At 44.7% G+C, this 288358-nt stretch overlaps 2 protein-coding genes across 6 annotated transcripts; one reads left to right on the top strand and one right to left on the bottom strand.

The window, feature by feature from the left end:
• Positions 1-24391: 24391 nt before the first annotated feature.
• On the bottom strand, positions 24392-229139 carry alpk1 (alpha-kinase 1). Of its 2 annotated transcripts, XM_068039800.1 has the most exons (14): positions 228913-229139; positions 156305-156467; positions 146757-146911; positions 101645-101843; positions 79560-79619; positions 62360-62446; positions 60926-61002; positions 53538-53633; positions 51250-51354; positions 35488-37693; positions 31574-31727; positions 30711-30873; positions 28239-28425; positions 24392-26846 (listed from the first exon to the last, which is right to left on the bottom strand). In XM_068039800.1, exons 2-14 carry the CDS (start codon positions 156411-156413, stop codon positions 26644-26646), a joined length of 3801 nt encoding a protein of 1266 aa, XP_067895901.1. In that variant the 5' UTR covers positions 156414-156467; positions 228913-229139; the 3' UTR covers positions 24392-26643. The 2 variants fall into 2 exon arrangements, with proteins under 2 accessions (XP_067895901.1, XP_067895910.1); XM_068039809.1 differs by lacking the exons at positions 101645-101843; positions 156305-156467; positions 228913-229139 and having other exon boundaries at positions 146757-146903.
• Positions 229140-229578: 439 nt separating this feature from the next.
• On the top strand, positions 229579-239566 carry LOC137352605 (TRAF-interacting protein with FHA domain-containing protein A-like). 4 transcript variants are annotated; one of them, XR_010969772.1, is made up of 3 exons: positions 229615-229757; positions 234117-234239; positions 239242-239566. XR_010969772.1 is itself a non-coding variant. In XM_068018406.1 (2 exons), exon 2 carries the CDS (start codon positions 233280-233282, stop codon positions 233844-233846), a length of 567 nt encoding a protein of 188 aa, XP_067874507.1. In that variant the 5' UTR covers positions 229579-229757; positions 233260-233279; the 3' UTR covers positions 233847-234097. The 4 variants fall into 4 exon arrangements, 2 of the variants coding, with proteins under 2 accessions (XP_067874507.1, XP_067874454.1); XR_010969770.1 differs by lacking the exon at positions 229615-229757 and adding an exon at positions 229767-229887; XM_068018406.1 differs by lacking the exons at positions 234117-234239; positions 239242-239566 and adding an exon at positions 233260-234097 and having other exon boundaries at positions 229579-229757.
• The last annotated feature ends 48792 nt before the right edge of the window (positions 239567-288358 follow it).

Consider the following 288358-nt stretch of genomic DNA (forward strand, 5'->3'; position numbering starts at 1 on the left):
GATTTGCAAAAGGCAGATCATGCTTTTTAAAAATTCTTTCACGGGATATGGGCATCGCTGGTAAGGCCAGCATTTGTTGCCCATCCTTAATTACCCTTGACAACTGAGTGGCTTGCTAGGCCTTTTCAAAGGGCAGTTAAGAGCCACATTGCTGTGGGTCCGGAGTCACATGTAGGCCAGATCAGGTAGCGACAGCAGACTTCCTTCCCTAAAGGACATTAGCGAACCAGACGGGATTTTACAACAATTGATGAAAGTTTCATGCCACCATTACTGAGACTATTCCAGATTTTTTTCTTAATTAATTGAATTTAAATTCCACCAGCTGCCATGGTATATGAACCTGTGTCCCCAGAGCATTAGGCTGGGCCTCTGGATTACTAGTTCAGGACATTACTACGACACCACTTCCCCGCTTGACTAATCTAATTGAATTTTTGATGAAGAAACAGAGAGGGTTGATGAAGGGAATGTGGTGGATGTTGCTTTTATAGATTTTAAGAAAGTGTTTAATAAGGTACCATATAAAAGGCTAGTTAACAAACTTCAGGCTCATACAACTGGATAAAAAATTTGCTGAAGGACATAATATAGTGAGTCGTAATAAATAAAATCAAGAAATGCTGGAAATACTCAGCAGGTCTGACAGCATCTGTGGAGAGAGAATCAGAGTTAATGTTTCAGGTCAGTGAGCTTCATCAGAACAGACAAATATTAGAAATGTAAAAGGTTTTAAGCAAGTAAAGTGGGGGTGGGGCATGAGATAACAAAAGATAAGGTGTTGATAGGACAAGGTCACAGAGAATAACTGACCAGAAGGTCATGGAACAAAGGCAAACAGTATGTTAATGGTGTGCTGAAAGACAAAGCGTTAGTGCAGAGAGGGTGTCAATTGACTGTAAAATAAACTGCTCTGGCTCCAAGCACAAACATTAAAAAAAAACAGTAGGTAGGCACAATAGAGACAAACTAAACAAACTAAAATAAAATAAACAAATAAAAAGGAAAAATAAAAAATAACCAAAAATAAAATGGGGTGCCTGTCATGCTCTGAAATTACTGAACTCAATGTTCAGTCTGGCAGGCTGTAGTGTGCCTAATCGATAAATGAGATGCTGTTCCTCGAGCTTGCGCTGATGTTCACTGGAACACTGCAGCAATCCCAGGACAGAGATGTGAGCATGAGAGGAAGGGGGGGGGGGAGGGGTGGGGGGGGTGTGGGTGGGGGTTGTTGAAATGGCCAGCAACCGGAAGCTCAGGGTCATGCTTACGGACTGAGCGGAGGTATTCCGCAAAGCAGTCACCCAATCTGCGTTTGATCTCCCCAGTGTGGAGGAGACCACATTGTGAACAGCGAATACAGTATACTAAATTGAAAAAAGTACAAGTAAATTGCTGCTTCACCTGAAAGGAGAGTTTGGGGCCTTGGACAGTGAGGAGAGAGGAGGTAAATGGGCAGGTATTACACCTCCTGTGATTGCAGGGGAAGGTGCCGTGGGAAGGGGACGAGGTGATGGGGGTAATGGAGGAGTGGACGAAGGTGTTGCGGAGGGAACGATCCCTTCGGAATGCTGACAGGGGAAGGGAGGGGAAGATGCGTTTGGTAGTGGCATCACGCTGGAGGTGGCGGAAATGGCGGAGCATGATGTGGAGGCTGGTGGGGTGGAAAGAGAGGACTAGGGGAACCCTGTCATGGTTCTGGGAGGGAGGGGAAGGGGTGAGAGTAGAGGTGCGAGAAATGGGCTGGACATGGTTGAGGGCCCTGTCAACCACAGTGGGGGGGAATCTTCGGTTGAGGAAAAAGGAAGACATATCAAAAGCGCTGTCATGGAAGGTAGCATCATCAGAACAGATGCATTGGAGATGGAGAAACTGGGAGAATGGAATGGAGTCCTTACAGGGGGCAGTGTGTGAAGAAATGTAGTCGGGTTAGCTGTGGGAGTCGGTGGGCTTATAATGAATATTAGTAGGCAGCCAATCCCCAGTGAAATCGAGGAAGGGAAGTGTCAGAGATGGACCACGTGAAGGTGAGAGAAGGGTGGAAATTAGAAGCAAAATTGATAAAGTTTTCTAGCTCTGGATAGGAGCAGGAAATGGCACTGACACAGTCATCAATGTACCGGAAAAAGAGTTGGGGGAGGGGGCCTGAGTAGGACTGGAACAAGGAATGTTCGACATATCACACAGAAAGACAGGCATACTAGGACCCATGTGGGTACCCATAGCAACACCTTTTACTTGAAGGGTGAGTGGAGTTGAAGGAGATGTTGTTTAATATGAGAACAAGTTCAGCCAGGCGGAGGAGGGTAGTGGTGGATGGGGGCTGGTTGGACCTCTGTTCAAGGAAGAAGCGGAGAGCCCTCAAACTGTCCTGGTGGGGGATGGAGGTGTGGAGAGATTGGACATCCATAGTGAAGAGGAGGCGGTTAGGGCCAGGAAACTGGAAATTGTTAAAATGATGTAGGGTGTCAGAAGAGCCACGTATGTAGGTGGGAAGAGACTGGACCAGTGGAGAAAAGATAGAGTCAAGATAGGAATAAATAAGTTCAGTGGGGCAGGAGTTGTAGTAAATGCTTGGATTTCAGACTGAAGGATGGTAGACAGTGATGTTCCCCAAGAGTCAGTGCAGGGACCACTGCTTTTTTTGCTATTGTAAATGACTTGGGTCTTGGAATACAGAGAAGATCCTCAACATTCGCTGATGACACCAAACTTAGAGGTATGGCAAACAATGAGGATGATATGAATTGCCTGCAACAGGACATAGATAGGCTAGCAGAATGGGCAGAGAGGTGGCGGATGGAATTTAATATTGACAAGTGTGAGGTGATGCATTTTGGCAGAAGGGATAGGGAGAGGCAATATATACTTTATGGCATAGTTCTAAAGAGTGTGAAGGAACAGAGGGACCTGTGAGGATGCATGTGCATCGATCTTTGAAGGTGACCAGACATGTCAAGAGAGTGTTTAGTAAAGCATATGGGATCTTGGGCTTCATAAACAAAGGTATTGAGTACAAAAGCAGGGAAGTTATGCTGAACCATTATAAAGCTCTGGTTAGGCCCCAACTGAAGTATTGCATCCAGTTCTGGTAACCACACTTGAGGAACGATGTGAGGGTCCTTGAGAGGGTGCAGAGGAGATTTACCAGAATGGTTCCAGGGATGGTAGATTTTAGTTACAAGGTTTGTTGGAAAAACTGCAGTTGTTCTCCTTAGAACTAGGGTGTCAACTGGAGATTGAGGGGAGATTTAATGGAAATGTACAATATTATGACAGGCTTAGTTAGATAAGTTAGACAAGAAAAATCTGTTCCAATTAACTGATGGTACAAGGACTAGGGGACACAGATTGAAGATTTTAGGCAAGTGATGCAGGGGGAATATGAGGAAGAACATTTTTTTATGCAGCGGGTGGAACTTGCTGCCCACAAGGGTGGTGGAAGCGGAGACAATCAATGAGTTCAAAAGGAAATTGGATGCCCATTTGAAACAAATAGACTTGCGGGGCTACGGCTATCGAGTGGGGGGAGTAGGACTGACTAAATAGCTCAGTGGAGAGCCAGCATGGACACGATGGGCTGGATGGCCTCCTTCTGTACCATGTTTGACCCTATGACTCTATTGATTTTTGCATTTTAAAATATGAAGAAGAAGCCTGACCCTAGAAATATGTGTTGGCATCAATAGTGGCTGAATATATTGTTATGACCAGGTGAGAAAGGGGTCTAGCGTTCCCTCTCAGCCTTCACCTGGTCTTACTGTAACAGGGTTTAATTTTAAGTACACTGTTTTTTCAGCTTCCCCATAGTGAATCCTTGTTCACTAACTTCCTATTATAAGGCAAAGAAACTAGCCAAACAGGTTTTCTTAGGTTTAAAGAAAAAAGGTCGAACTTTATTAAGCATAAACCCTAATTCAGTTGACGCCTACGGATACGTGAAATGCCCACACTAGCATGCATATGCAATACACACATGCAGATGGAGACAGAAAAGAGCAGAAGAAATAAAGTGGAAAAGTTTGAGGCAATACCTGAAGACGGTTTTGGTTACTGTTCTTCAAACTCACTATGAAGTCCTTGATTGCAGATAGGTCTTGCTTTTTGTTGGGGCTCAGTATTCTTCTTAAACCTTGTTCAATATAGGAGACTTTTCTCTCTTGAAGTTGATGTGGCCTCAGTGGGTCCAGAGGCTTGTGAGAGAGAGATGGGAGCAGACAGGAGAGGTCTTCTCACTCCGGGAGCAAAAAAGTCTTTTCCAGTTCAAACTCTTTGTACAATTCAGAAAACCCCAGGTTGCCAAGCAGGTTAGTCTTGTGACTAGCAGGTCTGACCACATCTATTTGTGGATTCTCTTGCCTTAGCCGACCCTGGAGTGTCTCTTCTTACACACTGTACCTGGTGCTCAAAGTCCATTGTGGGTTAAATTGGAACAGGGAATAGCCCCTTTGTCCCTCCAAGCACTGCTTGTTAGTATGAAAATGTTTCTTTTCCAGCCCCGGCTGATCTGTTTAACAAGTCATGTTCTCGCTCCAGCAACAGTTTAAAATCAATGTTCATATGACAAAATCAATATGCTTCATTCTTGGCAGGTCTGCATGACAATATGATATTTCTCTATGTGATATTTTAATGTACTACTACTGAAATAACAGGCAGAGAATGTCATTTGACCATAAGTGGTCAATATAATCTGCAATCAGCAGCAACAATAGTTTTTAGACGATGTTTGCAATAATCAAATGATGCAACTTTATGAACAAAAATACAACACACAAAAGAATTTATAAATTATATGTCATTTAAACTTACTAATTTTCTATTGGAACTGAGGAGTCCATGAAGTTGAATTGAATCCATCTTGACCAGCAGCTTACTCCTGGACATGATCCCCCTAAGGATGACCTCTTCAAAAGACTATTGAAGATTTTATTTAATCTTATGAAATCTAGATGTTAATTAGTTGGGCATCTGGACTCGGAGCTGAAGCACAATCAATAGAGACTGGATTTCAAGCAACTGATCCTTCTTTGGTAAAAATGAATATATAACATTAAGTGTGCTGCCTTTTTAGACCGTGACTACCTAACTCAATCTGGATTGGACCTCAGTTGTGTATCTGTGTGCCATGAACTAGAGGGCGTCTAAGAGCCTCCAATGTTATCCATGAGCCCAACAAAGGATGTGCAGTTCCACTAGAAGGCAGACATTGTTTTGATTGAGTGATAAATTCTTTCCATGTGATTATTTTCAGGCCAAAATTAACACTCATTTGGATAAGTGTGGATTAATTAAGGAAATCTAGCATGGAATTGTTAAAGGCATGTCATGTTTAACTAACTTGATTTGAGTTTTTTGATGAGGTGACAGAAATGATTGATAAGGGTAATGCGGTTGATTTGGTGTATATGGACTTTGAAAAGGCCTTTGATAAAGTGCCACATAATAGGCTTGTCAGCAAAGTTGAGGCCCTTGGAATAAAAGGAACAGTTGCAGCATGGATACGAAGTTGACTGAGTAACAGGAAATAGAGTAGAGGCGAACAGTTATTTTTTGGAGTGGACAAAGGTATACAGTAGTGTTTCCCAGGGGTCAATACTAGGACTTGATGCATATTAATGACTTGGACTTGTGTGTATTGGGAACAATTTCAAAATTTGCAGATAACACAACTTAGAAGTACTGTGAATGGTGAGGAGGATAATGATAGACTTCAAGACTGCACATGTCCCTTCTAAGCCACACAACATCCTGACTTGGAAATATATCGCCGTTCCTTCACTGTGGCTAGATCAAAATATTGGAACTCCCTCCCTAACAGCACTGTAGGTGTACCTGCACCAGATGGACTGCAGTGGTTCAAGAAGGCAGCTCATCACCACCTTCTCAAGGGCAATTAGGGATGGGCAACAAATGCTGGCCTTGCAGGGACGTCCACATCTCATGAAATGAATTTTAAAAATAGGCTGGTGGAATGGGTGGACATGTAGCAGATGAAATTTAATGTAGTGAAATGTGAAGTGATACATTTTGGTAGGAAGAACAAGGAGAGGCTATATATACTAAAGGGTACAATTCTAAAAAGGATGCAGGGACAGAAACACCTGGAGGTATATGTGCACAATTTGTTTAAAGTGGCAGGGCAGATTGAGAAAGTGGTTAAAAAGGCATACGGACCGCAGGCTTTATAAATCGAAGCACAGAGTGCAAAAGCAAGGAAGTTATAATGAACATGTATAAAAGACAGGTTCAACCTCAACTGGAGTATTGTGTCCAATTCTGATCACCACACTTTAGGAAGGATGTGAAAGTGTTAGAGAGGGTGCAGAAAATATTTACAAGAATGGCTCCTGAGATGATTCTTTTTTGTATTCTTTCACGGGATGTGGGCATCACTGGCAAGCATTTGTTGCCCATCCCTAATTGCCCTTGAAAATCGAATGGCTTGCTAGGCATTTCAGAGGGCAGTCAAGAGCCAACCACATCGCTGTGGGTCTGGAGTCACTTGTAGTCCAGACCAGGTAAGGATGGCAGATTTCCTTCCCTAAAGGACATGGTGAACCAGATGGGTTTTTAACAACAACTGATTATAGTTTTATGGCATCATTACTGAGACTATCTTTCAATTCCACATTTTTTATGAATCAAATTTATTAATTAATTGAATGTAAATTCCACCAGTTACCATGGTGGGATTTGAGCCCATGTCCCCAGGACATTAACCTGAGCCTCTGGATTACTAGCTCACTATAAAAACCCATCTGGTGCACTAATGGCCTTTAGGGACAGAAATCTGCCATCCTTAGCTGGTTTGGCCTACATGTTACACCAGACCCACAGCAATGTGGTTAACTCTGAAAATGCCCTCTGAACTATGAAATGGCCTAGCAAGCCACACAGTTCAAGGGCAATTAGGGATGGGCAATAAATGCTGACCTAGCTAGCGATGCCCACATCCCACAAACAAATTTTTAAAATTACCACTCTATCACCATCTCCCCTATGAGGGACTTCAGTTACGAGAGATTGGAGAAGTTGGGTTGTTCTGCTTGGAGAAGGGAAGGTTGAGAGGAGATTTGATAGAGGTATTCAAAATCATAAGGGAGGTAGAATAGATAGAGAGAAACTGTACCCTTTGGCAGAGGGGTTGAGAACCAGAGGACACTGATTTAAGGTAATTGGCAAAAGAACCAAACGAGACATAAGAAAACATGAGAGTCAGGGTGGACTCAAAGGGCCAAATTACCTCCTTGTTTGCTGTAACCATTCTATGATTCTATGAGTCAGTGTTTTGTTTAGTCAATTGGGTATCTGTATGTGAATCATTGAATTATCTTGGCCAGTCACAAAGTTAGTTGACAAATGTTTAGGTTAATTACTTGTTAACCTTTCTCGCTCTCATTCTCTCTTGTTCTCACTTTTGTTGTCTTTCTCTCTCTTTTCCCCTCCCTGTTTGACTGTTAGTCTCAAACTTGCTATCATTTTGACAGTCAATCTTTCTTTCTCTTATCAGTCTGCCCCTCTCTCATTCTGTCCCAAACCATCTTTCTCAATATCAGTCTGTTGGTGAGTTAATCTTTCTTAGGCAACCTGCAATTTTTGGCCAATTAAACCCATGAGAATGGCATGTAAATCATTACAAATAAAAGAGAAAAATTAATACTGACAACCGATCTGTGTGTAGAGGAAGATATAATGGGCTGATTTCATTTTGGGTGGAGATTGGGTGGGTGGTGCAATTACACCAGTCGCAGAGAGGCCAGCAGAAGGTGGGAAGATTTTCGTGGGGAGAAGAGATATATTCATGGCCCCACAAAAATCAGTACCACAGGATTTGTATTGCGTTTTCTGAGCTTCCTGCAGTGGTCTTTTTAAAGACAGCTGGTTAATTGTACCATGCCTAGTACCAATAAGTGGAGCGTCCAGATCAAATGCTACATCCTTTGATACCTGAAAAGTTACTTGCGGTCCTACAAATGGCATAAGGCTCTGCTTTGTAGATTACAAGTAGGTTCCCTTCTGAAAGAGTTGGGCACTCTGGCTACAGAGGTTATGAAAATCGGTCACAATAACTTGTTTGCCTTGTTTTGGCCTCAGTCTCCTCTGCCAAAGCTAACAACTCCACCAAAATCATCCTGGACAACTGATGGGTTCTTTTCTGTCTCTTTAAACCCATTACTTCCAACAGTAAGTGTGAGGAGCTCCTGGATTATTTTTGTCACCAAGATTGAGACCATCAGTTCAACCAGCTCTGCGCTCTTCCCTCTTCTAATTTCCAAAGTCAAGCCTCCCTCACAGTCCTCTCTGCATTAGCTTGAACCCATGGCTTTCTCTTGCTTCTCTTCGATCTTCCTTCATGCTATTTTCAGATTCATGAGACCCACCCCCTATTCCCTTGACTCCACACCCACTAAACTGCGAACCACCCTACTTCGCTTCTTGACTCAGCTGCTAGCTGACACTGAAAATGATTTCCTTTCCTTAGGTATTGTGCCACTCCCTTTCAAAGCAACAGTCTTTAGGTCACTCCTCTGGCTTTGCAAATTACCACCCATCTGCAACCACTCTTCTTCTCCAAGGCCCTTGAATGTGTTAGAAAAACAGAGAGTGCTGGAAATACTCAGCAGGTCTGGCAGCATCTGTGGAGACAGAGAAAGGTTTAACATTTCAGGTCTGTGACCTTTCATCAGAACTGGCAAAGGTTAGAAATGTAATGGGTTTTGAGCAAGTGAAATGAGGAGGGGAGGGAAGAAGAACAAAAGGGATGGTCTGGAGGGTTTAAATGACAAGGGTGTCATTGGAACAAAAGGCAATGGGAGTGGTAATAGGTGTAGTAAAAGACAAAGTGTTGTCCAGAGAGAGTGTTAATGGCAGAATAATGAGCAGTTCTGTCCGAAAGCAAAACCATGAAAAATGTTTAAGACTGGAATGTGGTTTAAAAAAAATCAAAATGATGGTCATGGTCTGAAATTATTTAACTCAATGTTGAGTCCAGAAAGCTGTAAGGTGCTGAATCGGATAATGGGGTGCTTTCCTTAAGCTTGCGTTGAGCTTCACTGGAACACTGCAGCAGGCTGAGGACAGAAATGTGGGTGTGAGAGCATGGTGGTGAATTAAAATGGCAAGCAACTGGAAGCTTGGAGTCATGCTTGTGGACTAAGCAGAGGTGTTCTGCAAAGCGGTCACCCAATCTGGCCATTTGGTCTCGCCAGTGTAGAGGAGACCACATTGTGAGCAGTGAATACAGTATACTAAATTGAAAGAAGTACAAGTAAATCTCTGCTTCACCTGGAAGGAGTGTTTGGGAGCTTGGATGGTGAGGAGAGAGGAGGTAAAAGGGTAGGTGTTACACCTCCTGCGATTGCAAGGGAAGGTGCCGTGGGAATGAGATGAGGTGTCGGGGGTGATGGAGGAGTGGACCAGGGTGTCATGGAGGGAATGGTCCTTTCGGAATGCTGACACAGGAGGGGAAGGAAAGATGTGTTTGGTGATGACATCATGCTGGAGGTGGTGGAAATGATGGAGGATGATCCTTTGGATGAGGAGGCTGGTGGGGTGGAAAGTGAGGACAAGGGGAACCCTGTCGCGGTTCTGGGAGGGAGGGGAAGGGGTGAGGGCAGAAGTGCAGGAAATGGGTTGGACACGGTCGAGGGCTCTGTCAACCACAGTGGGGGGAATCCTTGGTTGAGGAAAAAGTAAGACTTATCAGAAGCGTTGTTGTGGAAGGTAGCATCATCGGAACAGATGTGACAGCGATGGAGAAACTTGGAGAAAGTGAACGTATTGTTGCCTCCCAAATCTGGCCATATCTTTTCTAGAGTTCCATGTTTGAATCTCTCCAATCAGGTTTCTGTCCCTGCCACAGCACATAAAAAGGCACTAACTCAAGTCACAAATGGCATCCTCTGTGACTATGGTACAATATCCCACCTTGTGCTCCTTTACTTCTCTGCAGCTTTTAAAACAGTCAAGCTCACTAACCTCCTCAACACCTCTGTTCCTGCCAAAGGTCATCTGCCACCAAAATCCTCATTCAAGACTTTTTCATCTTTAGACTTGACTATTCCAAGGCTGAGCTGGCAGGCCTCCTATGCTTCATGCTCTGTAAACACCGTTCATCCAACTTTCAGCTGTCCTCCACCAGGATCTATCATAGTATCCTCATTGACTCTTGGTACACCAACATCTTCAATTTAAAATCCAGCTCTACAATACCTCCCCCATACCCCCAAACTCTCTTTTACTCTGACTCTGGCCTTTTGTGCATTCCACCCTCCCTTTGTCCAATCGTTGGCGGCAAGCTTTCAGCTGCTTATGCCCAACACTCTGGAATTCCACCCCTAAGCCCTTCTGCCTCTCCACCTCTGTCTCCTCCTTTAAGACCCTCCTTAAACCCCACCTCCTTGACCCAGCTTTTAGTCACCACTTCTAACATTTCCTTCTTTGGCTCTGCATTTGCCTGTGTGAAGTGTCCTTGGGATTTCTTTTTATGTTAAAGGTGCTATATAAATGCAAGTTGTTGCTGTTGTCTTTCTCTCCATTCCTTTATATGTCATCAATCAGCATCTCATTCTTACTCTCTCTGCCATTTCGTTAGCTTCTCTCTCAGTCCATCAAACACTTCACAATAACAGGCACAGAACTTTATCTCTTAGTCAGAGATTGTTCCTTTACTCTTGGATTGGATACAAGAGGTCAGTTCTAGTTGATGGTAGCGGTCAGTGCACTTACACTGACCTCCTCAACCATGAAACAGGCATTCACAAGCTACTTATGCATTTAACAAAACCCCCTTAAAGTGAATATTACCTTCATCACTACCATTCTAAATTTGGGTTTAGTCCCCTGCGGGTTCTGAAACCTCCAGCCTTTCAACCAAAGTATTTATGACGCTCCAATAAATTTAGGAGAACCAGCAAGATCTTTGATAGTCTGAAAAAACAAGTGCATGGAAAAAAAGAATTATTGTCCACTTCTATGCAGCTCTGATGATTAGCTTTAATCAGGTAGGCTACTTCTATGGATGGAGGACTTAAAGCTCATAATGAAATTAAAGGCTTAGGTTATGGGGTTAATGATGGGGAAATAAATACAAATGCTTCAGGTTAAAACTCTCTTTGCATTGTGGCCTAGTTAGTCATTAACAATGAGAGAAAAAGGCTGTGTTTTAGCAGAGGATTGCCATTATTCTGTTATGAAGTCAAATCGAAATGAGATGTTACTGAAATGCACATGGCACTTCATTGCAGAAAGTAATCAGTTTTGATTACTGTATGCATCAAGCACATTTACTTACTATGTATCTTTTAAAATGTATATGAAGCTCCAATATGTCATTTTCAATGTAATAAGTTGTAATTCCATGACTTATGTCATGCAGATAACATGGCAATAAGACCTGGAAGTGCTGTTGGACTACTGCCACCAATATTCCCAATTAGAATTTGCAACATTAAAAATACTGGAACTAAAGAGAAGAGGCAGATAAAATACTGCCACAATAAACCAAAGGACTCCAGAACCTGAGAACTTTTTTTCTTTCCCTTACTCTAACTCTGTAATTTTATGAGCCTATCATTGTTTAGACTTTCAATTTCCATTTATGTTATTGTGACTAGAGAATCAGTAAAGAAGATTTGTTGGGTGTCACATAAAAATCCAGGGCTTGTTCTGAAGACTCTTCTTCATTATTCTATACTCTCAGATCAGTCATAGATGCTCATAGGTTCATAGCTTTGAGGGAGGTGCTGAGTTTGATTACCAGATTCCACCAACTTTCTGCAAAATGCTCAGTAACTTACAAATTAGAGCAGGTAGGAGGTAATTAAAAAGTGCATGTATTCGAAAGTAGCAAGTCTGTGCATATACTACCAATAGGAGCACTGGCATGAAAGGCCCTGAGAACAAACATATGGCTCCTCAAATTAACATTAATACAAACATTATTGCTATCATGCACCATACTTTCTGTGTCCCAGCCTTTTCTGCTTTGCTCAATATTTTCAGCTTTGTAATTCAGAACAAATAAGTAGCTTCAACAGTATTTTCTCTTTAACAAAAGAAAGAGCTTGCGTCTTTCACAATCTCAGGCTGTCCCAAAGTGCTTTACTGTCAATAAAGTCCTTTGAAGTGTAGTCACTGTTTTACAAGGAAGCTTTGCGTGTTAAAAGGGTCCTGTTGAATGGAACAGGCAGGCGCTCCAGGCACCCAACAGTAGACCCTCTCAAAATGTTGCTGGCATCTTTGCTGATGTTAACAGGGCAGTTAGACTGCCATCCCCATTTTGTGGCTGTTACTGCCCTGCTAGCAGCCAGGCGCTGCTTCACAAACCACTGACCACCTCCAGGCGCGTATCCATTGTCTCTCGAGATAAGGAGGCCCAAAAGAAAGAAAGAACTGCCCTGCTAACACCAGGTAATACAAGTGAAAATTGGCCCCATCATGTGAAATGTTCAAGTAAAAGCGGTAGATATTTGTAAGTTATCACAGAGGTAGTATGTCACAGTCAAAAGTTTGGAGACACTGAAAGATGGGGTTGAAAATGGACTATAACACCATAATCAGATTCCCTGGCCCATGCCCCTTTGACTGTGACTTTGACCAGGGTGGTAGAAGGTGAACTAGATGGACCTTTGTCTTTTTTGGTCAGTAATTTCTATGGTTTTTTTGCACCAGTTATACCCATTTTGGATTTAGTCATCATGGGGGATATTAATCTTCATATAGTCTGTGCCGATCATCAACCACCCATTTATACTAATCCTGCACTAATTCCATATTCCTACCACACCTGTCCCTATATTTCCCTACCACCTACCTATACTAGGGGCAATTTATAATGGCCAATTAACCTATCAACCTGCAAGTCTTTGGCATGTGGGAGGAAACCGGAGCACCCGGAGGAAACCCACGCAGACACAGGGAGAACTTGCAAACTCCACACAGGCAGGACCCAGAATTGAACCCGGGTCGCTGGAGCTGTAAGGCTGCAGTGCTAACCACTGTGCCACTGTGCCGCCCTAAAGGACTATCCGTAGTAAAGGACTATCTAGGGAAGAGTGACCAGAATATGATAGAATTTTATACTGAGTTTGAAACTGACTGAGATAAGTCTGAAATGAGGGCCTTAAATTTAAACAAAGCAAAATAAGCAGGTTTTGGGGACGAGTTGGCTGAGGAAGATTGGGAAACTGCATTAAAAGATATGATGATACATAAGCAATGGCTAGCATTTACAGGGTTAGCACATAATTTGCAACAAAGATAGATTCCTTTAAAGCACAAAGATTCCACAGAAAGTGTGGTCTAATGGTGGCTAACAAGAAGTGTTAAATATAGTATTAGATCAAAGGAGGAAGCTTAGAATATTGCCAAAAAGAGTAGTAAAGAGAATGAGGATGGGGAGGGTTTTGGAATTCAGCAATGGAGGACCAAGAAACTGACAAGGAAAAAAAAAGAGAATATGAGAGTAGACTAGCAAGAGACATAAAAACAGATTTTAAATGTTTCTAGAGGTATATATAAGAGTTAGTGAAAATAAACTTGGGCCCATTAGAGGCAGAGACAGGTGAAATTATAATGGGGAATAAAGAAATGGCAGAGGCATTAAACAACTAATTTGTACCTATCCTCACAGTACAGCACACAAAAAAGGTTCTGGAAATAATGGGCTACCAAGGGTCTAGCGAGAATGAGGAATTTGAAGAAATCAATACAAGTAAAGAAATAGCATTGCAGAAATTAATGGGACTAAGTGGAGACAAATCTGATGGAACTGATTACCTGCATCCTACAGTTTTAAAAGAGGTTTGTATCTGCAGAGATAGTGGATACATTGCTTTTGATCTTCCAAAATTCCTTAGATTCTAGAACAGTTCCCAAGGATTGGAAGGTAGCAAACATAGCCTCACTATTTAAGAAACGAAGAAGAAAGAAAACAGGCAACTATAGGCCAGTTAGCCTAACATCAATCGGAGGCAAAATGCTAGAATCTATTAACAGGGACGTGGTAATACGGCACTTAGAAAATATGATTAAACAGAATCAGCATGGATTTATGAAAGGGAAATCATGTTTGGCAAATCTGTTAAGAGTTTTTTGAGGCTATAACTAGCAGCATGGAGAAGGGGGAACCAGTGGTTGGAGTGTATTTGGACTTTCAAAAAGCATTCGATAAGGTACCAGACAAGAGGTTATTACACAAAATCAGGATTCATGAGATTGGCAGTAATATATTGGCATGGATTGAGGATTGACTAATGGACAGAAAACAGACAGTAGGAATAAATGGGACATTTTTAGGTTGGCAGGGTACGCTAAGGATCAGTTCTTGGGCTGCAGATATTTACAATCTATATTAATGAATTAGTTGAGGGCACAGAGTGTAATGTTTCCAAATTTTCTGATGATACAGAGTTATGTGGGAAAGTAAGTGATGAGGAAAGAGGCTGCAGAGGGATATCATCAGGTTGGATGAGTGGGCAAGAAGATGGCAGATGGAATACCATGTTGTGAAGAGTGAAATTATCCACTTTGGTAGGAAAAATAAAAAAAGCAGAATATTTTTTGAATGGTGAGAGCCTGGGAAATGTTTGCATTCAGAGGGACCTGGGTGTCCTTGTACATGAATCACAGAGGTTTACCATTGCAGGTGCAGCAAGTGATTAGGAAGGCAACTCATATGTGAGCTTTTGCTACAATGGGATTAGATTATAGAGTTAGGGAGTCTTATTATAATTATATGGGGCATTAGTGAGGCCACATCTGGAGTACTGTATGCAGTTTTGGTTTCCTTACCTAAGAAGGACACATTTCCCCGATAGGAAGTGCAATGAAGATTCACTACACTGGTTCTTGGAATGAGGGGACTGCCCTATGAGGAGAGATTGAGCAGACTAGGCCTATATTCCCTGGAGTTTTAGAAGAATGAGAGGTGATCTAATTGAAAAATAACATTCTTAAGGGGCTTGACAGGTAGCTGCTGAGGAAATGTTTCCCCTGGCTGGGGAATCTAGAAGACAGGTCACAATTTCAGAATAAGGAGTCAGCCATTTAGGACTGAGATAACGGGAAATTTCTTCACTCAAAGGGTTGTGAATCTTTGAAATTCTCTTCCCAAGAGAGTTGAGGATGCTCAGTCATTGAGTATATTCAAGACAGAGTCCAATAAATTTTTGGGTACTAAGGGAATTCAGGGTTACGGGGATAATGTGGGAAAGTGAAGTTGAGGTAGAAGATCAACCATAATCTTGTTGCATAGCGTAACAAGCTGGAAGTGCCAAATGGCCTACTCCTGCTCACCTTTCGCATGAGCTGGAGTTTGGGGTTATCGGTAAAGCAAGGGCATCACTGCTGACCATGAAGTAAATCTTGCTGAGCAATCCAGTGAACTCTGGTGAGAACTTCACCTCTATTGCTGTCAGGGGTACTGCAACTGATTGCAACATTCTTTACTGGGCATTCACAGCATGGAGCTAGAGTGATGTGAACCCCAAGTGCAGCTAGGTGCTCCTCTTAAATCTCTTATGCATGCTCCTACATGGTGCTCCCCCTGTGCTTGTAGCTGAGGTGGAGGCAGGCTGCTGACCTTGCTGCCCCGTGTCCTGGGAGAACCTTGACCATCATCCTCTGGCTGCCTGAGGCCTGGCATGCTGAGGGGCTTCTGCGCAGGTGAGGAACCTCCTCTGTCATCTTGGCTACTGGAGGCACTGGTGTCACTGGCAGAGGGGCTGGTGAGCCACTGTCCACAGCAGGATTGCCCTGAGAGGAGCCCCGAGATGTAGAGGTCAGTCACTCTTCCTCCCTTGTAAGGCACACTTGTACCGTCCTGCTGACCTGAGAAGTACAAGGGCCTGGTGAAGATTCCAGGCACCTTGTCCCCTTCTCACCTTGCCACGGCTACATTGGGCTCATGGACAAGGCAATGGCATGCAAGTCTGCGCGCATTTCCGGCATTCACTGAGTGCTATGCGGGATCATGCTCTTCGTGAGGGTTGCCAGTCTCTCCATGGAGGAGGCCATGCACAAACATGCTAGAGACATGGCAGCACTCATGGCCTGGATGAACTCCTCCATCATCCGCACATGGGTATACATAGCCTCTGGAAACTCTGCCAGATGTTCCCTGTCTTTGACTTGTCCCCTTTTTTAAAAATAGGAACGACATGAGCTAGCTTCTAGTTTAAGTCAGTCCCTGATTCTATTGAACTATTGGAGATATAGACAAGGTACCCATCCCATCTCTTAGATGGATGTTATCCAGATGTGGATATATTTATAAGCTTTTAAAAGGCCCCTATGCTGAAAAAGAAGGGTAATTTTAAAAGCCATCTCAAAGGTCTGCAAACAAGCTTTATCAGTGAAAACTGGCTATGCTGATTAATTCAATCTGGGGCATGGTCAATTATGTGGGTGGGGCCAACTTCCAGCACAATGTTTTTAAAACTAGTGCAAAAGATCTTGGCAACTCCATTTGCACTGGACGTAACTTGTGTTTGAAATGCTCAATTTGTTTTGCTGGATTGGTTGATCGTGGGCGAATTGCACTGGAAAACCTATCACAACCTGACGGAAACTCTGCCCCCTCCCCCTTGTATTTATATTTATATTTATATTTGTTTGATTGATGTCATCCATTAAAATAATTTCACTGTTCAGGTAACACCTGTTTTTAAAATCAGAACTGGACATTAACAACAAACTGATGTAACTGAATATAATTGGCTCTAGGAAGAGGGCAGTAAAATCTAGAAATGGATGTAGAACTGGGTAATAATTACCAGAACTAGTTACTAGTGATTAGAATATCCAGAACTGGACATGGAGTATTAATAACCGGCAGCGAGGCCTGGACAATGTATGTCAGCCAAGAGCGACGTCTCAATTCATTCCATCTTCGCTGCCTCTGGAGAATCCTTGGCATCAGGTGGCAGGACCATATCTCCAACACAGAAGTCCTCGAGGCGTCCAATACCCCCAGCATCTACACCCTACTGAGCAGCGGCGCTTGAGATGGCTTGGCCATGTGAGCCGCATGGAAGATGGCAGGATCACCAAGGACACATTGTACAGCGAGCTCGTCACTGGTATCAGACCCACCGGCCGTCCATGTCTCCGCTTTAAAGACGTCTGCAAATGCGACATGATGTCCTGTGACATTGATCACAAGTTGTGGGAGTCAGTTGCCAGTGATCGCCAAAGGCGGGGCTAAAGTGTGGCGAGTTGAAGAGACTTAGCAGTTGGCAGGAAAAAAGACAGAAGTGCAAGGGGAGAGCCAACTGTGTAACAGCCCCGACAAACAATCTTATCTGTAGCAACTGTGGAAGAGACTGTCACTCTCGAATTGGCCTTTATAGCCACTCCAGGTGCTGCTTCACAAACCACTGATCACATCCAGGCGCTTACCCATTGTCTCCCGAGACAAGGAGGCCAAAGAAGATGGCCAGATACAGTTCTGGACATTGCTAACTAGAGCATTAGGTTTGAAATTTCTGCAGCTTGCTTCAATTTTCATAACAGAATTCAGATTGAGTTTGTTCATTAAAAAGCATCGAACATGCACAAAAGGAAAATGGGCTTCCGGGGCTGACAGGAGTAACCAATATGCTAACAGCAGAAATAAAGGCCCAGAATTTGCTGTCAGTGGCAAAGCGAGAGTGCTCACCACTGATCTTGAAGAAAGTTGCCCATAAAGATCTAGCGATCTCTGTGTCTTTGTGTTCCTCTCTCCCGATGGCAGTTTAAATCTGATACCAAGGCTGGAATTTTACGGTCTGCCCCAATGTGGGCTAGTGGCGGGGGGTGGGGGGGGGAGCAAAACATTGAGTGGGAGACGGGGGGGGATGCCGTTCCCGACGCCTTCCTGCCTCCACTGCAATTTTATGTGGGGCAGTGCTGCCGAGAAACGGCCCACCTGCTCCAGGCCAATTAAGCGCCTTAAGTGGCCAATTGAATGCCATGTAAGGGCCTCCCCCCACCATTGCTGGTATTTTACCTGAGGCGGGTGGGCGGCGAAGGTCCCAACAACACCGCCAGGTAAAACCTGGCGGCCATTTTGCAAGCTGGGGCGGGTGGTGAGGCCCTCCTGATCGGGCACCCTGTGGCCCACGGAAGGCCGGTCCCGAAGCCCCAACCGTCCCCAACGCACAACACTCCCCTCCCCTAACCGATCCCCCTTGCCTTGCTGGGGCCCAGCCAACAGTCCCCAGTGAGGCCCCAAAAACTTACCATCTTTTGCCATCCTTTCTCATCTTGCTGAAACTGGGTGTAGTCCCAGTAGTGGTCACTGATCCGGGTGGCGCTGCTGGGACTAAGAGCTGCCTGCCCCCTGATTGGACAGCAGCTCCATTAGGGGGGACTTCCTGACTCAAGGAGGTGGAAGTCCCACCCAAGGCCAATTAAGGGCCTGGGGAGTGAAAAATCCCATTGCGGCTCTCGGGGCTTGGTGGAGGCGGGCTCGCCCCTGGCTTTTCGGCTGGTGGATGGGACCAAGTCAAGAGGATCTTCAGGCACGCAGCAGCAGTGATATTTGCAAGTAGATAAGGAGTTGATCACATTGAAGTATTCATACACATTAAAAGCACTGATTATCCTTCACTTTAATTTAAATTTCATATGGTGAAATAAATAACTATAACTGGATTAAGATAGAAAAAATTATGTCGATTTTTTATTATGGAGAAATTTGGCAATCCACAAATATAAAATTAGCTTCCTATGCCAGTAAGGGTGTTTATCAATAATTCTGAAGTTAGTACCTTGTTAAAAACCCAGTTACACCCCTTTCGACAAGGTAGAATTTTTTCAAGGGTTTTACATTGAGACTAATAGCATAGAAGTGAAAGTTCTGGTCAATTCATGATTGCAATGGAGATGCCAGTCAGTGGGAACCTTGCCAGCGCTGCCTATGGAGCAGCTTGAACTCATTGACAGTAGCACTTGGACATCCGCCTTATTTTGTGCTTTTGTGGCCTCCAGAAGTTACTACCAATTTTAGCAGAGAAATGACGGCGAACGTTGACAGTTTCCAGGCTAATGAACTGAAGAATAACACGGTAAAGCAAAATAAGATCAGTGAGAAAAGATAGAAATTGGGTTGAAGTGAGAAGCGTGGGACCGAGGTCACTCCCTTCCCTTTGGTGTCTGTCGAGCCCGGCTTAATGCTCTTTCCTAAGACAGCGAAACATATTTTAAAGTTTTATCGCTCCTTTCCTTCGAAAATGGCACAACCTCCTCTCGGAGACACCAGATGACACATGAGCTGCGCCTAAAGTTGTCTGATTTTATTTCTGCATCGTGTTCAGATAATAAAAGGGGCCAATGGAGCTAAAGAACCGCTCCTGCATCCTTCTTATACACGCGTGGGATCATCCTTGTTGTCAGCGTGGGTGGAAATTGTGTAAAATCGGTCACTTTGAAATATCCTTGGTGACATTTAATAATCAATGCCCACTAGGACCAGCACCATCCCAACAGTGAAAGTTAACACAGCTGCTAGCTTCAGTTGGAACTCCACTAGACGGAGAAAATACCTAAACTTAACTATGAATATGTATTCAAATAAAACCAATTTGTAGAGGAAGCGTTAATGTGGGTGGAAGTTGTCTGAGGCGGAGATCTGCCCAGACTACTCTGTGACTGTCTACAAGCGGGAGGAGTGGGCTGCACAGAATCTCCATTATAGTCTGCACTTGGCCGCTGGCTTTGCTTGTCGCATCCATTCATGTGTGTGCCGTATGTTATCCGATGAATTACACTTTTTGTTCTTTTCTTTTAAGCCTTTATTAATGTCTGTGCGCGTGACAGGTATTATTTCATGCGGATAAAGCGGCGGCAGTGTAGCAGGGTTTCAATTAACCTCAACAACCGTTAAAAAGACAAATGGAAATCTCATTATACACCCAGCTCCTTGATGGAACCATTAATGTCATCTATTTTCCTAACACTGTGTTAGCTATAAATGGGGCCTCTTCATGTTTTCGAGGCCCAGGGGTTGTTTTATTACTTAAATTCCTGATTTAAAAAGCATTTCTACAAACTTTAAATAAGTCAAGCACTTCCACTGTCCAGCATGGTTTGACAATAAAGCAGGAAATACAATTTTAACAGTGTCTGGGGAAGAAGACGCATGATCCTTTCGTTCAGTAGCAGGTGAAATGGCTTTTCCTTTCACAATGGTCAGTATGCCAAATGACTTTGGCTGATGGACAGGGTGTGCAATGAGATTGAGAGTGTAATCTGAGCCTGTTTCCAGCTCACCTGGCAGAGCCTGTGTCGTCAAGAAGCTGCCGGCAATCTCTGAAAAGGAGGATTACTCCCTTTGGTAATCCTGCTCCACTGAACCAGCATTTTCTCATTATACAGCTGTGTGCCACCTCCATATTGCACTGTTGAAAATCCATTAAGGATTGATATAGTTTTGTAGGGTGTGTCCTACAATAACCTGGAATTTGGTATGGTGATCACATATGCCTCATTAATGTTATACACACAGTAGTTTCCAGTATACTGATTAGGTCTGCCAATTTTTCCAGTAATCCAAAGCTATATGATGCAATTGCTGGTTCAATAAGAGAGAAGGGGGTTCATGCGACTGACAATTATTCAACGATACACATAGACAGATCTACCACAAATTGACTAAGGCCAAAACGCAGTAGGTTTGATTCTGAAAGGTTAGTATTTTGGGTTGGCAGCTGCTCGTGGCCTGCACTTTCCCAGTGACCACAGGACATGTGAATAATTTTGGCTGTTATGGTCTGATTTCAAAAAGGACATAGCCTTGTATATTGTGGGTTGATGATAACTCCCAGGCCTCATTTAAACTGTGGCAGCCAACTTCCCACCTGGAAAATCATATGGCTCAGATTACTTCTGGTGACCTAAGGTAGACAGAGGGATTGGCTTCCAGAGCCATCTTGCAAGAGTCTAACATTCAGGATGGGGTAGGGGTGGAGTCTGTGAAAGAGGAAATGTAAGCTTTCTTATTTCCACCTCCATAACAATACCCACCTGACTCCACCAATGCCTCAACTGATCTGTTGCTGAAACCCTCATTCATGCTTTTGATACCTCTAGACTTGACTATTCCAATGCATTTTTGGCCGGTCTCCCACGTTCTGCCCTCCATAAACTCGAGGTCATCCAAAACTCTGCTTCCCATATCCTAACTCGTACCAAGTCCTATTCACCCAACATCCCTGTACTTGCAGATTGGCTCCTGGTCAAGCAACGCCTCAATTTTAAAATTCTTATCTTGTTTTCAAATCCCTCCATGGCCTCACCCTTCTCTTTCTCTCCAATCTCCTCTAGCCCTACAAACCTCTGGCATATCTGCACTTCTCCAATTCTGGCCTTCTGAGCATCCCTGATTTTAATTGCTCCACCATTGGTGGCCATGCCTTCAACTGCTAAGGCCCTAAGCTCTGGAGTAACATGCACTGTGGATAAAGGGGAGCCCATTGACTTACTGTACTTGGATTTCCAGAAGGCATTTGACAAGGTGCCACATAAAGGGTTATTGCTCATGGTGTAGGGGTAACATATTTGCATGGATAGAAGATCGGCTGGCTGGCAGAAAACAGAAAGTATGCATAAATGGGTCCTTTTCTGTTTGCCAGGATGTGATGAGTGGAGTCCCGCAGGGGTCTGTGCTGGGGCCTCAACTTTTTACAATTTATGTCAATTACTTAGATGAGGGGAATGATGGCATGGTAGCTAAATTTGCAGATGACACAAAGATAGGTAGGAAAGTATGTTGTGAAGAGGACATAAGGAGGTTGCAGACTGATGTAGATAGGTTGAGTGAATGGGCAAAGAATCTGGCAGATGGAGTATAATGTGGGAAAATGTGAAGTTGTTCACTTTGGCAGTAAGAATAAAAAAGCAGAGTATTACTTAAACGGAGAATGACTGCAAAATTCTGAGGTGCAGAGGGATTTAGGTGTTCTAGTGCATGAGTTACAAAAATTTAGTATGCAGGCACAGCAAGTAATAAAGAAGGCAAATGGAATGCTATCCTTTATTACGAGAGGAATTGAAAATAAAAGTAAGAATGTTATGCTTCAGTTATACAGGGCATTGCTGAGACCACATCTCAAATACTGTGTACAGTTTTGGTCTGCTTATTTAAGGAAGGATGTAAATGTGTTGGAGGCGGTTCAGAGGACATTTACTAGATTGATACCTGGAATGAGCGGGTTGTTTTCTGAGGAAAGGTTGGACAGACTGGGCTTGTTTTCACTGGAGTTTAGAAGATTGAGGGGAGACTTGATTGAAGTTTATGAGATCCTGAATGGTCTTGACAAGGTGGATGTGGAAAGGATGTTTCTTGTTGTGGGTGAGTCCAGAACTAGGGGGCTCTGTTTTAAATTTAGGGGTTGCCCTTTTAGGACAGAGATGAGGAAATTTTTTTTCTCTCAGAGGGTTGTGTGGCTTTGGAACTCTCTGCTTCAGAAGGTGGTAGAGGTGGGGTCATTGAATATTTTTAAGGTGGAGATAGATAGATTCTTGTTAGGCAGTGGAATCAAAGATTATCGGGGATAGATGGGAGTTTGGAATTCGAGTCAGAAACTGATCAGCCATGATCTTATTGAATGCTGGAGCAGGCTTGAGGAGCCAAATGGCCTACTTCTGCTCTTAATTTGTGTGGAATTCCCTCCCTACACTTCTTTGCCGCTCTTTCTCTCTTGCCTTCTTTAAAATTCTCCTTAAAACCTACTTCTTTGACTAAGCTTTTGGTCATCTCCCCTGATATCTCATTATATCACTAGCTGTCAAATTTTGTTTCATATTACTCCTGTGAAGTCTCTTGGAATGTTTTACTCTGTTAAAGGCACTATATAAATACAAAGTTGTTTTTGTTGTTGAGCGTTGGAGGAGCATTCCTGTTTCTTCTGATGCCAAAAGACAAACAAAAAAAACTTATCTTCTGGCCTTGACTTCTCTTCCTGCTGTCTTCATCTGGCAGGCTTCCTCACTGAGGCCACCAGTTAAAATTGCAATCTGGTCCCAATGACGTCATGCCGCCTGCTCAGCGGAGCAGGTTAAAATAGAGAAGAGTGCGTTCCTTGTGGTTTTCTGGCAGGTAGTAACCTGGGTGTTTTCCGTGGGCAGGTAGAGTTAAAATCCCCCCATTATTCTCACAGCAGAATAACAAATGATCTTATTGCTTTTATACGCCATTCCCTAGTTCTGGATTCCTATATGCTTTTTTACATCTTTATGAACTTGTTCTCACACTTTGAAAGCTTTGTGCTTGTAACTCTAATTTTCTTTGTTTTTTTACTCCTTTATAAAGTTTTAACAACTCTCTTTAATTTATAATGGTTATTATAGATGTGTAAAGGGATTATAAATCTTTCAAAGCTGTGTTTATATAGTTTCCATGGTATATCCATGGGTGTGGCATACTTCAAAGTCATTCAGGTTATAAAATGTCAGTTTTGATTTTCTTGGGTTCTAAGTTGGCTGATCTCAGCCAAGACAGTGTTGGGTGTGATACAACTGGCCTCCTTACCCCTGAGGTAAGTAAGAAGGGGAAGCAGCAATCAAGGTTCCCATTCCTCATTTCTATATTTACCCCTGCTGGAAAGTGATTCTGTCCCCATAATTTGGAATAGATCTGTTTTGGGATGCAAAGTTGGATGGGAGTCCTGCTCTGCTGCTCTTCCAGTAGTGGAGTGGGATTCCTGGAATTTTGGATGCTATCTCTTTGACTTTGCTTTGGTCTCACATCCACTGACCCCCCCCCCCCCCCAACCAACTTTATGTCTTGCTCTCCATCCAATATTCCCCTTTGTAAAGTGTTCTGAGATGTTCTTGTATATGGCAGTGCAGAGTAAACATAAGTTGTGCCTGTTAGTCTGTGTTAATTAGCTCAGCAGTGGTGTTGAACTTAACAAATATGCCATCGAGAGGGGGAGTTCTCTGTTGTTAACACTTGACTAAAATCCAACCATAGCCACTAATCTAAAGCACTGAAATAAATGTAGTGTCACTAGTCAAGATAAACTAAAATCTTTCTCTGATAGAACCTGCCACCTCTGCAAACCCAACCACTGAGAAGAACAAGAGCAGCAGTGTCATGGGAACACCATCACCTCCAAGTCAGACACCATCCTGACTTGGATAAGTGTTGTTGTTCCTTGAACGTCTCTCATCAAAATCCTGGAATTGTCTGCCTAACACCATTGTGGAAGCAGTATCAGCATAAGAATGACAGCAGCTCAAGCGGAAGGCTCGCCGCCAGCACCCCTTCAAGTAGGGATAGGCAATAAATGCCAAGAAAAATCAGAAACCCATGGTAAATATTCCCCACAATAATGCAGAAAAACTTTAAAACAAGACAAACTGATAAGGTAAGTGAGGCAGTTTTACAAAGCAAATTTGTTCCATTTTATTTATCAGTTCTGCAACTCATAAGTCTGTCAATAAGACAAATATTAACATGAAAAAGGTTTTACCCAAAGAACTGGATTAAATATAAAATATTGTACATCACAACACTCTCGGTTGGCATCCTTCCATCTACGAAAGATGATGGACAGGCAGCAAACAATCCATTTAAATAGGGCGTCTTCCCTTGGTGCATCTTTATTGATGGCTGTGAAGGCCAATCCTTGACAGGCAGGCTCTGCCACAAGTGCAGCATGTGAAGCTGCCAAGTGACACTGTGAGTTGCTTTTGACGTTGGCACCCGTCGCCAAGCTACTGTAGTAACTGGTCATTGTGGTAGTGCACACCAGTTCGCAGGATGTGTCGCCATTTCCCACTTTCACCAGCTAGTGACTCCCAAGTGCGACATAGTCGACATTTAGGGCCTTCATGTCACACTTGCAAGCATCCTTGAAACGGAGCTTTGGTGCCCCACTGTCAACTGGCCCTGGCTACCTCAACATACAGAAGGTCCTTGGTTATGCGACCATCTTCCATCCTGCAGATGTGTCTGATCCACTGAAGCTGCCTCTGTTTGATTTGTGCCAATACACTTGGGAGCTCTGCCTTTGAGAGGAATGCCACACTTGTGATTTTGTCCTGCCAGGATATACCCATAATGCGCTGCAGACAGCGAAGATGGGAATCCCAACACAACACAGCAACATGCAAATAGGTAATAATACACATTAGTAGGTGTGAACATTGGGGTTTGAACAAGACCATTAAATGTTCTGGAATGTACAATCATTTCAGTTCATTCTTGTCATTACATCCTATACTATGTAACATTCATGCCACACAAGTGCCAGGCAATGACCATCTCCAACAAGAGAGAGTAGTAAATTAATTGTTGAAGAGGGTAGGGTGCATTATTTTTGGAAGTACCAAGATTCTAAATGGCATGCCCATCATTAGCAATGAATAATTCTACAACTTGATCACCGGTACACTGAAAATACCAGGGCCGAAAATCCTTGGCCCTTCTGGCACACTCTCATTATCACTCCAACAGGACTGCGGCAGAGGTGCCAGAAAATAGGACAGCACCTGGATATGCCAGGTCCTGGTTTGTATTAGGAGTTTCCACAGGGCTCTCTAAGGGCTGGAGCCTCTGCCTGCTCTTTATAAGGTCAATGATGTGGAGGGGACAGGAACTCCCAATGTTGGGAGTCCCTATGACCTTGGCCACTCACTATCAGAACCAAGAAGGTGTGCCCAGTAAGAAGAGACATACCGATTTCTACTTTGATGGAATTGAGGCCCACCAAAGACAGCTAACTCTATTTTCCTTTCTCATTTGAACTTAATGGCCCGAGACAAAAGGAGCTGTGGGGCTAATGGTATCTTTTCTCCAGGGAGTGGAACTGACTCCCTCTACTCTTCCCCCTTGGAAGGAAGCAGCCACGGGATATTCCAGCCTGTGGAGCTAGGTGGCATCCAAAAAGGATATAAAGGCACTGGAGAAGGTACAAAAAAGATTTACAAGAATGATACTAGACTAAACGGTTATAACTATCATCAGGAAAAACTAAACTGGATAAGGCTCTAGAGAAGAGAAGGTTGAGGGGACCTAATAGAGGTCTCTAAAATTAGGAAGGGTTTGATAGGGTAGACAGAGAAAATGTTTCTGCTTTGGGGAATCTAAAACTAGAGGCCATAAATACGATGTCATAAAGAAATCCAACTGGGATTCAGGAGAAACCTCTTTACCAAGACAGTGGTTAGAATGTGGAGCTTGCTACCACAGGGAAGTGAAGATCATAGATGCATTTAAGGGGAAACTAGATCAGTACATGAGGGAGAAAGGAATATGCTTATAGGGGTAGATGAAGTAGGGTGGGAGGTGTAATGAGAAGCTGGCAATCACACAACAGGAGGAGTCGTGTGTGGAGCTTAAACACCAGCACAGACCAGGTGGAACAATGGCCTGTTTCTATGCTGTAAAATTGATGTAATTCTATATAATGTGGCCTTTGTCACGAGGGCATTTTTGTGGACACTCAAGTTAGATGACTTCCCAATGACCCTGCATACTCTGGTGGTCAGCACTAGAGGCTACCAACCTGTGTAATCCTGATGTAATTACTGGGATCACAACCTGTGGATTTTCAGGATCAAAGCTTTTCTGCACCAAAACGAAAAATGCAGAAAGATCCTGCCACAGTTGAATAGACTTTTCAAAATCAATTTTTTTTTACAAAACTCTGCTTAAAGCATATCTTCTAAGCCCTCCCTCACAGGAATTTTCAAAGTAAGGATGCGACAGATCTCATTGCATTCCTTGTGCTGGCAGTTGAGGAAGTATCTGATGCCTTTGTCTGCAAAGTTTGATCCCCCTCGTTGTTTTTTCACTGAATGAATCTGAGGATCCGTTAGGTAAATAAGACCTTTTCCATCTCCAGTGATCCAGCCTGTGGAGGAATATAGTGAATAAAGTTAGAGGGGAATTTTTTTTGAAACAGGACATAGGACAGAAATTGGTAATTTCACCTTCTGTCTGGATCTAATACATTCAGAAAAAGAATCAAATTGTGCTTTTCCTGTAGGTACCTAGGAATACCACTCCTAGTATTTTAATTCATCAACAATATCGTGAACTGCATTGATCTGAGCAGGTTATCTTAACATTGTGGCTACACCAGACAATGGTGTAGTGGTCAAACTTTATTTTCAGCTGGTAACTTATCCAGATTTTCGAATGTGTCTTTGGGTTTCTATTTCCGTAGGCTTTATGTATGCGTGTGCCCCATATATGCATGTGTTTTTCTATGTTTTACATGTTCTTGGCCCCATATCCTAAACAGATGGACAGTAGTTAACAGCTGCTCCCCATGTTGTATGCAGAGGTTGACCTATTTATGTAGCTGGGATAAGTAAAGGAAACTAATTTTTATTTGCCTTCAGTGGGTAAGAAAAACAAAATGATAAAAAGAAATCACTTAGTTCACTGAGGGAAATTCTTACAAACTGCTTTCAAAATCCTTTTGTTCAGGCTGTGCATCCATCCTCTATTTCATATCCCTGCATCTCTCCTCTCCTCCCCATCGGCATAGTAGTGTAACCTCTGATTTGATGTGAGGAATGACAGGAAGATCTGTTAGTGTCTTTTAAAAATATATTTGTGGAAGATCTGAATTCCCATCTCTTCCTTCTTCATTTCACCCGCCTCAAACAATACCATTGATTCAAAGCAGGGTGGTGAGTGTGGGGAGGCGGGGGTGAGAGGGTGTGAGGATAGGGCATGGGGGAGTTGAGGGTGGGGTGGGGTGAGGGTGGAGAGCTGGGGATGAGAGTGCGGAGTGAGGTTTGAGGGTGGGGAGTGCGAATCCCAAACCTGGGAATGCACACCCTTCCAACCTCTGAGGCTCATCAGATCCATGGCAGTGAAAGTAGGTGTACCAGCCACATTAGTGGCACAGATGGAGACCACTTGGGGGTTCTGGCTTGGATCATGGCCTGAAGAAAAATAAAAACAATATGTTTTTCTAATGTGGTCCCTTACAAAGGAAGCCAAAGGGGAAACTCTGTATTTCTTTCTGGGAAGATCTGGCATCACCGCCTTTTCTCCAAAAACAGCAGCAAAGGGCTGATTTTCCCAGTGTCTTCGCCATGGTAGTTGCACCTTGTGGTGGGTGTATCCGCTATTGCCATGCAAATGAAGAGGCCTCTCTTTGACCCTGTGAACTTTGGTATGGTCGTGGCGAGCGTCTCCAGTGGGTGTAATCTGGTATAATTGTCAGAATCATTGGCTTGTACATTTTGAGGACTGTAGTTATCCAATGGAAAACACTGAAATTGTTTACCTTGTAAATCAACTACTATTTCTTCTTGGTTAGAAAACTCATAGGTAAAATGTCCAAATGCAAGTCCATACATAGTTGCTTCATAGTCTTTACGAACAGTTTTGGTGTTGTTTGTTAATTTTATAAACTCCCCAAGCATGTATGGCTCCACGCTTACACAGCCCACAATCTGCTCGTCTTCTAAAAGCTGAGGAAACAGAAGTTGTATATCAAATCTTGCAGTGAATTTTAGGTTTTATTGATGTGAACTCATCATCAGAGGCACTTTATCACATCAACTTGACAAGCTTCTTAAAAGAAAACAAAATTTGAACATAAATCCAACTTATCTTCATTTTGCTTCCCCATTATTACTCCATTAAATTTCCAGCACAAGTAAGGCAGCACTGATTTATTCATACATGTTCTTACAATGATACTAGCCCTTTCTTAAAAAACATGATTGTAGTAAACTTGAAAAAGAAGTAAATTCACCTTTGTACGTATTGTAGCAATTTTTCCATATTTCAATCCCATTGTGTCTCTTTCCAATCTCTGTCTCTTTCCATTTTTCAATCCAAGTTTCCAGGACTGATGCATCCACTCCCATCTTTGATTCCTTCCCTATCAAGCCTTTGACCATTCTACTGTTCCACCTTGTACCTATAATCCCCACCCCTCCCCCCACCCTCCCGTAGCACATACTTAAAAAATCAACCTTGTAACCAATGAGATCTCCCCACTTCATGCCTGAAAGATACTTCCTCTGTGTCTTCGATATCTCTATTGGACTATTTATTGGTCTTGGAGGGAGTGCAGCATAGATTTACCAGAATGATACCTGGACTCCAAGGGTGAAATTATGAGGAGAGGTTACACAAACTAGGGTTATATTTCCTGGAATTTAGAAGGTTAATGGTGATTTGATCACAGTTTTCAAGATATTAAGGAGAACAGATCATATAGATAGAGAGAAACTATTTCCGCTGGTTGAGGAGTCCAGGACTAAGCTGGCATAGCCTAAGCATTAGAGACAGACCTTTCAGAAGTGAAATTAGGAAACACTTCTACATGCAAAGGGTAGTAGAAGTTTGGAACTCTCTTCCACAAATGGCAATTGATGCTAGATCAATTGTAAATTTTAAATCTGAGACTGACAGATTTTTGTTATCCAAAGATATTAAGGGATATGGGACAAAGATGGTTATATGGATCAGTCATGATCTCATTGAATGGCAGACAGGTGTGAGGGACTAAATGACCCGCTCTTGTTCTGATGTTCCTACTACCCTCAACACATTCCAAATGTGTTCCACTGCTTCTATTTGCTTCCTATCTATGATTCATTTTTATGAAATCCCCTTCCATTTCTCCAATTACCTACAATGCCCAGTTTGACAAAGCCTTGATTTTAAAATTCTCATCCTTGTTTTAAAATCCTTCCATGGTCTCACCCCTCGCTACCTCTGTAACCTCCTCCAGCCCTACAACCCTCAGAGAACTCTGCACTCCTCTAATTCTGGTCTCTTCTGCATCCTGATTTTAATTGTTCCATTATTGGTGGCTATGCCTTCAGATCCCTAAACCCTAAGTTTTAAGCTGCTCCTTAAAACCTACCTCTTTGACCAAGTCATCTGTCCTAACATCTCCTTATGTGTCTTTGTGTAAAAATTTGTTTGATAAGGCTCCTGTGAAGTGTGTTGTAATGTTTTACTGCATTTAACATGCCATATAAATGCAAGCTGTTTAATGTCTTTACAATGCCAATCTCCTGCATATTTCCTCCTGTAACCAATGTCTAAGATTACTCACCGCCGTCCAACATGTTCAGAGCTTCAAGATAGCCCCATCATTTCATCTTGCCAAAATCTTTTTGTTTATATGAGTGAATTTCCATGGTGGTTCACCCATTTGCTCGCTGTAACTTTGATGAAGAGATGTGGAATCCCTGGAAAATGCCACTTCTGCTGATTTTTCTGTGCTCTCTGCAGCTTCTCCGCCATAGTTACAGCACATGAGCAAGAGAATCCCACGAAAATTCACCCCCTCTATCTCCAATTTTCTCCCTCTCAGCTTTACCATCCTCTGCCTGCCTCACAAATTTGTTTCTCGCTTATTGCCTACCTGCCTATTTAATAGACACTGCCCCTGCCATAGCAAACCAGTCAGGAAAACCTTATGGAATGGGGATCACCAGGCTCATTAGCTTGAGTGATTATACACATGCTAAGGAGACTGAGATGTGGTTATCCTTTATACTTTTACCTAATTGTCTCTCCGTGAGACAGAGGTGCAGACGGGATGCAATGGTTCAGATATGAACACAGGTGGGAACAAACCAATTAATTCCTTGATTCATGGGAGTTGCGTTGGAAGAATGTGAAAAACGAACAGCTAAGCTTACAACTTTTCACACCTATTGTAAGTAAAACATTATCCTTGAAAAAGGAAGATGTTGTGACAAATATAACTGGACATATATTCTGGACTTACCAGAAGAACTGAGGCTGGGATATAATATATCTGTGTAGGAACTTGCTGCTCATACAGTCTTTTGTTGAATTCTGTCACATAGTATTGCGCAGTCATCTGGCGTTCGACATCACTGAAGTGATAGACGAGCTCTTTTGTTCTTTTGTATTGCTTTCCAACATACCTGAGTTAGCAAGGGAGAAACTGGTGAAGGCACCAAATTACACTCTTCATTGGTAAAAGGAACACTTTATAAGTCTCACAGGGAGTGAATCTTTCCTCCCTCCTTTCATGAAGGCACGAAAACAAACAATTAATGTTTCAGGGCAATTTACCACACGGACATCACAAGGGAGCCTTCTGTCCTAACCTGACATCCACTCGTTCCAACAGCTACAACCAGAGAGTGATCCATTGTCCCTGTTGGTCCACTTGCTGATCTTAGCTAACTAAATGGAGATTATCATCAAACCCATGTCTACTGGTATGGAAGTCTCAGCAATTGAGCCATCAAGGGAACTGCAATTATTGAAACAATTACTAAATGAAAACGGAGATAATGGCTTATAATTTATGCATGGATAGGGCCTCATTACACAGTATAATTACACGGCAGTAGATTTCTAATCACCATTGCTTCATTGTCAAAACCCTGGAACTCCCTACCTGACAGAATTCTGAGAATTTTCACTTCTGGACTGCAGCACTTCAAAAAGCAGGCTTACTGCCATCTTCTCAAGGACAACTAGGAATGTGCAATAAATGCCAGCCTTATCAGTGACACCCATAACCCAAGAAGGAATAATGAAAAAAAAACTCCATGCAGCTAGAGGAGACAGTGGGATGACAAGTCGACTATGAGAGGAGATAGGAAACTCAAGTACCTGCCCAGTATTTCTTCTTGGTGTAAAAAACGTATCTCCAAAGCAGTCCTCTGGGCGCCTACTTTATCCACAAGTAAAGGCTTTCCAATATAAACTAGAGTCTCTTGGGCTGTCCAAGTGTTGGTTTTCTTGCTGTATTTAAATAGCAGAGCACCTGCAAGAATACATTGAAACTACATGTATCATTCCCAAAGAATGGACAGCTGCAGAAAAATACTATGGGCAAGAGAACCAGTCATCCCAGTCTGCCGCTGTAACAATTGCATAGTTGGACTTGGAAAGCAGCACCCAGGACTAAAGTTCCATGTGAATGGTACCTTTTCCAGAGTCAGGCAATTTGCATAATATGGGTGGGTGTCTATGCCAGTATTGATGTCGATTGGTTGCTCACTATTCAGCATTTGCTGTTAGGTGGCGGAGCCTGCAGGTTAGGCTGAAAATTTACATAAGCTGGAAAAATCAGCTCCTCACTACCATGTGCCTACACCTCCTTGGTTGGACTGCAAATGATTAAAAATTAAGAGAACTAAAGACAAAAATACTTGCGTGTTAAAACTTGGAAACTGCATAAACAAGTCTTTGAGAATATTTTGAGGTAATTTTCTGTTTACTTATCAAAATATACTTTTATTGAATATGTTACAGTGCATTAAGCATTTTGAAAAGCAAGCAGCGTTGGATTTCTTGGACAGTTTTTAAGCCAGGAGCAGTCCTGTGAAGTACTGTACACTTCTTACAAGTGTACACTCTGCTGGGGACGCCATAGATGGACTATTAGGAATTTTGGTGGGATCACCCTGCCAGTCCTGCCTCACATTTCCGTCATTAACAACTATCTGTCTCAACCTCCACAGGAAACCCCTGATCAAAATCCAACTGGGATGGAGTCCTGGCCTAACTGGTTCCTGCTCCAATTTCTGCCACCACAAGTTTCCAATATGCCCCAGATCTGTCAAAGATTTTCTGAATTTTCATGGGGTTACATTTTTAATGCAAAATTTGCATGGACTCAATTTGGTGCTTGCCTTTCTTTGACCTTTGCTATTGGGTTATGAAAAACATTAACAATGTTTTAGTTTTGGTGACAACAGGGCACATGTGGAAATAAGATACATGGAAATTTCAAATTTGCTTTGTAGAGAAGAGAATTCCAAAAGTTATGATACCAAAATCTAGATTCACTCAAACCATTGTGAAATAATCAATGTGTATAAAAGAAGTGCCTATAACCTGCAGTGTGGCATGGTGAATGAGCCATTTTGAATGATGATGCTCTAATATTTCAGTAAGCTCGATCTTTCAATGTGGTTTCAAAGGGTTCATTTTCAAAATAAGTTTTAATTTTCTTGTTTAACAGCTACCGATTGCATGATTGAGACCTGAGCAATAATAACTGAACCCCTTTTGCTAGCATATATATGTAGAAATATGTATGTACATTTGCCCTACATCAGCTGTCTGCAGTTAGGTCTTTATCACTCCATTTGTTTTTTTAAATACTTTTAATTCTACGCAACAAATGGTAGGATATGGAGAAGTGTACAGTAACAGAGGAACTTTGGGATGCATGTCCACAGATCCTTGAAGGTAGCAGGACAGGTAGATAATGTGTTAAGAAGGCATATCGGATAATTTCCTTTATTAGCCGAGGCGTAGAATATAAGAGCAGGGAGGTTATACTAGAACTGTACAAAACACTTGCGTACTACAAAAAAAGCTGGAGTACTACATATAGTTCTGATTACAACATTACAGGAAGGATGTGATCACACTAGAGAGGGTACAGAGGAAATTTATCAGGATGTTGACAGAAATGGAGAATTTTAGCTACGAGGAAAGATTTGTTACATTGATGTTGTTTTCAATGGAACAGAGCAGGCCGAGGGGAGATTTAAATGAGGTGAAAAAAATTTTGAGGGGTCAAGATAGAGTGGATAGGAAGGACCTATTTGCTTTAGCAGACAGGTCAATAACCAAGGGGCATAGATTTAAAGTAATTGGTAAAATGATTGGAGAGGAGTTGAGGAGAAATGTTTTCACCCAGAGGGTGGTAGGGATCTGGAATTCACTGCTTGAAAGGGTGACAGAGACATAAACCCTTATCGCATTTAAAAAATACTTAGATGTGCATTTGAAGTGCTGTAACCTACAGGGGTATGGACCAAGAGCTGAAAAATGGGATTAGGCTGAGTAGATTTTTTTTGGCTGGCACAGAGATGATGGGCTGAATGGCTTCCTTCTGTAGTGTAAATTCCCAGAGTGAATAAAGGGTTACCCTTTTTACAGTCCACCATTATCCACTTGGCGTCATTGCAGATACTCTGGGCATAATGTTAACTTAACATGCCCAGCAGGAGACTGATGGCTGGGATCAGCTGCCTGTTTTACACCTAGCCTGATTTTACTTTCCTTGAAGCCATTGGAAATTAAAATTGGGCAAAGCTGTAAAACAGTTTGCTGATCCACTCCCATTAGGTTTCCTCAACAGGTCAGGCAGCATTTGTGGAGAGAGAAACAGAGTTAACGTTTCAGATCATTGAACTTTCATCAGTTCTGATGAAAGGCTATTGACCTAAAACATTAACTCTGTTTCTCCCTCCACAGATGCTGCCTGACTGCTGAGTATTTCCAGCATTTTCTGTCTTTATTTCAGATTTCCAGCATCCGCATTATTTTGCTCTTCCATGAGGTTTCCCGCTGAGCAGGTTAGTTTGAAATGGCCCCTCCATTTGTAATGTTTGTAGACAATTTATAAACTATTACTGACTATTTTCTCTTCCAGTCCAGAGCAAAAAGAAGTGGCACAGGAGAATTGGGCTGCATAGAAAGCAAGGAGGAACAAAGAGACTGGCTAGGAACACAGAAACTCAAATAACTGGACATCAGTAAAAGGCAGATAATGGGGTGTGGGCAGGGGAGGCATGGTTATTGTGCAGTAAAACTCTTGTTGTGGTGCAGTGGGGTGGGTGGGGTGGGGGAGAGAACTTTCCACTGGTTGGAGTCATAGCTAGCATAAACGAAGATGTTTGTGGTTTTTGGAGGCCAATTATCTCAGCCCTGAGACGTTGTGGCAGGAATACTTCAGGGCCCTGTCCTAGGCCCAACCATATCTCATATGAGATATGAATTATGTAAGTTAAATATTATCTATGTTCCTTTTACTCTTATGATCATCAAAGTAAGGAATCTCTCTGATGTCCTGGCCAATATTTATCAACCAACATCATTAAAATTATTATTTGGTCATTATCTCATTGCTGTTTGTGGGAGCTTGCTGTGTGTAAATTAGCTGCCATATTTCCTACATTACAATTTTTCAGGGCGGCACAATGGTTAGCACCACAGCCTCACAGCTCCAGCAACCTGGGTTCGGTTCTGGGTACTGCCTGTGCGGAGTTTGCAAGTTCTCCTGTGACCGCGTGGGTTTTCTCCAGGTGCTCTGGTTTCCTCCCACAGCCAAAGACTTGTGGGTTGATAGGGAAATTGGCCATTATAAAAAAATTGTCCCTAGAGTAGGTAGGTGGTAGGAGAATTGAGGGAAGGTGGGGATGTGAGAGGGAAAATGGGATTAATGTAGGATTAGTATAAATGGGTGGTTGATGGTCAGCGCAGACTCGATGGACTGCAGGGCCTGTTTCGGTGCTGTATCTCTCTATGAAAATAGTGACTACACTTCAAAAAGTACTTGATTAGCTGTAAAGCACTTTGGGAGAATCTGAAGTCATGAAAGGCACTATATAAATGTAAGATTTTCTTTCTTAGAGGAAACTTGGATATGAAACATTTTCTGAAATAATACATGATGCTGAGATTTGAAAAAAGATTAATAAACTGGAGAGATAATTAAATAGAAATTGCTCTAATTTGTCTAATAACACCATTAACACATCTCTAATATGAAAAAAAAAACTTACTACAAGTGTCTTTTAGTTTCTGAGGGTAAAATATTCCAGTGCCCATAATTCTGTCTATAAGCCACCCGTGGGTTACACCTGCAAACAGCATTTTATAATCTTCATCAGTTATAACACGCCTCTCAAATGTCTGGTTCTTTCTTGAAAGAAAGACAAAGGAACTGCTGCTTGAACTCACTGATGGACTCATATAGTGAAGGTCTGAGCCACTGCTTGAAAAAAAAGGTGACTTGTACCACGACTGAAAAGAGGTGCTGGAGTTGTGGCTGCTGTTCAGAAACTGGTTACTCAGTCTGTCACCTTCGGTTGGTGACACTATGTTGCACCCTTTGTCAGATTCCTTGTTGGGTAGTGAACATTGAGCAGAGCTATTCTTCCTTTGGATTGCATCATGATCTTGTGTCTCTTTTTTCTTGTTTTCATCCAGATGTTTATGTACAATCTCAGAGGCTCCTTCGGTATTTGGAAGATTATTGGTTTCTTCTGTACTATCAACAGTCTCTGCTGTAGGGTCAACTTCTATCATTTCAAATGACCCATTTTCATCTGATAAAGACAGGCTTTTCGTTGTAAAACTCACAGAATTATTACTGCCAATTGAAGTAGGCTTCGCGGCATTTGAATCTAGCTGAAAACAATCGGATTTCACGTAGTCATATTCATTTGTGGCTGGAAGCATTTTTTTCATATCATCTTGCACATCATCAGCAGTCTCTGCATCAGAATCAACCATCTCAAATGAGCCACTCTCTCCTGAAGATGAGTAAATAATTTTCCTAATGTTTTCTGAATCTGAATGAGTTCTTGAAGTTTGATATCTGGTTCTACAAGTTGGATCTGAGGGAGAGTAAGGACTTTGATCAAGTCTGCTAGTCTTAATATAACTGTCTGTCTTGTTATCCTCTTCATTGTCATCAGCAGTCTCTTCGTCAGGGTCAACCAGTTCGCAGGATGAAGGTGAAGTATTTTTCTTCCTCATATTGTCTGGAGTACAATTAGTGTTTGAAGTTGTTGAAAAATCTTGAACTTGTGTACACTGTAGAGACAACTGGTGCACTGGTGAAATGATGCACTGTAAAGCACTATTATTTAAATCACAATCTTCGCTATCCATATCGTGACCACTCTGCTGATGCTCTATGACTTCATCCGTTAAGATTGTTGAGCACTCTGTGTCCACAGTGAACAAATATGGCTTCCTTCTAACCCTGGGTAGCCCATTGCCTTTGCCGCTGATCACTTCCTCCCAGCTGCCAGAAGATCCTGACTCAGATGCTTTGAACCAGGATTTCATGGAGGAGCTGGAGCCTTGGCTGTCATTCAATAATTCTGTGCATCCTTTATTGGTATTGTGCTTGCCCTCTGATGTTACATCATCCAATTCTGTTTCAGCATCTGTTGCGATATGTGTTGGGTCATTTCTTAAGCAGCCATAAGGAACTCTACTGTCTTTTAGAGAGGCTGCGTTTTGTTTCTCAGATTTGCTTGCACTTGATAATTCATTGGTTCTGCTCTGTAACTCTTTATTATTTTTCCTTGCTGTTATCCCTTTTGGTAGAGGGTGTGGAAGAAGATCATGGCTATCAGGGCGGGGTGTGCTTGCTTTGGCATCAGCAGTATCAAATTCTTTTGTTTCTGTCTTGAAAGCAGTTATACAGCTATATGCTGAGGTCTCTTTGCTATTTTGTTGTCTTCTGCAAGTACTTTCAAACACTGTGCATATTGTTGTGTGATACTGTGTGTGTCTTTCAAGGATGCTATCAAAGGTCATCCTTCCTTTCACTATTGGCTTATCCCAGTAATGTTTATAATGGTCAGGAACATAAGACTTAACGTCAGAATTGGAGATATCTTTTATTTGCAAGTGAACTTTGACTTGGCTGATCAGTCCCATGATTTCCTGTGCCAAGGTTTCCTGGGTTTGAGTGCTGTAGAGGTACAATTTTTTCATTGCTTCTTTACATATTCGTCTTGTCTCTGCGAGATTCTCACTCTTATCTGTGAGCCACTTGTGCACCGTTGTAAGAGAGAAAGCTGCTTTAACAAACCCATGCAGTTCTTGCTTACTTGTTATCACTTCACCATCTCTCTTGGTAAGGAGACCTATTTCAAAGGCTTCCTTTGCTTGTGAAAGGTAGAACTGTCTTTCTTCCTCTGACTGTTCCTTTTTAAAACTGTATGAAAGGAGACATGTCCCATAAATGTTCTGAGGAGAGGGGAAAAAAGTTACAGTTAAAGCTCTCTATCTATTTTGGTAATAGTTAAGGATACTTATTCCAAATTAACACAATATCAGTGGCTTAAATATGGTGCATGATGGCATTGGAAGCACTCACATTAGTAGCTTGGTTAAAGGCCAAATCCACCAAACGAATTATTATTTACAGACATTGCAGAGATTTTAATACACTTTTAAAGTTGCTACTGTTTGGACAAAAACTAAACAAAGCAAAGGAAATTTGGGCCTAGAATTTCCTCAAAATAATTTGCACCACTCTTACCCCTTAAAAAATTCTGCCTACTGGTGGCCTTTAGAGGGAGTTTCATATGAGTTTCCTTGTTATTCCCATTGGTGCAAGCATTGGTGTAAAATGGATCTAAGTAGCTAACTTACATGGAAACTTCTGTGCAGCCTTTAACAAGGCAATCCAGCCTTTACTCTCCATCAGTGCACTGGCGTCAAACAGCTAAGAAACAGCACTTAGTCCTTTAACTTCATTCTCTAACAACTTCACTGCATGTCTCAGCTATACTTTTATATGCTTGTACAAAGGTATTACTACTCAAGCAGTATCTGTACCCAGGGAAGAACACAAAACTTCACTCATTCAGACCTCTGAACCCTCCTGGGGGTCACTGAAGGCAGGATGAACAGATGGCTTTGTGTGGCTGCTGTCAATTCCATACCCAGAATTATCACTGTGCCACCTGGAAGGAGGTGACATGGGGACTGAGGGTAAATATCCCGAAGACTGCTGTGAAAAGGTCCCTCTCCTCAGCAAACCAGGCAAGAATACCATACTGCACATCTCAGTCTTTTCTTCCTTGCCCACCTTGAGCATCAGCACACTCTTCACCCACTTAAAGCAACACTTGCTTAACTGACCCTCACAGTTTCTCTGGTTCTTGGACTACAGCAATTAGTTATATGCACAACCTTAAAACCACTTCCTCCACTTTAACAGCCTCATACACCCACATGTCTTACTTCACCCATTCCATGCCACCTGATCGATTTTGCACACCACCTGGCTCTTCATTCCCATGGAAATACCTTCAGCAGTGTGTTTTCTGATACTCTACCCTTCAAATAGTTTCTGGCTGACTCACCCGCCACACCTGCCTTCAAACCTGGACACCAGTTCATTGATGTGCCAACCTGACTCCACCCTACCTATGCCAACTTTATCCCATCACTGGACCTCTGACTTGAACTCTGAAATCCCTCCTATTGTCTCCTGTCTATTCACCATTTCATCACCCTCTATAAGAACAAGGGTGACTGCGGTGATTGCAACAACTACCGTGGAATCTCCCTGCTCAGCATAGCGGGGAAAGTCTTCGCTCAAGTCGTTTTAAACGGACTCCAGAAGCTGGCTGTGCATGTCTACCCTGAGGCACAGTGTGGCTTTCGAGCAGAGAGATCCACCATTGACATGCTGTTCTTCCTTCGCCAGCTATAGGAGAAATGCCGTGAACAACAGATACCTCTCTACGTTGCTCTCATAGATCTCACCAAAGCCTTTGACTTCGTCAGCAGATGTGGTCTCTTCAGACTACTAGCAAAAATCGGATGTCCATCAAAACTACTAAGTATCGTCACCTCATTCCATGACAATATGAAAGGCACAATTCAGCATAGCGGTGCCTCATCAGACCCCTTTCCCATCCTGAGTGGCGTGAAACAGGGCTGTGTTCTCGCACCTACACTGTTTGGGATCTTCTTCTCCCTGCTGCTCTCACATGCGTTCAAGTCTTCAGAAGAAGGAATTTTCCTCCACACAAGATCAGATGGCAGGTTGTTCAACCTTGCCCGTCTTGGAGCAAAGGCCAAAGTACGGAAGGTCCTCATCAGGGAACTCCTCTTTGCTGACGATGCTGCATTAACATCCTACACAGAAGAGTGTCTGCAGAGACTCATCGACAGGATCGCGGCTGCCTGCAACGAATTTGGCCTAACTATCAGCCTCAAGAAAGTGAATATCATAGGACAGGACGTCAGAAATGCTCCATCCATCAATATTGGCGACCATGCTCTGGAAGTGGTTCAAGAGTGCACCTACTTCGGCTCAACTATCACCAGTAACCTGTCTCTTGATGCAGAAATCAACAAGTGCATGGGAAAGGCGTCCGCTGCTATGTCCAGACTGGCCAAGAGAGTGTGGGAAAATGGCGCACTGATACGGAACACAAAAGTCTGAGTGTATCAAGCCTGTGTCTTCAGTACCTTGCTCTATGGCAGCGAGGCCTGGACAACGTATGTCAGCCAAGATCAACGTCTCAATTCATTCCATCTTTGCTGCCTCCGGAGAATACTTGGCATCAGGTGGCAGGACCGTATCTCCAACGCAGAAGTCCTCGAGGTGGCCAACATCCCCAGCATATACACCCTACTGAGCCAGCGGCGCTTGAGATGGCTTGGCCATGTGAGCCGCATGGAAGATGGCAGGATCCCCAAGGACCCATTGTACAGTGAGCTTGTCACTGGTGTCAGACCCACCGGCCGCCCATGTCTTCGCTTTAAAGATGTTTGCAAATGCGACATGAAGTCCTGAGACATTGTCCACAAGTCGTGGGAGTCAGTTGCCAGTGATCGCCAGAGCTGGTGGACAGCCATAAAGGCATGGCTAAAGAGTGGCGAGTCGAAGAGACTTAGCTGTTGGCAGGAAAAAAAACAGAAGCGCAAGGAGAGAGCCAACTGTGTAACAGCCCCGACAACCAATTTTACAACAGTCTGTCAATCTAGAATTGGCCTTTATAGCCACTCCAGGCGCTGCATCACAAACCACTGACCACCTCTAGGTGCTTACCCATTGTCTCTCGAGACAAGGAGGCCAAAGAAGAAGAAGATGCTCTCTCTCTCCTCTGAGTTCACTTCCCTCCTATCCTGCCTCAATCATTCCATCCATATAAACATCTGTACCCATATTCACAGCCATGCCTTTGATTTACTCCTATTGTGTCAAGCACAGTAAGGCCATGCCTTATCACTTCCTTGTATCACACTCCACCCACATCCCGCTTACCCCTCCCAAACTACTGCCTTCTTTGTCTGCCCCTAGAAAAAAACTCCCAACTGGACTTTCAAAATCTGAACTGTCTAGCCTTTGGCCCTCCATCACCACAACATTTCTGCTCAACCACATCCTCACCTCCAGATGCCCTAGTCCCCATTCTAACTCTTACTCTCTCTTACCCAGGTCATTTTCCCGGTATGGCCTTCATCTCCACTCCCTTAAGTCCAAGGAATGCAGGCTTGAAAGGATACGGTGAATAATTTGGTTTAACCATTCACTGCCAGATCTGGCTGGACCAAATAAGGCAAATAAGGGTTCTGCTCTTTTCTGCCAAAAATCCCAGTTTTTTTTCTCTACTACAAACTATCTTATTAAACCCCTCTCCCTGTCTCCTCCACCCTCACTTCTAGCAACAAGTCCAAGAAGCTCATGGATTTCTTTGTCACTAAGATTGACTAAGATCTGATCAGCTGCCTCTGCCATGTCCCTCTCCTCCACTAGCCCACTGGGCCAAACGTCCTCTAAAGCTAGCTCTAGCTATGAACTTGTATCTTTCTCTAATTTCTCTCATATCTCCCCTCTTACCCTCTTGGAGCTCATGTTATCTATGAGGCCCACCTCCTGTTCTCTCAACCATATTCCCACTAAATTGCTGACCACCCAACTTCCCCTTCTGGCCTCCATGTTAGTTGATATTGTTAACGATTCTCTCTCCTCAGGTACTGTTCCCTCCCCTTCTAATCTGCTGTCATCACCCCACTCCTCAGAAAACTAACCCTTGACCCCCCTTTCCTTGCAAATTACTATCTCATCTCCAACCTCCCTTTTCTCTCCAAAGTTCTCGAATGTACTGTCGCCTCATAAATCCATGCCTATCTTTCTCAGAACACCATGTCTGAACACCACACCTATCAGCTTCCTGCCCCTGCCACAGTACTGAAATGGTTCTTGTCAAAGTCACAAATATGAATATGACTATGGTATACTATTCCTCCTCTTTCATCTCAACCTGCCTGCACCTCTTAATATAATTGACCACATCAGCCTCCTCCAATGTCTCTCTTTCGTCACCCATCTGGATGGGACTGCAGTTACCTGGTTCCATCCTTAATGATCTACCTGCAATGGCTTCTCTTCCCACTTCCAAACCGTTATCTCTGGAGCTCCCCCAAGGATCTACCCTTGGTCCCCGCTCTTATTGACATTCTGGCCCTCAGTGACATCATCCGAAAATAGAACATCAGTTTCCCTATATACACTGATAACACCCAATTCTACCTCACCATTCCCTCTCTCGACCCCTCCACTGCCTCTAAGTTGTTACAGCGCTTGTCCCAGATCCAGTACTAGTTGAGCAGGAATTTCCTCCAACTAAATATCGGCCCACTACAAACTCCGTTCCCTAGTCACTGACTCCATCCCTCTCCCTGGGCAACTATCTGCAGCTGAACCAGACTGTTTGCAACCTTGGTGTCATATTTGACTCTTAGGTGAGCTTCCAACCACATAGCTACACCATCACAAAGACCACCTATTTCCACTTCTCTAACCTCACCCAACTCTCCACCTGCCTCAGCTCATCTGCTGCTAAAACCCTCATCCATGCCTTTGTTACCTCTAGACTTGACTATTCCAATGCACTCCTGGCTGACCCTCCATAAACTTGAGATCACCCAAAACTCTGCTGCGTCATACCAAGTCTCTTCACCTCTCACCCTTGTGCTCGCTTACCTACATTGTCTCCTGGTCCAGCAAAGCCTTGATTTTAAGATTCTCATCCTTGTTTACAAATCCCTCCACGGCCTCACTCCTCTCTATCTCTGTAACATCCTCCAGCCCTACAACCCTCTGAGATATCTGCACTCCTCCAATTATGACGTCTTTGTGCATCCCTGATTTTAATCGCTCCATCATTGGTGGCTGTGCCTTCATCTGCCAAGACCCTAAGCTCTGGAATTCATTCCCGAAATCTCTATGCCTCTCTACCTCTCTTTCCTCCTTTCAGACACTCCTTAAAACCAACCTTTTTGACCAAGCTTTTTCTCATCTGCTCTAATATCTCCTTGTGTGGCTCAGTGTCAAATTTTATTTGCTGATATTCCTGTGCAGAGCCTTGGGATGTTTCACTAATACAGTAAGGGGCTATATAAATGCAAGTTGTTATTGTTTTAATTGTTGCTGTTGGCACACATTCTTCAACTGCTAGCGTTCCTCTCATTCAAACTCTTTCACTGTGGGGAAAATTGGCACACTGCCCACCAACGGTAGGGGACTTGGAGGAGGGTAGGAGTCCCTAACTATAAGTTCTCAGCCCTTTCAAAGTGAAGGTCATGCAGCTTGTGAGAGGGCACACAGTTCTTGCTGTGGGTTATGGCATGGTTGACGACACCTCGCTGTCATCAGATAACTGCGCACCTACACTAATGTAGCACATAGCTGCAATCTTCCACCCATTCTTGGGGCAGAACTTTAACTGCCAATGGGAGGCGGGTTTGGGTGCGGGCGGGAAAGTGGGGGTTAAAGCTCTGAAAAGTGTCACTGAGTCGGGAACCCGACATGATCACGCATACTTCTGGGTTTAACCTGGGTGGGTTTTCAGGACAGAGGGAATGCCCGTGGAGCTGCGAGGTAAGTAATATAAAATATGGAAAGAGGCAATTAACGGTAAATTTAAACAAGCATTCGGGCTTTACCAGCCAGTGCACAGGTTTCCCAAGCTGTGTGAAAATCCACAGTTTCAACAAGGCAAGAACACAACAGGGACTGATTGAAAGGCTTGTGCTTGCAGGATTTGTTCCGAGAGCCTGAATTCAACATCTTGAGGGTCACTTCAAACTTTTTGGAAGTACTTTTCACGATCTTGGAGTTTACTCATCTTGATCTTCAACTTTCCTACTGTCAGCCTTCACTGCAGCATAGAGCAACCTATGCAGCAGTAGCTTGTACCTCTCATGAGCAGCAACAGGAGCAGCACCAGGAGCCACACCAACAGCTGCAGCACCAACAGCACCAGGAGCAGCAACACCTGCAAGAGCACCAGCAGCACTAGGAGCAGCAAAAACACCAACAGCAGCTGCCTTCTCCGCAGCCACAAGCATCTCCATGTGGCAGGGGGATGGACACAGAGCTCCAGCTCGAAAGAGGCAATACCCCCAGCACAGAGTATACAGGCAGAGGGTGAGTTTCCTTAACATGATAGAGCAACAGTGCCTCAGGAGGCTCGGTTTTCACAGTAGGTCATTGCTGACACCTGCACTTTCCTGGAAGAAGACCTCCTTCCACGAGGGCTAAATGGGCATGCATTTCAGTGGCTGCCAGGGTCACCACAGCCCTGAATCTCTTCGCCAGCGGCTCTTTTAGAAATCTACAGGTGACACCTCCTGAATCTGCTGCTCTTAAGTGCATTTCCCAGGTCACCGATACCTTGTTCTCCAAGGTCACCATTTATGTGCACATTGTCACCGATGAGGTCAGTTAGACACAGAGGGCGGTTGCTTCTAGTTTGTGACCACTGGAAAGTGATCATGCATGTCTGTGCTAGGTATCTAGTGAGCTGCCATGATTCATTCATTCTGCAGTAGTCACATCTCCCCCAGGTTTTCACTCCTCCACACACAGTGGCTGGCTCCTCGGAGACAAGGGCTACCCTCTGAAGTCGTGGCTGATGTCTCCTGTAAGGAACCCTACCAGTAAACCAGAAGAGAGATACAATTGGAGCCACATGGCCACAAAGGTGATAATAGAACAAGATGCGCTTCAGATGCCTCAACAGATCTGGAGGTGCCCTTCAATATGCCCCATCAAGAGTCTCCAGAATGGTTGTGGTCTGCTGTGCCTTTCACAACATTGCACTGCAGATAGGAGTGGAACTGCAGAATGATCTGCATCAACGGAGGTGGCAGAGGAGGGGGGGTGGAGGTGCCAGAGATGGCGCTGGCACTTGCAACCGCTCACCTGGCTGTCAAAGAAGCCCGTGATAACAGGGCATGCTTTACCTAATCTGAGTACATGAGGACCTCTGACAGCACCATCAGAAACTCTGTGCCCTCCCCTCTCCAACACAATTCATTCAACAGTTAATCTAACTACAACATTCATACCCTTTCCTCTTCATGAAGGCCAATCATACCATTCACCTGAAGGCTGCTGCTCAGGGTGAGTGGGGGAATATTATAGAGACCAGGAGAATGAGGAGTTCCAATAAATTATTTCATTCATTGAAATAAACATTAACATAGCACCATAAACATTATTATAAACACCCAAGTTAATCCCCTTGTGCAACTAATTAGTCTTTTTCATCTGACTCCTGTGACTCCTATGTGCTCTAACCACTGTGGCATCAGCTAAGCTGGAGGCAGGCTGCTTGATCTCCTGCTCTGACGGCTGAGATGCCTGTGGTGGACGTCATCTGGGTTTTAAGGCCTGTGAAGATCCTGCCAATGACGCTTCACCTGCACCTGTGTAGGGGCAGACTCGGTCATAGGGGCAGGAGACAGCATGTGTGGCTCTGTCTGAGGAAGGGGGGGAAGGGGCAAGGGATGAGAAGTGGGAGAGTCTTAAGAAGAGTCCCCACTGTCATGTGCTCTTTCTCCATCTTCCTTCTCATGGCCCACATGGATAGCTGGAGAGCACTTGGCTGCATGTTAGTGAGGTGTTCAGCCACCAAGGCGAGGCTTTCCACTATCCTGCATAAAGTGGGAGACAGAGTGTACAGGTCATTGATCAGAGCAAGCATGCACTCAGTGGCCTTCCACAGTCTGATTCTCCATGCAGGTGGCCACTCTTTCTATGGAGGTGGACATCAGCACAAATGCCCGAAACATAATGGCACTCATACTAGTGATGGACTTCTCCAATCTCTATCCAAAAGTATGCACAACCTCTGGAAATGCTGGAAGAAACACACACATTTCCCATTGCTGCTCCACAAGTTTACTCTTCATGGGTGACCTCCGAGCCTCAGCATCTATGTCTAGCTCAGCAGAGTTTCGAGTGACCTTCTGAAGAAGGGTCACTGACCTGAAACGTTAATTCTGCATCTCTCTCCACAGATGCTGCCAGACCTGCTGAGTATTTCCAGCATTTCTTGTTTTTATTTCAGATTTCCAGCATCCGCAGTATTTTGCTTTTATTTCCGAATGACCTGTGTCCTCTGGCAGGGTTGCTTGACTGCTGTCTCTGTCTCCAGCACCGGCTCCTGCTCATACATGATGTGCTCCTCACCATGAGACAACCCAGATATCTAAATTGCAGTACCCACCGAGATGTGTGCATATACACTGGTGGAGGGTGCGCATCAGTCATGTGATGATGCACCTTTAGAGTGCTCATCCTCCTTTGAGGATTCCTTGGCCTGCTCCCTCATCATCTCCATCATCACCCTTGGAGGATTTGTGGGAGATCAAAGACAAGTTAGTGCTGACATGGGGAAAAGGTACAAACTCAGCATAGTGCATGTCTTGACACTTCAGTTTGTGGTGACTTCAATTTAATGATTGACTGTTACGTGCCAGGTGGCAGTGTGATATGTAATGTAACCAGGGCCCAAATTTACAATACAGGGTTGCCCAGAATATTTCCTTTGAAAAGGCAAGTGGCAGCCATGACAGGGCCTGCTGTTCACTGAGGTGATGGCACAGGAGAGTTCACAGAGGGCCAGCATTGGCACGGCAGGTGTCCATGAGCAGCCCCAAGGTTCTTAGATGCCTCTCTTGAGGTGCTAACCGAGGCACTTGCTGAGAGGTGAGAGATATTGCTCCGTGTGTCTGGCAGAAGAAATCCGCCCAGAGACACCAAAAGGGCCTGGATGGAGGTGGCGACAGAGGTCAGCAGCAGAGGAGTGACCAGAAGGGCATGGGTCCAGTGCTGGAAAAGATTCAATGACCTGATAACATCTGGCAAGGTGAGGGGCAAGCGACACCCAGTGGCAGGTCTTCAACTCTATATATCCGAGCAAGCAAACAAGCTGAGCAAACTGAGTGCCCATAGTTCTCCCTAACATTGTCAGATCCAGTGGCACGTTGCATCACTGAGAATTGAGCAACCTCACATATGCGGTACAATCGGTAAGTGGACATCACTGAAGAGTACAACAGCTCTTGTCAGTGTCATGCTGTAATAGGAGAGGGAGCCCAGGCCACTCAAACATCATTGTCTCCTCATCCTGCAGGAAAAGAGAGCCCACAACAGTCGCCAAGTGGTGTGGTGGACCTGCACAATCTGACAGCGATGTAGGAGGTTGAGGTGCACATTACATGCACCATACATACAGGGTCGCATCACATGGGCAATGGCGAGACGGGAAGTCGTGAAGAACAGGGTCATTTAATAGCTCTATATTCAGGTGAAGGGCGTGCAGAAAACTCCTGTCCAATGCGCGCTGTGGCTATACAACCGCTGTTATCAATGGGGTTGGCTGTGCTGAGGTACCTGCTGAGTTGCCTGAATTCTCATCACCACCTTCTTGCGTTTCCCACAGGGCCAGTAGCACAGCGGCAGCAGAGTGTCCCAGCCCAGCTGTCGCAACCTCCTCGGCGGGGGGAGACACTCCAGAGCCTGCACCGCCACATTGCTCCTCCAAACCATCCATCAGTGCGGACACACTCAACTCGGTTGGGCCTCAATCAAGATTGGAACGAAGAGCACTGGGTGAGCAGCACATTACAATTGAGCAGCAGGAGGAGAGTGAGGCAGTCAGGTGTGGGTAGTCCCCCTTGGAGGATGGAGGACAGACACAGCCATGCTCCTCTGGGTGAAGATGTTGGGCCTCGGGTGTCACAAAGGAGGGTTTTGCTGGAGCATCAGAGGCAGATGAGTTCCCAAATGTCTGAGATTCCTGAAGCATTGCAGAGCCATGGCATGACAATGGAGGAGTTCATATAGCACATGTGCTCCGTTAATACTCAGGACTTTGACCATATGAGCTCCTCCGTTGAGAGAGTGGCTAACATCTTGGGCAGCCATATGCGGCACCACTCTGAGTGAGTGCAGGAGCAGTGCATTGACATGCACAGAAAGAGTGAGATTCTCTGTAGTATAGACCACTCCATTTCGCTGATGGCGCAGAGATGCTCGGAGTGGATGCCAGCTGTGTCCCAGCCGGTGGCCTCATCCAGTGTGCAGGAGCGCCATGAAAGGGCTGAAGAAGTCAAAGAGGCTGTGAGGGGGTCACACCTCAGGGGCACCAACATCATCCCTCGCCTTCATGGCCCCTCATCCCTGTGACAGAGGCTGCCCCTGCAATAACGCAGGCACAGCTGCCTGTGGAGAAGCACCCACGGTCACCTCCACGATGAGGATGGAAGCCACGGGCATCTCAGCCGGCTGCAGATACACTGCAGCAGGCTGCCTCCACCACATCCTCAGCCACAGGGGGAGCACTCCACAGGAGTGGGTGTGAACCCAAGGTGCCATGTCGTTAGTTGCTCTTTTTGAGTAACCTGGGTGAAGTTCTCTGAATTTGTTTGGTCATTTATTTCTCCTTTAATAATAACTGCCTATGATCTCAAACAGACTTGTGCCTTAGTCATGGAAGGTGAGTTGCAGAACCATCTGTCATAAGGGGTGAGAGGCGCTCAAGTGAAACGTTGCTGAATTAGCGTGGCCCTTAAGGCCAAGTCAGCCTACCGATCGTTGTGAGGCTTGGGACAGTAGTCATCCTTCAATGCCTGGGTACTGGGCTCCTCTGCAGCGCCACTGTCATCCTCCTCTTCCCCTTCCTCCTCCCCGTCCTCCTCCGAGGAACAGTGGTGTTCCAGGTCTTCCTCTTCATCCAGCTCCAGGCCTCTTTGCATAGACATGTTGTGCGGCGCACAGCAAGTGATTACAATGAGACACTCTGGCTGGCTCATACTGGAGGGCAACACCCGAGCGGTCAACGCAACGGAAGCACATCTTCAAGATGCCAATGGTCTGTTCAATGCAGTTTCATTTTAGTAGGTGGATTTGGTTGTTGTGCCTCTCTCCATCCGTGTTTGGGTGCCGGACAGGTGTCAGGAACCACCTCTTCAGGGAATAACCCTTATTCCCCAGCAGCCACCCATGGAGTCGGGATGTTGGCCTGAAGAATTGTGGCACCTGGGAAACTTGCAGGATGAAGACATCGTGACAGCTGCCCAGGAGCCAAGCGCAGACCTGAAAGATTTGCTTCCTGTGGTCATAGACCAGCTGGACATTCAATGAATGGAGGCCTTTTCTGTGCAGGAATCTGACTGGCTGGTCTGTCGATGCCTTGATGGCAACGTGGGTGCAATCGATGACCCCTGGACTTGAGGGAATCCATCAATGGCAGCAAGGCGCAAAGCCCTCTGTGCTTGCAATGGCCCATCTGTATCAAAATGGTCGCAGTCCCCCACCCTCTGGAAGAGGGCATCCATGACCTGCCTGATTAGCTGCTGACTGTGAGATGCCACTCAGGTCCGCAGCTGATCCTTGGAATGACTTGGAAACATAAAAATTCAGGTCAACGGTGACCTTGACGGCTGTAGGGAGGGTACTGCAATGGTATCTGCAAGACCTCAGGTCATTGTGCACCAAAATGCAAATGTCCAAGAACTGTCTGGATGGGCGCAGCCTTTTATGGCACTGGCAGTCTGTCATTTGCAGGTAGCTGACCCTTGGGCAGTAAACCTGATATCTTGGGTAGCGCCTTCTTCCCCTTGCCGCTCCGCGCTGTGGTCCTGTGGCCTCCTCCTGACCAGGAGGATGCATCTACTGCAGCTCCTCCTCGCTGCTCTGTCCGATGTCAGAGTAGCCTGTTCCCATCTCAACTCCCTCAGCTGCTGCTTGTTTGTTCACCAGCGAATCCTCTGCCCACCTCTGATGCCCAAGTGATAGCAGTAGCTTCACGTCCCTCTCAGGATAACTACCACTCATTGCTCGAAAATACAAGGCACCAACGATAGCAATTCTGTGCTACTGTTTGAGCAGCTGAGCGCTTCTTAAGTATGTTGACTTGTGCATCCATTATTCCTCATGGCTCCCTGCTGTGTTCACGACAGCTACACCCTGACGTGTCCCAGACACTCCAGGCCTGATTTTCAAATTGTGGTTGGGAACTCGAAGGCTAGATGAATTCCGGGTTCTGACCCTCCACCTCTGCTGCCTCACTCTCGCGATGCAATTTTTAAATGTAAATGCCCTAGTTGGACAGAATGCGACTTCAGGATCCAATTAGTGGCACCAAGTCTCTCAAGGAGGCAGGAGCTGCCTGCCTAGCACCAGTGGCAAAGGCTGACAGCAGCCATGTTGGGGGCTGCTGCTGCCTTGCTGAAGAGAGCAGGCAGCTCCTTAAAGGGCCAGCAGCGTCAATGAGGATGAAAGGATCATGCAGGAAAAATGAAAGTCCAGCACTAGCACCGGCACAAGAAGGTCCATTAAAAAACAGCCTTGAGACAAAGGTAAATAAACTTTATTTGACCTATGGTGACCTCGAAGGTTGTGCACTAACATACACTGGACTGTTTGGGTTCACAGAAGTAAAGTTTAAAGATTTCATGATGCACCAGACAGGCCCCTTAATAGCTCTTCAAGGAGCTTAAGGTGCCATTATTTGGCAGCGAGTGGGTTTCCCATTCCCTCCCCAATGCTGACCATTTGAAAAGTCAAAACTGTCCTGGAAGTGTCAGGATCCCAAGATGACCTCCGGGATCACAACTTTGAAATTGTGCCTGCACTGCGTCCCTTTGAGAATCCAGCCCTGTGTCTTCCCCATGCCTCCTGGTTCAAAATTTGAAACTGCTTCTCTAAGGCTTCTTAATGAGCACCCCGCACCCTCCCCTCCCCTCTCCCCCTGCCCTCGACAGCTCAATACACACATAGGGAAAGCAGCTACCACCTTTGGCCAACTCGCGAAACGCACATGAGATAACACTAAGCTGACCCTTAGGACCAAGCTGATGGTTTATAAGGCCTGTGATCTAAGCATCTTGCTGTATGGCTACCAGGAAAAGAAACCCAACAATTTCCATCTTCGCTGTCTGCAGCACATTATGGGTATATCCTGGCAGGACAATATCACAATGCAGCAGTCCTCTCAATGGCAGAACTCTCAAGTGTTTTGGCAATTGACCAAGTTAAGTTCGACTATGACAAATAGTATTTATTGTGAACAAAAACTAATCTAGTTGCATGAAAAATTTGTTCCATTTTATAAAACCACATGGCTGAATATATTGGTTAAGCAAAGTCAAACAACTGAATTCCTAATACCATCATTAAACTATATCAGATTTCCAGAGGCAATAGCACATAAAACGATTCTGATTAATAAAAGCTTTTGTAATTATTAACACATTTAAATAATCCTGCAACAGTTTTCAAGCATTAAAGCACATTGAATATTGAATAACTCTTCAACTAGAACTTGACCTGTATTTTCTTTCTAGGGTTCATTTCCGCTGGTTGAAGTTCACAATTTTGTCACGTGAAAGCAATTTAGGTGGATTTAAAAATAAAGGGCTGCCCTCTATTTGGCAAGTAATTTAAAATGTATCTCCAGTCCTGCTACAGGCACCAGACTCACCAAGTTTGTTAGCACAAAGAGTGGGGTGTACTGACTGAGCACAGCAGCCAGTTTGCCTGCTTCAGCAGCTGACAGGAGTCGGTCAGTGTAATCATCAACCAGAATCTGAGAAACAAATAGAAAGTCAGGTTGCATTGGTTCAATCATTAAATACACTATGAAATGATTTTTTTTGCATTTTGTATTACTTATTAAACATAAAATAATGGGCAACTCATTGGACTATCAGCAAGGTTACTGGTTGCACTGCTGTTGCTATTCAGACCCTCTGGGTACCATGCTGTACCCTATATAAACCGAAAGAATTTCAATCTCTCATCTTCCAGCCAATACACGGCAAAGTACAGAACCCAGCAGCGGAATTCCTGGGCAGGATTTTCCGAGCGAGCTTCAGGACCCCGACATCAGAGTCAAATGGGAGTCAGAAACCCGCGCCTGTGGGAAACTGTCACCCAGCTGTGATATACCCTGAATTAGACAACTAGTGGCCAGAGGGTGGGCTCGCCACCCAATTAAGGATGGTGAGCGGGCTCTCGAAGCTGAAGGGGCAATAAGAGGCCCTCAAGCGCTGAAGTAGCAGCCTTTTCAGGTAAGGAAGAGAGAGGGCGCCACCATTTTGAGGTGCCCCACCCCCTCAATATTTTTTTTATCCAAGTGTTAAATAAAAAATAGAATCATCAGTCAGGCCACCATTGCGGAGGGGGATCCCTCCACAGGACAGACTGCGGCTGCAGCTGAAGCCAGGCAGGCAAGGAGGGTCTCAAAGCCTGCCTGGAGTGCTACCTATCCGGTCTGCCGTCGGGATGCTGCCTCCTGGCGGCTACACTGTTCCAGTTGACCTCAGACAATAGACCTTAACTGGCCTTTAAACAAGCTTAATTGGCTATCCGCTGCTTGGTACAGTCACTGGGATGGAGGGGAAACCCCTCCACCAGACTATTTACAAACAGGACTGTAGCTTTTCATTACCTGTCATTGGCGCATGGAGCCTCCAGTTCTGTTAGCCCCCTGGATGCTGACTTAATTGAGCTGGTGGATTCTGCACATGGTGGGGGGGGGGGCGGTGATGAAGGGGTGCGGTTGGCCTGCTCTGAAGTCAGTATAATTTCTGGCACAAAATGGCTCCCAAGTGGGGCTTTAATTGGACTAATTGGCTGCCATTCCGGTTCCCAGTCCATCCATGGGAAGGTCCCCCAGAGGCGGCAATGTATTGGGGAGCTGTCCCGACGTGAACCCCTCTATTTTCCCAGACCCTGCCTCCAACCCTGGCTACACAGGGTCAGGACAATCCAGCCCATAAAATTTACAGCACAGAAACAGGTTATTCAGCACAACTGGTCTACTCTCTACACAAGCCTCCTCCCACCCCTCTTTATCCAACCCTATCAGCATACCCCTCCATTCCTTTCCCCCTCATGTGCTGATCTAGCTTGCCCTTAAATGCTTCTATGTTATTCACCTCAACTACTCCTTGTGGTATGGAATTCCACATTCTTACCACTCTTTGGGTAAAAAATTTTCTTCTGAATTCCCTATTGGATTAATTGTGGTTCTCTTATATTTTTGGTTTCCCCACAGTGAGAATAGCTTCTCTATGGTTACCCTAGCAAATCCTATTATAATTTTAAAGACTTCTATTCGGTCACTCTCCAGCCTTCCCTTTTCTAGAGATAGCCCCGGCTTGTAACCTATCTATTCCCGATAAGTATATCCATTCAGTTCTGGGATCATCTTTGTGAATCTCGATGGCCCCTATATCCCTTTTATAATATGGAGACCAGAACAATACACAATAAGTGTGGTCTAATCATTGTTCTATATAAGTTTAATGTATCTTCTTTTCAATTCTATCCTTCTAGAAATAAACCCCAATACTTTGTATGCTTTTTTAATGGCCTTATTAACCTGCATCACTCTTTTCGTGATTTGTATAACTGTACCCCTAGATTCCTTTGCTCCTCTATCCCATTCAGACTCTTATTTTCCAAGTATGTGGCCTGCATACTCTTCCTACCAAAATGAAGCACCTCACACTTGTCTATATTGAAGTTCATTTGCCAGTTAAATGCTCATTCTGCAAGTTTATTAATGTCTTTTGTTGCAGTCTTTCTCTATACTCCCTAATTTGGTATCATCGCAGATTTTGCAAGTGTACTTCTGATTCCTGAGTCCAAAATCATATGTGCAAATTGTGAACAATGGTGGTCTGAGCAACTAATATTAACCATTAGGCCTGGATTTTCCTGGCCTTGCAGAAGGTTGCACCTGAGGGCACAATGATACTTTACCAGATCCATCTGAGGGTCATTCTTAAATCGGTTGTAATCCTCATCACTCATTGAAACCAGTACGTCAGCCAAAATGCCCAGTGAAGTGGAAATTCCCTATAATTACAAACAATTTAACACATATTTTTAGCTCTAATTAATAGTACAAATGTCATCATTGTTCATTTACTTTTTATGTGCATCCATATCCTCTACCATTTTGTGCTCACACCAATAACTATATCTGCTTCAGCACAACTACAATTTGCATGGGATCCTGGTAACATATTGGCTGTTTTAATTAAAGGTGGAGATATGGAGTATGGATTTCACACACCAAACAGTGCAGGACAACCTGCTTTTTGTTCACCCATGACCTCCTTTTTTTTTTCCTTTTTGGGCCTCCTTATCTCGAGAGACAATGGATACGCGCCTGGAGGTGGTCAGTGGTTTGTGAAGCAGCGCCTGGAGTGGCTATAAAGGCCAATTCTGGAGTGACAGGCTCTTCCACAGGTGCTGCAGAGAAATTTGTTTGTTGGGGCTGTTGCACAGTAGGCTCTCCCCTTGCGCCTCTGTCTTTTTTCCTGCCAACTACTAAGTCTCTTCGACTCGCCACAATTTAGCCCTGTCTTTATGGCTGCCCGCCAGCTCTGGCGAATGCTGGCAACTGACTCCCACGACTTGTGATCAATGTCACACGATTTCATGTCGCGTTTGCAGACGTCTTTATAACGGAGACATGGACGGCCGGTGGGTCTGATACCAGTGGCGAGCTCGCTGTACAATGTGTCTTTGGGGATCCTGCCATCTTCCATGCGGCTCACATGGCCAAGCCATCTCAAGCGCCGCTGACTCAGTAGTGTGTATAAGCTGGGGGTGTTGGCCGCTTCAAGGACTTCTGTGTTGGAGATATAGTCCTGCCACCTGATGCCAAGTATTCTCCGAAGGCAGCGAAGATGGAATGAATTGAGACGTCGCTCTTGGCTGGCATACGTTGTCCAGGCCTCGCTGCCGTAGAGCAAGGTACTGAGGACACAGGCCTGATACACTCGGACTTTTGTGTTCCGTGTCAGTGCGCCATTTTCCCACACTCTCTTGGCCAGTCTGGACATAGCAGTGGAAGCCTTACCCATGCGCTTGTTGATTTCTGCATCTAGAGACAGGTTACTGGTGATAGTTGAGCCTAGGTAGGTGAACTCTTGAACCACTTCCAGAGCGTGGTCGCCAATATTGATGGATGGAGCATTTCTGACATCCTGCCCCATGATGTTCGTTTTCTTGAGGCTGATGGTTAGGCCAAATTCATTGCAGGCAGACGCAAACCTGTCGATGAGACTCTGCAGGCATTCTTCAGTGTGAGATGTTAAAGCAGCATCGTCAGCAAAGAGGAGTTCTCTGATGAGGACTTTCCGTACTTTGGACTTCGCTCTTAGACGGGCAAGGTTGAACAACCTGCCCCCTGATCTTGTGTGGAGGAAAATTCCTTCTTCAGAGGATTTGAACGCATGTGAAAGCAGCAGGGAGAAGAAAATCCCAAAAAGTGTGGGTGCGAGAACACAGCCCTGTTTCACACCACTCAGGATAGGAAAGGGCTCTGATGAGGAGCCACCATGTTGAATTGTGCCTTTCATATTGTCATGGAATGAGGTGATGATACTTAGTAGCTTTGGTGGACATCCGATCTTTTCTAGTAGTCTGAAGAGACCACGTCTGCTGACGAGGTCAAAGGCTTTGGTGAGATCAATGAAAGCAATGTAGAGGGGCATCTGTTGTTCACGGCATTTCTCCTGTATCTGACGAAGGGAGAACAGCATGTCAATAGTCGATCTCTCTGCACGAAAGCCACACTGTGCCTCAGGGTAGACGCGCTCAGCCAGCTTCTGGAGCCTGTTCAGAGCGACTCGAGCAAAGACTTTCCCCACTATGCTGAGCAGGGAGATTCCACGGTAGTTGTTGCAGTCACCGCGGTCACCTTTGTTTTTATAGAGGGTGATGATGTTGGCATCGCGCATGTCCTGGGGTACTGCTCCCTCGTCCCAGCACAGGCATAGCAGTTCATGTAGTGCTGAGAGTATAGCAGGCTTGGCACTCTTGATTATTTCAGGGGTAATGCTGTCCTTCCCAGGGGCTTTTCCGCTGGCTAGGGAATCAATGGCATCACTGAGTTCCGATTTGGTTGGCTGTATGTCCAGCTCATCCATGACTGGTAGAGGCTGGGCTGCATTGAGGGCAGTCTCAGTGACAGCATTCTCCCTGGAGTACAGTTCTAGGTAGTGCTCAACCCAGCGGTCCATCTGTTTGCGTTGGTCAGTGATTATGTCCCCCGATTTAGATTTGAGGGGGGTGATCTTCTTGATGGTTGGCCCAAGAGCTCTCTTCATGCCATCATACATTCCTCTGATGTTTCCGGTGTCTGAGGCCAGCTGAATATGACTGCATAGGTGTTGCCAGTAGTTGTTTGCACAACGCCTAGCCGTTCTTTGTGCAGTACTTCTGGCTGCTTTAAGTGCTGCGGATGTTAAATCGCTGGGGGCTTTCTTGTAGTTCAAAAGTGCAATGCGCTTAGCGGCTATGACAGGTTCCAGCTCTTCATTATGAGATTGAAACCAGTCTGCATTTCTCTTCGCACTTTTGCCGTAGGTGGTCAAAGCTGACTCATAGATGGCGTCTCTGATGTGGGCCCACTTGGTCTCAGCATCCCCTGTGGGAGTGTTTTGAAGGGCTGTTACAAGTGAATTTAGAAATTTTTGTAACAGCTGTGGGTGAGAAATTCTGCTCGTGTTGATGCGCGGGTGGCCCTTCTGCTTGGAATGATGCAACTTCTTTGGTCTGAGTCTAACCTTGCTGCACACCAGGGAGTGGTCGGTGTCGCAGTCCGCACTGTGGAAGCTGCGTGTGATATGAACACTGTTTAAGGCGGCTCGCCTTGTGACAATGAGGTCTAGCTGGTGCCAACGACGTGATCTTGGGTGCCTCCATGAAACCTGGTGACAGGGTTTAGTGTGAAAGAACGAGTTGGTGATGCAGAGGTTATGATAGGTACACAACTCAAGCAGTCTCTGTCCGTTCTCATTCATCCTTCCAACGCCATAGCGCCCAAGGCAGGAGGGCCATGAGTCATGGTCGGCCCCAACCCTGGCATTAAAGTCCCCCAGCAGGAATAGGTGTTCGGTGTTGGGGATGCTGCTAATGATGTTATGGAGTTGTTCATAGAACTGGTCTTTAGCTTCAGGTGCGGAACAGAGTGTTGGAGCATAGATGCTGAGTAGGTGTACTGGACCAGAGGTGGTGAGCAGTCGGATGGACAGTATGCGTTCCGAGCCATTTGAGGGAGGCTCTATCATGCTGAGCAAGGAGTTTCTGATGGCGAAGCCCACTCCATGCTGTCTTGGTTCTTCAGGATCCCTGCCCTGCCAGAAGAAGGTGTAGTCTTGCTCTGCTAGAGAGCCACTCGCGGGGAGGCGAGTCTCCTGAAGTGCTGCAATGTCCACATTGAGTCTACTGAGCTCGTTGTTAATGATGGCGGTCTTCCGAGAATCGTTGATTTGTGTAAGGTCTTCCGACAGGCCAGGACACATAGTTCTGACGTTCCAGCTTGCAAAGCGAAGGGCTGGTACCTTCTTTCCTTTTTTCATGTTGTTTGGTGCGGTGTATCAGTCCACCTTTCGGGCAATGACCCTGAGCTCCAAGCACCCATTGAAGCAGGCAGACTGTGGCGGGACAGAACCTTATTGACCGGGGGCTGCCCGGTTTGAGGCGGGCGGTAGCTGTCCAGTGAGGTGCAATGACCTCTCCCACCGACAAAGGCAACCCGTGGCGCCCAGTTTCTACGCCAATTTATCTGGACTTATAACCCGTAACTGCTGCCTTCCGTGTTGTTTCAGTCGCTGTGAGGCAACTATGGAGTGACCTCTCCATGGCGCATGCCTGGGCAAATTTATGGAGGTTGAGAGTTGCCCAGTCGTCAAAACCCCCCTCTCGGCCTTTCTGGTGGGGTCCAAAGGAGTGCAGGACACGACGTTTGGCACCAGTATGGCTGCAGGAACTGCCGGAAACATGCCAAAGGTGACACATGACCGCCTACGGGGTTCCGCTCCGGATTTTCTGTTAGGGTTTACTCCCTTAGCCTTGGTCTCTCCCGAGACGCCCACAAGGCAGTGGGGTTACCCATGACCTACAACCTTTAATACTACAGGATCCACATTCATATAGATTTGTCAGGAATAATAAATTAGATCATTGTATTTCACTTAAAATATATTCTCTATCATTTCTATTCACAATAAAGATGATCAAACTAATCAACAGTTTTCCTGTTGTAACTATTATTCAGCAAATTTGAGCATCATGATGATAAATTGCTATGAAATAATTATAGTCAAGGAATGGCTCCTTAACTCAGTTGGGAACGTCTTGAGGGAGACACCAGGCAGAATTTTCGATTGCCATTAGATGTGGGACTGGAGGCAGGATGATCAGAAAATTGTCATTGGAGAGCAGCGTGTCAGGTTGCTGGCATGTTCCCGCCTCCGGGCCATTTTCATTCTGGGAGGAGCTGGGGAGGGCAGTGGGGTGGAGTTGGTGACAGCTACCCACCTGCAAGCAGTGGGTAGCATATTAAGCCAAGTAAATTACTTATTAAGGCCACTCAGCAGAAGCTGATTGGAATTTTCCAGTTAACTTGGGGGCCCCCCACTGAGGCTGAGACACGGCTAGGGGATGAAGATAGCTTGCCAGTGGCAGACCGAAGTGGGAGGAAGAGGAGTAAGCACTCCATCCTGCTAGGAAATCCCTCCCCCACTCGCCATGGCTGCCAGGCCACAGCTGTGGCTGCTGGCCATCCAGTTGGTGGTGGGTTGGGGGGGGGGGGGGATGGCTTCACGATGATGACAGCCCAGCAGCTGTGGCCTTTTTAAATTGAAAATCTTTTACATTTTCTTACATGCATTGGCAGGTCCCATTTCGGATGATGGGACTGCTGCTGTGTCATTGCTGTAGAGCCTCCCATTGGCCCCCCAGCCTCGGGAGCCCCACCCCCCCCCCATCTCCCCCGCCCCGCTGTCTTTAATTGGATGCGAGCACACTCTCTGACCATCCCTGCAGAAATTGCATTGTGCGTCTGATGCCGAGATGACACGGGATTGGAACCTGGAACATCACCTGGTGTCGGGGACTCGACCCCAAAACAAAAATCCAGCTGGGGAAACTCTTCTAATACGCAAATTGGGGTCCTATGACATACATAGGACCTGACTGCCATTTTGAGAGACATTGCTTATGGCACAAGCTCCGTCTAGTTTTACCTGGCGATACAGCTGAATGGGACCAAAAGCGATAAATTTAGAATTATTTTTGTTGGGCCAGAAGGGTAGGAGTGCTTCTCTAGGCTCCACTTGATTAGTATAGGGCACAGGCTACTTTCTCCCTGGTCTGCCCACAGAGCAATCACCAACCTCCCACTGGTCTACATTGCCACTGACCACAATGGGCTCCAGCCCTTTTGCTATTGTGGCATCCTGGAGCAGGTGAGTTGCAGGCAGGCAACCATTTGACACACACAGTTCACAGTAACATGGACCGGGCCTCTCACTGGCAGTAATGGGCTGCAGGCTGGCACCTGACATGCTCCATCAGTTGGGCACCCAATAATTAAATTCCACCGCATCTTAATATATGATAGGACTTCAATACAAAAAAACTGGCATGAGGTGAAGTCCTTTGTTAGGTAATACGGAAGGTAGAACAGGATATTGGGAAATCTACTATCACTGGTATGCAAATTATTTGTTTTTAAAGGTATGAATACCTTTGTTTCTGCTCCGTTTTTTTTGTTTTCCAGGGCCACAGTCAGACCTGCTCCCTGAATCAGAAATGCATGGGACCACTCTTTGTCTAATTCTCTCAAGGCTCTAAAGCAAGATGGCTGGAACTGTGCATTAGGGCTGAAATCAGGTTGGGACCTACATCAATCCACTCCTGGCAATGCTTATTCATTGGTGCTGTACCATACCACTCAAAAATATAATATTCTCAAATATGTAATTCTCAAAAATACTGATTAAAGAAATAAGTAAATAGAAGAATGCTTGTGTTACACCATCATTCGACATATTGTCTGGAACAGCAAACTATGGTTGTATAATCCTTTCCACCTGCAGTCTGACCTCGTTTCTTGTGTTTTCAGTGACAGGCATAATGAGATAGTTTCACAGAATACCTCTGAAGTCAAATTATATGATTAAACTATATTGATTGTAATTTCACCACAGCATTTTATCAAAACAGAGAAAAGCACAGTTCCAATTTTTAACAAGAGTAATTAAAAAAACACATCAGATCCTCTGAAAGAATAAGTAATGTTCTTTGCTAACATATTTTATTTTACACGCAACTCTAGAGCTTGAGCACTGAATTTCTGCAGCAGTTTTCCTGATCTGCTGTTGAAAACAGTCATTTATCACCATTTCTCCAGGTGTACCACTAGAGTTATGGCTGGAGATTGGTCTAACCCCCGCAGAAATTCAGGGCGAGAATATTCACTGCAAACATACAGGGGAAGACATTTGTTTGTGTTGCATCGCTTCTAAAGGTGCAACACAGACCTCCCTGCATGGCTTCCTTCAATGATGTCAATGGAGAATACCATGCGGGCCGCATAGGTAACAGCCTGTGGCACTGCATTCCCCCAGGGAATTAACGTAGTCTGTGTTGGAACAAATTTCTCCCCCACTATTTCTAATGGTGTGTTGCAGCACTGAAACATGCTCGAAGTTCTGATAAAGGGTCAATGACCTGAAACGTTAACTCTGCTTCTGTCTCCACAGATGCTGCCAGACCTGCTGAGTATTTCCAGCATTTCTTGTTTTTATTTCAGATTTCCAGCATCTGCAGTATTTTGCTTTCATTCTCTGAGTATATCTAGCTTAGGGAGAAGGAACAAAATGGAACTGTAGATCTCTCCTACTAGACAAGAATACAATGGATCTTGGCTGTTTTGCGCTTTTTGATACTGTTATCCAATGATTGTTGCTGAACATTGTGCATGTGTGGATGTTGCATACAGACAGGATTAGGTTCAGCAGCTATGATGCTTTTAATGGTTGAATAGCCCCCAGAGAATTGCACTGTCTAGACTGATGAATTAAAAAATTACCACTTGTTTGATCCATGGAGCCAAATGAGAGCTGGAGTCAACTCCTTCTGGGTTGGAAAGCAAAAAGTTTGAAAAGAACGATGTTAATACTGGGTTTCCAGTCCCACAGGTGAAGAACAGCCAATATAGCTGAGGGGGCTAGTGGTGCCTGTGAAAACATACTGCAGTCCAGGTCACTGCTTTCAGAGGAGAGGAGGGTAAAGGCGAGAAAATCTTAAGGGAAAATTAGAAGAAGGAAAAAGAAATTAAAACAAACCTTTTTATCTGGGTGAGGAAGCTCATAAAATCCCACAATGGAAGCCCAGATCAGCTCTGCAGCTTCATACCATAGTCCTAAAATTCATCAGAAAATAAAACAGCAACATTAAAAGGTCTCCAAACCCTTTCTCTGAATATAGAATTCTATTTGCAGCTCAGCAGCTTGTTGGACATATTGCATGGATCACAAGCCTCAAAGTCGCACATTTTGGCCACAAATGATCATATTCGGGTATGTTTTCCGTTTCTGGTTCTAGGAATGTTAATAATGTTTTAGGTTTGCTGATGTGATCACTCTTCCATGTGAAATTCCACATGCTTTCTGTTGGGACCAATCTTTAGCCACCTTGCTGTTAATACTACCAATATAGGTTTTTGACTGTTGTCGGGACCACTATTTGTTTGTTTGTGGTTTAAATGTCCTGTTGGCTCTATGGTATGATGTAAATATGGCTTGACATTTGAAATAGTACAGACCTTCACACATGCAGCACACTTGGCAATTAATGTAAATGCATATTTGTAAGGAAAGCACCACCACATCCAACCAAGAATGGTGGTCACCTTCTCGACAATTAACAGGAGAAGGACGTTCCATCAACATTTCCTGCTTCAATTAAAGCAGAGCCAGCATGAGTGCAAGAGACAAGATTGAAGTCTTTTCAAATGTCTTCAGCCAGAAGTGCAAAATGGATGATCCAGGACCTCACCATGATAAATGCCAGTATTAAGCCAATCTAGGTCACTCCAAGTGATACTAAAAAGCAACCAAGTGCACTAGACACTGGCTCTGACTTTATCCCAGCTGTAATGTTGAAGACCTGTGCATCAGAACTAGCCATCCCTCTAGTCACACTGTTCCAGTGTAGCTATGAAATTGTTACTGACTGACAATGTGAAAGGTTATCCAAAAATGGTGGATCTAATATTGTCCGTTACTGCCCTTGAAGCGTCCTTTCAACCATCAGCAAAGGGACTATGAACAGTGCCCTTAAGTGACGCCTACTCACCAATATTCTGCTCCCCGATGCTCAGTTTCGGTTCCACCAAAACCACTTGGCTCCCAGTATCTTCACAGCCTTGAACCAGACATTGACAGAAGACCTGAGTGCCAGAGGAGAGGTGGGAATAGCTGCTTGCAACATCAATGCAGCTTTTAATTGAGTATGGCCCTAAAGAGCCCTGGCAAGACTGATGTCAACAGGGGTCAAAGTGAAAACCCTCCAGTGGCTGGAGCAATACCTCATACCAAGAAGATGGACAGAGTTGGTGCACAGACATCACAGCTCCATGACATCTGTCATAAGTTACAGAATGAAGTAAGTAGGACACTTAACGACTGGAAATGAAAAGCTCCAAATAAAAACAACTGAATAGATCACAATATTATTCAACATGGTGCCAACGGCCTTAAATCCATCTTCGATCTTACCGAGTTTTTGTAGTATCTGTCCCCTTATCTGAATACTGACAGCCTGTACCAGTGTTTGGTCACTCTTTTTCTCATAGACCCAAGTGCCTGCATGTCACAAGAAGTAATGAAAAAAAATCAGCAGAAAAAGTAAAATGCATGTGTCAATCCTGTCATGTAGTCAGCTTACTCTGCACTAGCAGCTCTGCACTTTCCAAACCAACTATTGCACATTTAAGAAAGAGGTTAAATATAGGATTGATTTTCCTAGGTGGATGCTTTTCAGGGGGAGAAGGGTAGGGGTCACACAATGAGTGCACCAAACCCCAGAAAGCACTGGAGCGCATGGATTTTAATATATTCGTAAACTTGAGTTCATCCAAAGCTCTGCTGCCTGTGTCTAAACTCACACCAAGTCCCATTCACCTAGCACTCTTCTGCTCAGTGACTTAGATTGGCTACCAGTTAAACACTCTATTTTAAAATTTTCATCCTTGTTTTCAAATTCCTTCATGGCCTTGTCCCTTCATATCTTGGTAATGATGAAAAAAGGCACTCTTGTCTTTGAGTCAAAAGATTATGGATACACGTCCCTCTCCAAGACTTGAGCACAAAAATCAAGGCTAACACAATAGTGCAGTACTGAGGGAGTGCTGCACTGTTGGAGGTGCCATCATTCAGATGAGATGCTAAACCGAGGCCCCATCTGGACTCTCGTGTGGACGTAAAAGAACTCATGCATTATTTTGAAGAAGAGCCGGGGAGTTATCCCTGGTGTCCTGGCCAATATTTGTCCCTCAGTCAACAGCACAAAAAAAATTATCTGGTTATTATCACATTGCTGTTTGTGGGAGCTTGCTGTGTACAATTGGCTGTCACATTTCCTACTTTACAACTGTGACTACACTTCAAAAATACTTCATTGGCTGTAAAATGCTGTGGGATGTCCGGTGGTCATGAAAGGTGCTATATAAAGTCATTTTTAAAAATCTCTTCCAGCCCTACAACTCTCCAAGATATCTGCATTCTTCTGGCCTCCTGAGCAACCCTGATTTTGATTGCTCCATCATTGGTGGTTGTGCCAAGGCCTTAAGCTCTGGAATTCTCTCCCTAAACCTCTCTGCCTTGCTATCTCTTTGACAAAGCTTTTGATCATCTGCCTTAATATCTCTTTATGTAGTTTGATGTTAAATTTTGTTTAATAATGTTCCTGTGAAGCGCCTTGGGACATTTTATTCTGTTAAAGGCACTATATAAATGCAAGTTGTTGTTGTTGAAGTCTGCGCTGGAATGTATGACCCCGCTTTTGATTAGGCTGGGTTGCATGGGAGGGAGGGCGGAATTTCAGATGGGAGTCCAGGTTTCCACGCATGGTGGAGTTAAAACTCCACAGCATGTGACTTTTCTCCCTGACAGGATCCCAGCCCAGGAGTCTGTTTGATTGACAGGCTTGGCTTCCAGTTGGGTGGCGAGGACTCTGCAGCAGGTCTCTGGAGTGGGATGGAAGGTCTGTTCCCGGGGATCTTTGTCTGGGGTGGTGGGATGGGAGACGGTTTGATGGGGAGAAAAGCAGATTAAGTCAGAGGTTGCCAAGCCATCTCCTGGGAGGTGGTTGGTGTTGTGATATCACTTTGACAGTGTATCTACTCCACACAGCACCACAGGAAGTGATGTCATCCAACATGTGATCAATTAGTAGGAGTTGTGTAACACATGGAGTCAGATGAGTATGATCGAGCTCTCTTGTAGGTGTGTTACTCTGCAGTAAAGAACCCACAGTTTTATATCCACTCAACTTAAAATTGTTTGGTATCTTTTTGCTACATAGAAGCAATAACGCAATATAGCAACAGCGTATGGTTTCAGAAGATTTTCTGACTTTCAAGCGCGCCATCCTCGACATAGTAGCAGCGTTTGGTCTCTGAAGAATCACATCCTCAATGACATCGCGGTAGCATGTGGTCTCTGAAGCAGCACACCATTCGTAATGTGGTGAAAACGATGTGCAGGGAAGATCACAGCTACGAGTTAACACGACTGCAGAGAGGCTCAGGAATGGTACTCATAGGCACCAGCAATTGTGGGCAAGACACTGAAACCAATGATCTCTCCCGTCATTGTTCAACATGCTCAGGGCAGCGCACCTCATCGTCGGGGATGGCGGTGGGCGATTCGGCACAGGCAGGTTTGATGACCTTCCATAAAGCTGGTGCTCAAGCCACAGTGAGTACACAAAATGGGGGTTCAGATCAAGGATGGCAAGCAGGAAACAGCAGAAATCAGGCAGAATTATGCTCTGAAACAGCGAGCAGGGTCAGTACTCGTTGAAGCTGCGGATCGGCACTGCCATTACCTGTCCCACCGTTAGTGCTTCGTGGGCAGAGCCTCCCTGATCGCAGGCTGAAAGCCTGAAAGCAGGCACCGGTTCTGGGTGTGGCCAAAACTCGACGCTGTAGACACACTAAACCTTCAAGTTTTTTTTCCCTCCAGGGAAAAGACCAGAGAAAAAGAGAGGCTGAAATTTACAAGGGAAAGCTCCAGCTGCATTTTTGACAGTGGGAATTTGGCACCATGTCCACTAAATATCCTTCCATAAATAGGGAAGCCCAAGACCTTCCCCATGAGTTTTAACTCTTTAAACAATGGATGGAGTTGTGCTTCTTGCATTTGGCAGTCATGGAGCTAGAAAAGCAAGTGGTCAAGATAAAAATAGCAATCGGTAATGATGGGCTACATCGGATTAACACCTTGGAACAGAAGGACCCAGTAAAACCATGGTCTCAGTTACAGCAGCAGCTCAAGGTCAGGATTAATTTTAGAATTCACTGCCTAGAGCTGATGACTTACAGGCAGCAATCAAGAGAGTCCATTGACCAATTCGTGAGCAGCTGCCCTGAGAAAGGTCAAACTCTGTGATTTCTCAGAGGTGGAGTTGTCAGAGCGGATTATGGAGTTACTGATTGCGTCTACCCCAATATAAGTTTTTCAGAAATTTACTAGACAAGGAAAATGGCTATGATGTTGAAAGTCTCCTAACAGAAGGCAGGAAATTTGAGGCCATTACTGGAAGCAGGCAGTGCATTTGAGTGCTTGGTACTACAACTATAGGCGAGGTAACCAGGACACCTCAGCCAGGCAAGATATGTGGGAAGTGAGGCCTGATGCATCAGCCGAGGAACTGTCCCATCTACATGGACAACTGCAAGATGTGTGGCAAGAAAGGGCACTGGGCAAGGCTGTGCAAGAGCTCTAATAATGGAAGACTGACCAGGAGTCATAGCAGACCGCGACCTGATGAGAGGCAGACACCACCTTGTGGAAGAAACAGGGATACAATTGCCAAAAGCCAAACCAAGCACAGAATTGTCCACAAGATTGACAGTGATGTGAACACCATACAGGGCACTGAAGGTGAGCAAGCCTTCCACACAGTAACCCTCACACACCAAATAGTTGTAGTTACACAGACGGAAGCATTCACAACCATTGATATAGAGTGCTCAGAGAAAAGTGGTCAATAAATGTTGCAGCTCAAAGTCACTACAGGGGCAAGTGCAAACATTTTGCTGTTGCGAAGAGTGAAGAACATGTACCTGGCGAGATGGAAAGCCATCATACAATCAACAAAGACAAGACTCACTGCGTACAATGGTACACCGATCAACTGTATAGGTACACTAGGGTTGAACTGCAAGTATGGAACCTGTGTTTGGTCACAACAGGCTTTCTACATCATCAACACAGATGGTCCAGCAATTGCAGGCCTGCCGGCATGTGGCAAGCTTCAAATCATAGCGATCCATGGGATCAACAGTGTGCCAAAGACACATAACCAGAACAGGTTTGAGCCTATCGGGTCCATCCAAGATTTACAAAGAATACACCCAGAATGTTTCGACAGAGTGGGGAGTTTCAAAGGAGATGCTGTCCTACATGTGAAGGACGATGTAGTTCCTTCTATAGATCCGCCAAGGAAATGCAGTATCCATGTCACAGACAAACTGAAAACAGAGCTGGATACTACAGAGAGGCAAGGAATCATCAGGCATGTTCAACACACAGATTAATGTAGCTCGATAACAGCTGTAGTCAAAAAAGAATGCACCATTCAGGTGTGTTTGGACCTCAGAAAGTTAAACAAGGCTTTGAAGCGCTGTCCTCACAAAATCCTCACAATAGAAGAGATTCCGAAATTTGCAAAGGCCAAGTTCTTTTTGAAGTTAGATGCAAAACATAGTTACTGGTTGGCCCATCTCTCTGAAATTTCGCAAGAGTTGACAATTTTCAGGACTCTGTTTGGGCGATATTGCTTCTTGCGCCTACCGTTTGGCTTATCAGTAAGCCAGGATGTATTTCAGCAATGCATGGATCACATTAGAGAATGTACCAGGGTGTGTCTGTATCGCTGATGATGTCACAGTTGTGGGCACCACAAAAGAAGAACATGACCGGAATTTACATATCCCGACAAAAAGAGCCAGGAAAGAGGGCCTTATATTTAACAGTAAGAAATATGCCATAAACACGAGACACATCAACTTCTTTGGCTCCATTTATTCAGACACAGGCATAAGACCAGATCCAAGCAAAATAGAGGATATTCAGTCCATGCTAAGCCCTCAAGGCAAAGAAGACTTGCAAAGATGTCTTGGTCTCTCAATTTCTTAGCTGCTTACATTTCAAATTCTCAGAAACAAAACACCATTTCTGTGGCATGAGGACCACCAGCATGCACTCGACCTGCTGAAGCAGTCATTATCAACAGATGCATGTTTGCAATACTATGATCCGAGTAATGATACCACACTTGAAGTAGATGCTTTGAAAAAAGGCCTTGGAGCATGCTTGTTGCAGGATGGACATCCAATAAGTTTTGATTTGAAAAGTTCATTCCCTACACAGGCCAACCACTCCAGCAGAGAAAGGGAAACACTAGCACTGATGTTCGGAATCACAAGATTTCACACATCTCTTGGGAAACACTTTGTAGTTGAAACAGATCATAAACCCATTAGCGATGATCTGGCAGAAGCCACTGGCTAGTGCACCTCCACAGCTACAACAGCTGTTGATAAAAGTGCAAGGTTATGACTCCAAGGTCAGATATAATCCAGGGAATCTCAAGGTGACCTCTAATTCATTACGCAGATTACCTAATCCCAGGAAGTGTGAAGATATTCCAACAAGGTTGACATTGAGCTAGAGGATGTATACCAGATCGATTTGATGCATTTCGGGCAGAAGAAGCATGAAAAATTACTGGAAGAAACCTCAAAAGACCCAGTCTTGAAAATGCTATGGTAACTTATTAATAAAGGATGGCCTGACAGCATACAAGAGATTCCTGTGGAGCTCAGAACCTTTTGACAATACCGAGATGAGTTGGGAATTTCTAGTGGTGTTATCTTCAAAGGCAGGCAGGTAATAATTTGCCCTGACATCCTTTCACAATTACAAATCGGCCATATGGGTGTTGAGAAGTCTGGAAGACTTGCACGCAGGACCATCTACTGACCTGGTATGAACAGTGACATTGAGCGAGTGGTATGGTCATGTGATGCATCCCAGCAGCACCAACCATGCCAACATAAAGAGCCTCTTCTTCCTCATGCCATCCCATCCCATTCCGGTCAAGGATAGAAACTGATCTTTTCACAAAGGTGTCGATTATCGTTGATCACTGATTACTACTGTAAATTTCCAGTAATATGTCACTTAAGGGACACTTCAAGCGCATCAGTTGCCAATACCATTAGTGCAATTTTCAGTTTGTTTGTTCCCCCAGAGGAGATAGTACTGGACAACGGTCCGCAATACTTTCAGTGCTGTATCTCTAAACTAAACTAAATACGTTGCTAAGCCATTTCAAGACATGTGTAGAAAATGGGGCATAAACCATGTCACTTCTTCACCGCATTACCCTAGGTCAAATAGCCTAGCAGACAGAATGGTATGTACAGTCAAATCACTGATTGTAAAATGTTGAAAAACAAAGCAGGATCTTCATATCGCCATGTTACACCTGAGGGCGAAACCAATTGACACAGGGCTACCATCCCACTTCTAAGTCACCATCTTATGAAGTCCTCTTCAATACAAGATAGGCTCCTAGCAAAACAAGAAAAGAAGAAAGCGATGCACAATAAGCATGCGGATGTGGAGCTACCAGTGTTACAGATAGGGCAGAAAGTCAAGGTAATTCATCCACAAGAAAAAGTGACGTTCCCTGCAGAAGTCCAGAATCTGCAACGAATCAAGATCTTATGAAGTAACCACCCCCAATGGAGCAGTGCTAAGAAGAAACAGAACTCAGCTAAAAGAACTAGCGAACAACACTGTGCCTGACAACCCTTTGCATTGAGGACACAGTCACACTCAGATCTGCAAGAGAAAATGACCAGTGTAACGATCGAGCACAGGATGACTGTCAGATTACACACAAAAGTCAAGGAGAGAAAGCTAATAAGCCTAGCTCTCCATCAAGCTGCACTGTGACAAAATCAGGATGAGTCAGTGGACTACCTGACTAAAGGACATTAGTGTCAATGCATGTGTAAATATTTTTCAAATTGTTTCATTCCATTATGTACAATTCATGTTTGGTGTATTTCCATGATGTTGTGATATCACTTTAACAGTGTATGTACTCCACACAGCATCACAGGATGTGATGTCATCCAACATGTGATCAGTTAGTTGGAGTTGGTTAAGACACCAAGTCAGATGTGTATGATAGAGCTCTCTTGTAAATGTGTTACCTACAATAAAGAACCCAAAGTTTTATAACCACTCAACTTAAGATTGTTTGTTACCTTATTACTACATAAAAGCAATAATGGAACAGTTGCCTGTTCACCCCATGTCCACCTCCATTAAACCTGAAAGTGGACAGGTTGGAGGCAGTTTGGGGTCGGCTTTGAGATTTTTGAAATTTTAACTTATGTCCCAACCCCAAGTCAAACGCGGTTACAACGTTTCCCATGTTTTACAAGTTGAATTTCTTGATCATTTGTTTCTTCTAATGATCCAATGGCAGAAGTAGGACAAGGAAGTTAAGTGTCGCCACACTTTAATGAAGTGAGCACGCAAAAGGCTGCTGCAAGCTGTGGTGAGGCAGTGGGAGGTACTGCATTGTGCAAAACAGCGTGAAAACAACTGGCTACAATATGTGGCAGCAAGAAGCAGAGGAAAATTTTGAGTTATATTATCCAAAACACATGGATACAGTATTGGAAGGAGTTCACTGATCTCATTAGAAGGGGCAATATGGAATTTGCTGGTTATGCCCTGCATCAAGGAATTGGTGATTTCTTATTTGTATCTCAGGACATTCTGTCCCTTTTGTTTTGCATGGGTCCCAAAAGCCTCCCATCTGCACCCTTCTAAATTTTCTTACACGATCACTCATTCATCACAAGCCTGTCTACCATTACCAAGATTAAATGCCTCCTCTTCTGCATGAAACAGCTCTCTCTTATCAGCTCTGCTTCTGACATGAGCTTCTTAAAGAACATGAGAAATAGGAGCAGGAGTAGACCAATTGGCCTCTTGAGCCTGCTCTGCCATTCAATAAAATCGCGGCTGATCTGATCGTGGCCTTAACTCTACTTTCCCGCCTGCCCACCATAACCCTTTACTCCCTTGTAGATCAAAAATCTAACTCAGCCTTGAATATATTCAATGACCCAGCCACCACTGCTCTCTGGGGCAGAGAATTCCAAAGATTAATGACCCTCTGAGAGAAGAAATTCCTCCTCATTCCGTTTTCCTTCCTAGTTATTTGCTGTACCTGCATGCTAACTTTATGTGATTCATATACGAGGACACCCAGATACCTCTGTACCACAACATTCTGTAGTCTCTCTCTATTTAACTAATAATTTGCTTTTTTATTCTTCAGACCAAAGTGGATAACCTCACATTTTCCCACATTATCTGCCAAATTTTTGCCCACTCACTTAATTTATCTATACTTTGCAGACTCTCTGTGTCCTCCTCACAACTTGCTTACCCACCTATCTGTGTATCGTCAGTAAATTTGGCTACAGTCGGTCTCTTTATCCAAGTCATGACTATAGATTGTAAATAGCTGAGGCCCCAGCACTGATGCCTGTGGTACCCCACTAGTTACAGTTTGCCAACTTGAAAATGACCCATTTATCCTGACTCTCTGTTTCCCATTAGTTAGCCAACCCTCTATCCATACTACTATATTACCCCTAACACTATGAGGTCTTATCTCGTACAGTAACTTTTTATGTGGCATCTTATCAAATGCCTTTTGTAAATCCGCTTTTCAGTATGTTTTAACCCTCATCCCCGTTTTGTTTCTTAGAGGAAAGCGAACAACAATCGAAGCCTGCAATTTGCAACAGAAGGAACAGAAGTTTCAAAAGACACCTTGACTCTTCAAGGCATAGGCCATCTGCACAAAAGGGGGGGAATTTTATGGAGGCGACAGAGGTCTCGGCCGCTGGCTAGATAGCCAGTGAGAGACCCCATTTCTCCTTTGGGGAAGGCCGTTGAATTACGAGCCAATCAGGCAATTAACAGTCCGCTGGCAGGTATTCCATGGGATCAGGACCCTGGGGGTGGGAAGTCCCACCTGCTGAGAGCTGCTGGCCAATCAGAGACTGGCAATTCTTTTGCTCAGCAGTGTCACTGGGGAGGCGATGGCTGCTACTGGAATGACACCCACCGGAGGCCCAGGATTGCGGAGCAACCCAGGCCAGAGGTAAATGATGACGGGAGGGGTTTTGTGGGGTTGGGATCGTGGGGGAGGCGGATGTAGGGAGGGTCAGCAGCAAGGGCAGGGGGTGGCTCTCAGCAGGCCCTTCCTTCCCAATGCCGGTTCCTTCAATCAGGTACTGAATACCTTTGAATGAGGGACCCTTTCCTGGAAGACCACAAGAAACCTGCACAGGTTTGCAAGTCATGCTCCCCGCGTGGTGACAGGCCTGCCCACTGCTGGGTTAATAACAGTGGCAGCAGGAAGAGACCCTTAATTGGGCATTAATTGCCCCTCAAGGGCCTCATTTAGCAGTGGGGTGGGATGCTGTTCATGGGCCTTCCCGCCATGGACGTAATTGTGGTGGAATCGTCCCAATTTAAATGCCCTCCCTGCCACCAAACTCGGGCACAGGGAGAGCATAAGATCAAGGAAATCAAATCACAACTGTGGCACATGGAGAGGGGAGGAGGGTAATTCCAAATAAGAGGATTCCATCCCAAAGCCTCCTTCCAGAACACTGCATTATAACATGTTATCAGAACTCTCAAATAAATCCTACCAGCAACAGGGGCACCATGTGACATGCTTCCCAAGCCACATTAGTATGACAATTCTAAATTCCTTTTTGTCACTTCTTGTATCTTTGCAGGGCTTTCTCAAGCTTTCACAGCCAGCCCCTGCTGGTACTCATATGACAATGGTTCCAAGATAAGTAGCAGCATACCTAGGACTCTGTCACTACACTTACCCTACCCACTCACCAGTTCAGACAGACAGCACAAAGTCAGAACGACTGCTCAGTGACACAGTATGGGTGGAGTGGGTAGACCTTCTCATTAGAACATGAAGTTACCTCTCTCTCCAGCTGGTGAGGACAGGAATCCAGGTCTCCAGGGCCCAGCTTTTGAGAAGTTGTTGGGGTTGTTGGTGGATTGGCTGAGTTGTGTTTAATAAATGGTGGGTAGTATGGAGGAGTCCAGCAGTTGCGCGAGTGGATGTGAAGGATTGGAATGAAGGCTGAAGACACCTTTGGATAGAATGGTAATTCTAGAGCCATCTACAGTGCAGTCACCCAGCAGAGAAGCCAAAACAATGGACCAGAGTCTGCCATCCAGGTTTTGGATTGCATATTGCATCACTGGGCATGATTACTGATGAGCTTACCCAAATGAGACATGGAATGGAGGTGGCTGTACATTTACTGATAGAGGACAGTTACATGGAGACCCCAAATAGGGTTGAGATGGATGTGGCCATGGAAGCTGAGTTTCCCTCTGAGGATAGCAGCACTTCCACACTAGTCCTCTGCCCACCTGTCATGACGTCCAAGAGCCAGAAAGCAGGCTAGGCTAATCTGTCCTTGCAGGAGTGGAGAGTTCACAGCCTGTAAAGGGACCATGTTCGAAGAGGTCAAGAGCCACCTGGTTTCCAGTGCCATGTACCAGTTAAACAGTTTAGCCTCTTCCAGCTGCTAGTCAGTAGAATTTTATTTAGGAGGAGCACTAGAATATGCATCTGTGCACCCTGACCATCTCCATGGAAAAAGGCAGCAAAAGGGAAGCTCATAATGATTAAGTGGAAGTCAATGTAAAAGAAAATTGAGCAGGGTGTTAAATGGGATGCTGATTCACAAACACCCATTTTATACTATGCTGAAGTTGCATTTTACACCAATGAAGTTAGTACTGCTTTATTTGTGCTATTTTACTGTAGATGAACTAGGTAAACAGTTCTGGGTATGCACTCTGATGTTTGGAAATAGGAGCAGACTGCAGTTGTGACAGAGGGATTTTTAGTTTCGACTGCAGAATGGAATTATGGTATGGGAAGATGAAAGAAAGATTCCTGCCCTTTGACAGTTGTTGGTGGCTCTGGAGAGAGTCAGACAAATATTTCAGAAGCTGTCAAGGCAGCTTGTGGTTGTTGCTCTTCTTCTGCCCTTAAATATGGCGTCTCATAAAGGATGTGGGGGTTTTTGGGGAGGGGACCACTGTACCAACATGGTGTCCATCGGTGGGTGAAAAAGAGGTATATCATTCCATGACAACTTCAGAAAAATGAAAGCTCATTTTTCATTCAAGATGCCAAAAATAAAGACCTATCTTGACAAGAGTGACCTGTCCCTTTAAGACAGGTAGTACAGCAACAGCAGCTCTGGAAGCTATAGTGTAAGATAAATTTGGGAGCAGTTTTCCCTTTGAACTGTGGGTCCCGGCGGCAGAACCGCAAGCAGGTGCTGTCGCCACCTGTGACATGCCGGTCGGCCAAGCGTGATCACGCGGCAGGCAGTCACGTACCATGATGGAGGCGCAGGGCCCATCGAATTATGCGACGGGGCGGGCTTGGAGGCGGTGATTGCGGCGTCAGATGACTTTAATGCAGGTGCTGGTGCCAACTTTAAAGCACTTTCAGCCCTGTTTGTATTGCTGCCTTTCAGTGAGGCAGTGAAGTTGGAGTGCTTATTGACCTGGCTGAAGAGGTGTTGGAACTCCTGGACCACCCACTCCCCGTACAAGGAAGTATGACCGTTGGGATGGAGTGGGAGTGACCTGGCACCAAGTCCCTCAGTTTAGCGATGCCTCGCAGGAGATTCTCCTCCCAGCTACAAGGGAAAGGCGGGAGGTCCTCTTTCCAAGGGTTGGCAAAGAAGAAATTTAGTTTAGATTTAGTTTAGAGATACAGCACTGAAACAGGCCCTTCGGCCCACCGAGTCTGTGCCGACCATCAACCACCCATTTATACTAATCCTACACTAATTCCATATTCCTACCACATCCCCACCTGTCCCTATATTTCCCTACCACCTACCTATACTAGGGGCAATTTATAATGGCCAATTAACCTATCAACCTGCAAGTCTTTGGCATGTGGGAGGAAACCGGAGCACCCGGAGAAAACCCACGCAGACACAGGGAGAACTTGCAAACTCCACACAGGCAGTACCCAGAATTGAACCCGGGTCGCTGGAGCTGTGAGGCTGCGGTGCTAACCACTGCGCCACTGTGCCGTCCTCCTGCTTGACCAAGCAAGCCTGAATGGAGATCACAGAGGAGGTCAGCTGCCGTCGGTTCACCCCACATAACTGGTCCAGTGTCAAAAGAGAGTCAATTACCTTCTTTGTTCTGCCAAGGTGAGTCCTCCGTAACTCTCTCCTCTTTGGGGCTCGCATGTGGCTACACAGGAGGGAGCACGACATGGGGAGGGAGTGGCCACAAAGGCAGTGGCATGGGGGTGAGGCATCACCACATCCTGGCAGATGCATGGCTGCTTCTCGCCGACAGGCCCCCTTCTTTAACAGCTCAGCTCCTTTACATCCCCTGAGAGGGGGCATGGGGAGGAGCCACGTAGGAAACTCCATCAGGGGACGAGGGGCTACCACTTGCAGAACTGTTCTGTTCCACTTCCTGCAAAGTCTTACACTGTCCCTCTTTCCACTTGCAGGACAAACAGGCCCATAACACCAGAAAGACCTCAAGGGAAGGCGGAGGCATCCCAGATCTACTGAGGAGGCTTTGGAGCTAGCGGTCCCCAGGGTGGCCTTTCAATCGCAGATGGTGAGACAGGGGTTTCTGCACAAGAGAGTGAGGATTGTGTACATGTGTCCTCCACCATACTTCTGAAAATCCACATCATGCATGTTTGGCATGAGAGAGATCTGCACAACCTAACTCACAAATGCTTGTGTTTTCTCATGCAAGTCGTCCACAGGAGGCTTGCGCTGACACTGCGACAGGTGGACAGTGTCGACCTCTGAGGAGGAGGAGCAGCAGTCAGAGGATGCACCGTCACATCATTCTCCGGCACCTTCCACCAGCAGAGATACTTTCACCTTGGTGAGTATACGTTCAGGCTTAGATTCAGGGTGATAAGCTAGAGAGAGCCCCCGAGCAGCTGACAGAGGCCATGACAGACGAGGCTACTGACAGTCGGAGGACTGAGGGTGGGCCAGGCCCCTGCTGAGCTCCGGGCTGAGGATGAGCCTCTACTGTAGACAATAGAGTTGCTGGAGTTGCACAGAGAGGTAAGGCAACGTATGACGGAGGTGCCAGAGGCCATCCATGCCATGAGTGCTGCCATGTCTCAGGTGTATGAGCACATGGCTTCCTCCATCGAGAGGTGGGCGACCTTCGTGGAGAGCCAGATCCCACAGATGCGTGCAGACCTGCACACCATTGCCTTGGCCATGAGCTCGACACAGCAGTGGCAAGGCGAGAGAAGGATAAGACCTCCATTTCCCCCTCTTCCGCTATGCACTGCTTCCCATGGCTGCCTTTCCACTGCATCACTGAGGTTTCGCCTTGGTGCTGCCATCTTTCAATGACCAGAGATCAGAAGGCATGTGATCATTGCCTGTTGTTGACTAAATTCCAACTTCCCCCCCTCCCCCCCACCCCCCCACCCCCATTGAATTGCAATCACTTCTATGCAAAAGTATTACAACAAGCTGTTAGCAATTTAAATGGCAGTTCTGCTGTGTAGGGATGGCGACGCCGCCTCCGAGCTTTTACCACCACTGACAAAATCTGGAACCGATGTCACGACGTCCAATTTCCAGGTCAGTGAGTCCGTCCTTATTCCTCGGCCCCCACACCTCCATTCCCACTCCTGCTGGCCTCACAAAATTCTGCCCGGTGTTAGCACGAGCACACAGGTCTCTGGTATTTGTCTGCAATCAATTAATATTAGTGCACTCACATCAGGTGTACTATAGGCCACCAAATAGTGAGAAGGAGATAGAGGAGCAAATTTACAGACAAATTATAGGAAGATGCAAGAACTACAGAGTAGTGATAATAGGGACATCAATTATCCTAATATTGAGTGGGATAGTGACAAACATATGGACAAAATTGGGATGGAATTCCTGAAATGTGTACAAGAATGTTTTCTTGATGAGTATGTTTCTTGTCCAACGAAAAAGGAATTGCTGGATCTTGTTCTGGCAAATGAAGTGGGGCAAAAGGGGCATGTTTCAATGGTGATCATAATATCATCAGGTTTAGAATAGTTAAGGAAAAGGACAAGGTACAATCAAACGTAAAAATATTTAACTGGAGAAGGACCAACATCAGTGAGTTGAAAATGGATCTGGCCCAGGCAGATTGGAATCAAAAATTGGTAGGCAAAACAGTAATTAAATAATGGAGCGTCTTCAAAGAAAAGATGGATCATGTACGAAGTAAACCCATTCCTCTCAAGGGGAAAGGAAGGGCATCCAATGCTTGATGTCCCTGGGTGACTTAAGATATAGAGGTTAAAAAATGAAACAGTAAAAGAAGGCTTAGGATAATTACAAGGTTCATAATAAAGTAGAGAACCAATTTGAAGACAGAAAATACTGAGGAGATTTTAAAAAGAGAATAAGAGGTGCAAAACGAGAGCATGAGAACAGATTAGCAGCTAACATGAGAAGGAACCAAAAAGTCTTTTATAAACCTATAAATTATAAAATGGTAGTCGAAACATGTGTGGGAATGATTAGGAACTAAAAAGGAGATCTCTTTGTGGAGGCAGAGGGCATGGCTGGGGTAGTAAGCGAATACTTTGCATATGCCTTCACTAAAGAAGAGGATGCTGCTAATGTAGCAGTAAAGAAGGTAGTAGTGATATTGTATAGGATGAAAATAGATAAAGAGGTGGTACATAAAAGGTTGGCAGTCCTCAAAGTTGAAAAGTCAACCATTTCGGATGAGATGCATCCTACATTTCAAAGTGAAGGGTGGATTTGCAGAGGGTCTGGCAACAATCTTCCAATGTTGCCTGGATATGGGGGTGGTGCCAGAGAACTGGAAGATTGCAAATATTACACCTCTGTTCAAAAAAAAGGGGAGGGATAAACCTGACAACCACAGGCCCGTCAGCTAGCGTCGGTGGTGGGGAAACTTTTAGAGATAATAATCAGGGACAAAGTTAATTGGCATTTGGCATTGACTAATAAATGAAAGGCAGCATGGATTGGTTAAAGGCAAATCATGTTTGACTAACTTAATTGATGAAGTAATGGAGAAGGTTGATGGAGGTATAGAATCATAGAAAGTTTAAGGCACAGAAAGACTTGGCCTATCGTGTTTGTGTCGGCCGAAATACGATCCACCCATTCTAATCCCACCTTCCAGCATTTGGTCTGTAGCCCTGAAGGTTAAGGCACTAGAGGTGCATATATAGACTCCTTTTGAATGAGTTGAGGGTTTCTGCCTCAACTACCTTTTCAAGCAGTGAGTTCCAGACCTCCACCACCCTCTGGGTGAAAAAATGTTTCCTCAACTCCCCTCTAATTTTTCTCCCAATCACTTTAAATCTATGCCCCCTAGTCACTGATCTCTCTGCTAAGGTAAATATGCCCTTCACCTCCACTCTATCCAGGCCTGTCAAAATGTTGTACATTTCGATCAGATCTCTCCTCAGTCTTCTCTGTTCCAAGGAGAACAACCCCAACCTATCCAATCTTTCCTCATAGCTGCATTTTTCCAGTCCTGGCAACATCCACATAAATCTCCTCTGTACCCTCTCTAGTGCAATTACATCCTTTCTGTAATGCTGTTGATATTGTGTATATGGGCTTTCAAAAGGTGTCCAACAAAGTATCAGAGAGTAGACTTGTTAGCGAAATTAAAGACCATGGGATTAAAGGGGCAGTAGCGGCATCAATACAATATTGGTTAAGGAACAGAAAGCAAATAGTCGTAGTGAACCGTTGTTTTTCAGGCTGGAGGCAAGTATACAGTGGTGTTCCCCAGGGCTTGGTATTATGACCACTGCTTTTTTAAAGATATATATTAATGACCTTGACTTGTGTATACAGTGCATAATTTCAAAGTGTGCAGACGATATGAAACTTGGAAATATAGTAGACAATGAGGAGGATAGCAACAGACTTCAGGAGGATTTAGACAGACTGATGAAGTGGGCAGACAAATGGCAGTCAGTATTTAATGCAGCGAAGTGTGAAGTGTTACATTTTGGTAGGAAGAATGAGAGGAGGCAATATGAATTGAATGGTACAATTTTAAAGGAGGTTCAGGAACAGAGAGACCTGGGGTTGCATGTACAAAAATCTTTGAAGGTGGCAGGACAATTTAAGAAGGCTATTAAAAAAGCATATGAGTTCCTTGGCTTTATTAATAGAGAATAGAGTATAAAAGCAAGGAGGTTATGCTAACCTTTTACAAAACACCAGGCCTCAGCTGGAGCATTGTTTTCAATTCTGGGCATTATACTTTAGAATGGATGTCAAGGCCTTGGAAAGGGTGCAGAAGAGATTTATTTGTATGGGAGCAGGAATGCGGGACTTGAGTTATGTGGAGAGACTGGAGAAGCTGAGTTGTTCTCCTTAGAGCAGAGAAGGTTAAATGGGGATTTGACAGAGATGTTCAAAATCATGATTGGTTTTGATAGAATAATAAGGAGAAACTGTTTCCAGTGGCAGGAAGGCCAATAACCAGAGGACACAGATTTAAGGTTATTGGCAAAAGAACCAGAGATGACATGAGGAAACTTTTCTGTTACAAAGTGGGTTGTTGTGATCAGGAATGCACTGCCCAAAAGGGTGATAGAAACATTCAAAAGAGAATTAGATAAATATTTGAGGGGAAAATAATTGTAGGGCTATGGGAAAAGTGCAAGGGAGTGGGTTTAACTGAACAACTCTACCAAAGAGCTAGCACATGCACAATGGGTTGAATGGCCTTCTGCTATGCTGTACCATTGTATCATTCTATGATTCTAGGTGTGGTCAGATATAGCCACCTGAAAAGTCATACGGGAAAATTTAACTGCAGTGTTTTCCAGCCACACAATGGAAGTTGGGAGGGAGGGGTGGTGAGGGCAGGGAATTAGCAGCTATTTTTCAGGTGCTATTTGGATGCTAAACCCAAGAAAAGCACCTCTGTATATAAATCATAGCCATTATATATCACAAGCATCAAAATAAAAAATAAACTATCAGTAGGACCATAAATAATGAAAGAAGCTTACAGATAAATAAACACACACACACGAGGGAACATTTTCACCTGGAGCTAAGCTACCTCTTAAGGTTGGCTCACCAATGTAGGAAATCAAGCAGGGTTAAGAGCATAGACATGGGGCAGTTGGAAGAACCATCCATGGAAAGTGTGCCGCCCTAGTGACTGAAATGCTAATCTTGCTGTCCTATATATATACTGTCAATGTTTTTTCTATTTTACTACAGTTATGTCTCTCATAATAATTATCTTAACCTCATTATGTTGTGATCGCTATTGCTTAGATGCTCCCTTATGCTTACTTCTCTGATCTCCTCTGGTTCACTTCCCATTACTAGGTCCAGCAGATATCTTCAGATAAACCCAGTAGAAAACTGATAGGCTCATTGAAGTAGCAAGTCAAAATTACCTTGAAGGATTACTAAATACTCCCAAAGACAAAAATAAAATGGAAACACAATTTTTCATGTATATCTATATAAAACATACATATAAAAAAGTAATTTTTACTGAAGTAATCACTAACCTGTTGCCCCACTGTTATTGATGAGGCTACTCAGGATGTATTCAGCTTTCAGAAGTTTGCCTGTGAACATTAAAATAGGAATGAAACTTAATTTAAGAAGAATTAACAAAGAAATATTATGGCACAATTATCCTTTTAGATGACAGTATTTCAGTGATCGTGGTGAGGAAAGGGACATAATGACTTTGTACAGGTTTGTATAAGGTGTGCTGGCTTCCCTGTGTTGAAAAGTTACTAATGAGGACTCTATGGGCTAGAAATTTGTTTTGGGCGGTAATGCAAAATGGGTGACATCGATTCAGCCACCTGTTATATGCAGCAACTGATAGTTAATTCCATTGACTGCAATGGAACTGAATGTCAAGTATTGCGTATAAGGGGCAGCTAATACAATACTGCCCATTTTACACCATCACCTGAGATGAATTTCTATCCCTATCTTTTGAATCTTCAGAATAACATTTTTTCTGTTTCCTGGCTACATCAAAAATGACAAAATAATGTTGGTTTTTCAGACATTTCACCTCAACCACATTGAAAACCTGCAATCTGACCATCATGGAAATATCTTTTAAATGGTGTTTAGGTTTTTGCCTCCATTTTGCTACTTGGAAGTTATTTTATCTGTTGACTGACTTTTGCACAGAGTGCTGAATTTAGTGAGCTAGGTCTAGCAGCGGGCCCAGAAATGGGTGCTGTTCCCGTTTGTCATGTGGACAGCTGTACCATTGCAATCACATGGCAGACAGCCATTTTGCACAGTGGAGTTGCAGGGCCCCCCCAATAACATGGCGGGGCGGGAGGCGAGATGTCAACTATGACATCAGATGACTCTGGAGCAGGTGCTGGTGCCATATTTAAGCCCTGCCATTCCTGCTTTCATTGCTGCCTTAGAATCAATTGCTGTTTCCTGTTCCCTGCCAAAACCGGTAGAAGTGACTCCTAGACCCCCAACCACCTGAGGTGGATCCCAGAGGCTGGCTGAGCCATGACATAGTGTAACCCATGGTTTAGTGACACTCCCTCCAGATTGTCCTCCAGGCTGCAAAGGAAAGGCTGGAGGTTCTCTTCCCCATTGACAGCAAGAGATCCACCCGCCTGACCAAGCAAGCCTGGGTGGAGACAGCTGAGGAGGTCAGCAGCCGTGGGGTCACCCTCCAAACATGGGTAGAGTGCCGCAAGAGGCTCAAGGTGAGTACTCAATAACCCTCTCTTCATTACTGATTGTAAGTTGCTACGCCGGAGGAAATGGGACATGGGGAGGGTGGGACTACCAGGGCAATAGTGCGGGGTGGGGAGGGTGAGTAAGGCATCACCTCAACCTGACAGATGCAGGGCTGCATCCTGGCCACGGGCCGCCTTTTGTCACAGTTCACCCCACTTAACTCCCCTGAGAGTGGACGGCAGCATGAGCTATATGCGATACCCCAGTAGGGGACGAGGGGCTGATAGCAGCAGAACTGTCATGGAAATTACTCTGCGAAGTTTGACTATCTCCATCTTTCCTCTTGCAAGACAAAAGAAGGCCACCATGATACATGAGACCCTCGCTGGGGCATATTGCAGGGATCCGCTGGATCGATCAAGGCAGCAGAATCTCATCTTCAGCAGCCCAATGGTGAAGCCGTGGCAGTTGCTGCACCTCTCCTCCACTGCATTGTGAGGATTCCTCACAGGTGTAAGATGCCAAGTCTCCAATGGGTAGCCCTTTTCCCCAAGAATCCACCCCTGAAGGCAAGCGGGGGGGCCATAAGAACTGTGGCACATGGGAAGTTGTGGCTGCTTCCCGGGAAGTGGGCACACACCTGCAGGAAATGCTTTCAGTGGTTGTTGACCAGTTGAACGTTGATTGAATGGAAGCCCTTCCTGTTGATGAAGGCGGCTGGCTGGTCCGATGGAGCCTTGATGGCCACAGGCAAGCAATCTATCACACCTTTCACCCGGCGAAATCCAGCAATGGCCCTGAATCCGATGACCATCTCTGCCTGACTGTCAGGGGCGGTCTGGTAGCACACATAGTCACTGGCCCGCTTGAACAGGGCATTCGTCACCTCCTTGATGCAGCGGTGGGATGCTGCTGGGAAACTCCACACATATCCCCGGTGGTTCCCTGGAATGATCCAGACACATATAATGTTGAGTGCCACTGTGATCATCAGGGCCGCGGCACAGGGTGACCCCCAAATCCCATTGGTCGCAACTCATCCTGCAGCAAGGTGCATAAGTTGCAGACATCCTCCCTGGAGAGGTGTAGTCTTTACTGACAATGCCGCTCGGACATTTGGACATTTGATTCGAGTCCGGTACACTCTCTGGCGCCGGTGGACCCTTCTTGGCATGGCTGTCCATTGCTGCTCTCCTTGTGGAGCTTCATGGACAGGTGCTGCTGCCTCTTAGCCCTTGGGCAACCATATATCTCACCCAACAGATCGCTCAGCAGATAGAACCACCCAAACCCAAGACCCCCCCACCCCTTGCAGAGCCCCCGAGAACTGGGCACCCCCCTTACAGAACCCCCCCAAGACCCCGATCCCCCCTTGCAGATTCCCCATGACCCCGATCCCCATTGCAGGGCCCCCGAGAATCTAATCCCAATTGCAGAGCCCCCCAACCACAGAAATCCTCCCCCCCCCACCCGTGTGCCGCTGGACAACCACCATCATATATCTTGTCCCCATTGGAAGATCAACAACATTTATCTTTGTGTCTGCAGGAGAAGATAACACACAATCGCAGAGAGCGGGACAAGACCAGCAGTGGACTGCCAAATCTCCATGTGCTGAGCCTGATGGTGGACACAGCATGAATGTGCTCGAGCAGCTGATGGAGGCTGTGACAGCCCAGGCCTCAGACAGTTGGAGGACCCTGGGAGGCCAAGCCCACGCTGAGCCCTAGGCTGATGATATGCTTCTGGTGCCGCCAGCATCATGGGAAATGCTGCAGCTGCAGCGCGAGGTCAGGCAACATCTGGTAGAGATGCCAGAGGCTATGTGTGTTCAAGCACGGATGATGGAGGAGTCTATCCAGACCTTGAGTGCTGCACGGTCTCTGACTGGTGCACGAGTGGTGTCTTTCATTGAGAGATTGGTGGCTCTGATGGAGAGCCATATCCAGAAGCGCACTCAGTGTCTGCATACACTCATCTTGACCATGAGCTTACGGAAGCAGTGGCAAGGGGAGAGGGAGACGAAGCACCTGGAGTCACCACCAGGTTCTCTACCCTCTCCAGTCATCAGGGAGGTACAAGTTAGCCTTGCAAGGGAGGAGGAGCGGCTGCCCCCCGCAGCTGGGGGCTTCTCTCAGGGTGCTCCTGGTGTAGGCAGCAGTTCCTCGGCTCCTCTGACAGTAACACCAGATCTTCCTTCATCCTTGATGATGGACAGTGTTACTGCTTTTGTGCAGGAGGTATTACAGTCAAGTGAGGAGGGGTCGAAGGGCTTCCCTCTTTTTCCTCTCCTTGTTTGATCACAACAGGAAAAAAAAACAGGTTTAATTCTTTCTTAAAGTGGATGTACTGGCCAATTCAGTAGGTGTTTGATTACTTACTTGCTATGATCATAACAAGAACCAATCGAACAGGTTTTCTTGAGTTAACAAAGAAAGAGGTTAACTTTATTGTACCTAATCCAAACTAATAAAAAAAAAACAATGTGTCAACTGTCACTCACATATACAAACACAAATAGCTTACAGAGTGCAGAAAGGTAGATTGGTTGAGTCAGAGTCCATAGGGCCATGGGGAGGGGGGGGGGGGAACCCTCCGTCAGGCACAGGGTGCCCAATCGGGAGGGGCCCCCCCGCAGCCCGCAAAGAGGTTGCCAGGTTTTACTGGGTGGCCTTCTAAGCTACTGAAGCGCTCGCCCGCCGCTGGTAATATACCAACAGTGGTGGTGGGAGGAGGCCCTTAAGTGGCAATTAATTGGCCACTTAAGGGCCTTAGTTGGCCAGGGGTGGGAACAGTACCACCTGCCTCCAGCCCGCTACTGCAGGGGGGCGTAAAATTCCAACCAAGGTCTCTTTAAACTACTATATTATCTCGTTCACCACCATTCAGGGCGTTACCATATCATGACAGATTGCGCGTTGGCAACAGAGCTTGCCTGATTTTCTGATTTTAAATTAATGGATAAAAGCCGCTCTCCTACAGGTGTATGATCCTTTCTGTCGATTTTGCCTCTTTATGCCTCTAATTATAATTTCCCCTTTATGTTTTTCGCCTTTCTAATTGGTTATTTTCTATTCTGGTTGTACAACAATTATCGTATTACAAAAAACATTCTCTCCATCACATCCACCAAAAATAATCTAAGCATTCATTTTACAGCTGAACAAAATTCTGACCAACCAAATTTCAGTAAAATAAGTTCTTCAAAATGCAGCCACTGTGACAGCGTTTCACAAACCCCACTATACTAACTTAGGACAAACACATTAAAAATTCACAGAAAATGCAAACTGGCTCCAACAATTTTCTCATTTGTCTACAGACAGCAGAGCCCACTGCTTGGCCTGTGCACATCCTGTAATCTTGACACATCTTCTCACCTAATACTGCACGATTTCTTCCTATCCAGTTAACTACTCCCTGATGTCCAAAATAAATTAGCAAAATGCACAGGATTCAATTCCTTGGTGTAAAAGTGTAAGCTGAAAGAGGGGGAAAGGAGCATAGAAACAGAGCGAAGAGGAAGAAAGCAGGGGAGAGAGAATATAAGTAGGAGCAGGAGTAGACCATAAGGCCCCTCGAGCCTGCTGCACCATTCAAGATGATCATAGCAGATCTTCTGTCTTAACTCCACTTTCCTGCCCGCTCTCCATATCCTGTGAATCCCTGTGTCAAGACAACATTCTATGCCAAATGAAGAATTTTAATTCATCAGTTGGAAACCTACATTAAACGTCAAAAAAAGGGAAACTGGAATATTACGGACAACTTTGACAGAGACTTTGCCACAGCTAAAAATGGCCGCCACCATTTACATTTGAAACCTTGCACATTCCAAGGCATCAAAAGTGGAGACACATGTCTGATTAGGCTGTACCCAAACAATGGTTTGTCCTATTGATTGAACTATCTGAGATTGCTTTCATTAACAAGAAATCCTGGGACATTAACATTGAAAGGGTAAACCCCTCCAGGGAAAACATTGGCACCATGAGGCTTAAGAGATAGAAATTCCTAAACTTGAATCACTTGGGAAGGTACCAGAGAATATACTGTGACAGTCATGTGACCATCTGTCCATCTCTGTGAAAGCAGGGAGTTTCCCTTGGACAAGCAGACAAGCCAGAAACTCAATCTGTGCAGAAGCCAGAAGGTCTCTCTCTCTCTCTCTCCAGAAAACCTGGTGAGGCGTGCGAAGCCTCGCTGCCGGCTGCTAGATACAAGACAAAGACACCGAGAAGGAAGCCCTCTGCTCAACTGTCTCCGAAAACAACCATCAATGCAAAACTTCAGGACCATGAATTCAACAGGAAGACAACTAAAGCTACCAGACCATAGACTGTGTATTATTTTTATTTGTTCTGGACTCTAATCCAACACAAATCTATTCCTCATTGCTCTCTGTAATCTATTTGTGTGCGTGTGATTCTCGTGTATTTGTGTGTGTGCGCGCACGTGAAAGTGTAGTGTAGTTTTATTATTTTGTTTAGATCAGGTTTAGATTTTTAAGTATAATAAACTCACCTCTTGTTTAAAGTCAAGAAAGCTATCCGATTGGTTCTTTTAAGATCCCAACAAAGGGTAAAAGATAAAACACTCACTGAAGTGGTAAGCACATCTACTGTTTGAAAAGGAATAAATCCTCTTGCGGTCAAATAAGAGGAAGGACAAGAGGGGAGCCTTGTGACTCCTCCTCACCTGGCCGTAACACCCTGAGAGATCAAAAATCTATTGTGCCCCAGCCTTGAATATACTTAATGATGGAGCATCCACAACCCTCTGGGGTAGAGAATTCCAAAAATTCTCGACACTCTGAGTGAAGAAATTTCTCCTCATTTCAGTACTGAATAATCAACCTCTTATTCTGAGGCTGTGCCCCATGTTTTAGATGCCCCAGCCAGGGGAAACAACCTGTCAGTGTCTACTCCATCAAGCCCCTTCAGAATCTTGTATGTTTCAAAGAGATCACCTCTCATTCTTCTAAACTCCAGAGAGTATCAGCTCAATTTACTCAGCCTCTCATCATAGGACAACCCTCTATACCAGAAACTAATCTAGTGAACCTTCGCTGTACCACCTCCAAGGCAAGTATATCCTTCCTTAAATATGGGTACCAAAACTGCACACTGTAATCCGGGTGTGGTCTCACCAATGCTCTTGTTCTTATACTCCAGTCCCCTTGCAATAAAGGCCAACATGCCTTTTGCCTTCCTAATTGCTTGCCGTACCTACCTGCAAGTAACTTTCTGTATTCCTTCTACAATGACACCCAAGTCTCTCTGAACATTATCATTTAAAAGTTTCACACTTTAAAAAAAATTATGCTTTTCTATTCTTATTATCAAAGTGAATAGCCTGACACTTCTCTACATTATACTCCATATATCACTTTGTTGCCCACTCTGTTTATATCTCTTTGCAGCCTCTTTGTGTCCTCCTCACAGTTTACATTCCCAACTAGCTCTGTACAGTCAACAAATATGGCCATATTGCTCTCGGTGTCTTTGTCTAAAGAAAAGAAAGACTTACATTTATTCACAACCACCGGATATCTCAAAGTACTTTACAGTCAATGAAGTACTTTTGAAGTGTAGTCACTATTATAATGTAGGAAACGCAGCAGCCAATTTGCACACAACAAACACCCACAAATAGCAATGTGATAATGATCAGTTAATCTGTTTTTGTAATGTTGATTGAGGGATAAATATTGACCAGGACACTACAAATAACTCCTCTGCTCTTCTTCGAAATTGTGCCAGGGGATCTTTTACATCCACCTGAGAAGGCAGACGGTGCCTCGGTTTAACGTCTCATCTGAAACACAGCACCTCTGACTGTGCAGCAACCCCTCAGTACTGCACTGGGGTGTCAGCCTTGATTTTTGTGATCAAGCCCTGGAGTGGAACTTGAACCTGGAACCATGTGATTCAGAGATATAGATTATAAATAACTGAGGCCCCAGCGCTGATCCTTGCGGCACTCCACTAGTTACAGCCTGACAACCTGAAATTGACCTGTTTATTCCTATTCTCTGCTTCCTGTCCATTAACCAATCCTCCATCCATGCTAATATATTACCCCCAACTCCATGAGCCCTTTATCCAATGACTTTTGGAAGTCCGAATATATTACATCTACCAGCTCCACTTTATCTACCCTACTAGTTACATGCTCAAAGAGCTCTAATAAATTTGTCAAACAAAATTTCCTTTCTGTAAAACCATGTTGACTCTGTCTGATCATACTATGGTTTTCTAAGTGCATTGTTAAGACCTCCTTAATAATAGATTCCAGCATTTTCCCAACAATTGATGTCAGGCTGACTGGCCTGTAGTTCCATGTTTTCTCTTTCCCTTGTTTCTTGCTTAGCTGTGTTACATTTGCTAACTTCCTATCTGCTGGGACCATTTCAGAATCTAGGGAATTTTGGAAAATCACAACAGTGCATCTACTATCTCTGCAGCTACCTCTTTGTGCCCTATGATGTAGGCCAGCAGGTACTGAGGGTTTGTTGGCTTATAGTCCCTTAATTTTCTCTAACAATTTTTCTCTGCTGACATTAATTACTTTAAATTCCTCACTGTTATTAGCCCCTTGGTATGTAATTTGTGTCTTCTATCATGAAGATAGAGATAAAATATTTGTTCAACCACTCTGCCCTTTTGTCATTTCCCATAATAGTTTCTCCTGTCGCTCCCTCTAAGGGACCAATGTTTAGTTTAGCTACTCTCCTCCATTTTATATACTTCTAAAAGCTCTTACAATCCACTTTTATAATTCCTGGCTAGTTTTTTTCTTATTCTTTCATGGGATCTGAGCATTGCTGGTAAGGCCAGCATTTGTTGCCCATCCTGCTTTGCCCTGGAGAAGGTGGGGGTGAGCCACCTTCTTGAACTGTTGCAGTCCATGTCGTGTAGGTATACCCACAGTGCTGTTAGGAAGGGAGTTCCAGATTTTTGACCCAGCAATAGTGAAGGAACAGCGATATCGTTCCATGTCAGCATGATGTGTGGCTTGGAGGGAAACTTGCAGGTGATAGTGTTTCTATACATCTGCTGCCCTTATCCTTCTAGGTGGTAGTGGTCGCGGGTTTGGAAGATGCTGTCAAAGGAGGCTTGGTGACTTAGTTTAGTTTAGAGATACAGCACTGAAACAGGCCCTTTGGCCCACCAAGTCTGTGCTGACCATCAACCACCCATTTATACTAATCCCATATTCCTACCACATCCCCACCTGTCCCTATGTTTCCCTACCACCTACCTATACTAGGGGCAATTTATAATGGCCAATTAACCTATCAACCTGCAAGTCTTTGGCATGTGGGAGGAAACCGGAGCACCCGGAGGAAACCCACGCAGACACAGGGAGAACTTGCAAACTCCACACCGGCAGTACCCAGAATTGAACCCGGGTCGCTGGAGCTGTGAGGCTGTGGTGCTAACCACTGTGCCACCACTTGCTGCAGTGCATCTTGTTAATGGCACACAATACCACCGCTGTGCCATTGGTGGAGGGAGTGAATGTTTAAGGTGGTGGATGGGGTGCCGATCAAGTGGGCTGCTTTGTCCTGGATGGTGTTGAGCTTCCTCAGTGTTGTTGGAGCTGCACCCATCCAGGCAAGTGGAGAGTATTCCATCACACTGCTCATTTGTGCCTTATAGATGGTGGACAGGCTTTTGGGGAGTCAGGAGGTGAGTTACTTGCTGCAGAATTCCCAAGCTCTGACCTGCTCTTTAGCCACAGGTATTTATACGGCTGGTTCAGTTAGGTTTCTGGTCAATGTCACCCACAGGATGTTGATGGTGGGGGATTTAACAATGATGGTGCTGTTGAATGTTAAGGAGAGATGGTTAGATTCTGTCTTGTTGGAGATGGCCATTGCTTGGCACTTGTTTGGCGTGAATGTTATTTGCCAGTTATCAGCCTAAGCCTGAACGTTATCCAGGTGTTGCTGCATGCGGGGCATGGATTGCTTCAGTATCTGAGGAGTCTTGAATGGTATTGAATGCAGTGAACATTGCCACATGCGATCTTATGATGGAGGGAAGGTCATTGATGAAGGAGCTGAAGATGGTTGGGCCTAGGATACAACCCTCACAATGTCCTGTAGCAATTTTCTGAGGCTGAAATGATTGGCCTCCAAGAACCACAACTATCTTCCTTTGTGCTAGGTATGCAGCCAATAGACAGATTTCCCCCCCGATTCCGATTGACTTCCATTTTGGTGGGGCTCCTTGATGCCACACTTGGTCAAATGCCGCCTTTATGTCAAGGGCAGTCACTCTCACCTCACCTCTGGAATTTAGCTCTTTTGTCTATGTTTGGACCAAGGTTTAATGTCTGAAGTCAAGTGGCCCCTGGCAGAACCCAAACTGAGCAGGTTATTCCCAAGTAAGTGCCGCTTGATAATACTGTTAATAATATCTTCCATCACTTTGCTGATGATTGAGAGTGGACTGATGGGGCGGTAATTGGCTGGATTGGATTTGTCCTGCTTCTTGTGGACAGGACATACCTAGGAAATTTTCCACATTGTTGGGTAGATGTCAGTGTTGTAGCTGTACTTGCTTCAATTGTATAGAACCTTGGTTAGACCGCACTTGGAGTACTTTGTGCAGTTTTGGTCCTCTTACCTTAGGATGGATATTATTGCCATAGAGGGAGTACAATGAAGGTTCACCAGACTTGTTCCCGGGATGGCGGCACTGTCCTATGAAGAGAGATTGGGGAAACTGGGCCTGTATTCTCTAGAGTTTTGAAGAATGAAAGGTGATCTCATTGAAACTACAAAATACTTAAAGGGATAGACAGGGTAGATGCAGTTAAGATGTTTCCCCTGGTTGGGGAGTCTAGAACCAGGGGACACAACTTCAAAATAAGGGGGAAACCATTTAGGACAGAGATGAGGAGAGATTTCTTTACCCAGAGGGTTGTGAATCTTTGGAATTCTCTACCCCAGAGGGCTGTGGAAGCTCAATCATTGAGTATGTTTAAAGTAGAGATTGACAGATTTCTAAATACAAATGACATAAAGGGATATGGGGATAGTGTGGGAAAAAGACATTGAAGTGGATGGGCTCCTCCATCATTGAAGTTTGTGGAGCCTCCGCCTCTTCTGGTTCACTGTTTAATTGTCCACCACCATTCACAACTGGATATGGCAGGATTACAGAGCTTTGATCTGATCCATTGGTTGTGGGATCACTTAAGTATTTGCTCAACGTATTCTTTTTTGCCTTTTTTTTGTAACAGAGCTCTAAAGAAAAATCTCTATTTTTCGGTTAACCAGTGTATATGTATGTGTGCGTGAGGGGCTAAAGTAAAAAGGGAACTTTTATATTTCAATCTATGTGTTAATGCTTTGCTTTGGTACTGGTTAAGTCTTGTTTTAGAATAAACTGTTAATTTTGTTGTTTATTAAAGAAACCTGGTTGGTGTAGTTTATTCTGGGATAAAGAGTAGAGTCTATGATTGACCATATCGGTAACTGGGTAAATATTTAAATATATGTTGTGACCTGTGGAAAAGTGGAACTAGAAAAGACAGTGCACTTCTCCCACCTAGGTCATAACACCTTTGAGGTTCTGCTTTTTAATTTAGTGCCTAGCTCCTAATACTCCATTTGCAGAACCGCTTTCCTAGTCTTATCTATGTCGTTGGTATCTACATGGACCACGGCCACTGGATCGTCTGCCTCCCACTGCAAGTTCCTCGTCAGCCCTGACCAGATGTCCCGAGCCAGAGTTGGTCCCCCAGCTTGATAGTAATGGTAGAGTAAGGGATATGCTGGGCCATGAGGTTACAGATTATGGTTGAATATAATTCTGCTGCTGCTGATGGCCCATAGTGCCTCATGGATATCCACTTTTGAGCTGCTAGACCTGTTCTGAATCTATACCATTTAGCATGGTAGGAATGCCACACAACAAATGGATGGTATCCTCAATGTGAAGATGGGCCTTCGCTTCCACTAAGATTGTGTGGTAGTCACTCCTACCAATAATGCCATAGACAAATGCATCTGTGACAGGTAGATTGGTGAAGGCGAGGTCAAGTTTGCTTTCCCTCTTGTTGGCGCTTTCACCACCTGCCACGGGCCCAGTCCGGCAGATATGTCCTCCAGGACTTGGCTAGCTTGGTCAGTAGTGGTGCTTCCAAGCCACTTTTGGTGATGAACATTGATCCCACAACCAGAGTACAGTTGTTGCCCTTGCTACCCTCTGTGCTTCTTCCAAGTGGTTCTCAAATGGAGGAGCATTGATTCATTAGCTGAAGGAGGGCAGTTGGTGATAATCAGCAGAAAGTTTCCTTGCCTATGCTTGACCTGATGGAATGAGACTCCATAGGGTCCAGAGTCAATGTTGAGGACTCTCAGGGCCACTCCCTCCCAACTATGTACCACTGTGCTGCCACCTCTGGTGGGTCTGTCCTGCTGGTGGGACAGGACATATCCAGGGATGGTGATGGAGGAGTCTGGGACACTGGCTGTAAGGTATGGTTCACTGAGTATGACTATGTCAAGCTGTTGCTTAACTAGTCTGTGGGATAGCTTGTCCAATTTTGGCACAAGTACCCAGATATTAGCGAGGAGGAGTTGCAGGCTCGACTCGGCTGGGTATGCCTTTGTTGCTTCCAGTGCCTAGGTTGATGGCGTGTGGTCTATCTGGTTTTATTCATTTTTGACATTTCTGTAGTGGTTTGATACAACTGAGTAGCTTGCTAAGCCATTTCAGAGGGTCGGTAAGAGTCAACCACAATTCTGTGGGTCTGGAGTCATATGTAGGCCAAACCAGGTAAGAATGGCAGATTTCCACCCTAGAAGGACATTAGTGAACCAGATGGGTTTTTATGACAATCTGGTAGTTTCACGATCACTATTACTGAGACCAGCTTTACCCCTTCAGATTTGATAAATTAATTGAATTTAAATTCCACCAGCTGCTCTGGTGGGATTTGAACTTATGTCTCTGGAGCATTAGTCTGGGCCTCTTGATTACTAGTCCAGTAACATTACCAATATGCTACCATAGCATAGCATAAATTACTCTCATTTAATTTTTTCCCCCTTTTTTGGTCGCCATTTGCTGGTTTCTAAACCTCTCCCTCTCCTCAGCCTTCACAACATTATAAGCCTCTTCTTTTAAACTAATACTGTCCTTAAACCTTCCTAGTAAGCCATGGATGGATCTTTCTCATTGAGTTTTTGGAGTCGAGTATGTTGCTCTGAAACTTAATATGGAATTCAATTGTATTGTGATCACTTTTTCACAGATGAGATTACTAATTTACCCTGCCTCATTACACAATACTAGATATAAAATATCTTTGTCCCTAATTTGTTCCACAACATATTGTTTCAGGAAGCTGAAACATGAAAGCATTCTATAAACTCATTTTGTAGACAACCAATGCGAATTTGATTTGTCCAGGTAATATGAAGATTAAAGTCCCCTATGATTATTACATTGCCTTTGTTACAAGCTCCAATTATTTCTTGCTTAATGCTCTTTCCAATGGTATATTTACATAAGGGGGCCTATGAACTATCCCCACCAACATTTGCACTTCAGAAAGTACTCCACTGGCTGTAAATCAGTTTGAGACATCTGGTCATGAAAGGCGCTAAATAAATGCAAGTCTTTCTTTTTTTCTTGATATCCCACCCATACTGATTCTACTCCCTGATCTTTTGAGCCAAGATTCTTTCTCACAACTGTCCTTCTGCCATCTTTTATCATCAGGGCTACTCCTCCTCCTTTTCCGTTCTGCATGTCTTTTCAAAATGTTGTGTACCCAGGAATATTTATTTCCCAACCTTGGTCACCTTTGCAACCATGTCTCCGTAATGGCAATGATATCAAATGCATTTATCTCTATTTGTGCCGCTAGTTCATCTATCTTGTTATGAATGTTTCATGCAAGCAGATAAAGAGCCTATATTTTTCCTTCACCGCTATTCTTTGTATAGACCTGATGCACTATTACCGTTAATCTCTCTGTCCATTCCTGTCCCACTCTACTTGTCTTTACCCAAACTGTTTCACTGCTCTAATGCCTCAACTTTTCCCTTTCTAAATCTCCCTTCACTTGACCCCTCTCCCAACCTCCCCACCCCCTTTTTTAGTTTAAAGCCCTAGTGATATGATTCACGAGGACACTGGTGATGAGAGATATTTAAAAAAACGATGAAAGGAGAGGCTAAAAGGAGAAAGAAGAAAGTAAAGGAGAAGATAGAGGGAAAAAACACACAAAGTGGAAGGCAGGTAGAGAGAGAAACAAAATTGAAAGATAGGTGTGGGACAGTGTCGGAAACATAATTAATGGATCAGAAAGGTGTGAGAGTGAAACAAATGAAGGAAGGGCAGGAGAGCATTAGAAACAGAAATGAAGGAAGAGAAATAATCAGAGGTGAAGAAAAAGTTAGACACATGATTTTGCAGACTTACTAGCATTTTTAGTTAACAGAAGTTGAAAGCCTATGAGAATTTATGGTGAAACCTGGAATTAAAAGAAAATTGAAAAGGTGAAAATTTTGACAAACATTAGTATAACTAATGATGGCCCTGACATACATATATGCAGGAGCTCACGTTCAATAAATGACTTTATTTATCTATTTCAGATGTAAACTGGGAAGATGCTAAAAGATGACAATGATTGCTTGAAAGTACATGCATATAGCTGAGAGAAAAAAGTGACAAATGGGCCGTAGATATGCCATGAGATATTCTTTTTTTTTCAGTTGAATTGCAATTGAACAGGAGGGTCAGTGGGCAAGGGCCTGAGAGGGAGGAAGGGCAGCAGACTGTCAGAGACAGGCAACAGCTTAATGATAAGGTGAGACAGGACTGAAGACAGAGAAAGACATTAATTAAACAGAGCAAAGAACGAGGAGGAGGACAGCGAAAGTATGGCAGAGACTGCAAGAAAGATAGAAACAGGTGCCTATTTCCAGTTGATTTTTCCTTCTCCCCAACACAGAGATATTGAGACTGACTACAGAACCCTGGCATTGGCCCTTCTTCACTCAGTTAACTCAGCACAAGTCAGGGATTAAACATGGAGCATTTTTGCTTATTTTAATGAATTATGAAATGCATTACATGGTGTAGATTGTTCAGTAATTTCTTTTTGCCATGAAAATTTTTTTCTTTCAATGCTTTTTTCATTTATCATAATAAATGGCATCAGACATGGCTCAGTGATAGTACTCTTGACTCCGAGACAGAAATGTGGGTTCAAGTCCCACTCCTAAAACCTGAACACATAACTTAGGCTGACACTTCAGTGCAGTACTGAAAGAATACTGCATTGTCAGAGGTGCTGTCTTTTGAATGAGATGTTAAACAGAGGCTTTGTCTGCCCTCTCAGCAGGACACAAAAGATCCCACAGTATTATATTGAAGAAGAGTAGGAATGTTCTCCCCGGTGTCCTGGCCAATATTTATCCCTCACCCTACATTAGATCAGATCAAAAACAGATTATCTGGTCATTTAGCTTTTGCTGTTTGTGGAAACTTGCTTTGCACAAATTGGGCGGAATTTAGAGAGGCTGTTTGGAGCGGGAATGGAGGGCTGGAGAATTGTGATGGACGAACCCGCTTGGAAATCCGACGTCATGACGGTCATTCTGGGTTTAGTCAGTGGCAAGAGAGCTCTAAGATGTCATCACTGCCCTGATGTGACAGTACTGCCATATGAATAGTTGACCAGGTTGTTGTAATACATTAGGATGCAATTGATCACGATTCAAAGGGCGGGGGCTTGGAATTAAGTGAACAGCGGGTGGGCGTCACATGCCTTCGGATCCCCGGCCGTGCAAAGGTGGTGGCACCAGGCAAGGCCTCAGTGCCATAACAGGAAGGCAGCCAGGATGAGCATGATATGGGAAGGTGGGGAGTGAAGGCCATTTTTGGCTGTGAACTCTGCATGGGTGGCAGTATTGGGTGGGACTGGTCTCGGATAAGAGGACCAGGTGGCCATACTACCGGGTGAGAGGGTGGGATGGCCATACTACTGGGTGCAGGGCTGGCTCTCAGCAAAGGTGGACACTGAGAGCCATTAGCACGTTAAATCGCGGGGAATAGCAAAGGCAAAGATGCCAAGACAAGGTCGTTTCTGCAAGAACAGCGCTCTGGAGTCCTACTGATCAGCTGGCATGGGTCTCTTACACCCTGTCTTTGCGGACCCCTATGGCATGATGCAGTGCCTCCGACAGAGGGAGGGAAAGCTCCAAGATGAGAGCAGCAGCAGCCAGCCATGCCAAAAAGGGCCCACCTGTGCTGGACTCAACTCAGCTACCTCCAAATGTCCGAGCGGCAGTGTCAATGAAGACTGTGGCTCTCCAGGGAGTTATGCGTCAAGCTGCAGGATGAGTTGCGACCTATGGGATTCAGTGGTCACCCTATGCCAGTAGCCCTGAAGATCAGTGGCATTTAACCTTCACGTATCTGGCTCTTTCCAAGGGTCAACTGGGGACACGTGTGGGGTCTCCCAGGCAGCTGCCCACTGCCGCATCAAGGAGGTGACCAATGCCTTGTTCAAGAGGGCAGGCGACTATGTGCGGTACTGGACTGACCCTGACAGTCAGAGAGGGCCAGTGGATTTGGGACCATCGCTGGATTCCCCAGGGTGCAAGGTGTGATAGATTGCACGCACATGGCCATCCAGGCTCCAACAGACTTGTCGGCCGCCTTCATCAAAAGGAAGGGCATCCATTCCATCAATGTTCAACTGGTCTGCGACCACCAAAAGTGTTTCCTGCAGGTGTATGCCCGCTTTCCGGTAAGCAGCCAGAATGCCGACATACTTTGACAATCCCAGGTGTCATAGCTGTCCAGGGCCCCCGCTTGCCTTCAGGGATGGATTCTGGGGGACAAGGTCTACCCATTGAAGACCTAGATACTCACAGCTGTGAGGAACCCTTGCATTGCAGCAGATACAACACTTACCACAGCTCTATCCAAGCAACCATCGAGCAGGCCATTGGGCGGCTGAAGATGAGATTTTGCTGCTTCGATTGATCTGGTGGAGCCCTGATGTACGTCCCAGTGAGGGTCTCGTGTATTGTGGTGGTCTTCTGTGCTCTGAACAATCTAGCACTGCAGAGAGGGAAGCCTTACATGAAGAGGACATGATTGATAGCCAGTTCTCAACCGACAAGGAGGACGTGGAGAAGGATGATGAGCAGCCAGCACAGGATGTTGAACCCCTTGCACTGGAGGTCAGGCACACTGAGCAACAGGCCAGGGAGACAAGAGACAATCTCATATTTACCCGCTTCCAGCCAGCAGGATGGCCTCTCAAAGTGAACTCAATAAAGACTCACCTCAATGGATTCAGTCTGTCGCCTCCTTTCTATCTGGATTCTGTGCCTAGCGCCCAGTTTAACCATGTGCTCTGGCACATCTGTGACGCTTATCAGAGGGCTGTGCCTACACTATCAGCGCAATGAGGGAGCAAGCCTTACAATTACGGCATGAAGGGATAAACATTTTTCAACAATTGTGAACGGTATTAACAATAGAACTTAATGACACAATACAAATGGCAAATGTCAAACCCCGTTAAACCTCAAGTGTGTCTAGTTGCTTCTCTTAATATGTTTACGAGTGCATCAATGTGGTGTGACACCTGTGATAGCACCTGGGCTGGAGGCAGGCTGCTGATCAGGCTGTTCCTTGGCCTGTGATGACTTTGGCAGCCGTCCTCTGGCTGCCTGAGGCCTGGAGGACCCTGGTTGCCTATGGGTTTTCTGTACAGGTACAGGACTCTCCTCAGGGGTCGTGGCAACTGGAGCTGGGCTCACTGGGGGAGGGGCTGAGGAGCAGGCATCCACATTTTGAGTGCCCTGAGGAGAATCCTCAGCTGTGGAGGTCAGCCTCTGCTCCACGCTTTCAAGGCTCGCTTGAACTTCCCTGCTGACCAGCGAAGGACGAGGAGCTGGAGAAGACTCCAGGCATCTCATTCTTCTCTCGCCTTGCCACTGCTGCATGAGCTCATTGTCAAGGTGGTGGTGTGCAGGTCTGCACGCATTCGTGGGTTCTGAATCTCCACGAGGGTCGCCAACCTCTTGACGTAGGAAGCCATGCGCTCACATGTCTGAGACATGGTACCATCTCCGCCAGATGTTGCCTTACCTCTCTCTGCAACTCCAGCATGTCCTGTACTGTCAACACCAGAGGCTCGTCATCACCCTGGGGCTCAGCATGGATCTGACCACTCACAGTCCTTCGACTGTCAGAGGCCTCGGCTGTCTCAGCCTTAGCCAGCTGCTCGGGCACTTGTGCGGTGCTCTGACCAACTTGTGACTCGAATTCTACAGCCGAGCGCAAGCCCACCGAGGTGAAAGTATTTGCGCTGGTGGAAGGTGCAGGAGAGTCATGTGATGGAGAATCCTCTGACTGCTGACCCTCCTCACAGTTTGACAACTGCCCCCCTTCAGCTGTAATCTACTGCGGACACGGACCTGCATGACAGAACACAAACATGTGTGGGTTAGGCTGTGCAGATCTGGTCATGCAAACCATGCATGATGTGTAGATCCAGAAGTGTGGTGAGTGTTGAATTAAGACAATCCTCACTCTCTTGTGCGGAGACACTCGTCTCACCATCCATGATTGAGCAGCCGCCCTGGGTCCTCACTAGCTCCAGTGCCTCCTCCTCAGCCATGGAAGTGGCCAGATATCAGCTATTCCTCTGCCAGTCTGTGAGGTCTCCCTGGCTTTATGGACGTGTTTCTCCTGCAAGTGGAAATATGGACATAGTAAAATTTGCAGGAAGAGCAAGAGAACAGTTCTGCTGGTGGCAGCCTCTCGTCCCCTGATGGGGTTTCCTACATGGCTCCTCCCCATGTCTGCTCTCAAAGACACTGTGAAAGAAGGTGGTCTGTCCCTGAGATGCATCCATACATCTGCCAGGATGTGGTGATGCCTACCCTCCTTGCCAAGGCCTTTATGGTGACTTCCTCCTCATGTCGTGCTGCCTCCTGTGTAGTCAGACGAAAGCCCCAAATAGGAGAGAGGTATGGAGCATTCACTTTTGCAGAACAAAGTAGGTCATTGACTCTCTTCCTGCACTGGACCCAGTTGCGTTTGGTGACCCCAAGGCTGCTGACCTCCTCTGTGATCTCCATTCAGGCTTGCTTGGTCAGGTGGGAGGATCTCTTCTTGCCATCACTTGGAAAGAGGACTTCCGTCTTTCCCTTGCATCCTGGAGGAGTATCTCCAGAGAGGCATCACTGAACTGTGGGGCCACCTGGTGTTGTGTGCCTGACCTCCGGAGAGCACCTGGCCTTTGAAGGGCTTTGTCAACAGCACAGCAGTACAGCAGCAGAGGGACTCCAGGCGAGGGTGGGGGTCAGCATCACAGCAGCAGAGGGACTCCAGGCGAGGGTGGGGGTCAGCATCACAGCAGCAGAGGGACTCCAGGCGAGGGCATCACAGCAGCAGAGGGACTCGGAGAGGGGCCATGGGGGAGGGGTGGAGGTCAGCATCAAAGCAGCAGAGGGACTCGGAGAGGGGGCGCGGAGGGAGGGGTGGAGGTCAGCAGCACAGCAGCAGAGGGACTCCAGGCGAGGGCATCACAGCAGCAGAGCGGCTCGGGGTGGGGGGGGGGGGGGCGCGGGGGAGGGGTGGAGGTCAGTAGCACAGCAACAGAGGGACTCCAGGCAGGGGCAGGTCAGCAGTACAGCATCAGCAAAGGCAAAGTAGCAGCAAAGTCAGTCAGTGAAGCAGGAGTTTAAGCAGGAGTTTAAGCAGGGCTGGCAGCGCTTTAACTATGGCGCCAGGACCTGCTTTCGTCTCCACTGATGACGCCATCAGCGTATCGCTGCCCGCTCCTGCCTTCCAATGGGTTGGGCCCCATGCCTCCTGCATTCAAATGGGCTGGCCGCAACATCATCATGGCACACGCAACAAGTGGCGACCACTTCCGGGTCCGCCGCCGGGACCTGCAACTGGCTTACTAAATTCAGCCCACTGGCTGCCGTGTTTCGTACATTGCAACAAAATCTACACTTCAAAAAGTACTTCATCGGCTGGAAAGCATCTTGAAATGTCCTGAAGTCATGTAAGGTGCTGTACAAATGCAAGTAATTTTTTCTTTAATAATAGTATCTTGATATATTGAAACATCCCAAAGCACTGAAGTGAAATGACTGTTGATATTTATTTTATTTAGAGATACAGCACTGAAACAGGCCCTTCGGCCCACCAAGTCTGTGCCGACCATTAACCACCCATTTATACTAATCCTACACTGATCCCATATTCCTACCACATCCTCACCTGTCCCTATATTCCCCTACCACCTACCTATACTAGGGGCAATTTATAATGGCCAATTCACCTATCAACCTGCAAGTCTTTTGGCTGTGGGAGGAAACCGGAGCACCCGGAGGAAACCCACGCAGACACAGGGAGAACTTGCAAACTCCACACAGGCAGTACCCAGAATTGAACCCGGGTTGCTGGAGCTGTGAGGCTGCGGTGCTAACCACTGCGCCCCTGTGCAGTTTCTTTGGTCTTGCCATGTACCATTCGCTGGCTGAGAGAATGGACCTAAAAACTGTACCCAAGCCTTTTATGAGCATTGCTCTGTACCAAGCTACTAGAAGGTCCCTGTGACTTCCTATTTCTACAGTGTTGCAGCTCTCAAATGGTTAAGCCATAAAAAGTTTTTAAAAAGCTGGTGTCAGTTGTGGTTCACTGGTAGCAAACCCACTTCAGAGACTTGAGCACAAAATCTAGACTGACATTTTGGGCTGAATCTTGACGCGGGTGGGCAGTGAAGGCGGCGGGGCGGATGTTCCGGTTTCCCCGCATGCTGTGGAGTTTTGTTTTGATTAGTTCCCCGCCCAGAGGTCCGCCTGATTTACAGGATAGTGAGAAATATTCCTCTTAAAATTTAGTTGTTATGCACAGCCAGTTTTTTCAGTGCACAGTCCCTTTAAATTTTTTTGCGTGCCTCACACAAACAGTATTTATCAGAGAACAAGGCTTTCACAGTACCTTCCAGGCTGCTGCGTGCCTGTGCAACTGCACAGCTTAACAGGAACATTGATGGGATACACTTTAGAGGAGTCTGTCGCTGCCGATGAATCACCTGCTGCTGCTAGTGGGAGTGTTGGAGGGTCCAATCCCTGACCCCAATGGAGGTGTGGGGGAGTTCGTTCCCAGGGGATGTTCAATTCCCCACCCCAGGGGAGGTTTGATCCCTGACTCCAGGAGTTGGGGGTCCAATTCCCAACCCAGGTGAAGGGTTCTGATGGAGAGGGGAGCTTGGGGGGTCAGGAGGGGAAGAACTTACCTTCTCCCCGAAGTTGTCCTCATCTTCATTCGACTGCTGGATTTCTAGAGGCCTGGGAAACCCAGCCGTCCACAGTTAAACCGGCAAAGCATGTTAGAGGCTTCCAGCCTCATTAAAATATTTAGTGGGAGCGGGTTGGCTGCTTGCCCCCTATCCCACCTCCATTAAATCTGCAAGTGGGCGTGTTCGAGGTGGGTTGGGGTCAGGTTTGAAATTTTTTAAGTTTCAACATCTCACCCAACTCCAATCAACCATTTTGGGTGTTAAGATTCTACCATCTAGAACTGATGGGAATGCTGCACTGTCCATTGTGCAGTCTTTCGGATGAGACGTTAAATCAAGGCTCCGTCGAATTCTCAGGTGGATGTAAAAGATCCCATGGCTCTATTTTGAAGAAGAGCATGGCTCTTCCCAGTGTCCTAAACAATATTTATCCCTCAACCAACACATTAACACATGGTTGTTTGTGGGACTTTGCTGTGCGCTAATTGGTTGCTGCATTTCCTGCATTAGAAAAGTATTTTATAATACTTCAAAAGTATTTTGACTGTAAAGCATTTTAGAATGTCTTCTGGTCATGAAAGATGCTATATAAATGCAAGTCTTTCTTATATTCTCCCCAAGTCACAAGCAAAGGTGCAGATTTTTGAACAAAAAAAATGAATGAATACCTGTGTTAAAATAGCGGAAAAAGAAACTAGATTATCAGTACATTCAAATACTAACATCACACAACAGGACTTCACTCTAGTAATAGGACTGAACAAATGTGACAAAACTCCAAAACTTACTGCTTTGAAAAATGAGAACAACATGGTTTTGAATGATTCATTGTGCATTCCATTTGTTATTATCCATTTTTGTTTCAATTTCTTCTGCAGTACTTTGATGATCTTTACTCCCTTTATTTCCTATGCTTTTTTCCCCCCAGTAAATATAATACAAATTGAACGGATCCTCAGCGACCACCTTTCATTGTGGCATTTAAGTAGCCGTTTACCTGGCTTTAGTTCTAACAAAGGGAATCTAAAAATCAGAAGAATCGTATTCAGTAATGATACCGTACACTTTGCAATTTAGTAGTGCATAGAGACAACAAAGCAGCAGGCATTTTCTGCAATTCAGGTAACTATGGAGTGTGATAAAACGTACTGGGTTACTTCAATCAGCCAGCAGCTGTATTGTTTGTATCGTCAAATGGCCTTGCTGAAAAAAGTAAATTTGATGAAAGAGATAGGGAAAAACTGACAGAATACTAATCTGTTTTATTAAACTCTTGATCAGAAGTATAGCAATTCAGACATCTCTCGTTTGAAATCGCCAGGGTACATTTATGAGGGAACAAAGCCACCAATTAGTATTTTCCACACCCATTCACAATCACTCTACCCTTTTGGCTCGAAATCTCTTTCTTTCACGGCCTTTGTGTCTGTTCAAAGGGTCAGCAGTGGGTTTGAAAAGATAGCGCTATACTCAGTGGAATGACATTCTCTCCCCCGCTCTTCCCTCCCCATCTCAAATAGAACAAAACGTTCTCTTGATTAGTCAAGTACTTGTTAATTGGAGTTTTGCCACGGAAACAGAGAAAGATCAACAGGAGTTACGTCACCTGAATTTACAGAGACTCGGGCCTGGCGAACAACCACCTGTGGCGCGATTGGTATTTCAAGGCGACGCTTGTGCAGGCACTTGGCAACCTGCAGAAGTTTGCTGGATGCATCGACCCAGTATAGAAACCTGTCAATCAAAAAGACTGTGGCAGCTGCAGAAGCATAGTCACCAACCAAGACGGAGGCTTTCAGAAAGACCTGTTGAGAGAAAATTTGCTTTAAATAAAAAATATCTACAGTGCAGATAAGTAGAAAATAAAAAATTAAGAAGTCCAATCACCTTCACCGCTGCATTTGTGATGAATTACAGATTTATCTGAATAGTGGGATGACTTATCTTGATTAGTAACAAACAGCTATTGAGAAAAAGCTTTTAAGGCACAAGAGTTCCTGTCACAACATTAAAAAAAAGATTAACAATACAACACATGTATTATACGGAAAACAATATGTAAGATGCTTAGTGGAATGCCATCCACCCCCCTCCCCTCCCCACTCCATCCCCAACAGATCAAAATGAATTCTCGATAATTGAAATTTAGCTGTCACAAGAGAAAGAACAATAAATACATTCGTGATAATTTTGACTCTAGGCGATTGTGTAACCCTAGCGATATTGGACAAGTCGCCCCACATACATCTCTCCTGATTTTCATTTCCATTGAAAGATGTATAGTGGACAGCTGATCTGATCTAGTCCATGGGACCTTTCATCAGACCTGAAACGTTAACTCTGCTTCACTCTCCAAGATGCTGCCTGACCTGCTGAGCATTTCCTGCACTTACTGTTTTTATTTCAGATTTCCAGCAACTGCAGTCTTTTGCTTTGAAGGAAGGAGTCATTTCTGGATCTGGTTCTGATGAATGAGGTGGGTCAAGTGGATCAATTAGGGAACCGTGATCATGTTATCATAAAGTTTAGATTAGCTATGGAAAGGACAAGGAGTGATCTAAGGTAAAAATACTTAATTGGAGGAGGGACAGTTTCAGTGGATTGAGAACAGATCTGTCCCAGGTAAACTGGAATCAAAGACTGGCAGGCAAAACTGTAGTGGAACAATGGGCTGCCTTTAAAAATGTGGTTCAGTTACAGTCGAGGTATATTCCCACCAAAGGGAAAGGTTGGGCGACCAAAGTCAGAGCTTCCTAGATGACCAAAGAGATAGAGGGTAAGATGAAGAAAAAGACTGATATGACAGATGTCAGGGTTGATAATACAAATGAGAACCAGGCTGAATATAGAAAGTTCAGAGGGGATATGAAAAAGGAAATAAGAGAGATAAAAAGAAAATATAAGAAGAGGCTGGTAGCTAAAATGAAAGGGAATCTAAAAGTATTCTATCGGTATATAAATAGTAACGGGTAGGAAGAAGGGTGGGGCTGATTAGAGACCAAAAAAGGGATCTACACTTGGAGGTAGAAGGCATGGCTGGGGTACTGAACAAGTACTTTGCACCTCTTTTTACTAAGGAAAAATATGCCGCCAAAGTTATTTTGAAAGAGGAGATAGCTGATAAACTGGATGGGCTAAAAATTGATAAAGAGGAGGTATTAATAAGGTTGTCTGTACTTAAACGTTGATAATATCGAGGCTTTCAAAAGGGAATTGAATAGGCACCTGAAGGGACAAAAATTGCAGGGCTATGGGGAGAGGGCAGGGGAGTGGGACAAGCTAAATTGCTCTTGCAGAGAGCCGGCCTGGACTCAATGGGCCAAATGGCCTCCTTCTGTGCTGCAACCATTCTATGATCTAGATTATTTCCTCATGCAGATGTTTGTTCATATAAAGTGAATATGTAATAGTTTATGAGCTCCAGAATAGCAGGAAAGTTTGTGTCAGTAGTGTAGGGGAGACTGGCATAGGGAACGATGGGATATTTGCCATAACTTAGATCCCTGTAACTTGAGAAAGCTTGCCTGTTAGACACACAAATTATATGAATACCTAATCAGAAGGTAATGAGGTCAGCAGGGAGACACCCGAATCCTATGAATAGCCTAAGAATCCAAGAATAGGGTAATCAAGAGGTTGAGGAGGTGAATAATATAACCAAGGCAGGATGAGATCAGGGAAGGAAATAGATGGGAGATGATGTAATTAAGAATTAGTTTACCAAGTAAACCTCCTGTAAAACTGTATAAAAATGACTACTGGAACAATGTACCGGCAGAACCCCTAAATCATTCATGAAAGTAGGACTTCTCCTTGTAAATAAAGATCGCTCGTTTGTACAAAACCTCCAACTCTCAAGGTGTTTTTGGGTACTGGGGCAAGCCCTCACCCTTACATTTGGCGTAGTCAGTAGGATACACATCTCACACTGAAGAATGCCTGCAGAGTCTCATCGACAGGTTTGCGTCTGCCTGCAATGAATTTGGCCTAACCATCAGCCTCAAGAAAACGAACATCATGGGGCAGGATGTCAGAAATGCTCCATCCATCAATATTGGCGACCACGCTCTGGAAGTGGTTCAAGAGTTCACCTACCTAGGCTCAACTATCACCAGTAACCTGTCTCCAGATGCAGAAATCAACAAGCGCATGGGTAAGGCTTCCACTGCTATGTCCAGACTGGCCAAGAGAGTGTGGGAAAATGGCGCACTGACACGGAACACAAAAGTCCGAGTGTATCAGGCCTGTGTCCTCAGTACCTTGCTCTACGGCAGCGAGGCCTGGACAACGTATGCCAGCCAAGAGCGACGTCTCAATTCATTCCATCTTCGCTGCCTTCGGAGAATACTTGGCATCAGGTGGCAGGACTATATCTCCAACACAGAAGTCCTTGAAGCGGCCAACACCCCCAGCTTATACACACTACTGAGTCAGCGGCGCTTGAGATGGCTTGGCCATGTGAGCCGCATGGAAGATGGCAGGATCCCCAAAGACACATTGTACAGCGAGCTCGCCACTGGTATCAGACCCACCGGCCGTCCATGTCTCCGTTATAAAGACGTCTGCAAACGCGACATGAAATCGTGTGACATTGATCACAAGTCGTGGGAGTCAGTTGCCAGCATTCGCCAGAGCTGGCGGGCAGCCATAAAGACAGGGCTAAATTGTGGCGAGTCGAAGAGACTTAGTAGTTGGCAGGAAAAAAGACAGAGGTGCAAGGGGAGAGCCAACTGTGCAACAGCCCCAACAAACAAATTTCTCTGCAGCACCTGTGGAAGAGCCTGTCACTCCAGAATTGGCCTTTATAGCCACTCCAGGCGCTGCTTCACAAACCACTGACCACCTCCAGGCGCGTATCCATTGTCTCTCGAGATAAGGAGGCCCAAAAGAAAGAAAAAAGAAAGTAGGATACACCATACTGGGACCGCGATCGTAAGGAGACCAATCAAGGTGTGAGTACCTTTTATTTTACGACCTATAGTTAGGAAAGGTCTACCTCACAGTCATGGGACTAGTACTTTAAGTGGGTATCAAAGAACCAACACCTGGAGACGCGAGTGCCGAGTGATCAAAGCGCGCCAGGGCAGGGTAGCAGGTCATGAGTTGGGAGAACCGGGCAGAAAGCCACTCTGAGAAAGCCGCCAAGCAGAGTATGTGAAGCCGTGCAGGGGATTTAGACGTATCCCTAAGGCCGTTACCACGCAAGACCGCACTGAGAGAGACCACAAAGCAGACCTTCAAAAGAAGTCGAGCTGCGCAGGGGATTTAAAGGGTATCTATTAGGTCCATATACCACGTAGGGGATTTAAAGGGTATTCTGCAGGTCAATACCGCCCAGGGGATTTAAACAGTATCTCGCAGGTCAATACCACTCCCGCAGACCACACCCTGACAGAATGACCAATAGAGCAGAAGGTCTAGATTGGGGACCGGAGAAGTCCCTTACCAGGTTTATAGCAGATGAGAACTTGACCAGTAAAATGAAAAAAAGGATGGGTGGAAATTTAATAACCCCCCAGAAGTACAAAGAGTATAGTGGAAGGGCCAAAAGAAAGATCTGAAGGATAAGGCAATTAGGATCAGAATCAATTCTTATATGGGACTCTTCCGGCAAGTCCACAAACATTCCCAAAAGCAGAAACAAATGATCAGCCAGCCCAGAAACAAGTCCAGAGATAGAAACAAGTTTCAGGAAATGATTGATAGAAATTACATTGGAGGTACGAAAAAAAAAAGGAGGTGTTGGGTGTCTTGCAAAGCATTAAGGTAGATAAGTCCCCAGGGCCTGATGGGATCTACCCTAGAATACTGAGGGAGGCAAGGGAAGAAATTGCTGGGGCCTTGACAGAAATCTTTGCATCCACATTGGCTATAGGTGAGGTCCCAGAGGACTGGAGAATAGCCAATGTTATTCCTTTGTTTAAGAAGGGTGGCAAGGATAATCCAGGAAATTATAGGCCGGTGAGCCTTACGTCAGTGGTAGGGAAACTATTAGAGAGGATTATTCGGGACAGGATTTACTCCCATTTGGAAACAAACAAACTTATTAGCGAGAGGCAGCATGGTTTTGTGAAGGGGAGGTCGTGTCTTACTAATTTGATTGAGTTTTCTGAGGAAGTGACGAAGATGATTGATGAAGGAAGGGCGGTGGATGTTATGTATATGGACTTTAGTAAAGCCTTTGACAAGGTCCCGCATGGCAGACTGGTACAAAAGGTGAAGTCACACGGGATCAGAGGTGAGCTGGCAAGATGGATACAGAACTGGCTCAGTCATAGAAGACAGAGGGCATCAGTGGATGGGTGTTTTTCTGAATGGAGGGATGTGACTAGTGGTGTTCCGCAGGGATCAGTGCTGGGACCTTTGCTGTTGGTAGTATATATAAATGATTTGGAGGAAAATGTAGCTGGTCTGATTAGTAAGTTTACGGACGACACAAAGGTTGGTGGAGTTGCGGATAATGATGAGGATTGTCAGAGGATACAGCAGGATATAGATCGGTTGGAGACTTGGGCGGAGAAATGGCAGATGGAGTTTAATCTGGACAAATGTGAGGTAATGCATTTTGGAAGGTCTAATGCAGGTGGGAGGTATACAGTAAATGGCAGAACCCTTAGGAGTATTGATAGGCAGAGAGATCTGGGCGTACAGGTCCACAGGTCACTGAAAGTGGCAACGCAGGTGGATAAGGTAATCAAGAAGGCATACGGCATGCTTTCCTTCATCGGTCGGGGCATAGAGTATAAAAATTGGCAAGTCATGTTGCAGCTGTACAGAACCTTAGTTAGGCCACACTTAGAATATTGCGTGCAATTCTGGTCGCCACACTACCAGAAGGGCGTGAAGGCTTTGGAGAGGGTACGGAAGAGGTTTCCCAGGATGTTGCCTGGTCTGGAGGGCATTAGCTATGAGGAGAGGTTGGAAAAACTCGGATTGTTTTCACTGGAACGACGGAGGTGGAGGTCGACATGATAGAGGTTTACAAAGTTATGAGCGGCATGGACAGAGTGGATAGTCAGAAGCTTTTTCCCAGGGTGGAAGAGTCAGTTACTAGGGAACATAGGTTTAAGGTGTGAGGGGCAAAGTTTAGAGGGGATGTGCGAGGCAAGTTTTTTACACAGAGGGTGGTGAGTGCCTGGAACTTGCTGCCAGGGGAGGTGGTGGAAGCAGATACGATAGCGACGTTTAAGAGACATCTTGACAAATACATGAATAGGAAGGGAATAGAGGGATACAGTCCCCGGAAGTGCAGAAGGTGTTAGTTTAGGCAGGCATCAAGATTGGCGCAGGCTTGGAGGGCCGAGTGGCCTGTTCCTGTGCTGTACTGTTCTTTGTTCTTTGTACCACAGTAGTCTAAAATGCTGTTGAAAGGACAAAAGAAGAAAAACTTGTGTGTAAGTGTCAGTCTATGTTGGTGTTTGGTCTCTGTGTGTTCAGAAATTGTTGAATGGTAAATGTGAATGTGTGTGAAGGGTCTGAGTGAAGTTGTATTAAATTGGTGTAAGTTAAAAGAAGAAGCTACGATAAAGAGGAGTGTTTAAGTTATTGGAAAGCATTGCTTTCTTACTTGCTTTGTTTGGTAGTGAAATTTATAGGGTGGGTCTGGGTTGTATAGATTTCAAATGACCCTGTCAGTGAGGCAAACAGTAGATGCAGGGGTGCACATGTAAAGAGAGATAAATGAAAACAGTCTAGCTGGTGTATCAGGTTAAGTGTAAGCAGCAGGAGGAAAAGCGTAGACAGTCGGAGTTAAAATTGAGCAAATTAACGAAAGAGAAGGAAGATAGGTGTGCCGTAGTTGACAGGACAAAGAGTCAATTACAGAAAGAAAGGGACAAACGAGAGGAGGAACGACCCAGACATATAGAAGAGACAACTCGGTGGGCCGGGAAAGTGGAGTTCCTGAAGGCATATTGTGCAGATATATCAAGGGAAAAGAGGGAGGCAGACGAAAGACTGTTGAAGCAGAGGTGTAGTGAAGCTGAGCAGGATCGAGATTTACTCAGCCCTCGAGAGGAAGGGAGAATGGCTCGAGGCACCTGGGACAAAATGAAGACTTGGGTAGCTAGGGCTATGGGCCTCAGAAAAGGGGACGCATATCAGCTAGTTCAGAATAACCATCAAAGAATGACTGTGAAAGGTTGCTGCATAACCTCTTGGAGTTTGTCTGCTTGTGAAAGTTTATCTTTTTCCTTTAGTTTCTAATTATAGTTATTGCAAGATATTTGAAGAAGGGAGAATTGGGATCATTGACATAATTGATTTATTTCTGCTTCCCTTCCTTTAAATGCATGTGCTACTCTTTTCTGTCTGTGGGTGTGTGTGGATTTATTTATTTTATTTGGACGCATGATGTTTGTGTGCTTGAATTTGTGATTTTCAGTGCGATTTTAAAACTAAGACATACTGGCACAAAGTACTGGGGATGAAGCTCCAGTTTGTTTTCCAAATATAAAGATAAGTCCAGAGCCTTGTCAAAGTCTGGCAGAAACTCAGTTTTAGCCTTTCAAACTTTTGCAGCAAGTTAAAGAAATAGCAATTCAAATGTGGTTAAGTCGGGAACATCAGAACTTGGAAGTTATTCTAAAGGACAGGAAAAAGTTGCCAGGAGCAGGGGATCAAGCGATTATTAGAGTCCTACTTGCAAAACCAGGCTTAGCACCTTGCTGGCAAGGACCTTATATGGTCCGGATGACCAGCAACACTTGTACGTGTGGCTGTAGAAGGGAAACACTGGACACAGATCAAGGAGTATGGAAACGCAAAGAATAATAAGGACTAACTGGTGATGACTGGCGTCTGCTATGTTCTCTCTTTACAGGACCATGCAAACTGCAGTACTGCTAATATGTCTGGCAACCACGAGCGTGGAAGGAACCAAGTCGATTGACTGGGGGACCCAACAAGACCTGTTCTATAAGAACGTGAGTGATGCCAATTGCGATCGGGCATGTGGAACATTAAACGTCACAGTTAACAAACTAGTATGCCTAAGGAGTAGCTCAGGGCAGTTGGGAATAGGGAACAGCAGTGCTTGAAGTTGCAAAGCATGGCAATAAAGGTTCCCTTTATACTTAAAGCAGTCATGCATAAATCTAGCGTCAGTATCACCCACTGTAGTTCTAGCTTTATAACCCTTATTCTATCTGTATGCAGTTACTTGTTGGATTAAGTTCTATTCAAGTTATTTATTATTAAATTGTCTGACCAATGTGAATGTTGACTGCAGGGTCCCATTTTGGGTAATCTGTTCATTATTTGTATCCTGAACGAGAGAGGTTTTTAGACTCCATTAAGTGTACATGAGCACATTGGCTAGCTTTGTGGCTGAACTACATAGCCAGATTCACTGATTCAATTATAACTCTTAATTTAAAAAAATTGAATTGCTAGAATAATTGTGTAGAGCCAGTCAGTATTTATTAATGAATTACAGCTGTTCACTGTATTGAGCTCACTGACTTCTAAATCATATTGAGCAAAACAATGTTTAAATGGAATTTTAAGTTAGATTTGAATTTAATCAACATGCTAGCAAAACACTAAAGAACCAGGGGCATACAAACCCTTCTAGGGGCAGAGAATACAGGGGTCATGGGAGATAGCAATTGGCCAAAGTACTACCTCGTACCCAAATATGCGACCCAGAGAGATTCCCTCCTTACAGGATCTCGCTGACTGGGTGTAGAGAATAATGTTGTCTGTCCACATCCCATAGGCATAGGGACGAGAGCTGCGCATGGTTTTAATGCCACCCTAAACTGTACCCTTGAAATTTCCAGTGCCTGCCATGAACCAACACAGGTGGTACATCATGGAGAAGGGAAATACTGTGTGACCACTAGTGAACCTTAATACCAGTACAGTAACATCCACTGTCCAGTGATCAACTCAAGTTTCTGCTTCACCTCTGGGCCCCAACGACAATCGGACGTTCGGTGATAACTCACATCCAGCCTCCTCGTAGGGAGGGGATGAGCATAACCAATGATCTAATGGAGGACTTATTGAGATACCTGCTTCCCGAGGGGAAGTGAATCCCTAAACTGCTGGAACATCTACTGAAGGTGAGGGAAGTGGCCCGGACAGCAATGAAGCAGTATCACCAAATCCAACAGGAGGTCAAGCAACTGGGAGAGGATGTGATAGCCAAACAGGAGGACATATCATGGTGGGAGACGGTTTGGGACTGGGGTATTAGGGTGGACGTTCATCCCGAATTAGAATTGATTCCCATGTACTGATAGCAGTGCAGTTGCTAATTGCTATCAGACTTATAGTTGAATCTTGTACCCTGGCACCTAAATTGAGATGTTAGACATAATTTAGAAAATGTAACCATGCAAATCTAACCACCAGTCTGGCCAACAGTGATGGAGCAAGGAGCACTTAGCGTTAGTTGGCCATTTTGCTCATAGCCTAGGGCCAAAAGGGGGGACTGAAGTGGCGTACCCTGGGAGTACTGCAGGCTTGACTAAAATTGCTGTAAATTATGTAGAATAATGCAAAGTATCAATCCCAGACTAAGCCTGGTCACTCAGACACAGGTGAGGTCATAAGAGGATGCTAAGGAAGGATACGAAGCTCATCGAAACCGGTAGGATCCCTGAATTATTTGACGGGCAGAGGATCTCAGGGTAATCGCTACCTTGGGCCAGGTGCCAGCCAAGGGCCAAAAGGGGGGTCTGTAGGGGAGACTGGCATAGGGAACCATGGGATACTTGGCGTAACTTAGATCCCTGTAACTTGAGAAAACTTACCTGTTAGACACACAAATTATATGAGTACCTAATCAGAAGGTAATGAGCTCAAGAGGGAGACACCCGAATCCTATGAATAGCCTAAGAATCCTATGAATAGGGTAATCAAGAGGTTGACGAGGTGAATAATATAACCAAGGCAGGATGAGATCAGGGAAGGAAATAGATGGGAGATGATGTAATTAAGAAACAGTTTACCAAGTAAACCTCCTGCAAAACTGGATAAAATGACTACTGGAACAATATACCAGCAGAACCCCTACAATCATTCATGAAAGTAGGACTTCTCCTTGCATGCTCGTAAATAACGATCGCTCGTTTGTACAAGACATCTGACTCTCGAGGCGTTTTTGGGTACCGGGGCAAGCCCTCACCCTTACAGTAGTTTAATTATTATATTTTACTTCAAGCTGAAACTCTGGATTGACTTTGCACCACTCAATTATAATGTTGTGTTATAAGATCAGTTGTAAGAAGGCAACCTGGATGCACAAAATGTATTAATTTAATACCTTCATTTATTGCTATCAGACAATGAACAGGCAATCTGTTACTTGCTTCAGCCAGTCAATAAAAGGATACACAAAGGAAGTGTGGACTGACTCACCCTTCTACTTTGCTTCCTGCTCTATAAGGTTTAAAAATACCATGTGGAAAATTGTCTTAACCTAACACAAGGATATTCACTATCGTTTATTCAGGACGACAATCCTCATCAATGCTTTGCTCAAGTGTCACACTCAGACACATCGGCCAGGATTTTATTCTGGTGGTGGGGGATCTCGACGTCCAGAAAAAGTGACGCCAAGATCCCTGCGTCGCCTCTTCTCCGGAAGGCTGGCTGAATCTAGTGCCAATCAGGCACTTAGGTGGACAGTGGCAGGCCTTCCACAGGGTCTCAGACCTCATCGCTGGAGGTCCCGCCCCTGGAGATATGTCAGCCAATCACAGGCTGGCAGCTGCAACACCACCACAGAGGTGGTGGCTGCTGCTGAAGGAGCATCTACCAGAGGCCGAGGAATGTTGCTGGGCCCAGGCCACAGATAGGTCAGGGTGAGAGGGTTCTCGCGGGTGGGGGGGGGGGGGGACGGGGGACGCAGGGAAACGGGGAATGGGCAGTCGGCAGCAAGGGGAGGGGGTTGGCCTTCACCAGAACCCCTTCCCCGATGCCAGGTACCTCATTCATGGAATAAATGCCTTTTTACGAGGGATCCCACCCTCCCCACCTCCAGAGCCAGGAAGCAGCCAGCAGGTCTTTCATGCCATGCTTCCTGCGCAGCGACAGGGCCACCTGCCGCACGGTTAATTGCGGCTGCGGCTGGCAGAGGCCCTTATTTGGGGGTTAATTGCCTAGTTAAGGGCCTCAATTGACAGCGGGGCTGGAAGGTCTTCCAACCCGGACTAAATTTTGGTGTCGGGATGATGGCGGGAATCTCCCAATCACCATCCCACCTACTGTTATGCGCTCGCTGCCTCCAAACCCGCCATGGGGGGAAGGGCATAAAATTTCCCCATCATAAAGAACCTGCAGACACTTTAAATGTTTACATTTTTCTTTTGTTTTAATCACTTGAAGGGACCAAAGGTACGGTTGCTAAATTTACTGCTGTAACAAAGATAGGTAGGATAGTAAGTTGTGAAGAGGACATAAGGAGGCTACAAAGGGATATAGATAGGTTAAGTGTGTGGACAAAGATCTGGCAAATGGAGCATAACGTGGGAAAATGTGAAATTGTCTATTTTGGCAGGAAGAATAAAAAAGAAGCATATTATTTAAATGGTGAGAGATTGTAGAGCTCTGAGATGCAGAGGGATCTGGGTGTCCTAGTGCATGAATTGCAAAAGGTTAGTATGCAGGTACAGCACGTAATTAGGAAAGCCAATAGAATGTTATTGTTTATCGTGAGGAGAATTCAATACAAAAGTAGGGAGGTTATGCTTCAGCTATACAGGGCATTGGTGAGACCACATCTGGAGTACTGTGTACAGTATTGGTCTCCTTATTTAAGAAAGGACGTAAATGCGTTGAAAGCAGTTCAGAGAAGGTTTACTCGACTCATACCTGGAATGGGCGGTTGTCTCGTGAGGAAAGACGGGACAGGCTAAGCTTGTATCCGCTGGAATTTAGAAGAGTAAGAGGAGACTTGATTGAAACATATAAGATTCTGAGGGATGTGGAAAGGATGTTTCCTCTTGTCTGAGAATCTAGAACTAGGAGTCACTGTTTAAAAATAAGGGGTCGCCCATTTAAGACAAAGGTAAGGGAATTTTTATCTCTGAGGGTCGTGAGTCTTTGGAACTCTCTTCCTCAAAAGGCAGTGGAAGCAGAGTCATTGAATATTTTTAAGGCAAAGGTAGATAGATTCTTGATAAGCAAGGGAGTGAAAGGTTATTGGGGGTAAGCGGGAATGTGAATTTGAGGTTACAATCAGATCACCCATGATCTTACTGAATGGCGAGCAGGCTCGAGGGGCCGAGTGACCAACTCCTGCTCCTAATTCCTATGTTCATACTTTCACAGCTGGCTGTTTCTGAACAAAGATTCAAAGAAGCACTGAGTTCATAAGATCTGCTAAGCGTTATGGGTTAAGGAAAGGTTGGGTACAACTTCACCAGGTGGATAGTAATCTGGCAGGGCTGATTGCTTGTCCGTTGTAGAACCCACCCAATTTCATTCCATTGAAATCAGCAGCTTATCCCAGAACAAGCAGGATTCTGCTCTTGGAAACTCCTGAACAAGCCAAATACTTAATCTAGTCAACATATCGAAGATGGATTTAGACAAGGCTAATAACTAGAATTGTCTGCGTTGTGCTGTCAACTGCCTATGAAGCTGTTGATGACCGCATACTTGTGCAGAAGGTTTTTAGTATGATGGGGGATGCTCATCTCGGAGAGTTTATCTGAACTTTATTAGTGAATCACCTTTTTTGTGAAATCATGTGGTAAAGAAAAGTCATTGGCATTATCAATGGAGCGGATACCCACAAGGTAGTGAGCTAGCACCAATGTGTTCAGTATATGCTGGCATTAGACCTTTCCTATATGCAGATGATCTTTGTGTTGAATTGAAATAACTCTGAACAACACCATAGCTGGCCTGACACAATACCCAAGAACAAATCCAGATAAGAGACAGTTCTGTGCGTTCCACCTCAAGAGTCGAGAAGTTCAACAGGCATTACATATTGTGTGGTACTTGATCATCATTTCAACCCTGTCTACCTGGTGTGTCACTGATCGCACTTAGAGTTGCAAGGAATACAGCATCAAGACCAAAGCTAAAATTGGATCAAAGCTAAAGGATTAATGTCCTGTGAAATCTGGTTAACACTGACTCAAACAGCTCTAGCACTCTGCTAACTGTGCTCCACCCATGTAAATTTTAAATTAAATTTTAGCACTTGAAACGCCATAGCAAACAAGGCTATGGGCCAAGTGCTGGAAAAAGGGATTAAAATAGTTAGGTGCTTGATGGCCGGCACAGACATGGTGTGCAGAAGGGCCTATTTCTGTGCTGTCTTACTCTATGACCTTATGACCAGTTCTTAATGCCTGCTGCCATTGCATTAATGGCTGTCTTAAACTTACTGAGGTAGATGGCCTTTACCTACATTTCTGTATTACACCTGCAGAGATATAGCCAGAGCCAAAACAAACAGTCAATCTAACAATCCTAGCCATCTATTGTCCTCACACCTTTCTGTCCAGAGTATTGTGAAGTTGAGACAGTTTCCTGCACTCTGTCAATCCTCTCAACTCAAGTGTGAAACAATGGGAAATCACTTTCCAGAGAACACATCTACAGAATAAGGCACATCGTCTAGATATCAAACCTAATGAGCATCTCCCATCAGGAGCCTCTGAACAGTAGCCAATCTGGCAAAGCCTCAACCACTTACACATTAGTGTTAGTCAATCAAAAGTCATGATCCGGGAAAGAAGTTCCAATGACGGTAACTCAATGATGCACAAACAATGGTGATAAGAGGCAAAGGATGGATCATCTGCTCTGCTGCCAATGTTTCTCCGACTCCTGTAATGTTACCAACCTTTCCAAATACTATGATAATGCCAAGATATGTGTAGCCTTGTGGCAGAGAAGAATGAGAAGATACAATACAATGAATGGAATGGAAGTCGGACAGGTTCTATAAAGGGCATGAAATCTGCCCACCAGATTACTGCCTAGACCCAATGAGTACTCCTGATTCAGCATTTTATACGATAACGTTTCTCTAAATTGACCGCTACATTTTACAAGGAGCCAAATTAGCAAATTTTCAGAATTTTTATGTGGTTAATGTTTTGTAACAAACTGGGTTATTATTGAGCGGGAGGGATGATGACAGTAGATATTGTCATGTGGAGAATGCTGCTTTGGGGTTATATTTAGGTTACAGGGACATCAGCATTACCCTTTACATGGTAATTGATGCCATGAAACTGAAATTCTATACAGAAGTGATTTGTTAGAAAGCTATTGTCCAGCTCTGTTTAACAGTGTATAATGTTTTCCACTTGTTACCTCTCTCCCTTTTTCACACTCGCAATCAAAATGTTTAACAGCCCAATCAAAGAAATAAAGTCAAAGGCAATTTTAACGATACACAGGTTAAGAGTTGAAGCAGCCACTAAGAAGAATAATGTATAATTAGGTGTGAAATTGGCAGTGAAAGATTAACATCCTTATTTGATCTAGGTTTGGAATATACATGCTTTTCTAAATTACTTAAAAAGCAGGCCAAACAATACAAGACATAAATAATAATATAAATAGCCCTCCAAATTCAGCTGCCTGTGACAAAATTAAACTCCACACAGTAAATACGATAATTACTTTATATCTGCATTGAATCATTTGGAAATGCGTTGTTCCTACTTTGTTCACTGCGCCCCATGCCTATCTCTTTTAAGCTATTGTGTCAGTGGCAACTCATTCCTCCTTCTTTTGGTCCATGTGAATAACCCCCCTCTTCAAGTTTCATTCCACCACTGGTCCCCACCGGCAGATACCATTTAGCTCAATTACTAATTTTAGCCGAGAATTCACAACTGCTGCAAACATTTTAGCATGAATTTCACTTTATGCCTTGCCTCACACAAGCATTTTATTTATCACCTAAGTATTGATTGAAGAATTTCTATAACTGTAAACTTAAAATAATGAAATGTAAACTGGTGCATATTATTCTCCAAAAACAATAAAATTATTGGTATGGTTTAAAGAAATGTTGCCAGATAACATTTGGCTTTATTCATTATTAAAAAAAACATGATTGGTTCCCCTCTATACTGGTGCCGTTGCTATGTTTATCAATAAATTGTTCAGGTCTGCATCGAGAATGTTTTATAATTGCTAAAAGGTTGTTCTCAGTTACAACAGTTTTATTTTTTTCATTGATACTCTTGAATCTCAAAACAATTTCCATATTGAATGTAAATAATGTTTCATACAATCTGCTTTACAAGAAATGTTTCTTTCCTACCTGGGAGCCAGTAACAACCCTTAGACTGGCAGATATACTGGAATTCCTGATTCCCTGGTACAAGCAGGTTTGTTTCCTATTGGCTCACATACTGCCAATAAAATAAAAGCAACAAAAATCTACAAGAATGAAACTCATCAAAACCCCAGAATGTTTCAACACTTTGTTAACCCTAAACTACAAAAATAAAGATTTTAAAACATATTATAACTAAAAATAAAAATTGTAAACACTTCAGGCTGGATTTTAAGGCCCCGGGGTGGGGGGAGGGGGTGGTGGTGGTGGGTGCGGGTGGTAGTGGGCCTGGAGGGGTGCCAGTTGGCGACTCCATCCCGCCCCGGGGTGATTTTCCTGGAGGCGGGATGGGGTGCTGGCAGGGCTACCTGCCTGCAAGCAGTGTGCAGCCTATTAAGCTAATTAAAGGCCCCTTGAGGCCTATTGTTGAAGATAGATTGGGATTTTCCTGTCGGACTCCAAGTCCCCACTGGTGGGGTGGGGGGTGGGGGGGCGGACCAGTTTAGCTGCCTGGTGGCAGCTTCCCGGTGGCAGATCCATGGGAAGGGGGAGGTTAGATTAGATTAGAGATACAGCACTGAAACAGGCCCTTCGGCCCACCGAGTCTGTGCCGAACATCAACCACCCATTTATACTAATCCTACACTAATCCCATATTCCTACCAAACCCTATCCTACCTGTCCCTATATTTCCCTACCACCTACCTATACTAGTGACAATTTATAATGGCCAATTTACCTATCAACCTGCAAGTCTTTTGGCTTGTGGGAGGAAACCGGAGCACCCGGAGAAAACCCACGCAGACACAGGGATAACTTGCAAACTCCACACAGGCAGTAACCGGAATCGAACCTGGGTCCCTGGAGCTGTGAGGCTGCGGTGCTAACCACTGCGCCACTGTGCCGCAGGTTGTGGGTGGGTGTTGGGGGGCAGTGCTCCAGGCAGGCTTAGAGGCCCTCCTGTATGCCTGGGTTCAGCGGCAGCCACAGACTGCCCAGTGGAGGTGTTCCCCATGCTCCCCGCAACAGTGGTGGCCTGGCTGCATAGACCATTTTTTTAGTTTAAATTTGGGGCACGTCTTCCTCAATTACCTGCCATGGCATCCTACTGCTGCTTTTAAGCTGGAGGGCCTCCTATTGGTCATCCAGCTTCAAGAGCCCACCATCTGGACATTAATTGACCAATGTGGGCAAAATCACAGCTGTGTGACTGTTCCCCACACAGGGCTGGATTTTAAGAGCCCGCCCTTGCTCCCGGTGGTGAGCTCAAAAAATGGGCCGCACGCCAAAGAGCTGCCACGATCTCCCACGCAGCGGCTCATTTCAATAGTGGGGATGGCCCTCCCCCACCCCCCCAATCATGTGGAGGGGCAGGTTGTCTGTGCCAGCAATGGTGTCAGCAGCCTGTGCACTGGTGCTGCCACCATTTTTAAATGGCTGCCAGTCCTGCCTGCTTATTTAAATGTTTAAAGATACACCCTCCAAAATTCATCAAATAAAATTCTAATGCCCCTTTCCCACCCCCAATAACAATTATATTAATTATTTGCCCTTCCCTCCTACTCTAAAACACTTACCTTTTAAATTTGACCTACCTCCCACAGACTATACAAAGTTTAAAGGTCACCCCTTCCCACCATCCCCTACGCTCATTACGTTTATTTGACCCCAACACACACTGGAAATCTTAACTCCTCCCCCCTCCCCACCAGTGTCACCAGAACTTTCAAACAAGCATCAAGATGTAGCTTGGCTGGTGGTGAGAAGAGCCCTCCCCGTCAGATCCTTCCTGCACGTCCGAAGTCTTGCCCCCTCCGCACAATGCCCCCGCGGTGGCTGTGGTGGGGAAGAGATGGTTGCCCACCTCCTCCTGGAATGTGTCTTCACAAAGTAGGTGTGGAAAGAGATGCAGTGGTTTTTGTCGAGGTTCATCCCAAGCAACTCTGTAACACAGGAGTCTGTGCTCTACGGGCTGTTCCCAGGGACGCACACCGAGACAAACATCAACTGCTGCTGGAGGACTATCAATTCGGTGAAAGACGCCCTTTGGTCTGCCGGAAACTTGCTGGTCTTCCAGCGCAAAGAGTTGTCCACGACCGAATGTTGCAGACTGGCACATTCCAAGGTCCAGGACTACGTGCTGAGGGACGCACTAAAGCTTGGGGCAGCCGCAGCAAAGGCTCAATGGGGAAAGACCACTGTGTAAGGTCCCGCCACCAAGCTAAACCGAGGGGCTGGATCCATGGGAAACCCCTCGAACTGTATCGGGAAAATTTTCATTTGCTGTAAAATGTAAAAATGTAATTGGCATGACAAATGTGAAATGGAAGGGTTGTGAGGCAACTCATGATTGTATTGAAGCAAATGGACCTCCTCTGCACTGCTTCTATTTTTTGACTTGGTGCTGTTTGAAACTGGTAATGTAATTTTTACAGATTTATATGAATAAAGTATATTTTGGGAAAAAAAAACCAGTGTCACGCTGGCTTTCCCCAGACGGGGAATTGAAGGTGCGAGAGTACTGGCTGCTGCACTGCAGATTGTGGCGGGCCCAGAAGATTGTGGGTAAGTTCTTTAAATTTATTTATTTCAATGATTTAAATATGTAGATACAGGTCCTGTTGCCCAGCGGCGGGGGCTGCCATGGAGACTTGCCGCTGCTGGGAGGATTAGGCCGGGACCTCCTGGTGTTGAGCTTCATGGCAGGCCTCTGCTGCAACCAGCGTCCGGTCCCCCCGCCATAGAGCCCGGCATTGTGGGCTTGGTATAACCCAGCCCACAGTGCAGACTTCTGATTCCCATTTGAGCCTGAGGGCGGGGTTCAGAAGCTAACAGGAAAATCCTGCCCTTCAATTCTGCTTGCCTTGTTGTCCCTATTTATTTCCATTCTCTTTTTTTCCATTTGTACTTGATTGTGTTTTTATAACTTAAATTTTAAATTTGTTAACCGGATTGAATTAATAATACTTTCCTTCAAAAAATCTAAGCTTTGAACCTTCAACTTACTTGTTTGTTTCTTTTTCATGACTAATTATTTTCATTAAAAAGTCACATTGGCTGAAAGTTGTCTTTAAAGACTTATTTTCAAGCCAATTGAAAGCCGAGAATGTAATCAATGTTCTGGTTGCATCAGAGATGCATTTTTATAAGTCGAGGTTTGGAAGAATTCTTCCTCCAAAACCCACCATGACCAAAACACGTCAACCCATCCACACCACTGAATGCGGTAATAATCTTCATCTGTTTGAATTCTTTGTGGGTCCCTGGAAATACCCATTTCAGGCAACCACTATTGAGCAGATGCACTGGAATGATGCCCGATGGAGGATGCCCTTCAGCACACCTGCTTCCTGGTCTTCTGAAGCATATTGTCTGAGATTTTCTTTACTTCCCTATGTGGTAAGAATTCCAGTACACCACTCCTAGTGCATGCTAGAAATGCACAACGCTCTGTGACGAAAGCACAAATTTCAAATATTTACCCTATTAAAGTTATACGAATGTAGGCTTGCCTTTCCTTGAATATAGAAGATTGAGGGGTGATCTAATTGAGATGTTTAAGATAATTAAAGGATTTGATAGGGTATATAGAAACTATTTCATCTGATGGGAGAGTCCAGGATAAGGGGCATAACTTTAAAATTACAGCTGGATGAGTGATGTCAAGGAGCACTTCTTCACACAAAGGGCAGTGGAAATCTGGAACTCTCTCCCCCAAAATGCTGTCAAGGCTAGTTCAATTGAAAATTTCAAATCTGAGACTGATAGATTTTTGTTATGCAAGGGTATTAAGGGTTACGGAACTAAGATGGAAAAATGGAGTTAAGATACCGTTCAGCCATTATCTTAATGAATGGCGGAAAAGGCTCGATGGGCTGAATGGCCTACTCCTGTTCCTTTGTTCCTAAAATCTCAGTGCTGGGAGTGGTCAATTTTTCAATACATGATCCTGGAGTGCCAAGAAAAAGCACGTTGGAACTATTATTCCCGTGTTATTAATTTGTAAGACCAGAAAAGTTCTGTGTAATGGACTTACTGAAGGAGACTCTCTTCACTGTTGTTACTTCACTGTGCTTTCCAGAGCAGCTGTCAAGGAGTTAGATGTTACAATTTAGCACTCCTGCTGCACGGCATCAAGTAATGGGATCACATACAGACATACAGATAAGGGTCTGCAGGTGCCGACCTCTGTGGAAAAATTCCCAATATGAGCTCTTATTGCCTGATGCTCTGTGGAGAAAGCACAATGGTAAAAATAATCTACGCCTGGAGATGCCACACGCAGGAGTCTTATTACTGCAGATTATTATCTGTCTCCTGTAATACATTGTGGTCCTGTACATGAGCTTGTGACTAATTGAGTCTTGTTACAGACTGGTGAGAGATGATAACTGAATTTTACAAACACCCCGACGTTGGGGTGCGTGGCAGGGGGTAGTGGGAAAATGCCTCCGGGAGCGGGCTGCCACACACTGGGAGGGTCCGGCCCGATATTGCCGGCGGCGGCGAGGCCTTGTGGCGGCCCCCCCTGCTGCTCACCAATGGGACCGCCATTAACATATTTACATGAATTTAAATTACGAATTAAGTACATTTACATTTCCGCTGTCTATCCCAGTGCGATCTTCGTGCCACTAGCCGGCACTCCCGCGCCTTCGGATCCTGGTCCGGGGAACCGAGGTGGAACACTGGTGGAGAGAGGGGAGCAGGTAGGTTTCTCAGTGCAGCGGGTGGGAGAAGCCGGGTCAAAGGCATATTATTGGTGTAGGGGATGGTGGGAAGGGTTATGGTGTAAAGTTTATGTATTTTGTGGGGGGAAAGGGCAGGTGGACAAGGTAAGTGTATTTTTGGTGGGGGGGGGGGAGAGGGCAAGCAATTAATTTTATGGCTAATTGGGGGCGGGGGTGGGAGAAGGGCAAGATAAATTTTTTTTTTTGTATCAATGTATCTTTAAATCTCCAAATTTGCAGATGACACAAAACTGGGTGGGAGGATGAGTTGTGAGGAGGATGCAGAGAGGCTTCAGGGTGATTTGGACAAGTTGAGTGAGTGGGCTAATGCACGGCAGATGCAGTATAATGTGGATAAATGTGAGGTTATCCACTTTGGTAGCAAAAACAGGAAGGCAGATTATTATCTGAACGGCTATAAACTGAGAGAGGGGAATATGCAGCAAGACCTGGGTGTTCTCGTACACCAGTTGCTGAAGGTAAGCATGCAGGTGCAACAGGCGGTAAAAAAGGCAAATGGTATGTTGTCCTTCATAGTGAGAGGATTCGAGTACAGGAGCAGGGATGTCTTGCTGCAATTATACAGGGCCATAGTGAGGCCACACCTGGAATATTGTGTGCAGTTTTGGTCTCCTTATCTGAGGAAGGATGTTCTTGCTATAGAGGGAGTGCAGCAAAGGTTTACCAGACTGATCCCTGGGATGGTGGGAATGACGTATGAGGAGAGATTGAGTCAGTTAGGATTATATTCACTGGAGTTCAGAAGAGTGAGGAGGGATCTCATAGAAACCTATAAAATTCTAACAGGACTTGACAGGGTAGATGCAGGAAGGATGCTCCCGATGGTGGGGGAGTCCAGAACCAGAGGTCGTAGTCTAAGGGTACAGAGTAAACCTTTCAGGACTGAGATAAGGAGAAATTTCTTCACCCAGAGAGTGGTGAGCCTGTGGAATTCACTACCACAGAAAGCAGTTGAGGCCAAAACATTGTATGTTTTCAAGGAGTTAGAAAAAGCTCTTGGGTCGAAAGGGATCAAAGGGTATGGGACGAAAACGGGAACAGGCTACTGAGTTTGATGATCAGCCACGATCATAATGAATGGCGGAGCAGGCTCGAAGGGCCAAATGGCCTACTCCTGCTCCTATTTTCTATGTTTCTATGTAATTATTTAAATTGAACGGCAGGGCTTGAAGCCCTTTAAAAATGGCGTCCGTGCCTGCACACAGGCAGCTGACACCATTGCCGGGGACAGACAGCCCACCCCTTCCATGTCATCGGGTGGGGGGAGGGGGGGTGGGGGGCAGTCTGCCCTGGCTATTTAAATGAGCCGCTGTGGTCCGCAACGTGTGGCCCGCGCAAGTGGGCCTCCATTATTTTCACCCGCCGCCGATTTCGGCAGTGGGAGTATAAATTTCAATCCAGTGTTTTTTTTTTAAAGTGTTTTTAACCCGAGTGCTTTAATTGTCAAGGGCAGACAAATGACAGGTTTTCTCATAAGTTTAAAAGAAAGATAAATATTTATTATACGACACCTGAAATATACACAACATCCACTCTCACACTCATACAGATACACACACATTCAAGAAAAGATAGAGATTATAAAGATAACATGCATTAGGTCTAATGATTTGTAAAGAGTTCCCTGTTAAACCTGCTTTTCCCCAGGGTGAAGACTTGAAATGGTGCAGGCCTGTAATCTTTTCCCTTGTTCACTGAAGAAAGACATGGGAGGTTCAGGAAGATGGATGCAATGTTGCAGACGCCTCTTGTTATATTCCAGCCAAAGGTCGATGGCGAAGTCCGGTTCAATTTCTCAGGTAGGAAGTTCAAGGCCAACTCCAGTCACTGCCTACATGTAGTTCAAAGCTGGTAATCTTAGGCAGGGTCCTTTCTCTTCGATGGCATACATAGATTTCCTTTGTGTGCCCAGAATATACCTTTATTAAAGTTCCTTATCAGAAACCTACGTTCTGTCATGTGACCATAGTTTCTCTTTCCATGGCCCTCATAAATGGTTTCTGCTGATTAGGCCATTGTTGGACAATGGAGTCCCGGTGTCATTCATCCTTATATCATCTTGATAAAGTAGAAATTTTCACACCCATTCTTTGGAATTTGAATTTGGAGTCAAAAAGTCTGCAACATCATTATTAACCCAATCAGTTGAAGAAAAATAGCCATTATCACAGAAAAGGTAATTTGCATTTTGACAATTTCTCAGGAATGCGTCCAGAAAGGTCATTTGTATTTTAATAACTTCACCAAGACTTGTCCAGATATGAAAATTAGCTCAGGGTTCTTGTAGTTCTATGTGTATTGGCAGGAAAGGAAAGGTCACCTGACCTCTTACTCCATTTTGTTTTACAAGAAAAGTGTCAGTTTCAGGTTTATTTCATAAGTTCATTTTATATTTCATAAGTTCTGATTGCATGGGCATGACGCTCTGCTTGAAATTCTAGTCAGTCTGCCAGAATACCCCTTATATTTCAGAACAAGTAAGGGACTTGTTTATGTGATCTCACCAAATAAAATGGAGGCATTACAATAGTGGCAGAGCAGGAATTATTCTGGTTCCCCTGATTCCACCTTTAATCTTTTTCCCAGGTAAGAAGTCACTAATTATACACAGTAAACTCCCACCAAGATTCCTGTTGACAAGAGGGAGCTCTCCAGTGCCTGACTGCAAAATTCCAGTGGTGACACATCACTCCCCAGCACCACAAAATGCAGTCGGGTACTTAAAGGGACAGAACAGCCACGGAGATTAATGCAGTCGCAGTCTAGTAGGCTTCAACAGAGACTGGTAAGTGTATGGGGGCCTATATGAAGGGAAGCAAGGATGCTATTAGGCCCTCTCCCTCCATTTCCTGACTTTGGGACCACTACCACTTCTAGCCTGGCAACTGCCACCTTCCATATGGAGGTCACAGCAAGTGCTGATAACTGGGATAAACGGAGGGAAATCAGCCTGGTACACAAACCACGCCAGTATTTGCACATAGTGGGTGAGGTAAAGGTGGTCAACAACAGTCTTAATAGAAGCGCAGGGAGGAAATACCTGGTCAGGGCAGTGGGGCTGGTAGACCTCACCACTAGATTTTGCTTTATTCTCCGCTGCTATCCTGCTACATTATAGGCACCATCACAGAGGAGAATGCAGCTTCACCAGTCTACATTCCCAGATCACCTGGATATGTGCTAGAAACTGCAGAACCAAATGGATATTGTTACGACCAGGTGAGAAGGGGTCTAGGGGTTCCCTCTCAGCCTTTGCCTGGTTTAACCGTAACAGGGTTTAATTTTAAAACACCGTGTTTTTAGCTCCCCCTTAGTGAATCCTTGTTCACTGCTCCAATTTTAAGGCAAAGAAATCAAACAGGTTTCCTTAGATTTAAACAAGAAAGGTAGAAGTTTATTAGTCTTAAACTCTAATCTGGTTAATGACTACGAATAACTGACGCGACCACGCTTACATGCATATGTGATAAACACACATGCAGATAAAGACAGAAAAAGTAGAAAGAATAAAGGGGAAAAGTTTGAGGCAATATCTGGTTGTTACAATCCTTTTAAGTTAAATGTGGTGTCTTTGGTTGCCAGTAAATCTTGCAATTCGTTGGGGCCCAGTTCTCGCTTCAACTTATTCTGATGTAGGAGTCTTTTCTCTCTTGAGGTTTATGTGTCTTCTGTGGGTCCGGTGGCTTGGGAGAAAACGAGAGACAGAGAGAGAGAGAGAGAGGCTTCCTTGTTCCAACTTCAGTTGCGACCTGCCTTCTGTTCCTTTCTGTGGCACAATTCAAAAAACCCCAGGTTGCCCAGCAGGTTAGTCATGTGACTAGCTCCTTATTTGGTACAGTCTCTCCTGCAAGGTTTGTGGATTGTATCACCTTAGCAGTCTCTGGAATGCGCTTCCTTACATCTTCAATGTCTGGTGATCAAATTCCATTTGGGTTAATTGGAGCAGGGAATAGTCCTTTGTCTCCACAAGCAGCGTCTCTTAGTATGCAAGTGTCCTTCCAGCCCAGTGTCTGGTGATCTACAAACAAGTAATTTCTTCACTCCAGCAACAGTTTAAATCAATGTTCATGTGACAAAATTAATATGCCTCATTCATGGCAGGTCGGGGTCTGCATGACAGTATGAATTCTGGACTTCACCTTCAGCCCTTTAAGACAGAATGCTTAGCCAATACAGGAACCATAATCAGACTCACTACCTATCCCCTTGGTCCCACTATGGGTGTGCTTAACCTACTTCCTGGCAGGTGAGGGTCATTACAGCATGCAGGTTTTCACAGCTATCGCTGCTAGTATCGTGAAGACATATACTCAGCAGCGGCACAGCCAACCATTCCACCGTTTCACCAATTCCAAACCAGCAAATTCCTCAGGAATTATCCAACTCCACAGCCAGCTCTCATGTCTTAAACACTCAACTCTCCTCTTTGTGTTTAGTAAATTACTAATCCAATTGCTATCTACCAGAAAATCAATACCTAGTCCAGTCCTTGTGTAACTGTCTAGATACATCTCTGTATATGTCTATGAATTCTCAAGAGCTACATATACCATATCTCATTCTGGTCTGTCTATGTGTTAATGTTAAAATTTAAAAAATAGCAAATTTAGCTTTGAGTTTGAAAGTGGTTTGTAAAATAATTAAAATTGTGTGATTGCACCCATCACCAGATGGTTTGGTAAATGCACATACCAGTACAGTACTGGGTTATACAGCCCAGGCAGGTACCAGATTCAATCCTTGGTCTGTCCCAAGTTAGCTGCTATGATTGGCTTCAGTTCGTCTGAGTTAATGAGGGAATAACCAGCCACCCTAAGGGTCCTTGTTCCTGGTTACCATCCAGTGACTCATGCTGGAGCAAGCACTTGTGTGAATGTTGAGGATTAATTTGGCTCTAGTGCCCCACCCCCACATCCACCACCACAGTTGAATATCCAGCCAACACTAAGGCCTGGATTTTCCGAGGTGTCACTAACTGATTTCAGGCATCGCTTGCCAGTGGGAAGTTGGCTGGGGAGCCATTACACCGACTCCTTGCTGGGTGCCGCCAGTGCCGTGACATTGGCTGCCAAATAAGCCCACCCTAGTTATCAGCAGGTGTATCATAATGAGATGGTAATGACAGAACAAGGTCATTTGTTATGTTTTCCGCCATTACTGCCATAGCAACACTGGACGCTGGTATTCAGTATTGTTACTATGTGTAGTTTAATGGTCCTTTAAATTTTCAGTCTCCAATTGATGCACTTTGCAGCCTATGAAAGTTGAAATTATTCCAATGTGATTGCCTTCATGGTGCAGCACAGGAGGTTAAAAATTGCAAATTAGGGTCAGTGCTGGTTAGATAGACAAATGCCACACTGCCAGTGGCAATGAGTGATTGTGTTACTGATAATGAATTGCAGAGAGATATTTATATATTTGCATTATTGAATAAAATGTTAGTAACAAAAATAAAAACAGGTGATGTGTGGTTTTCTTCCTTTTGTATTCCTAATTCATATGTTCGTATGTCTAGTGCCACCTCAGCACAGTTTCTGAGTCAGAAGGATGTGATTTGAAGATGATCTTCTAAAGTTAAGCTTCAATGTCAGCCTGAGCTTAGTTTGTAAAACTCATGCTTGTGGGTCAGAAAATCATGGGTTCAATCTTCAATTCAGGATTTGAGTACATAATCTAGGCTGCTACTTTAGTGCAGTACTGAGAGAGTGCTGCATTGCTGGAGGGCCTGCCTTTTGGACAAGAGGTTAAACTGAAGCCATATCTGCCTACTCATATTTTCTGTACTATGGGTGAGTTTTGGGTCCAAAATGGCATCCAGGTTGTGTGCATGCCATTTAAGGTAGGTCATTAGCATGGCCGGTGGGACCGTGCATTGGAAGTACACTGAGCAGGCAGATCAAGACGCCAGTCAGCGTGTAACGCTGATTTGATGCCAGTAATGCCATTTACAACCTCAACGCTCCAGCTAATATCGTCTCTTACCCTCGCGTAACAGTACATGTGGTCAGCAGCAGGAAATCCTCTCCACCATAGAAAAAATAGGAGCAGGTGTCGGCCATTTGGCCCTTCGGGCCTACTCCGCCATTCAAAAAAGATCATGGCTGATCATCTAATTCATTACCCTGCTCCCGCTTTCTCCCCATATCCCTTGATCCCTTTGGCATTAAGAAATATATCTATCTTCCTCTTGAATATATTTAATGATTTGGCCTCCACTGCTTTCTGTGGTAGAGAATTCTACAGGTTCACCACCCTCTGCGTGAAAAAATGTCTCCTCACCTTGGTTCAAAATGGCATACCCTGTATCCTGAGACTGTGACCCCTGGTTCTGGACTCCCCAGCCATCGGGAGCATCCTCCCTGCATCTAGCCTGTCTAGTCCTGTTAGAATTTTATAGGTTTCTATGAGATCCCCTCTCATTCTTCTAAACTCTAGTGAATATAGGCCTAGTCGACCCAATCTCTTCTCATACGTCAATCCTGCCATCCCAGGAATCAGCCTAGCAAATCTTCTTTGCACTCCCTCCATGGCAAGAACATCCTTCCTCAGATAAGGAGACCAAAACTGCACACAATACTCCAGATGTGGTCTCACCAAGGCCTTGTATAATTGCAGTAAGAACTGCACCACTGCTATTTAAAGGGATCATCAACTACTTTCAGGTTAGTTGCTGATTGATTTTTACTGGCTGCTACTGTGTTAGTAGAAGTGCTTGGAGGTTTGTACTGCTATTTAAATTTAGTGAAGTGTACAGGGAGTGGTGTGGCATTTGGTGAAGGCCTTGGTTCTCTTCCTTCAAGGACTCTGCTCACACCACTTGATCCCATTTGGGGTGCTGTGGTTTCTATCCCCCTTGGCCTGTTGCACAACAGGAAGATTGAACACAGGCAACACAGAAAAGGACAAGCTGCTTGACAAGGGAGGAGGAGGAGGGGGAGAACGGGGTCTCAGTAGGAGCCCATATCCACCCAGGATCTTCAGGGAACAATGCTTCTATGATAACTTCAGCAAGGAACAGTATGGGTGATGTCTCCATTTTATGAAGGAGGTGCTCACTTTAATCAGCCAACCAGGCCTGCAGTGTCAGAGCAAGGCAAGGGCATCATTGCTAGTAGCTGTAAAGGTTACTGTAACCATTAACTTCTTCACATCAGGCTCTTTTCAGGCCGGAGCAGGTGACATCTCCAACATCTCACAGTTTGTCATCCACTGATGCTCTATATGCAAAGAGAGGGGAATACCAGAGAGAAGCAGGAAGAGCGAGCATGCGCCTTCGCCAGGATAGTAGGCTTTCCAATGGTACAGGCTGCCGCATGTACGTTCAGAGATGTACGGCAACTTCCTCAATGTCAGCTGGCATGTGCCATGCTCAGTGCATCATGCAGATCAATACCTGGTATCATGGCAGCAGTCATGATTCCTTTATTCTGCGCCAGTGCGCTGTACCATCAGCATTTGAGCCACCACAAGAAGACAGAGGGTAGCTATTAGGTGATAAAGACTATCTGCTTGACCACCTGGCTCATGTGGGCAACATGCATATAATAGGAACATTTGTTTGCCTGTCCTAGTGCTCCTATGCAGTGCTACACCTGTGGCTGCAGTGTGGCTGGTGGAAGACTGTTGACTTTCAGTGGGAGACTGCAGATGGCCTTGCAGGACAACCTCAAGCAGCGCTGGCCCTAGAAAATCCAACTTTGGACTGCACTGTCTCAGCATGGGTGACTGACTGACAGGCAACAGCAAGGGCACTGGCAGAATGGCAGTGGTGGGAGAATGAATGCTGTCATCCTGAGAGAGGAGAGCAAGTTTGTGCACTATAGAGCCACTGCCACTTGACAGGGGCAGTGTCCGAGCAATCCTAGAAATGTGTTAGAAGACAGATCGCTGGACTGCTGTGAGACCCTGCAAGCCCCTCCGCAGCCATGATGGCAGCAAGCTCCACCACCAACGCACAGTGGCAGCAGTGTGGACCATCTACAAGATACACCGAGACTCCTTCGACAGCACCTTCCAAACTTCGAACCCCTACCATCGAGAAGGACAAGGGCTGCAGATGCATGGGAACACCACCACCTGCAGGTTCCCCTCCAAGTCACACACCATCCTGACTTGAAACTTTATCACTGTTCCTTCACTGTCACTGGGCCAAAATCCTGGAACTCCCTTCCTCGCAGCACTGTGGGTGTACCTACCCCACATGGACTACAGCGGTTCAACAAGGTGGATCACCACCACCTTCTCAAGGGCAATTAGGGATGGGCAATAAATGCTGGCCTAGCCAGCGATGCCCACATCCCATGAATGAATAAAAAAAAGCTGCACTTGGATGTCTTCAGTCTGAACTTCCACTGCAGCACTCAGACATTGGGTGGCTTCTGCTTGTGCTGCAATGGAAGCTGAGACATCGGCCATCAGATGCTACATCATGGTTCGGTTCACAAGTATGGTAATGGAGTTGGCCACCATGTTCACGGTGGAAAGAATGGGCTCCAAACTCTGCACAAAGTCATGTGCAAGTTTGGTACTGGACTGTTCCATGATCCTTGGCAGTGACTGCAGGCTTTCTGACAGGCCTGCCAATGCATCAAGCATTTCTATGTGTCATTTTCGTGTCAGCCATAGCTCATTTGGTAACACTCTTGCCTCTGAATCAGAAGGTTATGTGTTCTCAGTGTTACGACCAGATGAGCAATGTGTCTAAGGATCGTTTGCTATTGTAACAGGGTTTAATTTTAAACACACTGTGTTTTGAGTTCTCCCTTTGTGAATCTTTGTTCACAACTTTCCAATTATAAGGCAAAGAAATGAGCAGAAACAGACTTTCTTTGGTTTAAAGAAGATGAAATTTATTAAACCTTAAACTTAAAATTTAATACGGTTCATGCCTACAGATATATGATACGCCCACGCCCACGTGATATAAACATGCAGATAGGGACAGAAAAGAGCAGGAGAAAAGATAAGTAGAACAGTTTGAGGCAATATCTTGTTACTGTTTCTTGAGCTCACTGTAGTCCTTGATTGAAGATATGGCCTTGTGTTTTGTTGGGGCGCAGTAGTCTCATAGAAAACCTTTCTCTCTTTGAGTTTCACATGTTTTCACAAGATTCAGTTCCGTGGGAAAAGATGAAGGCAGGCAGACAGAAGAGGAGATGTTCTCAGTCCATGAGCACATGGCGTTCTCTGTTCAAATCCCTCTCTTGGGAGTTCAAATTCAAATAAAAAAGCTCCCAGGTTGCCCAGCAGGCTAGTCATATGACTAGCTCCTTATTTGGAACAGTTTCTTCAAAATGCTTTGTTGGAAGTTCAAATTCTCTGCAACAGCCATAGTCATGTGACTAAAACTGGTCTGACCACTTCTGTATACTGGAGAAGCAACTGAAGGGTCCCCATTGTTTCAACATTGTCTGGTACTATGCAAATGTCCTTCCAGTCAGGGCTTACAATTTTAAGTTTTTGTTCACATGGCAAAATAATGTGTGCCTCAGTCTTGGCAGGTGGGGTGTTTGCCTGGCCTCAGTTTGCTGAGGATACAAAGATAAATGGAAAGGTAAGCTGTGGGGAGGACACAGAGAGGCTGCAAAGAGATATAGACAGGTTAAGTGAGTGGGGGAAAAGATGGCAGATGGAGTATAATGTCGGAAAGCGTGAAGCACTTTGGTAAGAATGGAAAAGCGAATATTTTTTCAAATGTGTGAAACTTTTAAGTTTCGAAGTTCAAAGAGAACTGGGCGTGCTTGTACAAGGAACACAGAAAGTTAACCTGCAGAACATGCAGGTACAGCAAGCAATTAGGAAGGCATTTTTGCAAGGGGATTGGAGTACAGGAATAAGGAAGTATTGGGTTTTGATGAGACCACATCTGGAGTACTGTGTGCAGTTTTGGTCTCCACATTTAAGAGAGGATATACTTGCATTGGAGGCTGCACAGCGAAGGTTCACTAGATTGGTCCCTGGAACGAGAGGGCTGTGCTATGATGAGAGGCTGAGTAAATTGGGCCGATATTCTTTGGAGTTTAGAAGAATGAGAGGTGATCGCATTTAAACATATAACATTCTAAAGGGACTGGATAGGATAGATGCTGAGAGATTATTTCTGCTGGTCGGGGAATCTAAAACACGGGGACACAGTCTCAGGATAACGGGCCGATCATTTAGGGCTGAGATGAGGACAAATTACTTCACTCAAAGGGTTGTGAATGTTTGGAATTCTCTACCCCAGAGGGTTGTGGATGCTCCATCACTGAATATATTTAAGGCTGGGATAGACAGATTCTTGGTTTCTCAGGGAATCAAGGGATATGGTGAGTGGGCAGGAAAGTGGAATTGAATCCTAAGATCAGCCATGATCGTTTTGAATGGTGGAGTAGGCTCGATGGGCCATATGGTCTACTCCTGCTCCTATTTCTTGTGTTCAAGTTCCACTCCAGAGACTTGAGCACAAACATCTAGGCTGACTCTCCAGTGTAGTATTGAGGAAGTGCTGCACTGTTGGAGAGACTGTCTTTTGCATGAGATATAAGAACAAAGGTTCCATCTTCCCTCTCAGGTGGGTGTAAAAAATCCCATGGCAGTATTTTGAAAAAGAGCAGGGAGTTCTCCCCAGTGTCCTGGCCAATTTTTATCCCTCAATCAACATCACTAAAACAGATTATCTGGATATTATTCCATTGCTATTCGTGGGAGATTGCTGTGTGCAAATTTGCTGCCATGTTTTAAACATTACAGCAGTGACTACACTTCAAAAGTATTTCATTGGCTGTAAAGCACTTTGGGATGTCCTGAGGTTGTGAAAAGCACTATATTAATCCAAGTCTTTATTTTACATGCACCAACTTTTCTCTAGACAGCGCCCATCGAAGTGCTCATGAGTTCTCTATAGCAGAACTCGTGTGCGACCTTGCCCTCTAGTGAGTGGGTACCTGCGTTACTCACTCTGCCTGCCCTGGCTGCAGGCCACTTGTGCCTGGTGTCTAACTACGTGCACAACCCGCCTCTAAACTACCTAAGCTATTCTCTAACGTACGCACATTGTCAGTATCTGAGCTGGTAGTTGCAAGTTTGAGAGCAACTAACCGATTTTTTTCATCATCAGGCACTTCTTGCTCCTGCACCAATGCTTGGCCAGATGGCAGTTCTTGGGTATCTGAAACGAGAAAGGTGCAAGGGGAGGGTTGTTGTGACGGGTGCAGAGGGAGAAAGGGAGAGATGCATGCTTATACTGTGTGCAGCTTGTAACTCAAAAGAGAGTGTGGGATTAAAGAGACATGTGATGTGAGAAGGTGGATATGCTATGAACATATCTTTGATCCTTTCAGCCCCATCACTGGCCGTGGCCTCAGTTGTGGCCGCTCTAATGATAGCGATCACTGTCTCCTCTATCGGGGTAAGGCCATGCAGCTGTGCTTGTCCCCCACTGGTTGGCTCCTCCTGCCTTCTGCCTGTGTCACCATGTTCTGCAGGAGAGAGGGAAGTGTGTCAGTGAGTGTGGTGCAATGTTGGGCGATGTAGCTGTCACAGTTGAATAGCTGGTAGTGTGTACGAGCTGTAAAGTGTGTTGAGAGATTAGCAGCAGTGCTAATTGTGAGTTGGGGGTGTTGAAGCTTTTTTCCCCTATTCATTCATGGGATGTGGGCGTCGCTGGCTAGGCCAGCATTTATTACCCATCCCTAATTGCCCGAGAGAAGATGGTGGTGAGCTGCCTTCTTGAACCGCTGCAGTCCATGTGGGGTAAGTACACCCATATTGCTGTTAGAAAGGGAGTTCCAGGATTTTGACCCAGCGACAGTGAAGGAACAGTGATATAATTCCAAGTCAGGATGGTGTGTGACTTGGAGGGGAACTTGCAGGTGGTGGTGTTCCCATGCATTTGCAACCCTTGTCCTTCTAGTTGGTAGAGGTCGCGGCTTTGGAAGGTGCTGTCTAAGGAGCCTTGGTGCGTTGCTGCAGTGCATCTTGTAGATGGTACACACTGCTGCCACTGTGCGTCGGTGGTGGAGGGAGTGAATGTTTGTAGATGGGGGTGCCAATCAAGCGGGCTGCTTTGTCCTGGATGGTGTCGAGCTTCTTGAGTGTTGTTGAAGCTGCACCCATCCAGGCAAGTGAATAGTATTCCATCGCACTCCTGACTTGTGCCTTGTCGATGGCGGACAGGCTTTGGGGAGTCAGGAGATGAGTTACTCGCCGCAGGATTCCTAGCCTCTGACCTGCTCTTGTAGCCACGGTTTTTATATGGTGATCCCAGTTCAGTTTCTGGTCAATGGTAGCCTCTAGGATGTTGATAGTGGGGGATTCAGCGATCGTAATGCCATTGAATGTCAAGGGGAGATGGTTAGCCTCTCTCTTGCTGGAGATGCTCATTGCCTGGCATTGTGTGGCGCAAATGTTACTTGCCACTTATCAGTCCAAGCCTGGATATTGTCCATGTCTTGCTGCATTTCTACACGGAGTGCTTCAGCATCTGAGGAGTCGCGAATGGTGCTGATCATTGTCATAGAGTTATTCGGCACGGAACCATTGCATTGTGCAATCATCAGCGAACATCCCCACTTCTGACCTTATGATTGAAGGAAGGTCATTGACGAAGCAGCCGAAGATGGTTGGGCCTTGGACACTACCCTGAGGAACTCCTGAAGTAATGTCCTGGAACTCAGATGATTGACCTCCAACAATCCAACCATCTTCCTTTGCGCTAGGTATGACTCCAACCAGTGGAGTGTTTTCCCCCCTGATTCCCATTGACTTCAGTTTTGCGAGGACTCCTTGATGCCATACTCGGTCAAATGCTGCCTTGATGAGAAGGGCAGTCACTCTCACCTCATCTCTTGAGTCCAGCTCTTTTGTCCATGTCTGAACCAAGGCTGTAATGAGGTCAGGAAACAGGTGACCCTGGCGGAACCCAAACTGAGCATCACTGATCAGGTTATCGCTAAGCAAGTGCCGCTTGATAGCACTGTTGATGACACCTTCCATCACTTTACTGATGATTGAGAGTAAACTGATGGGGCGGTAATTGGCTGGGTTGGACTTGTCCTGCTTTTTGTGTACTGGACATACCTGGGCAATTTTCCACGTTGCCGGGTAGATGCCTGTGCTGAAGCTGTACTGGAACAGCTTGGCTAGGGGCGTGGCAAGTTCTGCAGCACAGGTCTTCAGTACTATTGCTGGAATATTGTCAGGGCCCAGAACCTTTGCAGTATCCAGTGCCTTCCATCATTTCTTGATATCACATGGAGTGAATCGAATTGGCTGAAGTCTGGCATCTGTGATGCTGGGGACTTCAGGAAGAGGCCGAGATGGATGATCAACTCGGCACTTCTGGCTGAAGGTTGTTGCAAATGCTTCAGCCTTATCTTTCGCACTGATGTGCTGGGCTCCCCCATTATTAAGGATGGGGATATTTGTGGAGCTACCTCCTCCAGTTAGTTGTTTAATTGTCCATCACCATTCATGGCTGGATGTGGCAGGACTGCAGAGCTTTGATCTGATCCGTTGGTTATGGAATCGCTTAGCTGTATCACATGCTGCTTATGCAGTTTGGCACGCAAGTAGTCCTGCGTTGTAGCTTCACCAGGTTGACACCTCATTTTGAGGTATGCCTGGTGCTGCTCCTGGCATGCCCTCCTGCACTCTTCATTGAACCAGGGTTGGTCTCCTGGCTTGATGGTAATGGTAGAGTGGGGGATACGCTGGGCCATGAGGTTACAGATTGTGGTTGAGCACAATTCTGCTGCTGCTGATGGCCCACAGCGCCTCATGGATACCCAGTTTTGCATTGCCAGATCTGTTCGAAATCTATCCCATTTAGCACGGTGGTAGTGCCACACAACACCATGGAGGGTATCCTCAATCTGAAGGCGGGACTTCATCTCCACAAGGACTGTGCGATGGTCACTCCTACCAATACTGTCATGGTCAGATCTGCGGCAGGCAGATTGGTGAGAACGAGTCAAGTATGTTTTTTCCTCTTGTTGGTTCCCTCACCACCTTCTGCAGATCCAGTCTAGCAGCTATGTCCTTTAGGACTCGGCCAGCTCGGTCAGTAGTGGTGCTACTGAGCCACTTTTGGTGATGGACATTGAAGTTCCCCATCCAGAGTACATTCTCCATCCTTGCCACCCTCAGTGCTTCCTCCAAGTGCTGTTCAACATGGAAGAGTACTGAGTCATCAGCTGAGGGAGGGCAGTAGGTAGTAATCAGTAGGAGGTTTCCTTGCCCATGTTTAACCTGATGCCATGAGACTTCATGGGGTCCGGAGCCAATGTTGAGGACTCCCAGGGCAACTCCCTCCCGACTGTATACCACTGTGCTGCCACCTCTGCTGGGTCTGTCCTGCTGGTGGGAGAAGACATACTTGGAGATAGTAATGGCAGTGTCTGGGACATTGTCTGTCAGGTATGATTCCGTGAGTATGACTATGTCAGGCTATTGCTTGACTAGTCTGTGGGACAGCTCTCCCAACTTTGGCACAAGCCCCCAGATGTTAGTAAGGAGGACTTTGCAGGGTCGATAGGGCTGGGTTTGCCTTTGTCGTTTCCGGTGACTAGATTGATGCCGGGTGGTCCGTCCGGTTTCATTCTATTTTATTGACTGCATAGCGGTTAGATACAACTGAGTGCATTTAAGAATCAACCACATTGCTGTGGGTCTGGCATCATGTGTAGGCCAGACCAGGTAAGGATAGCAGATTTCCTTCCCTAAAGGACATTAGTGAACCAGATCGGTTTTTACAACAATCGATAATGGTTTCCTGACCATCGTGAGACTAGCTTTTTAATTCCAGATTTATTGATTGAATTCAAATTCCACCTTCTGCTGCAGTGGGATTTGAACCCATAATGTAAGGTATAATGTAAGGTATGAGTTGTGGTTAATCGAGCTTTTTGGTAAGTGAGTGAAAGGGGGAGGTGTGGTGAATCGAACAGTGGCTGAGACTAGTGGTTTTTTTGTAAGGAGATGGCGCTTAAAGATGCGTTCACTGACCTTGACCACTTGTATAAGGTCATTGAACTACTTGCAGCACTGCATCCAGGTTCACTGGGCTACAATGCCGGCATTGACAGTGATGACTATTTGCTCCCACTGCCTTCAGGGCCTCCCTTAGGGACTTCCTGGTTCCCTGCGGATAGAGGATCTCTCACCTCCTGTTCACATCCTGTACCAATGCCTCCAGTGCTACATCGGAGAGTCTTGGAGCATACTTTTTATGCTGTTGTGCCATTTTTCAGTATTCTTCCTGCTCAGACACTCTTCCCAGCCACTTCCAGCACCTGCTGCAGCCACAATGTACCTCCCCTTTAAGAGGCACAGGCTGGCTTTTAAGTACTACAGTCTAACCTCTCACAATTTTGTGCCTGCCCCCTGCTCAGGCATGCAATCACACAGCAGCATGCTTAGCACTGGCGAGCCACTACAATCATGAGGAGGCAGTGCAAAGATTTAATGCTGTGTGCATGGGAAGCAACAAGCTCAGGTTAGTCACAGATCATGAACCCATTTTGGGCCTTATCGAAATTCGCAGGCAACGTGTCCCATGAGATTATTTGCAGAATAGCAGAGGCGTTCTCCTAGTGTCCTGGCCAATAGCTGTCCCTCAAGCAACACCACCAGAAGCAGACTATCTGGTCATTTATCTCATTCCTGTGTGTGGGATCTTGATGTGTGAAAATTGGTTGTCACATTGCCTACAAACATCGACTACACTTCAAAAGTACTTAATTGGCTATAAATGTCCTGAGGATGTGAAAGGCACAATGCAAATACTCTTTTTTTTTATTCGTTCAGGGGATGTGGGCATCGCTGGCCAGGCCAGCATTTATTGCCCATCCCTAATTACCCCCAAGAGGGTGGTGGTGAGCTGCCTTCTTGAACTGCTGCAGTCCTTGGGGTATAGGTACAGCAACAGTGCTGTTAGGAAGGGAGTTCCAGGATTTTGACCCAGTGACAGTGAAGGAACGGTGATATAGTTCTAAGTCAGGATGGTGAGTGGCTTGGAGGGGAACCTGCAGGTGGTGGTGTTCCAATGCTTCTGCTGCCCTTGTCCTTCTAGGTGGTAGAGGTTGCAGGTTTGGAAGGTACTGTTGAAGGAGCCTTGGTGAGTTGCTGCAGTGCATCTTGTATATGGTACACACTGCTGCCACTGTGTGTCAGTGGTGGAGGAAGTGAATGTTGAAGGTGATGGATGGGGTGCCAGTCAAGCGGGGCTGCTTTGTCCTGGATGGTGTTGAGCTTCTTGAGTGTTGTTGGAGCTGCACCCATCCAGGCAAGTGGAGAGTATTCCATCAAACTCTTGACGTGTGCCTTGTAGATGATGGACAGGCTTTGGGGAGTCAGGAGGTGGGTTACTCGCCGCAGAATTCCCAGTCTCTGACCTGTTGTTGTAGCCAGAGTTTATGTGACTGGTCCAGTTCAGTTTCTGGTGTCTTAATTTAAGCACTAAGGGAGTGTTGTATCATTGAAAGTTCCTTTTTTCAAATAAAGCAGTAAAGCAGGCAGATCTGCCTGTTGAGATCCTTTAGCACTATTCAGAATTGGAAAATTACTGGCTGAGAGACAACAATTTTGCGTGCACTCGTAGCAGCACAGTGGTGTTTTTACCACCCTCCCCCCGCACCCACCCACCCACACCGTCCGTATCTGTGAAGTGCTTTGGTATGTTTCCGAGAATATTGAATAAGGCATCATGGAAATGCAAGTCTTTTTTATTTAGTTTAAAAATTACTGAAACTTAATTTGGCAATTTAAAATGAAGGATAATTTAAACTGCCACCTTACTAAAAGAATTTATAAACTGCTTAAACACCAGTTCAAGGTTTCCAATACAATCACTTACTTTGAGTTGCAGTGTCTTATTGTTATGCAGACAAATGCGGCAACTATTTTATGCACAGCAAGATACCAAAAAGCTGCTAAGATTTGCAGTTCATCAAACTTATCTATAATCTTCAGCCAATTGACAAAAAAACTGTATTTTTCAAACATGAAGTATCCATTCTGAAAGGCCTGTGCAAGCTCTTTATTTCACACAGTCATCAGAGATGGTTCCATTTGTGGTTTGACAGGGACAGTCCATAGGAAACATTGCTGAATATCAAGGAACTTGTAAAGCCATAGCCTCAAATGCAAGTGCGTTTTATCCACTCTCTCAGCCTTCTTCCATTTATTATCACTCCCCGAACAAAAGATTGAATGCAAGTGACTCCACCAACAAAAGGGCTTTGAATCTAGAGGAAAAGTAGCCCCCAAAGAGGGTGAAAAATCCAAGTGGTTCTATTATTTGCACTTACACTAATTAGACATTTTTCCCGTCAACTATTCATTGCTACTGCGAAGACAAACTTACTGAATTACTTTCCAAAGTGTTCGCAAAAGTTTACATCTGTTTGTGTCTCTGTGGAGTAAAATAAGCACTTCAACAGCATTGTGAAAAACTAGAGTAAGTTGGTACTGTTTGTACTATTGTGGAATCATGAAGACAGGCATAAATTAATGAAACCCTTCTCAAGAAGCATTACCATTTCAAACACAGCGTCTCTCCAAATTATGAAAGAGAAATGAGCCCTTAACTTTAAGGAAATCTTTAAAATAGCAAAACCCCGATTAGTTACTAAAAGGGGCAGAAGCCAGGAACAAGAGGAATGCTAGTGAGGAGACTTGCTGCAGAAGGATTAGTAAACCAGTATCATTTAGTCTGTTGTACTAATGTCTTGAATTCTAGAAGGGGAATGTTTTCCTTTGCTTTCTACTCCCTTCCAAATTTCACTTCCTACATTTCAGCACTCATTTCTCATGGACCAGTCTGTGGATTCAGGCGTGCATAACATCGTCCATTTCTGTACTCCTGCCCACTTTCTCCTGAATTACTTCACTGCAATTTAGTTGAGGATTTTATATTTAAGGGGGCATTACTCGCTTGGGACAAGGGCATAGTGAGGCTAGAAAGCAGCATAAATCTAAATTTGTGAAGTCCTATGTATTTATTTCTGGGATCTTAGGGCTGAGTTTTCAGGTCTTTATTCCCAGGGAACACTGATCAGGTCTCTACTCCTTTAACATAGCACAGCAGTTCTTGCATTGTCCTAGAAGATGGAGAGGAGAGAACTTGGCCTGCCAGATGTAAGTATTGGGGGATGGTGGGAGTGGGGGAGGGTAATCCTCGCTTCCTGCCTCATTTTCCTGAACAAATGTTGCCTGGGCACCTCAGGATGGTGGGGTGCCCAAAGGATATGACAGTGTGTCCTGCAACTGAACCTCATGGATGGGAGGGTCCACGGGGGTTCTGTGGTAAGTCAAAGATTGCATGCTAGGACCAGGTTAAATAGTTTAAGCCTGTCCAAGTCCTTCTGTGGAATTGGAACCTTCTAACTGCCATCAATAGGCACAAAGTTCCAATCATGGGGAGTGGGGGGTGGGGGGTGCAGGGGAGAGGTGGGTGGTGGGGGGATGCACAGACCATAGCTGCAGGCCTGAGATGATTGCAGATGCCCCTGACTTTCCTATCTCTTGTGCTGGCACGAGGACCTGCCACGAGGTGGGTCAGTGCTGGGGCTATCCTTGGACATTTAAATGGCCTGGGACAGGAAATCCCAGCATCCAGAGGCAGAACAGTAGCAGTGCATTTCAGGTCTGTTGCTCCTGTCTAACACTGGGTAAAAGAGAGACAGGAAAATCTGCCCAATTATGATTATGAATCAATCCAGACTAGCCTGAGCCATGCATCTTAAAATAGTTTATCCACATGCTCAGCTATTATAACAATAATTGCACTGTCACCCTCTCCCACAATTATTTAAATCAGATTTGGCATAAATTAAGACTCAATTTAAGATTGGATTCACACTGTTCCTTACTTGGATATTGGATAATTCACTTAACAGCAAACCTGAAGGGTTGTTGCTCCCCCATTTGACCCACAGCACCTGCACCTGATGTGATAGGTCAATGCTGTCCAACTGCACTTAGCACTTGTCCTTGTTTTAACATACAGATTTTTAACAAAAATCAAATGTGATGTGCTATAGACTTTAAACAGTATAGTTCACTAATCCATACATGCACTTGAAGCATTCAGCCCTATTACTGTTCTGGCTCAGTATGGCAATAAACTATTACTTTTTAAATGATCCACAGAGAGCTAAAAATATTTCTACATTTAAGTGTTCTGATAAAAAGTCTGGACAAAAATCCATTGAGATGTCGAAATTTCAACACTGAATGCTTCATAGAGGTCACATCATATTCTTGTTATTCAAATTAGTTTGTCTTCAAAAATTCACTTTTACACCTTAAGATAATTTATCAGCTCAGTTCCAAAATGCAAAAGTAAAATACCATTTAAAGAATTCATGCTTTCTCTTTACTAATTTCTAATTATCTCCCACCTTGAATACAGTGGGAGACAATATCCATCCGCCTCTTACACAATAAATGATGGGCTGAGGGCAGATTCAGAAGCAGGGTCTCCCTAAGTTGGGACATTCCATTCAAGGCCCTGGTTGGGGACCTGATGTATCCAGCTATTGAGTGAGATGAAGCCTACAGGCTTCACCAAGGGCATATATGGCCCCATAGGTTCAGACCTCCCAGTCAAGTTGATTTTAAAATATTACTTCTGATTCTTCTCTTTCACTCAGAGGGAGCCACCTCTGGCTATGGCAGTGACTGCTCTAATTTTCTAGTCCTTGGAGCAAGGTGGGTGCCAAAGTAACACCCTAAGTGGCCCCTTTGCCTACCAGCCTCATGGGAAAGAGGTGCTCTCCAGCTAATTCCCCCCAAACTCCAGTAGGGGTCAGTGTTCCAGGGAACCTGTGGCATGATCCCGATACCACCACGAGGAACGTCAGAGTTTCAGGGCCAATGTTTCTTATGAGGGGATTTCCATGGGTGCCAGTTGCCCACTGATGTATCAAGTTACCATTTTTCATGTCAGAGCCTGGCCTGAGTGTGTTGGAGAGCTATTTAACTATAGGAGACATCAAAGATAAATTTGATCTCATCATTCTATCAGGCAAACATAGAGACACTGAATGATTTTATTTCTCTCTAGCCCAGATTTAGCTGAGATCAATCATAGTTCAGGGATTAAACTTGGAACCTTTCAGGTGTGTGTGGCTCAATGCCACAACATGTGGTACATTCACCCACGTAGTCATCGGGAAGACACTTATATTTTCAAGAAATTCCCCCCAAAAAACAAGTGGCTTTTTTCATCATTCAAGTTCTCAATATTAAATTGTATCTCATAAGTATTTCCTCCATAATGTATCCTTCATTTTAACACTTGTATGGAGATATATCAGCAGAGTTGAAAAATAATTACCCATGCATGGACTATATAAAATAAAACTATGAAGTACAAATTATAATTATTATGCTCATTTGAAAACATTACCAGGCTATTAATTGCAGTATTTCATGTCTAGAATTGAATTTTGATAATTTATTTCCACTTACGACCTTGACGATATCGAACAAGCAATGATTGTGTGCAGAGATTTATTGTATTCACAGACAGTGGTGATAACTTTCTGTTTCTTTGTGATTGTGACCCTAGTGCATGATCTATCCTCATTCTCCTTCCAGTTCTCAGCATAATAATAACAAATAATAGCAAAATACTGCAGATGCTGAAAATCTGAAACAAAAACAAAAGGCTGCGTTTGCTGACAACGCTACCACTAGGTGGCACTGCAGTGACACATGTGCAAATGCAGCATGTGCCACTAAAACGTCACAGTCTGCGACTTCAGGCAGCTGCCGGGACTAAAGATGGCGCTGCTCAAATAATCACACGAAGGCAACCTGACCTAAACACATGGCAGCACACAATGGCGAGAGGGAGAAAGCGAGTGAGTGAGTGAGCGAGCGGGCAAGCAAGCGGGCCGGGGCCGGGGGAGCGGAGCAGAGCCGGTAGGGGGTGGCAGGGGACGGAGTGGTGGGGGGGGGAGCGGGGCGGTGAAAGGGGGAGGAAGCGGAGCGGGCCGGGGAGGGGGCAAGCGAGCGGGCCGGGGAGTGGAAGAGTAGAGCAGCGAGGGGGGGGAGCGGAGCGGCCGGAAGGAGCAGCAAGGGGGGTGCGGGAGCGGAGCGGCCAAATGAGCGGAGCGGCCAGAGGGAGTGGAGCGGCCGGAGAGAGTGGAGCGGCCGGAGAAAGCAGCGAAGGGGGGGAGGGAGTGGAGCGGCCGAAGAGCGGAGCAGCGAGGTGGGGAGCAGAGCGGCCGGAGTGAGCAGCGAGGGGCGGGGGAGCAGAGCAGCCGGAGACAGAAGCGCGGGGGGTGGGGGGAGCGGAGCAGCCGGACAGAGCTGAGCGGCCGGAGAGAGCAGCGAGAAGGGGGAGCGGCCCGAGAGAGCAGCAAGAAGCGGGAGCGGAGCAGAGCGGCCCGAGACAGCAACGAGGGGGGAATGGAGCGGAGCGGCCCGAGAGAGCAACAAGGGGGGAGCGGAGCTTGACGCATGGGTGAATACGTTAGTGTTGCATTGCTGTACACGTAAAGCGCATGCAGAGGCTGACAAGGCGCGTTCCCCGAAGAGGCACACGTCACGCGATGACATCATCGGCGCATGCGCTAACCAGTCCTGGCAAGTCGGAACACAGCGCACGCGCAGAGAGCAGGAGCAAGTCTGCGCAAGGGCACACCTTGGCGCAGCCTGATGACGTCGGTGGCCGGCTGCGTTGTCAGGAATCACTTTGAAAACAAAAAGTGCTGGAAATACTCAGCAGGTCTGGAAGCATTTGTGGAGAGAGAAGCAAAGTTAACGTTTCAGGTCAGTGACCAGTTCTGATGCTGCCAGACCTGCTGAGTATTTCCAGCACATTTTGTTTTTGTTGTTGATGGGATGGCACTTGTTTGGTTCCACTCTTTCCTACCTGATCATAGTCTTGACATCTCTAGCTACAGATTCTCTTCACACACCTGTATTACCACCTCCAGAGTTGCCCAAGTATCCATCCTTGGTTCCCTTCTCCTCTTCATCTACATGCTGCCGTTGGTGAGAACATATCGACATATTTATGGGACCGATTTTAACTCTGTTTAAGTTAATGAGTTTTGAGTGAGTTAAAATCTCGCCCACAGGGTCGGCTTCTATATGTAGGCTGATGACACACAGTTTTAACTCTGCACCACCCCTCTTAACCCATCCACTGCCTCTTTGTTATCAGATTCCTTGTTCAATGTACATTTGAATGAGTTGTAACCTTCTCTAACTCGACACTGGACAGACCAAAGTCATTGAGTATGATTCTAACCTAACCAGCCTAATGGAAAACTGATGGGATTGGGACAGCCACCCATTTTACAAAGCCCCACCTCCAAATTTTACTCTTCATTAAAGCCATGTGTGTGAGGTTAAAATTACCCCATTTTCTTTGACCCATGCCATTAACTCCATACCCACGCCACCAATTCCACTCCATCCTGGCCACAGTCTCAGGTTGAACCAGATTGTTTTTATCCTCAGTATTCAATATTTGACCCCAAGTTGAGTTTCCAAATGCATATTCTCTCCATAACAAACATCACCTACTTTCACCTCTGTCAAACAGGACACTGGTCCACCAACAGTCTGGTTCAACCCAAGACTCAGCATAACCTGCATGTACTGCAAAATCAAATGAGCTGCACTGACCTCCAAGCTTTCATTCCCAAAGTAGGCCCTCATCATAGAAAGCTCTGAGGGAGAAGCACTCATTTATAAAATCTAACGCTAAATCTATTGTGAAGCACTTCAGATTCTTGCAAGTGAGTTTGTGTTCATTTGGTGGTGGGCATGCACGCTGCAGAATGGAACACTTTCCCAATTTTGTCACTAGCTGTCTGTTTGGTAAACCCCGAGATTAAAGGGAAAAGGAAAAGCAATGCAAATGCTGAAAATCTGAAATAAAACCAGTTTTGCAGAAGGCTCTACACCCAAAGCATCAACCCATCTTTTTGTTTTTGGGTGCCAACAGGTCTGCACATTTCCAGAATTTTTGTGTTTATTTTAGGAAAGTCACAGGCCAGGTATGCTATAATGTTCCTTTTATTCTTTATTTTTAAAATTAATTTTCAAGATGTGGGTGTCACTGGCAAGACCAGCATTTATTGCCCATCCCTAGTTGCCCTTGAAAAGGTGGTGGTGAGCCACCCTCTTGAACCACTGCTCGTGAAAGTGTCCCCACAATGCTGTTAGGTAGGAGGTTCCAGAATTTGACCCAGTGACAATGAGGAACAGCAATACATTTCCAAGTTAAGATGGTGTGTACCTTGGAGGGGAACTTGGAGGTGACAGTGTTCTCATGCACCTGCTACCTTTGTACTTCTAGCTGGTGGAGGTCACAGGGTTGGGAGGCACTGCTGACGTCTTCTGTCCAAAATTGTACCTAACTCCCAATCTAAGAAGAACACCTTCTTACGGCACTAATGTTACACCAATCATTCTTACGATCTCTATGAGTGAGATTGCCAACTTAGGGTGCGGGGGTGGGGTGGAATTTCCATGGAAATTCTCCCGATTACCTGCTGTAACTTTGGTGAAGGAGCAGTGGAAATCCTGGAAAAGCAGCAATTTTCCCAGGGTTTCCATAGTCCTCCTGCGACAGTTATAGCGGAAGAACAGAACCGCTGCAGAAATTCAACCCATAGTGTCAAAAATGTGGGCAACTGGATTGCGGTTGCCCCAAGTCATTTCATGCATGACCCTAATAGATCATCAAGAGGACACTTTCAAAACTATCACTTTGAATTCGCTCTTATACTATGCAAGACTGTGCTGGTACTGACCATTAGGAAAGATCCAGTTAAAAAAAGGCAGGTCTTTTCAGCAACCAGCAGAAGTGAATCTCTAAGGTTTACCTTGGAGTTGCCTGACAATTGCATGTTCGGAAGTATCTTCATAAAACAATTGATTGATTAATAAAGTTAACATTTTTACTGCATTCTATATAAAGGCAGTTCTTGAATACTGATCACTTTCAGAGACTGTTATGGCTCCTTCACTGTTGTTGTTAGGAATCATTGCATGAATTACTAAAGTGATATTGGAGGGTTTTTAAAACAGTCTTACATTTGTCGAAGAATTTGAAGTCACAAGATAGTGGCAATGTGGCTAGCAAAAGTTATTTTTATGGCTATCGCAAAAAGTAAAATCACAAGAGTTTTAAAGGATCCCGAGCAGGACAGGGTTAAAATATTAAAGGAATCAATGTGAATTTTGAAAATTGCACTATTCTGCATTCATGAAAAATTTACACACGTTTGAGAAAAAAGGGATAATCAAAAGAGGAAGCATTTTTGTCAGAAATAATTGTTCAAACTCTGATATATTTTCTAACTCTATGTTCATGCTTCCTCCTCCAAATGAGGGCCACAAAATGCTGACACAACGTATGCTATGCTCAGTGCTTTCTTAACAAAACTATTGATATTCCTAAATCTAAATAATATCACAGGTCAAAGAGCCATTCTTTCTGCTGCTGTTTGCAGTTTGGAAATTCTTTTTTCTACCTCTTTCTCTTTCAGAAGTACACAATGGCACTGGAATATAAATTACCAGCAGTGATTAAATAATAGTTCAAAGCCGATCGCAAGGGCTATGGTGTTTACAAAGTATTTTTTAAGCAGCATGATGAAACATTTCAAGAAGAGACATTAACCTATGGGCTCAAGTATCAGTGAATGGTTCAAACTGGCATGAGGTTGGATTTTGGGCCTGAATAGTGTGTGACCCCATGATTTGCTTTGTTTAGCTGTGGCAGCTGCAGTTATCAACAGATGTTTCGGCAATAAATAATTGGTATCATCTCAGAAAAGAGCCGTCTACCTGGGGAGAAGGCATAATACAAAAAACACGGGGTCGCTATTACTTCTGCATTAATCTCTCATATACACAGATTTCTTGGGGAGTTTACTGCAGGTGTTTCTTCTGTGAGAAAGCCTTCTGATGCAGGCAAACTCTCTAAAGTTATAAAGCTTTTGTGTGGGATAACGAAGGTCAGGCAGAGCTATAAATTCCTGTCTTGGAGGAACAAAAACAGCTTTACTACTTTTATAGACAACCACCTTCCCCCCCCCCACACCCCCCCCCCCCCTCCCCCAAAGAACATGCACAAAATATGCAACAAAACACACTTTAAAACGGTTTCACCAAACTGTTCATTAGCAAATTGTTTGTGGACTTAAAGTGTGAAAATAAAAGGAAAATATTTATCTATGGCTTTGTGATGGAGAAATAAAATGACTGTAGAACCATTTTGGGGGGGGGGAGGGGGGAAGGGTATTTTAATTTAAAGATTCTGAGAACATGTTCAGTCATCGTTTGTGGAACTAACATATGAAAACTTTGAATTGAATTCCTGAGACAGAATGGGTTGTTTTGGTTTTGTTTGTTTAAAAAATGGGGGAGGGAAGAGACGCTCCCTCTTTTATAATGATCCCCACATCTGTGGCTTTCAAAATGTTTGGAATATTGGCTCATCTCCGTTCATGTGAGAGAGGTCAGTTTTACTCATTAGCTTTGGCTAACTGTGTGTTTGGTTTCATTAAGTGTAATGAGAAAGCATGAAAATAATTTTACAAAACTAGAAAGATACCCCCTTATATAAGCTCTTGAAAGTAAAGATGTATTATGATGGTATGTGGATTAAATGAGAAAATATTTTGTTTTCACATATGAAATTTTTTTAAGGAAATGTTTTTTTGTAGCAACAGGTGCATTATTCATACCAGCAAATCTGGCAGCTTCTCGCTGATGATATCTTTCAGGTTTGTTTTGTCTTCTGGGCATACTTCTTGTTTGTATTGCCACCTCTCTGGCACAAAGGGCCACTTCATTTCCTTTGCCTGCTCCAGCAGGGTCCTCAGATCAGCAGAGAGTAAAGCTAGGAAGGTCAAAGTTCATGTAAGGAAATCTCAAAGAAATAAAAGACACCTCAATTGCAAATGCTAAGATATGGCTTCTGAAGTTGTGAAAGCACATCCACTTGAGAGTAACTACAAGCTGCTCAATCCTTACAAAAGAGTCATAATGATGATTTGTCTGTCACTGGGTGCTTTACTATACCATGCCCTGCAGGTAAACAAACTCAATCAGCTCTTAAAAACGTTTTTAAAGGAAGTAAATCCTTTCAATGACACTCTATGCATGAAGAACCATAGCAGGAATGGAATGAGACAAAATGGTCATCAAAACACTTAGTAATGCATACTGTAGCAAAGTGCCTGGGATTTGTTTTAAACAGAATTATCTGGGGCCATTTTGTGAACTCTGCATAGCTGATGAATTTACAAAAAAAAAGAATATTCGTCCCCAAAATTCCACAGGGAGTTTCCTGGTCTCCTGTTGGAGTTATAGTTGGTGATCAGGAGATCTCCAGCAGAATTCCAGGGCCTATGTTCTAGAGCAGTTGAATTGGACGTCAGCCAGAATTCAGCAAGTATACATTATTAGTTAAAACATATAAATCAGTGTTTGGACACTTGCTTTTACCTTGTGACTAAGTTTAATCCACTCATGCAGTGCTCATCAATAACATCCACCTACCTACTCATTACTGCTTTGCTTTATGCACCAACCCCTCGCGCTAATGAATAAGGATGGATTAACAAAGCTAAATTCTGGCTGATGCCAAGCTAAGCTTCTTTCTTTTTTTCAAACTTTGAGTACTGAATGACTTCTATAGTTTTAAAAACATGAACGCAAGGAGGTGGTGCAAAAAAGCCACAAGACTGATCCCTTCTGTCAGAGGACTGATTACCAGGAGTGCTCTGAGAAACTAGGTTTTACAGCCTTCAAAAGAAAGGACTGAGCGGGGACCTCATAGAATTATAGAAGATAGCAAATGGTGGATATTAAAAGGTACATCGGGAACAATACTTCAAGTCAAGTTACGGCAGCAGCACAAGAAGGCATAAGTTCAAATTTGCAAAAGACAAATTTACGCAGAATATTAGAAAATTCTCTTTCACACTGAAAGGGTCATCTTCCCTTTTATCGACCGATGATAAACAGGAGCCAGAAAATTGGCCACCTGTTTCATAGCTTGCCTGGTATTTTTTCCCCACTGAAAATCAGCAAGCTGTAAAAAGGATTGCTGATTTGCTACCATCTGTTCTTCAGCCAATGATAAAAGTTAAAAGTACACCCCGAAAGAATGTGCAATGGACTTCCAGATCAGATGCTGATAGGTTTTTCCAATGTGACAATTTGGGGAGGAGTAAGGGATATCAGTTTAAACTATGCAAAAGTAGGAATATAAGAAAATGCTGAAGCATTCGCAACCATCTTCAGCCAGAAGTGCCAAGTGGATGATCCATCTCGGCCTCCTCCTGAGGTCCCAGCATCACAGATGCCAGCCTCCAGCCAATTTGATTCACTCCACGTGTTATCAAGAAACAGTTGAAAACACTGGATACTGCAAAGGCTATGGGTCCTATCAACATTCCGGCTGTAGTACTGAAGACTTGTGTTCCAGAACTAGCCGTGCCCCCAGCCAATCTGTTTCAGTACAGCTACAAAACTGGCATCTACCCGACAATGTGGAAAAATTGCCCTGGTATGTCCTATCCACAAAAAGCAGGACAAATCCAATCCAGCCAATTACCGGCCCATCACTCGACTCTCAATCATCAGTAAAGTGATGGAAGGTGTTGTCAAAAGTGCTATCAAGCACCACTTAAACAGTAACCTGCTCACTGGTTCCGCCAGGGCCACTAGGCTCCTGATCTCATTATAGTCTTGGCCCAAACACGGACAAAAGAGCTGAAGTCAAGAGGTGAGGTGAGAGTGATTGCCCTTGATATCAAGGCAGCATTTGACTGAGTATGGCATCAAGGGGCCCTAGCCAAAATGATGTCAATGGGAATCAGGGGAAAACTCTCCACTAGTTGGGGTCATATCTACCACAAAGGAAGATGGCTGTGGTTTTTGGAGGCCAATCATCTCAGCCCCAGGACATTGCTGCAGGAGTTCTTCAGAGTTGTGTCCTAAGCTATCCCATCTTCAGCTGCTTCATCAATGATCTTCTTTCATCATAATATCAGAAGTCGGGATGTTTGATAATGATTGCACAACGTTCAGCACCATTTGCGACTCCACAGATACTGAAGCAGTCCCCATGTCCATATGCAGCAAGACCTGGACAACAGCCAGGCTTGGGCTGATAAGTAGCAAGTAACATTCGTGCCACACATGTGCCAGGCAATGACCATCTCCAACAAGAGAATATCGAACCATCTCCCTTGACATTCAAGGCATTACCACTGCTGAATCCCCCACTATCAACATCCTGGGGATTACCATTGATCAGAAACTGAACATAAACATTCTGGCTACAAGAGTAGGTGAGAGGCTGGGAATTCTGGGGCGAGTAACTCACCTCCTGTCTCCCCAATGCCTGTCCATCATCTACAAGGCACAAGTCAGGAGTGTGATGGAATACTCTCTGCTTGTCTGGATCAGTGCAGCTCCCACAACACTCAGGAAGCTCAACACCAACCAGGACAAAGCAGCCCACTTGATCAGCACCCCATCCACCACTTTAAACATTCACTCCTCCATCACCAATGCACAGTGGCAGCAGTATGTACCACACACAAGATGCACTGCAGCAACTCACCAAGGCTCCTTTAACAGCACCTTCCAAATCTGCAACCTCTTCCAACTAGAAGGACAAGAGCAGCAGATGCATGGGAACACCACCACCTGCAAGTTCCCCTCCAAGTCACGCACCATCCTGACTTGGAACTATATCGCCGTTCCTTCACTGTCACTGGGTCAAAACCCTGGAACTTCCTCCCTAATAGCACTGTGGGTGTACTCAAACCAGATGGACTGCAGCGGTTCAAGAAGACATTTCACCACCACTTTCTCAAGGGCATGGGTTGTGAAATAAATGCTGGACTTGTCAGTGACGCCTACACCCCCTGAAAGAATATATATATAAAAAAAAATAGACTGGATGTTCGGCGCTCCTTCTTTTCCTAGAAGGTAGTGAGCCTCTGGAATACCTTGCTGGCTGGAGTGATGGGTGCCGACTTTGCATGCTTTCAAGAGGGAGCTGGACTGGTTCCTGACTAGGGCCGTGATCGCATCATATAGAAGAGTCTTTATAGATAACAATGGGTCCATGTGATCTTCTGGACTGTTTCTGATTGCTTGAGGAGGTCCGTGAGGAATTGTTTCATGCATCTGTCCTTTTTTTTCTTTTTTTTGCCTCTCCAATGAGATTACCTGGCTGTGGGGTGGGAGGTGGGGGTGAGAGAGGGGGATTGGGTCAGTGGGGGACGGGGGGGGGGGGGGGGGGGGAGGAAATGTTTATTCCTGATGCTCCAGCCATCATACCTACCATGGTGGGTAGCCTTAATGAACTAGCTGCTCTTTTCCTGCCTATCAATTTTGAATGCTCATGAGTTCGAACCCTGGGGTTCCTCCAATCTCTTGCCAAGGTTATAGCAGGAGACGAGTAGAAGCTCTGTGGAATTTCAAGGTCATGGGCAGGATTTTTAGGCCCCGCTGGGGCAGGAACAGGGGCAGGTAGGTGCTGAAAAAAAATGCCACCGGCCGGTGTGCCATTTCCCCAGCTCTATCACACCTCCAGGCCTTCTACCTGGAGTCAGGATTTGGTGGGATGGGGCGGGGGGGAGGTGGGGGAAGGTTACCCACCCGCAAGCGGAGCATAGCCAACTGAACTAATTAAAGGCCTATTGAGACCTATTTTTGGTACCAAGTACCTGCAGGAGGCGGGGGACAGTTTAGCTGTGTGGAGGCGGTATCCTGGCAGCAGACAATGCGGCGGGGTGGGGTAGGGTGAGGCGGGGCAATGCTCCAGGCAGGCTTAGAGGCTACATGTGTCTATCTGGCTTCAGCAGTGGTGGTCCAGCTGCTGAATCTATTTTTTGCATTATATTTGAAAAAGTTGGAGAGAGGGAACCTCTATTTTGTGGCGACGTCTCCTTCACTTACTTTGAATGGCATCCTGCTGCTGCCTTTAACCTGGGGGGCCTCCTATTGGCCCTCCAGCTTCGAGAGCCTGTCCGCCGTCCTTAATCGATGGCGAGCCCACCCTGTGGCCATTAATTGGCCAATTTGTGGAAAATCACAGGTGAGTGACTGTTTCCCACATAGTGCTGGCTTCCGACCCCCATTTGAGCCTGACGGCAGGGTTCAGAAACCCACAGGAAAATCCTGCCCCACATTGTTTTATTAATCTTTATCAGCTATGCAGAGTTGGATGCTCTTAGAATGGATGGGTTAGAATGAGATGAATAATATTCCTTCTTTGCACCTATTTTGTGCCATCAATAACATCCCTAAAAATAATGTAAGATAGACATCAGATGCTAGGTATGATCAAGTAGAATTAGAGAAATGTCCGGCACCAAAAGTAACCTGAACTCACAATATTCCTTTTATAATCTAAAAAAAAAGCAGCAAGTAAGATACATTTATCAGAGCAAAGGAATATTACATTAGTTTAATCATATCTGTATTATGTATTTATGTATTTTCATTCCAAATGACATATTTTATTGGCATGAATGGAGAAGGGTGGGGCAAATCATTGGGACATCTTTCTTATTTGGAGTGAAATAATTAATTTTTAAAAAAATCTACTCTCTAGATGTACTTGGCTTTTTGAGGGCCTAACTTCAGAGGGCAGATTTTATGAATACATTGGGAAATCATAGGTGCGCTCCCCATGATCATTTGTCCATATATTAACAGATAGAACATCAGGAAAGGTGCCTATGATTTCCTGACAAGCTCTCCTACTGGGGACATTCATTCTTAAAATTCGCCCACTTTTGTTTAAAGAGGTTTGAAATCTCTCTCTCTCTCTGTGATCATAAATTTCACTCCTAGCATTTCCTCAATATTGACATCCTTGTTTGATGCTGTCGAGGAGACATTACTGTTCATTATTAAAATTAAAAACTTACATTTTAGAAATATCATGGACCACACATGTGAGGATTTGATTAAAACCAGAGGCAGAAATAAACAAAGCTGAAGTCCCATTTTGGAATATACTGTAGGAGTAAGCAGCAATTTTACTTTCAATTGAAGTTTGTTGGGGCACCACAATGGCCTGAGGAGAAGGTTCCAGAGATCCTTATCCTGCTTTTCTTTGAATTGAGTACTAGAGACCCATGTCATTTGTGATTATTGGGTGTTCTTATGTAACCCTGACTGGAACAAAATTGATTAGAGCCTCTGGAAGATACAATCTAGAGAGTGAAAATAGTCCTGCCCAGTTGGGAAAGTTGAAGGAACCTAGTTTAAAGGGTAATCGGATTTCCATGTTTCAGGCAGGTCTTCATTAAAAAAAAACAGTATTCTATTTATATGCTGTGATTAACTATCTGCACCATGGGTCACAGTGAAATTGATATCAATGTCATGTGTATTTAGCATGTGACTGCAGAAGGTCTGCTATACATGCTGAGAATGCTAGGCTCCATTATTGCATCTTCATCAATCCTTTACTTCAATAATTTTCCCTGATTGTGTTAATCGCGTTCATTCTATTTTTAAATGCTGAATCACAGAATTGTTACAGAACAAAAGGAGGCCATTCAACCTGTGGTGTCTGCACTGGCTCTCCAAAAGACAAAATTTACCTACTGCCACTCCCCGGCCTTCTCCCCATAATCCTGCACATTCTTCCTTTTCAGATAAAAATCCAACCCTCTTGAATGCCTCAATTAAAACTGCCTCCACCAGACACTTAGGTACTGCATTCCAGATCCTAACCACCCACTGCGTGAAAAAGATTTTCCTCATGTCGCCATTGCTTCTTTTGCCAATTACCTTAAATTTGTACCCTCTTGTTCTCGATCCTTCCATCAATGGGGACAGTTTTTCCCTATCTACTGTGTCCAGACCCCTCATGATTTTGAACACCTCTATCAAATCTCCTCTCAGCCTTCTGCTCTAAGGAAAACAGTCCCAACTTCTCTAGTCTATCCATGTAACTGAAGATCCTCATCCCTGGAACCATTCTTGTGAATCTTTTCTGCACCCTCTCTAATGTCTTCACATCTTTCCTAAAGTGTGGCACCCAGAACTGGACAGAATATTCCAGTTGAGGTTGAACCAGTGTTCTATACAAGTTTAACATAACTTCCTTGCTTTTGTACGCTTTGCCCCTATTAACGAAGCCTAGGATGCTGTATGCTCTATTAACTGCTCTCTCAACCTGTCCTGCCACCTCCAATGATTTATGCTGTTTAAAGCTGAACGGTAAAGGGTCAATCCAAAGCCAATATCAGCTGAGGTTAATAAACAAAATTAGAGCACATGGGATTGGAGGTAATATACTGCAATGGATTGAGAATTGGTTAACAGACAGAAAGCAGAGAGTAGGAATAAATGGGTCATTCTCAGGATGGCAGGCTGTTACTAGTGGGGTATCCCAAGGATCAGTGCTTGGACCACAACAGTTTACAATCTATATAAATGATTTGGATATGGGGACCAGTTGTAATATTTTCAAATTTGCAGATGACATAAAACTAGGAGGGAATGTAAGTTGTGAGGAGGATGCAAGGAGGCTTCAAGGGGATTTGGACAGGCTAAGTGAATGGGCAAGAACATGTCAGATGGAATATAATGTGAATAAGTGTGAAGTGATCTACTTTGGTAGAAAAAACAGAAAGGCAGAGTATTTCTTAAATGGTGTTGATGTCCAGAGAGACCTGGGTGTCCTTGTTCATGAGTCACTAAAAGCTAGTATGCAGGTGCAGCAAGCAATTAAGAAGGCAAATATTATGTTGGCCTTCATTGCAAGGGGATTTGAGTACAGGAGTAAAGATGTATTACTTCAATTGTATAAAGCCTTGGTGAGACCATACCTGGAGTATTGTGTACAGTTTTGGTCTCCTTATCTAAGGCAGGATATACTTGCCATAGAGAGACTGCAACGGAGGTTCACCAGACTAATCCCTGGGATGGTGGGATTGTCTTATGAGGAGAGATTGCAGAAACCGGGCCTGTATTCTCTAGAGTTTCAAAGAATGAGAGTTGATCTCATCAAAACTTACAAAACTCTTACAGGGCATGACAGGGTGGATGTGGATAGGATGTTTCCTTTGGCTGGTGAGTCTAGAACCAGGGGACACGGTCTCAGAATAAGGGGCAGACCATTTAAGACTGAGATGGAGAGGAATTTCTTTCCTCAGAGGGTGGTGAATCTGTGGAATTCTCTACCCCAGAGGGATGTGGAAGCTCAACCATTGAGCATGTTCAAGACAGAAATTGATAGATTTCTGAATACTAACAATATTGGATATGGAGATATGGGGAAAACTGGTGTAGAGGTAGATGATCAGAAATGGTCTTTTTTAATGGCGGAGCAGGGCTCAGTGGGCCGAATGGCCTACTCCTGCTCCTATTTCCTATGATCCTATGCATCATGTCTGTATAAATTGCTGGTGTTTAATTGGCTTTTTAAAATATGGTCTGTGACTACTATGCTGTTAACACTATGGCAGTGTAACATTGCTAGTACCACACGAGTAAAGAAGTATTAAACAATATTGTCTAATGCATCCCTGTCATATTATCCAGTTTTTTTCCTGAAACTTGGGACTGCCACAGTGCACTTGCCAGCATCTAGGCTATTTCATGCGTGGTGACACTGAGCTTCAGACAAAACTGGATTAATCGATATTATAAGATGCTTCTACTGATCTCACACAGATTCATCCAGTTACTGACATAAATTTACAGATCTGGTGGGGATTATTAATTGAAACCATATCACTAACCAGGTTAACTAGAATTTGTCCACATCATGTCACTTGTTATATTGAAACCATTACAGTTGAAAGTCATTCTGACCCTCATTGATGGAGTCTAATGGGAAGCAAAACAAACCAGGATTGAACTTGGCACATTCTGAGCTGCATGGCTCAGTGTAAGACCACACGCTACAGTTACCCACTATGATACTGGGGATGTCCTGTGATTGTTTACATTCTTCATACTTTTCTCACAGACATATTTTGAGTGAGTTATGTACAGATTTCCCGAGTGCTAGGGTGATGGAAAGTATGTGTGGTTTACAAAGAATACACATAATTGCTCATTGACCCTACATAGCATTATTGAAGCACTAGGAGCTACTCGGAAGGGAGTTGAAACAAGTGGTCTGTAACTGCTGCCTTGAATTAGTTGCATGGATTTATGTTTCAAATGTGTGCGGATGACTGATTTATAATGAATTTATATCTTGCACTCTGAGCTCTTACTTTGGACACGTTTCATTCAGCAGGTGTATAAAAAGCAGGACACTTTTCTGTGAACAGTAATCTGGATACAAAGATCATTCAAATCCCAGTCTACCTTAGGTGGAGTAAAAAGAGGCCAGGGAGAAAAAGCTGGTAAGCTAATTGCTGTGGTTTTGCAGTAAATTAAAACTCTTCGTCAAATGGAGTTATTTGGTCTCTTGGGCCAAAGTTGCTCTAAGGAAAAGAGCACTGTTAACCCCTTCAAGTCTGCCTGCAAATATAATACCTCACAGAGCCTTAACTTTAGGTGCAGCATCATCACCAGTGCAGCCTGAGTCCGTTGACTATGATTTGTGATAGGGTGCTGATGAATGTGAATGGCAGATTGCTTGCTGCTATTTGTTCAATTATTTTGGTGTACCATTGTGTCTTTTTGCAAAGCAGAAGTGTTTGTGGAGTGGCTCAGTGAATGGTGTTCTCAAACCCCTGTTTACAAAGTCATTTTAACAGGCAGTGTAGTTCGTGAGATTTGAGAAGGTTCTCTTTTAATTCAGCTTGGTAAAGCTTGTACGAATCTATGGAAATGTAAAAGTTTATTAAAGAGAGGCATGCATGTTGTAAATGCAAAATGTTAAGAGTTCTACAAAGCAGCTTTGACACATGCAGGAACGTATAAACTGTAAACTTCAGTCTCGAAGAGGGTAATGCCCTTTAAAACTAGGAGTTATCATAGTATACTGAAAACTCATGTGCAGCAGGAGTTTGCACACTGTTCTACTGCAGCAACCATTCACCCCTTGTGTTTATTGGAGCTTAAAATGAGAACTGACAGCAATTCACTGTGACAAAGTGTGCTTCCTTCTCTACTCAAGGCCAAATCCTATTCATGCGCTGTAAATCCTGTTATTTCTTGACACTCATCTGCCAAAAGAAAAACGGGGCTGAAAGGAGAGAGCATCACGCCTCTTTGCAGCATGGACTGTGCTGATGGGACCCACGGACACTGCCGTTGCCCCTTTGCTCGACTCATCTAAAACTCTCACCTTCGCACTGCCGGTACTCTGTCTTGTCCTCTTCTGACGGTTCCGATGGGGGTGCATCTAGGGTCCGCTTGCACTCCTGTAGGAGTGCAACCACCTCTTGGTTATTCATGACCACTCACTCGACTATGAATTGAACTTCCCTGGGTGTGGAATGATCAATTACCTATGGGAAGACACAAAAGCCAAATAAAAGATCCTTCAGGCGAACTACCTGGTGAACAAAAGGGAGAAATGATTAACTAAACCATCATCAATTATCTGCAAGACTCAAGCAGGGCGAGATAATGCTCGAGTTACATCAAAATACACGGCAGCCTCCGCGGACATTATCCATCAGCTTCTGAGTTTCTGACTGGGTTTGGTGCTGGGACATTGGCAGCTGCAACACTCTTTTCTCACATATATATACACACATTGCACCCACTTCCCAGCACCTACACCACTGCTTTCTTTTAAGATGTATTCATTGATTGACTCTCCAGGCCACAGCATACATCTGTCAAAACAGGGTTGCTTGTACGAGTCTAGTACACAGTATTTCAAATAGAAGCCATGATGTTTGTCTTGGCTGCTGGTGCTCTGAAATCTGGCCCCATTTACATTATGGGACAGATTTCCGCATTCCACCAGTAATAACTGAACAAGCGCGCATGTGCCATGTTGTTTAAAGATCTCAATCATGGCTTGATTTTAACGTCTGTGCATCTTCTCAAATAACTGCTAGAAGTCTGTACAGGAAATATGGGTGGGGTGGGCACTGAATCATAGAATAACACAGCACAGAAGGAGGCAATATGGTCCATCGTGCCTGTGAATCTAGGAACAAATGCAAAGCTCCCCTCGCCTGGTGGGCTTGAACCACCAATCTTTCGATTAACAATGGTTGCTGCTCCAGCTTTACTGTCAGAGGAGACATGACCAAAAACCTAACACTTGACTTTAGTCCTGCATGCCTCAGCTGCAGCAGAATTATCCCCTTTGCATTAAAGCTCGCTTGGAAAAATCAGGGTTGGTATAAACCATAGTGATGATTTGTGAATACAGCATTGATTCCAATTGTCGGTTGCCTCCCCAACTTTGAGCAGAAGCACCTAATTCAGATGTCCTGATTATATCAACAATTGAACATTGGAGCATTGTGAATTCCCATGGGCAATATTGTTTTCTACTAGCAACCAAAGTGCTTCTTAGTGGGCGATAGTGAACCAGTTGGAGATCTGGTGGACTTGCCTTGGTAGGATGCACTCTTTAATTCTGGAAAGACTGGTGCCAGTAAAACTGCAAGTTAAGTCTGATTTGGATTGGCCAATGCCATATCCACAAGGCATAGAAGACAATTACTAGTGGTGGTGGGGAGGGGTGTGGGGGGGGGGAAGTTTCCCAGCACGTTCTGCCCCAGTTGTGGACAGAAGCGGCATATCGTAAGTCAGCTTCACCTTTTCAGTCTCAGGTATTTTCTGTTCCATGTCAGTAATAAAGTCTGCTCCATGGCAGTGCTGGCAAAAAGGGGAGGAATGTCCCGGTCCTAAAGCCCAAAGATGTATAGGGGGAGGGGGGCGGGGGAAGGTAAGTAAAGAATTAAGACTGACATTGTGGATTCCTCTCAGAGTCTATGCATAAATTATTTAAGTACTGCATGTAACAAACTAACAAATTGATAATCCCTGTTATGATTATGATTTCAGTACACACAGTACACAAAAAAAAGTTCCCTATATTTCACTAAGCAGTTATACCAACCACATTCTGGCATAGCTTAACCGCTTGGATTCTCAATTCTAAAATGGCAGTCTTAGCACTGGTACAAGAGATCATCTCTATATAATTACAGCAATTTTTAAAAAAAACTAAAAGCTTGAAAGTTCTGCTGGCAGAACTAAAGGTTAACCTGTTTGTGCGAAGTGTTAATGTAATACAGAAGTTAATTCATTTATATTGATAGAAAGAAGGAACTTGCATTGATGCAACGCTTCGTGTCCTGGAGTAGCTCAAAGTGCCTCACAACCAATGAATTAATTTGCAGTGTAGTCACTGTTATATGTGGGCAATCTTGGCAGCAGTGTCCCACAAACAGCAAACGAACGAATGGCCATTGCATCTATTTTTGCTGTTGCTGGTTCAGGAAAGAATGTTTTCCAGGACACTGGGAGCCCTCCCTTGCCCTTCTTTGAATATTGCCATGGAATCTTTTACATCCACCTGAACAAGCAGCTGAGGCACCTCCGACAATTCTTGACTCCCTCAGCATTTCAGTATTTCAGCCTAGATTATGAGGGTGAGTTTCAACTGCAACCTGCACATTTCTTGCCTGAAAAGCAGGCGGCTGGGAGTAGCAAACCGGGGTGGGGGCCGCCTCAGCTGCATTTGGAACAAAAAGGACCACCTGATACAATTTTCAGGTGGGCATGTAAATGGACACATGCATGCTTGCCCAAAACAGGCCTGTGTACATATGGAAATAGGGGTCCTAGATGGATTATAACTTTCAGGTACAATGGATGGAAAATGCTCCAACTGTTTGTACCAAGTGAAGAGCAGCCTAACCAGAGGTTCTTAAAGGAACAATTGGAGAAAGCTCGAAAAACACTTGGAACTGTTTTTGAGGAGATCGTTATGGGGACAAAGGGAACACCCTCCTGGGTCTACAAAAACACTGCAGCTCAGTGTTGGGTGTCAGGTAATAATTATTTACAAAGCTATTTTTCCCCTCAAGTAATTTGTAATAACACAATGATAATAAAACTGAAGAGAAAACAGAAAATTACATCAAAGCAATGAGAAAAATGTCCTCTGCGCACATTCTATAAAAAACACTCAAAACTGTTTTTATGAGAAGGAATATGATTCAAACACACATTTAATCACACAGACGGTAGGGGAAACCTTCTCCTCAAGCATCTTTTTCTCCTCAGTTGAAACAGACGGTTGTCCAGGTAAGCATGATAGTTAAATTACCTAGTAATGTTCAGGGTCAGTGACTGGTTATCTGAAAATCTCAGAAAAAAACCCACTTCCAGCTGCTTAAGCAGTTTCCTGAAGCTACTGCAAATGTCTGCCACGACAGCCAAACACTCTGTCAATAGCACTGACACCTGATAACCCGGGCACTGATGAAGCAAGTGTTATTATGAGGACCGGATGAGGTACCTCTTGCGGGAACAGTCCTGAATACATCCCGGGTCAAGGTGAAGCTTCGTTGCCATCTGTACCTTTCATTGCTCAGGCATGTCTGATTGAAAGCAATCACCTCAGCACAGCTCCACATTCTGCTGTCCAAAAACAGAGGTTTGGCAATGGTAATGTCTGCATGGAATCCATATGCCAGCTTTGAAGACCAGTAAAAGCTAGCCACCAGACAACTAAAAGATCCTAAATATAGGGTTATGACATGGTCCTGCAACTTAAACTGCTCATATATTGATGTCAATAAGGTGTTTTCATCACCAATTGCCAAAACATGGGTAACGTACAGCCGATGCCAACTCCAATGTAAACCTGCCAGATTTGCAGAGGCTATCATCCAGGAAGAGCAGCAATTTAGGAACTGGTGACACAAATGTTCCATTGACACTACTACAAAACAACTTTAAACTGCAGGTGCACCCAATATTCAATCACTTGTGTCATGCTAGGCCCCCACCTGCCAAGAATGAGGCACATTAACTTTGTCATGAACTTTGATTTTAAACTGTTACTGGAGTGAGGGGAGGACTTATTGAACAGATCGGCCATGGCTGAAAGGGACGTTTGCATATTGGCAGATGGTGTTTGGAAGGACAAAGCACTGACATTCAATTCACAATGGATTTTTGATCACCAGACGTTGAAGCTGGGGGAGCTCGCATGCTAGGCTGACTGCTAAGATGGCCAAATACACAAACGGACATGGTCAAACCAGCTAGTCACAGGACTAACCTGCTGGGCAACCTGAGTTTTTTGAATTTGTACAAAGAGTTTGGGCAGAAAGTTGTTTGATCCGAGACTGAGAAGATCTCTCTCCTGCCTGCTCCCATCTCTTTCTCACAAGCCTCTGAACCCACTGAAGACACATGAACCTCAAGAGAGAAAAGTCTCCTACAACGAACAAGGTTTAAGAAGAATACTCGGCCCCAACGAAAAGCAAGATGAACCGACAATCAAGGACTCTAAAGTGAGCTTGAAGAACCGTAACACCAAGTCTTCAGATGTTGCTTCAAACCTTCCCCTTTATTTTTCTTCTGTTCTTTTTTTATTATTATTCATTCAGCGATGTGGACATCGCGGGCTAGGCCAGCATTTATTGTCCATCCCTAATTGCCCTTGAGAAGGTGGTGGTGAGCCGCCTTCTTGAACCGCTGCAGTCCATATGGGGTAGGTACACCCACAGTGCTGTTAGGAAGGGAGTTCCAGGATTTTGACCCAGCGACAGTGAAGGAACAGTGATATAGTTCCAAGTCAGGATGGTGTGTGACTTGGAGGGGAACTTGCAGGTGGTGGTGTTCCCATGCATTTGCTGCCCTTGTCCTTCTAGTTGGTAGAGGTCGCGGGTTTGGAAGGTGCTGTCTAAGGAGCCTTGGTGCATTGCTGCAGTGCATCTTGTAGATGGTACACACTGCGGCCACTGTGCGTCGGTGGTGGAGGGAGTGAATGTTTGTAGATGGGGTGCCAATCAAGCGGGCTGCTTTGTCCTGGATGGTGTTGAGCTTCGAGTGTTGTTGGAGCTGCACCCATCCAGGCAAGTGGAGAGTATTCCATCACACTCCTGACTTGTGCCTTGTAGATGGTGGACAGGCTTTGGAGTCAGGAGGTGAGTTACTCGCCTCAGGATTCCTAGCCTTTGACCTGCTCTTGTAGCCATGGAATTTATGTGGCTATTCCAGTTCGGTTTCTGGTCAATGGTGGCCCCTAGGATGTTGATAGTGGGGGTTTCAGCGTTGGTAATGCCGTTGAATGTCAAGGGGAGATGGTTAGATTTTCTCTTGTTGGAGATGGTCATTGCCTGGCATTGTGTGGTGCGAATGTTACTTGCCACTTATCAGCCCAAGCCTGGATATTGTCCAGGTCTTGCTGCATTTCTACATGGACTGCTTCAGTATTTGAGGAGTTGCGAATAGTGCTGAACATTGTGCAAGCGAAGCGAACATCCCCACTTCTGACCTTATGATTGAAGGTAGGTCATTGATGAAGCAGCTGAAGATGGTTGGGCCTAGGACACTACCCTGAGGAACTCCTGCAGTGATGTCCTGGAGGTCAGATGATTGACCTCCAACAACCACAACCATCTTCCTTTGCGCTAGATATGACTGCAGCCAGCGGAGGGTTTTCCCCCTGATTCCCATTGACCTCAGTTTTGCTAGGGCTCCTTGATGCCATACTCGGTCAAATGCTGCCTCGATGTCAAGGGCAATCACTCTCACCTCACGTCTTGAGTTCAGCTCTTTTGTCCATGTCTGAACCAAGGCTGTAATGAGGTCAGGAGCTGAGTGGCCCTGGCGGAACCCAAACTGAGCGTCACTGAGCAGGTTATTGCTAAGCAAGTGCCGCTTGATGGCACTGTTGATGACACCTTCCATCACTTTCCTGATGATTGAGAGTAGGCTGATGGAGTGGTAATTGGCCGGGTTGGACTTGTCCTGCTTTTGGTGTACAGGACATACCTGGGTAATTTTCCACATTGCAGGGTAGATGCCAGTGTTGTAGCTGTACTGGAACTGCTTGGCCAGGGGCGCGGCAAGTTCTGGAGCACAGGTCTTCAGTACTATTGCAGGAATATTGTCAGGGCCCATAGCTTTTGCAGTATCCAGTGCCTTCAGTCGTTTCTTGATATCACGTGGAGTGAATCAAATTGGTTGAAGTCTGGCAACTGTGATGCTGCGGACTTCAGGAGGAGGCCGAGATGGATCATCAACTCGGCACTTCTGGATGAAGATTGTTGCAAATGCTTCAGCCTTATCTTTCGCACTGATGTGCTGGGCTCCCCCATCATTGAGGATGGGGATATTTGTGGAGCCACCTCCTCTAGTTACTTGTTTAATTGTCCACCACCATTCACGGTTGGATGTGGCAGGACTGCAGAGCTTAGATCTGATCCGTTGGTTATGGGATCGCTTAGCACTGACGATCGCATGCTGCTTATGCACTTTAGCACGCAGATAGTCCTGTGTTGTAGCTTCACCAGGTTGACACCTCATTTTGAGGTATGCCTGGTGCTGCTCCTGGCATGCCCTCCTGCACTCTTCATTGAACCAGGGTTGGTCTCCTGGCTTGATGGTAATGGTAGAGTGGGGGATACGCTGGGCCATGAGGTCACAGATTGTGGTTGAGTACAATGCTGCTGCTGCTGATGGCCCACAGCGCCTCATGGATGCCCAGTTTTGCATTGCTAGATCTGTTCGAAATCTATCCCATTTAGCATGCTGGTAGTGCCACACAACACGATGGATGGTATCGTCAATGTGAAGGCGGGACTTCGTCTCCACAAGGACTGTGCGGTGGTTACTCCTACCAATACTGTCATGGACAGATGCATCTGCGGCAGGCAGATTGGTGAGGACGAGGTCAAGTATGTTTTTCCCTCGTGTTGGTTCCCTCACCACCGGCTGCACACCCAGTCTAGCAGCTATGTCCTTTAGGACTCGGCCAGCTCGGTCTCTAGTGGTGCTACCGAGCCACTCTTGGTGATGAACATTGAAGTTCCCCACCCAGAGTACAATTTGTGCCCTTGCCACCCTCAGTGCTTCCTCCAAGTGCTGATCAACATGGAGGAGTACTGAGTCATCAGCTGAGGGAGGGTGATAGGTGGTAATCAGTAGGAGGTTACCTTGCCCATGTTTGACCTGATGCCATGAGACTTCATGGGGTCCAGAGTCAATGTTGAGGACTCCCAGGGCAACTCCCTCCCTACTGTATACCACTGTCCCACCACCTCTGGTGGGTCTGTCCTGCCAGTGGGACAGGACATACCCGGGGATGGTGATGGCAGTGTGTGGAAGGTATGATTCCTGAGTATGACTATGTCAGGCTGTTGCTTGACTAGTCTGTGGGACAGCTCTCCCAACTTTGGCACAAGCCCCCAGTTGTTAGTAAGGAGGACTTTGCAGGGTCGACAGAGCTGGTTTTGCCTTTGTCGTTTCAGGTGCCTTGGTCGATGCCGGGTGGTCCGTCCAGTTTCATTCCTTTTTATTGACTTTGTAGCGGTTAGGTACAACTGAGTGGCTTGCTAGGCCATTTCAGAGGGCATGTAAGAGTTAACCACATTGCTGTGGGTCTGGAGTCACATGTCGGCCAAACCAGGTAAGGACAGCAGATTTCCTTCCCTAAAGGGCATTAGTGAACCAGATGGGTTTTTACAACAATCAACAATGGTTTCATGGCCATCATTGGACTAGCTTTTAATTCCAGATTTCTTAATTAAATTCAAATTCCACCTTCTGCCGTGGTGGGATTCGAACCCATGTCCCTAGAGAAATACCCTAGGTCTCTGGGTTACAAGTCCAGTGATAATACCACTACGCCACTGCCTCTTTGGAGACAGCTGTCTCAATTTGCATGTGTGTATCGCATAAGCATGCTAGCGTGGGGCGTGGCGTGTATCCGCAGGCATTAACTGAATTAGAGTTTAATACATTTCAACTATTCTTCTTTAAACCTAAGAAAGCCTGTTTATGCTGGTTTCTTGGCCTTATAATTGGAAAGCGGTGAACAAGGATTCACCAAGGGGGAGCTAAAAACAAGGTGTGTTTAAAATTAAACCCTGTCGCAGTAAAACTAAATGAAGGCTGAAAGGGAACCCTAGACCTCTTTCTCACCTGGCCATAACACTTGCATTGGAGGATAACAAACTGAGGGTCAAAATGAACAGGAAATCATGGGGGTTGCATGCCTGGGTCCACATTTAGTGTTTCCACTGGGTGAAGCTCCATACTAGAAGTGGAACTTAAGAAAACTGGCTTGATAAAGGACTGAACAGAGCATTTTGAAGCATTATATCATATAGGTATTTCTGAAGAGCATGTGAGCAATGAATGCGAGTTTGTTTTCTACAGCATCCCCAAGACATGTTTCATTTTTGGTGTTTTATTTAGTGCATGTTCCAGCATTTTGGAGTCTACCACAATTCTGCCTTTTAATCCAAAATTAATTTTTCTTCAGTAAAGTTCCTTCCATTGAAAACTTAACCTGAGATATATGCCATCCGCTAGACTACAGTATGGGAGCCTGGTGGTTATGGTACTGGTCTAGTAACTCAAAGATCGTGAATTCCAATACTACCATGGCAAATATGAAATTTGTGGGCTGGTATCAGGAACAAGCCCATAAAAACTGTTGGCTTATCATAAATATCAAACTGATTGTCATAGGGAACATGCCACACCTGCCCAATCAGGCCTACCAATAACTCTAATCCCACACTATGGGCTGAATTTTAATAGCTCGCTCTTGTTCTTGGTGGCGAGGTTCAAAAGTGCACAGCACACACGCGAAACATGCCCAACAACTCTTTAACATAGAGGGGATGGACCGCCCACCACGATGACATAGAGGGGGCGGACACTTCATCCCTGGCAATGCATCCAGCGGCACTGCGCAGGCGCCATTTTTAAGGGGCTTCAGGCCCTGATAGGTCATTTAAATTTTTAAAGGTCCCAGTGTGTGAAAAATCAAAATAAAATGTAATCTACTTTGAATCCCCTCTCCCACACCCCCAATGAGTTGTCAATCTGTAAATTGCCCTATCCCCCAAAACAAACTTTTATTCTGATGCCGAACTTTACCCCTGAGCTTTGTTACCTTTGACCCCTTCCCACCATCCCCTCAGCCAATAAGAAGAGTTTTCTCCACTTCCCCCCCATCCCACCCTGAAAACTTCACTCCTCTCCTGTCCCCACCATTGTCATGCCTCAGATCTCCAAACAGCAATCTGAAGACCAGGAGTTCCGGCCGCCGGCCAGAATATCGGCATGGGATGGCTGTCATTATTCATTCATTATAATTTATTCACATATTTAAATCAAGGCTCCACCGCTGAGCAGCGGGGCACCGCCCCGAGGCCTCACCACCACCAAGTGGCGAGGTCTTCCCAGCATTGAGGCCCATGGCCGACTCCTCCTGGAAGTATTTTCCGGGCGCCCCCGCCACAACCCCCGACGTCGGGGGCCTCAGAAAATTCAGCCCTAAATGGTTGACTCTTAATGCCATCAGGGTCAACTAGGAGTCAATATCACAAGAACGAATTAGTGAAAAAAAAACCCTATTGCAAGCAGTTCCAAGACCAGTCTACCCCATTGCCCAATGTTCACAATGAAAATGGGAAAGTAGTTGTAGAGAAAGAGCTGACTGAGCATCAGTTCATGATCATTCGTGTTCATTTGGAGGTGCCCCAGACATCAGGCTCCCATCAGCAGCATCATTATTGTATCTAAGAGTTTTTTCACACAGCTGACACTATCAAATAAACCCAAGAAATAACTAAGATCCTGTCACAATCTCCCTAAATCTGTAACTGTATTTTATTCATTCTTAGGACATGAGCAGCACTGGCAAGGTCGACAATTATTGCCCTTTCCCTGAGAAGATGTTATAGGCAAACATACAAACATATGAATTAGGAGCAAGGGTAGGCCACTTGGCCCTTTGAGCCTACTCCACCATTCAATAAGTTCATGGCTGAACTGATTACTCCACATTTCCACCCACCCCCGATAACCTTCCACCCCCTTGCTTATCAAGAATCTACCTCTGCCTTAAAAATATTCAAAGACTCTGCTTCCACCACCTTTTGAGGAAGAGAATTCCAAAGACTCACCACCCTCTGAGAGAAAAAAATTTCTCATCCCTGAATTAAATGGGCGACCCCGTATTTTTAAAGTCACCCCTAATTCTAGATTCTCCCACAAGCGGAAACATCCTTTCCACATCCACCCTGTCAAGACCCCTCATGATCTTATATGTTTCAATCAAGGGGCCTCTTACTCTTCTAAATTCCAGTGGATACAAGTTTAGTCTGTCCAATCTTTCCTCGGAAGACAGCCCATAAATTCCAAGTATTAGTTTCGTAAACCTTCTCTATCCTGCCTCCAACGCATTTACATCCTTCCTTAAATAAGGAGACCAGTACAGTACACAGTACTCCAGATGTGGTCTCACCAATACCCTGCATAGCTGAAGCATGACCTCCCTCCTTTTGTATTCAATTCCCTTTGCGATAAACGATAACATTCTATTAGCTTTCCTAATTACGTGCTGTACCAGCATACTAACATTTTGCGATTCATGCACTGGGACATCCAAATCCGTCTGCATCGCAGAGCTGTGCAATCTCTCACCATTTAGATAATAAACTTCTTTTTTATTCTTCCTGCCAAAGTGGACAATTTCACACTTTCCCACATTATACTCCATTTGGCAGGTCTTTGCCCACTCACTTAACCTATCTATATCCCTTTGTAGCCCCCTTATGTCCTCTTCACAAGTTACTTTCCCACCTATCTTTGTGTCATCAGCAAATTTTGCAATCCTACCTTTGGTCCCTTCATCTAAGTCATTTAAATAAATTGTAAAAAGTTGAGGCCCCAGCACAGATCCCCGTGGCACACCACTCATTACATCTTGCCAACCAGAAAATGACCCATTTATGCCGACTCTCTGTTTCCTGCTGGCTAGCCAATCTTCTATCCATGTTAATATGTTACCCCCTACACAATGAGCTTTTATTTTCTGCAATAACCGCTGATGTGGCACCTTATCAAATGCCTTCCGGAAATCTAAGTACAATACATTCACTGGTTCCCTTTATCCACAGCACATGTAACTCCCTCAAAGAACTCCAATAAATTGCTTAAACATGTTTTCCCTTTCACAAAACCATGTTGCCTCTGCCTGATTACCTTGACTTTTTCTAAATGTCAAAGAACAAAGAACAGTACAGCACAGGAACAGGCCATTCGACCCTCCAAGCCTGCGCCGATCTTGATGCCTGCCGAAACTAACACCTTCTGCACTTCCGGGGCCCATATCCCTCTATTCCCTTCCTATTCATATATTTGTTAAGATGTCTCTTAAACGTCGCTATCGTATCTGCTTCCACCACCTCCCCTGGCAGAAAGTTCCAGGCACTCACCACCCTCTGTGTAAAAAACTTGCCTCGCACATCCCCTCTAAACTTTGCCCCTCACACCTTAAACCTATGTCCCCTAGTAACTGACTCTTCCACCCTGGGAAAAAGCTTCTGACTATCCACTCTGTCCATGCCGCTCATAACTTTGTAAACCTCTATCATGTCGCCCCTCCACCTCCGTTGTTCCAGTGAAAACAATCCGAGTTTTTCCAACCTCTCCTCATAGCTAATGCCCTCCAGACCAGGCAACATCCTGGTAAACCTCCTCTGTACCCTCTCCAAAGCCTCCACGTCCTTCTGGTAGTGTGGCGACCAGAATTGCACGCAATATTCTAAGTGTGGCCTAACTAAGGTTCTGTACAGCTGCAACATGACTTGCCAATTTTTATACTCTATGCCCCGACCGATGAATGCAAGCGTACCGAATGCCTTCTTGACTACCTTATCCACCTGCATTGCCACTTTCAGTGACCTGTGGACCTGTACGCCCAGATCTCTCTGCCTGTCAATACTCCTAAGGGTTCTGCCATTTACTGTATACCTCCCAACTGCATTAGACCTTCCAAAATGCATTACCTCACATTTGTCCAGATTAAACTCCATCTGCCATTTCTCCGCCCAAGTCTCCAACCGATCTATATCCTGCTGTATCCTCTGACAATCCTCATCATTATCCGCAACTCCACCAACCTTTGTGTCATCCGCAAACTTACTAATCAGACCAGCTACATTTTCCTCCAAATCATTTATATATACTACCAACAGCAAAGGTCCCAGCACTGATCCCTGCGGAACACCACTAGTCACATCCCTCCATTCAGAAAAACACCCATCCACTGTTACCCTCTGTCTTCTGTGACCGAGCCAGTTCTGTATCCATCTTGCCAGCTCACCTCTGATCCCGTGTGACTTCACCTTTTGCACCAGTCTGCCATGAGGGACCTTGTCAAAGGTCAAAGGCTATAACGTCTTTAATAATTGCTTCTAACATTTTCCCTAAGACAGATGTTAAGCTAACTGGCCTGTAGTTTCCTGCTTTCTGTCTCCCTCCCTTTTTGAATAAAGGAGTTACATTTGCTATTTTCCAATCTAACGGAACCTTCCCTGAATCTAGGGAAATTTGGAAAATTAAAACTAACGCATCAACAATCTCACTAGCCACTTCTTTTAACACCCTAGGATGAAGCCCATCAGGACTCGGGGACTTGTCAGCCTGCAGTTCCAACAATTTGTTCAGTACCACTTCCCTGGTGATTGTAATTTTCTTGAGTTCATTCCTTCCTTCCATTTCCTGACTTACAGCTAATACTGGGATGTTACTTGTATCCTCAATAGTGAGGACTGATGCAAAATGTCTTTTCAGTTCATCTGCCATCTCTTTATTATCCATTATTAATTCCCCAGACTCACTTTCTATAGGACCAATGCTCACTTTGTTCACACTTTTATTTTTAAAATATCTATAGAAACTCTTATCTGTCTTTACAGTTCTAGCTAGCTTTCTCTCGTACTCTAAATTTTACCTTCCTTATCAATCTTTTAGTCAATTTTTGCTGTTTTTTATATTCTGTCCAATCTTCTTACCTGCCTCCCATCTTTGCACAATTATAGGCTTCTACTTTAAGTTTGATACTATCTTTAACTATTTTAGTTAACCATGGATAGTGGGTCCCACCCTTGGAATTTTTCTTTCTCGTTGAAATGTATCTGTTCTGTGTATTCTGAAATATCCCCTTAAATGTCTGCCACTGCATCTCTATTGACCTATCCCTTAACCTGATTTTCCAGTTCACTTTCGCTAGCTCTGTTTTCACGCCCTCATAATTGCCCTTCGTTAAGTTTAAAATACTAGTCATGGACACATTCTTCTCTCCCTCAAACTCAATCATATTATGATCGCTGCTACCTAGGGGCATCTTAACTATGATGTCATTAACTAATCCTATCTCATTGCACAATACCATGTCTAGTATAGCCTGCTCTCTGCTTGGCTTCAGAATGTATTGTTCCAAGAAATTATCCCGAAAACATTCTTTGTACTTCTCAGCTAGGCTACCTCTGCTCATCTGATTATTCCAGTCTATATGTAGGTTAAAATCCCCCATAATTATTGCTGTACCTTTCTGACAAGCTGCCATTATTTCTTCCTTTATACCCCATCCTTCGGTGTGGTTAATGTTAGGTGGCCTGTACACCACTCCCACAAGTGACTTTTTGCCTTTATGATCTCTCATCTCTACCCAAAATGCTTCTGGTCTCCTGAACTTAGGTCATCCATCTCTTTTGTGGTAATACCATCAGAAATTAATAGAGCTACCCCTCCACCTTTTCCTAGCTTCCTGTCCTTCCTAAAGGCCATGTACCTTTCAATATTCAGGTCACAAACTATGTCGTCCTGCAGCCATGTTTCTGTAATGGCTGTCAGATTGTACTTATTTATTTCTATTAGCGCTCTATGGCTGATCTCATCTCAGCCTCAATTCCACTTTCCTGCCTGTTCTCCATAACTCTTCAACCCATTACTAATTAAAAATCTGTCCATCTCCTCCTTAAATCTACTCAATGTCCCGGCATCCACCAACTCTGGGGTAGTGAATTCCACAGACTCACGACCCTTTGAGAGAAGTAATTTCTCCTCATCTCTGTTTGAAATCTGATACCCCTTATCCTAAAACTATGACCTCTTGTTCTAGATTGCCCACCAGAGGAAACATACACTCTACGTCTACTTTGTCGATCCCCTTAATCATCCTATATACCTCAATTAGATCTCCTCTCACTCTTCTAAACTCTAGAGAGTAAAGGCCTAAACTGCTCAATCTCTCTTCATAAGACAAACCCCTCATCTTTGAAATCAATCTAGTGAACCTCCTCTGAACTGCCTCCAATGCAACTACATCCCTCCTCAAGTAAGGGGACCAAAACTGTACACAATACTCCAGGTACAGTCTCAATAATGACTTGTACAGTTGCAGCAACACATCCCTACTTTTATACTCTATTCCTTTAGCAATAAATGACAAAATTCGATTTGCCTTCCTTATTACCTGCTGCACCTGCATACTAGTCTTCTGCGATTCATGCACGAGGACACTCAGCTCCCTCTGCACCGAAGCACTCTGAAGTTTCTCTCCATTTAGATAATAATTTGCCTTTCTATACTTCCAACCAAAATGGATAACCTCACATTTATCCACGTCAAACTCCATCTACCAAATTTTGGCCCATTCACCTAACCTATCCATATCCATTTGTAAATTTCTTATTTCTTTATTGCAACTTACTATCCCACCTATTTTAGTGTCATCTGCAAATTTGGCTATAGTACCTTCTATCCCTGCATCCAAGTCATTAACATAGATTGTAAATAGTTGGGGCCTAAGGACCGAACCCTGTGGCACCCCACTAGTTACATCTTGCCAACCAGAAAAGGACCCATTTATCCCGACCCTCTGTTTTCTGTTGGTTAGCCAATCCTCTACCCAAGCTAATAAATTGCCCCTAACCAGTCTGTTTATCATTCCCCATATTAATACCTTTCTCTCTTGCCTTGTCTCTACTCCTTAATTTACCATAGCTTCCCAAATTTGATCCCTTTCCCCCACTATTCAGTTTAAAAACCTCTCTACTTCCCTCGTTATGCGGCTCGCTGGAACACCACGTTTTAGGTGTAGACCGTCCCAACGGTACAGCCATCACTTTCCCCAGTATTGGTGCCAGTGCCCCATGAACTGGAACCCTCTTCTACCACACCAGTCTTTGAGCCACGCATTAATTTCTCTAATCTTATTTGCCCCATGCCGAGGCCTTCACCTTGAACCGTTATAGTCCATGTGGATGATTTGAACAATTCATTCACTTGCTAGGCCATTTCAGAGGAGTGTTAAGAGCCAGCCACTGGAGTCACATGTAGGCCAGATCAGCTAAGGACAGTATATTTCCTTCCCTAAAAAACATTTGTTACAACTGAGATTGGAGGAGTGCACTGTCTCCCTCTAATCCCACTACTCCACGAGTCAATATATATTTAAAAACATTTTAACCAGTTATGGATGTGGCCAATTGTATACTTTTATCTATCCATTTCAGAATACAAATCCAGCAACCAGGTTTCTTTAATAAATAACAAAATTCTTAATTTATTATTAAACAAGACTTATTCAATAAAATGCAAAGCTTATTAACACACAGGTTGAAATATGAAAGTATAAATATATTCCCTTCTAAATAACCCAACAGATATGCACACACACACACACCAGTTAAAGAAAAAATAAAGCAGCCTTCTCTGCAAAGATCAACTTTACAAACACAAAAATACTTTGGCCAAATACTTATTAATTCTTGAAGAAAAAAAGGATAAGATATGAAATGTTCTAGATGACTCTCGATCTAGTGTCTGGGTACATGTGGACAGTTGTCACTGGGATCTTTCTGAAGCAGTTCTGTTCAGGAGATGTTAAGGAGTAGTCTTGTGGGCTTATTGGGAGAATTACTGCATCAGTGGTTTCAGCTATCACACTGGATTCTGTTATGACCGAGGTGGGAGGAGTGCACTGTCTTTCTCTAGTTCCACTTCTCCACAGGACACAACATGTATTTCCATGTTTACCCAGTTACCGATACGGCCAATTAGATACTCTTTTTATTTCAGAATAAAATCCACCAACCAGGTTTCTTTAATAAACAATAAAATTATCAATTTATTATAAAACAAGACGTATTCAGTAAAGATGCGATGCATTAACACACAGATTGAAATATAAAAATTCCCTTCTAACTTAGTCCAACACACACTGAAAGAAAAAACAAAGAGGTTTTCTCTGCAGAGAGCCCTTTACAAAAAAAAAGACAAAAAAATACTTTGGCCAAATACTTGTTAATTCTTGAAGGAAAAGGATAAGATATGGAATGATATCAATTGTCCCTTTATTCTGGCATCCCAAATATGCCTAGACAGCCGTTACTGGGATCTTTTTGGAGCAGTTCTCTTCAGATGATGTCGAGGCTTAGTCTGGCAGGCTTTCCAGGAGAAATGCAGCATCAGGAGTTTCAGCTATCACACATTGGATTCTCAGGATTTCTCAAAGAGGTGGAGAAAGGATGAGTTGGGTGCTTCTCTCAACAGTGTGCAAACTCAACTGACTCAAAACAATATTCACAATGAAACCAACTCTCGATCACCATAAATCTTGACATGTCACTTCTCAGTAAACAACTCCCCTTGTCCCCAAGGCTCATGTTGTTTACTTAGCTGAAGACATGTTACATCCAGTAAAGCTCAAGTCCCAAAGTCTTTCCAGTGACCTTTTTAAACAAAAACAAAGTCCAGCATCTATGTAAATTCTTCAGTCCTCCAAAGGAATCTATTTCCACAATTTTAAAACGAGTCCTCAAAACATTTTTTAAAAACAGAAGCACTTTCTCAGAATTCTCAGAAGATTTTTCAAAACAGATGGCAAAGGACGAGTTGGGTGGCTTCTCTCTTAGCAGGATACACACCAACTACCATTCAAACAGACCAAAACGACACCCAAACTCTTGAGCCATAAACTCAGGCATATGACTTCTCTGTAAGCAACTCCAATAGCCATCAAAGCTCCTGATGTCTATTTAGCTTAAGACATGTGAGTTCCAGTAAGTATTTGTTTTTAAACAATGTTCCAAGTGTCCCTCCAGTCACCCTTTTTAAAAACCCAAGTCCAGCAGCACCTCAGGTATTTTCCACAGTCTTTTAAACATAAGCCCTCAAAAATTATTAATAATGGAAGCACTGTCATGACACATTAGTGAACCAGTTGGGTTTTTATGACACTCAGTCATTTTTACTGATTTAAAAAAAAACTGAATTCAAATTCTCAAATTGACATGGTGAGATTTGAACCCACATTCTGGGGATTACTAGTCCAGTAACATAACCAGTCCACTACCATACCCCATACTCAATTACAAGAATGAATTTTGTGTTCTCAGATGAACCTGACTGAAAGCCTCCACCTGATTTAACTGGTTATCCGGAAAACATAAATTTTCATACAGAAATATAGACAAGAAGGCAATGGGGTCTGGTAGCGTAAAGTCAGTTATTTAGCACATTGTTAATCGGTTCACCAGGTTTTGATTACTAAGGCTATTTACACAAACAATCTGGCCAGAATTTGGTACTTGGATAAAATTTAGTTCAAAACAATGATAAAAATGTGTTCCTGGACTCAGGTTCTGTCAGGAACAAGGTAGTATAGAAATGTTTCCACAATTTCTTTTTCGTAGTTGAACTCACACTAGGGGCTGGATTTTCCATCTGGGGGTTAGGACCCAACATTGGGATCAAATGCAGGTCCTGACCCTGCGCTGTGTCTGGAATAGTCACCCAACAATGATTTTTGTAGGATTGGTCAATTAATGGCCAGAGGATGTGTTCACTTTCCTCAGACTCCCAAGACTGGAGGACCAATAGGAGGCCTCCGACTGTGACACATTGGTAGCTCCACTGGCCGAGGTGGGAGTTGCCAATTCTATCATAGCGAGAGAGAGAGAAAGAGAGAGAAGGGTGCCTCAAGATGGAGGAAGATGAAGCACCCTCTGAAGACAAGGTAATAACATATAAATTGATAAAGGCCACAGCTGCCTGACAACCCCTCCATTTGGCATCTGTATAGCTAACAGCTGTATAGCTCTGGCCCGACAGCCATGATGGTGCCACCCGCCGGGAGGCTGCCTTGTTTAACTGGCCGTGTTTCGGTCGCAGCACGGAGCCCACCTGCTGATGGAAAAATTCCAGTCAGCATGGGAAAGGGGCCTGTGGGTAGGTACCTGTCTTGCCCTTGACTCAGCTTTTTTCTAAATGGCTCCGTGTCGGAACAATGCCGGCAAACCAGCACGTCAACTGGCTTTGGGAAATTCCCCGCCTGCCTGCCTCTGGAACCGTCCCCATCGGGCCTCGAAAGTCTGTCCCCAGGTCTCAGTTGATATCAAGGGAGCTGCTGTTTTCTGGTAACATTTTCTCCATGCAGTTTCACCCCCTGCCTATGGGAAACACAAACACTACTTTCCCAGTGTTATTGCCACTTGGGAGATAAAAATGCCATCTGGACCACTGGTAGATTAAATCCTCTATTTGTCTCACAGTGACAGTACAAATACTAGAGCAAACAACATTTTTTTCAGTTTTGTGTTACTTCTTTAACGTTATGTTTCTCATTATTTCTAAAGTAGTACTCGGATCTTAAAACATCAGTGGATTGCAGCAACGTGAATGAAGTCCATACTTAACATCTTATAGGTTATTTTTAAATGAAAGTTCCTGAAACTTTTTCAATCGAAAGGGCTCGTTCACAAAATTCTGATCCAATTAGAGGAAGAAATCCCATGCAGCCAGAATGCATGACTGAAATGGGGCACCCAGCAATGATGGCACAGCTCCCCAATGGCAACTGAAGGATGTGGGAGCCAAACAATAGTACAATTTGATTAAAAATAACCAGTTTGAGTCAACAGCAACGTGGACTAGCGAACGCTGGTGGATGCAGTTTATCACAATGCCATGAGATTAAACTGAGTTGTGAACATTAAGGAGGACAATAGCTAGATTATATTGTTCCTTAGTAGATCTTGGAGACCCAGTTGCAATTGCACACAGAACTTTTAAGAATGGCTCTAAATGAGCTCCCCTAAACCAGTGATACAATGACTCGCTCCGACATTCTGACTTCCACTCTCTTCAGATATGAATTGCTCCTCACACTTGGTGACCATTCTCATTCCAAATGGACATTCTTTCTTTCCCACTTTCAATCTGACATGAAACATCAAATGTGCATTCATTCTGCCCCACATATTCTGGCTTTCCCCTCATGCATCACCATTGCTCATTTATGGTAGGGCTTTTGGTAGAAGCACTGAACCCCTGAAGTTTCAATAGGTGACTCTGACCCTGTGGGTAGTTGACATGCATTTGAATCCAATTTTAAATTACTGGAATGTAGTCTCTCACTTTATTTCACAGTGAGGATTGTCTGGGAAACTTGTACTAACAAATGGCATTTCTTAGAACCCTCCTCCTTCCCATTATCCAGGACCTTTTATTTATATATATATATATACACACACAATTTTTACTTGTAATTACAGATCACCTCTCTGTAACTCCTTACCACCTTCTTCTGTGTCCTGTCAAACATTTATTCCTCTGCCAACATTAATAATGTCCTTTAGGGAAGGAAATTTGCCATCCTTACCTGTTCTGGCCTACATGTGACTCCAGACCAACAGCAATGTGGTTGACTCTTAAATGCCCTTTGAAATGGCCTAGTAAGCCACTCAGTTCAAGGGTAGTTAGGGATGGGCAATAAATGCTGGCCTAGTCAGCGACACCCACATCCCACAAACAAATAATTTTTTTTAAAATCACCAAAAAACAGATAATCTGGTCATGTTTCTCATTTTGTTTGTGGGACCTTGCAGTGTACAATTTGACTGCTGTGTTTCTCTGCATTACTACACGTCAAAACCATCTCATTAGTTTGAAGTGTTTTGGGGCATCCTGAGGTTGTCAGAAGTGCTATATAAAATGTAACTTCTTCCTTTACTGGAGCTGCTTTGAATTTAGATTCCAGGAGCCTCGTGTCTGTGAGCCACCTGCTGTCGTTTATGACGTTAAAATCTCTTTTCTGTAGCTCAGCAGTAAAACTAAAGTTTTACCTGGGTTAGCAGATTTGATATAGCAGATTTAAAAACAAACCTAAAGGCAGAGGGGGAGGAGGGAGGGAGAGTATGGTAATTATAATGCAAGATTACTCAGTTTTACATTCGCACTTTCATGTTCCCTGGGGATGAGTTCCCCAATCTCAATTAACCTGACCCCCCCCCCCCCCCCACTGCACCACCCCCCCGACTAAAAAAAAACTGTGGATGGGATGTGGGGGAAGGGAGGGAGAAGAGAAAATAAAGGAAACAAATGAAATTTAAAAAATAATCAATTAGAAAAATAAAGGAGTCGTCTACAGTTGGAAGCACAGGCAGAACAGAGGTATATATTGTGATTTTCACCTGTCAGAAAACTCATAGGTTAGTCCATAGCTGGTTAACTACAGAACAGACCAATCCGAGGAAAGGAACGTCAACTTTCAGCCCTGTCTCTGAAAGCTTATATAGATTCCATTGATCAAACTGAATAGGCAAGTTTATTGCAGTCTTCAATTAATATTTGAAATGTAAACTATTGATTGATTTCTATCTGAACCTGTGAATGCAGCTTCTCTGGGTTAGTGAAATCAGCTTTAAGTTCAGATGTTAATTTTCAACAGTTCCCACCTAAATGTCAATTGTGGTACTTTCTATTTCTTTCCACAATCTTATTATAAGGATTCAATTAATTATATGCAGAATAAAATTAAAACCCTATTGTAAGGCAGACATTGTGGTTTTTAATATGCATTAACATGAAGGGCTTCTTTAGTTTACAATGAAACTCCTTTTTTCCTATTCAACCATCGTATAAAAATGGGGGAGGAGGAGGACCTCACTGGCATAAAACCCAGCAGTGACCCAAGAGGTAAACTGCATTTACATTAGTTTCTGACAAGAATCAAATTAGGGCCTTTTGGACACAAGAACAGGCTTCTAGACCGCAACAGATGGGCCTGAATGTGCTCCCTAGGCAAACTATCAGTGACATCTGTAGCCTCCGAATTCTGGTGGTCTCAACCAATTAACAGGGAAGAAAAGGAGGCCTCTGCATCCATCCAGTCGAAGCACCAGCACGCACATTATTGAAACTGAGCTGGGCATGGATAAAATGAGGATTAATCACAAAAAAAAATCCAAAGAGTTGCAAAGGGGCACTGAATGAGCTATAATGGAGATATTCAACATGCTAAATCGGATTTTTCTTTTTTTTACTTCTATGAGAGGAATTTAATCCATAAATTGTATTTCTTCACTCTCTCATTTCCCATCATTTGCTCTTCAATAAAAGGAGGAACTGTTTTTATCTAATTGGATTTTTTGAAAAAAAGCATTAGCAAATAATAACCTTACTGCAAGTGATAATTGTGAGGAAGGAGAGGTCCAGTGAGTGTGGAATAAACTCAGTGCCTCGGTAATCTGATGATGCCTCAATACAATTACATTTGCCTGGCTGTGTGGAGTTGCTAACACCCACAGCTCGAGGTATTCTTTGTCAATGTTAATGAGAACTAGAAGGGCTTCTCCTTTCATACATATGCATGATCTTTGGACGTCTGCTGTGGTAAACTCATGGAAGTGTAAGGAATAAAGCCAATGAATGCGCTGAAATGCTATTAACTAATGAAAGCTCACGAGCCTAAAATAATACCTTTATGAAAATATGAAGTAGGGACATCTTTCAGCAAAGTCCTTTCAACAACAAAACCAAAGCCACAATTAAAACAGCTTTTCATATTTCTAAGTGGTTTGAGACATTCCATACCAGAGATGCACATATGTCAAAAATATCATGCATCCATATACCGATAAATGAGTACAGAGCCGACGCTGGCACTTAATTTAACAGGAGGTAAGGGAGAAGTAAGTGGGATCTTGGCTTCTATTTGAAATTGGTTGAACTATACCTATAGCTCTAGTATAATTTAAAATGCTACTTAAACAAATATGGATAAAGTCTTATCATATCATCTTTTAATATGCAATGTTATGGATTTGTAAAGTTGCCACTTTAAGCCTCTGACCATCCCCCACGCCTCTGAGCCAGTAATCTTAGAACTTTCGGCAGGTCTTTACAATTAATTTGATGTTGCATCAAATCAGCTGCTCCTCCATAGAGTTGGCAATCCTCTCACTTTAGGGAGGAGGCTCCCAAAATTGGTGACTCCTTTCCCAATTTCTGCCTTTAGCAGCCCAGGAGTTCAGTGCTTTGAATTTCTCACTGCACAGTTCTACCCCTCATTCCCTACTCATCCCCCACACCCCTGCTCCACCCGCCCCTGCATTGTGTCATCACCCACTTCCCTGCCCCTCCATTGCATCATCACCCACTTCCTCGCCCCTCCATTGCGTCATCACCCACTTCCCCGCCCTCCATTGCATCACCCACTTCCCTGCCCCTCCATTGCATCACCACCCACTCCCCCCACCCTTCCACTGCATCATCACCCACTCCCCCATCCCTCCATTGCATCATCACCCACACCCGCATCCCTCCATTGCATCATCACCCACTCCTCTGCCCCCCCCATTGCGGCATCACCCACTCCCCCATCCCTCCATTGCATCATCACCCACTTACCCGCCCCTCCATTGCATCATCACCCACTTCCCCGCCCCTCCATTGCAGCATCACCCACTTCCCCGCCCCTCCATTGCATCACCACCCGCTGCCCCCGCCCCTCCACTGCATCACCAACGCCCCCGCCCTTCCACTGCATCATCACCCGCTGACACCGTCCCCTCCACTGCTTCATCACCCACTCCCCGCCTCTCCATTACATCATCATCCGCTGCCCCGTCCCCCATTGCATCTTCACCCACTCCCCCGCCCCTCCATTGCATCTTCACCCACTTCCCCGCCCCTCCATTGCATCATCACCCACTCCTGCCACCCCTCCACTGCATCTTCACCCACTTCCCCGCCCCTCCACTGCATCATCACCCACTCCCCTGCCCCTCCATTGCGTCATCATTCGCTGCCACCGCCCCTCCATTGCATCATCACCCACTCCTGCCACCCCTCCACTGCATCATCACCCACTCCCCCGCCCCTCCATTGCATCATCACCCACTTCCCCGCCCCTCCACTGCATCATCACCCACTCCCCCGCCCCTCCACTGCATCATCACCCACTCCCCCGCCCCTCCACTGCATCTTCACCCACTCCCCCGCCCCTCCACTGCATCTTCACCCACTCCCCCGCCCCTCCACTGCATCTTCACCCACTCCCCCGCCCCTCCATTGCATCATCATTCGCTGCCACCGCCCCTCCATTGCATCATCACCCATTCCTGCCACCCCTCCATTGCATCATCACCCACTCCTGCCATGCCTCCACTGCATCTTCACCCACTCCCCCGCCCCTCCACTGCATCATCACCCACTCCCCCACCCCTCCATTGCATCATCACCCACTTCCCCCCCCTCCATTGCATCATCACCCACTTCATGCCCCTCCATTGCATCATCACCCACTCCTCTGCCCCTCCATCGCATCACTCATTTCCCCGCCTCTCCATCGCATCAGCACCCACTCCCCTGCCCCTCCATTGCATCATCACCCACTCCCCTCACCCCTCCATTGCATCACCAACTCTCCCGCCACTCCACTGCATCATCACCCACTGACCCCACCCCCTCCACTGCTTCATCACCCACTCCTCTGCCCCTCCATTGCATCATCACCCACTCCCCTCCATTGCATCTTCACCCACTCCCCCGCCCCTCCATTGCATCATCACCCACTCCCATGCCCCTCCACTGCATCATCACCCACTCCCCTGCCCCTCCATTGCGTCATCATTCGCTGCCACCGCCCCTCCATTGCATCATCACCCACTCCTGCCACCCCTCCACTGCATCTTCACCCACTCCCCCGCCCCTCCATTGCATCATCACCCACTCCCTCGCCTCTCCATTGCAGCATCACCCACTCCCATGCCCCTCCACTGCATCTTCACCCACTCCCCCGCCCCTCCACTGCATCATCACCCACTCCCATGCCCCTCCACTGCATCTTCACCCACTCCCCCGCCCCTCCACTGCATCATGACCCACTCCCCCGCCCCTCCATTGCATCATCACCCACTCCCATGCCCCTCCACTGCATCTTCACCCACTCCCCCGCCCCTCCACTGCATTATCACCCACTCCCCCGCCCCTCCATTGCATCATCACCCACTTCCCCGCCCCTCCATTGCATCATCACCCACTTCCCCCCCTCCATTGCATCATCACCCACTTCCCCGCCCCTCCATTGCATCATCACCCACTTCCCCCCCTCCATTGCATCATCACCCACTTCATGCCCCTCCATTGCATCATCACCCACTCCTCTGCCCCTCCATCGCATCACTCATTTCCCCGCCCCTCCATCGCATCAGCACCCACTCCCCTGCCCCTCCATTGCATCATCACCCACTCCCCTCCATTGCGTCATCACCCACTCCCCTCACCCCTCCATTGCATCACCAACTCTCCCGCCACTCCACTGCATCATCACCCGCTGACCCCACCCTCTCCACTGCGTCATCGCCCACTCCCCGCCTCTCCATTACATCATCATCCGCTGCCCTGTCCCCCATTGCATCTTCACCCACTCCCCCGCCCCTCCATTGCATCATCACCCACTCCCCTCCATTGCGTCATCACCCACTCCCCTCACCCCTCCATTGCATCACCAACTCTCCCGCCACTCCACTGCATCATCACCCGCTGACCCCACCCCCTCCACTGCGTCATTGCCCACTCCCCGCCTCTCCATTACATCATCATCCGCTGTCCCGCCCCTCCATTGCATCATCCACTTCCCCGCCCCCATTGCATCATCATCCACTCCCCTGCCCCTCCATTGCATCATCACCCACTCCCCTGCCCCTCCATTGTGTCATCACTAGCTGCCACCGCCCCTCCATTGCAGCATCGCCTGCTGCCCTGCCCCCTCCATTGCATCATCACCCGCTCCCCCCACCCCTCCACAGCATCATCACCCACTCCCCCGCCCCTCCATTGCATCATCACCCACTCCCTCGCCTCTCCATTGCAGCATCAACTGCTCTCCCGCCCCTCCATTGCATCATCACCCACTCCCCCATCCCTCCCTTGCGTCATCACCCGCTCCCCCCACCCCTCCATTGCGTCATCGCCCACTCCCCCCACCCCTCCATTGTCTCATCACCCACTCCCTCGCCCCTCCATTGCATCATCTCCCACTCCCCTCCATTGCATCATCACCCACTCCCCTGCCCCTCCATTGCGTCATCACCAGCTACTGATAAGAGAAGCCCCCGGTTCAAGGATGTCACCTGTCCATTGTTGCAGAGATCCACCACCAACTGGTGTGTCAAGGACAGTTCGATGGAGGCTGAAGTGTCTGGAATTGGGGAAGGAGGCACTCAGAAATTGTGGGAACTCAGGAGTGAGGGTAGAGAGATGGAAACTGGGGAATGGGTACTTGGGAAGAGATGGTGACTAGAGAATGAGGGGTCGGGCAGGGATGGAGGCTGGGAAATCTGTGCTTGGGGGAAAGAAATGGGGACTGGGGAATGGGAGGTGGGGAGAGAGATGGAGCCTGGGAGATGGGGTTTTGGGTAGAGAGAGATAGGGACTGAAGAATGAGGGCTTAGGGAGAGAGATTGCCTGGAGAATGAGGGCTCAGGGGAGGGGATTGGTAAATGGGGGCTCTGAGAGAGAGATGAAGACTGGGGAATTTATGGCTTTGTGGGAGAGAGGGACTCTGGGGAATGAGGTGTTGGGGAGCAAGACTGAACCCAGGGAATGGGGACTCGGGAGAGTGGAAACCAAGGAAGAGGGATGGAAATCAGGGAAGGGGGCTCAAGGAGACCTCCTTGTGGTCCAACGGCTCTCAGTCAAGGATCTTCCTTCTCCCTTCACCTTTGTTCTTCCAGTGAAAATTCTTGGTCTCCATCCCTTTGTTTCCCATTTGTCCATCAATGGAAACAATCTTTCACTGTTTATCCACACGCAGGTCTCCAGCTTAGACAACCCCAAAATAGGTGACAGGTGAAAAACAGTCCCAGATCACAAATGGCACCTTTGAAGTTCGAAAGGATTCCTCTCCGGCCCCCTCCTCCTCCTCACCTATATACTGACCCTTGGTGGCATCATGCACAGACAAGGGGTCAGCTTCCATATGTTCGCTGATGACATGCAGCCCCACCTTTCCACCATCCCTGGACAGTATAAGGGTGGACAGGCAAGCATATTGACGTTTTTTTGGAAGGTAACTTCAGAAAACTGCTTTAGAAAATTAGTCAACTAAGACAATGTGGAATGAGAATTGGCCTTCCAGGAAGTCATGTACAAGCTGTAAAGTCAGTCTCTCCCCAGTTTAGTCAAACGTTTGAAGGAGGAGAATAACTACAGATAAAACTGCCAAGAAGATAAAACTTTGGGAACTTTGTCCATGATCAAGCAAAACTCCACAATAGTAATTGGCTGCTGTAATTTAAAATATTCAGCCGACCTGGTTCTAGTCTACAGATGACATCTTATGATCCCAGCAGGACAGGAAACATGCACTGTGTTCTTCAGTGTAATTTGGACTGGACCAATCATAGCAATGGATCAGTCACATCTGAGATTTAGTAACCAATTGCAATTTAAAAATCTAAGTTGTATTGGTATGTGATCCCAGGTTTGCAGGTCATTAACATGAAGTTATATCTTTAAAATGATTTTAAAGACATATAATTCTCTGTACAAAGGCACTAGGAGCACAGTTTCTGTAAAAAAAATTCGATAAAGTAGATACATGGTATCAAAAAATTAAGGCTGCCAAATTGGGTTCTGCAGCACCACTGCTTCCAGGGAGGTGGTGGAATAGTGGTATTGTCACTGGACTAGTAACCCAGAGACCGAATGTATTTCTCTGGGGAAATGGGTTTGAATTCCACCACAACAAAAAGTGGAATTTGAATTCAATAAATAAATCTGCAATTAAAAGCTAATCTAACGATGGCCATGAAACCATTATCAATTGTAAAAACATATCTCGTTCACTAATGTCCATTAGGGAAGGAAATCTGCTGTCCTTACCTGGTCTGGCCTACACATGACATGAGATCCACACAATGTGGTTGACTCTTAAATGTCCTCTGAAATGGCTGAGCAAGCCACTCAGTTGCATTTAACCGCTACGAAATGAATGAAACCGGATGGACCAGCCGGCATTGACCTAGGCACCAGAAACGACAACGGCAAACCCAGCCCTGTCCACCTTGCAAAATCCTCCTTACTAATCTCTGGGGGCTTGTGCCAAAGTTGGGATAGCTCTCCCAACAACTAGTCAAGCAACAGCCTGACATAGTCATACCTTACAGACAATGTCCCAGATATTGCCATCACCATCCCCAGGTATGTCGTGTCCCACTGGCAGGACAGATCCAGCACAGGTGGCCGCACAGTGGTATACAGTCAGGAGGAAGTTGCCCTGGGCGTCCTCAACATCACCTCCGGACCCCATGAAGTCTCTTGGCATCAGGTCAAACATGGGCAAGGAAACCTCCTGTTGATTACCACTACTGTCCTCCCTCAGCTGATGACTCAGTACTCCATGTTGATCACCACTTAGAGGAAGCACTGAGGGTGGCAAGGGCACAGAATATACTCTGGGTGGGGACTTCAATGTACATCACCAAGAGTGGCTCGGTAGCATCACTACTGACCAAGTCCTAAAGGACATAGCTGCTGGACTGGGTATGTGGCAGGTGGTGAGGGAACCAACAAAAGGGAAAAACTTACTTGACCTCGTCCTCACCAATCTGCCTGCCGCAGATGCATCTGTCCAGGACAGTATTGGTAGGAGTGACCATTGCACAGTCCTTGTGGAGATGAAGTCCCGTCTTCACATTGAGGATACCCGCCATCGTGTTGTGTGGCGCTGTGCTAAATGGGATAGATTTCGAACAGATCTAGCAATGCAAAACTGGGCATCCATGAGGCGCTGTGGGGCAGCAGCAGAATTGTACTCAACCACAATCTGTAACCTCATGGCCCAGCATATCCCCCACACTACTGTTACCAACAAGCCAGGAGACCAACCCTGGTTCAATGAAGAGTGCAGCAGGGCCTGTCAGGAGAAGCACCAGCCATACCTCAAAATGAGGTGTCAACCAGGTGAAACTACAACACAGGACTACTTGCATGCCAAACTGCGTAAGTAGCATGCAATAGACAGAGCTAAGCGATCCCATAACCAATGGATCAGATCTAAGCTCTGCAGTCCGGCCACATCCAGCCATCTATGGTGGTGGACAATTAAATAACTAACTGGAGGAGGTGATTCTACAAATATCCCCATCTTGAATGTGGGGGAGCCCAGCACATCAGTGTGAAAGGTAAGGCTGAAGCATTTGCGACAATCTTCAGCCAGAAGAGCCAAGTTGATGATCCATCTCGGCTTCCTCCTGAAGTCCCCAGCATCACAGATGCCAGACCTCAGGCAATTTGATTCATTCCACGTGATATCAAGAAACGACTGAAGGCACTGGATACTGCAAAGGCTGTGGACCCTGACAAAATTCCGGCAATAGTACTGAAGACCTGTGTGTCAGAACTTGCCGCGCCCCTAGCCAAGCTGTTCTAGTACAGCTACAACAATGGCATCTACCCGGCAATGTGGAAAATTGCCCAGGTATGTCCTGTACACAAAAAGTAGGACATATTCAGCCTAACCAATGACCGCCCCATCAGTCTACTCTCAATCATCAGCAAAGGTGTCATCGACAGTGCTACCAAGCGGCACTTGCTTGTCAATAACCTGCTCAGTTTGGCTTCTGCCAGGGCCACTCTGCTCCTGACCTCATTACAGCCTTGGTTCAAACATGGACAAAAGAGCTGAACTTAAGAGGTGAGGTGAGAGCAACTGCCCTTGACATCAAGGCAGCATTTGACCGAGTATGGCATCAAGGAGTCCGAGGAAAACTGCAGTCAATGGGAATCAGGGGGTAAACTCTCCATTGGTTGGAGTCACGCCTGGCCCAAAGAAAGATGATTGTGGTTGTTGGATGTCAATCATCTGAGCTGCAGGAGTTCCTCAGGGTAGTGTCCTAGGCCCAACCATCTTCAGCTGCTTCATCAATGACCTTCCTTCAATCATAAGGTCAGAAGTGGGGACGTTCGCTGATGATTGCACAATGTTCAGCATCATCCGCGACTCCTCAGATACTGAAGCAGTCCGTGTAGAAATGCAGCAAGACCCGGACAATATCCAGGCTTGGCTGATAAGTGGCAAGTAACATTCGCGCCACACAAGTGCCAGGCAATGACCATCTCCAACAAGAGAGAATCTAACCAACTCCTCTTGACATTCATTACGATCGCTGAACCCCCCCACTATCAACATCCTAGGGATTACCATTGACCAGAAGTTGAACGGGAGTAGCCTTATAAATACTTTGACTACAAGAGCAGGTCAGAGGCTAGGAATTCTGCGGTGCGTAACTCACCTCCTGACTCCCCAAAGCCTGTCTACCATCTACAAGGCACAAGTCAGGAGTGTGATGGAATACTCTCCAATTGCCTGGATGGGTGCAGCTCCAACACTCAAGAAGCTCGACATCATCCAGGACAAATCAGCCCACTTGATTGGCACCCCATCTACAAACATTCACTCCCTCCACCACCGATGCACAGTGGCAGCAGTGTGTACCATCTACAAGATGCACTGCAGCAACACACCAAGGCTCCTTAGAGAACATCTTCCAAACCCGTGACCTCCACCAACTCGAAGGACAAGGGCAGCAAATACATGGCAACACCACCACCTGCAAGTTCCTCTCCAAGCCACACACAACACTGACTTGGAACTGTATCGCCGTTCCTTCACTGTCGCTGGGTCAAAATCCTGGTACTCCCTTCCTAACATCACTGTGGGTGTATCTACCCCACATTGACTGCAGCTGTTCAAGAAGGCAGCTCACCATCACATTCTCGAGGGCAATTCGGGATGGGCAATAAATGCTGGCCTAGCCAGCAATGCCCACATCCCATGAATGAATAAAAAAAAAGAAATTGCAAAGGTGTAAAATGTTGCCGGCTGCACTGTTGGCCACTTATGGTGCATCCATTGGGGACCCCCTTGCTGGGCGGATGTGCTGTGTCTGTGCCAGTAGTGTGACAAAGGTCTGATAGAGACAACAGTCATCCATTCTGGCCGATTTGATGCAATTTGCTGAAAGTTGGACTTCGCAGATCCGCTGAATGCCTGTGCTAATCACTTGCAGCATAAAGGGCCAGCCATTGGACTTGCAGGTGAGGTGCTTTTGACTGACTACTGATAATGCAAAGTTTATGGAAGCATTGTAGCTTGATCTTGAAGGTCTATTGATGAGCTTGTGCATCCATTCAAAGGGGTCAGAGGATTTTGTCACCTCTAGTCTGCAAAAGATATGGGGTGTGGTGGTTTGGTTGCAGAGCCTCTGTGCCTGCAACACGACTAACAGATGGAGCAGAGGCTGTAGACAGGGGAAGCCTTGCATAGGGGGAGGAGGAGTAGGGCTCTGCACAGAAAGCTCGATTAAACACAGATTTTGAGAAAGGTCTTCTCACGCCTCCATCTGAGCCAGAAGCAATGCCCGAGCTAACTCAGGATCATCAAGGAGCTTGTTACGGAACTGTGCCATCTCTTTCAACACAACCCGAAGCCTCGCACCAGGGTTGGGATGGCACTGGCGGTGGCCATAAAGGTCATAGTAGCATTAAACCTCTACCTGACCGGATCTTTTCAGGTAAGAATGGGCAACATATCCAACATCTGCCAGAATGCCGTCCCTTTATGCTTCTGGGAGGTGGCGGAGTCTCTATATGCCAAGAGAGGCGATTATATTGGGTTCTCTCTAAGCAAGGAAAAGCGAGATGAGCAGGCAAGTGGATTTTCCAGGATGGTGGGATTCTTGATGGTGCAGGGAGTCATTGACTTCATACATGTGGCTATGCGGTCCCCCAATGTCCATGGCAAGAGGTATAAGAACTGCAAGGGCTGTCATTTCATCAATGTGCGGTTGGTGTGTGACCATGCACAATACATAATGTCGGTGAATACCCACTCTCCTGGCAACAGCCACGATGCCTCATTCTGAGGCAGTCTGCTGTTCCTGCTGTCCTCGCACCTCCAAGAAGAACTAGAGGGTGCCTTCTCAGGGACGAAGATTATCCCCTGTACACATGGCTCATGATCCCTCTCCGCAACCCAACCATGCAAGGACAGTGGGTGCATATTGAGAGCTACAGAATCATCAGGAATATTGCAGAGCAGAACTTTGCTGAAGTAACGCTTCCAATGCCGGCGCATGCCTCCAAGTTCGTGATGGTCTAATGCAACCTCCATAACATCAGCATCCTGAGGGCGCAGCCATTGCCACTCGGAATCTGGAGGCCACTTCAGGAGGAGAAGTAGGAAGAGCAAGAGGAAGTGGGGGGGAGGAGGAGGAAGTACAGGAGGAAGACGAACCAGGGAGGAAGCATCTGGGACACCTTTGCTGTGGACAACCATCCGTTGCTGGTTCCTAAAAAACGTCCCAATCCTCTGGCCTACCACTAGCTTTCGCCGCTTTGTTTTTGATTTGATACTCTTCTTAACTTCCTTTGTTATCCACGGGTGGTTCATCGTTCTCATCCAGTCCTTCCTTTTGACCGGAATAAATGTTTGCTGAGTGTTATGAAATATCTACTTAAACGTCTGCCACTGCTCATCCACTGACTTTCCCTTTAGCAATTTTCCCAGTCCGCTTTAGACAACTCTTTCTTCATACCTCTGTAATTGCCTTTGTTTAAGTTGAAGACACTGGTTTGAGACCCAAGTTGCTCTCCAGCAAACTGAATTTGAAATTCTACCATGTTATGATCGCTTCCTCCTGGAGGATCCTTAACTACGAGATCTATTAATCCTACCTCATTACACATTACCAAATTTAAAATAGCTTGTTCCCGGGTTGGTTCTGCAACGTATTGTCCTAAGAAACAATCCCTGATGCACTTTATAAATTCGCCTTCCATGTTACCCTTCTTCAGTGCTACACCTCATTTCCTGAAAGCTGGTGTGTACATGAAGCCGTAAAACTTAACAGCTAATGCCTGTCACTGACAAAACCCGATGATTAGTTGAGTGATTGGATTCTAGGATTTGTCAACACTATAGGGTTGAAAGCAACTATTTGTCTGCTAACAAACCTAACAGTGCTCCCATATCTTGGGGGTACTTTTCTTTTACAAATTTCTTCTAAATCAAGCCAGAGCACAGCTACATTTGTGAGGATAGCCCTCCAATATTTATCCAGATAGATACTCTTCAAATGCAAGCGTTAACAGGTTACCATAATATGGGAGGCTAAAGAAAGTAAAGGAACCTGCAGTTTGGAAGGGAGTTTGGGTTGATATGAAGGAAAAGAGAGAGGGTTTGAAGACATCGGGGGAATAAAAAGAGTGGGTGGTTATGAAAGAATAGGAAGATGAAAGAGTGAGGGCACAACAGAGTGGGGGTAGTTTGAAGGAGTGGAGAGGGTACGTCAAACTGAGATTATCAAGGAATTGAAAAAGGATCTGAAACACTGAGAATTGGTTATGGTAAGCTTAGTAAAGTTTAATTTTGTCAGTTTTAATCACTCAATGAATTGGTGTATTTTTTCTACAATATTGCATGAAGCAGGAAGCAAAGACAAAAATTGATCAAAAGTGAAGAATTAAAAATTGCATTGAAATAATGGAATATTGATGTTGTTACTAAAAACAATAAAGAGCTACTGGCTGTGAGTTTCCTTGGAGTTGCTCCCACTCCACCGCTGCAACTTAACTAGAAGTGCGATGGAAACCCTGTTTACATGCATAAACAGGTTTTCTGTTGCACTTCTGGCAAAGTTATGGTGGAAGAGCGGGAGCAGTGCTGAGGAAATTCCCAACCTTTGTCCCATCTGAATACATTAGAAAAGGTAAGATAGGACATTGGAAATACTAGACAAAGGTCCATCTAGTTTGCTTTCTTCCAGCCTAATTGCTGCATGCTTCAACAAAAATTGAGTTGATGACTAATTATGGCAAACAATCTTTATCAATTACTCTATAACAGACCCAGACATGAGGTGAGGAAAACTGACCAGTGGTGAAAAGCTTTGGAAACAATAGGTTCAAAGCAACACGCTTGCCACTTACCTCAAAAAAGCTGCCTGCAAAGATCTAGCGATCTCTGTGGCATTACTTTCCCCTTTCCTGACATCAGTTTGAATCTGGTGCCAAGCCACAGAGATCTCCAGGCATCCAGCAGCAGTGATGTCATCAAGGAGAGTAAACAGCCAATCACATTCAAGTATTCTCATAGCCAGCAAACCAAGAACTAAAAACCACTGAATCCCTTCACTTTTAATATTAAATTTTACAGATAGCAAAATAAATGATTGCTGCTGTTATGAAAGTACTTCCTTTTTAAAAATATTTTGTGAGGATTTGTGTTTTAAAATTGATTCCTTTGGAGGACTGAAGAGATTACATAGATGCTGGATTTTGGATTTTTTAAAAACAAGGTCACTGGAAGGACTTTGGGACCTGGTTTAGAAACACACTTACTGGAAGTCACATGTCTTTAGCTAGGTAAACAGCAAGAGCCTTGGTGACTAGGGGGAATTGTTTTCAGAGAAGTGACATGTCAAGATTTATGGTGGTCAAGAGTTGGTTTTGTTTTAGATATTGTTTTGAGTCAGTTGGAGGTCAGCCTGCTAAGAGAGAAGGCACCAGCTCATCCTTTCTGCAGAATCCAGTATGATAGCTGAAACCCCTGATGCCTCTTTTGTCCTGGAAAGCCTGCCAGACTACCCCTCGAAGTCGCCTGAAGAGAACTGCTCGAAAAAAGATCCCAGTAATAGCCAGCTAGGTGTATTTGAGATGCCAGAATAAAGGGACAACTGAGATCATTCCATATCTTCTCCTTTTCCTTCAAGAATTAACAAGTACTTGGCTAAAGTATCTTTTTTTGTCTTTTTTGTAAAGAGATCTTTGCGAGAAAACTTCTTCATTTTTTCTTTAACCAGTGTGTGTGTGTGTGTGTATGTGTGTTGGGCTAATTTTAGAAGGGAACTTTCATACTTCAATCTGTGTGGTAATGCTTTGCATCTTTTCTGAATAAGTCTTGTTTCATAATAAATTAATAATGTTCTTGTTTATTAAAGAAACCTGGTTGGCGAATTTTATTCTGAAACAAAAATAGAGTATATAATTGGCCATATTGGTAAATGGGTAAACATTTAAATATATGTTGTGACCCATGGAGAAGTGGAACTGGAGAAAGACAGTGCAGTCCTCCCACCTCGGTCATAAACTATAATTGGGGGCTCTGTGCGGGATAACCCAAAGCCGACAACATGCAATTGTAAGTGTGGTAATAATAATTGAAAAGGGGAAAAGGAAAACACCAGGTCTCCTGTGCATTAGAGTGAAGTTTACACTACCAGAATGGCTTTGTCAGTTGCTACGATCTTTCTGGGCAGGGGTAAAAAAACTTAACCAAGTCTAGGCTAAAGGAATTGGCAGAAAAGTTGGTGTTAGAGTTAAAACCAGGGGCTAAAAAAGCAGACATAATTGAGGTAACAGCACATCATTTGAAATTGGAAGAAGGAAAAGACAATCCAGATGGTACCTCAGTTGAATTAGCTAGAATTCAGTTGCAGCTTTAACTTGAAAAAGAAATGACAAAACTTGAACTAGTGTTTCCAAGGGAGCAAGCAGAGTGACAGGAGAGAGAAAAAGACAGAGAAAGAGAAAAAGAAAGAGAGCAAGAAAGGATATTCCAATTAAAAAAGCTCGAACTTAACAAAAAGGGTAGTCTTGACCCCAATGAAAATTCTGATGAGGAAAGACCTGACTCCAACCCAGGACCCAGTGGTGAGCCATTTAAATTTGTGCAAGCCCTCCCAAACTTTGAGGAAAGGGACGTAGAGGCATTTTTCATTTCATTTGAAAGGATAGCTAGACAAATGAAGTGGCCAAAGGAAAGCTAGACACTGCTTATGCAAAGCAGGTTGATGGGCAGAACTCATGATGTTTATGCCATGCTTTTTGAGGAGGCTTCTGCAGATTATGAGATGGCAAAAAAGGCTATTCTCGCTGCTTATGAGTTAGTTCCAGAAGCTTACAGGCAGAAATTTCGGAACCTCTGGAAACAGCCTGGGCAGACTTATATAGAATGAGAGAGGGTAAAGCAAATTAATTTTGATCATCGGATGTGGGCACTATAGGTAGAGGCCCTGTATGAGACCCTGAGGGAAATAATTTTTCTGGAAGAATTTAAAAATCCTGTCCCTCTGTTAGTAAGAACCCACGTATAGAACTAGGAGGTTTCAAAAGTCAGACAGGCAGCTGAGATGGCTGATGATTACTAACTTGTCCACAAACCCAAGCACTTTATCTGTCACCCCACAAACCCAAGAAGGATAGAAGGTGAGAGGCTGAAAGGAAGGCAAGTAGCAAGTATCCCAAGAAGGGATAGCTGGGAATGCTCAGGGATCGTCACCTCAGGCCAGAAAGGAAGATGCTGAGGGTAGAAGTAAGGTCCAAAAGCCTAAGTGTTTCCACTACCACAAGGTGGGACACCTTTGTGCAGAATGCTGGAAGTTGCGGGGTAAACCCATGGGACTTATTGAGGTACACAAGGTCAATGCAGAGAAAGGGGTCCTGATTGAGAGTACAACTGATCAGGCCGTAGCTCTGAATGCAGTTGTAAGGCCAAGTGCAAATATCGCTGTGAGTGCAGGGGACGTGAACAAGATACTGGAGAGTTATAGGAAATTCTCGTCAAAAGGAAAAGTAACTCCTTATCCCTCAAGTGAGGCAGGAAAACTATAGTTATACTTAGGGATACAGGAGCCCCCCCAAACACTTTTGCTGGGGAAAGGCATAACTTTTCCACCAGTGAGCGCACTGAATGTCAAGGTATTAGTGAATGGTATTGGCAGCAAGTATATACCCTACCTTTGTATCTGGTGCACCTGGAGTGTGACCTAATGTCTGGAATGGTAACTGTAGGAGTTGTCCGTAGTTTGCCTGTAGACGGAGTTGATTTATTCCTGGGAAATGATTTGGCTGGAGCAAAGGTAGGAGCTTCTCCAGTAGTCACGGAAAGACCAAGTGTAGTCAAAGAGACAGAGCAGTTGCAGGAAAAGGTTACAGGAATTTTTCCTTCATTCCTTAGCAATGGCTAAACAAGTTTCATTATCGGAGGTCAAATTGGCACCACAGACAGATAACTGAATATCTGAAACTTTCTTTGGAGATTTGGATAATCCGAAGGAAATGTTCAGTAAGCCAATCCAGAATTAAGTAAAGTGGCACAATAGGCTCTAATTGAAGCTGAAGCAAAGGGAGTTCCGGGAGGCTACTATATTTAAAATGGGATTCTGATGAGAAAGTAGAGACCTCCTCACAGTCCTGCAGATGAAGAATGGACAGTAGTTCACTAGATAGTGGTACCGCCCAAATATCACCAGGAAATATTAAGGATTGCCCATGAAATTCCTATGGTGGGACATGTGGGGATCCGGAAGACCCAATCATGTATAAGGTGATATTTTTACTGGCCAGGTCTTTACCAGGACGTGGTGCAGTTTTGTAAAACGTGCTATATATGCCAGCTCATAGGAAAACCGTAACCTGCCACAAAACCGGCAGCTCGAATTCCCATACCAGTTTTTGGGGAACCATTTATTAGGGTGTTGGTAGACTGTGTGAGACCTTTCATGAAAACAAAAGCGGGACATCAGTATATACTCACTGTTATGGATATGGCTACTTGATTCCCACAGACCATTCCCTTGAGAACAATTTCTGCTAAGGTAGTGGTAGAGAAGTTAACCCAGTTCTTCACTCGATATGGATTACGGATTGAGAACTAGTCAGATCAAGGTTCCAATTTTATGTCTACAATTTTCAGGGAAGTTATGAGTAATCTGGGTATAACACAGTTCAAGTTTTCTGCATACCACCCACAGACACAAGGGGCTTTAGAACAGTACCATTAGACACTCAAAATGATGATCAGGGCATATTGTCATGAATATCCCCATGATTGGGACAAAGGGCTGGAATTTCTTTTGTTCGTCACTAGGGATTCACCTAATGAGTCTATCGGTTTCAGTCCTTTTGAATCAGTTTATGGACATGAGGTAAGAGGTCCTCTAAAATTAATCAAAGAAAAGTTTTCAAAACAGAGGGACAAATCTTCTGTGTTCGATTATGTATACGTGTTCCAGGAGCAGCTCATGAGAGCCTGCAAAGTGGCTCAGGAACACCTGAAAACTTCCCAAACAACCATTAAGAAATAGGCAGACATGCATGCCAAGACCTGAACATTTCAACCAGTGAATGAAGTGTTAATACTCCTGCCTTTACAGGGTAAACCACTGAAAGCACGGTTCAGTGGGCCATATAGAGTAGTCAAAAGAATTGGTAAAGTAAATTATTTGATTGACACCCCAGATTGCCAGAAAAAGAATCGGCTGTGTCACATCAATATGTTAAAACAATATCACCGTCAGGAGCAAGATAAGTGAACGCTGGTATATCAGGTAGTAAGGACAGTGAAGGCTGAAAGAGATAGTGCGGATGAGGCAGAAGGAGGGCTAGACCATTCTCAAATTGAATCTCCTACTATCTAGTTCGCTAATACTGAATTGTTAGGAAGATTAGATGCTATGCTTTATTATTTAGATGCAGAACAACGAGAAGACCTAACAAGGCTACTCACAGAATTTAAAAGGAATCTGTAGAGATAAACCAGGATGTACAACCTTAGCCATACATGATGCGGATGTAGGAGAATCGTCTCCTATGAAACAGCATCCTTATTGCTTAAGTCCAGAGAAACAGAACCAGGTGAAAGCAGAAATCCAATACATATTGGAAGACCACCTAAATGAATCCAGTCAAAGCAGCTGGAGTTCCCCAGTCGTGTTAGTGCCTGAGCCTGACGGTTCAACTAGATTTTGCATAGACTACAGAAAGGTTATTGCAGTAACAAAGGCAGACTCCTACCCAATTTCTTGCTTGGAAGACTGTCTTGACAGAGTTGGCAGTGCCATGTTTCTTACAAAAATAGATTTGTTAAAGGGATACTGGCAGGTTCCTTTAACACCCCAAGCTAAAGAAATATCGGCCTTTGTCACACCAGACGGTCTTTTCCAATGCCAAGTGAAGCCATTTCGGCTAGAAAAATGGCCCAGCAACTTTCTAGAGATTAATGAACCAAGTGGTAGCCAGTGTTCTTAACTGTGTGGTTTATCTTGATGATGTACTGGTATAAGGTGACACTTGGAAGGACCACTTGGAACAAATAGAAACTCTATTTACAAAATTACATTTAGCTGATTTGGTGATAAACCTTGCCAAAAGTGAATTTGCAAAAGCGTGGGTAACCTACCTAGGGCATATAGTAGGGCAACTCAAATGTTGCCAAGGACAGCAAAAGTACAAGCATTGATGGAGTTCCCTGCCCCTAAGACTAAATGAGAAATCATGAGGTTTTTGGGGATGTGTAGTTTCTACCGCAAGTTTGTACCAAAATTTAGCACTATCGCTACCCCACTGATGGATTTGTTACAAAAAATGGATTCCTTTGGAGGACTGAAGAGATTACATAGAAGCTGGACTTTGTTTTTCTTTTAAAAATGTCACTGGAAGGACTTTGGGACTTGGCTTAGAAACACACATACTGGAAGTCACATGTCATCAGCTTAGTAAACAGAAAGAGCCTTGTGACTAGGGGAGTTGTTTACAGAGAAGTGGCACGTCAAGATTTACGGTGGTCAAGAGTGGGTTTTGTTTTGGATATTGTTTTGAGTCAGTTGGAGGTCAGCCTGCTAAGAGAGAAGACACCAGCTCACCCTTTCTGCAGAATCCGGTGAGATAGCTGAAACCCCTGATGCCACATTTCTCCTGGAAAGCCTGCCAGAATAACCCTTGAAGTCGCCTGAAGAGAATGCTCCAAAACGATCCCAGTGACAACTGTCTACGCATATTTGGGGCGCCGGAATAAAGGGATACTGAGATCATTCCATATTTTCTCCTTTTCCTTCAAGAATTAACAAGTATTTGGCCAAAGTATTTTTTTTGATCTTTTGTGTAAAGAGATCTATGCAGAGAAAACCTTTATTTTTTCTTAACCTGTGTGTGTGTGTGTGTGTGTGTGTGTGTGTTGGGCTAATTTTACAAGGGAACTTTCATATTTCAATCTATGTGTTAATGCTTTGCATTTTTACTGAATAAGTCTTGTTTTACAATAAATTAATGTTGTTGTTTATTAAAGAAACTTGGTTGGTGAATTTTATTCTGAAATAAAAAATACAGTAGATAATTGGCCATATCTGGGTAAACATTAAATATATGTTGTGACCCATGGAGAAGTGGAACTGGAGAAAGACAGTGCACTCCTCCCGCCTCAGTCGTAACAGTACGTACACAGAGGTTTAAGATGGAAGCTAAAATATCATAAACAATTTTTTTTTAAAAAGAGGAATTGTGTCATAATGCAGAAATTTGGCCTTTAACAAATATAAAATCACTCTTTCTAGGCCAGTGAGGATGTTCAGCAGTAATTATGAAGTTACTAGGCTGTTAAAAACCCAGTTACACCTCATTCAACAAACTGTAACTTTTTCAAGGTATAACAGTGGAAGTTCTCATCAATTCAGTGATTTCTAATAGACTGCATTCTAGGGTGACCTCAACAGCACACACTCTGGAGAAGCTAGAATCACTCAGCAACTTCTGGATTTCCAGGTTGAACTGCATTGCGTGGACTCCAGAAGTTGCTGGAAGTTTCAGAGTGGTAATGACAGCGAATGCTGACAGTTTCACCATCAATACCACTGCAAAGTCTGGGTCATTACCATGTTTTGTGTCTCAGATCACATATATACTGTATCCCAAAATATTAATTCTTGAAAAATATCGATTTAGGTGCATTTGAATTATTCAATACTTACAGCTTCCACTTCCTCCCTAGGGTAACTGCTCTATAGATCCACTGCTTGCTCAGTGAAATAATGGCCCTGATTTTAACAACTACCCAACTGGAAGTGTGTGGGACGGGTTAAAAGAAAAAACAAATCTACCTTCCAGCTCCAACCTGCTGGCTTCCCAGCCATTTAAACTTACACAAACACAAACCCAGCAGCATGATTTAAAATTCCTGTTAATATCAGGTCAATGTTTGGGCAGATTAGTTTTGAATTTACGCCCTATCAAGCACACCCTATCAAGTTCTACTCTTCTGGCCAAAACGGAACAGTTTGCCATTACCTATGTGGAATTTTTTTTAAAGCAGGTACATCAGCGCTAATTTTAACAACCCCAGACCAGGTGCTGTTTTATCGGGTGGGAAGTAAAAATGTTTAAAATTTTCAAACGGGAGCTCAAGCCGCCTTGAACCTTCCCATTTCCAGGTTCTAATGGAGATGGGCAATCAATCCGTTGGTCATTGCAGCTTTTTAGGGAGTCTGCGTGCCTCCATTTTAACAAGGTTTGTATTTTTTTTACTGCTGTCATCAGTGTTTTTCTGGCCTCGGGAAATCCGGCAGGTAAAAGAAAGTGAGAAAAGGTGGTATGAGGTAAGTGCGTTTAACCTTACAGCACGTGGGCCAGAAGAAGCAGGAGTGTTTCCTCAAGCTTACTCCGTGAACATGCCACACCGCCCACCTCCCTGATCTTTGCTTGACTTCTCCCAATACTGACCCCCAATGCCCCAGTAAATACAGGGGTCATCAAACCTGAGACTCTTTTGTCTTCACTAAGTCTCCACTAAGAACATGTCTAATTTACATGATCGCTCCTCAAAATCCAGTCCTTCCATCCCATCAATCATTCTGGGTGCCCTCTTCTGTATCCTCTCGAGAATTGCAATTTCCTTTTTGTATTGTGGTGGCCAGAATTGTACACAGTATTTGAAGTGCAGTAGCACCAGTAATTTATAAAGTGGCAGGGTTACCCTCCCGAATTTGACTCAATATTGCCCTTTTAATATATCCTGACATCTGATCTGCCACCAAGCATCTTTGTGATAGTTTCAATTTGTTGTCAATCAAGACCCCCAGATTTCTTTAATTTTCCACATTACTTGCTTTCCATTTAAGCAATAGTCTCTTCCTGGATTTTTTTTGTCTCGACCTGAAGCACTTTGCTTTTCTCTACACTGGATCACATCTGGCACATGTCTGCTCAATTCCCAAGTACATTCAAATCCTCACGTAGCTTATCTTATTCAGCTTTGGAGTCCACCACCTTTATTATCCTTGTATAATCTATAAAATTAGCACTGTGATTGCCTAGCTCCAGATTATTTATGAATATATTAAGCAAAAGAGGTCCCAAAACAGACCCCTTTGGGACATCGCTGGTAACATTCTCCCAGGCTGCTGACAGTTCCTATAATACCACCCTTTGGGTATTTTGGTCAACAATTTGCATACCTATTGTGAAATATTTCTACTGATTCTCTTTTTTGTTTTTAAGTGCAACATTCTGTCATTTACACAGGGAACAAATGATTAAAGACTAGAAATTGCTGTGGCTGATGTATTTGTACAAATGTTTCATGCACTTGTATCAATTTCCTCTCTCGAATATTTCTTGGGAGTACTAATCAATTTAAAATGGGTTAATGCCTCCATTATAGTACAGAGACAGGAACTTAATGTCAGTTTGTGAAGCACATGAACAGTGCTATTGATGACACTAATTTTCAGACTTAAAGTGAGAATGTGGGGGCAGCGATCTCTCTCCATTGTGGGTAAGAACCTGGTCATCAGGTGCGAAGTGCTCACATTGTTGCTGTACGTGGCGCAGGTCTGGCCCATACCCCACTCCTGCGCTGTGGCGGTCACCCGAGCCATTTTCCGCTTCATCTGGGGATCCAAAATGGACCGGGTCCGGAGGGACACGATGTTCAAACCTCTGGATAAGGGCGGGAAAAATGAACCCAATGTGGCCCTCATCCTGATGACCACCTTCGTGTGCGGCTGCTTCAAGCTGTGTGTAGACCTCCAGTACGCAAACTCCAAGTGTCACTACGTGCTGAGGTTCTATCTGTCCCCGGTGTTGCGAAGGATGGGCCTGGCCACATTGTCGCAGAACGCTCCATGCAGCTGGACCGTGCCGTACCACCTATCCTTCGTGGAGCAGTTTCTGCGGGAAAACACCTTTGACCACTGATCCATCAGGCAGTGGTCCGCACGGAATGTCCTCAAGGCCCTACGGGAAAAGGAGATGGTGGATCCTGTTGGATGGTTCCCCGAGCAGACCGCCAAAGTTATTTGGCGGAATGCCTCATCACCAGAACTTTCAAACAAGCACCAAGATGTAGCTTGGCTGGTGGTGAGAAGAGCCCTCCCCGTCAGATCCTTCCCCGTCAGATCCTTCCTGCATGCCCGAAGTCTCACCCCCTCCGCACACTGCCCCCGCGGTGGCTGTGGTGGGGAAGAGACGGTTGCCCACCTCCTCCTGGAATGTGTCTTCGCAAAGCAGGTGTGGAAAGAGATGCAGTGGTTTTTGTCGCGGTTCATCCCAAGCAGCTCTGTAACACAGGAGTCTGTGCTCTACGGGCTGTTCCCAGGGACGCACACCGAGACAAACATCAACTGCTGCTGGAGGACTATCAATTCGGTGAAAGACGCCCTTTGGTCTGCTGGAAACTTGCTGGTCTTCCAGCGCAAAGAGTTGTCCACCACCGAATGTTGCAGACTGGCACATTCCAAGGTCCAGGACTACGTGCTGAGGGACGCACTAAAGCTTGGGGCAGCCGCAGCAAAGGCTCAATGGGGAAAGAGCACAGTGTAAGGTCCCCCCACCAAGCTGAACGGAGGGGCTGGATCCATGGGAAACCCCTCGAACTGTATCGGGAAAATTTTCATTTGCTGTAAAAGGTAAAGATGTAATTGGCATGACAAATGTGAAATGGAAGGGTTGTGAGACAACTCATGATTGTATAGAAGGAAACGGACCGCCTTTGCACTGTATGTATTTTTGACTTGGTGCTGTTTGAAACTGGTAATGTAATTTTTACAGATTTTTATGAATAAAGTATATTTTGGGGAAAAAAAATTTCAGACTTGAAGTGTGTTGAGGTTAAAAGTTGCTGCAATAAATTGTTCTCAGTATATTATTTTGGATTAGATTGAAAATGGTATTGACAACTAACGGTTTGAATCACACTGATTCAATGATTGAAACAGGATTTCTGAAACACGTGACCCAAAATTTCCTGAAATGGCTTAACTAGCAAGTTATATTGAAATCTCATTAGGATACGTCAGAACTTTAAAAAAAAGTGAAAAAGAAGTGGAAATCAGTGGAAACAATCGGGACCCAAGGAAAGCACCAAACTTACACCATATTTCTTCATCAAGACCCTCTGTCCATGAAAATGAAACCTTCAAACTATTACTTATGCTTTATGCACATTAGACACAGAGGAGCTGAGTTTCTGTTTTTTTTAATCGGTGCAATCCGGGTAAAATCGGCGGAACTAGTGCAAAACATCGGGGAATTTTAAATATAAGTAAGTTACAGACAAAAGCACTTCACTCATGTTTTCTGTGATCTTTTACGCTCGTTCAGGATTCAATTTTCCCGGATCACACGCTGCCGACAAAACAGGCCATTCCCTCAGCTCGAAATTGTAAGACTCTGCTAATTGCGCTCATTAGGAAAGGGCTCTGACAATTAAGCTCATTTTCTTCCGTGCACAGGCACAGATAAGCACGTTTTAAAAGATTTTTCATATCAAATAATATTTAATTTACTAAGAAACTGACTACTATACATCAATGAAGCAATTAAATGGTTCAGTATAGATTTTCTAAACTCATTTTCAATTATTTTAAGTCCGGTTACTCACTGGAGCTGGACAACCTTATCAAAATAGTTATTTTTGGTGATAAACTCTTTTTCAGCTGTATTAATAGAACTGCATTAAATACATCAATCAGGGAATACCTTTCAGTGGAAAGAAATAAAGAAACAAATATCTTCCAATAGGCTGATTGATTGTGCTGGTTCACTGAAAAATCCACATTTGTGATTATGCAAATACATTTTAGTGCAAACTTGAACTGTAACCTAACCACCACATTTCCTGATTGCATCCAAAGTGGAAACTCTACCCATGAATGTTCAAGAAAATACAATTGTGCAAATTTTATGAATTTATAATGCAAATCATCCTGATGACATAAAAAAGCATTCAGAGGTAAAATATGTATTTCAGGTCTCAGTGAAGAGAATTTTTTAAAAATTGCCTTAACACACTAAGTGGGTAAAGTTTCCATTTTGGGCATAATTGCTGATTTCGCCGCAGATTACACCCATTTTGAAAAGTGTTTTCTCCCCCTGAGTTTCCAATCAAACTCACTTGGACATTGCTGAGTGCAAAGTCTGCTCTGAACCAGAACACAAAGACTGCACAATTGGGCAATGTTTTAAAACGTAATGTTAACAAAGATCTTGCTTTACAAAATGTTCTTCATACATTAAAACTAGTAACTTGGTGAAGTTTGATTAAAACAGCTGAAAATGGGGTTATCACAAAAAAGTATTTTTAATAAAATGTTAATCCACCACCTCTGAGTAATGTGATTTTTAATTACTGAAATTTACTTTCAAAGAATATATAAAACTCAATTCCAGTTATGTTGCATACAGTAGTCAGTTTGGTATTATGTTAAAATAAAAATCACACTTAAAAGCTTTTAAAACATATCTTTTAATGTTCTTGCGGCCAAAGGAACCAGCTTAACCTTTAAAGCCTCCCTGAAGGCCTTCAAATGAGCATAATTAGCGGAAACTCCCAGTGGTGATTAATTCATCTTGGGGACATAACCAATTTATTGACCAGGGCTTGCTTCCAGCGGGATGTTCTTACAACCAGCACATAAGATTGCGGGAATTCAAATTGCACTGAATGCAAATTGCATTTAAAATTCCATGATCTTTTGGCTCCAGTTATGCTGATTTCAGCCAAATTGCACCAAAAAATAAATGAGCGCAATCAAGCGGAAACTCCAAACCCTGAAATACATATTTTAGGCATATATTTACAGTCCATTCAGAACCAACATAAATTCAACAATTTTGCATGCACAACACTTCTGTATGGGAATGGAGTTGTGTTCATGAGCGGCAGAGGGTTTTGGTAGACAATTCACAGAAACAGTAAAACATCGAGAAAATTTGGATGTAGTGTAAAAAAAAGAATGAAACCGGACGGACCACCCAGTATCGACCTAGGCACCGGAAACGACAATGGCAAACACAGCCCTGTTGACCCTGCAAAGTCCTCCTTACTAACATCAGGGGGCTTGTGCCAAGGTTGGGAGAGCTGTCCCATGGGCTAATCAAGGAACAGCCTGACATAGTCATACTCACGGAATCAAATCTTACAGACAATGTCCCAGACACTGCCATCACCATCCCCAGGTATGGCCTATCCCACCAGCAGACAGACCCAGCAGAGGTGGCAGCACAGTGGTATACAGTCAGGAGGGGGTTGCTCTGGGAGTCCTCAACATCAAATCCGGACCCCAAAAGTCTCATGGCATCAGGTCAAACATGGGCAAGGAAACCTCCTGCTGATTACCACTACCGCTCCCTCAGCTGATGAATCAGTACTCCTCCATGTTGAACACCACTTGGAGAAAGCACTGAAGCTGGCAAGGGTGCAGAATGTACTCTGGGTGGGGGACTTCAATGTCCATCACCAAGAGTGGCTCGGTAGCACCACTGTTGACCGAGCTGGCCAAGTCCTAACGGACATAGCTGCTAGATTGGGTCTGCAGCAAGTGGCGAGGGAACCAACAAGAGGGAAAACATACTTGACGTCGTCCTCACCAATCTGCTTGCCGCAGATGCATCTGTCCACGACAGTATTGGTAGGAGTGACCATTGCACAGTCCTTTTGGAGACGAAGTCCCGCCTGCACATTGAGGATACCCTCCATCGTGTTGTGTGGCACTACCAGCATGCTAAATGGCATAGATTTCAGACAGATCTAGCAATGCAAAACTGGGCATCCATGAGGTGCCGTGGGCCATCAGCAGCAGCAGAATTGTAGTCAACCACAATCTGTAACCTCATGGCCCAGCATATCCCCCACTTTATCATTACAATCAAGCCAGGAGACCAACCCTGGTTCAATGTAGAGTGCAGGAGGGCATGCCAGAAGCAGCACCAGGCATACCTCAAAATGAGGTGTCAACCTGGTGAAGCTACAACACAGGACTACTTGCATGCCAAACTGCATAAGCAGCATGAGATAGAGAGAGCTAAGCCATCTCATAACCAACAGATCAGATCTAAGCTCTGCAGTCCTGCCACAACCAGCCATGTATGGTGGTGGACAATAAAACAACTAACTGGAAGAAAAATAAGAAATGCTGGAGATACTCAGCAGGTCTGGCAGCATCTGTGGATAGAGAAGCAGAGTTAACGTTTCGGGTCAGTGAGACTTCTTTGGAACTGACAAATATTAGAAATGTCAAAGGTTAAAAGCAAGTGAGGCGGGGGTGGGGCAAGACATAACAAAGGAGAAGGTGTAGATTGGACAAGGCCACATAGCTGACCAAGCTATGTGACCTTGTCCAATCTACACCTTCTCCTTTGTTATCTCTTGCCCCACCCCCGCTTCACTTGCATATAACCTTTGACATTTCTAATATTTGTCAGTTCCAAAGAAGTCTCACTGACCCGAAACGTTAACTCTGCTTCTCTTTCCACAGATGCTGCCAGACCTGCTGAGTATCTCCAGCATTTCTTATTTTTATTTCAGATTTCCAGCATCCGCAGTATTTTGCTTTTAACTAACTGGAAGAGGTGGCTCCACAAATATCCCCATCCTCAATGATGGGGGAGCGCAGCACATCAGTGCGAAAGATAAGGCTGAAGCATTTGCAAAAGTCTTCAGGCAGCAGTGCAGAGTTGATGATCCATCTTGGCCTCCTCTGATGTCCCCAGCATCACAGATGCCAGACTTCAACCAATTCGATTCACTCCGCATGATATCAATAAACGACTGAAGGCACTGGATACAGTAAAGGCTATGGGCCCTGACAATGTTCCGACAATAGCACTGAAGACCTGTGCTCCAGAACTTGCTGCGCCCCTAGCCAAGCTATTCCAGTCAGCTGCAACACTGGCATCTACCCGGCAATGTGGAAAATTGCCCAGGTATGTCCTGTCCACAAAAGGTAGGACAAGTCCAACTCTCAATCATCAGTAAAGTGATGGAAGGTGTCATCGGCAGTGCCATCAAGCGGCACATGCTTAGCAATAACCTGCTCAGTGACGCTCAGTTTGGGTTCCGCAAGGGCTACTCAGCTCCTGACCTCATTACAGCCTTGGTTCAAACATGGACAAAGGAGCTGAACTTAAGAGGTGAGCTGAGAGTGACTGCCCTTGACATCAAGGCAGCATTTGACCAAGTATGGCATCAAGGAGCCCTCACAAAACTGTAGTCAATGGGAATCAGGGGTAAAACTCTCCGCTGCTTGGAGTCATACTTAGCGCAAAGGACGATAGTTGTGGTTGTTGGAGGTCAATCATCTGACCTCCAGGACATCACTGCAGGAGTTCCTCAGGGTAGTGTCCTGGGCCCAACCATCTTCAGCTGCTTCATCAATGACCTTCCTTCAATCATAAGGTCAGAAGTGGGGATGTTCGCTGATGATTGCATGATGTTCAGCACTATTCGCAACTCCTCAGATACTGAAGCAGTTCATGTAGAAATGCAGCAAGACCCTTGACAATATCCAGGCTTGGCTGATAAGTGGCAAGTAACATTCGCGCCACACAAGTGCCAGGCAATGACCATCTCCAACAAGAGAGAATCTAACCATCTCCCATGACATTCAATCGTATTACCATCGCTGAATCCCCCACTATCAACATCCTAGGGGCTACCATTGACCAGAAACTGAACTGGAATAGCCATATAAATACCGTGGCTACAAGAGCAGGTCAGAGGCTAAGAACCCTGCAGTGTGTAACTCACCTCCTGACTCCCCAAAACCTGTCCGCCATCTACAAGGCACAAGTCAGGAGTGTGATGGAATACCCTCCACTTGCTTGGATGGGTGCAGCTCCAACAACACTCAAGAAGCTTGACCCCATCCAGGACAAAGCAGCCTGCTTGATTGTTTGTGGATGAGGTTGCCATTCACTCCCTCCACCACTGATGCACAGTGGCAGCAGTGTGTACCATCTACTAGATGCACTGCAGCAATGCACCAAGGGTCCTTTGACAGCACCTTCCAAACCTGCGACCTCCACCACCTAGAAGGACAGGGGCAGCAAATGCGTGGGAACACCACCACCTACAAGTTCCATTCCAAGTCACACAGCATCCTGCCTTGGAACTATACTGCTGTTCCTTCACTGTCGTGGGTCAAAATCCTGGAACTCCTTCCTAACAGCACTTTGGGTATACCTACCTCACATGGACTGCAGCAGTTCAAGAAGGCAGCTCACCACCACCTTCTCGAGGGCAAAAAGTGATGGGCAATAAATGCTGGCCTAGCCAGTGACGCCCACATCCCATGAATGAATAAAAAAAACTTACATCCAAATTTCCTCAGTCGTTTGCGCCAAAATTAGCATTGTGCATTCCTTACACCATTGTTTCGGCATAGGTTTTCGGAAAATTCCAAGACTTTAATCCTTTTCCTCCAATTTTCTTTTGAAGGTGGATATGCATCTAAGAATGCAGTTCCAAGGACTTTCTGCTCTCCAGCAGCTCATCCAAGTTACTTTTCTTTATCTGTCAGATCGTTAAACTCACATATACTATTTTTAGAACAAAACTTCCTCTACGTTGCATGAAACAAATTGACATCAGACATCACCTTGTGGCTACCATAAGATATTGCACCCAACTGTGTTTATCATGAAGGACACCACTACCTCAAAAATTATTTCACCATTAACAGGGCTTAAGCACAGCTGAAACACTTAAACTTACTTACACACACACACACACACATACACACAGAGGAAGCCAAAATTACACTTTTGCATTTTGCCACATTCTTCCAAAGTAAGTTGCAATTTGCATGAACTTGTTTCTATTTACTACTGAATACTTCAACAAACTTTACCCAGGTAGGAAATCTTTTGCATGGACACACAGTCTGAAATCATGTATTGCACGGTCAGACAAAAAGGCTTAAAGCTCAGAGGAAGAGGGAATAATCTGATGTGACAGGGGAGTTGGCGAGTGCAGTGAATCAGACACTGGCCTTTGACCATTAGATCCTGGGTACAAATCCAAGCCAAAATAATAAATTGACAGTCTCCTTTGGCTATAAGGAGTATCCTTTAAGTGATTTTTTTGCAGTCACAATCCAGTTCCTTTTTTTAAATATTCTTTCATGGGATGTGGGCGACACTGGCAAGGCCAGCATTTGTTGCCCATCCCTAATTGTCCTTGATCTGAATGGCTTGCTAGGCCATTTCAGAGTGCATGTAAGAGTTAACCACATTGCTGTGGGTTTGGAGTCACATGTAGGCCAGACCAGGTAAGGACAGCAGATTTCCTTACCTAAAGGACATTAGTGAACAGATGGGTTTTTACGACAATCAATGATAGTTTCATGGCACCATTACTGAGACTAGTGTTGAATTCCAGATTTAAAAAAAATTAAATTTAAATTCCACCAGCTGCCTGGTGGAATTTGAATCCATGTCCCCAGGAATTAGCCTGGACCTCTGGATTACTAGTCCAGTGACATTACCACAATGCCACCACCCCCCCCCCCCCCCCCTCCTAGTGGGCTTGGACTGCATGGACAGCACAAAACTAGAACTAACTGGCACTAAATGGAAACATCATCTCAAAGGGTGCACTACACAACTAAAGTTTAGCACTGGTACAAAATGGTTGTGCTTTCACACCAAAGCTAAACTTGTGCAATGTAAATCAGATGTTTAGCTCAAACTGATTTCAAAACAAAGGGTCGTAACTCTCACTTCCAGTATCAGGTCAGGCTGATTCCAATTTCAGGCTCCATGGACTGTGCTGTTATAAATGCCCCTCACACTAAAATAAAAACAGAAAGTGCTGGAAATACTCAGCACGTCTGGCAGCATCTGTGCAGAGAGAAACAGAGTTAACATTTCAGGTCTACTAAAGCTACACTTGCAGAGTAAATGTGCCCTTAGCGAGACCACATTATGTCTAGTGTGGGAAATGAAAGAACGTGCAGTAGAAGTGGGATTTTTTGATCATTCGTGAGTTGTGGATGTAGGCCAGCATTTATTGCCCATCCCTAATTGCCCTTGAGAAGGTGGTGGTCAGCTGCCTTCTTGAACCGCTGCAGTCCATGTGAGGTAGGTACACCCACAGTGCTGTTAGGAAGGGAGTTCCAGGATTTTGACCCAACGACATGAAGGAACAGCGATATAGTTCCAAATCAGGATGGTGTGTGGCTTGGAGGGAAGTTTGCAGGTGGTGGTATTGCCATGCATCTACTGCCCTTGTCCTTCTAGGTGGTAGAGGTCACAGGTTTGGAAGCTTTTGTCAAAGGAGCCTTGGTGTGTTGCTGCAGTGCATCTTGTAGATGGTACATACTGCTGCCACTGTGTGTTGGTGGTGGAGGGAGTGAATGTTTGTAGATGGAGTCCCAATCAAGCGGGCTGCTTTGTCCTGGATGGTGTCAAGCTTCTTGAGTGTTGTTGGAGCTGCACCCATCCAGGCAAGTGGACAGTATTCCATCACACTCCTGACTTATGCCTTGCAGATGATGCACAGGCAACTGGGAAGACAGGAGATGAACTACTCGCCTCAGAATTCCTAGCCTCTGACCTGCCCTTGTCGCCACAGCATTTATGTGGCTGGTCCAGTTCAGTTTCTGGTCATTGGTAACCCCTGGAATGTTGTTGTCTGAAGTTGAGGCTGAGGGACGTTGCTGGGGTAGTGTAGAGAGGGCTTTACTCTGTATCTCACCCGGCTGTGCCTGGCATGTGTCTGATGTTAACACTGAGATGTTGCATTTTGAGCACCAAGCTCACTTTCTTGATAAATACAAACGTCACAAAAATAAATAATTTAGCTGGAGGAGTATTAGATTTGCGGTGCAAGCTATTAAAAAAGAACATAATCTAGATCGTCCTGCAGTCCAAATTGGATAAAATGAAGCAGATTCTGCAATGGGTAAAATATGCCCTCATGTGGCAGGAAGAAATTATGACAGGAACAAAGAAAAGTTATGTAGACTCTCTAAATTTATAATTACAAGTATTGTAAAATTTGGTGCGATATCAATGACAGGGTAGATTTTCTGAGTCCTTGTTGGCTGCGAGTGCATATTAGAGCATCGCAGTAATAAAAACAAGAAATGCTGGAACCACTCAGCAGTTCTGGCAGCATCTGTGGAAAGAGAAGCAGAGTTAACGTTTCGGGTCAGTGACCCTTCTTCGGAGGAGAGGATCGCAAGCCTGTCACCTGTGACTGTCCAATATCAGATCTGAACCAGTAAAGACTCTAAATAGCTACCCTTACATCTTCACGCAGGTTTTCAATGGGGAGTGGGGAGCGGTTGGGGGTGTGGGGGGGGGGGTTGTTGGGGAGGCGTACTGTTCACTGGTGAAATACCACACCATAGAAGAAATGACGGGGAAGATTTTCCGGCTCCTATGCTTGGCCATATTGGATCACCTTCCTACAGTGCAAGGAGAAAAATTGTGTTGGCTCTATTACAGGCATGTGATCCTCTCCAGCCTATTCTTTAAGCACCATGCCCAAGCAATCCAATATGCTCAAGTACAGAAACAGGAAATCTGTCCGATTATATCTGGAATTATGTCACTAGATGTCACTTTTATTCATGATCACTGACATTTTGTAACACCTTGAAACATGTTGGAGATGACATAAAAATGACAGGGCCAAGGGGATACTATATTTATTTGATTTGTCCAAATAGCTGATGAATACTAAAGTTGCAAGTGCTTTACAACAACTTGCACTAATGCAGCATGTCTAATGTAATAAAACATCCCAACACACTTCACAAAGTTGAAGCCTAATACCAACCAGCGATGGAAGAATGTTTAATGCAAGTGACCAAAGAAATAGTCAAAGAGGAGCTGTTCAAGGCCTAAAAGAGAGCTGACAAGGAGAAAGGGAGTGTTCCAAGTTTGCTACCAAGACGGCTAAAGGATATGCAGTTGAATGTGGAGTGAAGAGAGGGAGACATTGGAAAAGGAGAGCAGAGATGCAAATCACTGTCAAGGAGGTCACAAAAATGTTGTAGAGTAACTAGGACTAGGATTTTGAATTCGATGCATTGGGGAACAAATGTCTAATGGTGGTTGGTGAGAGCAGGGGTGATGGGTAGTGGAACTTGGATTCGGATAGGATACAGCAAGTGGAGTGTTGGACGATTTGGAGTCTATGTAGATTGGAGCATTGGAGTAGAACCTGGAAGTGACAAAAAGGCATGGATGAGAGGTTCAGCAGCTGTGAGGGTGATGTGGGACAATGATGGGTGATATTGCCAAGGTGGAAATAGGTGGTCTCGGTAGTGCCTCGGGTTTCAAAGCTCAGCTTAGGATCAAACAGGTCGCCAAGGGTGTGAACTGTTGGATTCAGCCTTAATGAGCAGGTTGTGAGAGTGGTGGGCAATCATCAGCTTTATGACATTGGTCAATCAACTGTAAAGATATTACACTGCCATCCATTTTTATGGCCATCCTATTTCCTATTAGGAGATTTCAGCAGCGAACAATCTGCCCACCCATTTATGGGTCTGGATTTTACGCCAGGTGGGCGGCAGCTGGCCACCGATGTAAAAGTCGGTGGCGAACCTGCATCCGCCCAGCCCAGGAATCTAACCCGCATTTTACAGGTCCCCGGGCTTTAATTGTTCAAAGGCGGGACTTCCACCTGCTTGAGGGAGGACGTCCCGCCTCATTGAGCTGCCGGCCAATCATTGGGCCGACAGCGCTCAGTCCTAGCAGTGCCACCGGGAGCGGTGGCCACTGCTGGAACTGCATCCCAGCCGTGGACATGGAGCCAGGACCGAAGGTAGGTTTGTGTTGCCTCGCCGGGTAGATTGGTCGCAAGCTGGCAAGACAAGCATGGTCATTTGGGGGGGGGGGGCAGCGGGAGTCGTCTTGGGTCCTGGGCGTGGTTGGGGAAGCGGGGGCAGCCCTCAATCGGGCAACCTGTGCCCGGTTGTCAGGGTTCCCCCCTGCCCCCACCCCCGGTGCACTGAGAGGCCGCCAGATTTCACTGGGCGGCCTTTCATGAATAAAATACCCGAGGAGGTGGGTGAAGGCCCTTAAGTGGCCACTTAAGGGTCTTGATTGGTCTGGGGTGGGCGGCCCAGTTCTCGCCCCCTCCCCACCCCACAGCCCTCGTAAAGTGGGGCTGAGGCAGGAGCAGGCTGGGAAGGCCTCCCAGAACCTCCCACTCAATATTATGCCACTGCCCCCCCCCTCCAAACCCGCCACCATCTGGCTTGCTGGAGTGGTGTAAAGATCCGGCCATGGTGTGCTATGTACAAATGGTGGAAGTGCGTAATCCAATAATACTTAGCAATTCTGGATGCCAGGGAGTCATGGTGGTGCCTGGTGTTGCCATAGCTTTTGTCTGTGGTGCAGCGGGGGTGGGGGGGGGGGGAGGGTGTGGGGGTAGGGGTGTGGGTGAGTTTGTAGGTCAGCAGATTAAATTTGTTTTTAAAAGTTCTGGATTTTACCAGTGGTTCAGAGGCCAATGGATTTGCTGCATTGATCAGCCTCTGATGTCCCTAACAGCAAAAAACCAAGGCCACAAGAAGATCGCAGGTTCATTCTTCAAGTGAGCAGAAGTTTTGCCATGTGAGAAACACACCCTCAATTCTGCAAAAGGCAGAAGATCTCATCAGGAGGTCAGGCAGCAATATAAGCAAAATCTTAGTTTCAGCAAAAGAAGGATCCAAAGACAAAATGGCAGAAAAAAGCAAAATTTATTTTTAAACAAAGAGGAAGTCAAGCGAAGTACAAATGACAGGTCTAACAACAGATGAGATAAAATAGGAGAGGGTTACAATCAATTTAAACCTGAAATTCCAATTCAGATGCTTGTCACTGGAGAATTTCAAAACTGCATTGAAATGATATTACACAGCCATCCATTTTTATGTCCATCCAGTTATACAAATTATAGCACAGAAGGTGGCAATATGCCCATTGTACCTGTGCTTGTTCTTCAGCTGAAATTATTTATGAAAGAGACTTCAAAGCTCATTCATAAAGAGACTTCAAAGCTCATGCCTCGATCACTCATAAATGATATACTTTTCAAAACTGAGTCATAAACACAGTAATACACCAGTACTACCTTGCTGCTCTTCTGTGGAATCTGAGCACTGGAGGCATTCCAACTTGCAACAAACTTCTAAAGAAGCCAACATTTCTACCACAATTTTTTTTATTCATTCATGGGATGTGGGCGTCGCTGGCTAAGCCAGCATTTATTGCCCATCCCTAATTGCCCTTGAGAAGTTGGTGGTGAGCTGCCTTCTTGAACCGCTGCAGTCCATGTGAGGTTGACTTTGTAGCGGTTAGGTGCAACTGAGTGGCTTGCTAGGCCGTTTCAGAGGGCATGTAAGAGTTAACCACATTGCTGTGGGTCTGCAGTCACATGTAGGCCAGACCAGGTAAGGACAGCAGATTTCCTTCCCTTAAGGACATTAGTGAACCAGATGGGTTTTTACAACAATCGACAATGGTTTCATGGTCATTAGACTAGCTTTTAATTCCAGATTTATTAATTAAATTCAAATTCCACCTTCTGCTGTGGTGGGATATGAACCCATGGGTTTCTGGGTTACTAGTCCACTGATAATATCACTGCGCCACCACCTCCCCATAATGTGAAACTTGAGAAAAGCACACAGCTAAGATGTTTGTACACGTAAATGCATTTTTTATTGAGTTCAGAGACAAAGACATATTTTCACACATAAATGAACCAATTGATTTGACTTATACTGTTTCTAAAAATGCAAGAATTTTGGAAAATTCAGGGGCTTTTTTTTCTTCTGCTATTTTACATTACAAAGCAAAACTTACATTCCACAATGGCCATGAAAATCCTTAGGATGCAATCCTAGCAATAAAGCCAGGACAGCACCCATTTGTGTTGTCTTCTTGTATTATTCCCAATGGGTCAGTGTGTAGCCTCTTGATTTAAATAGGCCAGGCAACCACAAACACCATTGTAGCTAAATTTCCAGCACCTGCCATGTAGCTAAATAATCTGGCACCTGCCTGCCATTGGGGAAGGGTTGCACAGACACCCTTTCCAAAACTCCAGTCATAACCGCATTGGCCTCCTGTGAAAGAGGGCTGATCAAGAAATGAAAAACTTATCTGCACCTTTCTTCACCTGTCCAGCTTACATCCCTGGCCTGAACTCCTGTAGTAGTCACTTCCACCCACTTAGAGGATGGTATGCCTCACCTTGCTTGGCGTACTGGCTTCCAATATGATGTCAGTTTCCCTAGAGTCCTACTCCTGGCTTTGTCTCCTTGATAACATTTGTCTTGTCAGGTTCAGACATACATTCTGCTCCTTACAAGGCAGGTCAGAGTAGCAAGCCATTCAGTTGTCAAGGGCAATTAGGGATGGGCAACAAATGCTGGCCTTGCCAGCAACATCCACATCCCGTGAAAGAATAAAAAAAGGAAAAGAAAATTCCAGAAGTGCTGGAAATATGTCACAACTAGATCCCTGCTGTTTTTAGGTGGCTTCATTGCTTTTCTCCAAAAGTTAGGATGGGAGACCAGTGGAACCCCTACTAATTTTCAGGGTGAGTGTGTTTATTTACTATGAAAAGTCAATTTTTACAAAAGGCAGCACATATCTGAGCCTTCAACAATGAACATACACTCTCAAATCAAAACACTAACTGCTTTACAAAACAATGTGAACTGGCATGAATGTTAGCTCTGGTCAAACAAATTATACAGGAGCACTAATATTACTCTTCAGAATATAGCTATTTCAGTTGTACTGTACTATAACAACATCTTGCATTTATATAGCATCCTTGACATTGAAAAACATCCCAAGGTGCTTAACAGAAACATAATCAAGCAGAATAATAAGCGGGGCGTGTTTTATTATCTGTGCTTAGATCAATACAAATTCAGTCGAAGAGTCAGCATAGACGGTGTACTTGGTGCTTTATTGACTGTTTTTACATGTGCTCCTAGCTGGGCATCAAGGTGGCACCACGTGGGTGATTGCATCACTTCCAGTCGTGGCACGTACATATGCATAAACATGTATTCATATAGTTTTCCTTACTTCCACTATCACAACATTCCCCCTTCCCTTTGGCAATCTGGAATCTAATGAAGTTGTAATATAACGATCTGGATGTCTTGTCTAGTTTCTGTGCATTTCCTGATCAGAGATTTCACCATTCTGACCATGCGCTCCGCCAATCCATTGGAGCAGGGATACCGGGGAGATCACCATTTCTCGCATGTATCTTGGGAGGGTTTCCCACTGTTCTGTGGGCCATTGTCTGATATGACTTCCATTGGAGCACCGAAAAGGCTGAAAATAACACTTGCAGTGCTGGCCGCTGCTGCACTTAACGTGTCCCTGAGCGATCAGACACTTGGAATGGTAGTCCTTCTTGTTGACAGTGAACAGGTCTGTCGTTAGCTTGGTCCATGGAGAGGATGGGGTATTGTGTGGTTGGAGTGGCTCCTTCTGTTGTCTGGCTTGGTGTTCTTGGCAAGTATCACAAGCCTTTATGACCTGGTCAAAATCTTTGCTAATGCCAAGGTAGAACACTGACTCATGAGCAAGATGTCTCATTTTCTCAATCACCACCTGACCAAGTATGCCTGAGCAAAGTGTCACCGAAATCAATACCTGGTGGCCTTTGAAAAGCACTCCGTTTGATATGCCAATCTCCCGATAGACAGTATATCCTCAGGTATGAGGATATCTCCTTGATGGTTTCTGGCCAACCATCGACGACAATCTGCCACAGGGTTCTGAGTGCAGAGTCTCAGAAAATCTCTCTCTGGAGTTCCTCTCGTTGGCTGTGACCAATCACATCAGGTCGATGTTGTAGACATCCTCTACGTCCACGCATACCTCCTCGATCTGGAAATTAAGCGGTATGTCCCGTGTCTTTCCGGTGTTAGGCAGTCTGCTCAGAGCGTCTGATAGAACCATCTGGTTTCCAGTTTTGTACCTGACGTCGCAATTGTAAACTTGGATCTTTATTACCAATCTCTGGAGGAGAGGTGGTGCGCTGGTAAACGGCTTCCTCCAAATCATTTCTAGAGGTTTGTTGTCCGTTTCAACCGTAAATTCCTTACTGAACATACATGTGTGGAATCTGGTGATTCCAAAAGCGAGTGTTAGAGTCTCACGTTCAATATTTGAATAGCTTGCCTGGGCAGGCAATAGACTGTTCAATCTAAACACTACTCGTTTGCCATCCGACAGGAGGCATGCCCCAAAGCCTTTCTGTAAGGCATCTACCTCTGGCATTGTCGCTTTCTGTGGGTCGTAGTACTATCGGCACAATTCAGTTGAGAGTGCCTGCTTTAGTGCATTGCATGCATGTTGATGGTCATCTTGCCAGAGGAATGGTGTGTCTTTCTTCAAAAGCTCCCTGAGTGGGGATGCCTTTTCCAAGAAGTTTGGGATGTATGCTGCCAAGAAGTCGAACAATCTAAGCATCTCTGCAAGGTCATTCTTATCCAGTGGTGTGGGCATGGAATGAATGTCTTCAATTTTACTTGGATCTAGGTACCCGTGTTGGAATAGATAAACCCAAAGAAATTGATGTGGTCTGTCTTGATGGAATGTTTTTGGATGGGCCCTTCAAACCTGGCAGTCTCCATCAGCATGCTGAGGTTTCTATCATATTCCTCTATTGTGCGCCCTACCACAACGATGTTATCTGCAACGCATACGTAACCTGGGATGTGCTCTGTTATTCGGTCCATGTTTTCCTGGAAGATGTCTTGGCACAATAGCACAAAGGGTAGGTGAAGGAAACAGTATCTGCCAAAGGGGGTTCTGTAGCTCACCAGCTATTGTGATTCCTCTGACAGGTGTACTGACCAATATCCATTCTTGGCATCAAGCTTGGTAAAATGTCTGGCTCCCACAAAGGTTGGGTTGAGTTCTTCCAGGGTTGGCATCTTGTGGGGACATCTCTTCAGGGCTTTCTCCAGCCTCCTCGGGTCCAGACGCAGCCTAAATGACCCATCTTTCTTGACTGTGGTAGTCTATGTGGTGCTGTACTCAGCAAATTATGCCAAGCCTCTCCATGCCATCAAGCTCTGTATCCTTAACTTGGCCTGTATCTGCACACTACACTTCCATGGCAGGTCAATAGATGGCATTATATCTTCCTTGAGGTGAAGACTGCATCGCCATGGAAGTTGCTGACTGTGTCAAACTGGTCTGGGTACATCCTCTCCACATCCTTGACTGACTTTACGGGTGTGTATGCACCTGGATTGTCATGGTCCTTTGGTTGACTAAGCTCGTGGATCGTTACTATATTGAGCTCATTATATGCTGGCAACCCTGCCACTGCAGGTCCTGAAACATCCATGACATAAAATATTTGGCATGACCAGAGGGAACCTTTGTACCTACACTTCAGGGTCAAGGCACCTAAGCAGTGTATTGGCAAGCCATTGTAGGCAGTGACCTTCCCACTGGTAGGCTGGATTACCGACATCCATTTCGCCCTGTACATGTCCTTGAGCGTCCACAATGGAAGTGTATTGCCACTTGCTCCTGTGTCAATTTTTATGCACAGGCATTGCTTTCCAGTCTTGCTTGGCCATATGATCTCCAATGTTGTGAAGGCTTCCGTTTTTGCTATGGAGTCAACCTGTTTAGCCAGACTGATTCAATAAGGATTCCACACAATCAGTCTGTTGTGTATTCATCTTCATCCGTTTCTTCTCCTCTGGCCTGGTGTTCACTCATTTTGTGGATGGGCTGATATGAGTCTGATGGGCTGGTGGTATTGAGATGAGTCCCGTCGGCCTTTGCCTCTAGGTGGTGTGCGTCTGCGGCCGAAGCACTGTCTGCTCTGGCTTCACCCTTTGTCCTCGCTACCGGATTCCTGCATTACTTAGCCCAATGCCCTTGGATGAGCTATCTCGGCCTCCTCCTGAGGTCCCCAGCATCACAGATGCCAGTCTTCAGCCAATCTGCTTCACTCCACGTGATATCAAGAAACAGCTGAAGGCACTGGATACTGCAAAGGCTACGGGTTCTGGCAACATTCCAGCAATAGTACTGAAGATTTGTGTTCCAGAACTAGTCACGCCCCTAGCCAAACTGTTCCGGTACAGCTACAACACTGGCATCTACTCGGCAATATAGAAAATTGTCCTGTACACAAAAACAGGACAAATCCAAACCAGCCAATTACTGGCCCATCAGTCTACTCTCAATCATCAGCAAAGCGATGGAAGGTGTCATCGACAGTGCTATCAAGTGGCACTTACTCAGCAATATCGTGCTCACTGATGCTCAATTTAGGTTCCGCCAGGGCCATTCAGCTCCTGACCTCATGGTACAAAAATTGGCAAAAAAGCTGAACTCAAGAGGTGAGGTGTGAGTGACTGCCCTTGACATCAAGGCAGCATTTGACAAAGTGTGGCAACAAGGAACCCTAGCAAAACTAGAGTCAAAGGGAATCAGGGGGAAAACTCTCCACAGGTTGGAGTCATACCGAACACAAAGGAAGATGGTTGTGGTTGTTGGAGGTCAATCATCTCAGTCCCAGGACATCACTGCAGGAGTTCCTCAGGGTAGTGTCCCAGACCTAACCATCATCAGTTGCTTCATCAATGATCTTCCCTCCTTCATATGGTCAGAAGTGTGGATGTTCGCTGATGATTGCACAATGATCAGCACCATACTCGACTCCTTATTTACTGAAGCAGTCCGTGTCCATATGCAGCAAGACCTGGACAACATTCAGGCTTGGGCTGATAAATGACAAGTTACATTCGCACTACACATGTACCAGGCAATGACCATCTCCAACAAGAGAGCATCTAACCATCTCATTCATTGGCATAACCATCGCAGAATCCTGCACTATCAACATCCTGGGAGTTACCATTGACCAGAAACTGAACTGGATCAGCCATATAAGTACTGTGGCTACCACAACATGTCAGAGACTGGGAATTCTGCAGTGAGTAGCTCACCTCCTGACTCCCCAAAGCCTGTCCACCATTTACAAGGCACAAGTCAGGGCTGTGATAGAATACTCTCCACTTGCCTGGATGGGTGTAGCTACAACTCTCAAGAAGCTCAACACCATCCAGGACAAAGCAGCCCCCTTGATTGGCACCCCATCCACAAGCATTCATTCCCTTCACCACCGATGCACAGTGGCAGCAGTGTGTACCATCCACAAGATGCACTGCAGCAATGCACCAAGGCTCCTTCGACAGAACCTTCCAAACCCACAATGTCTATCAACTAGAAGGACAAGGGCAGCAGATGCATGGCAACACCACCACCTGCAAGTTCCTCTTCAAGCCACACACCATCCTGACTTGGAACTATATCGCCGTTCCTTCACTGTCGCTGGGTCAAAATCCTGGAACTACCGTCGTAACAGCACTGAGGGTGTACCTACCTCACATGGACTGCAGCGGTTCAAGAAGGCAGCTCACCACCACCTTCTCAAGGGCAATTAGGGATGGGCAATAAATGTGGCCTCGCCAGCGAAATCCACATCCCATGAATGAATAAAATAAAAAAAATTGAAGACCTGACGCTGTGCAGGTGAGAATTATCTGTATAATTCCGTATCACAAACCTTAGCAAATCCAAAAGTCAGTGGTCTTCTCACACACAAAGCTCTGCACACCTATTACCGTTCCATTGGTTTCCTATGCTGAGCATATCAATTTCAAGATTGTTGTCCACATTTTCAAAATCCTCTATAAGTTCGCCTCCCTTCAAAACCTCTGACTCTGGATTACTACTTGTCCCGTTCTCTCAACTCCACCGGTGGACATGCTGCTTCCCCATGAATCACTTCCTGAACAAAGAATAGTACAGCACAGGAACAGGCCATTCGGCCCGCCAAGCCTGCGACGATCTTTTGATGCCTGCCTAAACTAACACCTTCTGCACTTCCGGGGCCCATATCCCTCTATTCTATTCCTATTAATATATTTGTCAAGATGTCTCTTAAACATCCTGAATCACTTTGCTTTGCTATTTCCTTTCACAACCTAAAAGCTGTTTTAGGTAAGCGGGGTTCAGAAACTCATGATTAACACACAAAGAACAACGGGTGAAGATAATAACTGATGTTTCCACCTCAGTTATTTTCTGGATGGTAAGATCTTTATTTAAATATTTTCATTTATCACCAGTGGTCCTTGATTCCACTAATGCTACTTCAGGCATAAAGAAAAAAATTTGCTGATAGAATCATAGGAATTACAACACATGGGGAGTCCATTCCATCCATCCATCATGCCTGTCCCAGAGCCAGTTCTTCAACTCCTTCTAATGAAATTCTAATTCCCTGCTGTATCCTTTTTATATTTTTGCTTATCAACTATTCATGCAAGTCTCTTTGAAATATTTTAGTGCCTGAAATTCCATGGGGGTCCTTCCAATCTCCTACTGTAACTTTAGTGGGAGATTGGCGGGTTCATCAGAGAAATAGCTGAAGATAGCTGTTTGCATAATTTCTTGAGACATTCTGCCAGTCTCCTGCTGGAGTTACACCGAGAACAATAGGACCCCTGTAGAATATCCAGGCCATAGTCCCTACCTCAATAGCTAGTTGTAATAAAGTATTACATGCTCTAATAATGTTTTTTATGCAAAAAAATCATCTAACTTTATCCTTCATTCTTCACATGATAATCTCATTGCCAACTCACCAACCAACAGAAACAATCTTACACAACTGAGCTTCTCAAAACCTTCACTGGATACATGGAAAATGTTTTGTTCTAGTCCTACTCAGGTCCCCACCTTCACCGCTTTTCCTGGCACATTGATGATAGTATCAGTGTTACTCCTGATCTCACCACAAACTGGAAATTTTCATCATCTATTTCCAATTTCCACCCCTTCACATGGTCCATCTTTGACTCTTCCCTTTCCTTTTTCAACTCATCTATTCCCATTTCTGGGACAGGCTGTCATCTGATGTCTACTAAAAGCCCATTGACTCCCACCTTCACTACACTTCTGCCCCATACTGCCTCTTGTAAGGACTCCATTCTATTCTCCCAGTTTCTTTCTCTCTAGCACATCTGTTCTAATGATGCCACCTTTCACACCAGTATTTCCGATAAGTCTTCCTTTTTCCTCAACCAGGCATTCATTCACTGTGATTGGCAGGGCCCTGAACTGTGTCAATTCCATTTCATGCACTTCTACCCTCACCCTTTCCCTGCCTCCCAGAACCACAATAGGATTTCCCTTGTCCTCACCTTCCACCCCACCAGCCTCCAAGTTCAATGGATCATCCTCCACCATTTCCATCACCTGCAGCACAATGCCACTAAAAAAACACATCTTCCCCTCCTCTGCTCTCGCCGCACTCGAAGGGATTTTTCCCTCTTTGGCACTCTGATCCATTTTTCCATCACCCAAAACATCCACTCTCCTTCCCATGGCACCTTCCATGCAAATGCAAGAGATGCAACATCTGCGCTTTTATGTTCTCCTTTCCCATCATCCAGGGCCCTGAGAACTCCTTCCAGGTGAAACAATGATTTACTTGTACTTCTTTCAATTTAATATACTGTCTTCATTGCTCATGATGCAGTCTCCTCCTCACTAGGGAGGCCAAATGTACATTGGGTGATTACTTTGCTGAACAAATCCATTCAGTCTGCAAGCATGATCCTGAGCTTCCGGTCATTTGCCACTTTAATTCTCTGAGCCACTCCCATTCTGACCTCTCTGTCCTTGGCCTCTTATGGTGTTCCAGTGAAGCTCAATGGAAGCTCATCTTTCAATTAGGCACTTTACAATGTTACAAACCCAACATCAAAAATTCAACAATTTAAGATCATAACCACAGTTCCCTTATTTTGGGCAACAGGTGCTAGTAATAATTCTGCTGTTCATTTAATCTCTGCTGCCTTCCAACCTATCACAGATCTTCCCTTTTGTTTTTTTCCTTTCCTCCCCCTTTTCCCTGCCTCTCTTCTTGCCTAATACATTTTATATCGCTAACATCTTCCAGTTCTGATGAAAGATTACCTGAAACATTAACTCTATTTCTTTCTCCACAGGTGCTGCCTGGCCTGCTGAATATTTATAGCATTTTCTGTTTATGTTTATCAAAACCTTCTATCTGTTCCATTGAAAAAGTTCCAATTCCAACTTTCCAAGCCTTCTCTTAAAACTATAACCTCTCATTCATGGCACCATTCTTGTGAGTTGATATATCATTTCCATATTTAGGATAATGGGATGCCTAAAACAATCTATAATACTCGCTTTAATGTTCAATGTTCCTATATATAAAACCCAGAATCCCATTTGCCTTTTTATAGCCATCTCTATATACAATCCCTCCATTAAGGATCTTTCTGCTCCTGTATTCTGCTAACAATCGTATTCTTAAAAATATACATTTGTTTTTGGAATGTGGGCATCACTGGCAAGGCCACATTTACTGCTCATCCCTAGTTGCCCTTAGGAAATTAAGAATCAACCATGTAGGTAAGAGTAGTAGGTTCCCTTCTCTTAACTGGATCTTTCAGAAATCTGTCCACTCAGCTAATTTGGCGATATCCTCCTGCAAGCTCCTATATTCTCCTTCACTGTTTGCAGTGTCCCCTGTGGGTGGCTGTATTGTCTTATCCCCACCAGAAGTAAGCTGTGGTTTCCACCTCGGTTAGTTTCTGCTTTGAACAATTAGGCCTTTGTTTAAGAATTTTAAATGATCACCAATGGTACTTGGAAAAAAAATGAAGGCCGCTTTCTCAGGTTTAATGAGTGGGAGATTATTTCTGTTTTAAAATGTAGCTGAGCATCAATTAGCAAAAAAAAATTGCTAAAAACCAGAAACTCCATGTATGCACATTTTTACATTAAATGAATTTATTGGCATAGATTTCAAGGCAGCTTTGAGTCGCTCGTAACACTGCTCATCGCGTAGCAGCAGAAAATTAGGATCTGGTCATGACTGGACAGATTTTAGAAACAAGCAAAGAATCACTAAAAAAAAGAGGGAGAAATTAGAGTATGAGTGAAAGCTAGCTAGAAATATAAAAACAGATAGAGTTTCTACAAGTATTTAAAAAGGAAAAGAGTAACTAAAGTAAGTGTTGGTCCCTTAGAGGGTCAGACTGGGGAATTAATAATGGGAAACAAGGAAATGGTAGAAGTGTTGAACAGATATATATTGTGTCTGTCTTCACTGTAGAAGACACAAAAAACATTCTAAGAATACTTTTGATAGGTTTTGCTCCTTAATACCTCCCTCATTTAAATTCTGCCTTGATGTGGAGGAAGACTGCTCTCATCTCTCTTCTGACATTCAGCTTGTGTCCCTGCCTGCATCAAGGCTGTGATGAGATCTAGAGCTGAGTGGCTCTGACACAATGGCCACAATTGTTGTAATGGTCTACTGATCTAACTATGAATGGGCTATTGATTGTATTAATTATGGTATGAATGGTGAGAGTTAAAGTTAATTAGATTAGATTAGATTAGATTAGAGATACAGCACTGAAACAGGCCCTTCGGCCCACCGAGTCTGTGCCGACCATCAACCACCCATTTTTATACTAATCCTACACTAATCCCATATTCCTACCAAACATCCGCACCTGTCCCTATATTTACCTACCACCTACCTATACTAGTGACAATTTATAATGGCCAATTTACCTACCAACCTGCAAGTCTTTTGGCTTGTGGGAGGAAACCGGAGCACCCGGAGAAAACCCACGCAGACACAGGGAGAACTTGCAAACTCCACACAGGCAGTACCCAGAATCGAACCCGGGTCCCTGGAGCTGTGAGGCTGCAGTGCTAACCACTGCGCCACTGTGCCGCCCAGACTGAGCTTTGGTGAGGACATTACTAGTGTGATGGCACTATTGGTGACTCCTTCTAACACTTTTACTGATTATTGGAAGAAGACTGAGAAGGCTATAATTGGCCAGATTAGGATTTCTAGATGCCATCCTTGGTTCAGTGGTAGCACTCACCTAAGTCAGAAGGTTGTGGATGCAATGTCCACTGAAGAGTCTGTAAAAAGTATAGGGTTTTATATATTTTTCCTTGTACTCTGAATTTTAGGTACTGCACTTTATAAATGTGGTGTGGGTTCTTTTAGCAAGCAAAGAGCTGGTATGTGCAAAGCTGCACTGGTTAGGTTAGGCGCAAATAAAGCATAGCACACAATGATCGGGGTAACATGTAGGATGAAACAAGACATTTATACAGAAAAAGGGGAAGAAGTTAGAACAATTCAGAATGTTAAATGGAAATTAGAACAGTTTAAAATGATTGACTTGGAAGGTATGGTTCAAGCATTCAGACACATTAACAATGGGGACATGAAAAGGTTGATTTGGAATGACTCGGCTGTTTGCATATTTTCGATTGTAATTGTGTTACCAATGAATAATTTAAGCTCCAAATCATCTGCATGCCTTAGACTTTGTCTATTGCAGACCAGGATATGGCCACAATTGTTGTAATGGTCTACTGATCTAACTATGAATGGGCTATTGATTGTATTAATTATGGTATGAATGGTGAGAGTTAAAGTTAATTACTTTTACCAAATATGGTAGCAGAGATCATAAATCTGGTGGGTCATGTTTAAGCCTGTCCACCTTATGCTTTTGTATGATTCAATGTGTATGAACCTTCAGTAACTACAGAGTTAGCTTTGGACATTTGCAACTATTGGGAAATTAAAGCTTAAAGCAAGGGTCGACAGTGTTAAGTGATCAGACAGTGTGAATAAACAGAGAAGCCAAACGGTGCAGGTTAGGACAAGGTGTAAATGAAGAGTGGAATGCGTTCCCTGTGTACATAAATGTGATGACTGCTGGGCCCAAGTGAAAATGTAGATTGAGGAAGGGCTTTTGTCATTAACAGGAAAAGGAGTCATTCGTAACCAATGAGAAAGCAACTAACGAACCTAAGACCAAAAAGAAATGTATGAGACCAGAGACTGAACCACCAGAATACGCCATTAGAACGGTATAAAAATCCCTGGACCCTGTGCAATGTGCTCTAGTTACTACTGAAGACCAGAAGAGGAGGAACAGAGGGGAGAATGTCACCTAGAGCCCAACAGTTTCGGGAAAGCAAGGACCCCCGATTGTGAAGTATACCTTAATTAATTCTGGTTGATTGACTATATATGGGGAGGCAGTGGTGTAGTGGTATTATCACTGGACTAGTAACCCAGAGACCCAGGGTATTGCTCTGGGGACATGGATTCAAATCCAACCAAAGCAGAAGGTGGAATTTGAATTCAATTAATATACCTGGAATTAAAAGCTAGTCTAATGATGGCCATGAAACCACAGTTGATTGTTGTAAAAACCCATCTGGATCACTAATGTCCTTTAGGGAAGGAAATCTGCTGTCCTTACCTGGTCTAGCCTACATGTGACTCCAGACCCACAGAAATGTGATTGACTCTTACATGCCTTCTGAAATGGCCGAGCAAGCCACTCAGTTGTATCTAACCGCTACAAAGTCAATAAAAAGCAATGAAACCAGACAGACCACCAGGCATCGACCTAGGCACCAGAAATGACAACAGCAAACCCAGATCTGTCAACCCTGCAAAGTCCTCCTTACTAACATCTGGGCACTTGCGCTAAAGTTGGGAGAGCTGTCCCACAGAATAGTCAAGCAACAGCCTGACATAGTCATACTCACGGAATCATACCTGACAGACAATGTCCCAGACACTGCCATTACTATTCCCGGGTATGTCTTCTCCCACCAGCAGGACAGACCCAGCAGAGGTGGCGGCACAGTAGTATACAGTCAGGAGGGAGTTGCCTTGGGAGTCCTCAACATCGACTCCGGACTCCATGAAGTCTCATGGCATCAGGTTAAACATGGGCAAGGAAACCTCCTGCTGATTACCACCTACTGTCCTCCCTCAGCTGATGAGTCAGTACACCTCCGTGTTGATCATCCTTGGAGGAAGCACTGAGGGTGGCAAGGATGGAGAATGTACTCTGGGTGGGGGACTTCAATGTACATCACCAACAGTTGCTCGGTAGCACCACTACTGACCGAGCTGGCCGAGTCCTACAGGACATAGCTGCTAGATTGGGTCTGCGGCAGGTGGCGAGGGAACCAACAAAAGGGAAATAGATACTTGACCTTGACCTCAGCAATCTGCCTGCTGCAGATGCATCTGTCCATGATAGTATTGGTAGGAGTGACCACCACATAGTCCTTGTGGAGACGAAGTCCCACCTTCACATTGAGGATACCGTCCATCATGTTGTGTGGCACTATCACCATGCTAAATGAGATAGATTTCAGACAGATCTAGCAATGCAAACGTGGGCATCCATGAGCTGCTGTGGACCATCAGCAGCTGCAGAATTGTACTCAACCACAATCTATAACCTCATGGCCTGGCATATCCCCCAGTCTACCATTACCATCAAGCCAGGAGATCAACCCTGGTTCAATCAGAAGGGCATGCCAGGAGCAGTACCAGGCATATCCTCAAAATTAGGGGGTCAACCTGGTGAAGCTACAACAAAGAACCATTTGCGTGCCAAACAGCGTAAGCAGCATGCGATAGACAGAGCTAAGCGATCCCATAACCAACGGATCAGATATAAGCTCTGCAGTCCTGCCACATTCAGCCATGAATGGTGGTGGACAATTGAACAACTAACTGGAGGAGGTGGTTCCACAAATATCCCCATCCTCAATGATGGGGGAGCGCAGCACATCAGTGCGAAAGATAAAGCAGAAGCATTTGCAACAATCTTCAGCCAGAAGTGCCGAGTTGATGATCCATCTCGGCCTCCTCCTGAAGTCCCCAACATCACAGATGCCAGATGTCAGCCAATTTGATTCACTCCGCGTGATATCAAGAAACGACTGAACGCACTGGATACTGCAAAGGCTATGAGCTCTGACAACATTCCGGCAATAGTACTGAAGACCTGTGCTCCAGAACTTGGTGCGCCCCTAGCCAAGCTGTTCCAGTACAGCTACAACACTGACATCTACCCGGCAATGTGGAAAATTGCCCAGGTATGTACTGTACACAAAAAGCAGGACAAGTCCAAACCGGCCAATTACTGCCCCACCAGTCTACTCGTAATCATCAGTAAAGTATTGGAAGGTGTCATCAACAGTGCTATCAAGCAGCACTTGCTTAGCAATAACCTGCTCAGTGACGCTCAATTTGGGTCCTGCTGGGGCGACTCAGATCCTGACCTCATTACAGCCTTGGTTCAAACATGAACAATAGAGCTGAACTCAGGAGGTGAGATGAGAGTGACTGCCCTTGACATCAAGGCAGCATTTGACCGAGTATGGCATCAAGCAGCTCTAGCAAAACTGGAGTCAATGGGAATCAGGGGGAAAACACTCCACTGGTTGGAGTCATACCTAGCACAAAGGAAGATGGTTGTGGTTGTTGGAGGTCAATCATCTGACCTCCAGGACATCACTGCAGGAGTTCCTCAGGATAGTGTCCTCAGCCCAACCATCTTCAGCTGCTTCATCAATGACCTTCCTTCAACCATAAGGTCAGAAGTAGGGATGTTCGCTGATGATTGCACAATGTTCAGCACCATTCGCGACTCCTCAGATACTGAAGCAGTCCGTGTAGAAATGCAGCAAGACCTGGACAATATCCAGGCTTGGGCTGATAAGTAGCAAGTAACATTTGCGCCACACAAGTGCCAAGCAATGACCATCTCCAACAAGAGAGAATCTAACCATTTCCCCATGACATTCAGTGGCATTACCATCGCTGAATCCCCCACTATCAACATCCTGGGGGTTACCATTGACCAGAAACTGAACTGGAGTAGCCATATAAATACCGTGGCTACAAGAGCAGGTCAGAGGCTAGGAATCCTGTGGCGAGTAACTCACCTCCTGGCTCTCCAAAGCCTGTCCACAATCTAGAAGGCACAAGTCAGGAGTGTGATGGAATACTCTCCACTTGCCTTGATGGGTGCATACTCAAGAAGCTCAACACCATCCAGGACAAAGCAGCCCGCTTGATTGGCACACCATCCACAAACATTCTCTTGCTCCACCACCGACGCACAGTGGCAGCAGTGTGTACCATCTACAAGATGCACTGCAGCAACGCACCAAGGCTCCTTAGACAGCACCTTCCAAACCCGTGACCTCTACCAACTAGAAGGACAATGGCAGCAAATGGGAACACCACCACCTGCAAGTTCCCCTCCAAGTCACACACCATCCTGACTTGGAACTATATCGCCGTTCCTTCACTGTCGCTGGGTCAAAATTCTGGAACTCCCTTCCTAACAGCACTGTGGGAGTACCTACATCGCATGGACTGCAGCGGTTCAAGAAGTTAGCTCACCTCCACCTTCTCTGGGGCAATTAGAGATGGGCAATAAATGCTGGCCTAGCCAGCGATGCCCACATCCCATGAATGATTAAAAAAAAATACCTTGATTGCTAGCCCTGTCTCACCAAACTGGGTTGTCTTGTCCAACCTAAATTAAACTAAAAGTATATTTTTTCCACCAGGCTTATACACATAATCTGGAATGGCACAGCAGTGCATTACTGAGGGTGTGCTGCATTGTTTGATGGATCATCTTTCAGATGAGATGTTAAACTGAGGTCCCATTTGCTGTTCCAAGACACAATTTGAAAAAGAGCAGAGTAGTTCTCCTGGTGTCCTATCCAACATTTCTCCCTGAACCAAAACCACTGGAAAAAAAAGCTTACCTAATCACTTATTTCACTCGGTACAGAAGCATTGTGTTGTTACTAGACAGGTAATCCAGAGGCCTGGATTAATAATCCAGAGATGTGAATTCATCCCACCGTAGCAGTTTGTGAAACTGAATTCAGTTAATTAAATAAATCTGAAATAAAAAGCTGTTATCAGTAATAGTGAACATGAAGCTGTGGAATTATTGTAAAAACCACCTGGTTCACCAATGTTCTTTAAGGAAGGAAACCTACCGTCCTTACTTATGTGATTCCAGACACAGCTTTTTGGATGACTGTTAACTACCTCTGAAATGGCCTACTTGTATCAAACAGCTACAGGACAGTCAAATAAGAATATAAGAGGATGGACCACCAGGCATTGGGCTAGGCAAAGACAAAGCCATACCCAACCCTGCAAAGTCCTCCTCACTAACATCAGGGACTTGGGCCAAAATTGGGAGAGCTGTCACACAGATTAGTCAAGCAACAGCCTGACATAGTCATACTCACAGAATCACACCTATCAGCCAGTGTCCCAGACTCCTCCATCACCATGCCTGGGTACGTTCTGTCCCACCAGCAGTGCAGACTCACCAGAGGCGGCAGCAGCACAGTAGTATACAGTCTAGAGTGAGTTGCGCTGGGAGTTCTCAACATTGAATTCAAACCCCTTGACGTCTCAAGTAAGGTCAAACATGGGCAAGGAAATATCCTGCTGATTACCACCACGTAATTTATACCATCTTTAACATGTCTGATCTCTCTTCTCTCTCTTTGGCCTCCTTGTCTCTGGAGACAATGGGTAAGCGCCTGGAGGTGGTCAGTGGTTTGTGGAGCAGCGCCTGGAGTGGCTATAAAGGCCAATACTAGAGTGACAGACTCTTCCACAGGTGCTGCAGGTAAAATTGGTTGTCAGGGTTGTTTCGCAGTTGGCTCTCCCCTGTGCTTCTGTCTTTTTTCCTGCCAACTGCTAAGTCTCATGTCTGATATATTTCAGTTACTGAGCTGCAAAGTGCTGCAGTAAGGAAACCATTTTTGAAGACAAACTGGAGATGTAAGTACAGTCTTGAGGTTCCACTGGAACTCAGCACCATGCAGCTTTTGTGGAATATACACAGGTCACACAAGCCAAGACCCAGACACGTCACAGAAAATCTTTGCCTGGATGAAGTTAGCTGAGGACATCTTAACTGTAACTACAAGAATGTCCCAGTCAATGATCAGACCCACACCCAAGTCATAATTACATCCACCACTTAATAACAATGGACCCTTAGGTGATGATCATTGAGCATTTCATGAGTTTTCTATGGGATCTGAACACAAATTGACTCCTGGGAAAGGAAAAACCAGCCCGGACTTTTCTTAGCACCCAAGAAGGTGGTACTGCAATAAAAACAAGAAATGTCGTAAATACTCAGCAGGTCTGGAAACATCTGTGGAGAGAGAAGCAGAGTTAACGTTTCAGGTCAGTGACCTTTCATCAGAACTGGCAGAGGCTAGAAATGTAATAAGTTTTAAGCAAGTAAAGCAGGGGTGGGGCAAGAGATAACAAAAGAGGTGTTGATAGGACAAGGTCACAGAGAATAACTGACCAGAAGGTCATGGAGCAAAGGCAAACAGTATGTTAATGGTGAGGTGAAAGACAGTGTTAGTGCAGAGAGAGTGTTAATTGACAGCAAACTGAACAGCCTGGCCCCAGCTGATACTGCAGGTGGCAATAGATTCCAGTGGTTCAAGAGAAATTATTTGGCTTTGGTGATGGAGTGATCACTGATAAAGGTTACAATGTTGGTGCCCTGATGAATGCATAGCTAGTGGGCCAAAGGAGAAGGAATTGGAGAGTGGCTGGTGAGCAAGTACTGGAGTCATTTGTTTTCCATCTAATGGCATGTAAAAAAAGGTGTAGCAGGAGAGGCTGGCATGCTATGTATGCAAAGATCACCAGAGATACCTGTTGGTGATCATGACTTTGGAGGTTTCAAGGCTTAGCACTTCACCCTCATAGATCTAATCATCACTGTTGTTGTCTCTTCATAGTTAACATTGCATTCAGATCCCTGCAAAAACTCCCAGTTCAAAACCACTGACCTGGATTAGAACAATTACGCCAGAACCAAGTTACCTCACACAAAACACACCTTTCATTCTTACAACAGGCAAAATATTGAGAATACTGGAAGTCTGAAACATAAACCGAAAATGCTGGAAATATTCAGTAGGTGAGGCAGCATCTATGGAGAGAGAAATAGAGTTACCATCTGTTTGTCTCTCCACAGACGCTGCCTGTCCTGGTATTTCCAATATTCTCTGTTTATATTACACCTTTCACTCTGTCCATTTTGCTCACCTATTCCTCCGAGCGGAGAAAAATATCTGATAAGCACTACCTGAAAAGGTACAAGTAGCGTCTGTAGGTATAGATCATCTATCACTGACAGGTACAACGGAGTTCGCTTTTCTCTCGTTTGTTTTTGCTACTGCAGATTTCTTGTACATTCTGCAAAGACTAAGAAATATCAAAAACGTAAATTATAACTAGAGGCTGCAGTTATACACAGGCTTGGTTAGACCACATCTGAAAGTGCTGTGTATAGTTTTGGGCACCACACCTTCGACAGGATATATTGGCCTTGAAAGGAGTGCCTGAATGGCCAACCCCTGCTCCTAATGGATTTACACCATCGGGATCTCCAAAGATATAAAACACCATTGCATTATATTATTGCCACGACCATGAGCTATTCTCGAGATTTCCTGCATTGTGTTCATGACATTTCTGAAGGATTGTTTGGGATTTTGTCTTGCTTCTTAGCTATTCCGAAATCAATGTTAATGAGGTTGAACTGTTGACCTTACCCTGCCCGGAATCCGTGCTGATTCTTTGCAGTTTCTGGAAACTCCGGAACAAGTTCATTGTGGGTCTGTTTTTTCATCAAGACACTGGATAAATAGACACAGTTGTTTAATTTTGGTTGTCGTAAACTCGCGCACTCAAGCAGAAGAACCCTAACCCGGCCTCAGCCTTTTCCGGACAGGAATTCCAGCGGGGAATTCTGCTCTTTGCACATCACCCAGTCCGGGAATTCCCTCTTCTTCTGTCACTTCAGCGCAACCGCAGCGCTCCCCACCCCCTTCCTCTCTCGCATTACTTCCTCCCCTACTCCAATGCTTTCTTTCTGATTCCCCTCCTTCCTCTCACTTTCTCCCTCCCTCCCTCTCTGCCCCTCTACTTCTCCAACACCCTCCGCACACCCCCCATCTCCCCCCACTTGAAATGGTTTATTTGGTGCTTGGAATAAGATTTCCATCGTTGTCGACATCGGAGATATTTAGATTCAACACTAGATGTGTATACATACACATTTTATATAGAATGTTATTTACGAGGCATCTATCAAAATGATTGACATTTCTAAACCCAAATATGTAACCATCACTGTTGATGACTCAAACTTGTCAAGTCTAAGGCGATATAAAGCAATTCTCCAAAGAGATCTCATTTGGAAGGAAGTATGAATCATGAGAAGCTGCGCGCTGAAGCCAGCATTGGGAGGGAGAAGGAGAGAGGGGAGGTGCCGATCCCCAGAGCGGTAACAAGGAGCAGAGGGAGCTGTCAATCACAGGCACACTGCCCGCTCTGATTTGATAACTCAGATGTGAATCAAAGAGCAGTAACCTCCCCCTCCCTGAACCATTATCATGTGAGTGCAATAGTTGGCAGATTTGTTATCAATGTTTGCGCAGTGTCTTTAGACTCAGTGGAGAAGAGGCTGGCGCATTCTTTCGCTGTGTGAATTATTTACGGTTTCAGAGGCTGGCAGCGTCTGGAAGGTTGGTACTGGCTCACTGGAAATGGTAGCATGACACAAGAGCGCTGGGGTACACTATTCAATGGCATCTCTACAATCACCAAACTCGATTCGGAGAAAAACAGCACTCGTTGCAAAACTTGCTTTGTTGTATTTATCACATTACGGGACGTTTTGTGTATATTCTTATTATTGATGAAATTGTCTAAAGTCCAGAGTTTTTGGATGTTTTCTCAAACTTTTACATCGCAGCTTAAATTTTTTTCTACTGGAAAAGTTTAAATTCTTTCTTAACACCCCCTCCCCCACCCCCTCCCCCACCCGCATAGCAAATTCAGGCGGCGCAATTCATTCTCTCGCTGAAGGCAGGAACTATATATTTTTTATTCATTGATGGGATGTGGGCGTCACTGGCCAGACGAGCATTTATTGCCCATCGCTAATTACCCTTGAGAAGGTGGTGGTGAGCTGCCTTCTTGAACCACTGCAGTCCATGTCAGGTAGGGACACCCACAGTGCTGTTAGGAAGGGAGTACCAGGATTTTGACCCAGTGACAGTGAAGGAACGGTGATATAGTTCCAAGTCAGGATGGTGTGTGACTTGGAGGGGAACTTGCAGATGGTGGTGTTCCCATGCATTTGCTGCCCTTGTCCTTCTAGTTGGTAGAGGTCGCGAGTTTGGAAGGTGCTGTCTAAGGAGCCTTGGTGCATTGCTGCTGTGCATCTTGTAGATGGTACACACTGCTGCCAGTGTGCGTCGGTGGTGGAGGGAGTGAATGTAGATGGGGTGCCAATCAAGCGGGCTGCTTTGTTCTGGATGGTGTTGAGCTTCTTGAGTGTTGTTGGAGCTGCACCCATCCAGGCAAGTGGAAACTATTCCATTACACTCCTGACTTGTGCCTTGTAGTTGGTGGACAGGCTTTGGGGAGTCAGGAGGTGAGTTCCTTGCTGCAGGATTCCTAGCCTCTGACCTGCTCTTGTAGCCACGGTATTTATATGGCTACTCCAGTTCAGTGTCAGGTCAATGGTAGCCCCTAGGATGTTGATAGTGGGGGATTCGGTGATGGTAATGCCATTGGATGTCAAGGGGAGATGGTTAGATTCTCTCTCTTGTTGGAGATGGTCATTGCCTGGCTTTTGTGTGGCATGAACATTATTTGCCACTTATCAGCCCAAGCCTGGATATTGCTGAACATCATGCAATCATCAGCGAACATCCCCACTTCTGACCTTATGATTGAAGGAAGGTCATTGATGAAGCAGCTGAAGATGATTGGGTCTAGGACACTACCCTGAGGAACTCCTGCAGTGATGTCCTGGAGCTCAGATGATTGACCTCCAACAACCACAACCATCTTCCTTTGTGCTAGGTATGACTCCAGCCAGCAGAGGGTTTTCCCCCTGATTCCCATTGACCTCAGTTTTACTCGGGCTCCTTGATGCCATACTCGGTCAAATGCTGCCTTGATGTCAAGGGCAGTCACTCTCATCTCACCTCTTGAGTTCAGGTTCAGCTCTTTTGTCCATGTTTGAACCAAGGCTGTAATGAGGTCAGGAGCTGAGTGGCCCCGGCAGGACCCAAATTGAGCATCACTGAGCAGGTTATTGCTAAGCAAGTGCTGCTTGATAGCACTGTTGATGACACCTTCCATTACTTTACTGATGTTTGATAGTAGGCTGATGGGGCGGTAATTGGCCGGGTTGGACTTGTCCTGCTTTTTGTGTACAGGACATACCTGGGCAATTTTCCACATTGCAGGGTAGATGCCAGTGTCGTAGCTGTACTGGAACAGCTGGCTAGGGGCGCGGCAAGTTCTGGAGCATAGGTCTTAAGTACTATTGCCGAGATATTGTCAGGGCCCATAGCCTTTGCAGTATCCACTGTCTTCAGTCGTTTCTTGATATCACGTTTCTTGATATTTTTGGTTTCGGAAAGCAATCAGTAGAAGGAATTTTAACCGACTTTCCTACCCGCTTCCCCAGGCCTGTAGGTTTCTGAGGCTTAATGCAAAACCCACCTGGAAACGGGACCCGGAAATTTTAGGTAGTCTGTGCGGTTCACTTACTAAACATTTACCTACTGAGCCATTGCAGGCTTTATCACATCTTGCAATTGTTGTGCTTTTTAAAAAAACAATAAATATTTCATGAGTATTTTCTATTGTCGTTAATAGCAATCCTAATGTTACTGGGGAGCATTGGTATCCCATACGTATCTTGGATTTGGCTGGTCCATGTTGAAACTGTATCTTCCCAGGTTTTTTCTAGTATGGTAAAAGTACAGAACCTTTTGCTTCGGTTCGGTCACAAATATGAGTTTTCTAGTGGTGGCAACTGGCTAGAGTAGCATTTTGATCTATTCCACAGGTTTTGTGGGCAACACTGAAAATTCATCAGATCCTGGAAACTCTTGTGGATAAAAGTATACAGTTTCCATCACTGGTTCAACGAATTTCACTAAATTTGCAAATTATACTAATTGTTTTGTTGAAAATATTTAATCTGCAAAGCATTGTAATTTACAGAAAACAAATAACATGTACTTTTTCCGTAGTAAAACTAACAGTGGAAATTAGAAACATTTAACCCATTTGGCCCATCTGGGCTGTGCCTGAACTTAAGTAGAGCTATCCAATGAATCCGACTCCCTTGCACTTTCCCCATAGCCGTTTAGATGTCTTCTGGTTATTGAACCTTCTGCCACAGAAAACATTTTCTTTATTTATTTTATGAAAACCATTAATGATTTTGAACATCTTTATCAACTTTCCCTGCTCAAAGGAGAACAACCCCAGCTTCTCCAGTTTCTTATCCCGACACCATTCTAGTAAATCTCTTCACCCTCCCTAAGGCTTTGACATCCTTTCTAAAATGTGGTGCCCAGAATTGAACACAATACTCCAGCTGAGGCATGTTGCTGCAGTTTTGCATGGGTAGGTTTACTTGGTTTTTCGTTGTTACTGTACAGTAATTCCAGTTTGAAGAGACTAAAACAGTTAATTTTACAGCCTCATCAATCAGTGCAAGCCTCTTGGAGGTGCATTAATGATTTCAATTTGTGAGAACTTACAAAGCTGGTAGTAAAAATCTAGTATTTGCTTAAAAGGAAATAAAGGAGCTGTTTACTGGCCACTGACTGTTCCATTAAGGGGCTTTTGCTGTAGTAAGCGTGCAGAGTTCATTGGGTTTAATGCCTAGAATTTTAGATTGCTTAGATGAATAGTTTGTTCAGTGCACTTATGATGCCAATGTATATAAAGAAAACACTTGCATTTCTATAATTGCCTTTCACAACCTCAAATTCCCGAAGCAATTCACAGCCATTGACATACTTTTGCAGTGTATCCACTGTTATAATGGAGGGAAACAATAATGATGATTATTGTTTTTACAGAAATATAAACGTGCAACACAATGTCTTTTGAAAATGCTGACACTGAAGAGACCATAACTTGTCTCAATATCAACGTCTACCACCCCCAGGCAGGAGTGTTTAAGTCCCTAAATTGCATTGAGAAACAGAAGTATCGAGCTGAGGAGATGGTCAAATTTGGCCGTGACTCAAAAGTATGTCATTTTCCTCTAATAGACAAACGTGCCTCTCGAATGCAATTTGCCATCCAAGCTTTCCGACACATCGAGAGTTCAGAACTCTGTTTTGAAATCAAAAATACAAGCTTGAAGACTAAATTATCTGTCAATAATGCAATTCTGGATCATCTGAATAAGATTAATTTGCCAAGGAAGTGTATTTTGCGGTTTGGTGAATACCAGTTCTACTTGGAAAAAGACGACGGAGAAGCCAGGGAACACTTTGAAATCTTCTTCAAACTTTCCCTAGTTCCATTTTGTCAAGAGGCCAGTGTGGAGACCCTAACACACCCTGTACCTGAAATTGGCATTTTGAAGAATGTAAATGTTCTAGCTCCTCAGCGCCAGCTTCAGACTGCAGTGGAGACTGATGAAAATGAAATTAAATAAATTAGTGCCATAAGATTACTTCACTTGCTAAATGGTATGAGTAGCAAATTCGAGCTATTCTTTGTGTGCTATTCAGATATTCTGTGATTTATGGGCATAGCAGTGTAATACTATCTATAAATTGTTTGATTGTAGCAGTGATGATGAGACCAAATGAATTAACTCAATTGGTGTCAGTTTGTCAGTTCTGAACTAGGCTGGCTGTTTCAGTCATCTGTATCCATTTGTGACAAGTCACTCTTGACATTGTTTTTCCCGTACTGAAAATAGTGTTTTCTGGCTGGCATTCTTCCATCTACAAAAAATGGTGGACACGCAGCAAACAATCCATTTAGGGGATGTCTTCTCTTGGCACACCTTTTGCTGATGGCTGTGAAGGACAATGCTTGAGAGGTAGGTTCTGTCTGCTTTCTATAAGTGGAATATTTTTTTTCCCTTTTTTATCCAATATTCTGAAATGTATTGGCCTGGATTTTGCAGTTAGCACTGAAGCGACGGCACTTGCTGCTGAACTCAAATCAAACTACGAACTTGCCTAATGCGATCCCCCACGGTGAGAGTTTGGTTTTGAAGGAGGGAGGATTCCCTTCTTGTGTGGCCATCCCCACAAAATCTGTATAAACTAAGCTGCTGCATCTGTCGTGTTAAAAGGTTATTGGATTAAATCAAATCAAGTGCAATAAATTTGATTAGAAACATTTATAATTTATATATATATATATATATATATATATATATATATTGAAGTCAGATATATCATTAAAAAAAATTATATACATTTAAACATTTAAAAATTCTGATAAATCATGCCAACAGTCATTTAGATTAAAACATTTAAAATGACTTTTTAACAAGATTTATCAGATCTTTTAAAAGTTTTCGTGTTGACCTTTTAGCAAGATTTATCTGTTTTAATGTAAATTACTTTTTAAACAAATGAAAAAGTCTCTTAAATATTGTTAAAACAGTTAAAAAGTCAGATTAATTTTCTTAAAATGGTTTCTGTAAACGAATTTTTATTATTTTTAAGATCCCTTCCAGTGCTGGTCTCCTCATTAAGTATTAGCAAAATGAGAGGAGGCTCCTTAACATGGAAATGCCAGCCCTAAAATGTTTCTGTGTGAATAGTTCATATTATTAGTGGGAATTAGCCCAAATTCTTGCTTGTTCCATATGTTATTTAAATCTGCAAGTCGGCGATTGAAGTTGCAAGGCTTTGGGAGAATTTCTCTGCCCCCCTCACTCACTCTAACCTGTCCCCCTCTGAACTTGAGGCACTCCGTTCTCTCAGGTCTAACCCCGACATGGTCATCAAACCTGCAGACAAGGGTGGTGCTGTTGTTGTATGACGTACCGACCTCTACCTTGTAGAAGCTCAACGCCAACTCACAGACACCTCTTCCTACCTCCCTCTGGACCATGACCCCACCACCGAACATCAGGCCACTGTCCAAAGGACTGTCACTGACCTCATCTCCTCTGGAGATTTTCCCTCTACGGTTTCCAACCTCATAGTCCCACAACCCCGGACAGCCCGCTTCTACCTCCTTCCCAAAATCCACAAACGGGACTGTCCCGGCAGACCCATTGTGTCAGCCTGCTCCTGCCCCACTGAACTTATTTCTTCCTATCTAGACTCTATCTTTTCTCCGCTGGTCCAGTCTCTTCCCACCTACATCCGTGACTCTTCTGACGCCCTACGTCATTTTGACAATTTCCAGTTTCCTGGTCCCAACCGCCGCCTCTTCACTATGGACGTCCAATCTCTCGACACCTCCATTCCCCCACCAGGATGGTTTGAGGGCTCTCCGCTTCTTCCTGGAACAGAGGCCCAACCAGTCCCCATCCACCAACACCCTCCTCCGCCTGGCTGAACTTGTTCTCACATTGAACAACTTCTCCTTCAACTCCATGCACTTCCTTCAAGTAAAAGGTGTCGCTATGGGTACCCGCATGGGTCCTAGTTATGCCTGTCTTTTTGTGGGATATGTCGAGCATTCTTTGTTCCAGTCCTACTCAGGCCCCCTCCCCCAACTCTTTTTCCGGTACATTGATGACTGTATCGGTGCCGTTTCCTGCTCCCGCCCCGAACTAGAAAACTTTATCAACTTTGCTTCCAATTTCCACCCTTCTCTCACCTTTACATGGTCCATCTCTGACACTTCCCTTCCCTTCCTCGACTTCTCTGTCTCCATCTCTGGGGATAGGTTGTCTACCAATATCCATTATAAGCCCGCTGACTCCCACAGCTACCTCGACTACACTTCTTCACACCCTACCTCCTGTAAGGACTCCATTCCATTCTCCCAGTTTCTCCGTCTCCGACGCATCTGCTCTGATGATGCTACCTTCCATGACGGTGCTTCTGATATGACCTCCTTTTTCCTCAACCGAGGATTTCCCCCCACTGTGGTTGACAGGGCCCTCAACCGTGTCCGACCCATTCCCCACACCTCTACCCTCACCCCTTCCCCTCCCTCCCAGAACAGTGACAGGGTTCCCCTTGTCCTCACTTTTCATCCCACCAGCCTCCATATCCAAAGGATCATCCTCCGCCATTTTCACCACCTCCAGCGTGATGCCACTACCAGTCGCATCTTCCCCTCCCTTCCCCTGTCAGCATTCCGAAGGGATCGTTCCCTCCGCGACACCCTGGTCCACTCCTCCATTACCCCCACCACCTCGTCCCCGTCCCAGGGCACCTTCCCCTGCAATCGCAGGAGGTGTAATACCTGCCCATTTACCTCCTCTCTCCTCACTATCCCAGGCCCCAAACACTCCTTTCAGGTGAAGCAGCGATTTACTTGTACTTCTTTCAATGTAGTATACTGTATTCGCTGCTCACAGTGTGGTCTCCTCTACATTGGGGAGACCAAGCGCAGACTGGGTGACCGCTTTGCGAAATATCTCCGCTCAGTCCGCAAGCAGGACCCTGAGCTTCCGGTTGCTTGCCATTTCAACACTCCCCCCTGCTCTCATCCTCACATCTCTGTCCTGGGATTGCTGCAGTGTTCCACTGAACATCAACGCAAGCTCGAGGAACAGCATCTCATCTACCGATTAGGCACACTACAGCCTGCCGGACTGAACATTGAGTTCAATAATTTCAGAGCATGACAGCCCCCCATTTTACTTTCATTTTTAGTTATTTTTTCTTTTTTTTTACATTCCTTTTTACATTTTTTACAATCTTTTTTTGCATTTATTTCATTTCATCTTAGTTTGTTCAGTTTGCTTACCCACTGTTTTTTTCAGGTTGTTTTTCTTCAGGTTTGCACTTGCTGCTGTTCAATATTCAGTGTATTCACACCTAATCTATACTAATGCTTTGTCTTTCAACACACCATTAACATATTGTTTGCCTTTGCTCCGTGACCTTTTGGTCAGCTATGTGGCCTGGTCCAATCTGCACCTTCTCCTTTGTTATCTCTTGCCCCACCCCCACCTCACTTGCTTATAATCTGTGACTTTTCTAATATTTGTCAGTTCCGAAGAAGGGTCACTGACCCGAAACGTTAACTCTGCTTCTCTTTCCACAGATGCTGCCAGACCTGCTGAGTGATTCCAGCATTTCTTGTTTTTGTTTCAGATTTCCAGCATCCGCAGTATTTTGCTTTTATTTGGGAGAAGGGTAGATTGGCCGACTGCAATTTGCAGATTTACTCGCTACAATGCATGCACGCTCCATAGGTTGCTGGGGCTTGCCGATGTACAATAATGGTGATCGTCACTGAACATGTCACCATTATTGGCACCACAAAATCCGGGCCATTATCTATGCACATGCATCATGTCAAATATTTAGAAATGAGTTTAAGTCAAAGCATTCAGAATTGTAACGCTACAGGCAAATTCACAACTGCTAAGAATGACATTTGTTAGCCATATTACTCTATTAGTTTCCCATTATTGTATAGTATTTTACTAACCTTTTTTACGGACAGTGAAGAGGGGGTCTCAGGCTCCCCTTTTCGTCCCTTCTCTTGTTTGACTGCAACAAGGTTTATCTTTTTTTTAACGCAGTGGCTGAGCTTACCACCTCAGAGAGCGGTTGCCCCTGTTCCTCTAACATGATTGCAATCAGACAAATTTTCTTGAGTTTAAACAAGAAAGAGATGTTAATTATACTTAAAACTCTTATGCACACACAAATAGATTACAGAGGGAAAAGATTTGGTGGTTGGATTAAAGTCTGGAATAAATGGAATTTAAATGCAGCATATGAGTTCAATAGTCTTCAACTGAAATTGTAATCTTGAAGTCCTCGCTGGGCCATGTACATTGTGGGTTGGCTTGCTTCGCTCAGGGCTCCTGAAGGCAGAAGGGTGGTGGTTTCTCTTCTCCTGGTTGTCGCGGTCTGTAGGCTTTGGGGGGGACGGTGGGGGTGGGGTTCCCAATCATAGCTGGATCTTCTGTTGATATTTTCTGGGGAGAGAGAGAGAGAGCGCGCCTGCTTCGTTGCTGGCTTTTCAATTACTGCCTGACTGCTGTCTGTGACAAAGCTTACAGTTTCTTCAGAGCTGTGCTGGCAGTCACATGACTCTATCCAAGTCTTTTGTTTTTAAATGAGGTCTTTTCTGGAATCTTCTGAGATTCAAGGTGCTACATGCCTCAGGAGATCCAGTCACACTTGGAGGGGGGTTGGCTGTTTCAAAGTCAGTGGGTGTAGATGGCCTCGACAGCCATGTTGATAAAGCTATTCTAGGTAATTCAATCACTGAGAGCAAGCTATTGTTCTGGCTGGGCTTGGTTAGACTTTTTGTCTCCAGTTTAATCTCCTGGTGTTTCAAATGTAAATTGCAGTGTCCATCTTGACAGTTTTTTGAAAGTTAACCTGTAGGATTTTTTCATTAAAAGTCTGTTGTAAGGTTCCAACTGACGAAATTTCCCATTTGACATGTAGGTTTCCATGACACCTTTTATACTGGATGCATGTTTCTGAAATTCAGAAATGAAAACTATAGAATGTTATGGCCCATTGTATTTGTGCCAGCTTTTCGCTACAGCAATCCAAAAATAATCCCAATGCTCTGCTCTCCCCATTTGTGTATCTTCCTCTGTTTCAAAAGAATAGACAAAACAACCTAACCTTCATATATTTATTGTTTTACTATATACACAGTGCTTGTGAAAATAACCCCTAGAATATAAAACGTTAACTTTTTTTAATCTTCTGGTCTATGACTATCAGCTAGTGGTGTAGCTGGTAATTTATTTTGGCATCCTGCCCATTGTCATTCTCTGCTAAATCAGTCCAAATTATCCCAATTGACTTTTTAACATCATAAATTATTCCCTCTAGTCAGGCAATAGGGTCTTTTATGAAATAGTTTTGTTTGTAATTTTTGTTTCATTTGCACAAAAATAATACCATCTCAATTGCCATGTCTTTAAGGTGTTCTCAACAAAGGGGTGAAACATTTGTGCTGTGGAGTGATGGAATGAAAGTTAATGCTAACAGTCTGCATGGTCAGTTACCACTCTTGAATTGTTTGGATGGCACACAGTATGGAAGACCCAGGAATGGGGCATGGGTAAAAATATGTTTTAAAAAATCAACTGCCCTCCCAGTCTTAAAGACCATCCTCACTGCTAGTCACCATGATAATGTTTTCTCTCTCGGTTGGCATGGGCCATAAATTCTTCAAAGCTGTTTATGAACTTCTAAAGATTCACTTGTAATATTCAATGAAACTTGCAAATAAATGTTTCCAATTGGATTCTGCTTTTTGTGTATATACTTTGTGACTTTGCAAGTGTCCATCGAACTGTCATTGAAATACAGCATTCACTTCTTACTCATTAAATATAGCCCTCACAAGTCCAAGGAAGACATGTCTTTTTGAGCCCACATGAACCACAACATTTGATTAATATTGAAAGAAAGCCTTATATCATCAAAAGTTCTAACAAGCATGTTGTCATGTTTAAAAAAAAAAGGAAACACTTTTTTAATGAAACATAATCTTCAGCTTCTCAGTGACTCTGTGCGTAAATCTATCATGGGTGTACTGACCCATATAGAAGAGGAACAAACTGGTTCCATGGCCTGGTCTGCACTGATTACAACAAGGCCACTCTGTTGTCTGGAGACGTGTGTTAGAAAGTGTGAGTATGTATTGTCACGCACACAAGAAGTGCGATGATACAAAAGCTATGGACAAAATCTGAAGAGTTATAAAAACTGACTTTGGCCGGAATTTTATATCCCCCCCCCCCCCCCCCACCCACAAAGAGTGGAAAGGTGGCGGAGTGGGGGTTGGGGCATAAAATGGAATGGGAGGCTCGGGGAGCCCTTCCTGACCTGCTCCCGCTTCTGCCGCCTTGGGGATTTTACCAGCGGTTGGTCGGGCGGCCCAGGCCCGAGAAAAGCCGTCTGTCAAAAGCAGATGTCTTTCTGACGGCCTGGGGGGGGGCCTCATTCTCAGGCACCCCGTGACTGATGGAGGGCCGCCCCTGCTGCCCCAACCACCGCCAACACCCGACACGCACCCCCTGTCTGCCCAGTCGACCACCCTTGCCTCGCCGGGGCCTGACTAATCACCCCAGCAAGGCAGCAAAATCTTACCACTGTTCCGGCGGTCCCTGACATCATCTTTCCGATGTCTGGGTTGCAGTCCCAGCAGTGGCCACCGCTCCCAGTGGCACTGCTAGGACTAAGAGCTGCCGGCCCACTGATTGACCAGCAGCTCTATTAGGCATGACTTCCTGCCTCAATGAGGTGGAAGTCCCGCCTCAGACCAATTAAAGCCCTATGGACTGCAAAATGTGGTCCGGATCCCCAGGCCAAGTGGAGGTGGGATTGACACTGACTTTTCAGTGGATGGCTCCTGTCTGCCGAAGGAAAAATTCCAGCCTTTGTCTTTAAAAAAAAATTGACCTTTAAAAAAAAAAGTGAACAATGCAGCAAAATGGCCGCTAAAAAGGAGGGCTTGGCCTTTCTATATTCAAATTGTCTGACACGGACAAAGAGAAATCTTCAAAGCTAAGAGGTGTCAATTGCGCCCATCCTAAAATATTCCTGAATAGAATGTTTTCTTCTGAAACAAAGAAGTTGTGAAGTAGCAACGTCCTGGGCCATTATGTGATCACTATGGGGAAAGCATCTCCTACATGGAGGTGAGAAGTAACACAGTTTTACCTTAAAAAAGCAGCTTACATTGGCACAATACGAATTAGGAGCAGGAGTAGGCCATTCAGCCCTTTGAGCCTGCTGCACCATTCAATTAGATCGTGGCTTCAAACTATTTTCCTGCACTATCCCCGTATTCCTTGATTTTTTTTTATGTAGAAATCTATCGATCTCCGTCTTGATCATACTCAACGACTGAGCATCCAAAGCCCTCTGGGGCAGAGAATTCCAAAGAATCACCACCCTCGGTGAAGAAATTCCTCTTCATCTAAGTGCTAAATGGCCTGCCCCATATTCTGAGACTGTGTTCCCTGGTTCTGGACTCTCCAGCCAGGGAAACATCCTTCCTGCATCTACTATGTCGAACCCTGTAAGAATTTTGTATGCTTGAATGAGATCACCTCTCATTCTTCTAAATTCCAGAGAATAAAGGCGCAGTCTAATCTTTCCTCATAGGACAATCCCTGCAACCCAGGAATTAGTTTGGTGAACCTTCGTTGCACTCCCTCTATGGCAAATATATCTTTCCTTCGGTAAGGAGACAAAAACTGCACACAATGCTCCAGGTATGGTCTTACCAAGGCTCCGTATAATTGCAGTAAGACACCTTTACTCTTATACTCAAATCCTCTTGTAATAAAGGCCAACATACCTTTTGCCTTCTTAATTGTTTGCTGTACCTGCATGTTCGCTTTTAGTGACTCATGATCACAGACACCCAAGTCCCTTTGAAGTTCAACACTTCCTAGCGTTTCACCATTTAAGAAATACTCTGCACTTCTGTTTTTCCTGCCAAAGTGGTTAGCCTCACATTTCTCCACATTGTATTCCATTTGTCAAATTTTTGCTCACTTGCTTAGCCTCTCCAAATCCCCTTGAAGCATTTTTGCATCCTCCTCATAACTCACACTTCCACCTAGTTTTGTGTCTTCTGCAAACTTGGAAATATTACATTTAATCCCTGCATCCAAATCATTGATATAGATTGTGAATAGCTGGGGCCCATGCACTGATCTTTGCTGTACCCAACTAGTCACATCCTGTCAATCTGAAAGTGACCCATTTATTCCTACACTCTGTTTTCTGTCCATTAACCAGTTCTCAATCCATGCCCATATATGCCCCCCAATCCCATGTGCTCTAATTTTGTTTACTAACCTCTTGGGCTGAATTTTATAAGCCCCCTGACATTGGGGCTCATGGTAGGGGGGCTCAGAAAATCCTTCTGGGAGAGGCCCACCATGGGTCTCGACGCTGGGAAGGCCCCACCCCATTTTACCAGCAGTGGCGAGGCCTCGTGATGGCCTCCCTGCCGCATGGCAGCGGAGACTTTATTTAAATATGTTAAGTCATAATTTACACTAAAATGAATGAATAATCTTGTATCCATTCGGAGATCCAAGGCGTAACAATGGTGGGGAGGGGGAAGGAGTGAAATTTTCAGGTCGGGGAGGGGGGGAATGGCAAAAACCTACGCGATTGGTGGAGGGCATGCTGAGAAGGGGTTGAAGTTTAGTTTAGTTTAGAGATACAGCACTGAAACAGGCCCTTCGGCCCACCGGGTCTGTGCCGACCATCAACCACCCATTTATACTAATCCTACACTAATTGCATATTCCTACCACATCCCCACCTGTCCCTATATTTCCCTACCACCTACCTATACTAGTGGCAATTTATAATGGTCAATTAACCTATCAACCTGCAAGTCTTTGGCATGTGGGAGGAAACCGGAGCACCCGGAGGAAACCCACGCAGACACAGGGAGAACTTGCAAACTCCACACAGGCAGTACCCAGAATTGAATCCGGGTCGCTGGAGCTGTGAGGCTGCGGTGCTAACCACTGCGCCACTGTGCCGCCCTAATTACGTGATTATATTTCCTCAATGGGAAACGCAAACAGCTGGGTCCGCTACCCTTTCAGAAGGGTGAAGTGAATGCTAGAGTGTTAGTGAATGGTTTTGGAGGGTGGCGTATGTCCATACCTTTATCTCAGTTGCAGTTGGAGTGCGACCTAGTTTCAGGACCGGTAACTGTGGGGATTGTCTCTAGTTTACCCTGTGCATGGGTTTGACCTGCTCCTGGGTAATGATCTGTCGGGGGTGAAGATGGTAGCTTCCCCAGTTGTTTTCAGAGAGACCGAAAGAGGTCAGGGAGACAGAGCAGTTGCAGGAGAAGGTCCCCAGCATTTTCCCCGACTGTGTGGTAACTCCGTCTTTGGCCAAACAAGCTTCATCAGAGGAGACTGAACTGGCACTGCAGTCAGATGACCCTACTGTCTGGTTATCTGAAACTTTCTTTGGGAAGTTGGAGGACCCAAAGGATGGGTGAAACAGATCTTCCCTCGTAGAGGCTCAGCAAGCAGACTCAGTATTAAAGAAGTCAGCACAGACTGTCCAAACCGATACTGAAGCAGAGGGAGTCCCTGAGTGCTACTATTTAAAGAATGAGGTGCTGATGAGAAAGTGGAGACCTCTCACAGTCCTGCTGGCGAAGAGTGGACAGGGGTTCACCAGATAGTGGTGCCATCGAGTTATCGTAAAGAAATATTAAAAATGGTCCACAAACTTCCAAAAGCTGGACAAGTCGGTGTATGAAAAACCTAGGCCCCCATAAGACAGCATTTTGACTGGCCAAAACTTCACGAAGATGAGGTGGAGTTCTGTAAAACTTACCAGACGTGCAAGGTCGTGGGAAGCCCCAACCTGCAATAAAACCTGCACCCCTAATTCCCCTACCAGCTTTTGGGGAACCCTTCAGCAGAGTGCTGGTGGATTGAGTGGGACCCCTGCCAAAAACAAAAAGGGACAGACAAGCACAGGTCTGTCCGACAGTTAGGGAGGAAGGGGATGAAAAGGACAGTGAGGACAGGTTAGAGGAGGGTCAGGAGGATTCCCAACAGGAACCCCCTACCGTCCGGTTAGCCAATCCTGAAGTGGTGGTAAAATTAGACCTCACACACTCCTGCTTAAATACAGGCCAAAGCGGCACCTACCAAGGCTGCTAACAGCATTTACAGAAATCTGCAGGGACAAGGCAAGTTCCCATAAAGGCAGATGAACAATGAGGGAGATGCTTCACTGAGTCGAAGTGCCGCAGGGGAGTGCAGTGAAACCTAGACAGACACCTGAGGGCAGGAATTTCCAGAGGACATGGGGTAGATTAGCAAAGAGACCCTCCCCACAGTAAAGGGAAAAGTGAAATAAAAATGCCCTAAAGTGAACAGCACTTGTGTGACTCACCAGAAAACTAAAAGTGAGGTCAATGTGGATCTACCCACTGCAGAACCCAGTGATCAGGTTCCAAACCCAAAGCTAATTAAACCCAACAATTTCAATTCAAAATTCGTGTCCTCACTGTCCTTTTCATCCCGCGAAGCTGAGGAAGTCATGGATAGCACATTTAGTAAGGTGGTCACACCGCAGGTAATGGCTGCACAGGCAGAAAAGAGATGGGTGACCACCAGGCGGAGTAGTAGGCGCAGACAGGTAGTACAGGAGTTCCCTGTGGCCATCCCCCTCTCAAACAAATATACCACTTTGGATACTGTTGGGGGGGATGACCTCCCAGGGGAAAGCAGCAACAGCCAAGTTCGTGGCACCACGGAGGGCTCTGCTGCACAGAAGGGGAGGAAAACGCTTGGAAGCGCGATAGTGATAGGGGATTCTATCATAAGGGGTGCAGATAGGCGATTCTGTGGCCACATTCGAGACTCCAGGATAGTATGTTGCCTCCCTGGTGCTCTGGTCAAGGATGTCTTGGAGCGGCTGCAGGACATTCTGAAAGGGGAGGGTGAGCAGCCAGAGGTCGTGATCCATATTGGTACTAACGGCATAGGCAGGAAAAGAGATGAGGTCCTGCAAAGTGAATATAGGGAGTTAGGCAGAAAGTTAAAAAGCAGGACCTCTAGGGTTGTAATCTCAGGATTACTCCTTGTGCCACGTGCTAGTGAGGGTAGGAATAGGAGGATTAGGCAAATGAATGCGTGGCTGAAGAGCTGGTGTAGGCGGGAGGGCTTCAGCTACTTGGATCATTGGGATCTCTTCTGGTGCAGAGGTGACCTGTACAAGAAGGACGAATTGCATCTAAATTGGAGGGGGACCAATATCCTTGCGGGGAGGTTTGCTAGCACTACTCGGGAGGGTTTAAACTAAACTAGTCTTGCAGGGAGGTGGGACCCAAAGTAGTAGTCTCTCAGATGGGATAGTTGAGGCAAATGTAGAGGTTAAAGCAACCAAGTCCAGTAGGCAGGCCGGGCAGGGGCAGGACAGGGAGTGTGGAAGGTCTGGTAGGCTAAACTGCATTTACTTTAATGCAAGAAGCCTTACAGGTAAGGCAGATGAACTCAGAGCATGGATAGGTACATGGGATTGTGATATTATAGCTATTATGGAAACGTGGTTTAGGGATGAGCAGGACTGGCAGCTCAATGTTCCGGGGTACCGATCCTTCCGGCGTGACAGAGGTGGAGGTAAGAGAGGAGGGGGAGTTGCACTATTGATTAGGGAGGATATGATAGCGGTACTTGGAGAGAATATCCTGGGGGGAATGTCCAGCGAGGCCATATGGGTAGAACTTAGAAATAAGAAAAGGGTGATCACTTTGATGGGATTATACTATAGGCCCCCAATAGTCAGAGGGAAGTGGAGGAGCATATATGTATGGAAATCACAGATAGGTGTAGGAATTATAGGGTTGTAATAGTAGGTGATTTTAACTTCCCTAATATTGACTGGGACTGCCTTAGTGCTAAGGGATCAGATGGGGAAGAATTTGTTAAGTGTGTCCTGGATAGTTTTCTGAAGCAATATGTGGATGGCCCTACTATAGAAGGGGCTACACTCAACCTCCTCTTAGGAAATGAGGATGGGCAGGTGGTAGATGTGTCAGTGGGGGAGCACTTTGGGACCAATGACCGTAACTCTATTAGCTTCAAGATAGTTATGGAAAAGGATAGGACTGGTCCTCGGGTTGAAGTCCTAAATTGGGGGAAGGCTAATTTCAATGGCATCAGACAGGAACTCTCAAAAGTTGAATGCAAGAGGCTGTTTGCAGGTAAAGGGACGTCTGGCAAGTGGGAGGCTTTTAAAAGTGAGATAGGAAGAGTTCAGGGCTGGCATGTTCCTGTTAGATGGAAGGGCAAGACTGGCAAGTTTAGGGAACCTTGGTTGACGAGGGATATTGAGGGTCTGGTCAGGATAAAGAAGGAGGCGTATGTCAGCTTTAGGCAGCTGGGATCGAGCAAGTCCCTCGAGTAGTATAGGGGATGTAGGACTACACTTAAGAAGGAAATTAGGAGGGCGAAAAGGGGCCATGAGATTTCCTGGCAGGTAAGATAAAGGAGAATCCTAAAAGATTCTATAAGTATATTAAGAGTAAAAGGGTAGCTAGGGAGAGAGTAGGCCCCCTTAAGGATCAGTGTGGCAATCTATGTGTGGAGCCATGGGAAATGGGCGAGGTCTTAAATGAATATTTCTCATCCCTATTTACTGTGGAGAAGGTCATGGAAGCTAGTGAGTTCAAGGGAGGGAACAGCGATATCCTGGAGCATATCAACATTTCAAAGGAGGAGGTGTTGGAGGTTTTGAAGCGCATTAAGGTGGATAAATCCCCAGGACCTGACCAGGTGTATCCTGGGATGCTATGGGAAGCAAGGGAAGAGATTGCTGGGGCCCTGGCAGAGATTTTTGTATCATCGCTAGCAACGGGTGAGGTACTGGAAGAGTGGAGGATAGCTAATGTTGTGTCTTTATTTAAGAAGGGCAGCAGGGATAAGCCAGGGAACTACAGGCCGGTGAGCCTTACATCAGTGGTGGTAAAGTTATTGGAAGGGATTCTGAGAGACGGGATTTATATGCATCTGGAAAGGCATGGTCTGATTAGGGATAGTCTTGGCTTGGTGATAAGAGGCAGAGGGTGGTAGCGGAGGGTTCTTTTTCAGATTGGAGGCCGGTGAGCAGTGGTGTGCCGCAGGGATTGGTGCTGGGCCCTCTGTTGTTTGTCATATATATTATTGACTTGGGTGTGAATGTAAGAGACATGATTAGTAAGTTTGCAGATGACACCAAAATTGGAGGTATAGTGGACAGTGAAGAAGGTTGTCTAAGGTTACAACAGGATATAGATCAACTGGGAAAGTGGGCAAGGGAGTGGCAAATGGAATTTAACGCAGACAAGTGTGAAGTGATGCATTTTGGGAGTTAAACCAGGGCAGTACATATACAGTGAATGGCAGGGCCCTGGGGAGTGTTCTTGAGCAGAGAGACCTTGGGATGCAAGTACATAGTTCCCTGAAAGTGGCAACACAGGTAGACAGGGTGGTGAAGAAGGCGTATGGCATGCTTGCCTTCATCGGCCGAGGCATTGAGTACAAGAGTTGGGACATCATGTTACAGTTGTACATAACATTGGTTAGGTCACATTCGGAGTACTGTGTGCAGTTCTGGTCGCCGCACTACAGGAAAGATGTGATTAAGCTAGAGAGGGTGCAGAAAAGATTCACAAGGATGTTGCCTGGTTTGGAGAGCTTGAGTTATAAAGAGAGATTGGATAAGGCTGGGTCTGTTTTCCCTGGAGCAAAGGAGGCTGAGAGGGGACATGATAGAGGTATATAAAATTATGAGAGGCATAGATAGGGTAGATAGCCAGAGTCTGTTTCCCATGGTAGGGGTGTCTAAAACTAGAGGGCATAGATTTAAGGTGAGAGGGAAGAGGTTTAAAGGGGATCAAAGGGGTAAATTTTTCTCACAAAGAATAGTGGGTATCTGGAATGAGCTGCCTGAGGAGGTGGTGGAGACAGGAACAGTAGTGACATTTAAGAGGCATCTGGACAGGTACTTGAATGAGCAAGGCATAGAGGGATATAGAATTAATGCAGGCAGGTGGGATTAGTATAGATAGGCATTATGGTCGGCATGGACGTGGTGGGCCGAAGGGCCTGTTTCTATGCTGTACAACTCTATGACTCTAATTCAGCAAGAACAAGGGCCCAGAGGAAACCTCAGCCACCTCACAGGGGCTAAAAACCAATTTATTGCCCACTGTCATTATACAGATAAAAATCACCAAGGTGCTGGAACCTGAATAGTTAAAGCCACATGTTGCAAAGACAGCAGTTGAGGGGTTAAAGCTTGTACATCCAAGAGAACTTGCCTTAAGCAATAATGGAAATTTGCAGCTCCCAAGCTTTATCAATGACCACATGTTTATTGAGATACACATCCCCAGGGTATTACAAATTGATACTAGAGAAGCTTTAGCCTCATTTGATAACACCTAAGCATCCCAGACAAACTCCAAAAAAAATTAAATCAGCATAGCTGTTGCTGACAAAGTCAGCTGCAGCAATATCTGAGATTAATGAGTGAGTGTTGAGAATGAATGTGTGTTTTCTTTTTTCCCCACAACTAATGAAATGTTCCTATTGTCACATATAATTCCACGTGGTGTGGAGGTTATCCAGATCACCCTTGTTAGCAGGACATTCAAAGCCATCTTGAGGCATTCATGAATGGACATGTCCCTCCAGGGGATAAACACCGCCAATACCACCAGGGAGAGGTTTTGGGTATCAGACTTTGGACCTCATTAAAAACAAAGGGGATTGAGAGAACCATGTGACTGTCTCCCTAGTCTAAGAACAGAGTGTTTTGTTACACACAAGAGACAAGCAGTAACAAGTAGCAACAGAGAAGGCTGTGTGCCTCCTTTTCTCTCTCTCTCTCCAGAAAACATCAAGTTCAAAAACCGTCTGCAACTGTGGACCCTCCAAGCCTACAGACAGGCAGAGAAAGAGAGTAGAGGAAGAGAGCCACCTACAATTCTGCCTCCAAGTAAACCCTGAGTAAAGTGGGCCAGCCAGAAAGTGGACTTTGACCAGCCAAAGACTTCAAGAATACAACTTCAGCTGGAAGACCACCAAATCATCCAACCTTTGTGTATGAAACTTTTATTTATTCTGGACTTTAATCCAACCAAAAAACCTACTTTCCATTTTGTTATCTATTTGTGTGTGAGTGATCTTTGCATGAATGTGTAGCATATTTATTATTTTAGATTGGGTTTAGCTTGTTGAGTATAACAAACCTGCCTCTTTCTTCTTTAAACCCAAGAAAACCTGTCCGATTGGTTCTTTCACAATCACATTAAAGGTAAAAAGGTAAAACACTCACTGAGGTGGTAAGCGCAACCACTGTTCAAAAAGGAACAAACCCTGTTGCAGTCAAATAAGGGAAGGGCAAGAGGATAGACTGTGATCCCTGCTCCTCACTTGGCCGTACCAGAAATTTGGGGGCTCTAGTCTTTGATTGTAACCCAACAATAAACAAGAAATTGGAAGAGGGAAACCAAATTGATCCCTGGTAAAAAAAAAAATTAAATAACTTCAGTGCAGGTTGTCTTGTGGTTTTCACTACTAGAATACTAACATGTTCACATTCAATGGTCAGTACCTTCCTAAGGCAGGGTGAAGTAACTTGAGACAGGTTAAAGGCCCAATGTGTTGAAGAGTTGAGGAATGTAGCTGAGCAGTTAGGGATTACTTTCCGTTCAAAAGCTAAGAAATCCGAAATCCCAACACTTGTGACCAACTATTTTTCAATTCAACCTGAAAATTCAGAGACAGGGTTAGAGTGAGAAACAGGGTAATGTTAGCTAAAATACAATTGGAACAGAGGCAATTAGAATTCCAGAGAGAGAAAGAGCAGAGAGAGTGTTAAGAAAGGGAAAAAGAAAGGGAAAGGGAGAGAGCTTTCCAGAAGGAGGAAAGAGAGCTAAGGCAGGCTGAATTAACTAGGGGTGACCCAGTACACCCAGTGAAGGCATGGCAAATGAGGAAGCTACCTCTAGCACTGGACCATGTGCTGAGCTCTTAAAGTTCGCCCAGTTCATTCCAAAGTTCAATGATGGGGATGTGGAAGCATTTTTCGTAGATTTGAAAAGCTTGCAAGAGTCTAACATCAGTGATAGGGAAACTATTGGAAAAAATTCTGAGGGACAGGATTAATCTCCACTTGGAGAGGCAAGGATTAATCAAGGATAGTCAGCATGGCTTTGTCGGGGAGATCGTGTCTAACTAACTTGATTGAATTTTTCGAAGAGGTGACTAGGGGTGTAGATGAGGGTAAAGCAGTTGATGTAGTCTACATGGACTTCAGTTGATAAGGTCCTGCATGGGAGATTTGTTAAGAAGGTAAGAGCCCATGGGATCCAGGGCAATTTGGCAAATTGGATCCAAAATTGGTTTAGCGGCAGGAGGCAGAGTGTGATGGTTGAGGGTTGCTTTTGCGATTGGAAGCCTGTGACCAGTGGTGTACCGCAGGGATCGGTGTTGGGACCTTTGCTGTTTGTAGTGTACATTAATGATTTAGACATGAATATAAGAGGTATGATCAGTAAGTTCACAGATGACACGAAAATTGGTGGTGACGTGAGGAGGAAAGCCTTAGATTACAGGATGATATAGATGGGCTGGTAAGATGGGCAGAGCAGTGGCAAATGGAATTTAATCCTGAGAAATGTGAGGTGGTGCATTTTGGGAGGACTAACAAGGCAAAGGAATATACAATGGATGGCAGGACCCTAGGAAGTGCAGAAGGTCAGAGGGACCTTGGTGTACTTGTCCATAGATCACTGAAGGCAGCAGCACAGGTAGATAAGGTGGTTAGGAAGGCATAAGGATACTTGCCTTTATTAGCCGAGGCATAGAATATAAGAGCAGGGAGGTTATGATGGAGCTGTATAAAATGTTATTTAGGCCACAGCTGGAGTACTGTGTAGAGTTCTGGTTGCCACACTATAGGAAGAAACATAGAAACATAGAAAATAGGAGCAGGAGTAGACCATTCAGCCCTTCAAGCCTGCTCCGCCATTCATGATGATCATGGCTGATCATCCAACTCAGTAACCTGTTCCTGCTTTCGCCCCATAGCCTTTGATTCTTTTGGACCCAAGAGCTATATCTAACTCCTTCTTGAAAACATACAATGTTTTGGCCTCAACTGCTTTCTGTGGTAGCGAATTCCACAGGCTCACCACTGTCTGGGTGAAGAGATTTCTCCTCATCTCAGTCCTGAAAGGTTTACCCCATATCCTTAGACCATGACCCCTGGTTCTGGACTCCTCCAGGATGTGATTGCACTGGAGAGGGTGCCGTGAAGACTCACCAGGATGTTGCCTGGGCTGGAGCAGTTCAACTATGGAGAGAGACTGGAGAGGCTAGGGTTATTTTCCTTAAAGCAGAGAAGGGGAGACCCGATTGAGGTATACAAAATTATGAAGGGTATAGATAGGGTAGATAGGAAGAAACTTTTTCCCTTAGTGGAGGTGTCAATGACCAGGGGGCATAGATTTAAGGTAAGGGGCAGGAGGTTTAGAGGAGATTTAAGGAAAAATTTTCACCCAGAGGGTGGTTGGAATCTGGAACACACTACCTGAAGGGGTGGTAGAGGCAGGAACCCTCACAACATTCAAGAAGTATCTAGATGAACACTTGAAATGCCATAGCATACAAGGCTACGGGCCAAGTGCTGGAAAATAGGATTAGAATAGATAGCTGCTTGATGGCTGGCTGAAGGGCTTGTTTCTGTGCTGTATAACTCTGACTCTATGACTCTAAGACAGCTGAAATGGCCAGAAGAGAACTGGACTCTGTTGTTACAAAGCAAGCTAATAGGAAAAGCCCATGAGGTTTATTTACTGTTGCCAGATGAAAGTTCATCAGATTATGAGATGACTAAAATGCTATCCTGGGAGCATATGAGCTCGTACCGGAAGCATACCATCAGATATTCCGAACCCTCCGAAAGCAGTCTGACCAAACCTACTTTGAGTTTGAAAGAGTGAAGCAGCTTGCTTTTGAACAGTGGATAAGGGCACTTAAGGTACAGCCCACTTATGAAAACCTCAGAGAGGTGATCCTTCTTGAGGCGTTCAAAAACTCACTACCACTTTCTATTAAAACTCATCCAGAGGAACAAATGTTTCAAAGAATCAGGCAAGTTGCCATTCTGACTGATGAATTTACCCTTGTACAGAAGCCCTTACCCAAAGGGAAACCCTTCTAGTCACCCCCACAAACCCGAAGAGGATAAAAGGTGGGAGGGTGATAGGAGCCTGAGCAACCCTTGGTGAGAACAGAAAGCTGGACACAAAAGGGGTCCTCCTCAAGTCGAAAAAGAAGGTACTGTTATGACCAGGTGAGAAAGGGGTCTAGGGGTCCCTCTCAGTCTTCACCTTGTTTTACCATAACAGGGTTTTATTTTTACACACACTGTTTTTAGCTCCCCCTTGGTGAATCCTTGTTCACCGCTTTTCAATTATAAGACAAAGAAATCAGCACAAACAGATTTTCTTAGGTTTAAAGAAGAAAAGTTGAAATTTATTAAACTTGAACTTAAACTCTAATTCGGGTAATGCCTATGGATACACGCTGCGCATCACGCTAGTATGCATACGCGATACACACATGCAAATAGAGACAGAAAAGAGCAGAAGAACAATAAAGTAGAAAGGTTTGAGGCAATATCTGAAGAGTTTTTGTTACGATTCTTTGAGCTCACTGTAGAGTCCTTGATTGTAGGTAGATCTTGCTTTTTGTTAGGGCCCAGTATTCTTCTTAAATCTTGTTTGCTGTAGGAGACCTTTGGGTTCATGTGTCTTTAGTGGATTTGGAGTTCCATGAGAAAGAGATGGGAGCAGACAGGAGAGGCTGTGGTGAGCCAGCCAGGAGAGTTCTTTTCAGTCCAGGAGCAAACAGACACTCTGAGTTCAAACTCTCTGTTGCTAGTTCAAAAAACCCTGGAACAACCAGTTTGTCATGTGACCAGCTGGTCCAACCAGTCCTGGCCCCTGTGGATTGAATCACCCCAGCAGGCCCTGGAATGCACTTGCCCACCCCCTCACTGTCCAGTGATTAACATCCATTGTGGGTTGAATGTGTTAGGGGATGGTCCTTTGTCTACACAAGCACTGTCTGTTAGAATGGAAATGTTTTTTTTCTAGCCACAGCTGATCTGTTCAACAAGTCAGTTCCTCGCTCCAGTAACAGTTAAAATTCAATGTTCATATGACAAAACCAATGTGCCTTATTCTTTGGGGGCCTGCATGACAGTACTGAGAGCAGGAGTGGGACCCGAAGACCTGTGTGTTTCCATTGTAACAAAGCAGGTCATCTTTGAGCTGACTGCTGGAAATTATTGGGACAACCTATAGAATTAATCAGGGCACACCAGACCATAGAACCATAGAACAGTTATGGCACAGAAGGAGTCCATTCAGCCCATCGTATCGGTACCAGCCGAAAAATCTAGCCGCCTAATTTAATCGCACCTACTAGCACCTGGTCCATAGCCTTGCAGGTTACAGCACTTCAGGTACATGTCCAGGTACCTTTTAAAAGAATTGAGGGTTTCTGCCTCCACCACCATTCCTGGCAGCGAATTCCAGAAACGCACCAGCCTCTGGGTGAAAACGTTTTTCCTTATGTCGCCTCTAATCCTTCTACCAATCTGTGTCCCCTGGTAACTGACCTCCCTGCCAGGGAAAATGGGTCCATTCTGTCCACTGTATCTAGGCCCTTCATAATTTTGTACAGCTCAATTATGTCTCCTCTCAGCCTCCTCAGTTCCAGGGAAAACAACCCTAGCCTATCCAATCTTTCCTCATAACTGCAACTTTCAAGCCCTGACAACATTCTTGTAAATCTCCTCTGTACTCTATCCAGAGCAATTATGTTCTTCTGTAATGTGGTGACCAGAATTGTATGCAACACTCCAGCTGTGGCCTAACGAGCATTTTATCCAGTTCCAGCATTACATCCTTGCTTTTGTATTCTATACCTCGGCCAATAAAGGAAAGCATTCCATTTCCCGCACCTCTACCCTCACCCCTTCCCCTCCCTCCAGAACCGTGACCGGGTTCCCCTTGTCCTCACTTTCCACCCCATCAGCCTCCATATCCAAAGGATCATCCTCCGCCATTTCCGCCACCTCCAGTGATGCCACTACCAAACGCATCTTCCCCTCCCTTCCCCTGTCAGCATTCCGAAGGGATCGTTCCCTCCGCGACACCCTGGTCCACTCCTCCATTACCCCCACCACCTCGTCCCTGTCCCATGGCACCTTCCCCTGCAATCGCAGGAGGTGTAATACCTGCCCATTTACCTCCTCTCTCCTCACTATCCCAGGCCCCAAACACTCCTTTCAGGTGAAGCAGCAATTTACTTGTACTTCTTTCAATGTAGTATACTGTATTCGCAGCTCACAATGTGGTCTCCTCTACATTGGGGAGACCAAACGCAGACTGGGTGACCGCTTTGCGGAACACCTCCGCTCAGTCCGCAAGCAGGACCCTGAGCTTCCGGTTGCTTGCCATTTCAACACTCCCCCCTGCTCACATCTCTATACTGGGCTTGCTGCAGTGTTCCACTGAACATCAGCGCAAGCTCGAGGAACAGCATCTCATTTACCGATTAGGCACACTACAGCCTGCCGGACTGAACATTGAGTTCAATAATTTCAGAGCATGACAGGCCCCCCATTTTACTTTCATTTTTAGCTATTTTTTACAATTTATTTTCTTTTGTTTATTTCATTTCATTGTAGTTTGTTCAGTTTGCTTACCCACTGTTTTTTTTCATGTTTGTACTTGCTGCTGTTCAATCTTCAGTTCGTTAACACCCTATCTGTACTAATGCTTTGTCTTTCAACACACCATTAACATATTGTTTGCCTTTGCTCCATGACTTCTTGGTCAGCTATGTGGCCTTGTCCAATCTACACCTTCTCCTTTATTATCTCTTGCCCCACCCCCGGCTCACTTGCTTATAACCTTTGACATTTCTAATATTTGCTAGTTCCGAAGAAGGGTCACTGACCCGAAACGTTAACTTTGCTTCTCTTTCCACAGATGCTGCCAGACCTGCTGAGTGGTTCCAGCATTTCTTGTTTTTATTAAAGCATTCCATATGCCTTCTTCACTACTCTATCTACCTGTCCTGCCACCTTCAGGGACTTGAGGACATGCACTCCAAGGTCTCTTACTTCTACCCTGTCAATATCCTCCCGTTTGTTGTGTATTCTCTCGCTTTATTTGCCCTCCCCAAATGCATTACCTCACACTTCTCAGGATTGAATTCTATTTGCCACTTACCCGCCCACTCAACCAAACCATTGATATCATTCTGAAGTCTACAGCTATCCTCTTCACTATCAACTACACGGCCAATTTTTGTGTCATCAGCAAATTTCCCAACCATGCCTCCCACATTTAAATCCATATTATTAATATATACCACAAACAGCAAGGGACCCAACACTGAGCCCTGTGGAACACCATTGGAAATAGCTTTCCATTTGCAAAAACATCCGTCGACTACTACCTTTTGATTCCTGTCCCTGAGCCAATTCTGGATCCAATCTGCCACATTCCCCTGTATCCCATGGGCTTTCATTTTACTGACCAGTCTGCCATGCGGGACCTTGTCAAATGCCTTACTAAAATCCATGTAGACCACATCCACTGCACTATCCTCATCAATCCTCCCTGTTACTTCCTCAAAGAACTCAATTAACCAATGCAGGCATAGGGGCCCTGATGGAAAGCACAGCAGAGCGGGCTGTGGCTTTAACTGCGACAGTAAGACCCAGCAAAACTATCACAGTGAGTGTGGGAAAACTTAACAAAATCCCTGAAGGTTACCAGAATTTTTTATTCCAAGGAAGAGTGATCCCATAGCCCTTGAGTAAGGCCAGCATACCCATATTCATAATGAGGGATATGGGGGCCACTGAATCCCTTCTGCTGGGAAAAGGCATGACCTTTCCCTCAGAGAGTGCAGTGAATGCTAGAGTGTTCGTGAATGGTATTAGAGGGTGATGTATGCTTATCCCCAAGGGGTCTCGCACCAATTTGATTCCAAGACTAGGGTTCTGAATCTTAGTAAAGGAAAATACAAAGGTATGAGGCATGAGTTGGCTATGACGGATTGGGAAACGTTACTTAAAAGGATGATGGTGGATAGGCAATGGCAAACATTTAAAGAGCACATGGATGAACTGCAACAATTGTTTATCCCTGTCTGGCACAAAAGTAAAATGGGAAAGGTAGCCAAATCATGGCTTACAAGGGAAATTAGAGATAGCATTAGATCCAAGGAAGAGGCATATAAATTTGCCAGAAAAAACAACAGACCTGAGGATTGGGAGCAGTTTAGAAATCAGCAAAGGAGGACCAAGGGATTGATTAAGCAAGCTTGCGGGGAACATAAAAACTGACTGTAAAAGTTTCTGTAGGTATGTGAAGAGAAAAAGATTGGTGAAGACAAATGTAGGTTCCTTACAGTCAGAAACAGGGGAATTTATTACGGGGAACAAAGAAATGGCTGACCAACTTAATACATACTTTGGTTTTGTCTTCATAAAGGAGGACACAAATAGCATACCAGAAATCTTGGGGAACACAGGGCTTAGTGAGAGAGAGGAACTGAAGGAAATCAGTATTAGTAGAGAAATGGTGTTAGCAAAATTGATGGGATTGAAGGCCGATAAATCCCCAGGGACTGATGCCAGGGCATCCCAGAGTACTTAAGGAAGTGATCCTAGAAATAGTGGTCATCTTCCAAGATTCTATAGACTCTGGAACAGTTCCTACAGATTGGAGGGTAGCTAATGCAACCCCACTATTTAAAAAGGGAGGTAGAGAGAAAGCAGGGTATTATAGACCAGTCAGCCTGACGTCGGTAGTGGGGAAAATTCTAGAGTCCATTATCAAAGATTTTATAGCAGAGCACTTAGAGAACAGTGGTAGAATCGGGCAGAGTCAGCATGGATTTACGAAAGGGAAATCATGCTTGACAAATCTACTAGAATTCTTCGAGGATGTAACTAGTAGAGTTGATGAGGTGGAGCCCGTGGATGTGGTTTATTTGGACTTTCAGAAGGCTTCTGACGAAGTCCCACGTAAGAGATTAGCGTGTAAAATTAAAGCGCATGGGATTGGGGGTAGTGTATTGCGATGGATAGAAAATTGATTGGCAGACAAGAAACAAAGAGTAGGGAGGAATGGGTATTTTTCCAAATGGCAGGCAGTGACTAGTGGGGTACAGCAGGGATTGGTGCTAGGACCCCAGTTATTCAGAATATATTTTAATGATTTAGATGAGGTAACTAAATGTAATATCTCCAAATTTGCAGATGACACAAAACTGGGTGGGAGGGTGAGTTGTGAGGAGGATGCAGCGAGACTTCAGGGTGATTTGGATAAGTTGAGTGAGTGGGCTAATACATGACGCATGCAGTATAATGTGGATAAATGTGAGGTTATCCACTTTGGTAGCAAAAACAGGAAGGCAGATTATTATCTGAATGGCTATAAACTAAGAGAGGCGAATATGCAGCGAGACCTGGGTGTTCTTGTACACCAGTCACTGAAGGTAAGCATGCAGGTGCAACAGGCGGTAAAAAAGGCAAATGGTATGTTGGCCTTCATAGCGAGAGGATTCGAGTACAGGAGCAGGGATGTCTTGCTGCAATTATACTTGGTGAGGCCACACCTGGAATATTGTGTGCAGTTTTGGTCTCCTTATCTGAGGGGGGATGTTCTTGCTATGGAGTGAGTGCAGCGAAAGTTTACCAGACTGATTCCTGGGATGGCAGGACTGACGTATGAGGAGAGATTGAGTCGGTTGGGATTATATTCGCTGGAGTTCAGAAGAGTGAGGGGGGATCTCATAGAAAACTGTAAAATTCTAACAGGACTTGACAGGGTAGATGCGGGAAGGATGTTCCCGATGGTGGGGGAGTCCAGAAACAGGGGTCATAGTCTAAGGATACGGAGTAAACCTTTCAGGACTGAGATGAGGAGAAATTTCTTCACCCAGAGAGTGGTGAGCCTGCGGAATTTGCTACCACAGAAAGCAGTTGAGGCCAAAACATTGTATGTTTTCAAGAAGGAGTTGGATATAGCTCTTGGGTCTAAAGGGATCAAAGGCTATGGGGCGAAAGCAGGAACAGGTTACTGAGTTGGATGATCAGCCATGATCATAATGAATGGCGGAGCAGGCTCGAAGGGCCTAATGGCCTACTCCTGCTCTTATTTTCTATGTTTCTATGTTTATATTGGGTGCATTTGTAGTGCAAACTAGTTTCAGGACCGGTAACTGTGGTGATTGTCTCTAGTTTACTTGTGGATGGGGTTGACTGCTCCTGGGTAATGATCTGTCAGGGGTGAAGGTGGTAACTTCCCCAGTGGTTTAGAGAGATCGAAAGAGGGAGACAGAGCAGTTGCAGGAGAAGGTCCCCGGCATTTTCCCTGACTGTCTGGTAACTCCGTCCATGGCCAAACAAGCTCCATCAGAGGAGACTGAAGTGGCACTGCAGACAGCTGACGTTATTGTCTGGTTTTCTGAAACCTTCTTTGAGATGTTAGAGGACCCAAAGGATGGGTAAGACAGATGTTCACTAGTTGAGGCCCGACTCGAGCCCGAATTCCGGACTTGGAAGTCCGACCCGACCCGAACCCGACACATGTCGGCACCCGTTGGGGTCGGGTTGGGTAGCAGGCCTTTACATCAGTACATGGGTAAAGGCCTACTACCCAACGGGTCCTGACGCCATGTGTCGGGCTCGGGTTGGGCCGGGTCAGACTTCCGGGTCCGGAATTCGGGCTCGGGTCGGGTTTCCTTTGCAGACCTTTAGTAGGGATTTCTAGGATTTTGACCAGCCTCAATGAAGGAATGGCGATATAGTTCCAAGTGGGGATGATGCATGACTTGGAGGGGAACTTGCAGGTGGTGGTGTTCCCATGCGCCTGCTGCCCTTGTTCTTCTAGGTGGTGGAGGTGTGGGTTTAGGAGGTGCTGTTAAGGAAGCCTTGGTGAGTTGCTGCAGTACATCTTGTAAGTGGTATATGTTAATTATGTATCAATTGTTTAATTATATGTAGGTGGAGGCTGTAACTGGTATCTTACTTGAACACTTATAAGGAGACTCTTACTGAGACTGGTGGAGGGTTTGAGTGAGGAGCTACATGTTTTTAATCCTTTTATTCTGTACAATAAGTGTGAAACTGAGTAAAGATAGGCTCCAGCATTATCTTTCCATTACAAGTTTTCTGGAGTTTAACATGGTAGCTGAGGATGGATGCCTAAAGCTGAAGGTTGAAAACTAGGATTTTTGTTCACATAGAAAATCTCACTGGCTATTGTGTAAGCATGAACCTTTTACTCTCCCCCCACCAACACCGCACCCCCACCCATGGCCCTCCAACCACAACACTATCCTTGTGTCTTTCAAGAACTACAACTTGGCCAGGCAGTGGTAGAAGAGGAAGAGGTAGAAAAGAGGAAAGACAGTGATGAATAGAAACACTGTCTTTAGCTCACGCACTGTCAGCCACCACATCAAATACTGATACTGTGTGTACTTTATAGGATTGCTCAGAGGTGGGATCTGCACATGGTGAGACACTGGGCCTGAGAGGCCTGCAGCCAGGACAAGGGACAAGGTTAGCACAGCTGCAAGCTCTCCAGAGGGAGAGGTCGCACACGAGTTCTGCTGCAGAGGATTCAGATGAGCATTTTGATGGGGCGGCCTATAGAAGGCGGCTGAGGCGTTTGCACAGAGAAATGCTTGATGCATTGGCAGGCCTGCCAGAAAGCCTGCCAATGTCAATGAGCATGGAGGAGTCAAGCAACAACTAGGCACAGGGCTTTGTGCAGGGCTTAGCGCAGAGCCTTGGAGGCCATCCTTTCCAGCGTGGAAGTGGTGGCCAACTGTTTTAGCACACTTGCGGACTCAATCATGATGCAGCGTCTGAAGGCCGTGTCTCAGCTTCCATTGCAGCACAAGCGGAAGCCATCCAACATCTGGGTGCTGCAATGCAAGCTCAGACTTCCGTAATGCAAGCTCAGCTTGCTGCCATGGAAGCTCAGACTGTTCTCATGCAAACCGAGCTTTCTGCCATGCAAGCCCATACCATTGCCATCATGGATATCAGAGCTCAAAGAGGCTTTCAGAGTGTCACAACTGTCCAGTAATCTGTCCTCCAACTAGGATTGCTGAAGCACACTGCCCCTGTGGAGGATGACAGCATTCATCCTCCCACCACTGACACTCAGCCAGTGCCGTTTCAGTTGCCTGCCAACCAGCTAGCCAGGCTCCTGCCACCCAAGATGAGATGGTCACTAATAAATCCAATATGGAATTCGAGAGAAATGTATTTACTCAGAGTAGGGAAAATGTAGAACATGCTACCACAAGAGTAGTTGTGGAGAATAGCATGGATGCACTTAAGGGGAAGCTAGATTAGTACATGAGGGAGAAAGGATTGAAGATTATGCTGATAGTTAGATGATAAGGGTGGGAGGAGGCTCGAGTGGAGCTAAGCAGCAGCATAGACTAGTTGGGTTGAATGGTTCATTTCTGTGTTTTAAATTCGATGTAATTTTATTTACTTGTAGATATCTTTAGTGTTGTCCTCAATATCCCTCACAAGCTTTCTTTCTTACACTCCTTTAGCAGCTCTAACTACTTTTTTTTTGTATCGCTTTGCTGTTTCGATATCGCTCCCAGTCTGTGAAATCTCCGATGTTCTTTGTAATTGTATGAGCCCTTTCCTTTAGTTTTGTACTATCTCTCGCTTCTTTTGTTGACCAGCGTTGTTTATTTACAACAGTAAAGCTCTTGAACTTTAGGGGTTGTTCATTTACAAAAGCAAAGTTCTTGTCCTTTAGATCTTGTATTGAACCAAATAGTTTAGAACAGAGACTACATTCATTTATTTTCCTTTGAGAAGTTGACTTCCTACAGTATACCTACAGGAAATACATATGTGTTTATATTTGTGATCGTTACTTGTTCAGATATTGCTCAATAAGTTTACCTGGCAATTAAAAGTTTGAAATAAAATCTGACAATATGATACTTTACTGTTTTTTGAAGAAGCAAGAAAGATCCAGCAAGTAAAGTGACTTAGAAAGGTTTTGTGTTTGTTATCCTGGGCTTACTATCAGAGTCCTAAACAGATGTTCAGAAGTGTGAAGATACTATTGAGGAAGATAAGTCTCACTTATGAAAGTAATCTAAAATATAGAAGTCAAAGTAACTAAAGTAAGAGGAATAATAATAGTTATCAAGTGTCTTGAAAAAAATGTAAAAAATCATATTTTTTAGCTAAGTTCAGCCACAATACAACATGCACATGACATGAAATGATAAGTTTGAGGACAAGAGGGGAAAAATAATCAGACAAATAAGATTTAAGAGAAGCCACATATAAAGGGTACAATAAGTTATTTGCTTATTCATGCTGATTGTTTAAAATAGATGATAATATAATATCTATTAGAAAGTATGGAGCCAGTTTAATTGTTACTCTGCATTTATTCTTGTTGTTTGAACTTATGTATATACATGAGACCATATCAGGGAAAAGTTGTGACTCTCGTGGAAACCCTGATCAGGATGCAGGAGTTGGGTAAATATTTTTTAGTTGATGTTGTCTCGGAAAGTAATGATAATGGCTGTTGAGTAAGACTTATTGTAACAGTACCTACTTCTAATCTCCATCAACATAATTGCATTTTATAGAGAGGTGTGTTACAAGTATGACACGTGTAACAGAGGGATTCAAAGAACTTTATGAACTGCAAGAGCAAAGTGCAGGTCATTTGTTTGTGTCTTCAAACTCTTCTTACAAGGTGACAGACTCCTGTAATAAATTTGAAAGTATAAAAATTAGTTTTAGGTATTATTACTAACATTACTTTTAAGTTGCCCAGAATAGTGTAGGCAGAAAGCATGAAACATGCATGAGTGGTTAAAAGTATTCAGCTGTGGATAAATCTATGTGAAGTTTAAATGACATCTTCCACTCAGATATATCATTAGTATCACTGTGAAAACAATTTTATGGCACGGAAGTGCTTTGCCTACACAAGTGTCTTATGTCAGGAATGACAATTGGCAATGACAAAATTTATGGAACCAGAAAAGTTACCAGACATTTACTAGCCTTTCAGGTGGAGAGACAATCTCTGCTCCTTATGTGTCACATTTAAAGAACAGTTAGAACCCTGAATTTTAATGAAGTAGAAATAATTTTATGTATGATACTATGTGGTGGTGCAGTCCATCCACAGGCTATGCTTCAAGTCAACGTTCTTATTAAGGTCCAATGCACCAATTTTTTTTTAAAAAAACTATAATTTGTAGGAATAAAAGCAAAATACTGCAGATGCTGGAAATCTGAAATAAAAACAAGAAATGCTGGAAATACTCAACAGGTCTGGCAGTCACTGACCTGAAACGTTAACTCTGCTTCTCTCTCCACAGTTGCTGCCAGATCTGCTGAGTATTTCCAGCATTTCTTGTTTTTATATCATTTGTATGAGATCAGTGACACCAAAAGCCAGCAAATGAGGATCCAGTCCAGGGATTTCCCTGTTCTTCAGTGAAATCACTGTGCCTTTAGACCAGGGGCAGCAACACTCCTCTCCACGCACCCCCACCCCCACCCCCCCACCCGCCCCCATCTCTCCCCACCACCCCTTCCCTCTCCTTTCCTCTCTCTCTCTCCCCAGTAACACCTCCTCCTTCCTTTCTCACACTCCTCTCCACCTCCCTGTTCTGCCGCTCCAGATGTATGTAAAATTTAAATTTCCCATTATAACCACTTTTTTTCCCCAACAAGCTTTGCTGATCTCTGTATTTATACATCATGCTATTTTATCATTGCTAACAGGACCGTAGATTGTCATCAAAGTCTTGCATCTTTTTCTATTCCTCAATTTTATCCACTGCCTGCTCACACTTACTGATATCCCCTTTCTAATGTTATAATGGCATCCTTCATCAAGAATACTGCTCCTCCTTTTCCCATTTCCCCTATAATGTCTAAATACCTTATAATCTGGAATTATCATCTCCTAGTCATTCCCACTTTGTAGCCACGTCTCAGTGGTACCCACCACGACAAAACCGTTCAGCTGTATTTGCACTTCTAATCACTTGTTTTTTTCCCTTATCTTATTTATTTATGGGATTCTGGCAAGGCTGGCAAGGCCAGCATTTATTGTCCATCCCTAACTTCCCTTGAGAAGGTGATGGTGAGGAGTCTTCTTGAATTGTTGCAGCCCATATGTTGAAGGTATTGCAACAGTACTGTTAGGGAGGGAGTTCCAGGAATTTGACCCAGCAACAATGGAAGAATGGTGATATATTTCACATCAAAATGGTGTGTTACTTGGAGGGGAATTTGGAGGTGGTGGTGTTTTCAGGTGTCTGCTGCCCTTCTCCTTCTAGGTGGTACAGGTCGCAGGGTTGGGAGGTGCTGTCGAAAATGCCATGGCAAGTTGCTGCAGTGCATCTTGTAGGTGGTACACATTGCTGCCACGATGCGCTGGTGATGGAGGGAGTGAATGTTTAATATTGTGGATGGGGTTCCAATCAAGCGGGCTGCTTTGTCCTGGATGGTGTCATGCACCTTGAGTTGTGCCAGAGGTGCACTCATCCAGGCAAATAGAGAGTTTACTATCACATTCCTGACTTAAGCTTTGTAGAAAGGCTTTGGGGAGTCAGGACGTGAGTCACTCAGCACAGAATACAAAGCCTCTCACCTCCTCTTGTAACCACAGTATTTTCATGGCTGGTCCAGTTATGTTTCTGATCAACAGTGACTGCGACCGCCACCCCCCCCCCCCCCCCCCCCCCCCACCCCAGGATGATGATGGTGGGGGAATTTGACAATGCGAATGCCATTGAATGTCAAGAGGAGTTGCTTAGCTTCTCTCTCGCTGGAGTGAGTCATTGCCTGGCACAAATGTTACTTGCCACTTATTAACCTAAGACTGAATGCTGTTCAGCTTGTTCTGCATGTGGGAATGGACTGCTTCATTATCTGAGGAAATGTGAATGGGACTGAACACTGTGCAATCTTCAGCCAACATCCCCACTTCTGACCCTAAGGTGGAGGGAATGGTATTGATGAAGCACCTGAAAATGGTTGGGCCTAGGACACTGCCCTGAGGAACTCCTACAGCGATGTCCTGGGGTTAAGATGATTTGCCTCCAGAAACCATAACCATGTTCCTTTGTGCTCGTTAGGACTCTAGCCAGAGAAGAGTTTTCCCCCCAATCCCCATTGACTTCAATTTTACTTGGGCTCCTTTGTGCCTTGGTCAAATGCTGCCTTGATATGAAGGGCAGTCACTCTCAACTCATCTCTCGAATTCAGCTCTTTTGTCCATGCTTACACCGAGGCAGTATTGAGGTCTGGAGCTGAATGATCCTGGCAGATCCCAAACTGGACCTCTGTTCGCAGGTTACTGGTGAATAAGTTCTGCCTTAATAGCACTGTAGCAGTGGCATAACAAGGGTGGAGTTCACAATCTTGAAGTGAATCCAGAGTGCCTGAGCAGACAGGAGCTAAGGCCGTAGAGTATTTATCCCACTAGCAATCACTGAAATGACAGAGAATTTTTTACAAAGGTGTTGATAAATCTGCAGTACATCAACATGTGCATCAATATAGCTGCAGATTGCTCAATTATGAGTAGGGACGCATATGAGAGCAAATTCAAGGATGTACCTCTATCTGAGAGCACAGTTTGTACTCTACTGGTCAGTGTGCCATTAATATTAAACAAAATCTCCAGGTTGTAGGTCTGTTTGATTTTTTGCTCTGTAGCATCTATCATGGTTCTCTGTTTGCATTGACCTCCCTTTCTCTTCTCTTACCCTTTTCCGGTCCTCAGCATTGATTCATGGCTGAAGTGTTCTTGGGAGTGTGGGTAGTTGTGTCCTTAACCTTCTACCCATAAGCAACTCACATGGGGCCAAACTGTTCTGGAGTGGCATTGATCGATAGTTTAATAGTGCCAGCTGAAAATCCCTCCCTTCGTTACTCCATTGCCCTGGGGGCACCTCAGTGAACTCGTAACATGGGAAAACCTGTACATTTCTTGGAAATCTTTGAAGGCTTCATTCGCGATTTATTGGAGATTGCTAGGTCTGGAATGTCATGTGTGGCGAAAATTTATTTTAATGATTTAAATACTGCTTCAGAACTCTGGCCATGTATTGGTGGACTTCAACCCATCTGGAGTAATAGCCAATGATAATAAAGAAAATCTTCCCTTTATGTTCAAACAGGTCCAAACCCAGGCACTCCCATGACCTAGATGGAAACAAAGATGACATCAGTGATCTCTAGAGTCTTTGGTAGTAGTGCATGTAATACACCTGGAAATCATCTCTTCGATCTCCGTGGATACACCTGGCCATCATACCAATTTTCTCGCCCCTTCTACACTTGGTGATTCCTAAGTGCCCTCGATTGTAGTTTCTCTAGGATGTCCAACTTTAAAGCCCTTGGAATAACTCGTCTTTTGTCGTAGACTAGTAAGTCATTCACAATAGTACGATGGCTTCTGTACTCATGATATATGATTTTTATATATATATATATATATCTATATTTTCTGGCCAACCTTCTTGGAAAAACATTTTCGCAGAACCTCTTTCTGTAGGTTTATAATTTGACATGATCTTTGAACAGTTGCTGGCAAATCCTCAGTTATAACTAAAGCAAACACTTCCACTTCATCCAGGAATGAGAAATCTCCCACTTCAGGTATAGCAATTGATGCTCTTGATAATGTGTCAGCTGTCACCTGATGTTTCCCTGGGACATATTCAGTTGTTGTGTCATATCTCATTAGTCATAATCGAAATCTCTGTACCCTTGGCAATTTTGCTAGCTCCTTTGAATTAAGCAATGTCATTAGCAGCTTGTGATCAGTTTCGATCTTGACTTTGAGGCCCTGTACGTAGTCCAAAAATCTCTCGCACACCCATGTCACTGCCAATGTTTCCTTCTCAATCACTGTGTACCTTTGTTCCGTTTCTGACAACAAATGAAAGGCAAAGCACACACAACTGCCTCGTCCATCTTTTTGAATCTGGAACAAGACTGCACTGAATCCTATTGTTGATGCATCTGCTGCAATAATGGTCACTAGTTCTGGATCATAATGCGTCAATATTTCTGATGAAGTTACCATTTCTTTGATCTTCTCGAAAGAATTTTCCTGGCAGTCTCCCCAGCACCAGGCATCGCTGCGCTTTAGCAGTCATCGTAAAGGCTCGTTAACAGTGGCTAAATTTGGTAGGAATTTCCCTACCTGGTTAACCATACCCATGAAGTGCTGTAAATATGTTATGATCTTTGGCTCTGGGAAATCCTTTATTGCCTTCATCTTCTGTGGATTTATCTTGATGCCAGATCGATTAATTATGTGGCCAAGGTATGTCACTGTCGATTGTGAGAATATGCACTTCTCATTTAATGTGAGACCAGCCTCTTGTAATCTGTGTAATACAGCTCTTACCCCTGCATCGTGTTCTTCTTGGTTTGCTCCATGAATCAGAACATCATCCATGTGGCATATGATCCCCTCTAAGCCTTCCAGGATGGTTGACATCATCCACTGGAATATCTCTGGTGCTGAGGCAATACCAAAGCCAATCTATTGAAACAGAGTCTTCCGAAGGGTGTAATAAAGGTAGTTAACAATTTAGACTCTTCATCTAAAGGCAACTGCCAAAATTTGCTCTTTGTGTCTAGTTTAGTGAATATGGAGCTATATCCCAGCTTGGCAAGGCTGTCGTCAACTGACTCCATAGGGTGAATCTCTCTCTCTCTCTCTCTACAGCTTTATTGAGTTGGGTAAGGTCCACACAAATCCTAATAGACCTGTTTGGTTTCCTTACCGGAACCATCCCAGAGCATCATCTAGTGGGTTTAGTTATTGTGGAAATAACTCCTTGGTTTAGCACGGCATCAATTTCCTTCTTTACCAGGAGTGGCTGTGGGAACTTTCTCGCTGTGAACAAACATACCAGTTACGCCTCTTTGTCGAGTTTAATGTTTTTGATTTTCCTAAGCCTTCAAATAATTTGGGGAATTTCTAAAATTGCGGAGCTGTTTCTCTTATCCCTTAATCTCTTCCACCCTGCATAACAGCTGTAAGGCTAAACAAGCTTTCTTACTGAGTAGTGAACAGGCTTGATTCTTTATAACATATAGGGTTTCCAGAATTGTGTTATATCTGTGTATTAAGGTTATTTGTATTTCTCCAACAACCTTTAATTGAATTCCTCCCGGCCCGTATAATTTCTTATTGGTTTTCCTAAGCCTTTCCTTCCTCAGCCATGGTGTTTTGTCAGATAAGATAGAAACTGCCACTCCTATATCTAATTTGAAGTAGGTTTTATTTTTCCCCACTAAGATTTCTGCTTTCCAGCAATCTCCGTTTTTCTCTCGTACTTCCCCAAGGGACTATTGATCATTTGTTTCTCTTTTATTTCATTTTTCTTTGCCAATCTGCAGTGTTTGTTTCCTGCTGTGACAGACCTGCTGAAAGTGTCCCCTTTTCTTGCACCAGAAACATTCAGCTTCCTTGGCAGGGCAATTTTCCTGCTGGTGCCTCTCCCGGCCACATCTACAGCAATTTAGTGCTGCTGCCTGTAGGTGTCCTTCCTGCCCCTTGGGCTTTTGGGCACCATTATTCTCTGTCTTCTCCACAGCCTCATCTGATTCTAGAATTTGAGGCTGGACTCCCCCGATCCCCCCAAATATGTAGTTGATTAAATTTTCAGACCTCTACCTGCCTGCTTAGCAGAATGGTCTTTTGTAAGGTTAAATCCTCTTTTGACTAAAGCTGGTCTGACAGCACTTCGTCTTTGACGCCGACTACTATTCTGTCCTGAATCAGTTCTTCTCGCAAGCTTCCATAGTCGCAATCCTCTGCTATTTTATATAGATCATTAATGAATGAATTGATACTTTTGCCATCTTTTTGGGTGCCTTTGTTGAATTTTGCCATTTCTACAGTAACATTCCTTCTGATCTTAAAGTATTCCTCCATGGCCTTTATTCCTTCGCTATATGGGGTTTCATTTTCATTGATCCCCAGCGTAGTTAAAATGTCGTCCGCACTGTTTCCCATGGCATAAAGTACTGACCTGTTCCTTATCTGGTCGTGCTGCTAGCCCTGATGCAGAACGGTACCTGCCGAATCTTCAGATCCATCTGAGCCAGACTTCAGCCTCATTGGGCCTAGCCGCTCGCTTGAAGCTCTCTGGTAAGGGTATCAACTTTTTCATGCTTCTCGCCAATGTATTCGATATCCGATATCTTCTGTCTCTACTCCACAAAAGTCATTTTTACCACTGCCGCCATATACTACATGCTGTTAATATTAAATGAGGTTAGTAGACTTTGGGTCAAAGTAACAGGAGTTTATTTACAATGGTCTTATCTCTAAGGCATCTACATTAACACTGACAACACGAGGTTCAGACTCGTGACATCACATCCTGTGATGATGCTTAAGGTCTATATACATAATCTACCCAGTAACAGCTTATGTACATTATACTACACAGTTCGGTTGAAAACCTACTCTCGTGAGGTGTTAGAAATGTGGACAAATGGAGTGCAATGTTCAATATAAGGGCAAGTCCCTCAACTTACCCATTGTTGTAGCGAGATATGACAATAAACCAATGCTAATGGGCAGGGACATGCTTCATAAGCTGACATTAAACCAGAAGCATGTTTTTCAAGTTGAGGCAACCAAGAAGTTTGATCAGCTATTGTATAGTTTCAGGAACATTTTCGAGGATAGTTATGAAGGTATAATTGGTGTGAAAACGCAATCCGAATCAGGTCTGATGCCAAACCAGTATACTGCAAGGCTAGGCTGGTTCTTCATGCTCTTAAAACTCAGATTGAAGAGGAACTAAAGAAATTAGAATGGTGTACTATTGAAAACTGATCACTGTGATTGGGCAACCCCAATTGTAGTAGTACCCAAGTCAGACAAAACCGTAAGATGATGCAGGGAGTACAAAGTCATATCAACCAGGCAATAGATGATGAGTAGTATCCACTACCAACCTCTCAAGATTTGTATGCCAAGTTAGTGGGATCCAAATTATTCACAAAGTTAGATTTGTCCCATGCTTATGCACAGCTCAATGTGGATTGAGAGAGTCAACAGTATCTCACATGGAGTTATACTCCTACATGAAATTACCCTATGGTGTGAGGTCTGCTCCAAAAATCTTCCAAGCTACAATGATTAAGATTTTGCAATGAGTGCCACATTGCTTGTGTAATCAGGATGATGTGATGATTGCGACTGCAACAAAGGAAGAGAATCTTTAAGTGTTGGATGAAGTGTTTAAAAGGCTCAATAATCACAATGTGAATTTGAAAAAGAGCAAGTGTGCTTTTGTGCAATCAAAGGTTGTGTAACTTGATTTGAAAATTCAATGAGAAGGACCACAGCCAGTGAAAACGGTAGAGGCTATAGTCAATGCCCCAAAGCCAAAAGATGTGTCTGAGCTTAGATCTTTTCTAGGCATGGTCCAATACTACTCATGATTTCTGCCTGAGCTCCACTACATGAGTTGTTGAAGAAAGATGTGAAATGGGAATGGTCTAAAGCACAACAAGATTCTTATAATGCATGCAAAAGAAGCATGACCAGTGATGCACCATTTGTTCATTATCTCACCAAATCATGACCTGCAGCTAGTACGTGATGCTTCAAACTATGGGGTTGGAGCAGTGGTCATGTCCTGGATGATGGTCAAGAGAAGCCCATAGCCTTCATGTTATGTACCCTGACCAAGAATGAATGTACCTATGTGCAGATAGAAAAGGAAGCACTTGGAATCAAAGTTTCACCAGTTTTTGTTGGGTAGAAACTTTACCCTAGTTACAAATCAAAAATCCTCCCGCAGCTGAGGATGGTAGACAGCAGTGTTCTCCAAGGTACAGTGTTAGGACCACTGCTTTTTTTGATATACTTAAATGACTTGGATATTGGAACACAGCATAAAATTGCAAAATTTGCTGATGATATCAAACTTAGAAGTGTGGCAGACAGTGAGGATGATACCAATAATTACAATAGGCTAGCAGAATGGGCTGACAAGTAGCAGATATAATTTAATACAGAGAAATATGACATGATACATTTTGGCAAAGAGATAGGGAGAGGCAATATAAACTAAATGGCACAGTTCTAAAGCATGTACAGAGACCTGAGGGTTCATGTGCATAGATCTTTGAAGACGGCAAGACATATTGAGAGAGTAGTTAGGAAAGTATATGGGATCTTGAGCTTCATAAATAGAGATATTGAGAACAGAAGCAGGGAGGTTATGCTCAACCTTTATAAAGCTTTGTGCAGGCAAAAACGAGAGTATTGCATCCAGTTATAGTCGCCACACTTTAGGAAGGAAATGCGAGTCCTTGAGAGGATGCAGAAGAGATTCACCAGAATGGTTCCAGGGATGGAGGATTTTAGCTACAAGATTAGATTGAAGAGGCTGGGGTTGTTCTCCTTGAAGCAAAGGAGATTGAGGGGAAATTTGATAGAGATGTACAAGATTCTGACAGCTTTGGACAGGGTAGACAAAGAAATGCTATTCCCATTAGATGATGGTACAAGGACTAAGGGACACAGATTTGTTTTGGGTAAGAGATGCAAGGGGGATGTGAGGAAAAACTTTTTTACGCAGCGAGTGGTAATGACCTGGAACTCTCTCTGCCTACGAGGGTGGTGGAAGTGGAGATGTTGAATGATTTCAAAAGGAAATTGGATGGGCACTTGAGGGAAATAAGCTATGGGGAATGAGACTGATTGGATTGCTTTGCAGAGAGCTGGCATGGACTGGATGGGCTGAATGGCCGCCTCCTTTGTCATTATGACTCTATGGGTAACTTTTCTGGATCCAAAGTCTGTAATACATCAATGGCACCGTCAAGGATATGCTTCCAGTCAATGTTCTTATTAAGGCCCGATCACCAATATCTTAAACTATCTTTTCTAATGAGGTCAGTGACACCAAAAGCTTGCTGAGGAGCATCATTCCAAGGTTATTCACTGAGCTTTGGCTGGAACAAAAAAACCCCCAAGAGCAGCAAATGTACTGGACTGATATATTAAAAGGCACAGTGATAAGGCATAAAATATTATCTATGGGCAAGTTAAATGATGCACAAATTTGCAGTTATTACTAAATATGGCACTGAGCTTGAAAAAGGAAGCTCAAATTTTGCAACATGGAACTTGAACTCAATTTAGCTTATAAAACAGTAATTAAACAGGAAATATGGGGAAAGTAGTATTGTACAACATTAGGAGGAAGTGAGATTTTAAAAATGGTACTAAACTGGAAAAGCTCATTTCTGCAGCAGTCAGCAATCTTTAGTTGGCACTGTCTTTAACTGCCTAGGGAGACTTAACTTTACAAGCTATCTGCTGAAGAGTATCATGAGACAAGATACTGTGTACTTCTTACAATAAAAATGTATTTGGATTTATGACACAGCATCATAGATATCTCCCTCTTCCACTATAACAAAAAATGGCAAACAGTTTGCAATAAAAAAAGGCTTCATGCTGGGTGTGGGAAACACAAAGCTGTTTCAACAGTTTGACCCATTTTGCTGATATTAGGATGGGATTGCTTGACAAAAACAAAATCAGCCGCAAGAGCTTTGAAAATTAAGATTCAGTGAGTAGCACTTGCAAACTGATTGACAACTCCCCCTTCCCATCCTTTAAAGGGGAACTGTTTCATCTGTCATCACTTCAGTTTCACTTCTGATTAAATTACTGTGTAAGGTTTCAAACATCTGAAGGCAGCACATTTTTTTTTATTCATTCATGGGTGAGGTGAGAGTGACTGCCCTTGACATCAAGGCAGCATTTGACCGAGTATGGCATCAAGGAGCCCTAGCAAAACTGAGGTCAATGGAAATCAGGGGGAAAAACCCTCTGCTAGCTGGAGTCATATCTAGCGCAAAGGAAGATGGTTGTGGTTGTTGTAGCTTCACCAGGTTGACGCCTCATTTTGAGGTATGCCTGGTGCTGCTCCTGGCATGCTCTCCTGCACTCTTCATTGAACCAGGGTTGGTCTCCTGGTTTGATGGTAATGGTAGAGTGGGGGCTACGCCGGGCCATGAGGTTACAGATTGTGGTTCAGTACAATTCTGCTGCTGCTGATGGTCCACAGCGCCTCATGGATGCCCAGTTTTGCATTGCTAGATCTGTTCGAAATCTATCCCATTTACCACAGTGATAGTGCCACACAACACGAAGGAGGGTATCCTCAATGTGAAGGCGGGACGTCGTCTCCACAATGACTGTGCGGTGGTCACTCCTACCAATACTGTCATGGGCAGATGCATCTGCAGTGGGCAGATTGGTGAGGACGAGGTGAAGTATGTTTTCCCCTCGTTGGGTCCCTCACCACCTGCTGCATACCCAGTCTAGCAGATATGTCCTTTAGGACTCGGCCAGCTCGGTCAGTAGTGGTGCTACCGAGCCACTCTTGGTGATGGGTATTGAGGTCCCCCACCCAGAGTACATTCTGTGCCCTTGCCACCCTCAGTGCTTCCTCCAAGTGCTGTTCAACATGGAGGCGTGCACACTTATCAGCTGAGGGAGGGCAGTAGGTGGTAATCAGCAGGAAGTTTCCTTGTCCATGTTTGACCTGATGTCATGAGACTTCATGAGGTCCAGAATCAATGTTGAGGATTCCCAGGGCAACTCCCTCCCCCTACTGTATACCACTATGCCGCCACCTCTGCTGGGTCTGTCCTGCTGATGGGACAGGACATATCTGGGGATATTGTCTGTGAGGTATGATTCCGTGAATATGACTATGTCAGGCTGTTGCTTGACTAGTCTGTGGGACAGCTCTCCCAACTTTGGCACAAGCCCCTAGATGTTAGTAAGGAGAACTTTGCAGGGTCGACAGGGCTGGGTTTGCCATTGTCGTTTCCGGTGCCTAGGTCGATGTCGGATGATCCATCCGGTTTCATTCCTTTTTATTGACTTTGTAGCAGTTAGATACAACTGAGTGGCTTGCTCGGCCATTTCAGAGGGCATGTAAGAGTCAACCACATTGCTGTGGGTCTGGAGTCACATGTAGGCCAGACCAGGTAAGGACAGCAGATTTCCTTCCCTAAAGGACATTAGTGTAATTTTATTTTTGGGCAAACTCTGTTTTCGTGACAGACCTTTCCCTCCTCCCTCATTAAGCATAATGGGCAAATTATATCACTAAGTTCCTAAATACTAAGTATGAATCCACTTTTTATTTAAAGTAGCAAAATTGATGTCAAAGAACAAAGAACAGTACAGCACAGGAACAGGCCATTCGGCCCTCCAAGCCTGCGCCGATCTTGATGCCTGCCTAAACTAAAACCTTCTGCACTTCCGGGGTCCGTATCCCTCTATTCCCATCCTATTCATGTATTTGTCAAGATGCCTCTTAAACGTCTCTATGGTACCTGCTTCCACCATCTCCCCCGGCAACAAGTTCCAGGCACTCACCACCCTGTGTGTAATGTTATGAATGAAAGGAAATGACAAAGAAGAAAGATTTTCCAAAACTACCCACTTGTTTAGTTCTTTTACATTAATTACATTCACTGAAAGCAGTGACTTCACCGGTAGGATTTATTCCCCCTTAATCTTCAGTGTGTATTTCAGCAAAAGAATCCCTAATTCATATTCTAACATAAGATATCAGTATGGAGGAAGCTGTACAAGACTCCTGTTGAGATAAAATGAATGGCAACATTAAGACCTTATGCCTAGAATTTCCAATAGTTGGCACTAGTTTTACTAGCGATTGACCATTAGACAACCAAAGTGGCATAAAAGATTGAGGAATTTTAAGTGCAAGTTTTTTATTTATTTTATTTATTTTTTTTATTTAGAGATACAGCACTGAGTTGTGTTGAGTGTAACTCGAGTTTCTGCACTATCACACCCTTTTATGCCATGACAGACCTGAAATGTTGGCCGGAATTTTACGCCGCCCCAGCGGGTCGGATAGTGGCGTGGGGGCGGCCTAAAATTGAGTGGCAGGCTCCGGGAGGTCTACCCACCCCGATTCTGCCTCTGGACAAGTTTACGGAGGTCAGGCAGGGGGTGGGAAACGGCCCGCCCGCCTGAGGCCAATCAAGACCCTTAAGTGGCCACTTAATGACCACCTAAGGACCCTCGCCCGCCTCCTCGGGTATTTTACCATTGCAAGCAGGTGTGCTGGGGACGTGAAAGGCTGCCCAGCGATAGCTGCTGGCCTTTCCGTGCCCCGGGGGAGGCATGGCAGTTGGGCACAGGGTTGAGGGCTGCCCCCATCTCCCAACCTACCCCCTCCCCCCAAAGGACGACTCTAGCCTCACCATGGAAGGACCGATCAACCGGTGAGGCAGCCTCCTACTTACCTTCTCTCCTCGATCCATGGCGTTGGCTGGGCTGCAATCCACCAGTGGCCACCTCTCCCGGTGGGCACTGCTGTGACTAACTTGGCCGGCAGCTCACTGAGGCAGGACATCCTCCCTCAAGCAGGTGGAAATCCTGCCTCGGGACAATTGCCCGGGGACCCGTAAAATACGGGACGGATCCCCAGGCTAGGCGGAAGCGGGTTCACCACCAACTTTCACGTTGGAGTCCGGCTCCCATCCATCCAATGTAAAATTCCGGCTGTTATCTGTTTCTCCCTCCACAGATGCTGCCAGACCTGCAGTGTATTTCCAGCACTTTGTTTTTATTTAGTTTCTGCGATCTTTAATGCTGTTGTAAAAAATTCCTGCTGGATACTGCCACACCTTTCACCCCCTACCCCCACAAAACTGACCTTGTTCCCAGATTGAAATAATGACCATGGCTGGCTTCCAATGACTGCAATGATTGAGCTTCAAAACAGCGCGAGAGAAGAGCAGTCCGAGAGCTTCCAAACAGAGCGAGGGGAGAGTGGTCCGAGAGCTTCAAAACAGAGCGAGGGGAGAGTGGTCCGAGAGCTTCAAAACAGAGCGAGGGGAGAGTGGTCCGAGAGCTTCAAAACAGCACGAGGGGAGAGTGGTCCGAGAGCTTCAAAACAGCGCGAGGGGAGAGTGGTCCGAGAGCTTCGAAACAGAGCGAGCGGAGAGCGGTCCGAGAGCTTCCAAACAGTGTGAAAGGGGAGCAGTGCGAGAGTTTCAAAACAGTGCGAGAGGAGAGCGGTCCAAGAGCAGCAAGAGCCAAGTTCATGGCACCTTAGGTGGCACAGCTGCACAGGAGGGTAGGAAGAGGAGTGGCTGGGCTATAGTGATAGAATCCCCTATCGTAAGGGGTACAGATAAGCGTTTCCGTGGTCGCAAACGTGACTCCAGGATGGTATGTTGCCTCCCTGGTACTAGGGTCAAGGATGTCACGGAGCGGCTGCTGGACATTCTGAAGGGGGAGGGTGAACAGTCAGAGGTCATGGTTGACATTTGTACCAACGACTTAGGTAGAAAGAGAAATGAGGTCCTGCAACAAGAATTTAGGGAGCTGGTAGCAGATTAAAAAAACAGGACCTCAAAAGGTTGTAATCTCTGGATTACTCCCGGTGCCATATGCTAGTGAGTATAGGAATAGGAGGATAGAGCAGATGAATGCATGGCTGAAGAGATTGTGAGGAGGGCGGGCTTTAGTTTCCTGGATCACTGGGTCTGTTTCTGGCAAAGGTGGGATCTGTACAAGTTGGATGGGTCGCACCTGAACCGGAACAGGAAAAACATCCTTGCTGGGAGGTTTGCGAGTACGCTTGGTGGGGTGGGTTCAAACTAATTTGGCAGGGGGATGGGATACAGAGTGGAGGTACAGTAAGGGGTGATGCACAGTCAAATATAGAAGAGAAACTGAGTCAGTCTGGAAGGCAGAGCAAATATAGACCTGTTAAGGCACAAGCAAACAATGCAAGGCTGGATTGCATCTATTTTAACAGAAGGAGTCTTACTAGTAAGGCAGATGAATTGAGGACATTGATTAACACATGGGAATATGATACTATTGCTATCACAGACACATGGTTGAGGGAAGGGCAGGACTGGCAGCTCAATATTACAGGGTATAGAATCTTCAGGCGTGACAGGGGAGGGTGTAAAAGAGGAGGTGGCATTGCACTGTTGATCAAGGAGTCAATTACTGCAGTAAGGAGGGATGATATCTTAAAAGGTTCCTCAAATGAGGCTATGTGGGTAGAACTTAAAAACAAAAAGGGGGCAATCACTTGGCTGGGAGTGTACAACAGGCCTCCAAACAGTCAGGGAGAGAAGAGCAGGTACGTAGGCAAATCTCAGAGGGGTGTAAAAATAGGGTAATAGTAGGGGATTTCAACTTCCCCAATATCAACTGGGATAGTTTTTGTGCAAAAGGCTTAAAGAGGGCAGAATTCTTAAAGTGCATACAGGAGAGCTTTTTGAGCCAGCACGTAGAAAGTCCTACAAGAGAAGGGATGGTACTGGACCTAATCCTAGGGAATGAAGCTGGACAAGTGGTAGAATTGTCAGTGGGGGAGCATTTCAGGGATAGTGACCATAACTCTAAGATTTAAGGTAGTTATGGAAAAGGACAAAGAGGGACCAGAAATAAAAGTACTGAATTGGAGGAAGGCTGATTTCAATATGATAAAACAGGATCTGGCCAAAGTGGACTGGGAGCAGCTACTTGTAGGAAAGTCTACATCAGACCAGTGGGAGTCATTCAAAAAGGACATAGTGTGTTCAGGGCCAAAATGTTCCCGTAAAGGTGAAGGGAACCCTGGATGTCAAGGAATATAGAGAATTGGATAAGGAAAAAAAAGGAAGCTTATGGCAGATTCAGAGGGCTGAAAACAGCGGAGGCCGTAGAGGAGTATAGAAAGTGTAGGGGGGTACTTAAAAAAAAAAAGTAATTAGGAGAGTGAAGAGGGGACATGAAAAAACATTGGCAGGCAAGATAAAGGAAAATCCCAAGGCGTTTTAGAATTATAATAAGGGCAAGAGGATAACCAGGGAAACAGTAAGGCCCATTCGGGACCAAAGTGGCAATCTGTGTGGAGCTGGAGGACACAGATGAAAAGTAATCATTTAAAACCTCACCTGTGTTCACTATGGAGAAGGACAATGCAGGTCTAAAGATCAGAGAGGGGGATTGTGATATACTTGAACAAATTAGCATTGAAAGGGAGGAGATATTAGCTGTTTTAGCAGGCTTAAAAGTGGATAAATCCCCAGGCCCAGATGAGATGTATCCCAGACTGTTATGTGAAGCAAAGGAGGAGATAGCAGGGGCTTTGACACAAATTTTCAAATCCTCTCTAGCCACAGGAGAGGTACCAGCGGACTGGAGGCCAGCGAATGCGGTACCATTATTCAAGAAGGGTAGCAGGGATAAACCAGGTAATTACAGGCCGGTGAGTCTAACATCAGTGGTAGAGAAATTATTCGAAAAAATTCTGAGGACAGGATTAAGCTCCAGTTGGAGAAGCAGGGATTAAACAGGGATAGTCAGCATGGCTTTGTGAGGAGGAGATCGTGTCTCACAAACTTGATTGAATTTTTCGAGGTTGTGATTAGATGTGTAGATGAGGGTAAGGCAGTTGATGTAGTTTACATGGACTTCAGTAAGGCTTTTGATGAGGTCCCCCATGAGAGATTGGTTAAGAAGGTAAGAGCTGATGGGGTCCAGGGCAATTTGGCAAATTGGTTCCAAAATTGGCTTAGTGGTAGGAGGCAGAGGGTGATGGTTGAGGGTTGTTTTTGAGAGTGGAAGCCTGTGACCAGTGGTGCACCGCAGGGACCCTTGCTGTTTGTAGTGTACATTAATGATTTAGATGTGAATATAGGAGGTATGATCAGTAAGTTTTCAGATGACACGAAAATTGGTGGTGTCATAAATAGTGAGGAGGAAAGCCTTAGATTACAAGACGATATAGAGGGGCTGGTAAGATGGGCAGAGCAGTGTCAAATGGAACTTAATCCTGAGAAGTGTGAGGTGATACATTTTGGGAGGACTAACAAGGCAAGGGAATATACAATGTAGGAGCCTAGGAAGTACAGAGGGTCAGAGGGACCTTGGTGTACTTGTCCATAGATTACTGCAGGCAGCAACACAGGTAGATAAGGTGGTCAGGAAGGCATATGGGATTTATTAGCCGAGGCACAGAATATAAAAGCAGGGATGTTATGATGGAGCTGTATAAAACACTAGTTAGGCCACAGCTGAAGTACTGTGTACAGTTCTGGTCACCACACTATCGGAAGGATGTGATTGCACTGGAGAGGGTGCAGAGGAGATTCACCAGGATGTTGCCTGGGCTGGAGTATTTCAGCTATGAAGAGTGGCTGGATAGGCTAGGGTTGTTTTCCTTAGAGCAGAGAAGGCTGAGGGGGGACTTGATTGAGGTGTACAAATTATGAGGGGCATTGATAGATCGGAAGAAATGTTTTCCCTTAGCGGAGGAATCAATAACCAGGGGCAGGAGGTTTGGAGGGGATTTGAGGAAAAGATTTTTCACCCAGAGGGTGGTTGGAATCTGGAACACACTACCTGAAGGGGTGGCAGAGGCAGGAACCCTCACAACATTTAAGAAGTATTTAGATGAGCAATTGAAATGCCATAGCATACAAGGCTACGGGCAATGTGCTGGAAAATGGGATTAGAATAGATAGGAGCTTGATGGCCGGCACAGACACGATGGGCCAAAGGGCCTGTTTCTGTTCTGTATAACTCTCTGACTCTAACTGTTTGTGAAGATTCTTAAAATTAAGCAATTAAGCTTTTTCTAAATTTAGGTGAAAAGACATTAGTAGGGACTTTTTAAACATTCTAAATATTTTTTTAAATTACCAAGAAGCTGAGTAGTTTACACCAATTAAACTAGTCAATGATTTAGTATAGTTTTTTAAAGTCATTTTCAGTGATTTAAAATCAGGTTACTCAGTTGGAGGAGTAGTTACACATTAAAAAATGCTTCATTTTTGGTGTTAAATCTATGTTCAGCTGTAGTAGTAAAAATGCACCTGGTTATTATTCTTGAACACAACAAGGAATATTTTTTGATGTAAAAAAAAACAATTGCATCCTATTATGTTGCCCAATTGTGTTGATTCATGGAAGATTTGAGATTATGGAAATGTGTTTGAGCAGAAACTTGAACCATAACCTCACTTCAGAAAGTTAGTACAATTTCAAGCACTATTTCACCCAGATTGTCGATTGCATCCATAACTGAAACTCTAAACCTCTATTTGGACTCTAATTTGAACCAATTATATAAGCTATTGAGAATCCTCATCCATTTTTTTTACTTCGGTTGAGCTGTGTGCTGCAGAATAAACTGCTTTTTTTAATTGTGTGATGCATTACGGCTTGTGTAAGACCCTGTTTATGGTTTTGCCCATTTGATTCCATATATTTGATCACATAGTCTCTAATAATGAGTAGAAAACAATGATTTTTTCACTCCAAGCAAGAAGAGGTAGCAATCACACCTTTGAGTCAGAGTGTTGTGGGTTTAAGTACCACTCTGGAGCGTTGATCATAAAATGTAGGCCAACACTTTGGTGCAGTGCTGAGGGAGAGCTGTATTGTTGGAGTTGCTGTTTCTCAGTTGAGATTGTCATAGTCCTGTAGTTTTTTTTTCAGAATATGCGATTTGCCTTTAAGGCTTACAAGGGATCAATATTGCTTTAAGAACCAGCAAGCCTCAGGAGTTATAGGAAGGTGCATTTTCGTTGCCTTAGAAACAGCCATTTGGAGACTGTGATTCAAAGGGTGCATTCTCGTTACCATAGATGCAGCCACTGGGAGTGAGTCTCATGCGATACAGTTGTTGCAATTCAGTTTTGAACTGGCTTTTAGTTGAAGACAGTTTGTTCTAACGAACAGACAGAGGACACAGCTGTGGTGTCAGCACCTGGAAAAAGAGCTCTCAACCCTTTAAACTGAAGGAAGAGGATTTTGTTCAATTATTATCTCTCAAAGTTCTAAAAAAAAAGTCAAGCCAAAGCAGAGATCTCTGGTAATTTAAATTGAAGAAAGGGAAGTTAGACTGTGACAATCTTTTTTCTCTTAAAAACTCAAGTCAGATTGATTCTGTTGAAAGTGCTTGCAAGTCGTTAATTGTTGAGATTCGCTGGAGAAGGAAAGCAACATTGTGAGGACTTCAAGCAACATTGGACTGTAAATTTGTAAGGACTCTAATTTTTTCTATTTTAGATGTTGTTTATAGCTTCATAGTGTTTAAGAACTTAGTTCTTCTATTTAAAGAGTTAATTTTTGATTGAAAGACACCTGGTTTGGTTAACCTCATTTGCAGGTTAATAGATGGTACAATTTGGCTGGGTCTTTCTTTAATTTGGAAATTTTTAAATGATATGTTAGGTGATCTGTGGAGCGACAGGATTGAATTATCAGTGCGTTTCTCCCACCACAATCAGAATCATATTTTGAATGGGGGCTTTGACAGGCCCTGCCTTGCCTCTTAAATGGATGTAAAAGATTCCATGATACTATTTAGAAGAACAGCAGATGAATTTTGAAACAAAACCAGAAAATGCTGGAAGAATTCAGGAGGTCAGGCAGCATCTGTGGACAGAAAAGCAGAGTTCACGTTTCAGTTCGATGACCGTTCATCAGAACTGCCTAGAGACAGGTTAGAGCGAGTAAGGGAAGCAGAGAAATTGAGACAGCTGATGTCATGCTGACAGTTCTCAATGAAAAGAACGAGGGAGGGATCCAGGTGGAGGGAAAATATTGCAGCCAAGTGAAAGTGTCCACTGATGGGGGTAAGACACCTGGCCAAAGAAGTAGGCGCGGAGGTGAAGGAAGAGCTCAGCATCATGCCGAGCTCAAAATTCATTGAGGTGGGAGTATAACTGGATGAAGCTGAGGCCTTTGCTGAGGACTGATTGTTCAGAGTCAGAAAGGGGAAGGTCATAGGGTACTGTGAATACATGGCAATGGGTGAGATTCAAAGAACAGATGGGGTCAGACGGAAGGGAAGAAGGATCCAGAGGGGTGTTGGTATCCATGAGTTGTTGAAGCTTGTGATCCTTCACACCTCAAAGGAAGATAAAATGTTTCTTGTTAAAGTGCCGATGAAGCAAAGGATGAAATGAAACTATGGACCAGGACAGCTTTGAGATAGTGAGTTGATGCTGCTTGACAGAAAGGTCAAGAACATGCAAGTGGTGGCACCTGGTGCTGAGAGTGGATCTTAGGATGAGGCGAAAACAATATCTTGGAGATATCGGTGATCATGGGTGGATGCGAAACATGACGGGTAGAATCCAGGTGGATTAAGTTGGAGCTGGAGACAGTTGCTGAGGAAGGAGATATGGCTGTGAAAGTTTGGTAGTTACCTGATCAAACACAAGAAGGGAGATAGAAATCAATGAAGATGAACAAGGTGGAAGAGACAAACTGAACTCCTTTCGGAGAGAAGAGCAGAACTTCTTTAAGGTGGGCATTCCTGGAAGAGAAGTGGCAGCGAATTAAACAATAATACAAAAGCAAAATACTACAGATGCTGGAAATATGAATCAAAAACAGAATATGCTGAAAGTACTCAGCAGGTCAGGCAGTGTCTGTGGAGAAAAAAGTCGAATTAACGTTTCAGGTCGATGACCTTTCATCAAAACTGCTCCAACTCTATAGAAGTTGAGTAAGGGAAGGGAAGAGGAAGCGATCGACCAGGTGAAGGTGAGGAAAGAGTGGAAGTTGGAAGCAAAACCTTCCAGAAAAGTTATCCTATTCTGTGAACACTGCTAAAGATGGGAGGGGCAGTGAAGAAATGAAAATATCTGTTCAAACTGTCCCCTACCAACATGGTTGGATCGTAGCACAGAATTGAGTAAAATGTTTTTCTTTACCAAGCACATGATTCAGACACCTCAGAACACCTACCCATGGGAAACATTAGAAGGGTTCAAGCAAGTGGCAGGTGGCTAGAAATGCAGCATCACAGTCAAAACAGTGTATTTTGTGTATAACACAATCTGGCTGTGAATACTAAAAAAAGGCACTGTTGCACCACACAGCCGATAGCAAACCCTTGGACTGATCGACAGATAGATTATGTTGGGCCCTTTCCCAGTGACCTCCAGCAAATGAGGGTGAATTTGTGGTAGTGGACACATTCCCAAAGTGGGTAGAAGCACTTCCGACTCGCAAAGCAACAGCACAGGCTACTGCTAAGACACTGGTGAACCACATATGCACCAGATGGGGCCTCCCAAAGTCCATCGACTCAGATCAGGGAAACAATGCTAAAGAAGTTGATTGGACAATCCTGCAAAACATGAGGCCAAATGTTGCCCTTGGCATTAAATGCTATGCAATCCATTGACATGTAGCACCAAGGTTTCACCCTATGAGCTAACGACAGGGAAAAAGAGGGGAACATTTAATGTATCAGGATGTGTCTGGACCTTAATATCAGGCCTTGATTCAATTACGTGACTAACCGAAACAGATGATCTTTGTAGCCACTCATGTTGGACAATCAAAAAAGGCCAAGATGTATTTTGACATCAAAGTCAAAGCAGCAGAAAGGAATGTGGGACAAACAGTTAGGGTAACTCCAGCGACCCGGGTTCAATTCTGGGTACTGCCTGTGTGGAGTTTGCAAGTTCTCCCTGTGTCTGCGTGGGTTTCCTCCGGGTGCTCCGGTTTCCTCCCACATGCCAAAGACTTACAGGTTGGTAGGTTAATTGGCCATTATAAATTGCCCCTAGTATAGGTAGGTGGTAGGGAAATATAGGGACAGGTGGGGATGTGGTAGGAATATGGAATTAGTGTAGGATTAGTATAAATGGGTGGTTGATGGTCGGCACAGACTCTGTGGGCCGAAGGGCCTGTTTCAGTGCTGTATCTCTAAACTAAACATAACACACAGGGCCATTCACACATCATTTTTCCAGACCATATCCCATTGTGGATAAATATAGTGCAATTATGTACTAAGTAGCCCTACTAAAGGGACGACAAATGGTTCCGTGCTAACCAGTTAAGAGAATACGTGCGGATGTACTCGGTGTGGTCAGTCAGATGGAGGAAGAATTTATCCAAATCACTCCTATGTTATGGGAAGAGGAGGTGTAGGGCATGAGAGCCCCTTGCGGAGTCTCACTTAGTTTTGGAGTGGTACTCTGGACATAAGAGGAATGAGTGATGCAATATCAAATAATGTGTTAAAGCAATAATAATTATTAATGATAATAGGAAAGAAAGATTACTTTATTAAAAAGAAAGGAAGGAAAAGAGTACAGAAAAACAACAATCTTATAGCACAACTGCTATAACACTAAATTAGTCTGTTCACTACAGCTCCCTAAAATGGTACCATTCCCCCTTGGTACATACATCACCAAGTCTCCGGAGAACCTTGCATGGGGATGGACTCTCCGGTCAGTCACTCCATCGACGTCCTTTCTTCCGTAGTCTTTAGTGGTTGACTAGTCCACTCCAGCTGCAGCCCCAAACGTTGGATGCTTTGACTCCAAGTCCAATTTCTGGCTCCCTTCCAACTTTCTAAGGCCTCCATCAGACTTTCTCAAAACAGAGTCTGACAACCATGAGTCCTTATCGAATTCTTCTCACAGGCACTACGAGGCTGTTCAGGCTGTTTACACATCCTTTGATGATGTCACTCACTTGCCATCAATTAGATTATATTGTCCATCAATTAAACTCCATCTTCTGACTTCACACGATAGTGGACCACCCCATGTGCAAGGTTATCCATTGTCCTAGCCTGTAGTTCAAGGGTCATTGATACTGTAAGAAGTGACTTCTGTTTAAACAATGGGAAACAATCGTTATTTTTTTTAAGAGCAAAACAGTAGTTTAGACAAAAACAGCTGTGAACATATCTTGCTTTGACCAGCATGAAAACAAAAAGGAGTTCTTTGGAAAAACAATTTCACAGTTAATAATATTACTATTGATTGCCAATGTTTACATTAATGGTTAATTCCTTGACTTAATCAGGGCATAATCACACTTAGCTTTGAATCAATGTCTACAAAGTAACCTTTAAAAATTCACTACAGGTTTAATACAGGTTTTTTTAAAAACAGAAATAAAATGCAAAAACATAAAAGTACAAGTAGTGGCTGCAGGCTTCAGGCTGACAGAGGATTACATAGTACACAGTCCTGTGGCAAGACAGGGAGATGCCAGCCCTAGGCAACTAAGGGAAAGGCAAATCCCTCCACCTGCTAGGTACACTCCACCAGTGTCTTACAAAGCAGGTCCCAATACAAAAATATCAGAAAGACTTCAGAATATGATAATTGAAGTCCAAGTTGAACACGACTGAGCAAAAAATGGTTACAATACAATAAAAAGATTCTTCTTTGGCCTCCTTATCTCGAGAGACAATGGGTAAGCGCCTGGAGGTGGTCAGTGGTTTGTGGAGCAGCGCCTGGACTGGCTATAAAGGCCAATTCTAGAGTGACAGACTCTTACACAGGTGCTGCAGAAAAAATTGGTTGTCCGGGCTGTTACACAGTTGGCTCTCCCCTTGCACTTCTGTCTTTTTTCCTGCCAACAGCTAAGTCTCTTCGACTCGCCATACTTTAGCTCCGCCTTTATGGCTGCCCGCCAGGTCTGGCGATCACTGGCAACTGACTCCCACGACTTGAGATCAATGTCAACGGACTTCATGTCGCGTTTGCAGACATCTTTAAAGCGGAGACATGGACGACCGGTGGGTCTGATACCAGTGGCGAGCTGGCTGTACAACGTGTCCTTGGGGATCCTGCCATCTTCCATGCGGTTCACATGGCCAAGCCATCTCAGGCGCCGCTGACTCAGTAGGGTGTATAAGCTGGGGATGTTGGCCGCCTCGAGGACATCTGTGTTGGAGATACGGTCCTGCCACCTGCTGCCAAGGATTCTCCGGAGGCAGCAAAGATGGAATGAATTGAGACATCGCTCTTGGCTGACATACGTTGTCTAGGCCTCGCTGCCGTAGAGCAAGGTACTGAGGACACAGGCTTGAAACACTCGGATGTTTGTGTTCCGTGTCAGTGCACCATTTTCCCACACTCTCTTGGCCAGTCTGGACATAGCAGTGGAAGCCTTTCCCATGCGCTTGTTGATTTCTGCATCAAGAGCCAGGTTACTGGTGATAGTTGAGCCTAGGTAGGTGAACTCTTGAAACACTTCCAGAGCGTGGTCGCCGATATTGATGGATGGAGCATTTCTGACGTCCTGTCCCATGATGTTCGTTTTCTTGAGGCTGATGGTTAGGCCAAATTCGTTGCAGGCAGCCGCAAACCTGTCGACTAAGATATTTATTATAATGCAACAGGTAAGTAGTAAAGATGAAGTGCTTAAATCCTAGGTGCTTAGCAAAAAAAGGGTTGAGATCTTAAGAACAATGGCAGGGTGGCCACAGCCACCACTGAAGGAACAAAATCCCTTTGTTTGATGACCTTATTCAGATTGATGTGTACAATTATCATCGGGAGTTGGGGCCAGTCTCTTGTCGAAACAAGCTCATCACTGTTGGCTGAATACATCATCTTGGCACAGTAATGGTCAAGGATGCTAGCCCTTTGGTTTTGGAATTCCTAATCCCAGAATACGACTGGCTATTGCCCACCAACATACAGGAGATCCTCTCGGAAGATTTGAAAATAACACTATTGAGTATTGTTGTGGAGGATGACATATTATTACCATCCTTACCGAGAGTGACATGGCTCCCAATAAGACATAAAAACAGAAAGTGCTGGAAATACTCATCAGGTCTGGCAGCATCAATGGAGAGAGAAACAGAGTTAACGGGCTGAATTTTACACCCCCTCCCCAAAGAGCGGGAAGGTGGCGGGTGGGGGGTGTAAAATGGAGCGGGAGGCTCAGGGGGCTCTTCCCGACCAACCCCCGCCTCCACTTTACGCAGGTCAGCGGCGGCGAAATACAGCCCACCCCACCCACCCATGCCTCGTTGGGGTGCAACCAATCACTCCTGGCGAGGCAAGAAAAACTTACCTTGGCTCCGGGCTCCCCGACATTTTCTTCGGGTAGCTGGGCTGCAGTCCCAGCAGTCGCCACCGCCCCTGGTGGTGCTGCTGGGACTAAGAGCTGCCGGCCCGCTGATTGGCTGGCAGCTCTATCATCTGCCTCAAGCAGGTGGAAGTCCCATCTCAGAGCAATTAAAGGCCGGGGACCCTCAAAATATGGGTCGGATCCACAGGCCAGGAGGAAGTGGGTTCACCACCGACTTTACAGTTGGTGGATGGCTCCCGTCGCCAAGGGTAAAATCCCGGCCAAAGTTTCAGGTCTGTGACCTTTCATCAGAACCTAATAAGACAACCCTCTGCTCAGTGGCGTGTACAGGCAGTGAGACAGTATATGGTGCACCATATATAATGCTCCTTGAAGCCAGCAGGGTGGCTGCATGAGCACGGCATCTCTATTATTCCCTATGTTCATGAGCCGACCCGAGGGACAATATAGCTGCATGAGCACTAGAAGATCCATCACACACTGTAAAGAAATCTGTAAGGCTTCAACTACAACAATATCACAGCTGAATCCTGCTGTGACGGAGCTTTGTTTTCAGACAGACTGCATAATGGATGCATGGTTCAGGCTACTCATCTCCACTCTGTTCAAATGTGAGATGTAAGGCAGTCCTGGCTATTGTCGATTTATGCAATGTAACACTTCTGCAAGGTTTAGAAGATCTGTATTATGCTAACTCAACTTATGCAGTATTAACTCAAATATTAGATGGGTTCCAATGGCTATCCAGCTCTATTACCAAATGGGTAACTGAAGGAATTGCCACAGGAGCAGCATTTAACAGGTAGGATGTGGAAAATCTCTATCAGCAGAGGAGATACAAGACAATTATAGGAGTTACTCAGCAAGATAAACGAGGGTAACTTAAATATGATCGACAAGGGTCTCTGTCCTTTAATAATAGTCCAGGATGTCCACAAAAACCAGCATAAGATTGATAAAATGGTATCTAATCAAGAGACCACTGCATCTCAGGCCTCTAAGGTGGTGATATGCAGCATATATTATAGCCATTGGAAGGAAAGAATAGGAGGACTGAGACACGTAATTGAGGGCACATAGTCCTGTTGGATAACGGATGAATAATTAAATGTTTATCCGGTGAAACGAAGGTGCTTAGTAAGATGCTTTGCAAAAGGTATATACCCTGCTAACAGTGTAAAGACCAGGAAGGAAATCTTTTGAGTTATTGATGGAGCTCCTGAGACTGGGCAACCAATTTGGCCTACTTCTATTCACCGTACAAGTCACTGATGTGATTAGAAGGAACTACCTTGACTGAATTTTATCAACTCCTGCCCTTTTTGGTCTTGGGTGAGCAGAGGGGAGCAATGAGCCAATGTCTGGGCCTATGAAACTAATTATACTCAGGACTGCCGATCATGTGAACACACGATCGCCAACAAATCGTGAATAAATACAATACATTGGACATGCAGATAACATCTCATTGCAGGGCACAGGTATTGCTTCCCAATAATGTTACAAGTTGCATAAGAAACATTTTCACATCACTACCAAGTCAACCTTCATACCTTCAGACATGTTGACTGGGAGTGCCCACTAACAAAACCGATGGCACGTGTAATCCCCTCTCACGAGTTTGAGCTAAGGTCTCGTCGAGTCACCTCGCAACTGTGGCTGATCACAGTATCAGCAATTTGCCAATTGTGCTGGGGGGTGGGGGGAAACTAATGGGGGAAAGCACTGCTGGCCGTGCTTCAATTCGTGCACCAATTCATCCTCCTTTATCATTCAGTCTCAAAAGTGCCTTGGATACAGATGTTACCTCTCAGATTCATTAGGTAAAAATGCGGTAAGATAACAAGTAGAGAAAGGTAACCAAACGCTACACAGTATATAATGTTAGACAATACCCATGGATTAGAATGAGTCGTATGGCTTTAACATGTATGCAATCTTTGCTATGAGAGCTTGCTTAAGCGTAATGAGACATCTAATGCGCAAGTCACAGTAAACCTGTTATTGGCAGATCTGAAACAGTGATAAAAACAGTATTCAAGGTGTATGGAAGTGAATCAGTCATTTAAGGAGGGACTATAGGAAAGAGTTGACTTTGCCCCTTTGGACATTGTAAGTTTATACTGAAAAGGTAGCAATGTGCAGAAACTTCTTGAAGCTTCGAGCAGGCCTTTGGTTCTCAAAACAACTGCCTTGGAAAAACAGTTCAGAGGCAGTCAGAAATCCTTGCGAGACACAACTAAAATTCAGCACCTAGCTTTATGCAGACAAAAGGCCACAGAAGATTTCACACAATGGAAAGGCCACACCTATGTGGATCATGTTCTCCTCCTGACATCGGGTTCCATGACGGCGGGGGCTGGCAGGAAAATCAGAGCCCGCCATGGTACCAGATGCCTGGATTTCTGGTCCTGATCTTCCTGGTGGCTGGGAAGCTCCGTGGTGGCCTCTCCATGATGGGACCCGAGTTTGCATATTTAAATT

The sequence above is a fragment of the Heterodontus francisci genome, chromosome 1, assembly GCF_036365525.1.
Source record: "Heterodontus francisci isolate sHetFra1 chromosome 1, sHetFra1.hap1, whole genome shotgun sequence".
NCBI classification, from domain to species: Eukaryota; Metazoa; Chordata; class Chondrichthyes; order Heterodontiformes; family Heterodontidae; genus Heterodontus; species Heterodontus francisci.

Bases quoted from the DNA above. Each gene is read 5' to 3' on its own strand.
- LOC137352605 (XM_068018406.1), top strand. From the start codon at position 233,280: ATGTCTTTTGAAAATGCTGACACTGAAGAGACCATAACTTGTCTCAAT.
- alpk1 (XM_068039800.1), bottom strand. From the start codon at position 156,413: ATGAATAACCAAGAGGTGGTTGCACTCCTACAGGAGTGCAAGCGGACC. The intron at 53,634-60,925 runs GTTTGTTTTAAT...TTGTAATTATAG, and splicing joins TTCCTCACCCAGATAAAAAG to GGAATTTCCACTTCACTGGG. The intron at 37,694-51,249 runs GTGAGTCTGGTG...CCCTCTCCTCAG, and splicing joins TCTTTGTGCTAACAAACTTG to AACATTTATGGGACATGTCT.